Source organism: Mesoplodon densirostris, chromosome X, assembly GCF_025265405.1.
Source record: "Mesoplodon densirostris isolate mMesDen1 chromosome X, mMesDen1 primary haplotype, whole genome shotgun sequence".
Lineage (NCBI taxonomy): Eukaryota > Metazoa > Chordata > Mammalia > Artiodactyla > Ziphiidae > Mesoplodon > Mesoplodon densirostris.
In genome coordinates this window covers 96,148,970-96,437,327 of record NC_082681.1, presented here as the reverse complement: position 1 = coordinate 96,437,327, position 288,358 = coordinate 96,148,970, and the positions used below count along the sequence as shown (strand labels likewise).

Here is a 288,358-nt window from a genome sequence, read left to right as displayed (position 1 = left end):
TAAATCAATCAATCCAGCATTTCCCCTGGAAAATGTTATTGCTCCAGAGGTGGGTCTGTGACCCAAACTGGTCTAAAAGCTGTCAAGTAGAGAACATTTATTATTTGGTTTGATTAAAGACTCTCTCTCCCCGCCTCTCTCTTTTTCTCTCCCTCTCTCTCTCTCTTTTTCTCTCTTTCTCTCTCTCTCTCTCCCCAACCTCTGTCTCTCTCGATCTCTCTGTCTCCGTCTCTTACACACACACATATACAGCTGTTGAAATGACATTCCACCCCACATCACCCATCCCAAGAAAGAACTGAAAAACCAAACCTATACCAACTCTTCCAACTGAAAGCTTTGCAGCAGTTACACTTAAAGAAAACTTCAACCTGGGACAAGACCAAAGTCTCATGCCCTTCTCTTCTCCTTGCCCTATGACAACTCCAATCCTGCTTTGGCTCAGGTCGTTGCCTAACTTTGCAATGCTCCCTGATGTGCATCAGCTGTATAAAGCCTTTATCCTCTATTTGAGTCATTTTTTTCATTGACACTATCCAGCTGTCCCAACAAAATGTATTAAAGATTCCATTCAGCAGTATTCCAAAGAAGAGGCAGGTGGGAGCTGTCCACCCAGTTGCTGGAATGAGGAGGGAATTTTATCATTTTATCCCTGACATTGTTTACAATCAATGATGCCTGATGATGATAAAAATCAAGTTGATTTAGTCAGTCTTGTTATTGTTTTAAATTCTCTATAACAACAAACCCCTTATTGTTTATACCTGAGGTGAGCCATTCCCACTGTCCCACCTCCCCGGCTTGCTACCCTAGAGCTGATCTTTTTTCTCCTACTGTTTCAAGATAGCACTATTATTATATGTCAATTTCCATTTCTGAAATTTCTCTTCTATTCCATTTGTCCATCTATTTATATGCTAGTTCCACTTTTAAGTTTTTATAAAGTGTTTTATTATCTGATTATTCTGGTCCCCCATCATTGTTCCCTTTTTTAAAAATTTTTTTTCTGGCTATTTTTTTTTTCCATGTGAATTTTGGGATCAGCTTGTTTAGTTCCAATCCTCAACTTCTTTACAGTTTTTTTTTTTCCTCTAGGGTTTCTCTTTAGCTGATAATTGAGACTTGTGGCTTCTGGTTTTAACTATATTTTAATCAAGTTTGAAGTAGAATATTTGAAGTTTACAGTCATTCATTGAACATTACAAGGTCATCTGCCAATTTGGGGGGAAATTTCTCACTCTATTATGATTTTTGAATTATTAAGATTTTTTTAAAAATTATTAGTTCTTTGAATAGGTAAAGAACTCTGTTGGTACAAAATTCAAAAGAACAAAATGGTTTATGGTGAAAAGCCTCCTCCCCACTGCTGTCTCCAAGACACCCAGTTTTCCTCGCCTGAGACAATCTGTGTTGCCAGGTTTTTTCAGGTAGTCTAGGCCTATACAAGCAAATATATGGATTTTTCTTTATTCTCTTTTTATATAAATGGTAGCATGCTTTACGCCCTGTTCTGCACCATGCTTTTTCCATGTAACAATATTTTTGAGGAAATCATTCCAAATTAGTACCTAAAAAGCTTACTCCCCCTTCCCATGGACACATAGTATTTCATTTAATAAATGTACCACAAAGTACCACTATTGCTGTTCATATAAGTTGTTTAAAGATCTATTGTTATTATATACTGTATGATTCCATTTGTATGAAATTCTAATTATTGCAAGCTAATCCATGGTGACAGCAAGCAGATCAGTGGTTGCCTGGGGACTGGAGGTAGGGGGTTGTGACATCTGTCAAAATTCATTGAATTGTGCACTTTAGATGGGTGCAGTTTATTTTACTTAAATTACACCCCATTAAAATTGCTTTTAACAAGAAAAATTAAAAAGAAAAAGAAAACCATCAAAAACTAAATTTAAAATAAAAGAACAAAAAATTCAAAAAGAAGAAAACTTGCTTTTAACGAATCTATTGCTATTACAAGCAATGCTATAATAAATAACTTTTACATATGTGTCCATTCCCTCTATCTCTGCCTGTTTTCTCAATTATTAATTATGACTTCACAGCGTCTCATTTTGTTTGCTTTTGAAAAGAATGTTTTTGATAAAAAATCCAAAAAAGATACTCATTTGTTTATTTGGTCGTTCATTTGTTTTTTCTTGTCTGTCTCTGCTCACTCCCTGCCCCCAGGAAAGAACAGGACCTTTGTCTCATTCACCATCTTATACCCAGAGCACAGAATGGTGCCTAGCACAGAGAACGTGTTCAATAAAATCTCTGTTGAAAGAAAGAGCATTAAACTGTATATTTTCAGGCTTTACTCCTAGGGATTGAGTCAGTACATCTGTGATCAGTTCTGGGAACCTGTATTTTTAACACGCTCCCCCAGGTAATTCTGGTCGTCAACCAGGTTTAGAACAATGCTTTAATTCAGCCCAGCCCAACTTCTCACCCAGGTTAACTTCCTCCTTCCTGCATACCACACCCCTTCTTAAAACATTGCAGTTCTGTGGTAGATTGCTTCCAAAGATTGCCACAACAATCCTGCCCATCTTGAATGCCTTTTGCAATGTGATTTTTTCACCTCTTCCTATCAAGAGGTGGAGCCTATTTCTCTCCCCTTGAATCTTGTCTGGTTTCATGACTTGCTTTGACAATGCAATATGATGGAAATGATGCTGTGCCAGTTCAAGGCCTAGGTCTTAAATGGTATTGCAGCCTCCATTTTTGCTCTTTTGGAAACTATATGGAGGAGAACTGAGGCACGCAGCCAAAAGCCTCCACCGAGGTCCCAGGTGGGACTGGGCAGGAACAGGCTTCAAAAGCTGCTCTGGGGGGCTTTGGAAACAAGAGAAGCAGGGAACTGACCCTACTTTCCAGTTCTTGCTGGACACATCCTAAGCAGTGGTTTAGAGCAAGCTCAGAGCCATCCTGCCAGCGTTCAAAGCCCACCTCATCCACTTACTGTGTAACCTTAGGCAAGTTATTCCCTTTGTTTCATTTTCCTCATCTGCAAAATGCGGATAATAAAAGTCTCTTCTCATAGTCTTTAGGAGAGTTAAATGATTTAATAACTTGGAATTGTGATTGGCACATTAAGAGTTCAATAAATAGTAGTTCTTATTATTTCTATACCTGGTTTCAAAATTATTATTTTACCTAGGTTTTTGCACACAGGACTGGTGTGCCCTTTGACCAGAGTAAGCCTCAGGATTCTTGCCAGTCTGGGAGATGGAGTGGGGAGATTTAGGGGGAAAGATATTGGATTGCCTGCTTAAAAGGACAGAAGCAAGTTCAAGAGAACAACTGGAAAAATTTTTAAAGATGTGATTTTGTTTTTGGATGGACCTAGAGAGTGTCATACAGAGTGAATAAGTCAGAAAGAGAAAGACAAATATTGTACATTAATGCATATATGTGGAATCTAGAAAATGGTATAGATGATCTTATTTGCAAAGCAGAAATAGAGACACAGAGGTAGAGAACAAACGTATGGATACCAAGGGGGAAAGGGGGGGCGGTGGAAGGAATTGGGAGATTGGGATTGACACATATTGATGGTATGTATAAAATAGATAACTAATGAGAACATACTGTAGAGCACAGGGAACTCTACTTAATGCACTGTGGTGACCTAAATGGAAAGGAAATCCAAAAAAGAGGAGATATATGTATATGTATAGCTGATTCATTTTGCTGTACAGTAGAAACTAAGACAATATTGTAAAGCAACAATACTCCAATAAAAATTAATTTAAAAACAAAAACAAGATAAGGAAAGATGTGATTTTTTTTAAACTTAATTTGGTGAAGCAGGTTATGCCTATAATACGTGCCCATTTTGATTTGGAAACTACAAATAATAAAATAGTAATCACTACATTCCTACCATCCACAGACAACCAATTAATATTTTAACATAGTTCCTTGCACATTTTTCAAGGCCCATATAAATTTTACATTGATTTTTTTCATATCAATATGCAATTTGTGTTCAATTTTTCACATCATATATAAGATTTTCACACACATTTAAAAAATTTTGTCAACAAAATTTTAAATGCCTAGATAATAGTCCATAAAATGGTTGTGTGCATATTCCCAATGAGCTCAAGTTAATGAATATTTAGTGCATCCATTTTCAATTATTATTAAAAATATCACAACAGGAGAGAGGGGTAAGATGGCGGAAGAGTAAGACGTGGAGGTCACCTTCCTCCCCACAGATACATCAGAAACACATCTACACGTGGAACAACTCCTACAGAACACCCACTGAACGCTGGCAGAAGACCCCAGACACCCCCAAAAGGCAAGAAAGTCCCCACATACCTGGGTAGGGCAAAAGAAAAAAAGAATAAACAGAGACAAAAGAATAGTGACGGGACCTGCACCAGTGGGAGGGAGCTGTGAAGGAGGAAAGGTTTCCACACACTAGGAAGCTCCTTCGCGGGCGGAGACTGCTGGTGGCGGAGGGGGAAGCTTCGGAGCCATGGAGGAGAGTGCAGCAACAGGGGTGTGGAGGGCAAAGCGGAGAGGTTCCCACACAGAGGATCGGTGCCGACCGGCACTCATCAGCCCGAGAGGCTTTTCTGCTCACCCGCCGGGGCGGGCGGGGCTGGGAGCTGAGGCTCGGGCTTCGGTTGGAGCGCAGGGAGAGGACTGTGGTTGGCGGTGTGAACACAGCCTGAAGGGGTTAGTGCACCACGGCTAGCCGGGAGGGAGTCCGGGGAAAAGTCTGGACGTGCCGAAGAGGCAAGAGACTTTTTCTTGCCTCTCTGTTTCCTGGTGCGCAAGGAGAGGGGATTAAGAGCGCTGCTTAAAGGAGCTCCAGAGACGGGCGCAAGGCGCGGCTATCAGCGCGGACCCCAGAGACGGGCATGAGACGCTAAGGCCGCTGCTACCGCCACCAAGAAGCCTGTGTGCGAGCACAGGTCACTATCCCTATCTCCCCTCCTGGGAGACTGCAGCCCGCCACTGCCAGGGTCTCGTGATCCAGGGACAACTTACCCGGGAGAACGCACGGCACGCCTCAGGCTGGTGCAACATCACGCTGGCCTCTGCCGCCGCAGGCTCACCCGCACTCCATACCCCTCCCACACCCCGGCCTGAGTGAGCCAGAGCCCCCGAATCAGCGGCTCCTTTAACCCCGACCTGTCTGAGCGAAGAACAGAGGCCCTCCGGCGACCTAGGCAGGGCCAAATTCAAAGCTGAGTCCCGGGAGCTGTGCGAACAAAGAAGAGAAAGGGAAATGTCTCCCAGCAGCCTCAGGAGCAGAGAATTAAATCTCCACAATCAACTTGATGTACCCTGCATCTCTGGAATACATGAATAGGCAACAAATCATCCCAAATTGAGGAGGTGGACTTTGAGAGCAAGATATATTATTTTTTCCCCTTTTCCTCTTTTTGTGAATGTGTATGTGTATGCTTCTGTGAGAGATTTTGTCTGTATAGCTTTGCTTTCACCATTTATCCTAGGGTTCTGTCCGTCTGATTTTTGTTTTTGTTTGTTTGTTTTTCTTTACTTAAAAAAATTTTTTTTTCTTAATACTTATTTTTTATTTTAATAACTTTATTTTATTTTATTTTATTTTATCCTCTTTCTTTCTTTCTACTTTTTCTCCCTTTTATTCTGAGCCGTGTGGATGAAAGGCTCTTGGTGCTCCAGCCAGGAGTCAGTGCTGTGCCTCTGAGGCGGGAGAGCCAACTTCAGGACACTGGTCCACAAGAGACCTCCCAGCTCCACATAATATCAACCGGCAAAAATCTCCCAGAGATCTCCATCTCAACACCAGCACCCAGCTTCACTCAACGACCAGCAAGCTACAGGGCTGGACACCCTATGCCAAACAACTAGCAAGACAGGAACACAACCCCACCCATTAGCAGAGAGGCTGCCTAAAATCATAATAAGTCCACAGACACCCCAAAACACACCATCAGATGACCTGCCCACCAGAAAGACAAGATCCAGCCTCACCCACCAGAACACAAGCACTAGTCCCCTCCACCAGGAAGCCTACACAACCCACTGAACCAACCTTAGCCACTGGGGGCAGACACCAAAAACAACGGGAACTGCGAACCTGCAGCCTGCAAAAAGGAGACCCCAAACACAGTAAGATAAGCAAAATGAGAAGATGGAAAAACACACAGCAGATGAAGGAGCAAGATAAAAACCCACCAGACCTAACTAATGAAGAGGAAATAGGCAGTCTGCCTAAAAAAGAATTCAGAATAATGATAGTAAAGATGATCCAAAATCTTGGAAATAGAATAGACAAAATGCAAGAAACACTTAAAAAGGACCTAGAAGAACTAAAGATGAAACAAACAATGATGAACAACACAATAAATGAAATTTAAAATACTCTAAAAGGGATCAATAGCAGAAGAACAGATAAGTGATGTGGAAGATAAAATAGTGGAAATAACTACTGCAGAGCAGAATAAAGATAAAAGAATGAAAAGAACTGAGGACAGTCTCAGAGACCTCTGGGACAACATTAAATGCACAACATTCAAATTATAGGGGTCCCAGAAGAAGAAGAGAAAAAGAAAGGGACAGAGAAAATATTTGAAGAGATTACAGTTGAAAACTTCCCTACTACAGGAAAGAAAATAGTTAATCAAGTCCAGGAAGCACAGAGAGTCCCAAAGAGGATAAATCCAAGGAGAAACACGCCAAGACACATATTAATCAAACTGTCAAAAATTAAATACAAAGAAAACATATTAAAAGCAGCAAGGGAAAAACAACAAATAACACACAAGGGAATCCTCATAAGGTTAACAGCTGATTTTTCAGCAGAAACTCTGCAAGCCAGAAGGGACTGGCAGGACATATTTAAAGTGATGAAAGGGAAAAACCTACAACCAGGATTACTCTACCCAGCAATGATCTCATTCAGATTTGATGGAGAAATTAAAACCCTTACAGACAAGCAAAAGCTGAGAGAATTCAGCACCACCAAACCAGCTTTAGAACAAATGCTAAAGGAACTTCTCTAGACAAGAAACACAAGAGACGGAAAAAACCTACAATAATGAACCCAAAAATTAAGAAAATGGGAATAGGAATATACATATCAATAATTACCTTAAATGTAAATGGACTAAATGCTCCCACCAAAAGACACAGATTGGCTGAAAGGATACAAAAACAAGACCCATATATATGCTGTCTACAAGAGATACACTTCAGACCTAGGGACACATACAGACTGAAAGTGAGGGGATGGAAAAAGACATTCCATGCAAATGGAAATCAAAAGAAAGCTGGAGTAGCAATTCTCATATCAGACAAAATAGACTTTCAAATGAAGACTGTTACAAGAGACAAAGAAGGACAATACATAATGATCAAGAGATTGATCCAAGAAGAAGATATAACAATTGTAAATATTTATGCACCCAACATAGGAGCACTTCAGTACATAAGGAAATACAGCCATAAAAGGAGAAATCAACTGTAACACATTCATAGTAGGGGACTTTAACACCCCAGTTTCACCAATGGACATATCATCCAAAATGAAAATAAATAAGGAAACACAAGCTTTAAATGATACATTAAACAAGATGGACTTAATTGATATTTATAGGACATTCCATCCAAAAACAACAGAATACACATTTTTCTCAAGTGCTCATGGAACATTCTCCAGGATAGATCATATCTTGGGATACAAATCAAGCCTTGGTAAATTTAGGAAAATTGAAATTGTATCAAGTATCTTTTCTGACCACAATACTATGAGACTAGATATCAATTACAGGAAAAGATCTGCAAAAAAATACAAACACATGGAGGCTAAACAATGCACTACTTAATAACGAAGTGATCACTGAAGAAATCAAAGAGGAAATTTAAAAATACGTAGAAACAAATAACAATGGAGACACAATGACCCAAAACCTATGGGATGCAGCAAAAGCAGTTCTAAGAGGGAAATTTATAGCAATACAATCCCACCTTAAGAAACAGGAAACATCTCAAATAACCAACCTAACCTTGCACCTAAAGCAATTAGAGAAAGAAGAACAAAAAACCACCAAAGTTAGCAAAGGAAAGAAACCATAAAGATCAGATCAGAAATAAATGAAAAAGAAATGAAGGAAATGATAGCAAAGATCAATAAAACTAAAAGCTGGTTCTTTGAGAAGATAAAATTGATAAATCATTAGCCAGACTCAACAAGAAAAAAGGGAGAAGACTCAAATCAATAGAATTAGAAATGAAAAAGGAGAAGTAACAACTGACACTGCAGAAATACAAAAGATCATGAGAGATTACTACAAGCAACTCTATGCCAATAAAATGGACAACCTGGAAGAAATGGACAAATTCTTAGAAAGGCACAACCTGCCAAGACTGAATCAGGAAGAAATAGAAAATATGAATAGACCAATCACAAGCACTGAAATCAAAACTGTGATTAAAAATCTTCCAACAAACAAAAGCCCAGGACCAGATGGCTTCACAGGCGAATTCTATCAAACATTTAGAGAAGAGCTAACACCTATCCTTCTCAAACACTTCCAAAATATAGCAGAGGGAGGAACACTCCCAAACTCACTGTACTAGGCCATCATAACCCTGATACCAAAACCAGACAAAGATGTCACAAAGAAAGAAAACTACAGGCCAATATCACTGATGAACATAGATGCAAAATCCTCAACAAAATACTAGCAAACAGAATCCAACAGCACTTTAAAAGGATCATACACCATGATCAAGTGGGGTTTATTCCAGGAATGCAAGGATTCTTCAATATACGCAAATCAATCAACGTGATACACCATATTAACAAATTGAAGGAGAAAACCCATATGATCATCTCAATAGATGCAGAGAAAGCTTTCGACACAATTCAACAGCGATTTATGATAAAAAACCCTGCAGAAAGTAGGCACAGAGGGTACTTTCCTCAACATAATAAAGGCCATATATGACAAACTCACAGCCAACATTGTCCTCAGTGGTGAAACACTGAAACCATTTCCGCTAAGATCAGAAGCAGGACAAGATTGCCCACTCTCACCACTCTTATTCAACCTAGTTTTGGAAGTTTTAGCCACAGCAATCAGAGAACAAAAGGAAATAAAAGGAATCCAAATCAGAAAAGGAGAACTAAAGCTGTCACTGTTTGCAGATGACATTACACTATACACAGAGAATCCTAAAGATGCTACCAGAAAACTACTAGAGCTAATCAATGAATTTGGCAAAGTAGCAGGATACAAAATTAATGCAAAGAAATCTCTGGCATTCCTATACACTAATGATGAAAAAACTGAAAGTGAAATTAAGAAAACTCTCCCATTTACCACTGCAACAAAAATAATAAAATATCTAGGAATAAACCTACCTAAGGAGACAAAAGACCTGTATGCAGAAAATTATGACACTGATGAAAGAAATTAAAGGCGACACAAGTAGATGGAGAGATATACCATGTTCTTGGATTGGAAGAATCAACATTGTGAGAATGACTCTACTACCCAAAGCAATCTACAGATTCAATGCAATCTCTATCAAACAACCACTGGCATTTTTCACTGAACTAGAACAAAAAATTTCACAATTTGTATGGAAACACAAAAGACCCCAAATAGCCAAAGCAATCTTGAGAACGAAAAACGGAGCTGGAGGAATCAGGCTCCCTGACTTCAGACTATACTACAAAGCTACAGTAATCAAGACAGTATAGTACTGGCACAAAAAGAGAAATATAGATCAATGGAAGAGGATAGAAAGCCCAGAGATAAACCCACGCACATATGGTCACCTTATTTTTGATAAAGGAGGCAGGAATGTACAGTGGAGAAAGGACAGCCTCTTCAATAAGTGGTGCTGGGGAAACTGGACAGGTACATGTAAAAGTATGAGATTAGAACACTTCCTAACACCATACACAAATATAAGCTCAAAATGGATTAAAGACCTAAATGTAAGGCCAGAAACTATCAAACTCTTAGAGGAAAACATAGGCAGAACACTCTATGACATAAATCACAGCAAGATCCTTTTTGACCCACCTACTAGAGAAATGGAAATAAAAACAAAAATAAACAAATGGGACCTAATGAAACTTAAAAGCTTTTGCACAGCAAAGGAAACCATAAACAAGAAGAATAGACAACCCTCAGAATTGGAGAAAATATTTGCAAATGAAGCAGTTGACAAAGGATTGATCTCCAAAATTTACAAGCAGCTCACGCAGCTGAATAACAAAAAAACAAACAACCCAATCCAAAAATGTGCAGAAGACCTAAGTAGACATTTCTCCAAAGAAGATATACAGATTGCCAACAAACACATGAAAGAATGCTCAACATCATTAATCATTAGAGAAATGCAAATCAAAACTACAATGAGATATTATCTCACACCGGTAAGAATGGCCGTCATCAAAAAATCTAGATACAGTAAATGCTGGAGAGGGTGTGGAGAAAGGGGAACACTCTTGCACTGCTGGTGGGAATGGGAATTGGTACAGCCACTATGGAGAATAGTATGGAGGGTCCTTAAAAAACTATAAATAGAACTACCATATGACCCAGCAATCCCATTACTGGGCATATACCTTGAGAAAACCATAATTCAAAAAGAGTCATGTACCAAAATGTTTATTGCAGCTCTATTTACAATAGCCAGGAGATGGAAACAACCTAGGTGTCTATCATCGGATGAATGGATAAAGAAGACGTGGCACATATATACAATGGAATATTACTCAAGCATAAAGACAAACGAAATTGAGTTATTTTTGGTGAGGTGGATGGACCTAGAGTCTGTCATACAGAGTGAAGTAAGTCAGAAAGAGAAAGACAAATACCGTATGCTAACACATATATATGGAATCTAAGAAAAAGGAATGTCATGAAGAACCTAGGGGTAAGACAGGAATAAAGGCACATACCCACTAGAGAATGGACTTGAGGATATGGGGAGGGGGAAGGGTAAGCTGTGACAAAGCGAGAGAGTGGCATGGACATATATACACTACCTAACGTAATATAAATAGGTAGTGGGAAGCAGCCGCATAGCACAGGGCGATCAGCTCAGTGCTTTGTGACCACCTAGAGGGGTGGGATAGGGAGGGTGGGAGGGAGGGAGATGCAAGAGGGAAGAGATATGGGAACATATGTATATGTATAAGTGATTCACTTTGTTATAAATCAGAAACTAACACACCATTGTAAAGCAATTATACTCCAATAAAGATGTTTAAAAAATCACAATAAAAACATTTGTTCATAGTTTTTTTTATCCCCATTTATGGTCATTTCCTCAATTCAGATTCCTCGAAATGAAGTTATTGGATCAAAGGAACAGACATTTTATTTTATTTTATTTTTTATTTTATTTTTTTATTTTTTGCCATACGTGGGCCTCTCACTGTTGTGGTCTCTCCCACTGCAGAGCACAGACTCCGGACGCGCAGGCTCAGCGGCCATGGCTCACGGGCCCAGCTGCTCCACAGAATGTGGGATCCTCCCGGACCGGGGCACGAACCCGCGTCCCCTGCATCAGCAGGCGGACTCTCAACCACTGCGCCACCAGAGAAGCCCAGGAACAGACATTTTAAAAGCTCTTCTTATATATTGCCAATTTGCTTTCCAGAAAAGTGATACCTATTTGCCCCACTCTATACTCTTGACAAGCCTTTGCTAATTTAACATTGTTTTAATCTTCATATTTTCATTACTAGTGAAATTAAAATATTTTCAATATTTAGTAGTTCATTGCATATCCAAGATTGTGCCCATGTAATTGCTGCTCATGTTAATCAAATGCCACCTATATGAAAATATTAAAGAAATGCGAATGGGAATTTGGGAAAGAAAATGAGGGTGCTGTGATCCTGGGAGTTGGAAGACACACTCTGATTTGCCCCAGGTAAACTTTTTCCACATTCTCTCTTCTGCCAACACCTTGGACTTTGTATGTGGCTGGATAGCAAGTGAAATTTGTGTCAAGCACGAGGCAAAGCCAGACCTGAGAGATTCTATTGGTAAAGATATAATAACAAACCCTTTTAGATTCAGACAGTTTACTAATCACAAAGACAGTGAAAGGAGGGAGGGCAGTGAAAGGTATGGGCTCCCATGGCCCTGGAGCAGGGCAACACTAAAACAAAAAGGGCCAAATAATTTCAACACAGATAGTACAACACCCTATTGCTGAGGAGTCCGTTCTAGACTGCCATTGATTGTTTTCATCGCTTGCAGCTGTGCCCTAAGGGAGCAAGGCAGAAAGCCTCTTACCCATCAGAACCCAGGAGAGGGTAAGAAACTATGTTATCCCAAATGGAAGGATGTCTTTCTTTCTCATGGCTGAGTGACAGTCTATATATATACACACCACATCTTCTTTATCCATTCAATCATTGATGGGCACTTAAGTTGTTTCCACAACTTGGCTGGACCTTGAGGACATGATGCTAGGTGAGATGAGAAAGACAAATATTGTATGGTATCACCTATATGTGGAATCTAAAAAAGCTGAACTCATAAAAACAGAGAGTAAAATGGTAGTTACCAGGGGGTGAGGGTGGGAGATAGGAGACATGTTGTTTAAGGGTACAAACTTGCAATGAGTAGTAACTAAGTCCTAGAGATCTAATGCACAGTATAGTGAATATACACAACAGTATTGTACCATAATCATCATACTTGCTAAGAGACTAGAACTTAATTATTCCAACCACTAAAAAGAAATAAGTAATGTGATAGAAATGCTAATTATCACTACAACGGCAAGCATATTATAATGCATGTGTATCAAATTAGCATATTGATTTGATAAATTTACAGAATATTATATGTCAAATATATTTCCATAAAAAAAGAAGGAAACTATTGTATGACAGCTTCCTAGGCTGATATCTCCCAGGGAAGACAGGGAGGTGAGTGGGAAAATGGCTTCAAAGCAGCACTTCACAAGACTCCCATGCTCTTCCATGTTCCAGAAGGATCAGAGGCATTCTGTCAAGACTTAGATCCAGCTGTGGTACAAGCCTTGACTCCCTAGCCTGTGTGGATACACACAAGTTACCAGGGCACCATGGCAGAGCTCCTCCTTTACAGTGTGTGGGTAAGGAGTCTTGGAATTCTGTCTAGACCTTTTTTCAACCTAACAGAGTTTTGAGAAAAGTTCATTATTTTCAAACAGGCCACTGTCTTCACTACATACAAGAAGATCAATGAAAAACTTGCACCTATAGCGATTATTATATTGCCAGGGAAATCCTAAATGTTGTGGATCAGCAGCTGCTGAAACTGGTTAATGCTATACCCTCCTCAGATCCTTCTGTGTCTTAAAAAAATTTTTTTTATTGTAGCATAGTTGATTTACAATGTTGTGTTAGTTTCAGGTGTACAGCAAAGTGATTCATTATACATATATATAAACATAGATAATCTTTTTTTACATTCTCTTCCATTATAGGTTATTATAAGATATTGAGTAGAGTTCCCTGTGCTGTACAGTAGGTCCTTGTTGGTTACCTATTTTATATACAGTAGTGTGGATATGTTAATCCCAATCTCCTAATTTATCCTTCCCTCCTCCTTGGTAGCCATAAGTTTGTATTCTATATCTATGAGTCTGTTTCTGTTTTGTAAATAAGTTCATTTTGTATCATTTTTTTTAGATTCAACATATAAGCGATATATGATATTTGTCTTTGCCTGGCTTACTTCACTTAGTATGATAATCTCTAGGTCCATCTGTGTTACTGCAAATAGCATTATTTCATTCTTTTTTATGGCTGAGTGATATTCCATTTCAGGTTCTTTTCCCTTATATGTTATTGCAAGATATTGAATATAGTTCCATCTGCTATACAGTAGGTCCTTTTTGTTTATATGTTTTATATATAGTAGCGTGTGTCTGTTACTCCCATACTCCTAATTTATCTCTCACCCCACCCCCACTCTCTCCTTTGGTAACCATAAGATTGTTTTCTATGTCTGCTTCTGTGTCTTTGAGCCATAATTGACCCAGAAAGCAGGTGCATGGAGCCACACCAAGATTACTGCATCATATTCGTTGGTCTCACAAAGGCCTCTGATACTCTCATTAACATTCCTGGGTCTTAGTGAGCATTGAGGATGTTAGGACTTACCTTGAAGAGGGATGGCACATATAAAGTAGCATGGCTAATGTGCTAACTGAAACATTTACATTACAAATGCAGTGAAACAGGACTTCAGAAGTTGAAATAAAATCCTTATTCGGTGTTTTTGTTTGTTTGTTTGGTTGGTTGGTTTTTGTTTTTTTGGGTTTTGTTTTGTTTTGTTTGCAGTCCTGTTTCTTCTGAACTAAAAGCCAGTGTTAAAATATGTTTCTTGTCCTTTGGGACACTCTTTAAACCCAGCAGGCCAGTCTAAAAGATCCCGTGACTACTCTGTTGATAACTGTGTTCCAAACTTCTCACACAGGAAGATATTGCATTTTGATCACAAGCCTAAACAAAACCACATCATCATTCCACGTGATTGCAGAAAGGAAACCCACACATACAGCCTGTATTACTTTGCTAGGGCTGCTGTAGCAAAATACCACAGACGGGGGGCTTAAACAACAGAAATTTATTGTCTCACAGTTCTAGAGGCTGGAAGTCTCAGATCAAGGTGTCTGTAGGGTTGGTTCCTTGTAAGGGAAGGATCTCTCCAGGCCTCTCTTCTTGGCTTGTAGGTGGCTGTCTTCTCCCTGTGTTTCTTCACGTGGTCTTCCCTCTGTGCATGTCTATGTCCAAATTTCCCCTTCTTATTAGGACACAAGTCATATTGGAATAGGGCCCACCCTAATGACCTCACTGTAACTGGATTACCTCTATAAAGACCTTATCTTCAAATAAGGTCACATTCTGAGGTACTGAGGGTGAGCACGTCAACATACGAGTTTTGAGGGAATACAGTTCAACACATAACATAGCCTAAGATTTTCCTGCTTGTTCTGACGCTCAGAGCCATTGCTCAGTTTGGCTAATTTGGCAGTACACTCTTAGACTAAGAGATTAGAAGAACGAATCATGAAGTAACATTGTTTACAACTCTGAAACCCAAAGAAGGGAACCAACAAGGCTTCAAACTCCAGACCAAAATTCTTGAGGGGAATGCTAATGCCAAAGTGCAAATCTTATGATTTAGCTGTAAATTACTCAAAAATAGTGGCAATCATATTGCCTAGGAGTAGTGTAAGAAAAATTAAACAGAACGTGGAAACAAGCAACATAATTGCATGGCCTTTTTTAAATATATAAATTTGTTTTATTTTTGGCTGCGTTGGGTCTTTGTTGCTGCACGCAGGCTTTCTCTAGTTGCAGTGAGCGGGGACTACTCTTCGTTGCGGTGCACAGGCTTCTCACTGCGGTGGCTTCTGTTGTTGCGGAGCACTGGCTTTAGGCCTGCGGGCTTCAGTAGTTGTGGCACGTGGGCTCAGTAGTTGTGGCACGCGGGCTTTAGAGGGCAGGCTCAGTAGCTGTGGCGCACAGTTGCTCCGCGGCATGTGGGATCTTCCTGGACCAGGGCTCGAACCCGTGTCCCCTGCATTGGCAGGCGGATTCTTTTTTTTTTTCTTTAAACATCTTTATTGGAGTATAATTGCTTTACAATGGTGTGTTAGTTTCTGCTTTATAACAAAGTGAATCAGTTATGCATATACATATGTTCCCATATCTCTTCCCTCTTGCATCTCCCTCCCTCCCACCCTCCCTATCTCACCCCTCTAGGTGGTCACAAAGCACCGAGCTGATCTCCCTGTGCTATGCGACTGCTTCCCACTAGCTATCTATTTTACGTTTGGTAGTGTATATATGTCCATGCCACTCTCTCACTTTGTCACAGCTTACCCTTCCCCCTCCCCATATCCTCAAGTCCATTCTCTAGTAGGTCTGTGTCTTTATTCCCATCTTACCCCTAGGTTCTTCAAGACTTTTTTTTTCTTAGATTCCATATATATGTGTTAGCATACGGTATTTGATTTTCTCTTTCTGACTTACTTCACTCTGTATGACAGACTCTAGGTCCATCCACCTCAAGACAAATTACTAAATTTCGTTTCTTTTTATGGCTGAGTAATATTCCATTGTATATATGCCACATCTTCTTTATCCATTCATCTGATGATAGACACTTAGGTGGCTTCCATCTCCTGGCTATTGCAAATAGAGCTGCAATGAACATTTTGGTACATGACTCTTTTTGAATTATGGTTTTCTCAGGGTATATGCCCAGTAATAGGATTGCTGGGTCATATGGTAGTTCTATTTGTAGTTTTTTAAGGAACCTCCATACTGTTCTCCATAGTGGCTGTATCAATTTACATTCCCACCAGCAGTGCAAAAGTGTTCCCTTTTCTCCACACCCTCTCCAGCATTTATTGTTTCTAGATTTTTTGATGAGGGCCATTGAGATGATATCTCATTGTAGTTTTGATTTGCATTTCTCTAATGATTAATGATGTTGAGCATTCTTTCATGTGTTTGTTGGCAATCTGTATATCTTCTTTGGAGAAATGTCTAGTTAGGTCTTTTGCTCATTTTTGGATTGGGTTGTTTGTTTTTTGGTTATTCAGCTGCATGAGCTGCTTGTAAATTTTGGAGATTAATCCTTTGTCAGTTGCTTCATTTGCAAATATTTTCTCCAATTCTGAGGGTTGTTTTTTGGTCTTGTTTATGGTTTCCTTTGCTGTGCAAAAGCTTTTAAGTTTCATTAGGTCCCATTTGTTTATTTTTGTTTTTATTTCTATTTCTCTAGGAGGTGGGTCAAAAAGGATCTTGCTGTGATTTATGTCATAGAGTGTTCTGCCTATGTTTTCCTCTAAGAGTTTGATAGTGTCTGGCCTTACATTTAGGTCTTTAATGCATTTTGAGCTTATTTTTGTGTATGGTGTTAGGGAGTGTTCTAATCTCATACTTTTACATGTAGCTGTCCAGTTTTCCCAGCACCACTTATTGAAGAGGCTGTCTTTTCTCCACTCTATATTCTTGCCTCCTTTATCAAAAATAAGGTGACCATATGTGCGTGGGTTTATCTCTGGGCTTTCTATCCTCTTCCATTGATCTATATTTCTGTTTTTGTGCCAGTACTATACTGTCTTGATTACTGTAGCATTGTAGTATAGACTGAAGTCAGGGAGCCTGATTCCTCCAGCTCTGTTTTTCATTCTCAAGATTGCTTTGGCTATTCAGGGTCTTTTGTGTTTCATACAAATTGTGAAATTTTTTGTTCTAGTTCTGTGAAAAATGCCAGTGGTTGTTTGATAGGGATTGCATTGAATCTGTAGATTGCTTTGGGTAGTAGAGTCATTTTCACAATGTTGATTCTTCCAATCCAAGAACATGGTATATCTCTCCATCTACTTGTATCATCTTTAATTTCTTTCATCAGTGTCATAATTTTCTGCATACAGGTCTTTTGTCTCCTTAGGTAGGTTTATTCCTAGATATTTTATTCTTTTTGTTGCAGTGGTAAATGGGAGTGTTTTCTTAATTTCACTTTCAGCTTTTTCATCATTAGTGTATAGGAATGCCAGAGATTTCTTTGCATTAATTTTGTATCCTGCTACTTTGCCAAATTCATTGATTAGCTCTAGTAGTTTTCTGATAGCATCTTTGGGATTCTCTATGTATTGGCAGGCAGATTCTTAACCACTGCGCCACCAGGGAAGCCCCTTCATGGCCTTTTAATGCTGTTCTAAAACACTGTCCAACAAGCCTGACTAAGGTTCAGCTGACTCTCTAAGCCAATGTTGCCTGCTTGACATACAATTTATTATTGATTAGTACTCAGATACTTTATAAGTCTGTGAAGTTAGAGGTAAACCAATAGAAAACTGGTCCAGTGTGATGATTTTCTTTTCTGATCATTAGAAAAGATCTCAAAGCTTATGGTTTTATTGCCGCTTAGGACATTAACCAGTTTTGTATGCACGGTAGCAATCTTATTTCAACATTCCTTTTCTTCACTAACTATATAAAGCCCCACTTCTCATATCCTCTTTGAATCAACTTCTTGACATTTTGGCTTCCTTACTAATGAATTAAATCAATAATTTGATACTGGCTTATTGTCAATTTGTCTAGGAATTATGTTTTTTGTGTTTTTTTGTTTGTTTGTTTGTTTTGTGGTACGCGGACCTCTCACTGTGGTGGCCTCTCCCGTTGTGGAGCACAGGCTCCGGAAGCGCAGGCTCAGCGGCCATGGCTCACAGGCCCAGCCGCTCTGCGGCATGTGGGATCTTCCCGGACCGGGGCACGAACCCGTGTCCCCTGCATCGGCAGGTGGACTCTCAACCACTGCACCACCAGGGAAGCCGAATTATGTTTTTAATATTTTGAAAATTATACCTTGGTAGTACCCTTTTCAAGCAAAGGTTATCAAGTAGGAGGCAGTAGGGTAAGTAACTACAAAATAGAATGTTGTCATTGTTAAAATTAAAAGTTGGACAAGAGATGTAGGAACTGAGTTTATTTCTGCCAGCAGGGAAGCATGATACGACAGGTTTGATATGAAGTTACACTGTCTCAACAGGAAGTGTAAGCATCAGTTTTCTAAACAGTTTGAGAAAAAGAAAAATTCGTAGTCATACTAATTTAAAATTAAAATACCAGGCCAACATATAAATTTCAAGGTTCTAACTTATCTTTCTCATAGGAAAGTTTTAAAAAAGAGTTTGACCAAATTTGCACTTCTGGTCATCTGAATGTCTGGTTACCTAGTTGTCTCTGTGGATTGTTAACCAGTCAGTAAATTTGCATTAGAAATTTTGTTCTTTGCATATCTGACTCCAGTAGCTCATTTTTTATTGGTTTTCATCAGCCTGCACCTATGGGTTTCTCCGTTCCCGTTGAGGTTTTTCATTAATTGTGGCAGATCTGCAACATTTTCAGGAAAATATAGTCTTTCTAGTCCTTTGTCTGTATCATGTGCCATCATGTATACATTCTGAAGCCAATTAATATATGAAAAATATGTAGTATTTGTGAATTTAGATCCTGACTCCCCAAGAAGTAATATCCCTAATACTTTTGGACAAATGGCTTATAGTACAGCAAATGGAATGGAAACTTTTGGGCCCTCCATTTGCATGGGTCCTGTACGTACCCCAAGAGGGGCCCTAGCAATTTTGTATTCATAATTTGTATCATTTTTCTTAGAAAAGACCCAACCTAAATTTTATAAACTGCAAACCCTACAAATCCTGGATTTCTCTCTTAGAGTGAACTATTGCTGATTACATGCTATACTTAGCACCACGAGAATTAGTGAATGAATGAAAGAAGTGCTAAAGTGATGTTTTCCTCCCTAATTCGTGCAGCTGGGTTTTTGTGGTGGGGAGGTGAGGAGGTGGGAATTGTACAAAACCCAGCAAAGAAGCTCTCACAGAAGATTTTATATAGAATGAGCCCTGACTTCTTTTACTTTTGTCAGGAACTGGGAGAGAGGGAAAAGGGTGAGTAGGAAAGAAATCTTACTTATAAAGGTCTCAGGGACTTTCAGGTCTGCTTAGGTGTTGGCCATCTATATGATATTAACCACTTCCTCATGTAAAATGTAGGAAATGTTATTAAATATCCTTTTACTAAATCTTCTGTCTTGTGGCATCAGTTTTCTTGCCCAAATCTTTCTTATTGACTATTTTGGAATTGTATACTATACAACTGTTGATGAGTAGCAATTTTGTGAGTTGGGATCTTCTCGATGTCAGATTGAGAGCTTATTTTTTTAATCTACATGCATAGAGGAAATTAGGAAATAAAATCTCTAACCTAGCTTGGGTGAAATGGGAAGTAGCTCTTTTATTAATAAAATCCCAAAGGTAAAAACAAATTTTATGAACTAGCACACTCTGATTAACTCTGAGGTTTTAGTTTTATCACAGTTTGTCCCTTTCCTGAAAAGTATTGAAATGAGTGTTTGGGAAATGGAAATTCCACTAGAAAAAGATTTTTTTAGTCCGGAAACTATTTTTTAAAGTAGTTTCCATTGGAACTGCTTTGCTGTGAAAGTTACTGGAATGATTTTTATTTTATGCTGCTAAAACCATTCACTTCTGAGACTCCTTTCTTGACTTTTCCACCCTCCCCATCCCTATTTGAGTTAAAAGTCTGTTTCCTCTGTTGTTCCTTTTCTGTACTAACTTCCAAATATTTTTTGCTTGGCCTACATTAAGAATTTTACCAACAACAGTGAACAAGATACCCTATGCCAAGAGCAGTCGGAAAAATATACAGTCTTTATAACCTGATTACACACAATTTTTATGCTCTTAAAAAAATCATTAGAACTGGTTGATAAGAGGGTGAAAGAAAATCGGTAAGAACTACCTAAAAGTTAAAGTATGAGAAGAGATGTTGGTTCAAAAATCTATTAAAAGAAAGAAGTTATCTGCTTGTACAATTTTTTTCAACCTCCCAATTCTCTTCTTCAGTACATATGTAATACTATTGACAGAACCGACTCCCGCTATGGTAGCCAGCCTCTGAGATGACACCCCAAAGATCTATGCCTTCCAGTATTCATGCATTTGTTTAGTTCCCTTCCTGAGGGAGTCAGGGCCAGCCCTGTGTGATCAATAGAATCCAGTGGAAGTGATGTGTGATTTCTGAAGTTACATAATAAGAGGTCTTGCAGCTTCTGCTTTGGTCTCATGGAACATTTATTCTTGGAGCCTTCAGTATAGTGTATGAAATATGACTAACTTAAGGCTACCTTGCTAGAGAGATCACATGGCGAGGCTCTGAGATTTCATGTAGAATGATTCAGCCATTTGAATCATCCTGGCTGAGGCTTTGGATGCCACATGAAACCAGAGTTGAGCTGTCCCCACTGAGCCCTGCTTAAATTGCAGATTCATGAGGAAAATAAATAATCATTGTTTTAAGCCATTAAGTTTGTTATGCAGCAATGGATCATGGAAACACTCCTCTCCTCCCTTCTCCTTCACTTGCAAAGTGTTTCCTTAGGTGAGTGCACAGTGAGCAAGCCTGTGTCAGGTCAACTCAAGAAAAGGGACTTTTCCAGCCACTGTTGCTGGGGTACTTGGCTTATTCATGCTGTGAAGATATATGTTGTCAGGACTGTCTTCTGAGAGGTAACAATGTCACTTCTGTGGTCAAGAAAAACAGGGGACCCAGACCATGTCTGGAGCCTGTGGCTAGGTGCAAACCCACAACCCAACTTTTTAATACAGATGAACATCTACCTGTTTGGCTGATCATGAAGAGCAGCTTTCTATAGAAAAGAAGTCACAAGAGTATAAGTAGGAGGAGGAATATAAGCAGAAGGAGCGACCAACTTCTGTCTGGACTCTGCGGAGTTAGGGCTCCAGCACATGTGCCCTTTCCAGGACCTGCTTCCCACTTGTGTTTGCAATATAGAACTCATCCTTATGGCTGCAGCAATTAGACCAGGGGTGCACAGTTGACCGGTGGGTAACCATTCTATTGATTGGCCAGCAGTTTATCTGGTTATCTCCCTTGAGAATCTGAACTAAGATATAAAGAAATTGTAGTATGCACTTGGACAGAAAGGCCATGAGCAATCAGGGTGGGATGACTGTTCTCAGCTATGCATATGCTTTTCGTCAGGGGTGATGGTGGGATGGGATTTAACAGAAAGGGGATTTTATCATCACTTTTGTTTAAGGGTCCCTGAAAAGATCACTGTTGGATATAGATTTTGTTTTAGGTTTGTCTCTCATTAATGAATACTTCAAAACTACGAGAGTTTTAGGGATTGTTTCTCTAAAATTAGTTTTGTTGTTTGTTCATTAAGAGGAACAACATCACTGTGGGACAGAGTTCCATAGGCATCAGAAGGCCTAAGCAGGTACTTCTTTCTTTCAGATGAATCAGAAAGGAACAAATTTAGGAGGAGGGAGCAATGGACAGCACAGGCTCTGGATTTTTATAGAACCTGTCTAACCACTCTCATTGTGACCACAAGTTAGTGCCTTCACCGCTGTGGACCTCTGTTTCCTCCACTGTACTATGAAGCAATGGATTACAATTTTAACCTTCTATGAATGTAAAACATCTAAGGGTCTTCTAAGGGTCTTATCCAAAACATCCTCACATAGACTTTTCATCTCACTCTGAGGAAGAAAAAGTGTGTACCGGGTGAAGACTCTGTTGCCTAAGATCTGGAACTTAAATTTACAGTAATTTCTAATACTTGAGCACATGCACTTTTCTTCCTGATTGTGCAATAAAAGGCAGGAAGTGAAAAGGGGAACATTCTTAATGCTCGAGTTAAGTCAGAGGCTCATTTAGGACATACACTAGATATGAATTAGTGTGGGAAAGCAGAAAGATAACCAAATTTGAGCCTAAACTAATCTGCATTTGATGTCTGACCAAATGCCAAAATACTGTGCTCAGAGAATTAAACCAACAACTTACCTTTTCTATTACACAAGCAATACATGTGTATTGTAGTAACATTCAACTCAAGTATAGCAAATGCTAATATTTAGTATATATTTTTAAAAATATCTTCAGACAAACCCTATACCATTTGCTGAGAACAGATCTGATAGTTTATATGGCAGTGCTTGTGTCCTCCACCAGGCTATAAACTCCATGAGGAGAATCCCTTTACCATTACTCTTCCCCCCATCCCACCACCTCCGCCCCACTTTAGTCACTTTCTTTGGGAAAGAATAGGGAAAGGTTGTAAATGTTTCCTTCACTAGTGTGCAAGCATTCATTCCACAAACGTTTTATTGAGCAACTAGTGTGGAGTTGAGCAAGGCTTGGGGGATTAAATAAACGAAAAAGACAGGGCTTTTGGTCTCAAGAAATTCACAGTTCCAATAAGGAGACGATACAAAAATAATTATTTTTCTAAGTTCTTGTTCAATTTTAGAGTCATTCGTGGAAATTCTAAGAAAGCACATAAGAGAGGGCAAGGAGGTTCGGGAAGGTCTTTGGGGAAATTTCCCGAAGAGGTGACACTGGCCAGACGTGGGGTCGGGGAATGGGTGACGAAGAGTGAGGCATACGAATTTCATGGCCCTTCCTGCATCAGCAGGAATTCCTGTTCCCTCCCAATTGCACCACAAAACTTAAGTCTAATGTTCAACTACGGAGCCCTCCCGAGTCTAGAACTTGGAAACTGAGAACCTAGGGCAAAAAGACCTGGCTGCCGAGGCTGCACTCCGGCAGCTGGACAGCCCCGCTGACTCCTAGGAGGGGTGGGGCAGGATTGGGGGCGGGGTCGGCTGTGAGTGCATCTGGGCCGACCGGGCCCGCCCCTGGGGGCTGGCGCAGGAGCCGGGCGTGGATTGGCTGTGTGCGTAAGTCGGCCTCTCTTCATAGGCCGCGCAGGGCTGCTCGCGGGACTTGGATTGGCTCCCAGGGCGCTGAGCGGTCATTGGCTGCGGTGGGTCGTCAAGGCGACTGAGAGGAAAAAGAGAAGGGGTTTGTGGCCTGGCAGGCGAACCGAGGCTGTGGGCGGCTTGGCGGTTCCGCGGGGCGGTGTCCGGAGAGCTGCGGGGCCCGGACCTCCGGGGTTCACGCCACAACTCCAGGAGGTGTCTGAGCCAGCGCGCCGGCGAGGAGTAGTGGCTAGTGGGACCCCGCGGGCCGGGACCATGGGCTGCTCCTTCTCCAAGAGGCAGAAGGATGAGAAGGAGTCGCAGCCGGAGGGCGAGGAGGAGCGGCCGAAGCAGTACAGCTGGGACCAGCGCGAGAAGGTAACCAACGTCCCATAGCGGCTGGTCTCAGCCTTCCCGAGCCGCTCGGCAAGGGTCCCCAGCGGCCGGGCAGCGCTGAGGGGGTGGACCCAGCAGCTGCCGCTCTTGCGCGCTCGCTCTCTTCTGCGAGTAGTTGAAGTCGGAGTGAATGACTTTTGGGGGAGCCGTGAAATTCAGCGTCAGAGAGGGCTCCACGGAGGGCGGTGCAGCGCTGGAAGGGGCCCTAGAGCTCATTGTCCAAGCAGATGGACCCTTCGGGCTTTTCCTCCTCTGTGCACCCTGCCCTCCGGTCCAAGGATGGACTCCAGGGAAGGAAGGAGAACCCGGAATGCCCCAAATCTCACATCTCGTTTCACTCGCAGCGCCGAGCGGGGTTTTGTCCAGTCCTCGAGTTACACATGGGACTGATCTCATCTCTTTCGCGGCTTGTGTTCTTTCTGTGGTTGTTTTCTCTTTTGTCTGCCCTAGCCAGTAAATCTCTTTGGTGCCTCCTGATATATTACACTGCTGAATTTTCTCAATGACGAAGTGGACCGTTTGACATACAGCTTTGTATGACCTCCTCTTCCACTTACCCGAAAGGAATAATGAAAATGTAATCAGCCTTGGAATGTGTGTAAAGACCGTAAGATGAAAATAACCAGCATAAGCCAGGCAGTATTTTACTGTTGCTTTCATGAATGAAAATGCCCTTATTTTTACTTTTCTATATAGCCAGAAACGAGAAAGCTTTGAACACGTCCACTAGTCTTACACAAAGCGCACTTAGTCATAAATTTCATAATGCTTCCTCTTTCTACATAGTTCTCCATTTGTGTTTAGTAAAATACGTTGATAGATCCATCAATTATTTTTCTCATCCAAACGAAAAGAAAGACTTTTAAATGAGTGTTATGAACAGTTAACTCCTTGCTTAATAAACATATCTGTATCCATGACTACTTTATAGTAAATGTCTTACTAATGTTTTGATTTCATAGACCATCCCACATGATTTCCAGTCCCCAGCAGAATGTATTCACATAAACTCGGTTCTCCAAGTGTCAGATTTTAAAAATTGGACGCTTTTTACAGACTTCTCAGCCCCATCTTTCTGCCCCTGTTACACAGGGTTGCATGGTCTGTTTATTAATTCTCTTTTATCCATACTTGATAGCAGCATTTTATAATGTAAGAGTGGAAAATACTATATTTTCTGTCTGAAAACAACCCCTTTAAAAATTCTCCTGGACTATTAGAGAAAGAATTACCAGCTTACATTTTGAGACAGTGGAGATACCACATTTCCCAACATTGCTTTTTCTTTTGGGAATTTTTTCTTTTTCTTCTGGAATTACTAAGAATTCACTCTAGGGTACCTCTAATTTATGATAGCCTGCTAAATTTTATGTGATTTTAAAGATTTTTTTCTAGCTCCTTAGCTCTCATGAGGTCAGTATGGGTTGTGTGCAAATGTTCTGTATTAGTCCAGTGATACTTTTACTGAGTTTAGCATGGTCTTGCTTGCTCCTAGAAGATTTTAATTGTACCTTAAAAGGAATGGGATGCAAATGCAGCCCAGAGAACATAAATGAGATACGTTGGATGTATATTAACAGAATGGTTTGTATTAAAAGTTTAGGTCTCTAATGTGATCATGGACTATAACATAAACAATTTTAAAGTTATATCAGACAATTACCATTCAACTTGTAAGACTTAGCTGTAAAAAGAAAGTGCCAAAAAAAAAAAAAGTAAAGTGCATTGCCTGAAAAGTTTCCTTGCAACTTGGAAAAGTGATGTTTAGATTTTTCCTTAGGTTGTGTAATCAGAGTATCTTTATTGAGAGGCACCCTCTGGGTTTTGGGTTTTGACTTGGGTAATTGGGTCAGTCTTAGGGGACTGAAGCTAGAAGAAATTGTCTCAATTAGAAAGAATGTTTGGGGACTCAGTGTTGTCACGACAACTGGTATACTGTAATCAACAGCGTAAGAAGCTCATTTTCTATTGCTGACTTGGAAAAAAAAGCTTATTGTACAATTACTACATTGACATGATGAGAAATATTTTTGGATTGCAAGATCTGTGTTTAAATCATTTGGAAGGAAATGCTTTTATCCTTGTTATCTGTATGCTGCCTCCCATAGCTAGGCAAATTATTCAATATATATGTTCTCAAACACCAAGGAAAACTCAAAATTATAAGAATTATTTTCCCTGCCCTTGAAGAGCTGACTGGCTTTTTTGAGTTAAAACAGGAAATATTTAAGTATCAAGGGAAGATGAGTAGTACAGAAAAGTAGCTTTCATTTTCTAGTTATTCATACCAATACTCTTTCTAGACAATAGAAATGATGGCATAGGTATGAAAATTGTGATTTTGAGTATGGACAACACATCTTGTGTCCATTCAGGTTCCTCAGTTATAAAATCAAACCTGGTAAAAATTTCTCTACTGTTTAATAAGGTAAAGGCCTGTCCTGAGAAAGAGGGTTAGACAGTACTGGTCACCTCTGAGGATAGAACTTGGGCCAGAGATTGGGCAGGACAGAACCAGTCTTAGTATAAGGCAGATCATAATTCCCAGAGTTGTTCTTCAGTGGAAAGGGTGGCTTTGTGAAGAACTGATCTCCGTGTTGGTCAAAACATTCAGGCAGAGGTTGGATGGAGACCTACTAGAAAGAAGTGTCTGCATTGAGTAGGGGGCTAGATGCTGTTTTTAGCCTTTTAAGTACGTGAGGTATTCTAGTTATCCATTGTTGCATACCAAACCACCCCAAAACTTAATGGCATAGAATAATGACAAGTACTTATTTTGCTCACAACTCTGCAATTTGTGTAGGGCTTAGCCAGGTTGGCTCTTTGCTTTATCTGGCATCAGCTGCAGCAGCTTGACTGGGGATTGGAGGATCTGCTTTCAATATGACTTAATCACAGAGCTGGCTGGCAAGCTGATGCTGGCTTTTGGCTGGAAGCTCAGCTGGGGCTAAGGGCCAGAGGCCTCTTCCTGTAGCCTGGGCTTCCCCACAGCGTGATGGCTGGGTTCCCAGGGCAAGTGTCCTAAGAGAGACTGGCAGAAGCTGCATGGCTTTTTCTAACTAGTTTTTCTAACTACATCTTAAGTGATGTAGCATTACTTCTGCTATATTTTGTTGGTTGAGGCAATCACAGATGTCCACCTGCGTCCAAGAGGAGGGGACCTCTTGATGGGAGAAGTGTCAAACTTGTTGACATGTTTTAAATCCTTTACACAAAGTTGTTGCTGCTTAAAGGAAGTAACTAGTTCTTTGTTTATTCATTTAAAAATAGCTTTATTGAGATAAATTCATATGCCCTACAGTTTACTAACTTAAAGTGTACAAGTCAATAGTTTCAGCAAGTCCACAGGGTTATGTTACTATCACTATGATCTAATTTTAGAACATGTTTATCCCTCACAAAAGAAACCCAGATCCATAAGTAGTTACCCCTCACTCCTCCTAGCCCCTAGAAACTACAGTTTTACTTTCTATCTCTATAGATTTGCTTATTTAGGACATTTATCAGTGGAATCATACAATATGTGGTCTTTTTGTTACTTTCACTTAGCATGCTTTTGAGATTCATCCATATTATAGCATATATCAGTAGTTTATTCCTTTTTATTGCTGAATGACATTAACAGAGTAGATATTTTATTTCATTTTATTTATAAATAAATTTTATTTATTTTACTGTCCGTTTTGTTTATCCATTCATTAGTTGATGGACATTCGGCTTGTTTCCACTTTTTGGCCATTACAAATAATGCTGCTATGAATATTTGTGTACAAGCTTTTGTGTAGACATATGTTTTAATTTCTCTTCGATGTATACTTAGGAGTGGAATTCCTGGGTCATATAGTAACTCTGTGGTTAACTTTGTGAGAATCTGCCTAACTGTTTTTCAAAGTGTCTGCACCATTTACATTTTCACCAACAGTGTATGGGGGTTCCAATTTCTTCACTCATATAAAGTGGGAAAAGGGGAAAAGCGCGTGGAGTGGAAAGTGTATGGGACTGGGGTTTTAATTTGCATTCTGCCCTGTACTGTATCTCACTGGTCAAGTCATTTAGCTTTTCCAGCCCTCAATTTCCTAAGATCCCTTCCAGTTCTTTAATTCTTTGAGCATCTTAAGAGAAGAGGTAAGCATCGATAGAAGCATTCAGGCAAATCTGAATGAACAGAGAGAATGTGATAGGATGTAAAATTAGATTAAAAATGAATTAGATATGAAAAATCCTTTCTAATCCTAAAATTTCATAATTCTATTTTGTGGTTATATATTTAGCAACATGGTGTGTTATATAAATATAATACTTCACCTTCTCTTGTCATCAATGTATATAAGATCAAGGTACTGGTATTTGTTATTTTCACTCATGAAATTACCTTTCAGCTACATAGCTATTTGCCTTGAAACTGACTTAGCAATGTTTAAGCTTTAAATAATTTGTTTAATTGAAGTGTAATTTACATAATGTAAAATTTACCCTTTTGAAGTGTACAGTTCTATGAGTTTTGACAGACAAATACAGTCATGTAACTATCACCATAATCAAGACATAGAACAGTACCATCATCCCCCCCAAATTTCCTCATGCTCCTTTGTAGTCAACTCTGCCTCCAGCCTCTGATCTGTTTTTTATCCCTATAGTTTTATCTTTTTGAGAATGTCCTATAAATGGAATCATGTAGTAGGTAACCTTTTGAGTCTGGCTTCTTTCACTTAGCATGACACATTTAAGATTCATCATGTTGTTGCATGTATCAGGAGTTCCTTTTTATTGCTGAGTAGTAGTCCATTTTATGGATTTACCACATTTGTTTATCCATTCACCAGTTGAAGGACATTTAGGTTGTTTACAAATTCTGGTAATTATGAATAAAACTACCATAAACATTTGCATACAGGTTTTTGAATAAACATAAGCTTTCATTTCACTTGAGTGAATACCTAGGAGTAGGATTTCTGAGTCATATGGAAATTGTATATTAAACTTTATAAGAAACTGCCAAACCCTTTTCCAAAGCAGCTGTGCTATTTTGCATTCCCGCCAGTAATGTATGAGAAATCCAGTTTCTCTGCATCCTCACCAGCACTTGGTATGGTCAGTTTTTAAAAAAAATTTAGCCATTCTAATAGCAGTGTAGTGGTATTTCATTGTGGCTTAATTTGCATTTCCCTAATGACTAATTATTTGTGGAGCATTTTTCCATGTACTTATTTGCTATCTGTATATTTTCTTTTTTTTTTTTTTTTTTATTTTACAAATTTAATCAGTTATACATATACATACGTTCCCATATCCCCTCCCTTTTGCGTCTCCCTCCCACCCTCCCTATCCCACCCCTCCAGGCGGTCACAAAGAAACGAGCTGATCTCCCTGTGCTATGCGGCTGCTTCCCACTAGCTATCTACCTTACATTTGGTAGTGTATATATGTCCATGCCGCTCTTTCACTTTGTCACAGCTTACCCTTCCCCCGCCCCATATCCTCAAGTCCATGCTCTAGTAGGTCTGTGTCTTTATTCCTGTCTTACCCCTATGTTCTTGATGACATTTTTTTCTTAAATTCCATATATATGTGTCAGCATACAGTATTTGTCTTTCTCTTTCTGACTTACTTCACTCTGTATGACAGACTCTAGGTCCATCCACCTCATTACAAATAGCTCAATTTCATTTCTTTTTATGGCTGAGTAATATTCCATTGTATATATGTGCCACATCTTCTTTATCCATTCATCCGATGATGGACACTTAGGTTGTTTCCAGCTCCGGGCTATTGTAAATAGGGCTGCTATGAACATTTTGGTACATGTCTCTTTTTGAATTATGGTTTTCTCAGGGTATATGCCCAGTAGTGGGATTGCTGGGTCATATGGTAGTTCTATTTGTAGTTTTTTAAGGAACCTCCATACCGTTCTCCATAGTGGCTGTACCAATTCACATTCCCACCAGCAGTGCAAGAGTGTTCCCTTTTTTCCACACCCTCTCCAGCATTTATTGTTTCTAGATTTTTTGATGATGGCCATTCTGACTGGTGTGAGATGATATCTCATTGTAGTTTTGATTTGCATTTCTCTAATGAGTAAAGATGTTGAGCATCCTTTCATGTGTTTGTTGGCTGTCTGTATATCTTCTGTGGAGAAATGTCTATTTAGGTCTTCTGCCCATTTTTGGATTGGGTGGTTTGTTTTTTTGTTATTGAGCTGCATGAGCTGCTTATAAATTTTGGAGATTAATCCTTTGTCAGTTGCTTCATTTACAAATATTTTCTCCCATTCTGAGGGTTGTCTTTTGGTCTTGTTTATGGTTTCCTTTGCTGTGCAAAAGCTTTGAAGTTTCATTAGGTCCCATGTGTTTATTTTTGTCTTTATTTCCATTTCTCTAGGAGGTGGGTCAAAAAGGATCTTGCTGTGATTTATGTCATAGAGTGTTCTGCCTATGTTTTCCTCTAGGAGTTTGATAGTGTCTGGCCTTACATTTAGGTCTTTAATCCATTTTGAGCTAATTTTTGTGTATGGTGTTAGGGAGTGATCTAATCTCATACTTTTACATGTCCCTGTCCAGTTTTCCCAGCACCACTTATTGAAGAGACTGTCCTTTCTCCACTGTACATTCCTGCCTCCTTTATCAAAGATAAGGTGACCATATGTCCGTGGGTTTATCTCTGGGCTTTCTATCCTGTTCCATTGATCTATCTTTCTGTTTTTGTGCCAGTACCATACTGTCTTGATTACTGTAGCTTTGTAGTATAGTCTGAAGTCAGGGAGCCTGATTCCTCCAGCTCCGTTTTTGGTTCTCAAGATTGCTTTGGCTATTCGGGGTCTTTTGTGTTTCCATACAAATTGTGAAATTTTTTGTTCTAGTTCTGTGAAAAATGCCATTGGTAGTTTGATAGGGATTGCATTGAATCTGTAGATTGCTTTGGGTAGTAGAGTCATTTTCACAATGTTGATTCTTCCAATCCAAGAACATGGTACATCTCTCCATCTATTTGTATCATCTTTAATTTCTTTCATCAGTGTCTTATAATTTTCTGCATGCAGGTCTTTTGTCTCCTTAGGTAGGTTTATTCCTAGATATTTTATTCTTTTTGTTGCAATGGTAAATGGGAGTGTTTCCTTGATTTCACTTTCAGATTTTTCATCATTAGTATATAGGAATGCCAGAGATTTCTGTGCATTAATTTTGTATCCTGCAACTTTACCAAATTCATTGATTAGCTCTAGTAGTTTTCTGGTAGCATCTTTAGGATTCTCTATGTATAGTATCATGTCATCTGCAAACAGTGACAGCTTTACTTCTTCTTTTCCCATTTGGATTCCTTTTATTTCCTTTTCTTCTCTGATTGCTGTGGCTAAAACTTCCAAAACTATGTTGAATAAGAGTGGTGAGAGTGGGCAACCTTGTCTTGTTCCTGATCTTAGTGGAAATGGTTTCAGTTTTTCACCATTGAGGACGATGCTGGCTGTGGGTTTGTCATATATGGCCTTTATTATGTTGAGGTATCTGTATATTTTCTTTGGTGAAATGTTTATTAAAACCTTTTGCCCATTTTTTTTTACTGGGTTATTTGTTTTCTTATTATTGAGTTTTGAGAGTTTTTTATATATCCTGGGTACAAGTCCCTTGTCATGTGTGTCTTGCACATATTTTTTTCCCAAATAATGACTTGTCTTCTCTTAATAGTGTCTTTTTTTTTTAAGATTCACATTTTATTTATTGTTTTTTTGCTATGCAGCATGCGGGATCTTAGTTCCCCAACCAGGGATCGAACCCATACCCCCTGCAGTGGAAATTCGGAGTCTTAACCACTGGACCGCCAGGGAAGCCCCTTAATAGTGTCTTTTGAAGAACAAAAGTTTTCAAAATTTAGATAAAAGTCCAATTTTCAGTTTTTTCTTTTATGGATCATGTTTTTGGTTTCACATCTAGGAAATCTTTGCCTAACCAAGATTACAAACGTTTTCTCCTCTGTTTTCTTGTAGAAGTTTTAAGAGTTTTGGGTTTTATATTTAGGTTCTATGATCCATTTTGAGTTAATTGTTAAATATGATACAAGGTATGGGAGATTATTTTATTTTTTTACATATAGATGTCTAATTGTTCTAGCACCATTTGTTGAAAAGATTATCCTTTCTCTATTGAATTGCCTTTGCATCTTTGTCAATATATACATAAGTCTGTTCTTGAATTCTGTTCCATTGATTTATTCACCTAGTAAACATTGGTTTCTGTTTGAATATGGTTGAATACGAAGAAGCAGCCAAGAGAATATACTTAGGAGCCAGACTGCCTAGGTCTGAGACTCAGCTCAAGCATTTACTGTGTGACCTTGGGTAAGTTATTTAGCCTCTGGGTGCCTCAATTTTCTCATCTGTAAAATAGAGATAATTATAGTATACAACCCTCATAGGGGTTTTTATGAGGATTGAGTGAATGATTATAAAGCACTTAGAATGGTGCTTGGTGCCTACATAGTGCTCCTTATACTCCTGAGTCTTATTTTGAACTTCTACCCAAACCAGATTTCCATTAAAACTAACAAATGCCATTATTTCATCTTAGATTATCACTATGGAAGTTTAACTGTAGAGGTGAATTTTAATGAAAAATTTGCATAACTGCTCAGTGAAAGAATAAGATGTTCACTTTTGTCTTCTGTTAGGAAAATAATACTTACCTTAGTTTATTAGCTATAACAGGTGAATTCCAACTCCTGAAATGTTTCTTTGATTTTTGAGAGTATATCCACTACCTTTCAAGGATTGTAGTTAGAAATATGACCTAAACTAAGCTCACTTCATAAGTGATTCTTGTGAAAAAGTAGTTTAAAAATTTCACCTTTCGTGTTTGTGATTTTGGGCACTTTGAGAACTAGTAACTTTTGCAAAATTATTATAGTACTAAGCTTCAAGTTTTTTATTATCACTTTTTGTTTTGAAGAGCTTTCAGGAATTGTTGAGAAAGTAAGTTCAGCAACGTAAATCCTAAGTTTCTCCTTTGTAGGTCATAATGATAGTCCAAATAATTTTATACCATAGAACTCTTTAGCTATAGGATTAATTTCACCCAGTGAACTACGAGAACTAAGGTGTCTAGATAAAATATGTAGAGTCGTAAATCACATTTAATTCCTCAGCATTGGCAGCAGTTATGGACTGAATGTTTGTGGTTCCCCACCACTGTCCCACCCCGCAGCCGCCTCCAAATTCATATGTTGAAACCCTAACTCCCAGTGTAGTTCTATTTGGAGATGGGGCCTGTAAGGAAGTAATTAAGATTAAATGAGGTCATGACGATGGGGCCTTGATCTGATAGGATTAGTGTCCTTATATGAAGAGGTATCAGAAAGCTTGCCATGCACCCACCCAGGAAAGACCATGTGAGGATAATTCAAGAAGGCAACCATCTGCAGGACAAGAAGAGAGGTCTCACCAGAAGCCAACCACAATGGCACCTTGATTTTGTACTTCCCAGCCTCTAGAACTGTGAGAAATAAATTTCTGTTGTTTAAGCTACCCAGTCTGTATTATTTTGTTATGGCAGCCAGTCTTGGTCTGCTCAGGCCATTGTAACAAGATACCATAGACTGGGTGGCTTAAACAACAGAAATTTATTTCTCACAGTTCTGGAGGCTGGGAAGTCCAAGATCAAGGTACCAACAGATCCAGTGTCTAGTGTCAGAGATAAATACAGCTGGACATTAGTTAAAGCAGTGAAAACAGATTTTGTTCAGTAACTACTGATGGGGGAAGGAGCTGAGCTCCATTCTGATTTGTGCAGAGGTGACTTAAGCCATTTAAGGAAGAATGAGGGAGCGGGGAGAGCAGGGACTCAGTAGAGTCAGAGAAGTGAAAAATTACAAAGTTGGTCCGTGTAAATAAGATTAGGCCAGTCGTGTTAGCTGGCAGTTTTAGAAGTTAGTATCTTATCCTCCCACAGAGACTGGTAAACAGAGGCCCTATCCTTCCTAATAATTACATTTCATAGGAATGGATCTCAGGTCCTTGAGAAGGACACTTCTTATTAGTAAGAGATACAGTCACAGTTGTAAGCCCTTTTTAGTAAATGCTTTAAGAAAGGGAGGTCAGTGGCCTATCATTAGATGTTGGCTAGAACAAATAGTAAAATTTCCTGCGGAGTTGAGCTTCCTCAGGCAGGCATTTTAATGGGGACCTGGGGTCATTCTAGGGGCAAAGCCTTGTGCTAGTAGGAGCCATGCTAGAGTTTGGTCAAGTCTGTTAGTGCAGGGATTTGGACTGACTTGCAGTGTGCCAAGAGTTCTGCAGTTCTTACTGGTGAAAGCCTGCTTCCTGCTTGTAGTCAGCCGCCTTCTTGCCATGTGCTCACGTGGCCTTTCCTCAGTGCCTGCCTGCATGGAGAGAGAGAGAGATCTCTTCTTATAAGGACACTAATCCCATTGTGAGGGCCCCTCCCTCACGACCTCATCTAAACCTAATTACCTCCAAAAGTCCCCACCTCCAAATGCCATCACATTGGGGGGTTAGAGCTTCAAAATATGAATTTTGAGAGGACACAAACATTCAGTCCATAACACAGCCCAAGCAGACTAAGACAGCAGCTCAGTAATTTTAAAGTTAAGAATAGATTTTCCTTCTGCATTTGCAATAAGTCTCAACTACAGCTACTAATATAGTACTAATTATAATATATAATTAATATAGTTGAAATTTCTGTTTAATACTGTACATTTATAATATATATCATTTCCCATGCCAAAAAAATTAGCTGAATTCCTTTAAGTAAGAAGTATTAACTTTTATTTTTTATCTTTATCCAAACAGTGGTTTGTTTCCTATTTAATTCTGAGATAAATATGCTTGCAAACTTTTGAACTTGCTGTCTGTGTCTTAGGCAAAGATAATTTGGCCAGAATCTTGAAGCCCAAATCAATTCTCCAGGAAAATACACACAAAATTTTACATAAAAGTTTTAAGGAATTTCTGGTACAGTGAGAGAAACCATAAACTGAAGCTTGAAGATTCCCCTTGCTCATTGAGTTTGAGGCTTTGGTAGAGACAGGCCAACTCCTGGACTCCTTTTCAAAAAAACCTATTGGTGGCACTCTAGATCATCTCACTCCCACTGTGGGAGGAAGACTGGTGCTGAGAAGACAAGCTGAAGAAGACCAGAGAACGTTTTTTATCCTCCTTAAGGCCTAAAGCAGAACCAACTTAAACCACTCTTGCATGTTCCTGACTAGATCAAGATCACTGGTAACACCAAACCATGTTCACTTTTCCTCACACTCCCTGAAGAGTTTTATTTTGTTTCATTCTTTCACTTTTGCCTGATATGGGAAGGGAGGATCCTTTACTCCTACCCCTTTTACCTGGTGAACTTCAGCTTATTCATTCTCACTTTGCACAGGAAGTCTTACACCCCTACCTCCCCTGCACCTGGTGTCCCTCCTCTGTATTTCCAGAATATTCTGAGCATCTCTCATTACACAGCCAGGTTGTTTTAAAATCATTTGTTTAGGTTAGTGTTCACTTCTTTTATGGAAAGAGTTGGTCATATTCATTTTGGTGCTTAAAACAATGTCTGGCTCCTATTGGGTGTTCAAATGGCTGAATGGTTGAATGAAAATCTAGAAATTTAAAGTGCCTTTTTCATTCATGTTGCTCATAGGTGACAAAATTGAGACTAGAAAACTGTAACATCTATATTTTTGATCACTCTGCTACAGTTACTATTGATGACTGTACTGTGTCTTTTATTGCCTCATGCTACAGACCAATACTACTTCTAGTACATTGTGTAAAACTGATGAGTACAACATTTATTGTGTAATACTGAATAAGTCACTTTAAGCTAGTTTGCTAACGATTAAGATGATTAAATTATCCTTTGTAAATAATCAAGTTTTTGTGTACCTTACCTATGGGAGCCTGTTTCTGGTACATGAATACTTTTGTATGAAATTTAATATTCACAAAGAGGTTAGGACAGTACAAGTAGATTTAAAAGTAATTTAGAAAAATCAAAATGGTCTCTTAATGACTATATTTTGAGAGGTCAGCTAAAATTTAAAAAATAATGTAACAGATTCCAGGCACACTGTTTAAAAGATTCTGTGAGCTTTAGTTTAAAATGCCTAAAGATGGAAATGGTGAAATTTGAAAATTTTACATTGTAGGAGTAGCTCAGTAAATGTTTCAATCAAATTTGTAGATGCAAATTCTGACATATAGTGATTCTTGGGCCTTCAGGTGCTTCCATTTTCTGTAGCATATTGCAGAAATCAGTCAGGGTTTAGAAACTAAGACCCAGGCATCAATTTATGGAAAGATAGAGAAACATATTCCAATCTGGGTGTATTTCCAAGTTCAGAAGTTTTAAGGATGCAGAAGTTTTTTAAAAGTGAAGCGTCAGAAAAAGAAAAGGCTCAAAGCTGAAATATTCCTTAATATCATCCAGTATGCTGTATGTATGAGAATTTCCCCAATTGTTTCCAGAAAGTACTTTTACAGTTGATATGTTAAAACAGGATCCAACAATGTCCACACATCATTTGGTTGGTACGTCCTGAGTCTTTCTTTATCTATAACACTTTCCTCTCCCTTTCTTCCCCCCATGCCTTTTATGTATTTATTAAAAAAAAGTGGTTTTTTTGTCCTGCTCATTTTCTTATTATGTCGCAAAGTCAGTAAGAGTTGGAACATATTATTTTAGCAATAAAAATCGTTCCTGACTCCCAATAGACAATTAATGTTTGCTGAATAATGTCAATAATACTCAAGATCTGTGTTTTGTTCCTGCAGGTTGATCCGAAAGACTACATGTTCAGTGGACTGAAGGATGAAACAGTAGGTCGCTTACCTGGGAAAGTGGCAGGACAACAGTTTCTCATTCAAGACTGTGAGAACTGTAACATCTATATTTTTGATCACTCTGCTACAGTTACTATTGATGACTGTACTAACTGTGTCATTTTTCTGGGACCGGTGAAAGGCAGTGTGTTTTTCCGGAATTGCAGAGATTGCAAGTGCGCATTAGCCTGCCAACAGTTTCGTGTGCGGGATTGTAGAAAGCTGGAAGTCTTTTTGTGCTGTGCCACTCAGCCCATTATTGAGTCTTCCACGAATATCAAGTTTGGCTGTTTTCAATGGTACTACCCTGAATTAGCTTTCCAGTTCAAAGATGCAGGGCTCAGTATCTTCAATAATACCTGGAGTAACATTCATGACTTTACACCTGTGTCAGGAGAACTCAATTGGAGCCTTCTTCCAGAAGATGCTGTCATTCAGGACCATGTTCCTCTACCTGCTACTGAAGAGCTCAAAGCTGTCCGCCTTTCCACAGAAGCCAGTAGAAGTATCGTTCCAGTGTCCCGGGGTCAGAGACAGAAGAACAGTGATGAGTCATGCTTAGTGGTATTATTTGCTGGTGATTATACTATCGCAAATGCCAGGAAACTAATTGATGAGGTAAGGAGAAGAGAGAGAAGAGAAACAGACATACACCTACATAGAAACACACCACTTTCTGGAGAGCGTCCATTCTTTTCAAATTGGCTATTAGAAATACAGGCAATCCTTAAATTATAGTCCTCTGCCCCCTACAGATTTATCTGTAAGCTAGTTGCTTAGGCCTCAAATACTTTCCCAAAGAAACTTTTTAAAAACAATTCAATTCAGGAAGCATCTGTTAAGCACTCATTGTGTGCAGGTTACTCTGTCACCGTCTTTCATTGATTATAGGATGCACCTTTGTTTTCCACAGTCTTGCTCCTCTGAAATGCATCTTACAATTGATGGCAGTTTAGAGCTGATGAAATATATGCTGGGACTGGAGATAAATAGACAAAATTCTCTGCCCTCAAAGAACTTCCATTCTTTATCATAACTGATTTCCACGGGAGCTCACAAAAGTAGTACTGCAAAGTAAAGCATGACCTTTTATAATTATTTAGTGGGGAAATTTATTTGGAGTTTTGAACTGTTTAAGGTGTGGGAGAGGCATTTAGGCATACAACTTTTGGAGCCCGCTTTGACTGAGAGCAACCTCCGCATTACTTTCCTTTGCCCTATTGCCATGAAGAGGAAGTTGGTGTGAAACAATGAGGTGGCAGCTGGGACAGCAGAGCTTGTGGACTCACGAGCAGGAGCTTTTAGTGCTTTCAGGAGTAGAGAAGGGTTCTTTGGGTAGCAGCTTTCACTTGAAAAATAAATGGGCATGTGGAGGTTAGGGGCTCCAGAAGCAGCAGTTCCTCCAGTGGGGAGGCAGCAGTAGGATGTATTGATGAGTCATTTATCAGGCTTTCTTCAGAAAGAGTCTGTTTCAATTTAAAAATCAAACTTCCAGAAATGGAGAGGTGAATGGAAAACTCTTTTTGAATGGATTTTTTTAAGTTGTAATACTTCTGTCAAAAGGAATGGTTTTAGAAAAAAAAAACTAAAAAAATGACCACCTCTCTGTAGCTTATACATTCTACAATGTAGAAAACCCATGTCTGAAATCCACGAAGTATATCTGAGGTCCAGTTTTCAAAACAACAGAAGCCAAGTATAATCTTAAGACTTTGATATTTTCTTTCTTAATTATGCCAATCTGATAAAAATGTGCTATGGATCTGGTGAGATATAGAAAAAGTGCTCTGGCCTTTGAGCTATCTAATCACGTGTTAATCCAACATCTGAGAGGTAAACATTTTCATTATACTGTATGGTGATTTTTTTAAAAAGCAGAGGTAATTATTCAGGTTAAACTCCATTTTGGTAGATAATGAGGAGAGGACATAAAGAATGTACAGTACGTTTAAAGAAAAAAGCCATCAAAACAAACACTGTCTTTCTTCATGAGTCATCAGATGTTCTTAACCTTTTAACTTTTGATATCTGTTGTACAGAATGGCACCGTTGTGTGCACTTTTTGCAATATGACCAGGAAGAGTGATGTTCTTTAGATGTCCTTCTGGATTACAAAATAATTTAAATAAAAATCCAGCAATAACAGTAACAAAAATGATGACAATAATAATAATAGCTAACAGTTAATATAGTGTTCATTATACGTCAGGTGACTATTGTACAGTATTTAAGTGAATTAACTCACTTAATTCAGGAATAACCTATGAAATAGGTGCCATTGTTCCTCTTTATACAGATAAGAAAAATGAGCCACAGAGAAGGTAAGTAACTTGCAAAAGGTCACTTGCTGGTAAGTAGCAGAGCCATGATTTAAATCCAGGCAGTTTGGCTTTGTAGGCCATAGTCTTAACCCTTAAGCATGATGCTATTATGCTGCCTCAGTGGTAAAGGAAAGTTGATAAATGCCTGGTGGAGCTGGAATATGACCGAAAATGTGTGGAGGCAAGGCAGATACTACCCTCCAGCCTAGAAGGAAAAACCCTGGGACTTTTTGGCTAGAGTTATCCTGACTAATTCTGAAATCACAGAATTAAGAGAACAAAAAGAAGGAAATGCTGAGTACACGTGAAGAGGGTATCAAAACGTGCTGAAAGACCGGTAACTTACATATCAAGAGAGCGATTACATATTTTTTAAAAAATGAAGCTCGAGTTCCCTGAAAAATATGTGTAGAAGCTAGTTAATGCTGAGACGGAAAAAAATGAAACTTGAGTCTTTTCTCGTATCATAACACAAATGTCTTAGAACAGCTTAGACTGGAACTATGATTGCTAACTCTGGTTTTGTTAAACCCTAGGACTAGCACAGAATTTTGTTTCATAGTGTTTTCATAAATTAAACATATCATAATGATTTTTTAAGGTAGGAAGTGTAAAACTTCAGAGAGTAGGAAGTCCAGAAAAACTGGGTAAACCAGAAAGTACATTCCATAGGAGTCAAGAGAAGTTACTAGGCCTCGGTTTTCTTACCTAAAAATCAGATTTCTTGCTGCCTCTTAACTATATCACAGATAAGCACAGGATAAATTAAAGTAAAAGTAGTTGGAATTGTTTGGAAGTATTGTATAATTTAAGTTGGGTAGTTACCTCTATTTTCAAGTCTTTAAAAGTAGAAGAATTTTCATGAAAAAGAGTCTCTTCACATGTCTGCAGTGAAATATCAAAATAAATATACTAGTTTCATAGTTCATTGTTTTTAGGTAACAGTGTTTTGAATTAATCATCTTACTTTTGTCAGTTTATGTGTCTGACTATAAAATGAGAGGTATTGAGCAGTCTAGAGAATTAGAAACAGATGTGGGATTGTTTCTCATAATTTAAGTAACTTTGCAGTCATTATCTGGCAGTGATGTTTATGTAATTTTCTGCTACTTTTTTATGGATGTTTCTCTTTTTCTGAGGCAGCATTGAGGGCTCTGGAAAAGGATTTGAGTTTGAATCCAATTTGATGAAATAGTATGGAATAACGTAGCCATAGAATGAAATACTATCAACCATTAAAACTGATTTTATAGTAGAATAGTTGGAAAATGTTCACAACCGAGTAAGTGAAAATTTGTAGAATATTACGTATCTGATTTTTTTTAAAGTAGATAAGTCTGGAGAGTTATATATACTAAAATGTTGAGAGTTGTGGTTCTTTTTAGGAAGTGGATTAAGAGCAGGGTTTTCTTTACTTGTTCGTAGCTCTATGGATTTTACATAAAACATGTATTATTTCTGTAATGGGGGAAAATGAAAACTGGAAGGGTAAAAGGAAGTATACCGGGACTTCCCTGGTGGTCCAGTGGTTAGGACTCCGTGCTTCCACTGCAGGGGGCATGAGTTCCATCCCTGGTTAGGGGAACTAAGACTAAGATCCCACAAGCCATGCAGCATGGCCAAAAAAAAGGAAGTACACCTGTATAGCAGTGGCATCTTTGAGTGGTAGCACTTTGGTTGATATTTCTTTGTTTCTGTTTTTTATTTTTTTAATGTTTTAAAAAAATAAATGTTCTATATTGAGCCTATTTGTTACTTTTATAATTAAAAACTCAATAGGCTTTAATTGGTTGAATCGCTTTGCATTTTTAAAAACTACTTTCATAATTATTTTAAAAATTAATGTATACTCATTGTAGAGAACTATAGAAATAAAGAAGAGTAGAAATAAGTTTAAAAATCATCCATAATGTGCTGTACCTTAAATTGTCTTTGTAGGAATAATTTTTAATTTATTTAGTCTGTAATCAGTTTAATTGGGTTCAAGTCAGCTCTGTCCCTTAATAGTTGTGTGACCATGGGCAGATTTCTTAACCACTCTGTGCTTTAGTTTCTTATCTGTAAAATGAGTGTAATAATAATACCTGCCTCGTGAGAGGGTTAAACGTGTTTTACATGTAGAACACATAAAACTGCCTGGCACATAGTAAGTACTCCATAAATGTATTCTAGCATTATTGTGCTATACTATATAAATTTGAATCATGCTTTTTAAAATTAACAGTATTATATAAGCTTTCCCCCTTTCGTTATTTGTTATATTTAACAAACTATGGTATTTTGTCTTGTGAATGTACCATACTTTACTTAACCATTCTCCTCTCACTGAACAGTATCACCAAACTAAAGCTTCTGTTAGTTTCAGTCAACAAAATTTTTTTAATAAAGTTTAAAATTTTGAGGGCTAATTTACATTTATTTGACCCTTAATTGTAACAGTAGGCAGTACTAATTCTTTTTTTTTTAACGTCTTTATTGGAGTGGCAGTACTAATTCTTAATCAGAACCACCCATCTGGAAGAAAGAATCTTGTGTATGTGAAAACTTGTTTATAGCAAACACCCTGAATTAATTACAGTTATAACTAAAACAAAAATCAGAGCACTGTGTTGCATTTTATACAGAAAAATTGTAGAATAGGAAAATATTGTTTTAGTCTCAGGTCATTTTAAAATGTAAATGAAATTTTGTTTCCCACAGCTGGTTGGTAAAGGCTTTTTCCTGGTTCAGACAAAGGAGGTGTCATTGAAAGCTGAAGATGCTCAAAGGGTTTTTCGGGAAAAAGCACCTGACTTCCTTCCTCTTCTGAACAAAGGTACCTTCTGGATGATTGGTATACTTATTGTGGTTTTTCCCTTGACCTGCTGATTTGATTTACTCTTGCCTTTAGTATTTCTCTTACATTGTCTTCTCTTTGTCATTTGTTTTATGTTTTTACTATTACTATTCAGAAATGTCAAAATTTCACATCCTTCGAAAAGCCATATGTAATTACCTAGAAATTAGGCATTAGGTTTTTTTTTCCCTGTTCTATCACCTTCGTTCTTGAAAGTCACATTTTATTATTATGTATTTTATTATTTTATTATTATTATTGTACTATAGTGAGTGACCATTTCCTTCTCCCTGCCCAGAGTTACAAAGCACTTGATAAGGATTCTTTCTGCCTTCAGTGTGCTTTGACCATACTGGAAAAGGAATAAGAAATATAAATAAAACAGTATACTATTCTGTGTATTTAACATGATCTGATTAAGTTGTCAGATACCGGAAATATGTCTACAAACAGAGGAACTAGAGTCCCTGTGCCCTCCTGAAGTGTTGCTATTTGCCTCTACGTATTCTAGAAGACAGAGTACCATTCATCTATTAGGGCAGGGACATTTTTTGCTCTAGGCTCATCAGGCTTTTCTTGACCGGCCTGAGCAAATATATATGGTAATAGGTAATGCTGATTGGATATACCGTAGAAAGAAGGCACATCTGCATTTACATGCTCTTTATGTATAAATAAGTTGTAATAAAATGCAAAAACCTGTATGAAAATATTGGAGGATTGTTAGGATAACTTTAATAACTAATGCTGGGTGCGATTTGGCCCTTAAGTAGTAATGCAGTATTTCATATACCTTAGTGGTTAATCTAGTAGTACCAAGGACTGGCTCCAACCAGTGCATGAATCTATCCCAGATCATATATAGGAAATTATGACCCGGCTCCTTTGATGCAGCCATTTTGATATGGGAAAATTTGGTGGAACATTGGAAACAAATCTTTAAACTGTCAGCAGCTTTCAGAAACTGAATTAAGTAATAAGTGTGTGTAATAGACATCCTAAAGTGTGAGGATTAGGGATGAAGTGAGCATATGAGTAGGCCCAAATTAATGATTTATATACTTGTGTAATGTTAGTGAAGCGGTTTCAAAGAATTGCTCCAACCCAACCATAATATGTGTTTAAGTCACATAACATTCCACATGGAAGAAATAAAATGTTCTGTTCCTGAAAAAAGTAGAACCAAAACCAATGGACAGATGTTATAGGAATTTCAGCAAATAAATATCATATAAACAGCTTTTTTTGTTTTTGTTTTTGTTTTTTTTTTTTTACTTCAACTTTTTTAAATTTTTTTATTTTTTGCTTTATAACAAATTTAATCAGTTATACATATACATATGTTCCCATATCCCCTCCCTTTTGCGTCTCCCTCCCACCCTCCCTATCCCACCCCTCCAGGCGGTCACAAAGCACCGAGCTGATCTCCCTGTGCTATGCGGCTGCTTCCCACTAGCTATCTACCTTACGTTTGGTAGTGTATATATGTCCATGCCGCTCTTTCACTTTGTCACAGCTTACCCTTCCCCCTCCCCATATCCTCAAGTCCATTCTCTAGTAGGTCTGTGTCTTTATTCCTGTCTTACCCCTAGGTTCTTCATGACATTTTTTTTTCTTAAGTTCCATATATATGTGTCAGCATACAGTATTTGTCTTTCTCTTTCTGACTTACTTCACTCTGTATGACAGACTCTAGGTCCATCCACCTCATTACAAATAGCTCAATTTCATTTCATTTTATGGCTGAGTAATATTCCATTGTATATATGTGCCACATCTTCTTTACCCATTCATCTGATGATGGACACTTAGGTTGTTTCCATCTCCGGGCTATTGTAAATAGGGCTGCTATGAACATTTTGGTACATGTCTCTTTTTGAATTATGGTTTTCTCAGGGTATATGCCCAGTAGTGGGATGGCTGGGTCATATGGTAGCTCTATTTGTAGTTTTTTAAGGAACCTCCATACCGTTCTCCATAGTGGCTGTACCAATTCACATTCCCACCAGCAGTGCAAGAGTGTTCCCTTTTTTCCACACCCTCTCCAGCATTTATTGTTTCTAGATTTTTTGATGATGGCCATTCTCACTGGTGTGAGATGATATCTCATTGTAGTTTTGATTTGCATTTCTCTAATGAGCAAAGATGTTGAGCATCCTTTCATGTGTTTGTTGGCAGTCTGTGTATCTTCTGTGGAGGAATGTCTGTTTAGGTCTTCTGCCCATTTTTGGATTGGGTGGTTTGTTTTTTTGTTATTGAGCTGCATGAGCTGCTTATAAATTTTGGAGATTAATCCTTTGTCAGTTGCTTCATTTACAAATATTTTCTCCCATTCTGAGGGTTGTCTTTTGGTCTTGTTTATGGTTTCCTTTGCTGTGCAAAAGCTTTGAAGTTTCATTAGGTCCCATGTGTTTATTTTTGTCTTTATTTCCATTTCTCTAGGAGGTGGGTCAAAAAGGATCTTGCTGTGATTTATGTCATAGAGTATTCTGCCTATGTTTTCCTCTAAGAGTTTGATAGTGTCTGGCCTTACGTTTAGGTCTTTAATCCATTTTGAGCGTATTTTTGTGTATGGTGTTAGGGAGTGATCTAATCTCATACTTTTACATGTCCCTATCCAGTTTTCCCAGCACCACTTATTGAAGAGACTCTCCTTTCTCCACTGTACATTCCTGCCTCCTTTATCAAAGATAAGGTGACCAAATGTCCGTGGGTTTAACTCTGGGCTTTCTATCCTGTTCCATTGATCTATCTTTCTGTTTTTGTGCCAGTACCATACTGTCTTGATTACTGTAGCTTTGTAGTATAGTCTGAAGTCAGGGAGCCTGATTCCTCCAGCTCCATTTTTCGTTCTCAAGATTGCTTTGGCTATTCGGGGTCTTTTGTGTTTCCATACAAATTGTGAAATTTTTTGCTCTAGTTCTGTGAAAAATGCCAGTGGTAGTTTGATAGGGATTGCATTGAATCTGTAGATTGCTTTGGGTAGTAGAGTCATTTTCACAATGTTGATTCTTCCAATCCAAGAACATGGTACATCTCTCCATCTATTTGTATCATCTTTAATTTCTTTCATCAGTGTCTTATAATTTTCTGCATACAGGTCTTTTGTCTCCTTAGGTAGGTTTATTCCTAGATATTTTATTCTTTTTGTTGCAGTGGTAAATGGGAGTGTTTTCTTGATTTCATTTTCAGATTTTTTCATCATTAGTATATAGGAATGCCAGAGATTTCTGTGCATTAATTTGTATCCTGCAACTTTACCAAATTCATTGATTAGCTCTATTAGTTTTCTGGTAGCATCTTTAGGATTCTCTATGTATAGTATCATGTCATCTGCAAACATTGACAGCTTTACTTCTTCTTTTCCAATTTGGATTCCTTTTATTTCCTTTTATTCTCGGATTGCTGTGGCTAAAACTTCCAAAACTAGGTTGAATAAGAGTGGTGAGAGTGGGCAGCCCTGTCTTGTTCCTGATCTTAGTGGAAATGGTTTCAGTTTTTCACCATTGAGGATGATGCTGGCTGTGGGTTTGTCACATATGGCCTTTATTATGTTGAGGAAAGTTCCCTCTATGCCTACTTTCTGCAGGGTTTTTATCATAAATGGGTGTTGAATTTTGTCGAAAGCTTTCTCTGCATCTATTGAGATGATCATATGGTTTTTCTCCTTCAACTTGTTAATATGGTGTATCACGTTGATTGATTTGCGTATATTGAAGAATCCTTGCATTCCTGGAATAAACCCCACTTGATCATGGTGTATGATCCTTTTAATGTGCTGTTGGATTCTGTTTGCTAGTATTTTGTTGAGGATTTTTGCATCTATGTTCATCAGTGATATTGGCCTGTAGTTTTCTTTCTTTGTGACATCCTTGTGTGGTTTTGGTATCAAGGTGATGGTGGCCTTGTAGAATGAGTTTGGGAGTGTTCCTCCCTCTGCTATATTTTGGAAGAGTTTGAGAAGGATAGGTGTTAGCTCTTCTCTAAATGCTTGACAGAATTCACCTGTGAAGCCATCTGGTCCTGGGCTTTTGTTTGTTGGAAGATTTTTTATCACAGTTTCAATTTCAGTGCTTGTGATTGGTCTGTTCATATTTTCTATTTCTTCCTGAGTCAGTCTTGGCAGGTTGTGCCTTTCTAAGAATTTGTCCATTTCTTCCAGGTTGTCCATTTTATTGGCATAGAGTTGCTTGTAGTAATCTCTCATGATCTTTTGTATTTCTGCAGTGTCAGTTGTTACTTCTCCTTTTTCATTTCTAATTCTATTGATTTGAGTCTTCTCCCTTTTTTTCTTGATGAGTCTGGCTAATGGTTTATCAATTTTGTTTATCTTCTCAAAGAACCAGCTTTTAGTTTTATTGATCTTTGCTATCGTTTCCTTCATTTCTTTTTCATTTATTTCTGATCTGATTTTTATGATTTCTTTCCTTCTGCTAACTTTGGGATGTTTTTGTTCTTCTTTCTCTAATTGCTTTAGGTGCAAGGTTAGGTTGTTTATTCGAGATGTTTCCTGTTTCTTAAGGTGGGATTGTATTGCTATAAACTTCCCTCTTAGAACTGCTTTTGCTGCATCCCATAGGTTTTGGGTCGTCGTGTCTCCATTGTCATTTGTTTCTAGGTATTTTTAAATTTCCTCTTTGACTTCTTCAGTGATCACTTCGTTATTAAGTAGTGTATTGTTTAGCCTCCATGTGTTTGTATTTTTTACAGATCTTTTCCTGTAATTGATATCTAGTCTCATAGCATTGTTGTCGGAAAAGATACTTCATACAATTTCAATTTTCTCTAAATTTACCAAGAGTTGATTTGTGACCCCAGATATGATCTATCCTGGAGAATGTTCCATGAGCACTTGAGAAAAATGTGTATTCTGTTGTTTCTGGATGGAATGTCCTATAAATATCAATTAAGTCCATCTTGTTTAATGTATCATTTAAAGCTTGTGTTTCCTTATTTATTTTCATTTTGGATGATCTGTCCATTGGTGAAAGTGGGGTGTTAAAGTCCCCTACTATGATTGTGTTACTGTCGATTTCTCCTTTTATGGCTGTTAGTATTTGCCTTATGTATTGAGGTGCTCCTATGTTGGGTGCATAAATATTTACAATTGTTATATCTTCTTCTTGGATCGATCCCTTGATCATTACGTAGTGTCCTTCTTTGTCTCTTCTAGTAGTCTTTATTTTAAAGTCTATTTTGTCTGATATGAGAATTGCTACTCCAGCTTTCTTTTGGTTTCCATTTGCATGGAATATCTTTTTCCATCCCCTTACTTTCAGTCTGTATGTGTCTCTAGGCCTGAAGTGGGTCTCTTGTAGACAGCATATATATGGGTCTTGTTTTTGTATCCATTCAGCCAATCTGTGTCTTTTGGTGGGAGCATTTAGTCCATGTACATTTAAGGTAATTATCGATATGTATGTTCCTATTCCCATTTTCTTAATTGTTTTGGGTTCGTTATTGTAGGTCTTTTCCTTCTGTTGTGTTTCTTGCCTAGAGAAGTTCCTTTAGCATTTGTTGTAAAGCTGGTTTGGTGGTGCTGAACTCTCTCAGCTTTTGCTTGTCTGTAAACATTTTAATTTCTCCATCAAATCTGAATGAGATCCTTGCTGGGTAGAGTAATCTTGGTTGCAGGTTTTTCTCCTTCATCACTTTAATTATGTCCTGCCACTCCCTTCTGGCTTGTAGAGTTTCTGCTGAGAGATCAGCTGTTATCCTGATGGGGATTCCCTTGTGTGTTATTTGTTGTTTTTGCCTTGCTGCTTTTAATATGATTTCTTTGTGTTTAATTTTTGACAGTTTGATTAATATGTGTCTTGGCGTATTTCTCCTTGGATTTATTCTGTATGGGACTCTCTGTGCCTCCTGAACTTGATTAACTATTTCCTTTCCCATATTAGGGAAGTTTTCAACTATAATCTCTTCAAATATTTTCTCAGTCCCTTTCTTTTTCTCTTCTTCTTCTGGAACCCCTATAATTCGAACGTTGGTGCGTTTAATGTTGTCCCAGAGGTCTCTGAGACTGTCCTCTGTTCTTTTCATTCTTTTTTCTTTATTTTGCTGTGCAGCAGTTATTTCCACTATTTTATCTTCCACCTCACTTATCCGTTCTTCTGCCTCAGTTATTCTGCTATTGATCCCATCTAGAGTATTTTTTATTTCATGTATTGTGTTTTTAATCGATGCTTGATTCATCTTTAGTTCTTCTAGGTCCTTGTTAACTGTTTCTTGCATTTTGTCTATTCTATTTCCAAGATTTTGGATCTGGGAAATAGAATCTTGGATCATCTTTACCATCATTATTCTGAATTCTTTTTCAGGTAGACTGCCTATTACCTCTTCATTTGTTAGGTCTGGTGGGTTTTTATCTTGCTCCTTCTCCTGCTGTGTGTTTTTCTGTCTTCTCATTTTGCTTATGTTACTGTGTTTGGGGTCTCCTTTTTGCAGGCTGCAGGTTCGTAGTTCCCGTTGTTTTTGGTGTCTGTCCCCAGTGGCTAAGGTTGGTTTAGTGGGTTGTGTAGGCTTCCTGATGGAGGGGACTAGTGCCTGTGTTCTGGTGGGTGAGGCTGGATCTTGTTTTTCTGGTGGGCAGGTCCACGTCTGGTGGTGTGTTTTGGGGTGTCTGCGGACTTTTTATGATTTTAGGCCACCTCTCTGCTAATGGGTGGCGTTGTGTTCCTGTCTTGCTAGTTGTTTGGCATAGGGTGTCCAGCACTGTAGCTTGCTGGTCGTTGAGTGAAGCTGAGTGCTGGTGTTGTGATGGAGATCTCTGGAAGATTTTCGCCGTTTGATATTATGTGGAGCTGGGAGGTCTCTTGTGGACCAGTGTCCTGAAGTTGGCTCTCCCACCTCAGAGGCACAGCACTGACTCCTGGCTCCTCAATTTGGGATGATTTGTTGTCCATTCATGTATTCCACAGATGCAGGGTACATCAAGTTGATTGTGGAGCTTTAATCCGCTACTTCTGAGGCTGCTGGGAGAGGTTTCCCTTTCTCTTCTTTGTTCTCACAGCTCCTGGGTCTCAGCTTTGGATTTGGTCCCGCCTCTGCGTGTAGGTTGCCGGAAGGCGTCTGTTCTTCACTCAGACAGGACAGGGTTAAAGGAGCAGCCTCTTCAGGGACTCTGGCTCACTCAGGCCGGGCGGGAGGGAGGGGCACGGAGTGCGGGGCGAGCCTGCAGCGGCAGAGGTCGGCGTGACGTTGCACCAGCTCGAGGCACGCCGTGCGTTCTCCCAGGGAAGCCGCCCCTGGATCCCGGGACCCCGGCAGTGGCGGGCTGCACAGGCTCCTGGAAGGGCGGTGTGGACAGTGACCTGTGCTCACTCACAGGCTTCTTGGCGGCGGCAGCAGCAGCCCCTGCGTCCCACGCCCGTCACTGGGCTCCGCGCTTTCAGTCGTGACTCGCGCCCGTCTGTGGAGCCCCTTTAAGCAGCGCTCTTAATCCCCTCTCCTCACGCACCAGGAAACCAAGAGGGAAGAAAAAGTCTCTTGCCTCTTCGGCAGCTCCAGAGTTTTCCCGGACTCCCTGCCGGCTAGCTGTGGCTCATTAGCCCCCTTCCGGCTGAGTTCTCGCCGCCAGCCCCAGTCCTCTCCCTGCGCTCTGACCGAAGCCCGAGCCTCAGCTTCCAGTGCCGCCGGGGCGGGCAGACAAGCCTCTCGGGCTGGTGAGTGCCGCTCGGCACCGATCCTCTGTGCGGGAATCTCTTCGCTTTGCCCTACCCAGGTATGTGGGGAGTTTCTTGCCTTTTGGGAGGTCTGGGGTCTTCTGCCAGCGTTCAGTAGGTGTTCTGTAGGAGTTGTTCCACGTGTAGCTGTATTTCTGGTGTATCCGTGGGGAGGACGGTGATCTCCGCGTCTTACTCTTCCGCCATCTTACCCGGAAGTCTCGTTTACATATCTAAACAGCTTTTAAAACCAGAGATGTCCATAGGAAGTGGTCAAAGACTAATGAAGTCATGTCAAAGGGTCACAGGAGCCAGCTTGAAGGAGTCTCAAGAAGTTTCCACTGGCCAAATTTGGGACAATTTGAGCATCAAAAACAATAATGAAGGGAATTGATTAAACAACAATAGAAATCCATGCATCCATAGTGATAATAAAAAAGAGGGGAGATGAAATTGGCACTGAACTATGGACCAGCGTGCCCAGCCAGCTTGGAATCTACCTAACTATATGGTCTACACGGATATCATGAATGACTGCTAGACATTCCCATGATCTAGAAGCTTCCTATCCTCTATTAAAAGAGGCACTCTTCCATTAGCTTGAAATGACCCTTTCTCCAAGACCCCAAATTGGCTCACAGTAATAATCAGTTTCTCATCTAAGTAGTCACAGATCTTGTTTAAAATTTGTTTTTATAATCTCAGAAATATCTCCATAAAACTCATCAGCCCATGCTTTTTATCTAATTTGAAAAATCAACAGTACTTAATGTATTCAGTTAATAAATGTGTATTAAGCACCCAAAAAAGGGGGGCGGGGGGAGAGGGAATAAGGAAAGCTCTTCTGCTCTTTATAGAATACTCTGAGCTAATAAACGTAGAAGGAATGATAGACTTCAGAAATCACCATTTTCTAACCCCTGATGTAATAATTAATTCAGACAAAGGTTATCAGTGGATGCTAAAACTATTGGGGTAAAAGTTGATAAAACATAGGATACTTATACATTCTAATTCAAATGGGAAGTGTACCTTTAGAGCAGAGATTTGATGATCATCACACTAACCCAGTGATCAAACTTAACATCACTGATGGCAGGGCAGCCTGACATTGTATTTCTCCTAATGTGATGCAATGAGAAATACACATCATCATCTATGAAGTATTCTTGCCAAAAATATTTTACCTGAATCTAATCGAGCCAAGACTTAATTTCTGGTTTATAGGAAAGAAAGGAAATCTGAAGACATGTTAAATGACACCATGAGGAAACTGAAACAAATCAAAAATAGAAGACATTTTACAAGATAACTGGCTAGGACTCTTCAGACAATGTCCTGGAAAACAAAAACAATGGGGGACTTTTCTGGATTAAAAGAAACCTAACAATTAAATGCAAGGAATGAAACTTAATTGGATTTTGGATTAGGGTGGGGTGAACTATAAAGCTGTAAAAGTCATTTTGGGGACAACTGGGGAAGTTTGAGGATGATATTTTGGAATTATTGTTGTATCCTTAAGTATGATAGTGGTACTGTGGTTACATAGGAGATGCATGCTGAAGTGTTATGATGTCTGCTATTTTCAAATGGCTCAGCAAAACAAAAAATTGTGTGTGTTTGTGCATGTCTGTGTGTGCATGTGTGTGTATGTGTATAGTGTGTGGCAAAGCAAACGTGGCCAAATGTTAACATTTGATGGGTGTAAGTGAAGAGCAGATGGATGTTTGTTATTCTTTCAACTTTTCTACAATGTTTGCAATTTTTCAAAAGAAAAGTTGGGGAAAAATTTTAAGCTGCCCAGTAGTGCATTGATGGATGTAGAATAATGAGCAGGCTGTCTGTGGAGATATTCCAGCAGGTGTTGGATGGATTGGGTCCTTATGTAAAAGTGGCCATCAGTCATTCTGAGGAGAATTTCTCAGCCTCAGCACTGTTGACATTTTAGATAATTCTTTGCTGTGGTGGGCTGTCTTGTACATTATAGGATGTTTAGCAGCATCTCTGGCCTCTACTGACTAGGTACCAATAGCACACTGCCCCAGTTATGGCAACCAAAAATGTTTCTAGACATTGCCAAATGCTCTGTGGGAGACAAAATTGCTCCCAGTTGCAAACCACTGCTCTTAGCAGGGGGATGGACTTATTCATTTGAAAATTCACTTTTATTTCAAATAGTTTATACTTTAGAGTCTCTAAGTTTTCCTCTTCAGTTAAAGTAGTCATAATTATTTCCTTTCAATTAATGAAGCTATTTGACAACCTAATGAGAGAATTCCTTGTGTTTTTCATCTTGAGAATCTTCCAAATCTGACTGATTCTCAGAACCGTCTGGGGTGCTGTTAAAGATTTAAATTTCTACCTCCCACCCCAGAAAGACTGATTCAAATATCTCTGAGAGATTCCCTTGGAATCTGCATTTTAAAAAGTTCCCCAGGGCTTCCCTGGTGGCACAGTGGTTGAGAGTCCACCTGCTGTTGCAGGCAACACGGGTTCATGCCCCGGTCCGGGAAGATCCCACATGCCACGGAGCGGCTAGGCCCATGAGCCATGGCCGCTGAGCCTGCGTGTCCGGAGCCTGTGCTCCATAATGGGAGAGGCCACAACAGTGAGAGGCCCCATACCGCAAAAAAAAAAAAAAAAAGAAGTTCTCCAGATGGTTCTGATGATTAGTCAGATTTGGGTTCCTTTGTTTTAGAGGGTCATATTCATTTATTCTACAAACATAGATGAGATCTGAGGAGTAGTAAAGGAGGAATCATTATATAGGGCCTTGTAGGCCACTGTAGAGACTGTGGCTTCTAGTTTGAGTGAGATGAGAATCTACTAGACATTTTTGTTTTAAAATAAACTCTTTACATTGGAATAATTTTAGATTTTCAGAAAAATTGCAAAGGTAGTACAGAGAGTTTTGAAACTCACCTTCCACTTATGTTAACATAAGCATGATACATTTGTTGAAACTAAGAAATTTACATGGGTAAAATACTATTTACTCAAACTATAAACTCTCTTCAAATTTCACCAGGTATTTTTCACTTATGTCCTTTTTCTGTTCCAGAATTCAATCCACGATCCCACATTGCATTTAGTCATCATATCTCCTTAATCTCTTCTAATCTGTGACAGTTCCTTAGTCTTTCCTTGTTTTTCATAACCTTGAAATATTCGAGCAGTATTGGTAAGTTATTTTGTAGAATGTCCCTCAGTTTGCGTTTGTCTGGTGTTTTCTCTGGTTAGACTGGGGTTATAGGTTTTGGAGAAGAGGTGAAGTGCCCTTCTCATCACGTCACATCACATAACATCATAGGGCACATGATAGCAACGTGACTTAATGCTGGTGATGTTGACCTTAGTGACGTGGTTCAGGTGGTATCTGCCAGGTTTCTTGAACACTGTAAATTTCCTTTTTTCCCCTTTCTATACTCTTTGGAAGTTCCTTCTATGATCTTTGGAAGTTGAGTCACTAAGACCAGTCTACACTCAAGGAGAGGGAATTAAGCTCCACCTCCTAGAGAGGGGAGTATCTACATACATTATTTGGAATTCTGTAAGAAAGATTTGTCCCTTCTCTCCCATTTATTTATTCAGTCATTTATGTCTATCAGTAGGGACTCATAGATATGTATTTTATTCTTTGGGTTATAGTCCAATACTATCAAATTGTTCCAGTTTAGCCTTTGGGAGCTCTTTTAGGTTAGTTACTCTGTCTCTTTGACATGCCTTTTATTTCTTTTTCTTGCATTATTATGTTGGCTAGGACTTCCACTATTATGCTATGTAGAATAGTGAGAAGAGGACATCCTTGCCCTGTTTCTGACCTCAGAGTGAAAGTGTTCAGTCTCACCATTAAGAATGATGGTAGTTGTAAATTTTTCATACATACCTTTTATTAGACTGAGGGAGTTTGTTGAGGGGCTTTTTTGGTTTTTTGGGTTTTTTTGGCTGTGTCAGTTCTTAGTTGCAGCACGTGGGATCTTTTCGTTGCAGTGCACGGGCTCTTCATTGCAGCGCATGGGCTTCTCTCTAGTTGTGGCGTGTGGGCTCCAGAGCATGCAGGCTCAGTAGTTGTGGCATGCAGGCTCTCTAGTTGTGTCATGCAGGCTCAGTAGTTGTGGCGCTCAGGCTTAGTTGCCCCGCAGCATGTGGGATCTTAGTTCCCCAACCAGGGGTTGAACCCGCATCACTTGCACTGAAAGGTGGATTCTTAACTACTGGACCACCAGGGAAGTCCCTGTTGATTTCTTATCACACATGATGTTGAATTTTGTTGAATGCTTTTTCTGTATTTATTGAGATGGTCATTTTTTTTATTATTGAGTCATTTAATCTGGTGAGTGACTTTTGTTAATTTTGAATGTTGAACCAACCTTGTATTCCTGAGATGCACCCCGTTGATCATGAAGTTTTATCCCTTTAATATATTGCTGGATTCAATTTGCTAATATTTTATTGTAGATTTTTACATCTTTGTCCATGAAGTGTATTGGTTTGTGGTTTTCTTTTCTTGTAGTATCTTTCTCTGGCTTTGATATTAGTGTAATGCTGGCCTCATTTTATGAGTTGAGAAGTATCCTTCTTCTTCTGTGATCTTGGAGAGATTATAGAGAATTAGTATCATTTCTTCCTTAAATGTCTGGTAGAATTTGCCAGTGAAACCCATCTGGGCCTGAAGACTTGGGGGGAAGATTTTTAGCCATACATTTTATTTATTTATTACATAGAGAGCTCTTCAAGATATATTTGTCTTCTTGGGTGAATTTTGATAGTTTTTGTCTTTTGGGGAATTGTTTCATTTCATCCGAGTTATCAAATTTATAGGTGTAGAGTTTATAGTATTTCCTTATTATTAATGTATGTAGGATCAGTAGTGATGTCCTTCTTATATTCCTGTTGGTGATTTGAGGCCTCTCCCTCTCCCATTAGCCTTGACAGAGGTTTATCACTTTATTGATAATTTCAAAGAAGCAGATTTTTGTTTTATTGATTTTCTCTATTGTTTTTCTCTTTTCAGTTTCATTGGTTTCTGCTCTAATATTTATTTCCTTCCTTTCATTTGCTTTGGGTTTAATTTGCTCTTCTTTCTCTAGTTTCTTAAGGTTTAAGTTTGGGTTACTGATTTCTTCTTTTCTAATAGAATGATTCTCGTTATTCACAGTAGGTCTATTCTATAAAGTTGCTGTGAACACTGAATCAGTGAGTACTGAATTGCTACTCCTAGGAGAAATGCAGGGCTAGGTTCCTGCAAGTCTCTGGTCACAACATTTCTTTCAACCAATCAGTATAACCTTGTTGTATGTGTGCTTCTCTTTAAAGACACCTCATTTAGATATGTTTTTGATTCATTAACATTGAACGCACAGCCAGCAGCACTGTAACTTGTGCCTGAATGAAGCTTACCTAACAGACATTTTCTTTGTAAGGCACATCACAGGTTTCCTAAGCTTAGGAACATTAGACTGTACTTGAGCACTACATTTGAAGGCCATTTTAAACACTGATATTACCAACAGAAAGTATAAAAATGTGGCACTAGATGGACTGTGAAAAGGCCACTTGTTTACAGAATGCTGAAACAAGGAGGCAGAGCATCACTTTGTTCAAATTTACCTGGAAACATGCATGTCAGGCAGCTCATATTTTTTGCCACTTTGTGTGTGTCCATGAATGACCATGAAAAGACAAGTATTGATGTTGAGTAAAATATTTTACCTATTTGGTAAAATAAATTTTACCAAGTAAGCAATTAGCAAATAAGGAATCCACAAATAATGAGGATTGACTGTATATGTATTTTGTGTTAGAAATTTTCCTTTAAGTGCTGCTTTAGCTGCATTCTGCCAATTTTGATATGATGTATTTTCATTTAATTCAGGGTTTGGCAAAGTATGGCCTACTGTACGTTTTTTAAATGAAGTTTTATCGGAGCATAGCCACACTCATTCTTTTATTTATTATGTTTTGCTGCTATTGCACTGTAACAGCAGAGATGATTAGTTGTGACAGACATTGTATGGCTCACTAAGCCTAAAATATTTCCCATCTGGCCCTTTACAGAAAAAGTGTGCTGACCCCTGATGTAGTAGTTTCCCTTGAGACTTTTCACTTGATCCATGGATAATTTAGAAGTATAATGTTTAATTTCCAAACATTTGGGAGATTGTCCAGATGTGTTTCTATTACTGATTTCTAGATTAATGCTGTTATGGTCTGAAAACACACATTGTATGATTTCTATTTTCTTTAATAAGTTAAGGCTTGTTTTCTGGAACAGAATATAGTCTATCTTGGTGAATAATCTATGCGCAGGTGAGAAGAATATATAATCTGCTTTTGTTTGCTGAAATGTTCTATAAATGTCCACTAGGTCGGTTTGGTTGATAGCGCTATTCAAGTCATCTATGTCCTTACTGATTTTCTGTCTACTTGCTCTATGAATTAAAGAGAGGAGTGTCAAAGTCTTCAACTGTAATTGTAGATTCGTCTATTTCTTTTCTCAGACTCTATCAGATTTTGCCTTGTGAATTTTGAAACTCTGTCGTTAGGTGCATACACATCTAGGATATGTCTTCTTGAAGAATCCTTTATTATTATGTAATGTCCCTCTTTGTCTCTGATAATCTTCCTTGTTCTGAAATCTGCTTTGCCTGAAATACAGCTACTCCAGCTTTTGTTTGGTTGTTAGTGTTTCATCATAAAGCTTTATCCCTTTTCTTTTAACTTATCAAAGTCTGTGTATCTAAAGTGAATTTTTTGTAGACAGCATATAGTTGGTTCTTGCTTTTCAATCCAATTTGACAGTCTCTGTCTTTTTTTTTTTTTTTTTTTTTTTTTTGGCTGCCTTGGGTCTTCGTTGCTGCCCCCGAGCTTGCTCTAGTTGCAGTGAGCAGGGGCTACTCTTTGTTGTGGTGCATGGGCTTCTCATTGCAGTGGCTTCTCTTGTTGCCGAGCAGGGCTCTAGGCACACGGGCTTCAGTAGTTGTGGCTCGCAGGCTCAGTAGTTGTGGCTTGTGGGCTCTAGAGCGCAGGCTCAGTAGTTGTGGCGCACGGGCTTAGTTGCTCCGCGGCATGTGGGATCTTCCCGGAGCAGGGCTCGAACCCGTACCCCCTGCATTGGTAGGCAGATTCTTAACCACTGCACCACCAGGGAAGTCTGTCTTTAACTGGCGTGTTTGCACCATTCATATTGAAAGGGATTGATATCATTGGATCAATATCTACAATCTTGCTAGCTGCTTTCTGTTCCATTTGTTCTTTGTTTTTTGTTACCTCTTTTTCTGTTTAATTGGGTATTGTGTAATGATTCCATTTTACCTCCCGTAGTGACTTACTATTTATACCTCTTTTCCTAAATCTTATTTAATGGTCACCTTTGGTTTTACAGTATACATATGTAAATAATTTGAGTCCACCTTATAATAATATTATACACATCACCTGTAGTAGATAAGGACCTAATAACATCATATTCTCAAATCTTCCTTCCCATCCTTGTGTCACTGTTATATATTTTACTATTACATATGCTATAAACACCTAATGCATTGTTCACATTATTACTTTAAACTGTCAGTTATTTTTAGAACAATTAAAAATAAGAAAAATACAGACATATTACTGGAGGTTTTAGAGCATATGAATGCCATGGTCCCTTTAAAATGTAGCTTTTATCATTCTGGTTACTCTAAGGGAGAAACAGAGAGACCAGCTGGGAGGCTGTTGCTGTAACCTAATTGAGACGTGACAGTGACTTGTTCCAAGGTCATGTTAAATAACACAGAAGAGTTCATTAGATAGGATATCCAGAAATCTTTTTTGTTTACTTCAAAGTCTCACAATTTTTTCATGACAGTTCAAATATTTAGATTTAAAGCTACTGCAAGCTATTTGATAAGACAATCACATTAAAACAGTAAAAACATGACCAGTGATCTTGTTGACCTCATAATTCAGTTTGAAATAGTCACTTGAAGTAAGCACTTTGAAGTAATTGTAGTCCTCATCATTAGATAGAGAGACAAATAGAACTGCTTAAAAAGCACATTGTTGGTGGTGTAGTTTTTTTTTAAATTTAGGGTCCACACATGTTAATCAAAACTGATGCACTTGTCCACCTTTTTTGTTGATGTTTCTTTTTTTTTTTTTTTTTTTGCGGCACGTGTAACTCTCACTGTTGTGGCCTCTCCCATTGCAGAGCACAGGCTCCGGATGTGCAGGCTCAACAGCCATGGCTCACGGGCCCAGCTGCTCTGCGGCATGTGGGATCTTCCCAGACCGGGGCACAAACCCATGTCCCCTGCATTGGCAGGTGGACTCTCAACCACTGCACCACCAGGGAAGCCCTGTTGATGTTTCTTTGTTGGCAAATTAAGTCACTTATTGGAAGTTCTTCATATCCTATTCAAAGGATAGCAACCAAGTTACATACTTGGGTAATTCTACCAAAATTGTATTTCTGAATTCTAGATTATATTGTCTTTGTAGAATACAGGAACTTTCAGTAATAAATGTCTGACTTTAAAAGATATATCTACTGTATTTCTTTTAGTGATCCTGAATAAAAGCATATTCCATTCTACCTTAATTCAAACTTTCTACTCTCTGCAAAACTGGAAACCCTACATTATCAAATTTTTCTTTTTAGTTCAATATTTATTCGGTTTGAAATGCTTTTTAAACTCTTTTTTGCAAATTTCCAAATGTACTGTTTCTACTCAGAAGTAGCTTCCAGTGACCCCATGTGTACCCATCCCCCAGTTTTATCAACCTTTTGCCATACTTTAAAAAATAATCTATATATTCTCCTTTTTGCTAAAATATTTTAATCAAATTTTGACATGTCTTGTCATTTCATCCCTAAATATTTCAGTATGTGTCTTAAACAAAGTGAAGTTAAAAATGAATGCTTTCTGATAACAGTTTTATTCAGATATATTTTATATACCATAAGATTTATACCATTAACAATTTGACAGCTACACAAATGTTTTCTTAAGTGGGTGTATTATCACATCTAACATGGTTAACAGTGTCTTAATATCATCAACTAACTAGTCCATGTTCAAATTTCCCTAATTGTCTAAAACATTCTTTATGTATTTTTACAGTTAATTTGATCCAGATCTAAAACTGGCACACTCACTCACTGTATGTGGTTATTTTGTATCTTATATCGCTCTTAACCAGAAACAGGTGTTCCCCCTCCCCTGTTTGTTTCGTGCCTTCCTCTTGTAAAAGAAATGTGGTCAGTTGTCCTGTAGTATGCATGGGTTTGTTTAATTTGTTCCTCTATAGTTCTTGTAGATTAGAAGTTAAATCAAAGCCTTGTTTACACTCAGGTTTAGTTTTTTGGGGGGAATATTTCATAGGTGGTACTATTTCCTATAATGAGATGGCACATAATATTTGATTGTTGTACTTCTAGTGATGCCAATATTGTTAGGCTCAGGTGGTGACAGTCTTTTTATTGTAGAGTTTCCTGTCAGTCTTCCCTATGGGATGCTAAAGCCATTGATGATTGTTGCCTGATCCAGTTATTTTATTAGGAGTTTCAAAATGATCATTTTCTAATTGTGTCATTACCTCTGCATTTATTAATGGATGTTAACAGAACTTCTTGTACACTGAGCTGTTTGGCTAACTTGAAATATGCTTCATATCAGAAAAGCAGAGTAAATAAAGGAGAAATAATTAAGCATCGATTTTCAGAGTAAAAAGTCAGTGCCCTAGCAACCTATAGTGGTGTTCAGTGAATTTTGTTTGTGTCTCTTCTGAATACCATTATGAGCTCATGACTTTATATATTCAGTATGTTTCGATAAATTGCAGGCATTATTCCTTCTGATCTCACCATGTCTCATCTTTGGTCATTAGGAGCCTCTTCAAGCTGGCTCCTGTATCCTTTTGATAAAACCCTATTGGCCTTTGATAGCCTCATTGCTTTTTGGCTCAACATGATATTTGAGGTTGATCTTACGCATTTCTTGCCCCAGACATAGAATCATCCATTTTTCTGAGAAAATATTCCCCAGTTACCTTCTTTTCTTTACTCAGTACCCATCTTGATCTATATACTGTGATACTGCAAAACTCATACCTTAACTCGTTCTCTGTATCTAATTGTACAGTCGACTGTGATATATCCTGCCTTTTCTATATTTGTTGTCTGTATTAAATCACAAGCCTTTTCTCTCCTTCTTGTGCCTTGTTCTGTGGCACATGACTACATTCACCTTAGTATTTCATTCCTTAATACTTCATTTTTCTCACTTGTTCCATATTGTTCAATAGATTTATGTCTTTTTCTTGAATTTTTAAATTTTATTTTATTTATTTTTTTATACAGCAGGTTCTTATTAGTCATCAATTTTATGACAGTGTATACATGTCAATCCCAATCGCCCAATTCATCACACCACCACCACCACCACCACCCCACCGCTTTCCCTCCTTGGTGTCCATACGTTTCTTCTCCACATCTGTGTCTCAATTTCTGCCCTGCAAACTGGTTCATCTGTACCATTTTTCTAGGTTCCACATATATGCGTTAATATACGACATTTGTTTTTCTCTTTCTGACTTACTTCACTTTGTATGACAGTCTCTAGATCCATCCACGTCTCAACAAATGACTCAGTTTTGTTCCTTTTTATGGCTGAGTAATATTCCATTGTATATATATACCACATCTTTTTTTTTTTTTTGGATCACATCTTCTTTATCCATTCGTTGCTCGATGGGCATTTAGGTTGCTTCCATGACCTGGCCATTGTAAGTAGTGCTGCAGTGAACATTGGGGTACATGTGTCTTTTTGAATTATGGTTTTCTCTGGGTATATGACCAGTAGTGGGATTGCTGGATCATATGGTAATTCTATTTTTAGTTTTTTAAGGAACCTCCATACTGTTCTCCATAGTGGCTGTATCAACTTACATTCCCACCAACAGTGCAAGAGGGTTCCCTTTTCTCCACACCCTCTCTAGCATTTGTTGTTTGTAGATTTTCTGATAATGCCCATTCTACCTGGTGTGCGGTGATACCTCATTGTAGTTTTGATTTGCATTTCTCTAATAATTAGGGATGTTGAGCAGCTTTTCATGTGCTTCTCGGCCATCTGTATGTCTTCTTTGGAGGAATGTCTACACAGGTCTTCTGCCCATTTTTGGATTGGGTTGTTTGTTTTTTTGATATTGAGCTGCATGAGCTGTTTATATGTTTTGGAGATTAATCCTTTGTCCATTGATTCGTTTGCAAATATTTTCTCCCATTCTGAGGGTTGTCTTTTGGTCTTGTTTATGGTTTCCTTTGCTGTGCAAAAGCTTTGAAGTTGCGTTAGGTCCCATTTGTTTATTTTTGTTTTTATTTCCATTACTCTAGGAGTTGGATCAAAAAAGATCTTGCTGTGATTTATGTCAAAGAGTGTTCTTCCTATGTTTTCCTCTAGGAGTTTTATAGTGTCCAGTCTTACATTTAGGTCTCTAATCCATTTTGATTTTACTTTTGTGTATGGTGTTAGGGAGTGTTCTAATTTCATTCTTTTACATGTAGCTGTCCAGTTTTCCCAGCACCACTTACTGAAGAGACTGTCTTTTCTCCATTGTATTTCCTTGCTTCCTTTGTCGTAGATTAGTTGACCATAGGTGCGTGGGTTTATCTCTTGGCTTTCTATCTTGTTCCATTGATCTATATTTCTGTTTTTGTGCCAGTACCATATTGTCTTGATTACTGTAGCTTTGTAGTATAGTCTGAAGTCAGGGAGTCTGATTCCTCCAGCTCCGTTTTTTTTCCCTCAAGAGTGCTTTGGCTATTCGGGGTCTCTTGTGTCTCCATACAAATTTTTAGATTTTTTGTTCTCGTTCCAAAAAAAAATGCCATTGGTAATTTGATAGGGATTGCATTGAATCTGTAGATTGCTTTGGGTAGTAGAGTCATTTTCACAATATGGACTCTTCCAATCCAGGAACATGGTATATCTCTCCATCTGTTGGTATCATCTTTAATTTCTTTCATCAGTGTCTCACAGTTTTCTGCATACAGGTCTTTTGTCTCCCTAGGTAGGTTTATTCCTGGGTATTTTATTCTTTTTGTTGCAATGGTAAATGGGAGTGTTTCCTTAATTTCTCTTTCAGATTTTTCATCATTAGTGTATAGGAATGCCAGAGATTTCTGTGCATTAATTTTGTATCCTGCTACTTTACCAAATTCATTGATTAGCTCTAGTAGTTTTCTGGTGGCATCTTTAGGATTCTCTATGTATGGTATCATGTCATCTGCAAACAGTGACAGCTTTACTTCTTCTTTTCCAATTTGTATTCCTTTTATTTCTTTTTCTTCTCTGATTGCTGTGGCTAGGACTTCCAAAATTATGTTGAATAATAGTGGCGAGAGTGGACATCCTTGTCTTCTTCCTGATGTTAGAGGAAATGTGTCAGTTTTTCACCATTGAGAATGATGTTTGCTGTGGGTTTGTTGTGTATGGCCTTTATTATGTTGAGGTAGGTTCCCTCTACGCCCACTTTCTGGAGAGTTTTTATCATAAATGGGTGTTGAATTTTGTCATAAGCTTTTTCTGCATCTATTGAGATGATCATGTGGTTTTTATTCTTCAATTTGTTAATATGGTGTATCACATTGATTGATTTGCGTATATTGAAGAATCCTTGCATCCCTGGGGTAAATCCCACTTGATCATGGTGTGTGATCCTTTTAATGTGTTGTTGGATTCTGTTTGCTAGTATTTTGTTGAGGCTTTTTGCATCTATATTCATCAGTGATATTGGTCTGTAATTTTCTTCTTTTGTAGTATCTTTGTCTGGTTTTGGTATCGGTGATGGTGGCCTCGTAGAATGAGTTTGGGAGTGTTCCTTCCTCCTCAGTTTTTTGGAAGAGTTTGAGAAGGATGGTTGTTAGCTCTTCTCTAAATGTTTGATAGAATTCACCTGTGAAGCCGTCTGGTCCTGGACTTTTGTTTGTTGGAATATTTTTAATCACAGTTTCGATTTCAGTGCTTGTGATTGGTCTGTTCATATTTTCTATTTCTTCCTGGTTCAGTCTTGGAAGGTTATTCCTTTCTAAGAATGTGTCCATTTCTTCCAACTTCTCCATTTTATTGGCATAGAGTTGCTTGTAGTAGTCTCTTAGGATGCTTTGTATTCCTGTGGTGTCTGTTGTAACTTCCCATTTTTCATTTGTAATTGTATTGATTTGAGTCCTCTCCCTCTTTTTCTTCATGAGTCTGGCCAATGGTTTATCAGTTTTGTTTATCTTCTCAAAGAACCAGCTTTTAGGTTTATTGATCTTTGCTATTATTTTCTTTGTTTCTATTTCATTTATTTCTGCTCTGATCTTTATGATTTCTTTCCTTCTACTAACTTTGGGTTTTGTTTGTTCTTCTTTCTCTAGTTCCTTTAGGTGTAACGTTAGATTGTTTATTTGAGGATTTTCTTGTTTTTTGAGGTAGGCTTGTATAGCTATAAAGCTGCTTCCCTCTTAGAACTGCTTTTGCTGCATCCCATAGGTTTTGGATCATCGTGTTTTCATTGTCATTTGTCTCTAGGTATTTTTTGATTTCCTCTTCTATTTCTTCAGTCATCTCTTGGTTATTTAGTAACGTATTGTTTAGCCTCCATGTGTTTGTGTTTTTTACTTTTTTTTCCCTGTAATTGATTTCTAATCTCATAGTGTTGTGGTCAGAAAAGATGCTTGATATGATTTCAATTTTCTTAAATTTTCTGAGTCTTGATTTGTGACACAAGATGTGTTCTATCCTGGAGAATGTTCCGTGTGCATCTGAGAAGAAAGTGTAATCTGCTGTTTTTGGATGGAATGTCTTATAAATAGCAATTAAATCTATGTGGTCTATTGTGTCATTTAAAGCTTGTGTTTCCTTACTTGTTTTCATTTTGGATGATCTGTCCATTCGTGTAAGTGAGGTGTTAGAGTCCCCCACTATTATTGTGTTCCTGTTGATTTCCTCTTTTACAGCTGTTAGCAGTTGCCTTAGGTATTGAGGTTCCCCCATGTTGGGTGAATATATATTTATAATTGTTATATCTTCTTCTTGGATTAATCCCTTGATTATTATGTAGTGTCCTTCCTTGTCTCTTGTAACATTCTTTGTTTTAAAGTCTATTTTATCTGTTATGAGTATTACTACTCCAGCTTTCTTTTGATTTCCATTTACATGGAATATCTTTTTCCATCCCCTTACTTTCAGTCTGTATGTGTCTCTAGGTCTGAAGTGGGTCTCTTGTAGACAGCATATATATGGGTCTTGTTTTTGTATCCATTCAGCAAGCCTGTGTCTTTTGGTTGGAGCATTTAATCCATTCATGCTTAAGGTAATTATCAATATGTATATTCCTATTACCATTTTCTTAATTGTTTTGGGTTTGTTTTTGTAGGTCCTTTTCTTCTCTTGTGTTTCCCACTTAGAGAAGTTCCTTTAGCATTTGTTGTAGAGCTGGTTTGGTGGTGCTGAATTCTCTTAGCTTTTGCCTGTTTGTAAAGCTTTTGATTTCTCCATCGAATCTGAATGAGATCCTTGCTGGGTAGAGTAATCTTGGTTTGAGGTTCTTCCCTTTCATCACTTTAAGTATATCCTGCCACTCCCTTCTGGCTTGTAGAGATTTTGCTGAGAAATCAGCTGTTAACCTTATGGGAGTTCCCTTATATGTTATTTGTCATTTTTCCCTTGCTGCTTTCAATAATTTTTCTTTTTCTTTAATTTTTGCCAATTTGATTACTGTGTGTCTCGGCGTGTTTCCCCTTGGGTTTATCCTGCCTGGGACTCTCTGCGCTTCCTGGACTTGGGTGGCTTTTTCCTTTCCCATGTTAGGGAAGTTTTCGACTATAATCTCTTCAAAGATTTTTCTCAGGTCCTTTCTCTCTCTCTTCTCCTTCTGGGACCCCATATAATGCGAATGTTGTTGCTTTTAATGTTGTCCCAGAGGTCTCTTAGGCTGTCTTCATTTCTTTTCATTCTTTTTTCTTTATTCTGTTCTGCAGCAGTGAATTCCACCATTCTGTCTTCCGGGTCACCTATCTGTTCTTCTGCCTCAGTTATTCTGCTATTGATTCCTTCTAGTGTAGTTTTCTTTTCAGTTATTGTATTGTTCATCTCTGTTTGTTTGTTCTTTAATTCTTCTAGGTCTTTGTTAAACATTTCTTTCATCTTCTCAGTCTTTGCCTCCATTCTTTTTCCGAGGTCCTGGATCATCTTCATTATCATTATTCTGAATTCTTTTTCTCAAAGGTTGCCTATCTCCACTTCATTTAGTTGTTTTTCTGGGGTTTTATCTTGTTCCTTCATCTGGTACATAGCCCTCTGCCTTTTCATCTTGTTTGTCTTTCTGTGAATGTGGTTTTTGTTCCAGAGGCTTCAGGATTGTAGATTTATGTCTTTTTAAAGAAATTTGTAATTTCCTGGAGGTCAGGACTTCTCCATTACTGAAGGAGATAAAAAGCAAATCTATTAGGAATATAGTGATAGTGGAAAAAAATTCAATTGAATTGAAAGGCTTGTTTTGTTTGGCTCACTTACAGCCATGTTTGCCAACAGTTTGACACCAGTAGTTCCAATGCTACATTTAAATCCAAGCCAAACTGAATCACGAATCTTTGTATCAGAATTTAAAGTACAGGTGGTTTATAAGTAATCAAATAAATATGGGAAAGGAGGCACAAATATCCTATTTGGAGAATTAAAAAATAAAAACTTGGTCGTTGATCCTAGAATATAGTATTATGGCACATTCAAGAAAAATACTTTCAGATGGTCATTACTTTTGGTGCCTGGCCTCAATTCCTACTTGGCTTAGCTTCATTATTCGTGGCCCAGAACTTGGCTGGTACGTAGGAGAGTTGGAAGCAAGACTGGCTGCCTAGCAAAATGATTTGAATAGCTTCTGATCTTATTTGTTATTTTATCAACTATTTTTTTGTACTTTTTATGGTTTTCGTAGAAGTATGAATACCAGAAAAGCCAGACTATTTACAACACTTAAAAGTGTGACACTAGTCCTATAATGGCACTGAAGCTACTTGTTATGTGATGAGACTCTATGTTAATTCGTTTTATGATTAGAGTAGGAAGTAGCTGAAGTGACGTGTCCCATCTGTCTATTCCCTTCTTTCTTTTCTCTTACCCCCAAAGAAGATGCTGAAGATTCTTCAGGGAAGAATAAAAAGATTAATTTGAGAATAGATTTATATTCATGTTAAGACAACACTTCTTGGGTTTGCTTATAGGTCCTGTTATTGCCTTGGAGTTCAATGGAGATGGTGCTGTAGAAGGATGTCAACTTATTGTCAACGAGATATTCAGTGGGACCAAGGTACAAGATTTTATTGACTATATTTCATTCAAACCTTTCCTTTCCTTTCCTTTTCCTTACAATTAAATAGTATTTTCAGCACATCATGAATTTAGAATTTATGGTAAATTAATTGGGAGCTAAGCTTTGGTTTTTCCTTGCCAAACTAAAATTTTAATAGGTTAAAAATTTACAAAGTATCTACTTATTAAAAACCTTCAATAATACATGTTTCTAAAGTAAAATGTCTCACCAAATGTCTCTTCAAGTTCTTCCTTTTTTAAAAGTAGTGATATGTTGAAAATGTTATATCTCTAAGACTGTATACTTTAGATGGACAATCCTATTGCCCAGTGTTCATTTTCATTTGCTTCAGTAATACTTGATCAAAACTTGAAGTTGAGCTATATCTAGAAATCACTACATGTAGGTATTTTCTAGATGTGGTTGATGAGGTTGCTGTATCTGAAAATTTCAAACTTAAACAACTTAATATAGCTTAAAAACCAAACATTATAAGAGGACTACGTGAGTATATATAACTGGGGTTTTTTGATAACTATCTGAGAGGAAATTTTTGATTTTGTAGTCTGATTTGGCTTATGGTCCCTTGAATTTGCATAATTTAAAGTACTTTGTCTTTTGTCTCATTTTATCATCTCAACAGTACTAAGGGAGAAGGCAAATCAGATTGAATAGAAAAGGAACCAGAGAGAAAATGATTATATGATTTGGAGTTTTTAGATCTGAATGAGTTAGAGATTATCTAATCCAACTTTCTGATTTTACATATGTGGAAACTGAGCCCAGAGAGGTTTATTAAATTGTCAGCCTCATACAGCTAGTTTATTATAAAGCTAAATAGAACCCAGGTCTCCTCTAATTTCTGGCTGCCATTTATAAAAGCTGTTTTTGAAGGGTTCTATTGAGTACTGCTTTGCTGATGTTTGGAAAATAGTTAATTTAAAATTAGTAATATATCTTTAGCAGCTTTGAAAAAGATAATCTCAAGTTTTCCTTCTCAGCCTATTGAGATTCTTATTTAGAAAATAGAAGAAATTAAGAGTTCTTTAAATAAACCTCTTTATTCGTAGCTTTCATAATATTGACTGTTACATATTTTAAAAACTGAAATTCCAAGTGTAATAAAATACAACTTAAGTATTATGAAAGCAAAGATCTTAATTATATCTTAAGTGCTTTTAAAAGAGCTCAATTACATCATAGCTTTTGAAACTATATTGCATGAATTCTACAGAAAATCCACAAATACTATAAATGATGTACTTGAATTTCTTTTAAATAGCAAGCCTGTGACTCTTCTGTGAAGAATGTGGGCTTTGGAATTTGGGGATTACTAGCATGTATTTTTTGTCTCTTTTATGTTTAACATAGATGTTTGTGTCAGAAAGCAAGGATGCGGCATCTGGAGATATAGACAGCTTCTACAACTTTGCTGATATACAAATGGGAATATGAAATGCAATGTGGAACCAAGGACTTGATTTTAAGCCCTTTTCAATTTGTGTATTAGCAGTTTTTTTTTACTGATGCTAAAGTTGTTAAAGTCATTTTTAAAATAATTTGTTGAATACTGCATCATTTACTTGAGGTTCAAAAAGAGTTCATTTTAAATTAAGTAGTTTTAATCAGCTTAAAAACCATTTAACCCAGTTCAGTGAGCTTGTAGGTTTTGTTTCTCTGCATATGATACTGCTATTAGAAAATAGAAGTGGGGCTTCCCTGGTGGCACAGTGGTTGGGAGTCCGCCTGCCAATGCAGGGGACACAGGTTCAAGCCCTGGTCCGGGAAGATCCCACATGCCGCAGAGCGGCTGGGCCCGTGAGCCACAACTGCTGAGCCTGTGTGCTGCAACTACCGAAGCCCATGTGCCTAGAGCCCACGCTGCACAACAAGAGAGGCCACTGCAATGAGAAGACCACACACTGCAATGAAGAGTAGCCCCCGCTCACCACAACTAGAGAAAGCCTGCATGCAGCAGCAAAGACCCAACACAACCAAAAATAAATAAATAAAATAAAAATAATTTTAAAAAAAAGAAAATAGAAGTGGCTAACAGTTCATGATTTTAGTCCTAATTAAACGTTCTTTCAAATCTCTAATTTACACTTTCCTCAGTGCTCCATGATATTTGAGAATATATTCCATTGCTTATTTTCTTTTTTAATTTAGAAGGATTCGTTACTAGCAGATCAGTTAGAATGAACCTATGTGCATTTTTTTCATGTATATACATCCAGTTAAATATTTGTTTCCTAGTTGCATAATATGGCAAATGAAATTTTGTATACAGAGTTGACATAATACTTCGTAAATTAAGATTTTTAAATTAATAGGTATTTGATAACCAGTTTTGCAAGTAACTCTACTAACTGATGTTGGTATAGCTGTTTAAAGACTACTTTGTGAGTAGTATGATTATTTGAATAAATTCCACATTGTTTAGTTTTTGAATACAACTGTTAGATGACTCTTCTGCTTCCTGGTAAGAAAAGGTATATGCAACACTGAAACTATAGAAGCCCAATCACCAGCAGTTCAAAAAAGTGATCATTGTTTTATCAGCTCTTATGAGCTATTAGAATTAAAACAAAGCCTTGCAACATTTAGGTAAGAAATACTTAAGCATAGTGATAAGCTATGCAGATTATTAACAAGCTAGATAAACTTGATTTTCATTAGATATGCCACTTCTATCCATCAATGTTCAAGTATGATAAAATTATTTTGGTTGCTTTAAAACATTATTTTCCAGATCAACCTGACCGTAATAATTTACCAGGGACCAGGGGAGAGCTACTTGTTTAAAAATCCACATTCTTGGGCCTCCCTGGTGGCGCAAGTGGTTGAGAGTCCGCCTGCCGATGCAGGGGATACGGGTTCGTGCCCCGGTCTGGGAGGATCCCATATGCCACGGAGCGGCTGGGCCCGTGAGCCATGGCCGCTGAGCCTGCGCGTCCGGAGCCTGCGCGTCCGGAGCCTGTGCTCCGCAACGGGGGAGGCCACAACAGTGAGAGGCCCGCATACCGCAAAAAAAAAAAAAAAAAAAAAAAAAAAGTAAAATACAATGGTCTAATCTGTCTTATGTTAATGAGAAATGAACTGTATGCCATGTTGTGTGTACAAAGCACTCTGGAGAAATGCAAAGGAAGTAGAAAACCTGTTTTAATCTAAGGAATTTCCAATATCATGCTCCCTTTGTTAAAAGATACATTTTGTTATGATTGAATACTTACTAAGATTAGGCATCTTTTTCTTCCATATTTAAGAAAATAGTGAATTGTTTGTGATATACTTTCAGGTTTATACAAATGGACCTTATTTTTGAATTGCTACCAAATTTATCAGCCTTTGTACCCAATTTCTCCCTCTCCCAGCCCATATATCAGAGAAACTGCAGATAGGTTAGTTTAAAAAATAACATTTATTATCATTATTTCTATGTATAAAGCTTCTACATGTATATTTAGAGCATTTGGGGGAAAAAAACAGAACTGTGCAAGATAGTAGCAAAAATTACTTCCTACTTATTGGATAATTCTTGCTGTGCTGAGTTTAAATTTTTTTCTCAGTTTTTTTTCATTTTATATTTGTGTGAGTTATGATTTTATCTTTTTTTAAAACATCTTTATTGGAGTGTAATTGCTTTACAATGGTGTGTTAGTTTCTGCTGTATAACAGAGTGAATCAGCTATACATATACATCTATCCCCATATCTCCTCCCTCTTGTGTCTCCCTACCACCCTCCCTATCCCACCCCTCTAGGTGGTCACAAAGCACTGTGTTTTTCTCATTTAAAAGGGACATATTTAGGGACTTCCCTGGTGATCCAGTGGTTAAGAGTCCGTGCTCCCAATGCAGGGGCCACGGGTTGGATCCCTGGTCAGGGAAGTAAGATCCTGCATGCCGCATGGTGCAGCCAAAATAAATAAATAAATAAATAAATAATAAAAGGGTCATATTTAACTCTGTTTTACATAGGACAAGAAGATACTGTAATTAAGGTATGATTACTCCTTCAAAATCCATTCTAGAAAATATCCTTTAAAAGTGTAACACTAAAAAAAGCCACATTTCATTCGAATTTTAGTAATGAAAACTTTTTTTGTGAAAACGGAGTCATTCACCATTGACTTGGTTTCCTTTTTTGGTCGAGTGTTTGAAGACGGTGGCAATCGGTCCTACTCAGGTGGGGAGGCAGTAAACCTTTATACTACTTCATCTCTTTCCTTTGACATTTGTGACATTTTTGGCTTTTAGTGGCCAACTCCAGCAAGATGTTCAGAAGCAGCGTTTTTTTTTTTTTCTTTCCTTTTCTAGTGTTTTGGTGCTTTCCTGGTCAGGGCAGGTTCTTACCTATAAGTAGATGTTGCGGGAGCAGGCGCACAGGTAGCAGGGAGCCCCCAGCATCCTTCTCTCGGCTCTGATCCTCCCTCTGGGGTCTGTCTTCCCCATTTCAGTTTAATCTGTCCACTAGAAATTGGACTAATGAAAAGTAACTTGCAAGTGGTGTGACAAGTAATTAACTGATGTTTGTAAAGTGCCTTGAAATGGTGCTTTATGGATGTTAAGTATTACTGTGCTGAGCAAAGTAGTATGGTAATCTTTTAAAGTAGTTCAGTTGTGAAGCCATACACCCACCTACAAAAAGGCAACTGAATAAGAGAAAACACATATAAGAGGCTGTTAAGACTTAAGTGCTGTTCTCTTATTGATTGATGTACTTTCATTTGTCAATTGTAGGTCAGTTTGTTAGGCTCATTAATAGAACCTTTTATACTATTTCACCCTAACTTCTAAACTGAGCATATATTAAGTGATTTTAAAATTTATCCCAGGACTTCCCTGGCGGTCCAGTGGTTAAGACTCCGTGCTTCCACTGCAGGGGGCACGGGTTTGATCCCTGGTCGAGGAACTAAGATCCTGCATGCCGTGTGGTGTGGCCAAAAAAAAAAATTATCTCATTAGAGTCATCTAGTTTTAGGACTGTGAAGCATGTGGACATTTTCAATCCCTCATTTTACAGATGATAAATTTGAGGGTCAGAAAATTTAGATGGCCTGTCCAACTCAAACCATAGTCACTGAACTACAGTGTAGACCTCTTGACTTTTTCCCTGCAATCACCCAGAGAACAAGGCTCAGCTCATCAGGCTCCTTCTTTACAAAGCCTTTTCTAACTCTCACAAAGGCGCAGCCCCTCTTTGGTGCTTACACAGTCCTCTGTATAGTTTTTCTGTAACACTTTATTCTATTTCTTTAGCCATTCCTCCCTTGCTACTCAAAGTGTGGCCTGTAGACCATCAGCATCAGCATCACCTAGAGTTTATTAGAATATCAGGCCCCATTCCAGATCTGTTGAATAAGCCTGTCAACTGAAGAACAATGTACAGCCTAAAAGTTGCAAGTCATATTTTATTCAGACTCTAATCCAAAAAGATATGTGCACCCCTATGTTCATAGCAGCACTGTTTGCAATAGCCAAGACATGGAAACAACCTAAATGTCCATTGACAGATGGATAAAGAAAATGTGGTAGATATATACAATGGAATACTACTCAGCTATAAAAAGGAATGAAATAATGCCAATTGCAGCAACATGGTGGACCTGGAGGGCATTATGCAAAGTGAAATAAGTCAGACAGAGAAAGACAAATACCATATGATATCACTTATATGTGGAATCTAAAATGTGACACAAATGAACCTCTCTGTGAAACAGAACAGATTCACGGACATAGAGAACAGACTTGTGGTTGTCAGGGGGAGGGGTTTGGGGGAGGGATGGAGTGGGAGGTTGGTGTTAGCAGATATAAGCTTTTATATATAGAATGGATCAACAAGAAGGTCCTACTGTATAGCACAGAGACCTATATTCGGTATCCTATGAAAAACCATAATGGAAAAGAATATTAAAAAAAAGAATATATGTGTATATGTTTTATTCAGGGACCTTACTGAGAACTGTAGCCTGGGAGACAGCCTCTCAGATAGCTCTGAGGAACTTCCCCAAAGAGGTAAGGGAGGAGCCAGAATATATAGGAGTTTTTGCTGAGAAAACAAACATGTAGCGAACATCAAAAGATTACTGCTAATCACAAAAAGCAGACATCCTAAGTTAATGGTTTTAGTCCTTTTCTATGTATGGGAAGATCCAAGAGTCTGGGCTCATAGAAATCATTTCTTAGATATGCATCTCAACTCTCTAGGGCCTGTATCCTGTTTTTCTCCATCCTGAATTCCCCCAGGGTGCACCATGGGGCAGGGGGCAGCTGCAGTGGTTGCTGGCTTGATGGTGGACAACATTGTTTACTGAAATGGCAGGCAACATTTTCTGTCTGCAAGCTTCTACCTTTTAACAAGGTGTTCAGGGGATTCATATATACATTAAAGTTGGAGAAGCTCTGTCCTAGACTGTTAGTTCCTCAAGCACTAAAATCAAGGCTTAGAAACCTTTGTATTCATAGAGAGTAGCTTAGGGTCCAGTAATGTGATCTATATTTAATAAATATTTTTGACTGAATGACATAATCCAGTGCTTCACTCTACTCTATCAGATTTTAGTCTTTTCTGTAATGCCTCTCTTCATGTACTCTCCTTGATTGGCTTTGGAATAAAAACATTCTACAATACTTACTTTTTCCCCCCGTTTTGTGTTGAAACAGTAAACAGGGTCTCTGCCCACTGAGGCTCCTGGGGAGCTTTAAGAACATCAGTGGTATGCATTGGAAACAGAGAAGAGCACAGCAGTTTCTGACTTAAATTTTTTTCTGATGTGTTTTCGTATTCAAGTTTGTTTTATTCAATGAGGAAATGTGTTGCATAAGCCAGAGTGGTGGTTTGTTGATGCTGGAGCTGAGTTAAAGTAAAACAGCAGTCAGCTACTTGCTTTGGGCTTGTGGGGAAAGTTAGTCATTTATTCCCTCTCAGATGTTATCCTCCCTCTTTATCTCTTGACATCTTCCCACTTGGAGAGTTTAGGGATGAGCTTAGCCATCATCATCAATAGAACATGTGCAGGATTGTCCAGGGAAGTGGGGGAGGAGACTAGTAACCCTGAGTCTCCTTTCTCCTAAAGACCAGCATTATCATAGCAGGTAAGTGGTAGAGCTGGGGTTTAAATGGCTGTCTGTTAACCACTGTTCCAGAGAGAGGGGCATATCAAAATTACTTGTGGGTATCTTTCAAAATACATATGGCCCTTCAGGCAGTTAGAAAGCCTAAACAAGGGGGCTGTACAAAGCATTAAAGGTGGGGGAAGAAGATCAAAGATGGGCAGAGAAACAACATTCGAATAGCAAAAAACAAAGATCTCTATGTACTGTGGACAAAAAATGTTGCCTGCCATTCTAGTAAATAACAATGTTGCCTGCCATTAAGCCATCGGGCACTGCAGGCCCCCCCCCCCCGCCGGCCAGTGGTGTACCCTCAGGGGAATCCAGATGGAGAAAAACAGGATACTGGCCCTAGATAGTTAAGATGCATATCAAAGGAATAATTTCGATGAGCCCAGACTCTTACATCTTCCCATACATAGAAGAGCACTAAAGTCATTCACTGGTGATGTCTTTTTTGTGTGTGATTAGCAATAATCTTTTTCTTTTTTTTTTCTTTTTTTTTTTTTTTTTTTGCGGTAAGTGGGCCTCTCACTGCTGTGGCCTTTCCCGTTGTGGATCACAGGCTCCGGACGCGAAGGCTCAGCGGCCATGGCTCACGGGCCCAGCCGCTCCACGGCATGCGGGATCTTCCCAGACCAGGGCACGAACCTGTGTCCCCTGCATTGGCAGGCGGACTCTCAACCACTGCGCCACCAGGGAAGCCCCAGCAATAATCTTTTGATGTTCGACTACATTTTTTTTTTTTTGGAAAAAACTCCTGTATATCCTGGCCACTCCCTTACCTCTTCAGGACAGTTCCTTAGAGCTATCTGAGAGGCTTTCTCCTGGGCTATAGTCCTCTCTCAGTAAGGTCCACAAATAAAACATAAGTCACAACGTTTAGGTTGTGGGCTTTTCTTCAGTGGGCAGTACTGATAAGGAGTAATGTTACTTGTAGGTTACAAAACCAAGGTCTACAACAGTGTACCCCCTGTGCTACCTTATGTGTAAGAAAAGGGGAGATAATAAGTACATGTATATATATGCTTAATTTTGCATAAAGGAACACTGAAAGGACAAATAAACCAATAAAAGTTGCCCAGAGGAGGCAAGAGAAACCAAGGGGGATGGGGTCAGAAGTGGGAATGAGACTCCTAAATGTATACCTTTTTACAGCTTTGATTTTTGAACTTTGTAAATATATTATCTATTTTTAGATCCAAGTTGGGAGTAAAGAAGCAGAAAGAAGGTGCTTAGAGAGTAAAAGAGAAAAAGAATAAGAATAGAAAAAATCATCGGAATACTTTTTCCAAAGACAAGTTGGTGATTTTTTAACTTGGGATGGATTTTTTTACTTGGGATGGAATTCAGGGAAAGCAAAAATAAGTTAATACCCAGAGATGGCTGGAAAGAGACAACCTTTGGCTTGATACCTTAGACCAGACCTGGATCCTGATAGAAAAGATGTTTCCTGAGTGACCAAGAGAGTTGAGGAAGAATCCAACTTGATGAAGGGATAGGAACTGAGTAACTATCAAGTCAGTGGCACTTCTCCTATTGCTATTCATGTGTATTACAACCCCCTTTATACTGTGTGTGTCAATGCCACTTATATTTCAGAAGAGTGCCTCTAAATCTTCTCGTCAAGATCCATAGGTTGTTGTTATTTTTGTTTGTTTGTTTTTTGGGGGGTTTTGTTATTGTTGTTTTTTGGTTTTTTGGCCACACCACGTGGCTTGTGGGATCTTAGTTCCCCAACCGCGGCTCTTGGCAGTGAAAGCGCAGAGTCCTAACCACTGGACCACCAGGGAATTCCCTGTTTGTTTTTTAATCACACTTTGTTCCCTATAGCATTTTTCACTGATAATCATTGCCTTGTTCTTTAAAATTTCTCCCACCTTGGTTCCTGTGATAATGAATGCAGTTATCCACCATCCACGAATTCACTGAGCACTGCTGCTTGGGCCAGGCACTGTGCTAGACTCAGTTTTTCCTACTTCTTTGAGACTTAGTCTCTTTGGTTAGCTCTTCATTTCTTTTTTTTTCTCTCTGCCCTTCCTTTTCCCTCTTCCACCTCAGCTGTTATCATGGTACAAGGGTCAGTCGTGAATCCTCTGCTTTGATCTCTGTGTCCTTTCCTTTAGGTCCATGAACCTTTCTCACAGCTTCAACCAGCACCGCTAAGGACAGCCATTTATCTGGCTGCTGTTGCTCAATCTTCAGCTCTACCAAATATCTTCACTAGAGTAGTTAAATTTTAATTGTTCTCCTGGTCTCACCATGTAGTACACTGAACTCATCACATTCCTCCTTCCCAGATGGTCTCCCTGTCCTGGCACCCTTGTTTCCATTGATGACACGAAATTATCTCAGTTACACCACTGACATTTTGGGGTCATTTTAGAATGTTCTTCCCCCCACCCCGTGCTAGGCAGCTCTTAACTAGCCCTGTTGTTGAAATGTTTCTCTTCTCCATCCTTTCCTTTGCATGCCCATACTTATCAACCTAATGTAGGCACATGGTTGCTACATTGGCCTCCTCATTAGGACCCCTACTTAAGATCTCTGCTCGCTTCCTCTCACGCATCCCATACACTGCACGGTTTTGCCCTGCATAGTAGTTAAGAGCGTAGCCTTTGGGGGGTGTTTTTGTTATCATTGATCTCGCATCATCCTGTGAGATGCACAGTTGACAAGCTAGATTGTCAACTTCTGGATTAATCCAAATGATGAACACCTTCGTTTTCAAGTCTGGGACCACTTTCTTTTTTTTAATGATATCTGATTTTTTTAAATAAATTTATTTTATTTATTTATTTTTGGTTGTGTTGGGTCTTTGTTGCTGCACGTGGGCTTTCTCTAGTTGCGGTGAGCAGGGGCTACTCTTCATTGCGGTGCACGGGCTTCTCATTGCAATGGCTTCTCGTGTTGCGGAGCACGGGCTCTAGGCGCACGGACTTCAGTAGTTGCAGCACATGGGCTCAGTAGTTGTGGCTCACAGGCTGTAGCGCGCGGGCTCAGTAGTTGTGGCACATGGGTTTAGTTGCTCCATGGCATGTGGGATCTTCCCGGACCAGGGATTGAACTCGTGTCCCCTGCATTGGCAGGTGGATTCTTAACCACTGTGCCACCAGGGAAGTCCCTTTCTTAAAGAACAAAAACAATGTCAAAAACTGAGTGGCAGGGAGTGGGGGAGGGAAGGATTGGGAGTTTGGGATTAGCAGATGCAAACTATTCTATATAGAATGGATAAAGAACAAGGTCCTACTGTATAGCACAATGAACTATATTCAATATCCTGTAATAAACCATAATGGAAAGGAGTATGAAAAAGAATATATATATGTATAACAAACACTTTGCTGTATGGCAGAAATGAACACAACATTATAAATCAACTATCCTTCAATAACATAAATTTTAAAAAAACTGAGTGGCAACACATGCCAGGTACTTTCACAAAATTAACTTTGGTATAGCCCACAGCAGCTATCACAGTTACTTGTTTGAAGAACTCAGTCCTCCACTTTAGCTGTTTGATCTCCTGACTGGCGAATAGTCATGATCAATGAAAACTGGTCTTTGCTTATGTTCCTCTCCATGCCTGGAATCCTTTGATCACTCTTCCACTTTTCCCGCCCCCTTACCCCAAAGCTTCAAATTCTGCCCTTCCTTCTGGACTGGCCTGATTTCCATCTCCTCCAATAAGCCACTGACCCTTGATCATTTGAACTAGTCATGTCAGAGTTGCAAAGAACAACAAGTATGGGTTTGAGAAACATCAGACCTGGGTTTGACTTACATTCTACTACATACTACCTGTGTAGATCTCTATAAGTTATGTCTTTAGTTTTGTGCTCTGTAAAATAAGAATTATGACTGCTTTGTAGTTATTTTGAGTATTCAGTGAAATAAAGTAAGTAAAAGTTCTAGCCTCAATGTTAGGTCTTCACCTTAATCACACAAAACTCTGAAGTATTACTTTTCTTGTGTCTTATTTTTCTAACATGACACAAAACTCACTGTGGACAGCCACCGAGACTTCTGTACCTGCCCCCTGTTGGCCTCAGGCAGCCAAATACTGCCTAAGGCAAATGAATACTGGTCGGATGAATACAAATATAAACATGTGTAGGGGGCTCTAGTACTCTAATGCCACTCAATTAGTAACTCTGACTGAACAACTATGAGTACTGAACTTATATGAGCTGAGGTGATGGGTCATATGTAACAAAGTCTTGAGGTAGGCAGCTAGGCAGCCCAACAACTCCAAAATGTCTTTAAGGTCCTAGGCTCTTTCTATCTTCCTGCAATGCCATCTGAAACATGTAACTTTTTCTTTATGCCAGTAACATGGCTTTCAGACCTCTAGGTATGGTGACTGCATTCTAGGTAGAAAGAATGCAGAAGGTGAATGGCAAAAGGCCAGCTAAATCTGTACCTTTCCATTGGGAAAACAGTAACTTTCCCAGAAGTCTCATTCAGTAGACTTCAACTTATATCTCATTTGCCAGAGCTGGATCACATGGCCATCCTACCTTCTAGGGAGTCTGAGGAGGTGAGTATTCTTACTGGGCATATTGTCTCCCTGAAAATTTGAGGTTCTGACAGTAAGATGAAAAGAATAGATATTGGGTAAACAACTCTCAGTATTTGCCACATGAAGCTTATAATCCGTGTAGTTTAGAATATACCATAAACAGATGGGAGGGGAAAAGTTTAAGAACATTTCTCCAAATAACCCAAAAGTTTCTTCAGAGGGATAAAGAATGAGATGACATCATTTGGGTAAGGTCTCTCAGAGAAGTAAAAAATCTCCAAGAAATTTCTGAAGAACTTCAGGAACCAAATTATTGCTGTTGTGACTCAGACAAACAAAAACAACAACTGGTTCATGTATCCCATCAGACATGCAGGATTTATGGATGGCCTTAAATAGAGCATAGAAGGCCTGGAACAGTTTTCGTGGCTTTCTATCCCAAAGATCCTGGTGCTTATATCTTCAGAAAGCCAGATAGAGACTTCTGAGAACTCACTTAGATGATGGTTTCCAAGAGGAACCACTCTCGCCTAAGCCACACATGGTGCAGTTTACTTCTAATATGGAAAATGATGGTTAGTCTCTAAAGCTGAGCATTCTCTGGAATAGGACAGTTCACCCCTTTTGAAATCTCCAATTTAGAAAAATCCAATCTAAGGAGAGAAGACAAAGTTCAGGGGAAATTAATTTTTGTCTTAAGTACGTATAGATTCTGGATTTAAAAGTAAAGATAGTGATTGTATCATTCAGGATTCCACCAGAGAAACAGAACCAAGGAATTGGCTTAGGTGATCGTGGGGGCTGGCTAGGCAAGTCCAAAATCTGCAGTCTGTAGAGGGGAGTGTCAGGACGAGCAGGCAGGAGCTCTCAGGCACAAGCTGATGCTGCTGTCCGTAGGTGGGAATTCTTCTTCAGGGAAGCCCCAATTCTGCTCTTAAGGCCTTCAACTGATTGAATCAGGCCCACCCAGATTATCTTGGATAATCTTCCTTACTTAAAGTCAGGAAGACTTGAATCATATCTACAAAACACCTTCACAGCCCCACCTCAATTAGTGTTTGAATGAATAGCTGGGAACTATAGCCTAGCCCTGTAACACTAATGGTGTTGGTTGGTGCTTCATTTTGTTTTTAAATGCCATCAGAACATTTTGTTCTTTGTGAAAATAAATCACAAGCCTGGACAGACTTCTAAGAAGAGAAGGAGCCAATATTATCAATCTGTGGCATCAGCATTAATACATATTTGGTCTATAAAGGTCATTAACCATCTGGTAAAAGGAAGCTTCACTGATTATAATTCATCCATTGGGCATATGCTATTACTTGATTCCACTAAATTCTTTTCAGTTTATTGGTAAGAAAATTAGTCTTCCAACTCAATTGCAGTTAACACCTAAAAAGGAAGAAGTATTTCAAGGAATAGGTGTGTATTTCTTCATTTGTAAATCATTTCTTTCTTTTCTTTCCTTTTTGACTTCACTGCTTGGCTTGTGGGATCTTAGTTCCCTGACCAGGGATTGAACCCGGGCCCCAGCAGTGAAAGCGCTGAGTTCTAACCACTGGCCCGCCAGGAATTCCCATCATGCCACAGATGTTTAATGAATACTGGGCTAGGTTAGTTGGCAATTTCTACTCTCCCTTGGAATAAAAATGGTGGATGCTTTCAATAATGAAACCTACACAAGAGTAAAAAGCATTTTGCATGAAGCATACCTACTGTCTATTAATGATGTGGGGAAAGTTATTTTCTCTCTGAGCCTCAGTTTGTTTACCTGTGAAGTGGGAATAATGATTATTATCTGGAGGGTTTGGGGAAGGATTAGATGAGAAAATATAAGTTAAAACACTTGGAACACAGTAGATTCTCCACACATTGATTTTCTGTCTCCTTCCATGAATATAGCCTTCACAAGTGAACTCTTGTGAATTAAAAGTTCTCTCCAACTTTTTTTTGCAGATTGTTTCTACTTGATAGCATTATTTTGGATATCAATATATAGTAAAGAATCAATTGAGGTTACCAGGGCTCGTGAATTTATCACACTGACTATACTCTCACTGTAGTTTCCTTTGTATTTACTTATGTGCATATGAAGACCATTTTTACATGTTTTCATTTCAACCATGAGTGCAGATAAAATTCTCCAGGTGTTTACAATTGCTTTTTTTGTTTGAAAAATCAGCAATTTTCCAAATTTTATCTGAAAATATTCCTGTGAGTCTTAGTCATGAAGTTCTGAACAAAGGTTAGGTGTTACCAGATTTCACAAGTTTGAAATAATTTTTGGCCGAGGAAAAGGGAGCATATCTTATATTCTTTTCCTTATCAGTCTCTCTCATGTGGCTCGGCAGATGCACGGGTTGTTTTATTATTAATTGTTAATTACACAAATAATACCATTTTATTTTCCCTGAAAAAAATGGAGATAAATCTAAAAATGCTCTCTGATCCCTACTCCCCATTGGTAAGTACCATTCTCAATTTAGTCTGTACTCTTCCAGACCATTTGTCTACGGATTTACATATATAGTACAGTACACAGACAGATGAAATTATATGGAAAGTAGCTGTTTTACTTGTTTAAGGAAAATAGGGCCTATTATTGATTTTTATCATGTGAAACTGGTGTGATGAGTAAGAGAGAGATTGGAGAGAAAAGAAAAGGATGGAAGGTTTTGCCAAGAGTGATAATTTACTTCTCTATATTTCTTTGGCCTTTTCACTTTTGGTCGCCTGAGCCCATTGCTGGCAAATTATACCACCATAGTGTCTGCACAATAGCACAGGTGGTCTAGAGATCTTGCATCCAGTTTCATCAAGGAGTGGCTCAACAAAGACAGATACACAGTCCCCTAGGCTTTCTGAAAGTCTCTCTCCACTGAAGTCCAAGCATTAGCAGTTCTAGTTTACAAATTACAAAGAAAGAAAGAAAGAAAGAAAGAAAGAAAAGTCGTTTTGGCTTTAAAGTGCAAGCTTAAGTCATCATGATGGCAAATTCTTCGTGTTTTCCAACTGAAACAGAAATCTCTTTGTTAATCATTTCATTAATTGTTTTTTTCAATTTTTGTCTGCGTTGGGTCTTCGTTGCTGTGTGTGGTCTTTCTCTAGTTCCAGTGCGCCGGCTTCTCATTGCTGTGGCTTCTCTTGTTGCAGAGCACAGGCTCTAGGCACGTGGGCTTCAGTAGTTGCAGTGCGTGGGCTCAGTAGTTGTGGCGCATGAGCGTAGTAGTTTCTCACGGGCTGTAGAGCGCAGGCTCAGTAGTTGTGGCGCACGGGCTTAGTTGCTCCGCGGCATGTGGGATCTTCCCTGACCAGGGCTCGAACCCGTGTCCCCTGCATTGGCGGGCGGATTCTTAACCACTGCACCGCCAGGAAAGCCCTCACTAATTTCTTTTAAATGATGAGGTAGCTTCAAGTTCCAGACAAGATGGCATAGGTTCATTTCTCCTTGCTCCTCCCTGCTAAGTACAACTAAAATCCCCGGAAATAATACAAAAGTCCATCGTAAAGAGACTCTGGTGCTGGAAAGAGGAATGTGGGCTGCCCAGAGACCTCAGGACTCGAGAAAACATGGAGGTGAGCTCCCTGGTTTTTCAGTGTTCCAGACTGGGTGCTGGGGAAGCCTGCAACCTAGGATCTCCAATCAGAGCAGACCAAAACAAACAAACAAACAAAAAACAGCAAAGCCAAAAAAAAACCCCTGTTCTTTCTGGCCAAAGCACCTGGAAAGGAGAGAAACCCAGTCCAGCAGGAGAGAAACCTTTTTGACAGCACCTACCCTACAGCAGCCTATGGTGTCAGCAGTGACTGAATAGGGACATTTGACTTAGGTGGCCCATTCAGTAGCTGCAGGCAGCTAGGGGAAACACTTTCCTATGCTTTCCCCTCCCTCTCCCTCGAAGAGCACAAGCCAAGATTGAGTGTGAGTCCCAGTGGTACCAGGCAGCCTGGGAAGCACCCCCCACCCCCTCCCCCGCCATGGAGAGCAAGCTGGAGCCACAATGGCACTGGTCGGGAGTGGGGGTGGGGATGGTGGCGGTGCTGTGCCCTGCTGGAGCCATCAGCAGATAACCAGCAAGGAATCCACGCTGCTGTGGCTCACCCAGCGGCACCAGGTAGCCAGGGTTAGCACTTTCAGCCCCAGCAGGCCTGGCATCTCCCAGCCCCCCTACCCTCAACCTGGTGATATAGGATGGCCCAGGGAGGCACAGGATCTCCTGACCCCCATCAAGTGGCAGGCGACTGGGGAGGCACTTTCCTCTCCCACCAGTGGTGTTGGCTGAGAATGTATGGGGGAGTTTGGACATCTGCCACTCCTCTCCCACCTGGCATAAGGAAAGGATCCAGAGAGATGCTCCCCCTACCTGGTGTTGCCATGTCAGTAGAGACAGAGTGAGGGGTCCAGACTTTTACCCTTGTCGGCCAGTGGCAGCTACCACCCTCATCCTCTCAATTAGAGAGTGAAGAGAGGATCTCAGAGAGGAGGGAGCTGGAGAAAGGGATTCTTTAAATCTGTATAGGAAGTCCTAGAAAGACACCTGACTGACCACAAGGTAAAAGTGACTAAATCAACATGCCTGAAGGTCTGAGAACTGAACTACAGTGTAAAATGCCACCTCTCTTTTCAAGGCGGCTTCAAATAGCACACAAAGGAGACTGGAAGAGGTCTAAAAACAAAATTGTCATTGGAACCACAGCCCACAAAAGTAGACTAGGACTTGTGCACTAAACCTAAATAGTGTTACTGCCTGCTAAAATAGAAGATTTAAGTAGTATCCAGAGTCTCCTAACATCCAAAATGTCCAGGAGATAATGGAAAAGCACTCATCATACCAAGATCTAGTAAAATCACAACTTTACTGGGAAAAGACAATTAACAGATATATCACTGAGATGAATCAGATGTTGGATTTATCTTAAACGAGCTTTAGAGCAGCTGTCATAAAAAATGCTTCAATGAGCAATTACAGATTCTCTTGAAACAAATGGAGAGGGAATTCCCTGGTGGTCCAGTGCTTAGGACTCTGTGCTTACACTGCCGAGGGCTCGGGTACAGTCCCTGGTCGGGGAACTAATCCCACAAGCCACGTGACGAGGCCAAAAAAAAGAAAAAAGAAACAAATGGAGAAATACATAAAATTTCAGCAAAGAAACAGAAGTTTCGGGACTTCCCTGGTGGTGCAGCAGTTAAGAATCCACCTGCCAGTGCAGGGGACATGGATTCGATCCCTGGTCTAGGAAGATCCCACATGCCATGGAGCAACTAAGCCCATGTGCCACAACTACTGAGCCTGCGAGCCACAACTACTGAGCCTGCATGCCACAACTACTGAAGCCCACATGCCTAGAGCCCGTGCTCCACAGAAAGAGGAGCCACCACAGTGAGAAGCCCGTGTGCCACAATGAAGAGTAGCCCCTGCTTGCTGCAACTAGAGAAAGCCTACGTGCAGCAACAAAGACCCAATGCAGCCAAAAATAAATAAATAAATTTATATAAAAAGAAAAGAAACAGAAGTTTCAAAAAAAAGAACCAAACAAAGTATAGAAGTGAAAAATATAATAATCAAAATAAAAAACTCATTGGATGGGTTCAATAGTAGCATGAAGATGACAGGATAGACTCAGTGATTGAGGACAGAACAGTAGAATTTCTCCAATCTGAACAAAAGAGAGAAAAAAGATGAAGGGGGGAAAAAACCTTAGTCTCAGGGACCTGCTGGACAATAACAACAAAAGGCTAATATTCATAAAATTGAAGTCACTGGAGGAGAAGTAAAAGTGAATTCAAAGAAATAATAGGTGAAAATGACCCAAATTTGGTGAAAGACAAAAACCTACAAATTCAAAAAGCTCAGTGAAACTCAGACAGGAAAACTAAAAAATATCCACACCAAGACACATCATAAATAACTTCTGAAAACTAAAGATAAAGAAAAAAATCTTGAAAGCAGCTAGGGATAAAAGAAAATGTATTACCTGTATAATAACACTGATTCAGATGATAGTGAATTTCTCATCTGAAATTATAAAGGCTAGGAGGAAGTGATACATTTTTCAAATGATGAAAGAAAAGAATAGTGATACATTTTTTCAAATGATGAAAGAAAAGAATAGTCAAATCTGGGAATTCCCTGGTGGTCCAGTGGTTAAGACTCCGCACTTTCACTGCTGAGGGCATGGGTTCAATCCCTGGTCAGGGAACTAAGATCCTGCAAGCCATGTGGCACAGCCAAAAAAAAAAAAAAAAAAAAAAAAGAAAGAAAGAAAAAAAAAGTCAAATCTGAATTCCATGATCAGCAAAAATATCCTTCAGGAATAAAGGGGAAATAAAGACATTCCTAGACAATAGAAAACTTATAAATTTTTTACTAGCAGAATTACCATTAATGAATGGCTAAAGGAAACTCTCCAAACAGAATGGAAATGATAACAGAAGGAAGGTTGGAACTTCAGAAAGGAAGGGAAACAATTAAATGTGTAAAAATAAAGATAAATATAACAGACTATCCTTTTCCTCATGAGTTTTTTCAATCATGACGGATTCTTGAAACAAAAATTAAAACACCATCTGATGTTGGGTTTAATGTATGTAGAGGAAATAGATAAGAAAATTGCATTTAAAAAGTGAGAGGGTAAAGGGACATAAATGAAAATAAGATTTCTACACTTTACTAGAAGTGGTGAAATGTTGATGACAGTACATTGTGATATTACATATGTGTATTTTAATACCTTGGGCAAACATTAAGAAAACTATAAAGGGAATTCCCTGGTGGTCCAGTGGTTAGGCCTCCATGCTTCCACTGCTGGGGCCCTGGATTTGGTCCCTGGTCAGGGAACTAAGATCCCACATGCCATACAGCACCTCCAAAAAAAAAAAAAAAAAAAAAAGAGAGAGAAAGAAATAGAGAAAGAAAGAAAAAGAAAACCATACAAAGTGATACACTCAAAAATACAATGTAGGGACTTCCCTGGTGGCGCAGTGGTTTAGAATCCACCTGCCAATGCAGGGGACACGGGTTCGAGCCCTGGTCCGGGAAGATGCCACATGCCGCACAGCAAGCAAGCCCGTGTGCCACAGCTACTGAGCCTGTGCTCGAGAGCCTACAAGCCACAACTACTGAGCCCATGTGCCACAACTACTGAAGCCTGTGCGCCTAGAGCCTATGCTCTGAAACAAGAGAAGCCACTGCAATGAGACGCCCACGCACTGCAAGGAAGAGTAGCCCCCACTCGACACAACTAGAGAAAGCCCACACACAGCAATGAAGACCCAGCACAGCCAAAAATAAATAAATAAATTTTAGAAAATAAAATAGACAGATTCACAGAATGGCTTTTAAAAGTACCCCACTATACGTTGTCTACAAGAAACTCACTTCAAATATAACATAGGTAGATAGAAAGTAAAATGATGGAAAAAGATATACTATTCAAACATTAATTTGTAAAAGCAGGAGTGGCTATATTAACATCAGATAAAGTAGACTTCAGAGCAAACAAAATTACCAGGGACAAAGAGGAATATTACACAGCGATAAAAGAGTCAATTCACCAAGAATACACAGCAATCCTAAATGTGTGTGCACCAAACAACAGAGCTTCAAAACACATGAAGCAAAATCTAATAGAACTGAAAGGAGAAACAGACAAATCCATAATTATAGTTGGAAACTTCAATACCCACTCTCAGCAACAGAACTACTAGACATAAGATCAGCAAGATTATACAGCTCAACAACATCATAAAACAACAGGACCTAATTTATAGGACACTCCATCCAACATCATAACTCACATTCTTTTCAAATACCAATGAATATCCACCAAGATAGCTCATATTCTGAGTCATAAAACAAACTTCAACAAATGTAAAAAACTGAAATCATACCGAGTATGTTCTCAGACCATAATGGAATCAAACTAGAAATCAATAACAAAGTCAACAGGAAAATCTCCAAATACTTGGAAACTGAATAACACATTTCTCATTAATCCATAGGTCAAAAGGAAATCTCAAGGGAAATTTTTAAAAATACACTGAACTAAATGAAAATGAAAATACAGCATATCAAAATTTGTGGAATGTAGCTAAAGTAGTGCTGGCATGGGAATTTAGAACTAAGTGCTTACATTAGAAAAGAAGAAAGGCCTCAAATCAATCATGTAAGCTCCCATCTCAGGAGACTAGAAAAAGAAGAACAAAATAAAATGAACTCAAAGAAAGCAAGCAGAAGGAAGGAAATAACAAAGATAAGAGCAGAAATCAATGAAATTGAAAAAAGGAAAACAATAGAGAAAATCAATTAAACAAAAAGCTGTTTCTCTGAAAAGATCAATTAACTTGATAAACCTATAGCACTGATTGACTAAGATAAAGAGAGGAGGCATAAATCACTAATATCACAAATGAGCCAGGGGATACTTCTACAGATCCTGAAGCCAATTGAAAGGAAAATAAAGTTCTCAACCTGGTAACCAAATTCTTTGGAAGGAAGATGCTATGGAAATGTCTGTCTATAGCAAATATATAGTCAATCCCTGACCAAAATGTTCATTAAAAATGTCACTGTAGGGGCTTCCCTGGTGGAGCAGTGGTTGAGAGTCCGCCTGCCAATGCAGGGGACACAGGTTCGTGCCCCGGTCCGGGAAGATCCCACATGCCATGGAGCGGCTGGACCCGTGAGCCATAGCCGCTGAGCCTGCGCGTCCGGAGCCTATGCTCCACAATGGGAGAGGCCACACAGTGAGAGGCCCATGTACCGCAAAAAAAAAAAAAAAAAAAAAAAAAAGAACGAAATCCTGTTATTTGTGACAACACTGATGAATCTGGAGGGCATTATGCTAAGTAAAATATGCCAATCAGAGAAAGACAAATACTGCATGGAATCACTTATATGTGAAATCTAAAAAAAAAAAAAAAGTCCAACTCATAGAAGCAGAGTAGAATAGTGGTTGCCAGGGGCTGAGGGGTAGGGGAAATGGAGAGAGGTTGGTAAAAGGGTACAAACTTCCAGGGAATTCCCTGGCGGTCCAGTGGTTAGGACTCCATGCTTCCACTGCAGGGGGCACGGGTTCAATCCCAGGTTGGGGAACTAAGATCCCGCATGCCAAGTGGCCAAAAACAAACAAACAAAAAGGGTACAAACTTCCATCTGTCAGATGAAGAAGGTCTGAGGATCTAATGTATGACATAGTGAGGATAATTGATAACACTATATTGTATAATTGAAATTGCTAAGTAGAACTTAAATGTTCTCACCAAAGAAAAAGAAGGGGAGAGTAAATGTGTGAGGTGATGGATGTGTTTTTTTAAAAAAGGAATACTATGGGGAATTCCCTGGTCCAGTGGTTAGGACTCTGTGCTTCCACTGCAGGGGACACAGGTTCAATCCCTGGTCGGGGAACTAAGATACTGCACACCATGCAGTGTGAAAGTAATTAAATAATTTTTTTAAAAAAATGGAATACTATGAAAAACCCTATGCATATAAATTTGACAACTTAGATAAAATGGAACGTTTCCTTGAAAAACACACACTATCAAAACTCAAACAATATGGAATTTATAATCTGAATAGTCCAATAACTACTAAAGGAATTAGATTTGTAATTTAAAAGGTCTTGGGGAAAAAAGTTCCAGGTCCACATGGTTTCACTGGAAAATTCTACCAACATTTAAAGAATTAACACCAATTTTACACAGTCTTTTCAAGAATACCAAAGAGGAGGGAACATTTCTGTGTCAGGGTCCCCAAGACCATCCCCAGGCTCAATGATCCAACTAGGACCTCAGCATATAGTCAGACTCAAGGCTATTATTTATTACAATGACAGAATACAGAGCAAAATCAGCAAAGGAAAAAGGCACATGGGGGAAGTCCAGAGAAAACCAGGCACGAGCTTCCAAGGGTTCTCTCCCAGTGGAGTCACACAGGATGCACTTATGTCCTCCAGCAAAGAGTTGTGACAACACATGTGAAATGTTGTCTATCAGGGAAGCTCATTAGAAGCTTAGCTCCCAGGGCATTTACTGAGGGTCGGTCATGTAGGCACCCTCTGCTTAGCACTTACCAAAATTCCAGACTCCCAGAAGAAAAGCAGATGATCAACATCAACCATATTGTTTGTACAGTTTAGGCACAGTGAGATACTCTTATCAGTCCTGGGAATGGGAGGAACTCACTCCAAATCCAAGTTTCCAGATGCCATCCAAGAACCAACCTTGCAAACAGGCCTTTCAAAGGATAACAGTCAGGCCTGCTATGTTAACTCTTCTGCACAGCTTGGAAATCAGGAGACTTGAATTTTAGTCCCAGTATAAATCACATTTGTACAAACAGTTTAGGCATAGTGAGTCACTCTTATCAGTTCTGGGGATGGTGGAAACCCTCCTGAAATCCCAGTTCCCAGAGGCCCGCCAAGGGCCTGCTATGTTAACTCTTTTCTGCACAACTTCTTAACTCATATTATGAGGCCAGTATTCACCTAATATCAAAACCAGACAAACATGGCATGAAAAACTTCTTTCAGGGACTTTGACACAAAAATCTGCAATCAAATATTAGTGATATAGAATCCAGAAAGGTATAAAAACAATTATACCATGGCCAAGCAGGGCTTATTCCAGCTATGCAAGGTTAGTTCAAAAATCAATATTCAGTCAATGCAAACTACCATATCCACAGGCTAAAGAAGAAAAATCATATGTTCATATCAATTGATGCAGAAAAAGCATTTGACAAAATTCAGCATTCATTCATGATAAGAACTCTCAGCAAATTAGGAATAGAAGGGAACTTGCTCAACTTGATAAACAGCATCTACAAAAACAAACAAATAAACAAACACACTGCAGCTAACAGTTTTCTTTTCTTTTTTTTGCGGTATGTGGGCCTCTCACTGTTGTGGCCTCTCCCGTTGCAGAGCACAGGCTCCGGAGGCACAGGCTCAGCGGCCATGGCTCACAGGCCTAGCCGCTCCATGGCATGTGGGATCTTCCTGGACCGGGGCACGAACCCATGTTCCCTGCATCGGCAGGCAGACTCTCAACCACTGCGCCACCAGGGAAGCCCCCTAACAGTTTTCTTAATGGCAAATTTCCCCCTAAGATAGGGAACAAGGGAAGGATGTCTACTCTTATTCAACATAGTACTGAAAGTTCTAGTCTGCACAATAAGGCAAGAAAAGGAAATAAAAGGCATACTGATTGGAAAGGAAGAAATAGAACTGTCCATACTCATGGACAACATGATTGTCTATGTAGAAAATCCCAAAGAATCTACCAAAAAGATTCCTAGAACTAGTAAGTGGGTTCAACAAAGTCAAAGAATACAAGATCAACAGCCAAAATTAATTGCATTTCTATATACTAATAATGAGCAATGAATAAAGAAGCTGAAACTTTAAACACAATATTATTTACAATCACGCCAAAGAAAATGAAATACGATATACACTTAACAAAACATGTACACGATCTGCATGCTGAAAATTCCAAAATGCTGATGAAAGAAGTCAAAGAAGATCTAAATAAATTGAGAGACACACATATCATGTTTATGGATAGAAGACTCAGTATAGTATAGATGTCGATTCTCCCCAAATTGATCTATAGGTTCAACACAATTCCTATCAAAATCCCAGCAAGGCTCTTGTAGATACAGACAGGCTCACTCCAAAATTTATATAGAAAGGCAAATGACCTTGAATGGCTAAAACAATTTTGAAGAAGAATAAAGAAATATATAGCTACAGTAATCAAGACTGTTTGGTATTCACAGAGGCATAGACACATAGAACAATAAAACAGACTAGAGAACGGAGAAATAGCCCCACACAAATAGCCTAACACAAATATGCCCACCTGATTTTGCCAAAGGTGCAAAAGCAATTCAGTGGAGGAAAAAATAGTTATTTTAACAAATTGTGTTTGAGCCATCAGACATTCATAGGCAAAAATATGAACCTCGACCTTAACTTCACATTTGATATAAAAATTAATTGAAAATGAAGCATGGCCTTATATGTAACATATAAAACTATAATACTTTTAGAAGGAAATACAAGAGAAAATTTGTGGGACCTAGGACTAGGTGAAATTTTTCTCAGACATGACACCAAATCATGATACATAAATGCAAACATTGATAAGTTGGACTTCATCAAAATTAAAACTTTTGGCCTTCAAAATCTCTTAAGAGGATGAAAAGACCAGCTACAGACTGGGAAAAATGTTTGCAGACCACATATCTGACAGAGAACTTATATCCAGAATATATGAAGAATTCTCAAAATGTAATGGGCAAAAGACATGAACAGACATTTCACCAAAGAGGATATACAATGGCAAATAAGCATATGAAGAGATGTTTAACATCATCAGCTATTGGAGAAGTGCAATTTAAAACAAAGAGGTATCACTACACACCTGTTAGAATGACTAAAATAAAAATATAGTGACAACACCAAATGTAGGCAAAGATGTAGAGAAACTGGATCTTTCATACATTGCTGGTGGGAATGTAAAATGGTACAGACAATCTGGAATTTTTGGCAGTTTCTTATAACACTAAATTTATACCATTCGACCCAGCAATTGCACTCTTGGGCATTTGTCACAGAGAAGTGAAAACTGATGTTTACACAAAAAACTCTACATGAATATTCATTGCAGTTTTATTCTTAATAGGCAAAAATTGGAAACAACCCAAATGTCCGTCCATGGGTAAATAGTTAAACAAACTGTAGTACATCCACAGCAATACTACTACTCAGTAATAAAAAGGAATGAACTATTGATACATGCAACAACTTGGGTGGATAGCAAGGAAATTATGCTGAGTGAAGAAAAGCCAGTTTCAAAAGGTATGACTCCATTTACATGTGATAAAATTGCACAGTACTATATACACAGACACAGAAACGAGTGCATGTAAAACTGGTGAAATCGGAATAAGGCCTGTGGATTGTACTGATGTGAATATCTTGGTTATGTGAGATATTACCACTGGGGGAAATTGGGTGAAGATTACATGAGACTGTTCTGTAATATTTTTTTACAGATCCTGTGAATCTATAACTATTTCAACATAAGTATAATAAAATGAGGTAAGTCTGAAGGACCATGAATATTTTAGAATTCACACATTTGCATATTATGAAATAGAGCTTACCTTTTTGTTTAGTCTAGAAATGTAAATGAAAATGACAATTATGAGTTCATGGTAAAGGGTTTGTTGCTTAAACATTTGTATGAGTCAGTATTCAACCAAAGAAGCAGACCAATAGCTATACACACACTCTCTCTCTCTCTCTCTCTCTCTCTCTCTCTCTCTCTCTCTCTCTCTCTCTCTCTTATTCATTCATTAATTAGAAGATATTGGCTTACAAATGTGGGACAGGCTAAGTAAATCCAAAATCTATAGGGCATGCAGTCAGAAAGGAATGATCAGGCCCACTCAGATTATCCAGGATAATCTCCCTTACTTTATGTCAACTGATCAGGAGCTTTAATTACGTGAAAATACCTTCACAGCAACACCTTGGTTAGTGTTTGATTGAATAAATGGGGGCTGTAGCCTAACCAAGTTGACTCATCAAAAAGCCACACACCATAAACCACTTGTGCTTGCAACTGAATAAATTTATTCTGTTAATAGCCACTTTGGCTTGATTATTATAGGTAATTCAAGTGCAAACGACTTAAATCAATAGTGGCCGACAACGAGTTGTATACATGAGGGTCCACTTATACAACTTTAGAGTTGAAAGGGGCCATGAAAAGCTTAGGTAGTATTTCAACACGGCCCAGGAACCTCCCCGTCGTCAGCGCCTCCGGCCCTTAGAGGCGCTGAGGCGCCTCCCGATAGCAACGCGCCCAGCAGGAGCAGAGAGGAACCCACCTGGAGCCCGGCGCCGCGGGTGCGGGAGCACTAAGTGGGCGGAGCCTCGAGGCGCGCGGCGGTAGCGACGGCGCCCAGCCCGCCAGAAGAGCGCGCGGCGGGCGGACGGCGGGGAGCCAGTCGGGTAGGGCGAGCGCGGACAGCGGTTGGCTGCGTGGGGGGGGGGGGCGGTGAGTGGAGCGCGGGGGCTGGGGGGACGGGGGGAGGAAGGAAGGGGAAGAGGCGGAGCGTGGGAGCGCACAGTGTCAGGAATACAATAGTGCTCCGCGCCGCTTCAGCCGCCGCCGCCGCCGCCGCCTCCGCCGCTGCAGCCGCCGCCGCCCAACCGCCTGCCCAGCGCTGAGGCCTCACGGGCCAGGCGGGCGAGGGCCGAGGGCGGGAGCTGAGGCACTGGGGGCGGCCCCGGCGGATCCCGTGGCGGGGCGGGGGGCGGGGGGCGGGGGTGGGGAGGAGATTAGGGGGCAGGTGCGAGGGAGGGGAGAGAAGAAAGCGAGCGGTTCGGGGGGCGGTTACCACCCCTACCCGACTCACCAGGCACGTTGCCGGGCCCGAGTGTGGAGCCGGGAAGGAGCGGCGACCGAGCTGCGCGAAGGTAAGCGCCGCTGAGGCTGGACGCGGGGCGAGCGGGCTAGGGGGCGTCGCGTTGGGTGGGCAGCGGGAGTGGCGGCCTCGGGGAGTGGAAACGGGCGCCGCGGAGCGCAACGTCCCGGCCCAGCCTCGCCGCGCTCCGGGTCGCTCCGGCTCCTTACAGCGGTGGCCTCCGGCGTCCCCAGCGCCTTGGGGCCGAGAGCGTGTGTGGGCTAAGGTGAAGTGCCCGGTGGTCCCTCGGCCGGCCGGCGCAGAGCCGGGTGGCCGGCGCGGGGGCGGGGGTGGTGGGGGCGCCCGGCCGGGCTCGGCTGCGGCTACACTCGGGCAGGAATTAAGCGCCATAACTGTTGCGACCGTTCCCTCCGGTGCCCCATCCTGACGCCCCCTCCCTCCCGGTCCACTGCCTGCTCTCGGGGCTCCTGGGGTCAGACCCGCGGCGGGAGGACCTGCTCTGCTGGCCGCCTGGGGCCGGATGCTCCGGGGAGCGGGGGCGCGCCCTGTTTCGATGTTGGGGGGCGGGAAGAACCGAGTCCCGGAGACTGGGGGCCGGGCGGTGCGGGCGGCGGCGAGGTCCCCGGTGAGCCCGGGCGCCCCGCGGGCCGGCGAACTTTCCCTCCCCCTCGCGTCATTGTTCCGGCGCTCCGGGTCCGGATCCGCGGTGAGCGCCGGGCGGTCCGGGGGCGGGGGTGGTGAAAACGGGAGGGCTTTGCCAGTCTTATGGGAAAAATTTCCCATCGCTGGGCACGGCAAAGTTAACTTTTCTCCAGCAATCGAGTTGGTTTTATTCCCTCCGCCGTGGGGCAATCGATTTTAAAAAAAGAAAAGAAAAGATAGCCTCCCTCCAATCTTTTTCTCTCGCTTTTCAGAGCCACTGCTTCGGTGAAGTCTGGCTTTAAATTGCACCGGGCAACCTGCGTTTATTATTTGTGAGGAGGAAAGGGGGGGCGGGATTTCGAGTGTGTGACCATAATGGTGGTATGTGAAGGCATGTTTAAAAGTTGGTATCATTGTGTAGCCCTGGGACATATGCAGCTCCTAAGCATTTGGCAAGAAACTTGTTTGGCCGCTTCTCTGGGTTTCTGAGTTGCAGGGAAATCCATGGTCTCAGATGTTAGAGAGATTGTTTTTGATGTGAGATCCGTTGATCTGTGAAGCTGAGGTTGAGGTCCCCGTGTCCCCCCCCCCGCGTCCCCCCACCCCCCTGCCGTCTGATTGTGTAAGAAATCAAAACCGTGTTGATGGTGATTCCAGTGGCCTGGAGGGAAAGGCGACCTCATTCCCTGATAAAGATAACTGTCTGCTTCTCTCAAAACTGGCAAAGTAATGGAAAATAATTTAGGTAAAGACTGGTTGCACAACATCTTGGCTTAGTTTAAGCAACCCAGAATGCACTTTCCCAGAGTAGTTCTCTTAAATACCTTCCCTGCAGCCATTTCTTGTCAGCCTGGGGGTGAAGGCGGGGTGTGAGAAAGGAGTCGGCCTGAACAAAGCATCGCGTTTTTATTTAATTTAATACTTTCATAACATCTGTAAACAATGGGAATGTGGATCCCAGGCCTCTGTACCTTTTGAATAGTGTAGTTCTCATGCTTTTATAGTATCGTGTGATTACTCTCTGGATAAGTGAAAATGTGTGTTTTTTTTTCTCTTTTGTTTAGCCTAGGAGTATTCTACCTCTATAACATATCATTTTCTTTTTCATTTAAAGTGAGCTCTAAATTTAAATACTTGAACTGTAAAAGGATAATGACTCTCTCCAAGGGTGGGAGAATTACACGAGATCTCAGTGTTGGCTACCATCATTGACACCTTTTCTTCAGCTATGCTCTTCTCTACAGTTTTGTTTGCTAGAGAAGTGCTCTTAACCCAGTATTGGTGCCTTGACAGAGTTTCTTGCATTCTTCATCCAGTCAGTTCTGGAATACTCAGGGGTCCTGGTCTGGTTCTAGAACCCACATTTTCGTTCTCCCACTTTTCTGAGTCGTGTTGCTGTGCCTTGGCAGTGTGGTAAATGCCTTCTCACCTGTAGGAGTTGGTGAATCTTGTTCACAGGTAGGGGAAAGTGAAGAATGGCCTCCCACTCCTTCCTGAAGTGTTTGTGATCATCTGGCCTCCAGGAGTGACTTGGAAGCAGCCTTAGGGGTGACCGGGACCCACCTTCTGGCCTGTAGAGAGTTCCCAGGAGCAAGAAAGGTGATGGTGCAGGGCGCTCGTCATAGTTGAGATGTATGAGTTAGCGAAAGTTAAAATATTTAAGAACAAAGGATGTTGAAGGCTGTAGGTTGAGTATGATCTCCTTTGGTAATGCTTGTTTTTTCCCTCCTTTGTGTTCCACTGACCCTAACAACCCATTTCTGCCCTAAGCTACACAAAAGCATTTCTTCTTTTTGCATGCTACTTTGAGGTCTGGCTGGAACTAAGCAAGTATTTTGGGGGAGGCAGAAGGCATTGGGTGTTTTTGAAGACATGGCATTACAAAGGGCTCTAACAAGCCTTGATCAGGGATACAGAGGTTGAATATTATCATAGGACATAATGTACCTACCTCCTCATAGAGCTTACACAAAACAGGAGCTGAGGAAGGTAGAGATCATATGCTGGTTTACATTAAGAAAATCTCTCATCAGGGGATAACTTACTGTGACCTTTACTTATCTCACCTTATAAGTGAGGGGTGAGTATTGGGTGACACCCATGTGGCACTTTCCTGAAATGGCTAATATGGGGACACTTGAATGGTTTACAAGTTTCTACCTGTTGTTCCACTTACAGTGACTGGGAAAGCTGAAGCATTCTGGTTTGTGAGGTGGGGAAGTTCTAGGATGAGTAGGTAGAAGTGATGAACGAATAAAAGAGTGCTAGCAAGTGGTCATTACAGACCAAGTAACTACTAGCTTTGAGTTTTCTGTTTTCTGGAATCTTTGTGACTCCCCCATGGTTATTTTTGCCTCCTTCCTGTAGACCTCTCCATAGACAACAGCAGCAAAGCTCTTACCATCGGAACTGCCTCTGTGCATCTCTTGCCGGCGACAGTGAGCAAGAAGTGTCCTGGGGAGAATTTGTGTGACCCTATAGCTGAGCTTGGGAAAAGGAAAGTAAGAACTCAAAGGTAGCCGACTGAAGAAAGTAGGGGGCCCGGTGTGGGGAAATAGTACTGGGGCGTTGTCCAGTGGGAGATACCTATATGTTCATTAATGCTCTTCAAGCAGTAAATAATTTAATCTCTGTCCCAACCCAGAAGCTGTGGCTGAGCCCTGTTACCTAAAGGGCTTTTTGTTGGCTGAAACGCAAGGAAACCTGAGTCTGGAGTGTGTTTTTTGGAACAGCTGACAAGAGAATATGGTACCAGCATGGCCAGTACACTAGACCTTGTGTGTTGCAATCTCCTGGGAAATTTGTTTTTTAGATTTTCAAAACTTCTTATTTTGATACAATTACAAAAAAATGTTCTAAGAATAGTACAAAGAACTCCTTTATTCCCTTCACTCAAGTTTACTAACAGTTTGTTCCCATTTGCTTTATCATTTGCTCTTTCTGTTTCTTTTTATGAACAATTTGAGAGTAACCATTGAGAGATTGGTATTTGTCAAAGGCATCTGCATGAGTGTGGCCCAGGTGCAGCTGTGGGGTGCAGCAGAACATTGGTGAGTGAAATCTACCTAAAGCTGTAAAGCACACATTTGTAAATCACATGGAATCTCTGGTGCTAAATATAGAAATCATTATCAATTGTAAAAGTGGTTAAGGTAAACTCCCCTTTTGTCAGCGTTTTTGTCAAGTTTGTTCTTAGCTCTGCCAAACTTTAATAGTTATGAAAATCCATTCCACCACTCCCCCAACTTTGCACCTATAATATATTCTCCAACATTTTCATTTAATTTATTTAGCAAGCACATATTTACTAGGGGTGTAAGAGGTGAAAGATATTGATCCCCTTGAGAGTTCAACATCCAGTGGAAAGTTAATAAGGAAATCTATCACCTCAATCAAGGGGAAGAGTATTCTGCTAAAGGGGTTTACAGGGGTAATTGGAACAGCAAGCTGGTTAAGGATTTGAAGAGTTAGATACCTGGGAGTCATTTGGGAAGTGTGGTAATGTGAAGATCCGTCTTTTCTGAGACTTGCTGCTCTTAGATGACAAGGTTCATGAGTTAGGGAAGCCTTTGGTGTCATATCCAACACAGGCTGTGGGGTCATGCCAACTTGCATTTTAATCCATCACTTGATTTTGGCCAGTTACTTAACTTCACCGTGCCTCAGTTTCTTAATCTGCCAAACCACACCTCCGAGATAATAATTAATTGAGGTAATAATTGCTCTGTCAGGGTTCCCTGGTGGTGCAGTGGTTGAGAGTCCACCTGCCGATGCAGGGGACATGGGTTCGTGCCCCGGTCTGGGAAGATCCCACATGCCACGGAGCGGCTGGGCCCGTGAGCCACGGCTGCTGAGCCTGCGTGTCCGGAGCCTGTGCTCCACAACGGGAGAGGCCACAACAGTGAGAGGCCCACGTACTGCAAAAAAAATTAAAAATAAATAAAAATAATTGCTCTGTAAACGTTCATTTCATCTGCCCTTCAAAAAATACAGTATGGGGGGAATAGCATGAAAGGTACTAGGTATTAAGGTGAAATCCAAGGAGGTGTTTCTATTTTTCTGCAAATAAATATCTAATTATTAATTGTACTGAGTTGTGATGGAGATCACTATGAGATAATAGCAATAACAGCAGCGATGATTTGTTAACCATTTCTTGTGTGCTAAGCACTGTGTTAAGAGCTTATCACAGGGTATCTTTCTGAGGCTCAAAGAGGTGAAGCAAAGGTAACGTGCCTAAGGTCACACAGCAAGTAAGAGGTAGAATGCTTCTGAGAGGGAGATCAGCAAGGTGCCCTGGAGAAGGATGAGCAGGAAAAAACAAGGTAAAAGTCAGAGAGAAGGGATTGCTAGACAGAGGGAACAACAGGTGTTGTAAGGGCACTGAGATGGGAGAGAGATATAGAAAGGATCCACAGAGGTTTGGCTAGGACCTGGGGAAAGAGATGAGATAGGCAGGGGAAAATTGACAGGGCCTTATGGGACCTCATTAAGGAGCTTGTGTTTTATTCCAAGGACTGGGGGAGGCTGCTGGAAGGTGTTTTTCAGTGTGTGTGTGTATTTAAACCAGAAAGGCATCTAGTGAGGACTAAACAAAAGTGGCTTAAGAGAGTCATTTCCCTTTCAGTGTCCCACTTTGTGATCCAATAGAGGCAGTGTTTCTGGCCCAAATGTGTAGATCTTTTTTTTTTTTTTTTTTTTTTGGCTGTGTCGGGTCTTAGTTGCGGCACACAGGCTTCGTTTAGGCAGGTGGGATCTTCTGTTGCGGCACGCGGGCTCCAGAGCGCGTGGGCTCTGTAGTTTGAGGCACACGGACTCTCTAGTTGTGGCACACGGTCCTAGTTGTCCCTCGGCGTGTGGGATCTTAGTTCCCTGACCAGGGATCGAACCCATGTCCCCTGCATTGGAAGGCGGATTCTTTACCACTGGACCACCAGGGAAGTCCCATGTGTAGATCTTAAACATTTTTTACTGCCCACCATTAACATGGCTAAAAAGAGTTGCTGTAATGCTGGAAGAAGCTGGTCCTGTAGAATGCTTCTAGAAGGAGGTTTAATTGGGCTCTTATATCTGATGCTTTTTAGGCTGTATTAAGGGAGCTCTTTCAGCTTTCACCAAGCCCTGTCAAATGGGGGAAAAAAAAGTAGAATTGAAGGAAAAAGTAATTCCTGGAAACCTGAGTTGTTGTTCATGTTAGAAATGGAACTGTCGAATATATAAGACTTTGGTTTAAATATATCATGATAAAGATGCTTCAGTGACAAAATGGAAATTTTTTGTGGAGTGTGTGTGTGTGTGTGTGTGTGTTTGGTGTGTGCCATCCGTGATGGCAGACAGTGCATTTGTGAGAATCTGGGAAGACTGATGAATTTTTTCAATACTTATATATTTATTTATTCTCATCCAGGTACTGCAGGTTTTTCTGTTTGAAACTATTTCTTATGTGCAGAGTAAACTTCATAGGGAAAATCAGTGTTCTTTTCCCCTTTCCATATGTAGTGGACCACAAGCATATTTACTTTGAAGTAGCCTATGTCAATTAGCTTTTCTTTCTTTTTTTTTTTTTTTGGCAGGGAGGGTAGTTAGCTGGCAGCTGGATGACCTAGGATGGCCTCGTTTGCACATTTGGTAGTTGGCAGGCTGGTTGGTCTAGGAGGCCCTAAGCTGGGATGGCTCATCCCCACTCCAAGTGGTCTCTCATCCAGCTGGCTAGTCTGGACTTGTTAACATCGTGGTCTCAAAGGCACAAAGAGTAGCAAGCGAGAGCAAGCACCAGTGCACAAGCACTTCTCAAGTGTCTGCTTGTGTCACATTTGATATTGTCCCATCAGCCAAACCACAGAAGTTCTTCCGTGGCCAAGCCCAGAGTCATTGTGGGAGGGGACCCTCCAGGGTGTGGACATAAGGAGATGTGAGAAAATTTGGGACCATTACCACAGTAATGCATAATAATTATTAATGAATATAACCGCTTTTCCTTTGATAAATCATTTTAAATGCTCATTTGTAAATGTAGTGTATTCTTGAGACTAAGTAATATGATCATGCCACGTCTCTTCTATCGAGTGTGGAGCTGAGTGATGGTTTTTCTAGGAGGAAGCCAAAGGGAGACAGTGTGGCTCTAGATGTAGATACTCTCATGAATGGCTTGGCTGCTCACTGATCTTGTGTGGCTATTATGAAAGGAGCCCCTGGGTTTCCTCAACCTCCCGTTCAAGCTTTATCACAAAAACTGTAGTGTACTAGACTGCACTAGGTTTTGTAGTCAAGCAAAAAGACGGTTAATTGGGAATCCATCACCACCTGAAAGATGAGAGAAACATTTGCATCCTTTCTTAATAACCTTTACGTGATTTATAACTTTACCTAAGAGAAGAAATCCTTATTTAGGCATTATAATAAGGACAAAGGATTCTCTGTAGATACGTTTTATTTGGTCAAGATTTTAAAATCTCCCTGTGGTTGCAGTGAAGAATCCACCATTGTGCTGTAGAGTGGCCAGTGACTAGTAATTTGGGGAGTCAGCCTTTGGCTTTTGCTTGTGAAGATTTTAGAAGTAACACCTTTTACACACCTGAAATAGGCTTTACAACCAGCTTGTGGCTTGAAATACATTACATGAAAATGCAGCTGGACCCTAGGAAGCATGTGTGGGAAAATGAATAGAAGGCTCACTTTGTACATCTTAGAGCTGTACATTTCTCTAGAAAATTGCCTGGGGACTTCCGGGTAAGATCGCGGAAGAGTAAGACACGGAGATCACCTTCCTCCCCACGGATACACCAGAAATACAGCTACACGTGGAACAACTCCTACAGAACACCTACTGAACGCTGGCAGAAGACCCCAGACCTCCCAAAAGGCAAGAAACCCCCCACATACCTGGGTAGGGCAAAGCGGAGAGATCCCCACACAGAGGATCAGTGCCGAGCGGCACTCACCAGCCCGAGAGGCTTGTCTGCTCGCCTGCCGGGGCGCGCAGCGCTGGAAGCTGAGGCTCGGGCTTCGGTCAGAGCGCAGGGAGAGGACTGGGGCTGGCGGCGAGAACTCAGCCTGAAGGGGGCTAATGTGCCACAGCTAGCCGGGAGGGAGTCCGGGAAAACTCTGGAGCTGCCGAAGAGGCAAGAGACTTTTTCTTCCCCCTTGGTTTCCTGGTGCGCGAGGAGAGGGGATTAAGAGCGCTGCTTAAAGGGGCTCCACAGACGGGCGCGAGTCGCGACTGAAAGCGCGGAGCCCAGTGACGGGCGTGGGACGCTGGGGCTGCTGCTGCCGCCGCCAAGAAGCCTGTGTGCGAGGGCAGGTCACTGCCCACACCGCCCTTCCGGGAGCCTGTGCAGCCCGCCACTGCCGGGGTCCCGGGATCCAGGGGCGGCTTCCCTGGGAGAACGCACGGCGCACCTCGGGCTGGTGCAACGTCACGCCGACCTTTGCCGCTGCAGGCTCGCCCCGGACTCGGTGCCCCTCCCTCCCGCCCGGCCTGAGTGAGCCAGAGTCCCCGAAGAGGCTGCTCCTTTAACCCTGTCCCGTCTGAACGAAGGACAGACGCCCTCCGGCGACCTACACGCAGAGGCGGGGCCAAATCCAAAGCTGAGACCCAGGAGCTGTGAGAACAAAGAAGAGAAAGGAAAACCTCTCCCAGCAGCCTCAGAAGCAGCGGATTAAAGCTCCACAATCAACTTGATGTACCCTGCATCTGTGGAATATATGAATAGACAACACATCATCCCAAATTGAAGAGCCCAGAGTCAGTGCTGTGCCTCTGAGGTGGGAGAGCCAACTTCAGGACACTGGTCCACAAGAGACCTCCCAGCTCCACATAATATCAAACGGCAAAAATCTTCCAGAGATCTCCATCTCAACACCAGCACCCAGCTTCACTCAACGACCAGCAAGCTACAGTGCTGGACACCCTAAGCCAAACAACTAGCAAGACAGGAACACAACGCCACCCATTAGCAGAGAGGTGGCCTAAAATCATAAAAAGTCCGCAGACACCCCAAAACACACCACCAGACGTGGACCTGCCCACCAGAAAGACAAGATCCAGCCTTATCCACCAGAACACAGGCACTAGTCCCCTCCACCAGGAAGCCTACACAACCCACTAAACCAACCTTAGCCACTGGGGACAGACACCAAAAACAACGGGAACTACGAACCTGCAGCCTGCAAAAAGGAGACCCCAAACACAGTAACATAAGCAAAATGAGAAGACAGAAAAACACACAGCAGGAGAAGGAGCAAGATAAAAACCCACCAGACCTAACAAATGAAGAGGTAATAGGCAGTCTACCTGAAAAAGAATTCAGAATAATGATGGTAAAGATGATCCAAGATTCTATTTCCCAGATCCAAAATCTTGGAAATAGAATAGACAAAATGCAAGAAACAGTTAACAAGGACCTAGAAGAACTAAAGATGAATCAAGCATCGATTAAAAACACAATACATGAAATAAAAAATACTCTAGATGGGATCAATAGCAGAATAACTGAGGCAGAAGAACGGATAAGTGAGGTGGAAGATAAAATAGTGGAAATAACTGCTGCAGAGCAAAATAAAGAAAAAAAAATGAAAAGAACAGAGGACAGTCTCAGAGACCTCTGGGACAACATTAAACGCACCAACATTCGAATTATAGGGGTTCCAGAAGAAGAAGAGAAAAAGAAAGGGACTGAGAAAATATTTGAAGAGATTATAGTTGAAAACTTCCCTAATATGGGAAAGGAAATAGTTAATCAAGTCCAGGAGGCACAGAGAGTCCCATACAGAATAAGTCCAAGGAGAAATACGCCAAGACACATATTAATCAAACTGTCAAAAATTAAACACAAAGAAATCATATTAAAAGCAGCAAGGCAAAAACAACAAATAACACACAAGGGAATCCCCATCAGGATAACAGCTGATCTCTCAGCAGAAACTCTACAAGCCAGAAGGGAGTGGCAGGACATAATTAAAGTGATGAAGGAGAAAAACCTGCAACCAAGATTACTCTACCCAGCAAGGATCTCATTCAGATTTGATGGAGAAATTAAAACGTTTACAGACAAGCAAAAGCTGAGAGTTCAGCACCACGAAACCAGCTTTACAACAAATGCTAAAGGAACTTCTCTAGGCAAGAAACACAACAGAAGGAAAAGACCTACAATAACGAACCCAAAACAATTAAGAAAATGGGAATAGGAACATACATATCAATAATTACCTTAAATGTAAATGGACTAAATGCTCCCACCAAAAGACACAGATTGGCTGAATGGATACAAAAACAAGACCCATATATATGCTGTCTACAAGAGACCCACTTCAGGCCTAGAGACACATACAGGCTGAAAGTAAGGGGATGGAAAAAGATATTCCATGCAAATGGAAACCAAAAGAAAGCTGGAGTAGCAATTCTCATATCAGACAAAATAGACTTTAAAATAAAGACTACTAGAAGAGACAAAGAAGGACACTACATAATGATCAAGGGATCGATCCAAGAAGAAGATATAACAATTGTAAATATTTATGCACCCAACATAGGAGCACCTCAATACATAAGGCAAATACTAACAGCCATAAAAGGAGAAATCGACAGTAACACAATCATAGTAGGGGACTTTAACACCCCACTTTCACCAATGGACAGATCATCCAAAATGAAAATAAATAAGGAAACACAAGCTTTAAATGATACATTAAAGAAGATGGACTTAATTGATATTTATAGGACATTCCATCCAGAAACAACAGAATACACATTTTTCTCAAGTGCTCATGGAACATTCTCCAGGATAGATCATATCTTGGGTCACAAATCAAGCCTTGGTAAATTTAAGAAAATTGAAATTCTATCAAGTATCTTTTCTGACCACAATGCTATGAGACTAGATATCAATTACAGGAAAAGATCTGTAAAAAATACAAACACATGGAGGCTAAACTATACACTACTTAATAAGGAAGTGATCACTGAAGAAATCAGAGAGGAAATAAAAAAATACCTAGAAACTAATGACAATGGAGACACGACGACCCAAAACCTATGGGATGCAGCAAAAGCAGTTCTAAGAGGGAAGTTTATAGCAATACAATCCCACCTTAAGAAACAGGAAACATCTCGAATAAACAACCTAACCATGCACCTAAAGCAATTAGAGAAAGAAGAACAAAAACACCCCAAAGTTAGCAGAAGGAAAGAAATCATAGAAATCAGATCAGAAATAAATGAAAAAGAAATGAAGGAAACGATAGCAAAGATCAATAAAACTAAAAGCTGGTTCTTTGAGAAGATAAACAAAATTGATAAACCATTAGCCAGACTCATCAAGAAAAAAAGGAAGAAGATTCAAATCAATAGAATTAGAAATGAAAAAGGAGAAGTAACAACTGACACTGCAGAAATACAAAAGATCATGAGAGATTACTATAAGCAACTCTATGCCAATAAAATGGACAACCTGGAAGAAATGGACAAATTCTTAGAAATGCACAACCTGCGAAGACTGACTCAGGAAGAAATAGAAAATATGAACAGACCAATCACAAGCACTGAAATTGAAACTGTGATAAAAAATCTTCCAACAAACAAAAGCCCAGGACCAGATGGCTTCACAGGCGAATTCTATCAAGCATTTAGAGAAGAGCTAACACCTATCCTTCTGAAACTCTTCCAAAATATAGCAGAGGGAGGAACACTCCCAAACTCATTCTACAAGGCCACCATCACCTTGATACCAAAACCACACAAGGATGTCACAAAGAAAGAAAACTACAGGCCAATATCACTGATGAACATAGATGCAAAAATCCTCAACAAAATACTAGCAAACAGAATCCAACAGCACATTAAAAGGATCATACACCATGATCAAGTGGGGTTTATTCCAGGAATGCAAGGATTCTTCAATATACGCAAATCAATCAATGTGATACACCATATTAACAAGTTGAAGGAGAAAAACCATATGATCATCTCAATAGATGCAGAGAAAGCTTTCGACAAAATTCAACACCCATTTATGGTAAAAACCCTGCAGAAAGTAGGCATAGAGGGAACTTTCCTCAACATAATAAAGGCCATATATGACAAACCCACAGCCAGCATTGTCCTCAATGGTGAAAAACTGAAACCATTTCCACTAAGATCAGGAACAAGACAAGGTTGCCCACTCTCACCACTCTTATTCAACCTATTTTTGGAAGTTTTAGCCACAGCAATCAGAGAAGAAAAGGAAATAAAAGGAATCCAAATTGGAAAAGAAGAAGTAAAGCTGTCACTGTTTGCAGATGACATGATACTATATATAGAGAATCCTAAAGATGCTACCAGAAAACTACTAGAGTTAATCAATGAATTTGGTAAAGTTGCAGGATACAAAATTAATGCACAGAAATCTCTGGCATTCCTATATACTAATGATGAAAAATCTGAAAGTGAAATCAAGGAAACACTCCCATTTACCATTGCAACAAAAAGAATAAAATATCTAGGAATAAACCTACCTAAGGAGACAAAAGACCTGTATGCCGAAAATTATAAGACACTGATGAAAGAAATTAAAGATGATACAAATAGATGGAGAGATGTACCATGTTCTTGGATTGGAAGAATCAACATTGTGAAAATGACTCTACTACCCAAAGCAATCTACAGATTCAATGCAATCCCTATCAAACTACCACTGGCATTTTTCACAGAACTAGAGCAAAAAACTTCACAATTTGTATGGAAACACAAAAGACCCCGAATAGCCAAAGCAATCTTGAGAACGAAAAATGGAGCTGGAGGAATCAGGCTCCCTGACTTCAGACTATACTACAAAGCTACAGTAATCAAGACAGTATGGTACTGGCACAAAAACAGAAAGATAGATCAATGGAACAGGATAGAAAGCCCAGAGTTAAACCCACGGACATATGGTCACCTTATCTTTGATAAAGGAGGCAGGAATGTACAGTGGAGAAAGGACAGTCTCTTCAATAAGTGGTGCTGGGAAAACTGGACAGGGACATGTAAAAGTATGAGATTAGATCACTCCCTAACACCATACACAAAAATAAGCTCAAAATGGATTAAAGACCTAAACGTAAGGCCAGACACTATCAAACTCTTAGAGGAAAACATAGGCAGAACACTCTATGACATAAATCACAGCAAGATCCTTTTTGACCCACCTCCTAGAGAAATGGGAATAAAGACAAAAATAAACACATGGGACCTAATGAAACTTAAAAGCTTTTGCACAGCAAAGGAAACCATAAACAAGACCAAAAGACAACCCTCAGATTGGGAGAAAATATTTGCAAATGAAGCAACTGACAAAGGATTAATCTCCAAAATTTATAAGCAGCTCATGCAGCTCAATAACAAAAAAACAAACAACCCAGTCCAAAAATGGGCAGAAGACCTAAATAGACATTTCTCCACAGAAGATATACAGACTGCCAACAAACACATGAAAGGATGCTCAACATCTTTACTCATTAGAGAAATGCAAATCAAAACTACAATGAGATATTATCTCACACCAGTCAGAATGGCCATCATCAAAAAATCTAGAAACAATAAATGCTGGAGAGGGTGTGGAAAAAAGAGAACACTCTTGCACTGCTGGTGGGAATGTGAATTGGTACAGCCGCTATGGAGAACGGTATGGAGGTTCCTTAAAAAACTACAAATAGAACTACCATATGACCCAGCAATCCCACTACTGGGCATATACCCTGAGAAAACCATAATTCAAAAAGAGACATGTACCAAAATGTTCATAGCAGCCCTATTTACAATAGCCCAGAGATGGAAACAACCTAAGTGTCCATCATCGGATGAATGGATAAAGAAGATGTGGCACATATATACAATGGAATATTACTCAGCCATAAAAAGAAATGAAATTGAGCTATTTGTAATGAGGTGGATAGACCTAGTGTCTGTCATACAGAGTGAAGTAAGTCAGAAAGAGAAAGACAAATACTGTATGCTAACACATATATATGGAATTTAAGAAAAAAAAATGTCATGAAGAACATAGGGGTAAGACAGGAATAAAGACACAGACCTACTAGAGAATGGACTTGAGGATATGGGGAGGGGGAAGGGTAAGCTGTGACAAAGTGAAAGAGCGGCATGGACATATATACACTACCAAACGTAAGGTAGATAGCTAGTGGGAAGCAGCCGCATAGCACAGGGAGATCAGCTCGGTGCTTTGTGACCGCCTGGAGGGGTGGGATAGGGAGGGTGGGAGGGAGACGCAAAAGGGAGGGGATATGGAAAGATATGTATATGTGTAACTGATTAAATTTGAAAAAAAAAAAGAAAATTGCCTGGTGATAGGAACTCAGCTTCCTTTTTTTCCTCCTAGGATAAAAATGAAAAATGAAAAATCCCTGACATTTTAAAAGTCAGTGACTTGCACCGGTCAGAATGGCCATCATCAAAAAATCTACAAACAGTAAACGCTGGAGAGGGTGTGGAGAAAAGGGAACCCTCTTGCACTCTTGGTGGGAATGTAAATTGATACAGCCACTATGGAGAATAGTATGGAGGTTCCTTCAAAAACTAAAAATAGAAGTACCGTAAGACCCAGCAATCCCACTACTGGGTATATACCCTGAGAAAACCATAATTTAAAAAGAGTCATGTACCAAAATGTTCATTGCTGCTCTGTTTACAATAGCCAGGACATGGAAGCAACCTGTGTCCATCGACAGGTGAATGGTTAAAGAAGATGTGGCACATATATACAATGGAATATTACTCAGCCATAAAAAGAAACGAAATTGAATTATTTATTGTGAGGTGGGTGGACCTAGAGTCTGTCATCCAGAGTGAAGTAAGTCAGAAAGAGAAAAATACCGTATGCTAACACATATATATGGAATGTAAAAAAAAAATGGTCATGAAGAACCTAGGGGCAAGACGGGAATAAAGACTCAGACCTACTAGAGAATGGACTTGAGAATACGGGGAGGGGGAAGGGTAAGCTGGGACAAAGTGAGAGGGTGGCATGGACATATTTACACTATGAAACGTAAAATATATAGCTAGTGGGAAGCAGCTGCATAGCACAGGGAGATCAGCTCGGTGCTTTGTGACCACCTAGAGGGGTGGGATAGGGAGGGTGGGAGGGAGGGAGATGCAAGAGGGAAGAGATATGGGGACATATGTATATGCATAACTGATTCACTTTGTTATAAAGCAGAAACTGGCACACCATTGGAAAGCAATTATACTCCAATAAACATGTTTAATAAAATAAAATAATATCATGGAGATAAGTAATTAAAAAAATAATAATCCATAGGTGTGGTGTGTTTGGTAGGCAAGCCTTCAAAGCATCGTGTCCATGGGCGAAATTTTAAAAGTTGTCCTTAGGAACATTTAGACGTAGGGGAGTACTATATAATATCCAAAGATTGGACCAGATGCCCCCTTTTGATGGTTTTACTTGTCCTCCCAGCATTAAAGAATCACATTCACCAAAAATTTAGTGCATTGCTATACTTCATAAAGAAGCTGCAAAAAGTAGCTCAGAATCAACTAGCGCTCGAGTGGTTGCTATGTACCAGGCCTATGTGTAGGCACTCCTCAAGTGTGTAAACCTGAGTACCTCCCCACAAAATAAGTAATTCGGATAATCACTAAATGCTATTTTTATACTTTTTTAAAAAGCTAACTGTTGAGGACACTGATGAGGCATGATTTCTTGGAACCCCCATGATATGAACCATCTATAATTTCTCAGATCGTAAAAGAAAACACATCTTTTTACAGGAAACCTCCCCAGTTTTAGGAGCACATTGAGGAGAGAATTGACAAAAACAGCATGCCCACTCAGATATCTCCCTAGAGTACTATGTCCTTAGAAAATGCAGTGGAGGTCCCTTTCTTGCATAACTGCTGCATGCTATGGTCTGGCTCAGTCTGAGCAAGCACCAAGGGCAGAGGAGATGTGTTTTCCCTTGGAGAACTTTTCCCTATCCTATGATGTATGCACAAAGGGCCATCCATTCACCTACTAGACAGTGGATAAAGCCCTGTATGTGTAAAGAGGAACCTAAATATCCTTTCTTTTCCTGTCGATTAGTTTCAGTTGTTTTGTAATGTCTTCCCATGACACAATCCATCAACTGAGGACAGTTCTTCACCTGTGATTTCAGGGCAACTAGGTGGAACAGAAATCTTAAGCACACAGACTGGGAAGTCATCTCTGAACTGTTTCCTCACTGGCTCCCCTCCCGCAATACCACTAACAGTCCAACACTCAAGTTTACCTGGAGCCTTTCCTCACAGCTGGATCATCCTGTCCTCTTCTTCCTGCCAATCAATCCTGCCTGGGCCAATTCCAAATTCTTGGAAATTCTAGCTTGAGAGATTCTCCATTTCCCCCAAACCCACTCACTTGGATGTTATCCTCTGCGCCATATTCTCTCATTTTAAGTCCTGTCTTTTTTTATTCACTTTGGCACCTAATGCCATACTTCCTTACTCTGTGACCTATTTTGTATACACATGACCTGAAGCTTTACAACTAGACTGCCTCTCCCATAGTGATAGTAGAGCTTCAAATTCTCTACGTTCTGTCTCTCACAAATACCTGAAACAGAATTGTTGCCTGCTGGTTTTTTATTTTTTATTGAAGTATAGTTGATTTACAATTTTGTGTTAGTTTTAGGTGTACAGCAAAGTGATTCAGATACATATGTGTGTGTGTGCGTGTGTGCGTATATATTCTTTTTCAGATTATTTTCCCTTATAGGTTATTACAAAATATTGAGTATAGTTCCCTGAGCTATACAGTAGGTCCTTGTTGGTTATCTATTTGCTGCCTGCTGTTTAACAAACCACACATCACTTCTCATTTTGTGTTTAAAAAAATTGCACATAACGTGTTCTAATGGCCACATAAATCCTGTGGAAAGCAGTAGTTTGGAAAAGAAATATACATTTTGCAGACTGTCAAAAGAAAACTGGTGTTTTCCTATGCTGCCACTGTGAAAAGTGTGGCTGTACAGTCTGCCTGGGCAGAGCATGGCTCCGTAGTTTAGATTACAGTCAAGGCTACAGGCAGCTTTTCCCTGGCTGCATCATGGTTTCTAGCCTCATCCATGATTCCTTGCCCACTTATAATGTTAAAGAGCACTAGGATTTTTTTCTTTTCAAATACAAACAAAACTTTGACTGTAAACAGTTGTATCCTACTTGTCTCACATGAAAGTCGAATCTTATACAGGAGAGGGGGGGTGTGTTTGTGTGTGTTATGAACCTAAATTTAGCTCTCTCTAGGATAATCAATTCAATCCAGGATAAACATTTTTTTATGCTTCTAAATAAACCTACCTGTAGAAGCTCCAATTTTGCCCTTTAGCCCCTTGAGGAGAATCCATGTAGGCACTTGCCTTTAGGGAAACTGTCTCTAGGCTGATTTCTTACCATGATCTCTATGCTGCTCCAGGTCACACTCAACTTCCTTCCAAACTGCTGTTCATAAAGATGCAGGCTCTTAAGGATGTCTTCGCTACACCACCATACCCACTCTTGCCACTAAGCCACCATGTACTCCTGGCTGATCACTGCATAGTAGGTATACCTGTACTCCTGAGAGTCTAGCAGGTAAAGTCCCCCACACCCCCCACACCCTTTCCCACCATCCTTACCACTTATGTCTTAAATCCTCTTCTCTACCCACTCCACCCAAGTGTGCATTCACTAGAGTCTAAACGTACCATCAGTCACCCTGCCACTCAGTCTGTACTGCCTCTGCCTGAAGTTCTCCACATTCCTCTGTTTGTTCTACCTGCACATTTCTCAGGATCCACTCAAAAGCTCATTTTTTTCACCTCAGTGGTTCCTTCCATCTCTCAAGGCCCACAGGACTATGTGCTCAGCACTCATTTTCCCAAATGGAATGGTGTGATAGAGTGCTTAATGGCCACCAAGTCTTTTCATTTCTGTATATACACCACTTTACAGTGTGACTTTGCAGCTCCTCCCATCAGGAGGTGGAGTCTGTTTCTCTACTCCTTGAATCTGAGCTGTTCTTGTAACTTGCTTTGGCCAATAAATGCAGCATGAGTAACTCTGGGTGACTTCTGAGCCTAGGTCTCAAGAAGTCTTGTAGCTTTCCTCTTCTCCCTGAGAACGCTGAAGCAACCATGTGAAGAAGCCCCAGCTAGTATGCTGGAGGAAGAGAGATGATAAGGAGAGCCCAGTCAACAGCCAACCATCAGGCATGTGAGTGAGGCCATCTTAAATACTCAACCCTAGTCGTATTGCCAGATGACCAACTTCATGAGGAACTCTCGGAAAGACTAGCAGAAGAACCACTCAGCTGATTCTAGCCCAAATTGCTGACCCACAGAATTATGAGCACATAAAATGGTTGTTATTTTAAGTCACTAAATTTTGGGGTGATATGTTATGCAGCAATAAACAACTGAAAGAGCAGGTTTTGTACTGCTGTATTCCTGGCATCTAGAGGGCATGTTCATGGTAGGTTGTCAGTAAGAGATTGCTGTGGATCACTGTCATCAAGGTGTCACTCCTCTTTACTTAGTAGACAACCAAGCTTCCTAATCCTCATGTCTCTCCCTGGCTCTCAAACAGTTCAAAGCTTGGGCTCAACACTGTCTTCCAGGATGACTCCTTGCAGTTCTTCACTCCACTGGACCAACATCCATTCATTTGCTCCCTTCACAGCCCTTTGACAGGTCATATCTTTCAGCTGCATGCTGCATCCCTCACTAATTACTTCGTTCACTAACCCTGAGGGGCAACCCATGGACTTCCTCAATGCCATAAAGCTGTTCTCAACTTCCCAACCTTCCACCATCACTCTGAACCCTCACTACCTGCTTCACATGTGCTTACAATTAGGAGAGACCAAAGAGGTTGTCTAGGACAACCCCTTCCAGTTACGAATGATGAAAGAAAGTCCCAGATAAGAAGTAATAATAATAAATGGCTTATTCAAGGTCACATGATGTCAGTATCAATCCAAGAACCCACATGTCATGCAGATTATTACCTAGTAGATTGCTTATTTGTGCTTGGTTTGTGTGTGTGCAACTGTGCCCTGCAGTTTAGACTGTGGTAGTTCTTTGGACAGTGGCATCATATTTTTTACTTCTCCTGCTTTTTCACACTCTTCCTGCTATCTGCAAAGACTGACCAGTAACTACTGGACACGTCAGTAGTCAGTAAATGCTTGTTGATTAATTGACATTTAAAAGGAAATTATGCTTGGAACCATTCTGTATCTTGTTTTTGGTGGTAATTACAACCATAGGTATTTGTCAGAACTTGAACTGTACATTAAAAAGGGTAAATTATACTGTGTATAAATTTTTAAATTAAGGTATAATTCAAAGCAATTATGCTGAAGAGATCTATTTATTTGATAAATGTGGCTAAACATATTATTGTGAGAAAAGAAATTTGGCCCTTTGAAAATAAATTTGTATATAATAGGCACTCAGTAATGTTAGTTTCCTTCCTTCTTGTGCACAAATGCTTCATGATTACCTGTCAAGACTGCTAAAGAAAGCATTCCTGCCCTAGGAGATGACTGGATCTCAGATGACTTCTAAGATCCTATGATTGCTTTGAAAGGTAATAAATGACTATTTTGAAACGCATGTGTAAAGTAAAGTATAGAAGCGCTACTACACTCACTATTCCAAAGGTGGGCCCCCTAGAACCTTAATTTTACTTCCAAAGACTTAGACTCAGGTATAAAACTATTAACCCTCTGTTAATAGAAATTATTTTAAAACTTAAAAAATAATACAAAAGGACGACCAAATGTCCTTTCGTTGTCATTCTGGAGCATTGACTGAGAGGCCCACCCAAGGATTATTTAGTTCCTTAGGGGATTACATCCTTGTTTGGCTTATTATTCACTAATGATTAGGGTACAGACTTTTTGAAGTGACATGTTAACTTAAAGATTTTTGTCTGGTAGAGATGAAAAAAATTTGTTTGGTAGAAGAAATAATCCCAAAGACTATGGATTAACTGTTCTATAGTGCATTAACCACTTTTCTATCTAATTTAGCTATCTTATTCTAGCATTTTTACTTTCAGTATCTATATATACTGAATCTCTCAAATATTCTTTGAATCAGCCTTACATAATGCTGGGTCCCTCACTAATAAATTAGTCTTCGACATGTGTTCATTCTGTATTTGTATGTGAGTCATGTTCTTAATTTTGAAAATTATATTGTAATTATATATATATTATATTATACCCCGAACATCCTACAACATTGTCTGTGGACCATGCCCCATCCTGTACAAAGTCCCTGATATCTACTACTGACTGCTGGTTTCAGTGCTGTAAGAGCACCTTGAAATACCTTTGTGATCATGCTGGTACCTGAAGAGGTCTTCTCAGGAAAAAAACTGGATACCTCTGCAGGTGCTCAAGAAAACTGCAGAAAGACTTTCTGGAACTACTCTCACAAAATGAGAAACTGATGTCTTTCCTATCATGTTACTGTTCTATCTGTAAACCGAGAGGATGACATTAAGAACCTTTGTTTTAGAGATCCAGAACAAATAGACTCACACTGGGCCCTTCTTTCCTGTCAAACACTATTCCTATAATTCGCTTTTGCTAGTAATGGCCATAAAATAACTATATTGGAGCAATAAAAATTGATAAACTACCAGCTGCCTCAAAAATCTAATAGCTTTGGCAAAATATACTGCAGCTTGTTGTGATAGAGCCTCCTTTTCCCTAACAGGTTTTATTTTAACACTTGCCTTTTCACACTACTGAATAGTATAATCAAATTAACAAATTCAGCAAATGCTCAGTGAGTTCCAGGCACTAGACACTGCTCAGCCCTGACTACCCTCACCCCCTTCCCCAAGCCAGCTCAACTAGTACTCAGTGTCAATCATTGGTTTGCAGTTGTTCAGGATGAAAATGGAGAATAGAGCCCAAATGGAGGGTTGCAATCTGCCCTGTCAGCATCCAAGAGATTTAAAATGGAGTCAAGCAAAAGAATGGATCTCTTTCACATTAATAAAATTTAATGATCTACACCACCACTGAGTATTAAATGCATACAGATTTGAAACACCCTGCGAAACAGGAAGGGTGGGTTAAAACGTGGTTCACAAACAAACTGGTATTTATAAATATTCTGAATCAGCTTGACAACTTTATCGAAAGAGGTATGAAACAAATATCTTCCAATAAACACTCAAACTCAGAAATAATCGAAATATGGTGCCCATTCATACAAAGACCAAAGTGCCAAGTTTCCATGCAGCGTAGGGAATCCTCTGCAAAGCAAGTCTGAACCAAAATTATAAAACACGAAGGAGGAGGGCGTGAAGTGGGTTGAGGACATAGAACAGGAGTAGGAGTAATTTTTTCAACCTACTTTTCCCCTGGTGATTATTAAAACAATTCTGTAATATTTCACAATAGAATGTTTTTGAAAAAATAATCTGTTTGGGCCAGCTTCTGCCTTGGGATGTAGGGAGCTGGAGGTAGTGTTGCTCTTACCCTTACAATTAGCCAAACTAAATTAAAATTTATGATTTTTATTGAGCCCATCAGAGGAGTATTTTACTCAGATATTTGTTGAGAGGAGTATTTGTTCAAGTATTTTGCTTTAATTTAAATTTGGTAGTTTGTGTTCTTGCTGTGGTGGTTTGAGAGTTTTGTTTTTTGTTTTGTTTTGTTTTGTTTTGTTTGGCTGCATCTTGCAGCCTATGGGATCTTAGTTCCCCGACCAGGGATTGAACCCACACCGCCTGCATTGGAAGCGCAGAGGCTTAACCACTGGACTGCCAGGGAAGTCCGAGAGGTTTTTTTTTTTAATATTCTGAATAAAAATCCTTTGTTGGTTATGTGATTTATCAGTAAATATTTTCTCCACATCTGTGGCTTGGTTTTTTATTCTCTTAATGGTGTCATTCACCAAGCAAGATTTTAATTTTGATGAAGTCCAATTTATCATTTTTTAAAAGGACTCATGTCTAAGAACTCTTATATTAACCCTAGATCATGAAGATTTTCTCCTATGTTTTCTTCTAAAAGTTTTGTAGTTATATGTTTTACATTTAGATATGTGCCTATTTCGAGTTAATCTTTGTACATGATGTGAAGTTTAGGTAGAGATCTGTTTTTTACATATGGATGTCTAATAGTTCCCACACCGTTAGTTCAAAAGACTATCCTTCCTCCTTTAAATTGCTTTTGCACCTGTTTCAAAAATCAGTTGCCTATATTTATGTAGGTCAATATCTTAACTCTCTCTTTTGTTCCATTGTTCTGTTTTTATCACTTCATCAATACCACTGTCTTGATTACTGTGGCTTTATATTATGCCTTAAAATCAGTGTGTTTCTCCAACTTTATTCTTCTTTTTAAAATTTGTTTTAGCTATTCTAGATCTTTTGCTATTCTTTATAAATTTTAGAATCATCTTGTCTATATTTACAAAAAATCCTACTGGCATTTTTGTTTGAATTAGATTAAATCTAATGATGAATCTGATGACTTTGGGGAGAAATGACATCTTTAATATGCTGAATCTTCCACCACATGAATATAGTATATTTCTCCATTTCTTTAGATTTTCTTTGATTTTTTTCATGGAAGCCTCTATGTTTTGTAGTATTCAGCATAGAGATCCTGTACATGTTTTGTTAGATATATACCTGAATGTTTCATTTCTTTGGAGCTGTTGTAAATGATATATTTTTTTAAAGATTCAGTTTCTAGTTGTTTATTGCCACCATACAGAAATATGATTGATTTTTGTATTGACCTTATATCCTGCTTCCTTGCTAAGGTGTTAGTTATAGGACTTAAAAAATAGATTTCTCTGATATATTCTAAGCAGTCATGCTGTTTAGGAGTAGGGATACTTTCATTTCTTTCTTTCAATCTGTATACCTTTTATATATTTTTTGTCCCTTTTTGCACAGGCTAAGACTTCTAGTATGATATTTAATAGAAGTGATGAGAGAGCACACCTTTTTCTTATTTCACCTTTAAGTTCTTTATCAAGTTGAGGAAGTTCCCTTCTATTCCTAGTATGCTGAGAGTTTCTATTATGAATGCATTTTGAATTTTGACAAATGGTTTTGTCCTCATAAACTGATATTATCATTTGGTTTTTCTTTTTTAGATTTAATATGTTGATTACATTGATTGATTTTCAAATATTGAACCTGCTTTTCATTCCTGGGAGAAACCCCACTTGGTTGTAGGGTTTTATATATTGCTGTTAGATTTGCTAATATTTTGTTGAGGGTGTTTGCTTTTATATTCATGAGGGATATTGGTCTATAGTTTTCTTTTTTGTATTATGTTTGTCTGGGTTTGGTATCAGGGCTTCATAAAATGAGTTGGGAAAGATTCTATCCTCTCCTATTTTCTGGGAGAGATCTTGCAGAATTGGTGTTATCTTTTCTTTTTTAATTTTTTTACTTTATATTTAATAATTTATTCAATACTCATATCAATCCTATAAGTACAATACTATTATTTTCCCCTGTTGAACCAATAATGAAACATTCTGAAGCACAGAAATGTTAACAGTTTCCCAAGAGCACAGAATTAGTAAGTGGCTGAGCAGATTTTAAAATTCAGGAAGTCTGACTGTAGTCCCTGTGCCATAACCACTTGCCTATAAAATGGTGTTATCTTTTCTTTAAATGTTTGTTGGAATTTGCCAGTGAAACCATCTGGGTCTGGGCATTTCTTTTAAAAAAGATTTTTAGCTGTGAATTTAATTTCCTTAATAGATGGGTCATTATTCAGGTTACCTGTTTCATCTTCAATGAGTTTTAGTAGTTTGTGGTTTTCGAGCAGTCTGTCCATTTCATTTAAGTTGTCTAACTTATGTGTGTAGAGTTATTCATGGTAGTATCCCCTTATTATCTTTTTATGTCTGTGGGGTCTATAGTGATAATCTCCTCTTCATTCCTCATATTGGTAATTTGCTCTTTTTTTTCTTTCTCAGTTTTGCTAGAGGTTTATCAATTTTATTGATCTTTTCAAAGGACCAGCTTTTGTTTTCATTTATTTTTCTCTGTTGTTTTTCTGTTTTCAGCTTCATTGATTTCTGCTTTATCTTATTTCCTTTTTCTGCTTGCTTTGGGTTTATTTTGCTCTTTCTCTAGGTTCCTGAGGGGGAAGCGTAGATTACAGTTTACCCTTGAACAACAGGGGTATGAACTGTGCAGGTCCACTTATATGTGGATTATTTTCAATAGTAAATACTACAGTACTACACAATCCACATGGTTGGTTGAATCCACAGATGTGAAACTGCCAATACAGAGGAACTGAGGTTATGGAGGAACCATGGATAGGGAGGGCTGACAATAAGTTAGATATGGATTTTTGACTATGCAGAGGTTTGGCACCCCTGACCCCTGATTGTTCAAGGGTCACCTGTATTCATATGAGAGATTTTTTCCCCCTAAAATATCACTTACTGCTATGAATTTCCCTCTAAGCCCACAAATTGAGTTATGTTATATTTTCATTTTTCTTTAATTAAAAATATTTTCTAATTTCCCTTAAAAGTTTCTCTTTGATTAATGGGTTATTTAGATATATGATATCCAATAGCCAAGTGTTTGGAGCTTTTCCTCTTATCTCTCTATTGTCGATTTCTATTTTATTTCCTTTATGGTCAGGGAACATATTCTGTATGATTTCAGTTCTTTTATATCTGAGGTTTGTTTTGTGACCCAGGATGTGATCTTTCTTGTTGAAAGAATATATATTCTGTGATTGTTGGATAGAGTGTTCTGTACATATAAGCTAATTCCACTTGGTTGATAATAGTGTTCAGTTCTTACATATTCTTGCTGATTTTCTGTCTGCTAGTTTTATATATTTATTAGAGAGGAATGTTGAAGTCTCTAACTATAATTGTGGATTTTTCTACTTCTAATTTTAGATCTGACAGTTTTTGCTTCACATATTTTGAAGCACTGTTGGTAGGTGTTTACACATTTAGGATTGTTAAGTCTTTGGGGTGAATTAAATAACCCTTTTAGCATTATGACATGTCTCTATATATCCCACTTTATCTTTTCTTTTTAGTTTCATAGACATTTATTCTATTATTGTGTATAGTTGAACAAGCTCTACACACAAAATTATATGGTTTAAGACTTTTTTTTTTTGAGTGGGAAGAAATTTGGGTCTCAAAACGTTTTGCGAGCCTGCTACATGTTTTCTGGAAATCATTAAGTGGACCTTTCAAGACCCTTGAAGAAAATACGAGAAAAATTGGTTCAAGAAAACCAGCAATTAGATTTCATAATTAACCTACCTGTTAAGATAGCAAACCAAGAATTGGAAAGAATTTGGGCAATTCCTCTTCCATATTTCCTATACACTCAAATCCACCCTGGGAAACAGAACATGATGCAAGCAGAATGTGGTGGTATGCCCAGCCACAGCTGGTGGCCTGGCAAGTTTGTGGAATGGTGAGGCTCTTGAGGGTAGGTTGAGCAGGGATGAGAAAATAACTGTAGACAACACATAAAATTGGAAACCAATTGAACTTGTATTGACACCAACTACGTGACTTTTCTCAGTATCCTTATGGGAATGGATAAAGTGGCTTGACCCAAAATAACATTAATAACATTGACCCAAAATAACAATAAATAACTGATTAGACTTAGCAGTGTTACTTTTAAATAAAACCAACCCTGTTTTCCCCTCTGTGGTGGCTTAGAGAGTTCATAATGGTCACAAACTAATATTACAGGTAAAACATTTAAAATTTTGATCCAAGCTTTTTCTGTCCTCCCACACTTGAAAGGTATCTGATGGACACCTATTTCCCAATCCTAGCATTACTAGCTTACAAACCTTAGGGCTAATTAACTCCCTTCTCATTTACCTAATGTTCAATTTACATCAGTTTCAATAAACACCAGTGTAAATACCATGACTATTTTGCATGAAGTTCAGTATTCTACAGATCCCAGTCCTGGGATTAAACCAGTAGCTCCCATCTTTTATGTGAACATCAGTGGTACCATGGAGGCCAAGGCAGTTTAATTTAGGTTAACCAGGATGTTTTCATTTGTAAGAGAACCCTCTTGCAACAGGTTTATTCAATTCTCTTAAAAATGGTGACACTCCTTTACTTTTTGCCTTTCAGAGGCAGCTGTTACATAAATGGAATATTAGATTAAGTCTAAAAATGTGGGCCCTAGTCAACTTTCATTGTTTTTCTGCATATGATCATGATAAAGGATCAGGACATCCTTCACATTTCCATGGATAATCCAATTTAAAAAGTTTGTCCTTGCCAAACGCCTTAAAACAGCCACTTTAGAGTAAACCAGCAGAGCATTGCATCACCCCAATAAAGCTGTAGGTTTCATCACATGCATCAACAAATCTACATGGCTAGTTTCTGCACTCCTCTTTTCCAGAATTTATTTTACACCTATTGTACCAAACAGCATTTTAAACACGGACATATCAACTCCCTAATAAAGCAAAAACAAAGGCATTTCCCTTATTAGAAACAAGATACACCATCACTTAAAGTCTTCAAACATTATTGCACTTTAATTTTCATAATTTGACAATGCATTCAATGAAATAATCTGGAGACAACTAGTTTTAACAGACAAATTAAAAAACACCTTTAAGCGGACATGAATGTCCTAAATTGTTTATTAGGTAAGAATTTTACAAACATTACTTATATTAGCGGTAATGGTGGAGCTGGAGAGTATTGCACCTTCTCCAAGATGCACGGCAAGAACCACCAATAGTGTGGTGGGACTTGTGGCCCTTTCCAAGGCCACGGCTCTATCTGCCTGCAGATGTCAGCCCCCACATCTCCCTGTGCTTGTGGACTGGTTTGGTGATCCACTGGGTGACAGGGTTTCTTCTGATAGCTTTATGGAATGGATCAATGATGATAGCCTCAAAAAATTTGTAAGTAGAATCTTCACCAGCCCAGTAAGAATTCAGGACCCTTAGGGGGCCCCACAGTGATGTCCAGTTCACTCCTTGGCAATGGAATGAAGGCTTCGCGCATACTTGAGCTGGTTGACACCATGATGGAGAGGCTTGCCGTAGGCGGCACCATTAGGAACTGGGCGTTTGTGGGCACAACAGCACACACGAATCCGATATATGACATAACCTTGCTTGGCCTTGTAGCCCAGCCTGTGTACCTTGTCAGGCTGGGTGGGGCAGAGGGCCCCCTGCAGTGCAGAGAGCTGGCGGTACTGCCAGCAGTGCACCCTGAGCAGAAAGCAAATTATGTGGGACTGCTTCTTCCTCCATAGCTCCTGGATGTACTAGCAAGTGCCCATCTCGGCTCACCTGATGGCTGCCGCCAGACGGAAAAGCCCACTTTATCCTTGTAATTTTCTTTGCTCTGAATTCTTTCTTTTCTTTTCTTTTTTTTTCTTTTTTGTGGTACGCGGGCCTCTCACTGCTGTGGCCTCTCCTGTTGTGGAGCACAGCCTCCGGATGCGCAGGCCCAGTGGCCATGGCTCACGGGTGCAGCCACTCCGCGGCATGTGGGATCTTCCCGGACCGGGGCACGAACCTGTGTCCCCTGCATTGGCAGGCGGACTCTCAACCACTGCGCCACCAGGGAAGCCCTGAATTCTTTCTTTTGATCAGCATTTGCATCATATCTTTTTTCATCTTTTACTTTTCATCTACCTATATCATTATATTTTAAATGATTTTCTTATAGTCTTTGTGGTGGGATCATGTTTTTTAAATCTCGTCAGACAGTCTCTGTCTTTTAATTGTATGTTTAGACCATTCCACTTAATGTAGTTATTGATATGCTTGGTTTAAACCTACCATTTTATTATTTCTTTTCTCTGTGTTATACCTCTGTCGTTATTTCCTCTCTTTTCCACTTTCCTGCCTTTTGGGTTATTTGAACATTTTTTAGTGCTCCATTTTAATTAATCTACTGTGATTTTTGAGTTTATCTCTTTGCATATCTTTTGTGGTTACTCTAGGGTTTATAATATACATATTTAGCCTTGCACAGTCTACTTAGAATCAATACTTTACCACGTCAGGAGTCATGCAGAAACCTTACACCCTGTAGGTCGCTTTACCCTCTCCCCTTTATATTATAGTTCTCTTATATATTACATCTACACATACTGAAAATCCCTTCATACATTCTTATTATTTTTGCTATCAGCTGCCAAACATATTTTAAGTAATTCAAGAGAAGAACAGTCTGTTATATCTACCCAAATTTTACAATTTATATTGCTGTTCATTCCTAATGTGCTAAATTTCTTTCTGCTATAATTTCCCAACTGGCTGAAGAACTTCCTCTAGCAGTTCTTTTTTTTATCTTTAATATTTGTTTTTATTTTATTTTTAATTTAATTTTTTTACATCTTTATTGGAGTATAATTGCTTAACAATGGTGTGTTAGTTTCTGCTTTATAACAAAATTAATCAGTTATACATATACATATGTTCCCATATCCCCTCCCTCTTGAGTCTCCCTCCCACCCTCCCTATCCCACCCCTCCAGGCGGTCACAAAGCACCGAGCTGATCTCCCTGTGCTATGCGGCTGCTTCCCACTAGCTATCTACCTTACGTTTGGTAGTGTATATATGTCCATGCCTCTCTCTCACTTTGTCACAGCTTACCCTTCCCCCTGCCCATATCCTCAAGTCCATTCCCTAGTAGGTCTGTGTCTTTATTCCTGTCTTACCCCTATGTTCTTCATGACTTTTTTTTTCTTAAATTCCATATATATGTGTCAGCATACAGTATTTGTCTTTCTCTTTCTGACTTACTTCACTCTGTATGACAGACTCTAGGTCCATCCACCTCAATACAAATAACTCAATTTCGTTTCTTTTTATGGCTGAGTAATATTCCATTGTATATATGTTTTTTTTATTATTAGTCTCTGCTTTACAACAAAGTGAATCAGTCATACATATACATCTGTTCCCACATCCCCTCCCTCCTGCGTCTCCCTCCCTCCCACCCTCCCCATCCCACCCCTCCAGGCGGCCACAAAGCACCGAGCCGATCCCCCCGTGCCACGCGGCCACCCCTCACCATCCATCCAACACACGCCCGGCAGTGTATACACGTCCATGCCTGTCCCCCGCCCCGTCACAGCCCCCCCCATATCCTCAAGCCCACCCCCAGTAGGTCTGTGTCTCTATTCCTGTTTTACCCCTAAGTTCTTCATGACATTTTTTTTTCTTAAATTCCATATATATGTGTTAGCATACAGTATTTCTATTTCTCTTTCTGACTTACTTCACTCTGTATGACAGACTCTAGGTCTATCCACCTCATTACAAATAGCTCAGTTTTGTTTCTTTTTATGGCTGAGTCATATTCCATTGTATATATGTGCCACATCTTCTTTATCCATTCATCCGATGATGGACACTTAGGTTGTTTCCATCTCTGGGCTATTGTAAATAGGGCTGCTATGAACATTGTGCTACATGACTCTTTTTGAATTATGGTTTTCTCAGGGTATATGCCCAGTAGTGGGATTGCTGGATCATATGGTAGTTCTATTTGTAGTTTTTTAAGGAACTTCCATACTGTTCTCCATAGTGGCTGTACCAATTCACATTCCCACCAGCAGTGCAAGAGTGTTCCCTTTTTTCCACACCCTCTCCAGCATTTATTGTTTCTAGATTTTTTGATGATGGCCATTCTCACTGGTGTGAGATGATATCTCATTGTAGTTTTGATTTGCATTTCTCTAATGATTAGTGATGTTGAGCATCCTTGCATGTGTTTGTTGGCAGTCTGTGTATCTTCTGTGGAGAAATGTCTATTTAGGTCTTCTGCCCATTTTTGGATTGGGTTGTTTGTTTTTCTGTTATTGAGCTGCATGAGCTGCTTATAAATTTTGGAGATTCATCCTTTGTCAGTTGCTTCATTTGCAAATATTTTCTCCCATTCTAAGGGTTGTCTTTTGGTCTTGTTTATGGTTTCCTTTGCTGTGCAAAAGCTTTGAAGTTTCATTAGGTCCCATTTTTTTACTTTGTTTTTATTTCCATTTCTCTAGGAGGTGGGTCAAAAAGGATCTTGCTGTGATTTATGTCATAGAGTGTTCTGCCTATGTTTTCCTCTAAGAGTTTGATAGTGTCTGGCCTTACACTTAGGTCTTTAATGCATTTTGAGCTTATTTTTGTGTATGCTGTTAGGGAGTGATCTGATCTCATACTTTTACATGTCCCTGTCCAGTTTTCCCAGCACCACTTATTGAAGAGACTGTCCTTTCTCCACTGTACATTCCTACCTCCTTTATCAAAGATAGGGTTACCATATGTGCGTGGGTTTATGTCTGGGCTTTCTATCTTGTTCCATTGATCTCTCTTTCTGTTTTTGTGCCAGTACCATACTGTCTTGATTACTGTAGCTTTGTAGTATAGTCTGAAGTCAGGGATCCTGATTACTCCAGCTCTGTTTTTCGTTCTCAAGATTGCTTTGGCTATTCGGGGTCTTTTGTGTTTCCATACAAATTGTGAAATGTTTTGTTCTACTTCTGTGAAAAATGCCAGTGGTCGTTTGATAGGGATTGCATTGAATCTGTAGATTGCTTTGGGTAGTAGAGTCATTTTCACAATGTTGATTCTTCCAATCCAAGAACATGGTATATCTCTCCATCTATTTGTATCATCTTTAATTTCTTTCATCAGTGTCTTATAATTTTCTGCATACAGGTCTTTTGTCTCCTTAGGTAGGTTTATTCCTAGATATTTTATTCTTTTTGTTGCAGTGGTAAATGGGAGTGTTTTCTTGATTTCACTTTCAGATTTTTCATCATTAGTATATAGGAATGCCAGAGATTTCTGTGCACTAATATTGTATCCTGCTACTTTACCAAATTCATTGATTAGCTCTAGTAGTTTTCTGGTAGCATCTTTAGGATTCTCTATGTATCGTATCATGTCATCTGCAAACAGTGACAGCTTTACTTCTTCTTTTCCGATTTGGATTCCTTTTATTTCCTTTTGTTCTCTGATTACTGTGACTAAAACTTCCAAAACTATGTTGAATAATAGTGGTGAGAGTGAGCAATCTTGTCCCGCTTCTGATCTTAGTGGAAATGGTTTCAGTTTTTCACCATTGAGGACGATGTTGGCTGTGGGTTTGTCATATATGGCCTTTATTATGTTGAGGAAAGTTCCCTCTATGCCTACTTTCTGCAGGGTTTTTATCATAAATGGGTGTTGAATTTTGTGGAAAGCTTTCTCTGCATCTATTGAGACGATCATATGGTTTTTCTCCTTCAATTTGTTAATATGGTGTATCACATTGATTGATTTGCGTATATTGAAGAATCCTTGCATTCCTGGAATAAACCCTACTTGATCATGGTGTATGATCCTTTTAATGTGCTGTTGGATTCTGTTTGCTAGTATTTTGTTGAGGATTTTTGCATCTGTGTTCATCAGTGATATTGGCCTGTAGTTTTCTTTCTTTGTGACATCCTTGTCTGGTTTTGGTATCAGGGGGATGATGGCCTCGTATAATGAGTTTGGGAGTGTTCCTCCCTCTGCTATATTTTGGAAGAGTTTGAGAAGGATAGGTGTTAGCTCTTCTCTAAATGTTTGATCGAATTTGCCTGTGAATCCATCTGGTCCTGGGCTTTTGTTTGTTGGAAGATTTTTTATCACAGTTTCGATTTCAGTGCTTGTGATTGGTCTGTTCATATTTTCTATTTCTTCCTGATTCAGTCTTCGCAGGTTGTGCCTTTCTAAGAATTTGTCCATTTCTTCCAGGTTGTCCATTTTATTGGCATAGAGTTGCTTGTAGTAATCTCTCATGATCTTTTGTATTTCTGCAGTGTCAGTTGTTACTTCTCCTTTTTCATTTCTAATTCTATTGATTTGAGTCTTCTCCCTTTTTTTCTTGATGAGTCTGGCTAATGGTTTATCAATTTTGTTTATCTTCTCAAAGAACCAGCTTTTAGTTTTATTGATCTTTGCTATCATTTCCTTCATTTCTTTTTCATTTATTTCTGATCTGATTTTTATGATTTCTTTCCTTCTGCTAACTTTGGGGTGTTTTTATTCTTCTTTCTCTAATTGCTTTAGGTGCATGGTTAGGTTGTTTATTCGAGATGTTTCCTGTTTCTTAAGGTGGGATTGTATTGCTATAAACTTCCCTTTTAGAACTGCTTTTGCTGCATCCCATAGGTTTTGGGTCATCGTGTCTCCATTGTCATTTGTTTCTAGGTATTTTTAAATTTCCTCTTTGACTTCTTCAGTGATCACTTCGTTATTAAGTAGTGTATTGTTTAGCCTCCATGTGTTTGTATTTTTTACAGATCTTTTCCTGTAATTGATATCTAGTCTCATAGCATTGTTGTCGGAAGAGATACTTCATACAATTTCAATTTTCTCTAAATTTACCAAGAGTTGATTTGTGACCCAAGATATGATCTATCCTGGAGAATGTTCCATGAGCACTTGAGAAAAATGTGTATTCTGTTGTTTTTGGATGGAATGTCCTATAAATATCAATTATGTCCATCTTGTTTAATGTATCATTTAAAGCTTGTGTTTCCTTATTTATTTTCATTTTGGATGATCTGTCCATTGGTGAAAGTGGGGTGTTAAAGTTCCCTACTATGAATGTGTTACTGTCGATTTCCCCTTTTATGGCTGTTAGTATTTGCCTCATGTATTGAGGTGCTCCTATGTTTGGTGCATAAATATTTACAATTGTTATATCTTCTTCTTGGATCGATCCCTTGATCATTATGTAGTGTCCTTCTTTGTCTCTTCTAGTAGTCTTTATTTTAAAGTCTATTTTGTCTGATATGAGAATTGCTACTCCAGCTTCCTTTTGGTTTCCATTTGCATGGAATATCTTTTTTCATCCCCTTACTTTCAGTCTGTATGTGTCTCTAGGTCTAAAGTGAGTCTCTTGTAGACAGCATATATATGGGTCTTGTTTTTGTATCCATTCAGCCAATCTGTGTCTTTTGGTGGGAGCATTTAGTCCATTTACATTTAAGGTAATTAATGATATGTATGTTTCTATTCCCATTTTCTTAATTGTTTTGGGTTCGTTATTGTAGGTCTTTTCCTTCTCTTGTGTTTCTTGCCTAGAGAAGTTCCTTTAGCATTTGTTGTAAAGCTGGTTTGGTGGCGCTGAACTCTCTCAGCTTTTGCTTGTCTGTAAACGCTTTAATTTCTCCATCAAATCTGAATGAGATCCTTGCTGGGTAGAGTAATCTTGGTTGCAGGTTTTTCTCCTTCATCACTTTAAATATGTCCTGCCAGTCCCTTCTGGCTTGCAGGGTTTCTGCTGAAAGATCAGCTGTTAACCTTATGGGGATTCCCTTGTGTGTTATTTGTTGTTTTTCCCTTGCTGCTTTTAATATGTTTTCTTTGAATTTAATTTTTGACAGTTTGATTTATATGTGTCTTGGCGTATTTCTCCTTGGATTTATCCTGTATGGGATTCTCTGTGCCTCCTGGACTTGACTATTTCCTTTCCCATATTAGGGAAGTTTTCAACTATAATCTCTTCAAATATTTTCTCCGTCCCTTTCTTTTTCTCTTCTTCTTCTGGAACCCCTATAATTCGAATGTTGGTGCGTTTAATGTTGTCCCAGAGGTCTCTGAGACTGTCCTCAGTTCTTTTCATTCTTTTTTCTTTATTCTGCTCTGCAGTAGTTATTTCCACTATTTTATCTTCCACGTCACTTATCCGTTCTTGTGCCTCAGTTATTCTGCTATTGATCCCATCTAGAGTATTTTTCATTTCATTTATTGTGTTTTTAATCATTGCTTGATTCATCTTTAGTTCTTCTAGTTCCTTGTTAACTGTTTCTTGCATTTTGTCTATTCTATTTCCAAGATTTTGGATCATCTTTACTATCATTATTCTGAATTCTTTTTCAGGTAGACTGCCTATTTCCTGTTCATTTGTTAGGTCTGGTGGGTTTTTATCTTGCTCCTTCTCCTGCTGTGTGTTTTTCTGTCTTCTCATTTTGCTTATGTTACTGTGTTTGGGGTCTCCTTTTTGCAGGCTGCAGGTTCGTAGTTCCTGTTGTTTTTGGTGTCTGTCCCCAGTGGCTAAGGTTGGTTCAGTGGGTTGTGTAGGCTTCCTGGTGGAGGGGACTAGTGCCTGTGTTCTGGTGGATGAGGCTGGATCTTGTCTTTCTGGTGGGCAGGTCCACGTCTGGTGATGTGTTTTGGGGTGTCTGTGGCCTTATGATGATTTTAGGCAGCCTCTCTGCTAATGGGTGGGTTTGTGTTCCTGTTTTGCTTGTTGTTTGGCATAGGGTGTCTAGCACTGTAGCTTGCTGGTCGTTGAGTGAAGCTGGGTGCTGGTTTTGCTGGAAAATTTTCGCCATTTGGTATTATGTGGAGCTGGGAGGTCTCTTGTGGACCAGTTTCCTGAAGTTGGCTCTCCCACCTCAGAGGCACAGCACTGACTCCTGGCTCCTCAATTTGGGATGATTCGTAGTCTATTCATGTATTCCACAGATGCAGGATACATCAAGTTGATTGTGGAGCTTTAATCCGCTGCTTCTGAGGCTGCTGGGAGAGATTTCCCTTTCTCTTCTTTGTTCCCACAGCTCCCGGGTCTCAGCTTTGGATTTGGCCCCGCCTCTGCGTATAGGTCGCCGGAGGGTGTCTGTTCTTCGCTCAGACAGGACAGGGTTAAAGGAGCAGGCACGTCGGGGACTCTGGCTCACTCAGGCCCGGGGGGGAGGGAGGGGCACGGAGTGCAGGGCGAGCCTGCAGCGGCAGAGGCCGGCGTGACATTGCACCAGCCTGAGGCGCGCCGTGCGTTCTCCCGGGGAACTTGTCCCTGGATCCCCGGGCCCTGGCAGTGGTGGGCTGCACAGGCTCCCCGGAAGCGGGGTGTGGATAGTGACCTGTGCTCGCACACAAGCTTCTTGGTGGCGGCAGCAGCAGCCTTAGTGTCTTATGCCCGTCTCTGGGGTCCGCACTTTTAGCTACGGCTCACACCCGTCTCTGGAGCTCCTTTAAGCAGCGCTCTTAATCCCCTCTCCTCGCGCACCAGGAAACAAAGAGGGAAGAAAAAGTCTCTTGCCTCTTCGGCAGCTCCAGAGTTTTCCCGGACTCCCTCCCGGCTAGCTGTGGCACATTAGCCCCCTTCAGGCTGAGTTCTCGCCGCCAGCCCCAGTCCTCTCCCTGCGCTCTGACCGAAGCCCGAGCCTCAGCTCCAGCGCCGCCCGCCCCGGCGGGGGAGCAGACAATCCTCTCGGGCTGGTGAGTGCCGCTCGGCACCGCTCCTCTGTGCGGGAATCTCTCCGCTTTGCCCTACCCAGGTATGTGGGGAGTTTCTTGCCTTTTGGGAGGTCTGGGGTCTTCTGCCAGCGTTCAGTAGGTGTTCTGTAGGAGTTGTTCCACGTGTAGCTGTATTTCTGGTGTATCTGTGGGGAGGAAGGTGATCTCCGCGTCTTACTCTTCCGCCATCTTCCCCGGAAGTCTCCCTGATTTCTGTTTTGATACCATTGTGGTCAGAGAATGCACTCCATATGACTTCAATCCTACTAAATTTGTTTAAGCTTGTTTCATGGCCCAAGATATGGTCTGTCTTGGTCTATTTTCTGTGGGTGCTTGAAAAAAATGTAATCTGCTGTTGTTGGATGCAGTGTTTTACAGGTGTCAGTTAAATCGTATTGGTTGATTGTGTTTGTTGAGTTCTTCTATCAATATGTCCTTGCTGATTGTCTACTAGTTCTATCAATTGTTGAGAGAAGAATGTTGAAATCTCCACCTATGACTGTGGATTTATCTATTTCTCCTTTCAGATCAGTTAGTTTTTGTTTCACATATTTTGCAACTCTGTTTTTTTTAGTGCATACACATTTAGGATTGCTATGTCTTGGTAGATTGACCCTTCTATCATTATTTAATATTCTTCTCCATCTGGTGATTATCTCTTTATTGATATTAATATAGCCACCCTGCTTTCTTTTGAGTAATATTTATATCTTATATCCTTCTCCATTTTTTTCCACTTTCAACCTACTTATATCCTTATATTTGAAGTGAGTTGTGGCAGACAACATATAGATGGATCATGTTTTTTAACCCACTCTGCCAATCTCTCTCTGTCTTTTAATTGGTTTATTTAGACCATTTATATTTGCTGGTTATTCAGAGATCAATAAAATGTCTATCCATAAAATATGTTTTCTAGATTCATGTCTGGCTTCTTCATGAGTGACTCTTTAAATACATGATATAATGAAAAGCTCACTAGGTGAAGAGTCAGATGTCTTGGGGCATAGGCCTTCCTTTGCCATACAGCAGTTCTGTGACCTTGGACAAATGATACTACACAGTTCCATCTAAAAATGCTCACTGAGTTTCTGTTGAGCACCAAGTACTGGGTTACATACTAGAAACACAAAGATAAGACATGACACACTCTTTGCCTTCCCAGAATTTAGAGTCCATTGGGAGACATGTACAAATGATCAGATAATTACAGGGGATGAATATTATGGTAGAGGTTAGTATGGGCATTTTACCCCGCTTGGTAGTGGGAGGGGAGATTAGGTAAGGCTTCCAAGAGAGGTGATGACTGTGCTGATTTTTTTTTTTTTTTTTGTGGTATGCGGGCCTCTCACTGTTGTGGCCTCTCCCACTGCAGAGCACAGGCTCCGGATGCGCAGGCTCAATGGCCATGGCTCATGGGCCCAGCTGCTCCCCGGCATGTGGGATCATCCTGGACCGGGGCACGAACCCATGTCCCCTGCATTGGCAGGCGGACTCTCTACCACTGCGCCACCAGGGAAGCCCCTGTGCTGAATTTTAAATGACCAGTAGAGATTGACAAGGTAAAAGGGAGCAGAGGAAGAAAATTTAGAACATTTCTGAGTTTTTGTTTCCTTGTGTTCAAGGAGAGATTGGCAGTCCAATCAAGAAAAAATTCAGCCTCTCACCCCCAGAACACATATTTAATATTGTGTAATCTACATGTCTTCAGGCCTTGGTATCCTATGGCTCGACTTATACCCAAATTGTATGGTTCTTGGTTCTCTTGGCTCCTGCTGGACTTTCAGACTCCAGCAAAGTGTTTGTGCTTAGGTCTATAAGTCATCATGGGGTATCTCACATGTCTTCATAGATCAATATCAATTAAAGTCACTCTTCTCCTTTGCAAAGTATTTATACAGTAAATGCTTAGGGTAGGTGGTAGGGAAAGGGGCAAATCATAGGCTTCAGAGGACTATTAAATCTATACTTTGTCACATTTCTAATTCCTGTTTTCACCCTAATGGTGTCTTCATATATAAGTAAGTTTTATAGTATTTGTCTTCCTCTTCCTAAACCAGGTTCATATTTATTAGTAAGGATTAAATAAAATTTTCTAAAATAAATTTATTTATTTATTTATTTTTGGCTGTGTTGGGTCTTCGTAGGTGTGCGCGGGCTTTCTCTATTTTTTTTTTTTTTTTTTTTGCCGTACGCGGGCCTCTCACTGTTGTGGCCTCTCCCGCTGCGGAGCACAGGCTCCGGACATGCAGGCTCAGCGGCCATGGCCCACGGGCCCAGCCGCTCCGCAGCATGTGGGATCCTCCCAGACCGGGGCATGAACCCATGTTCCCGGCATCGGCAGGCGGACTCCCAACCACTGCGCCACCAGGGAAGCCCTTTCTCTATTTTCAATGAGCGGGAGCTACTCTTTGTTGCAGTGTGCAGGCTTCTCATTGTGGTGGCTTCTCTTGTTGTGGAGCACGGGCTCTAGGCACGTGGGCTTCAGTAGTTGTGGCACACAGGGTCAGTAGTTGTAGCTCACGGACTCTAGAGTACAGGCTCTGTAGTTGGGGTGCACGGGCTTAGTTGCTCCATGGCATGTGGGATTTTCCCAGACCCGGAATCGAACCCATGTCCCCTGCATTGGCAGGTGGATTCTTAACCACTGCACCACCAGGGAAGTCCATAAATAAAATTTTTTTTAAAGTTCCTTAACCAGCTTAATCATTCTTACTGCCTTTTTGAGAATCCCTTTTCCATTGTCTATAGTTTTTCTAATAATTGGATGGATACATAGTGGTACAGAATACAGGAGCTACTGGGTAACCTCCTCATGGTGTTCACCAGTGGCCATGCCTTTTACAAGAGTATCTGGCTTGGGAAAACATGGAGAATAATAAAGAGTTGGAAAGCAAGACTTTAGAGTAGCAGGTAAGGGATTATGATTATTGACTCCGCAAAAGAAAAGATTGAGGGTACTCCTTCAGTACTTGGGACATTTTAAACAAAATTTGGTAGTGGCCAGTTATAATATGAGTACTAAAAATAATATAAGGACTTTATTGCTATGATGGGTTTAGGAAAAGAAGGAAGTATTTCTAACAACTGTTGAGATGGATTCCAAGGGGATATAGTAGAATTTCCTAGTTGGACCTGCAAGAAAAATGTCATAGTCTCCCTTTTAGGGGTTCAGGTAAATGTAGAGGGACTTAAGAGGCAGTGGGCAGGATTGGGAAGGGGGCATTCTTACATCATCACCCAGCCTTCCCTTGGAAGTAGCATGAACTAATGGGAAGGTACGGTTTGGGGAATCAGTCTATGGGTTAAAATCTCAGCTCCCTAATCCCTCACTGAGGCTCTTTTGTATAAATGGATAATATCATGTGATAGGTATGATTACATGAATTAAAGTATTTGAAGCATCTACCACAGCAAAGGGTACCCTCATGAGTATAGTCCCCCATGCCTTTCTTTATAGTCTGTCCCTAGCTGGGCTCCCCAAACTCACCATTCATCAGTCTCTTATACCACTCTGTAGTCTACAGAGTAAATAGTCTAGTCTATTCAGAATTACTTAATTTTTGTCTGTTAGCTTGTACGTTTTATTTTGTTTTAAGCATGTTGTGCCTTTCCATGCTATCATGTGTGTTATGCCCTTCACCTTGGAGAATTCACCTTCGTCCAGGGCTGGCCTTCCACTTGGTGGACGCCAAACCCCAATAAGGATGGACCCCTACTTACGGATTGACTTAAGGTCACCCAGCTCTTGAGATCTGACCTGTATAAACCAAAATGGCAATTTATTGATATATAGTGGAAATTCAACTGATTACATTTTCGTATGTAGTCACCTCACACCAGATTGCAAGAGCCAATTGTGCACATCACTGTCAAATTCCATGGCAAGTGACATCATCTTAATAGTTTGAAATTCACCATGGTGAGAGTATCTACATTTCAGAAAACAGTAAACTACAAATCAGAACTTTTTCCCCCCCTGGAGAGCCTGTTGTTAAACATTTATCAGCATACCACTGATACTATCTCTCTGTCTCTTTGGGTGAGTTGTGTGGGAAGCCAAGCCATCTTCATAAGATTATTACATCATAAATGTGGACTTGGACCTGGGACTTTAGTGATGTGATTCTCATATTTGATGTTATCAGCATGAGACCTCTTCTCAGTCCTTTTCTGGAACTGTGGCGTTTCTGTTTTTCAGCCCAGAGGGGTGGGTACTTGGACACGAGCTCCAACTTCTCTGGGCCATGCTTAGATGGTAACTTCTGACTGTGTGACGTTCCTTTTTTCAATCCTTCGGACTGATCCAACTTTTATTCTCACAGTCTTTTTCCATCCTAAGTAGAATATAAAATATAATTGTTTGTTTTTATTAAATTGTAGTCATATTTCAATCCTGCTTCCCTGAAATGAAGTCAAACTCACTTTTTTTTTTGCATTCATGCCACTTCCAAATTAATTTGTTGGAAATTTTAGGTGTTGATGAGCTTTTGGTCCCCTGTATAGGCAGTATGAGGGTTTGCCCCCATAAGTGTTCAATCACATCCAAATGTGGGTTTTACTAGTCCTTTCTCAGAGTAAGCACCTGCATTTTGCAGTTCTGAGTTCTTGAGAGGTCCCATACTGAGAGATCCCATGCTGTTTGGTTGGTCCACATCCTGATAATGTGTCACTTCCAACATGGAGTCGCCACACCCTCTCTGGATAGATTTAGTCACTATCCTTCCATGCTCCTAGGAAATTTGGAGCCTTCCCTTTTTCTGTTACAAAACCTATCACCCTGAGTTCTGGTAATTTGTTTTTCCTCTCCTTATCACTCCACCAGAGCCCTGAGCTCCTCGAAATTACAGGCCTTGCAGTTTTCTGTCCCTGTATCTGCAGTATTGAGCATGGTGTCAGGCCTGTAGTATCTTGCACATAAATTTGGAGTGTGGGTAAATTAATGAATAACATTCTGTGGAATTAAAGGGAATGTGAAAGTTAAGTTAGCCTGTGGGAGTTTTTAATATTAAGCTCCCTAAGTCCAAATTTTACACTGTGAGTTAAGAATCAATTCCTGGACAGCCTTTTTGCCCCCTTTATAATATTTTTCAACTCCAGTAACTGCTAAAGTATGTGAAAGTGCCTTTGGGAAGATTCCATATACAGGAAGGAGCACGTAAAGGAATGTCACTCTTGGGTCTACAGCTTTGTCCTGGAATTATGTGGGCAAATGAACTAATCCTACTATTTAAAGGATGGTTTCCCCTCTGTAGATAGACAGGGGCTGGCTTCTTTGATGCTGATTCATGAAATTCTGCCTGTTTAAAATATGCCTGTGTTCTCCCTGCAGTTATTTTGTGGGCTCACTTTACTCACCGCAGTTTTGACTTTATGTGTTTCTAGTCACCGCCAGTGAAGATTCAGGTTAAGTACCAAGTGTTATTGATAGTTAGGCAGACAAGAATTCAGAGAAAGAGAAGTGTATATGCTAAAGAAGGATAAAGGGGGCAAAGGGGGTGGTGTTGGTAGTGAGCAAAGAGAGAAAACCTTAATTATACGTACATATAGCATAAGGGACAGTCTAAAATATAAGTGGAAGTAGAATGTACCTGAAGAAAAAGTGAACAGGTCATAAGTGCACAACTCTATTAATAATCTCAAAGTGAAGACATCCATTTAACCAGTGCCCAGGTCAAGAAGAAGAACATCACCAGAACCTCAGAGACCCCCTTCCTGTTTCCTGGCAATGACTTACTTACCCCTTCCCTCTACCCTAGAGGTTACCAAGTTACTGCTATCCTGAATTCCATCACTATAGATTAATGCTGTTTTCTCACTTTGCATAGATGGAGAATATATATATCATACAGTTTTTTTCAATCTGTTATACTGTGATGAGCATGTCTCATCTGAACATTCTCACACATGTCTTTTGAGGAACAAATGTGTGCATTTCTGTTGGATATATAACTAAGAGTGAGGTAATAGGGTCCGCATATGTTAAGCTTTAGTAGAGGTTGTCAAACAGCTTTCCAAAGCATTTATACTAATTTACGTTCTTGCCAGCAGTATACAGAAGGTACCATTTGTTCACATCTTAGACAACACTTGTATTGTTAATATTTTGAATTGTAGCCATTCTAATGGATAGTAGTGGTATCTCATTGTGGCTTTATTTCTTTTTTAATTGAGATATAATTTGCATACAATAAAATACAAATATTTTAAGAGTACAGTTTGAGTCTTTTTAAAAAATAAATAAATTTATTTATGGCAGTGTTGGGCCTTCGTTGCTGCGAGCGTAGTTGCAGTGAGCGGGGGCTACTCTTCATTGTGGTGTGTGGGCTTCTCATTGTGGTGGCTTCTCTTGTTGCAGAGCATGGATTCTAGGGGCACGGGCTCAGTAGTTGTGGCTCGCAGGCTCTAGAGCTCAGGCTCAGTAGTTCTGGCGCACGGGCTTAGTTGCTCCACGGCATGTGGGAATCTTTGTGGACCAGGGATCAAACCCGTGTCCCCTGCATTGGCAGGAGGATTCTTAACCACTGCGCTACCAGGGAAGTCCTACAGTTTGAGTCTTGACAAATGTATATACCCATATACCCATGTATATACCCAGTCAAGATATAGATGATTTTCTGTCACCCCATAAAGTGCCTTTTCATTTGATCCTCTCCAACCAGAGGCAACCATGATTCCAATTTCTGTCACCATAGATTAGTTTTGCCTGCTATTGAACTTTATGTAAATAAAATCATACAGTGTGTAAGCTCGTGTTTGGCTTGTTTTTGGCTTATTTTGTTCAACATAATGTTTTTGAGATTTCATCCATGATGTTGTATGTATCAGTAGTATATCGTGTTTCATTGCTGAATATTTCATTGTATGAATGTACCAAAATTTGTTTATCTGTTCTCCTGTTGATGGACATTTTGGTTTTTTTTTTTTTTGAAGTCTTACTGTGGTTTTTAATTTTTACTTCCCTGATGCCTAATACTATGGAACATCTTTTCATAATTTATTGCCAATTGATATTCTCTTGTGAAGAGCCTGTTCAAGACTGTTGCCATTTTTCTTTTGAGTTGTTTGTTTTATTAATTTATTGGAGTTCATTATGTAGCCTGGATATGAGTCCATTCTAGTCTGAGAGAGTCTTTTCACTCTCTTAAGAGTATCCTTGTTACACATTTATACAGGAATGTTCATAGCAGCTTTATTTGCAATAACCAAAAACTGGAAACAACCCAAATGTCCTTCAGTAGGTGAATGGTTAAACAAACTGTGGTACATCCATATAATGGAATAAAAGGAATGAACATGGAATAACTTGTATGGATCTCAGGAGCATTATGCTGAATGTAAAAAAGTAAGTTTATATACTGAATAATTTCTGTGATATAGCATTCTTAAAATGACAACTTTATTGAGGTATAATTTCCATACCACAGAGTTCACATGTTTCAAACATACAATTTAATGCTTTTTAGTAAATTTACCAAGTTATGTAACCATCTCCATAATCCAGTTTTAGAATATTTCCATCACTCCAATAAAAATTTTTGTGCCCATTTGCCATCAGTCAGTTCCCCTCCCCTGAGCCCTAGGCAACCACTAATCTACTTTCTGTCTCTATAGGTTTGCCTTTTGTGGACATTTTGTATAAAAAGGATCATACACTGTATGCTCTTTTGTGTCTGTCTTCTTTCATGTAGCATAATGCTTTTGAGGTTCATCCATGGATGTGCCATGTATCAGTAATTCATTCCTTTTTATTGTTGAATAGTATTACATTATATGGATATACTGCATTATGATTATCTATTCTCTGTGGATGGACATTTGGGGTGTTTCCAGGTTCTCACGAATAATGCTGCTGTGGACATTTATGTACTTGTCCTTGTGTAGGCATATGTTTTCATTTCTCTTGGGTAGATTCCTAGGAGTAGAATTGATGAGTTATGTGGTAAATTTATGCTTAACTTCTTAAAGAAACTGCCAAACTGTTTTCCAAGGTGGCTGAACCAAGTTATAGTCCCGCCAATCCCTGGAGAATATTCCATATTCACTTGAAAAGCATGTTTATTTTGCTCATCTTGGGAGCAGTGTTTTGTAAATGCCAACTAGGTCAATTTTTTGGTAGTGTTGTGTGAGTTTTCTATATCCTTGCTTGATTTTCTTTCTAGTTGTTCTGTTATCAAGAATGGGATGTTGAACTCTCTGTTAGTGTTGAATTGTCTGTTTCTTCAGTTCTTTGTCTTTAGTTTTCAGCAATTTGACTATGATGTGTCTGGGTGTGGATTTCTTTGTATTATGTTTGGTATTCTCTCAGCTTCTTGGCAATTTTCATCTGTTTTTTCTTCAAATGTTTTTCGGCATCACACTCTTTTTCTTCTCTGTATTGGATTCCAGTTACACAAATGTTAGATCGTTTATTGTCATCATACAGGTCCTTGACACTTTGGTTCTCCCCCCGAATCTTTTTTCTTTCTGTTATTTAAATTGACTAGTTTGTTTGTCTATTTTCAGTTTCACTGCCTCCTCCATTCTGCTATTGTGTTCTTTCAGTGAATTTTTTATTTCAGTTATTTTATTTTCCAGTTCTAAAGTTTTAATTTGGTTATCCTTTGTATCTTCTCTTTACTTTGCCAATAACTTTCTATTTAAATTTATTTCAAGAGTGTTCAAGCTTGGTGATTGCTCATTTGAGCATTTTTGTAATAGCTGCTTTAACCTACTTGTTAGATAATTTCAACATTTGTGTCATCTCACTGTTGGCATCTGTTGATTGTCTTTTCCCATGTGAGTTGGCATTTTTGTTTTTTATATACCGAGCGACTTTGGATTTTATCCTGGACATTTTGAATATTATGTTATTAGACTCTGGATCTTGTTTCAATCTAGTGGAGAATGTTGATTATTTGTTTAGCAGTCAGTTGACCTGGTTAGGTTCATACTGAAAGTTCCAGCTCACCTTCTGTAGTGGGCTGTAGTTCCAATATGAGTTTAGTATTCAATGCCTTTGCATTGCTATTCATATCTGTCCCATGTGTGACGCCCACTGGTCAGGTCTGAGACCTGAGTGTCTCTTAGCTCAGTTCTCAAAGTCTTTAACATGGTAATTAGGATCAAATCCACACATGCCCAGATGGGGGGTGATCACAGTTGTTCATAAGCAGCTTTATGGGTTTGCTTTCCTGAGGTCTTCCCTCTTCGTTATTACCATGGTATTTTATGGTTTTCTAGAGCTTTCCTTTTCGGTCCTCCAGTCAGAAACCACCCACTTTCATGATGCACTGCCTCTGGGGCATAAGGGACAGGCAGACAGAGAGAGAAAGAAAGAAAAAACAGTGGGATTTGGCTTTGCCATTTTGGAGCTTGCTATAGTTCCACCGAATGGAATGGAATGTTCCTTTCCCTCGAGAGTTTTAACTCCTACAGTCTAGTCTCCCTCTGCCAGTCAGTTTCGTTGCTGTTGCCACAGCCTCCACCATGGGATTTTCTGGACATGAGAGAAGGGAGAAAAAGGAGAGAAAACCCCAGGGGATTTCCCCCCAGTCTTTCTTGAGTTTTAGTAGTTCCCTTTTCCAAAAAAAGCACCTTGAGCCAGAACATGTGCTCTAAACACAGTGCTCACTTTCATGTTTTGTTGTGTTTTCAGGCCAGATAATACGGGAGGAAGAAAAGTAGTAAAGTCACCACCAGTTCAGTTGTACTAGGCACCCTGATATTCTTCCCTGATTCATCTGCTGATAATATACTTTAAAGAGTTCTCTAATAGCTACCCAAGCATTCTGTACAGATTTTATAGTTGCTTCTGGTGGACACAAAGGTGGATGTGTTGATTCCATCTTACCTGCAACCAGAAGTCTTAACTGATATTTTAAATGATGTTTTGGATTGGCTTCCTCAACTCCCCAACATATTTGTATCTCTGAAATAGTTTCAAAGATGCAGTGTTTGGCGTAGTTAAGTGGACAAAAGCTCCTAAGTGTAAGCAGAGGAGCTGCAGTATTGGCAGAATAATGACCTCCTGAAAAACAAAGCCACTTTTCTAAAGGCATACATGGTAATCTCATCCGGAAGCACAGTTCTTTGTCCTCATGCAGCATATCATTGACCTCCTTGTTTTCCTTGGCCCTGCCTCTTTGTCACATTCTCTTACTTCTGTCCTGCTGTTTTTCAGTAACCTTTGCTCCTCAGGACTTCATTCATCAACTCCTTTCTCCTCCTCTTCCCTCCCCTGTTTGTCTCTGGTTTACCCTACGCTCTCTTCTTCCAAACATTACATTCTTGCGTTTTATCACCAGACTCTGTCTTCCAAGGATGAATACACTGCTCTGTGACGTCTTAGGATGTAAGTGCTTGCACTTGAAGGGTGGAGAAGCTAGGCTGGGGAGGTGGGGGTGAGTAATCAGCTTTTGCTTATAGATTAGGGCCAGACCGGAGTCCCTGCAAGGCATTGTGGTGGGCTAGCCAGCCGCTAGCCTTTCTCTCTCATCCGTATTTCTGATGATAGTGGGGCCCGGCCATGTGAAGCTCCAGCACAGCCAGGAATATCGGTCTAGAAAGAAGGTAGTATTCAAGCCACACTAACCTCATTAACTTGAGAATATATCCGAACCTTCTGAGCTGTTTTGTTTTGTTGTTAATTGTGAAACTTAATAGGAAGAAACTATTAAATAACAGTTACTTTTATGCAAGTATTCCCTATTCTTAGTTATGGTGGTACAGAATCACTGCCGGAAGGAAATCCTAAAAGGGCAAAAACACATGGACAAAGCACAAGTTTTTATGTTGCAGCATGCTTTCAGTATTTTTATGGTGGAAACATAACGTTCCTTAAAAACCACAGTGGGCTTCCCAGGTGTCTCTTCAGATCCATCAGGTTCCAGGCATGCAAAAGCTGCTCAACTCATAACCTTCTGGGCATATATTAACTATGTATAGATAAAATTTGTAGGTATTCAAAAGATATGGTACCTTTTGGAAAGAAAATCCTCAGGTACAGCATATTGTCTCATTTACTCCCACTAAAATTCATTATCTTCTTGTCTGGGAGCAGGGCAGCAGCAGGGAGCTCCCTGAGTTCTGACCCACTGTTTTTATGCCAGACTGGCCCTCCTCACACAAGGACAGGTCAATGATAGTCTTTTCCACTGCTAAGATTTTTATTTTTTCAGGTCAGTGATACTCTTTTCCACTGATAAGATTTTTATTTTTTCTTTTGGCAGTAGCCAAAGCAACTAGTTATAAAGAAAACACACTCATTATTCTTACTCTTTCATTTTACACAGTAATACTCATTTCAGTGGTATGTTTCTGTGGAGATCTCTTTAGCTATCAGAGCAATTTGACTTTGGTACTGGAAAAACATAAGTCACAGAAACAGTGATTAAACAGGCAACAATTCTACAAATAATACTGATTTAATTATGTACATAAGGTCAACCAAGGCATGAGAATTAAAGTGAGATTTATTTAAGGCCAGTATACTGTAAACACCCCCCCAATCCTGTGACTATAATAACTTTCAGGCCCAATTAAGTGAATTATTCCTCATTGATTGTGAAATATTCCCAGGTAAAACCATTAAAGGCTGTATTGATTTCGGATTGTTGCATTATTTCTTAAAGCTTGTCTTGGGATAACTGCTGCATTTTCCAGAGTCTGTGAGCTCTAAACTGTGAGGTGCTGGCCTAACTTTGATGGAACCTGAGAACTGGAAGGACCTTGGGGATCACCAAATCCAGGCACCTTCCCAGTGCAAGAATCCTCTCCACAATATTCTGTCAGACAGGCAATTGTCTTACTCTTTACCACTTTTTTTTTTTTTTTTTTTTTTTGCGGTATGCGGGCCTCTCACTGTTGTGGCCTCCCCCGTTGCGGAGCACAGGCTCCGGACGCGCAGGCTCCGGACGCGCAGGCTCAGCGGCCATGGCTCACGGGCCCAGCCGCTCCGCGGCATATGGGATCCTCCCAGACCGGGGCACGAACCCGTATCCCCTGCATCGGCAGGCGGACTCTCAACCACTTGCGCCACCAGGGAGGCCCTCTTTACCACTTTTATCCCCAAAGAATATATATTTTTCCTCCATACATTTTTGATGCTACTCACTCATCTTTCCATGATAGGTCATTCTTTATTCCCAAGCCAAGATCTGCCTTCTAGGGTCTCTCACCATTGTTCCCAGCTCCTCCATTACCACACACAGCAAATCTCCTTTGTCCAAAATAGTTAAAGCCATCTATTTTCATACTTCCCCTTTTTCACATCTGTGATCTTCTCAGGCTAAAAAAAAATCCTGGTTCTTTCAACAGCTTAATTCAAGGCTTTTAAATGCAGTGGAAAATTCAAAGAATAATATAATGAACACTCATATTCTCCACCAGCCTGAATTATCAACAATTAAGATTTTGTCATATTTTTCTTTTTCTTAAATAGAGGAATTAAAACATGACAGAAATGGTTATTTCCCCTTTGATCACCCCTTCTAGTGTCCTCCTCCTCCCTCGCAGTGTCATGCATATATAGGTGTGTATAAACAACATATAGATTGTTTTAATTTACACAAATGGTGTTATTATGGGTGTGTCTGTATGTTTTGTCCATACAGCAAATGTCTTAGATCTTTTCGTATGTTTTGTATTAGTCTTTCCATACTATGTATTGTATTAGTCATTATATGTATGACATAAGATATTTTGGCTGTCTGCCATCTGGGCATATGGTCGGATTGTAGTCCTGCCTCTTCTGAAGTTAGGTGTGGCCATGTGATTTGCTTTGGTCAATGAAATGTCAGCAAAAGTAACGGGTGCACTTCCAAATGGAAGTTTTAAGAGCCAGTATGAGATTTACCACATTTAATTCCTCTGGCAGATAGAGATGAGGTCTCTCTGTCAGCCTGGGTCTGAGAATAACTACTTGAACTTTCCTGCCAACTCACTTTTTAAGCATGTAGCATAAGGAATAAATAGACTTTGCTTGTATTAAGCCACTCGGATTTTAGGTTCCTTTTGTTAATTTGCAAACTTAGCCCATCCTGATTTATAAGTAGACCTACATCATTGTTTTTAGTGGCTGCAAAGTATCCCCGAGTGTGAGTAGACCTTATTCTGTGTAGCCATTCTCCTACTGACAGAGAAGCTTAAGGACTTCCTGAATTTTGCTGTTACAAACAATTCTGTGTTGGTAATTGTATAAATTTGTGAGAGTTTCTCCAGGATGTGTATCTAGAAGTAGGATTGTTTGGGTCACAGCGTATGGATATTTTCAGTTTTACAGGATTCTGTCTTTGCTATCTAAAGTGGCTATATCAATTTACATTCTCACCCTTTCAACTCATTTGTGTGACATGATTCCCAAACTTTTTACTAATTTTGGTTCCCATCTCTGGATTCACTTTTGTCAGTCATTGTTTCTCTGTGATACTCAGACTGGAACTTGGTTGTCCTGCTGTTGTCCAACTGAGGTAGATGATATACTTGCAAATTTAGCCCAAGCTGAGTAGCTGCATCACCCTGGGGTATTTGCTGGCATAGAAGACTGAACATCTATCATCCTGTATTTAGGAGTTTTTAAAATTGCAGTGGCTTTACATATGTTCTAGTTAAATTTCATCCTATTTTTGCTTATCATATTAGCTTTTGAATTCTCCCCTTTACTCTAATGTCACCCTTCCTAGGTCAATAATCCTAGGTTCATCTACATTACTGATCAAAATTTTGATCAGCACAGGGCCAAGGGCATAGCTCTGTGTCCCACCATGAGACACCTTTCAGGTTTACTTGTCTTCAGGATTCTTCATCTTATCAAGCGGAAAATCCTGGTGGCCTTTGTTAGCTGCACCACATATACTCTACCTATAAAGAATTATCCCAATAAATGAATTGAGTGACTGGAACAGAAAGGAGTCTGGGGTAAGTTGGGTATGTCATAATTTTAGAGAGCCTATCCTGGCAGTTAGTGATTATCAAGTGCTTATCCAACCAGTGCTTTATTAATCTGATCTAGAATTTAGTTTGGAGTGAGATTTCAAGCTTTTTATTAGTAATGATCATATTCCACCCCTTTGAAAATAAGGGAGATTTTTTGCCTCTCTCCAGTCTGTTGGGAGGTCTGGTTTCTGTGAGTTTTCATAGATGAAAGGAAGTGATTCTGCTGTCATAGCTGCAAATAGTCTTTTATTCCTGGGGAGAGGAACAAGGTGGTTTTTAAGATTCTGAGCAGCCAGGATGCTTGTACTCTACTCCCCAGTCAGTGTCTTTTCTTCCTGCACCGGAACCAAACCTGTTCATGGTTCTAAGAATTATAAGGATTCCCTAGGCCAGTAGCTCAGGTCATTACAAGTTAGACTTGTTGATGGTCTTTCTCTTGTTCTTTGGGACCAGCTACATGTCTAATTCCTGTTACCATTTTTGTATTAGGATTCTTAGTTACATGTGTCAGGATCCCAACTCAGATTAGCCTAAGAAACAAAAAGAAAGTTTACTGGTAAATGAATAGCCCCATGGACTGCTGCCTTTAGGAATGGCTGCATCCTCTCACTCATCACATCCCTGATTCTCCTTCCCTCACCTTTGCTTTCCTCTGAGTTAGTTTCGCTCACTCTCAGGCATGCTATCTGCAGCAGATGCAGTGCTTCTTTTACAATACTTCTGTCAGAACCTTTGGATGACTTGTTGATCTAGCCTGGTTCATACGCCTTAGCCCCAGGAGGTGTGTATGTGTTAGGAAGTGGGGCAGAGATTGCCCTCAACCTGACTACATGGACTGAGAGTGAGCCCTCATTCACTCCTCTTTCATATATTTGCCGAGTGCCCACTATATGATAGGCACCATACTAGGCTCAGGGGTTATTACACTGAACAACATAGTCGTATTGATATAACATAATCAGTATATATATTGATCAAGATATAACATAATCTGCCTTCTTGAAGTGTATAAGCGTTTAAAAAATGGACTTTAATGTGCTCACAATAATAAAGGAGAAGTTACTGGTGCTGGAAAGCAAATGACAGAGGTTCTGACCTACTCTGGGGCAGGTGAGGGAAGGCTGCCCTAAGGAAGTGTTTTTTGGATTGAAATCTGACATGAGTAGGAGTTAGCTATGTGAAGTAGGTAGGAAGGTTGATGACAAGCTATTGGGGGAGGGAGGTGGAATGTACAGAGCCTTGGAGGTAGAAGGGGGCATATTCCAGGCACTGAAAGAAGGCCAGTATGGTTAGATCACAGAGACTGAAGGGGCAGAGAGGCACATGTGGGGCTGGAGAAGTAGGTTGGTACCACTTGAGCAATGCCTCATGGCTTGGCAAGAGGTTTGGAAGCCATACAAATAGCCCTAGTCTATGTGGGTAACTCACTTCCTAAAAACTTCCTTAGTCTAGTTAATTAACTAGCCAAGATCACCCACCTGGTTGGGATTTAAATCTAGGAACACCACAATATCTGTCACATGTCTAGACCTGGCTCAGGCATTGCCTCTCCCAGGAAGCAGTCCTTCCTGCCAATGGGAGAGGGTAGGTGTTCCTCCATTCCTACTCCCTTAATACCCTGCTCAGAGAACTCTCATGGTTTTTTTTACCCCATCCAAGCCTGGGCAAGACATGTTGGTGCCCAGCCAGGCTAGTGATTGGCATCTGTGCAAAAAAGTGTTGTCATAGCAGGCCTGTCTTTGAAAGGTCCCTTGGCTGGCATCTGGAACTTGATTTTCAGGGGGATTCCCACCATTCCCAGAACTGATAAAGGTGCCTCAATGTGCCTGAACTGTTCATATAAACAGTGCAGTTTCTGCTGAACACTTGCTTTCCTTCTTGAGGTGTAGAATTTTAATATTGCCAATCAGAGGGTGCCTATGTGACCAACCTCCAATCAAAACCCTGGGCACTGAGTCCCTAATGACCTTCCCTAGTGGACTACATTTCATGTATGTTGTCACAACTTCTTGCTAGGGAAATTAAGTGTATCCTGTGTAACTCTACTGGGAGAGGACTCTTGGAAGCTTGTGTCTGGTCTCCCCTGTATTTCACCCCAGGTGCCTTTTCCCTCCACTGATTTTGCTTTGTATTTCTTCACCGTAATAAATCATAGGCGATGAGTGTGGTTATATGCTCAGTTCTGTGAATCTTCCTAGTGAATCACAGAACTTGGGGCGGTCTTGGGGACTCCTGACACAGCACCCTTGCAAAACCATTCTTAAGTACTTTACAACACTTATTTTCAAAGGAGAGAGTGAGCCTGGTGAGGAACTAGGGCAGAGAAAGGGGCTCTGGTGGTGGCACCGACTCTCCTCTCCTTTTGTGCAGTCACCTTTGGTCCCAAACTTGTACTCTCCACTCTACTAAACCTCAGTCTTGCAGAGGCCTGCAAGGGAACCTTTGAGCACTGGGGAGCAATGGCAAGGTTTTACACTAAGGAGTCATGATCAGATTTGTGTTTGGGGAAGAATAAATGCCCGAGAATCATCACGAGAATTTGTGAGGAGAGTTTGTTTCACCAGAATACAACTATCTATACAAAGCCACTATCATAAAAGTAGTGTGGTAATGGACTAGGAATTTGATGTAACAGCCAGGTTTCCCAAATTTCGGCCCAAGTTCCTTCATCAAACCTTTATCGAGTTCTTTGATGAGTTCTGTAAGAGTGAACATGTGAAACTCAGTTCCTTCTCTGCTTTACTTCTGAAACAGGTCATGAAAAAGCAAGCGCCATTTATACTGTCTGCAGTGGAACCCTCTGAACTTCTTTTTGGGTGGTTGGGATGCTGTCAACTGTCCGAATAGGAATGTGGGGTTTTCTGAATTCAGAACGTGGGAAAAAAGACAGTAAGTAAATAGTGAACTCTTTACCAGTCTCCCTCCTGTGAATTGCTGATATTTCAAATCATTGCATATTAATAGCTTAGGGGTGATTTTGGCACTTTTGAGTTTTACAGTTTTTCAGTTGATAAAAATATTCCTATTTCCACAATCTGCCACCATTGTTTTGTCTTCCTTTGCATGTCAGGGATGATACTTCCTAAGGGAAAACTTAATTAGACCATGCAATAATCTTCTTGGAGAAATAGAGAAAATTGGTTATTTAAAACACTAGATGAAAGATCTTAGTCTTTAAAAAAAAACCTTTGAAAGAGGAAAACATCCTGTACTGAAGGAACAGAGGTGGGATGATGGAGTTCTGCTGTCCCTGTTTTGCATTTCTAACAGTAAACTTGAAAGCACAGGATCTTCTGACCATTGAAGCAGAAATTATGTATTCACTGTTTCCCATGAAATAACATTTACCATTAAAAAGAGATTGCATTTATATTTGTCTTGGGTAAATTTCTATGCAGAAAATTCTAAAATTTTTAATGCAGAAATTCATAAGTTCAAGACCTACACGAGCACACAAAAGCATTACATTGACTACATGTCCGTGTATTGGCTGATTCCTAAAATGGTGTCTCAGAAGGATTAAAATTGAGCCTCTGTTCTGAGCACATGGGGTTGACTGTGGCTTGGGAGTGTGCCAGTTAGTCATAGCACCTGCGCCTCCTCACAGGGTCTTGTTGCCGCTGCCCAGGAAGATGGAGGGAAACTGCCTCACCACTCCAGCCACAGATGCAAGGCTAGAAATCCTGCCTAGGAGGCTTCTTCTCCTGCTCTGACTGACAAGAGACCCAGAGACGATAGTCTAGCCAGCTGGCTGCAATGCTGGGGCAGGAAAAGCAGCAAAAGTGAGAATAAAATCAAGTCCCCCCCACTCCCAAGCCCACACTGATAATAATGATCAGACGCCTTATTGTCAACAACCTCATCTTGCATTAAACAACATTCAGGAATCCTGGGTGTGATGGCCTATTTGCAGTGTGTAAACGGAACATGGGAAGAGGGTGGTGCTCAGATCTGACCTAGAAATTTGAGATGTAGGTGGAGAGACCTAACACCCCGCTGGGGACTCACAGGCCAATTACCTTGAGTCTGGTAACTGGAATACAACTCCTAAAGGAAACTAGGTGTTTTGAACTAAGAAATAATGTATGTATAGGCGAGGCTTCATGTATTCTTTCTTTATTTATTATAAGTCCTCAAAAGTTCATAGGAATTAAGGTTTTCCAGAGTGTGTGAGGGCTTTGGAGACAAAAGAAGAGAAGCAAAGGAAGGAGCCTTTACTTTATTTTTGTTCGTGAGCAAAATCCTGCAGTATTAGACTGAACCATATGAAATTGCTGATACTCAAACATTTTTACCTACAACAATGGCAATTTCATATGGTTTAACCTAATACATCTAATTTCACCACACAAATGCTTTGAAAATATTCTGAGCTTATTACTTTTTTTGGACTTAACTTCATCAGAGGGGGAAGGATCTCATAAATTATTAGAAAATGTTTTCTTTATAATAATTTATGACATTAATCCTCACTTATCAAACGTGTTTTTTACCAGCTCTATGGAAGTATAATTGATATATAAAAACTGCACATTTTCAATGTATGCAGTTTGATGAGTTTGGACTTAATGCATATACCTGTGAAACCATCACTACAATCAAGGTAATAGCCACCTCCAAAAGATTCCTTGTGCCTCTTTTTTTTGTGATAAGAACACTTAATATGACATCTACCCTCTTAATTTTTTTTTTTACATCTTCATTGGAGTATAATTGCTTTACAATGGTGTGTTAGTTTCTGCTTTATAATAAAGTGAATCAGTTATACATATACATATGTTCCCATATCTCTTCCCTCTTGTGTCTCCCTCCCTCCCACCCTCCCTATCCCACCCCTCTAGGTGGTCACAAAGCACCGAGCTGATCTCCCTGTGCTGTGCGGCTGCTTCCCACTAGCTATCTATTTTACGATTGGTAGTGTATATATGTCCATGCCTCTCTCTCGATTTGTCACAGCTTACCCTTCCCCCTCACCATATCCTCAAGTCCATTCTCTAGTAGGTCTGTGTCTTCATTCCTGTCTTACCCCTGGGTTCTTCATGACATTTTTTTTCTTAAATTTCATATATATGTGTTAGCATACGGTATTTGTCTTTCTCTTTCTCACTTACTTCACTCTGTATGACAGACTCTAGGTCTATCCACTTCATTACAAATAGCTCAATTTCGTTTCTTTTTATGGCTGAGTAATATTCCATTGTATATATGTGCCACATCTTCTTTATCCATTCATCCGATGATGGACACTTAGGTTGTTTCCATCTCTGGGCTATTGTAAATAGAGCTGCAATGAACATTTTGGTACATGACTCTTTTTGAATTATGGTTTTCTCAGGGTATATGCCCAGTAGTGGGATTGCTGGGTCATATGGTAGTTCTATTTGTAGTTTTTTAAGGAACCTCCATACTGCTCTCCATAGTGGCTGTACCAATTCACATTCCCACCAGCAGTGCAAGAGTGTACCCTTTTCTCCAAACCCTCTCCAGCATTTATAGTTTCTAGATTTTTTGATGATGGCCTCGTAGAATGAGTTTGGGAGTGTTCCTCCCTCTGCTACACTTTAGAAGAGTTTGAGAAGGATAGGTGTTAGCTCTTCTCTAAATGTTTGATAGGATTTGCCTGTGAAGCCATCTGGTCCTGGGCTTTTGTTTGTTGGAAGATTTTTAATCACAGTTTAAATTTCAATGCTTGTGATTGGTCTGTTCATACTTTCTGTTTCTTCCTAATTCAGTCTTGGCAGGTTGTGCATTTCTAAGAATTTGTCCATTTCTTCCAGGTTGTCCATTTTATTGGCATAGAGTTACTTGTAATAATCTCTCATGATCTTTTGTATTTCTGCAGTGTCAGTTGTTACTTCTCCTTTTTCATTTCTAATTCTATTGATTTGAGTCTTCTCCCTTCTTTTCTTGATGAGTCTGGCTAATGATTTATCAATTTTGTTTATCTTCTCAAAGAACCAGCTTTTAGTTTCATTGGTCTTTGCTATCGTTTCCTTCATTTCTTTTTCATTTATTTCTGATCTGATTTCTATGATTTCTTTCCTTCTGCTAACTTTGGGGTATTTTTGGTCATCTTTCTCTAATTGCTTTAGGTGCAAGGTTAGGTTGTTTATTCGAGATGTTTCCTGTTTCTTAAGGTAGGATTGTATTGCTATAAACTTCCCTCTTAAAGCTGCTTTTGCTGCATCCCATAGGTTTTGGGTCGTAGTGTCTCCATTGTCATTTGTTTCTAGGTATTTTTAAATTTCCTCTTTGATTTCTTCAGTGATCACTTCGTTATTAAGTAGTGTATTGTTTAGCCTCCATGTGTTTGTATTTTTTACAGATCTTTTTCTGTAATTGATATCTAGTCTCATAGCATTGTGGTCAGAAAAGATACTTCATACAATTTCAGTTTTCTTAAATTTACCAAGAGTTGATTTGTGACCCAAGATATGATCTGTCCTGGAGAATATTCCATGAGCACTTGAGAAAAATGTGTGTTCTGTTGTTTTTGGATGGAATGTCCTATAAATATCAATTAAGTCCATCTTGTTTAATGTATCATTTAAAACTTGTGTTTCCTTATTTATTTTCATTTTGCATGATCTGTCCATTGGTGAAAGTGGGGTGTTAAAGTCCCCTACTATGAATGTGTTACTGTCGATTTCCCCTTTTATGGCTGTTAGTATTTGCCTTATGTATTGAGGTGCTCCTATGTTGGGTGCATAAATATTTACGATTGTTCTATCTTCTTCTTGGTTTGATCCCTTGATCATTATGTAGTGTCCTTCTTTATCTCTTCTAATAGTCTTTATTTTAAAGTCTATTTTGTCTGATATGAGAATTGCTACTTCAGCTTTCTTTTGGTTTCCATTTGCATGGAATATCTTTTTCCATCCCCTTGCTTGCAGTCGGTATGTGCCTCTAGGTCTGAAGTGGGTCTCTTGTAGACAGCATATATATGGGTCTTGTTTTTGTATCCATTCAGCCAATCTGTGTCTTTTGGTGGGAGCATTTAGTCCATTTACATTTAAGGTAATTAATGATATGTATGTTTCTATTCCCATTTTCTTAATTGTTTTGGGTTCGTTATTGTAGGTCTTTTCCTTCTCTTGTGTTTCTTGCCTAGAGAAGTTCCTTTAGCATTTGTTGTAAAGCTGGTTTGGTGGCGCTGAACTCTCTCAGCTTTTGCTTGTCTGTAAACGTTTTAATTTCTCCATCAAATCTGAATGAGATCCTTGCTGGGTAGAGTAATCTTGGTTGCAGGTTTTTCTCCTTCATCACTTTAAATATGTCCTGCCAGTCCCTTCTGGCTTGCAGGGTTTCTACTGAAAGATCAGCTGTTAACCTTATGAGGATTCCCTTGTGTGTTATTTGTTGTTTTTCCCTTGCTGCTTTTAATATGGTTTCTTTGAATTTAATTTTTGACAGTTTGATTAATATGTGTCTTGGCGTATTTCTCCTTGGATTTATCCTGTATGGGACACTCTGTGCTTCCTGGACTTGATTAACTATTTCTTTTCCCATATTAGGGAAGTTTCCAGCTATAATCTCTTCAAATATTTTCTCAGTCCCTTTCTTTTTCTCTTCTTCTTCTGGAACCCCTATAATTCGAATGTTGGTGCATTTAATGTTGTTCCAGAGGTCTCTGAGACTGTCCTCTGTTCTTTTCATTCTTTTTTCTTTATTTTGCTCTGCAGCAGTTATTTCCACTATTTTATCTTCCACCTCACTTATCCGTTCTTCTGCCTCAGTTATTCTGCTACTGATCCCATCTAGAGTATTTTTCATTTCATTTATTGTGTTGTTCATCGTTGCTTGTTTCCTCTTTAGTTCTTCTAGGTCCTTGTTAAGTGTTTCTTGCATTTTGTCTATTCTATTTCCAAGATTTTGTATCAACTTTACTATCATTATTCTGAATTCTTTTTCAGGTAGACTGCCTATTTCCTCTTCATTTGTTAGGTCTGGTGGATTTTTATCTTGCTCCCTCATCTGCTGTGTGTTTTTCTGTCTTCTCATTTTGCTTATCTTACTGTGTTTGGGGTCTCCTTTTTGCAGGCTGCAGGTTCGTAGTTCCCGTTGTTTTTGGTGTCTGTCCCCAGTGGCTAAGGTTGGTTCAGTGGGTTGTGTAGGCTTCCTGGTGGAGGGGACTAGTGCCTGTGTTCTGGTGGATGAGGCTGGATCTTGTCTTTCTGGTGGGCAGGTCCACGTCTGGTGGTGTGTTTTGGGGTGTCTGTGGACTTCTTATGATTTTAGGCAGCCTCTCTGCTAATGGGTGGGTTTGTGTTCCTGTTTTGCTTGTTGTTTGGCATAGGGTGTCTAGCACTGTAGCTTGCTGGTCGTTGAGTGAAGCTGGGTGCTGGTGTTGAGATGGAGATCTCTGGGAGATTTTTGCCGTTTGATATTATGTGGAGCTGGGAGGTCTCTTGTGGACCAGTGTCCTGAAGTTGGCTCTCCCACCTCAGAGGCACAGCCCTGACTCCTGGCTAGAGCACCGAGAGCCTTTCATCCACACGGCTCAGAGTAAAAGGGAGAAAAAGTAGAAAGAAAGAATTAGTAGAAGTAGAAAGAAAGAAAAAGAAAAGGAAAGAAAGAAAGGAGGGAAGGAAGGAAAAGAGAAAGAAAGAGAAAAGATAAAATAAAATAAAGTAAGATAAAATAAAATAGTTATTAAAATAAAAAATAGTTATTAAGAAAAAAATTTTTTAAAAAACAAAAACAAAAAAACGGACTGATAGAACCCTAGGACATATGGTGGAAGCAAAGCTATACAGACAGAATCTCACACAGAAGCATACAGGTACACACTCACAAAAACAGGGAAAGGGGAAAAAGTCGTAAGTCCTGCTCTCGAAGTCCACCTCAATTTGGGATGATTCATTGTCTAAAGGAGGGAAGGAAGGAAAGAAGGAAAGAAAGAAAGAAGATAAAGTAAATAAAATAAAGATAAAATAAAATTATTAAAATAAAAAATAATTATTAAGAAAAAAATTAAAAAACAAACAAACTGAAACAGAAGGATAGAACATTAGGACAAATGGTGGAAGCAAAGGTATACAGACAAAATCTCACACAGAAGCATACACATACACACTCACAAAAAGAGGAAAATGCAGGCTTCCTTGGTGGCGCGGTGGTTGAGAGTCCGCCTGCCGATGCAGGGGACACGGGTTTGTGCCCCGGTCCAGGAAGATCCCACATGCCGTGGAGCGGCTGGGCCCATGAGCCAGGGCCGCTGAGCTTGCACGTCCGGAGCCTGTGCTCCGCAACGGGAGAGGCCACAACAGTGAGAGGTCCGCGTACCACAAAAAAAAGGGGGGGGGATTCATAAATCTTTCTCTCAAAGTCCACCTCCTCAATTTGGGATAATTCGTTGTCTATTCATGTATTCCACAGATGCAAGGTACATCAAGTTGATTGTGGAGCTTTAATCCGCTGCTTCTGAGGCTGCTAGGAGAGATTTCCCTTTCTCTTCTTTGTTCCCACAGCTCCCGGTCTCAGCTTTGGATTTGGCCCCGCCTCTGCGTGTAGGTCGCCGGAGGGTGTCTGTTCTTCGCTCAGACAGGACAGGGTTAAAGGAGCAGCCGCGTCGGGGACTCTGGCTCACTCAGGCCCGGGGGGGAGGGAGGGGCACGGAGTGCGGGGGCGAGCCTGCAGCGGCAGAGGCCGGCGTGACATTGCACCAGCCTGAGGTGCGCCGTGCGTTCTCCCGGGGAACTTGTCCCTGGATCCCAGGACCCTGGCAGTGGTGGGCTGCACAGGCTCCCCGGAAGGGGGGTGTGGATAGTGACCTGTGCTCGCACACAAGCTTCTTGGTGGCGGCAGCAGCAGCCTTAGTGTCTTATGCCCGTCTCTGGGGTCCGCACTTTTAGCTGCGGCTCACGCCCGTCTCTGTAGCTCCTTAAGCAGCGCTCTTAATCCCCTCTCCTCACGCACCAGGAAACAAAGAGGGAAGAAAAAGTCTCTTGCCTCTTCGGCAGGTCCAGACTTTTCCCTGGAGGCCCTCCCGGCCAGCCATAGTGCACTAACCCCTTCAGGCTGTGTTCACTCGCCAACCCCAGTCCTCTCGCAAAGCTCAAGCCTCAGCTCCCAGCCCCGCCCTCCCGGGCGGGTGAGCAGACAAGCCTCTGGGGCTGGTGAGTGCCGGTCGGCGCCGATCCTCTGTGCGAGAATCTCCCCGCTTTGCCCTCCGCACCCCTGTTGGTGCGCTCTCCTCCGCTACTCCGAAGCTTTCCCCCTCCGCCACCCACAGTCTCCACCCGCGAAGGGGCTCCTAGTGTGTGGAAACCTTTTCTCCTTCACGGCTCCCTCCCACTGGTGCAGGTCCCATCCCTATCCTTTTGTCTCTGTTTATTCTTTTTTCTTTTACCCTACCCAGGTACGTGGGGAGTTTCTTGCCTTTTGGGAGGGCTGAGGTCTTCTGCCAGCGTTCAGTAGGTGTTCTGTAGGAGTTGTTCCACGTGTAGATGTATTTCTGGTGTATCTGTGGGGAGGAAGGTGATCTCCGCATCTTACTCTTCCGCCATCTTCCCCTCGTCCAGCAAGTGCGTTTTTGAATATGTACAGAATCTCTTGCACCTTTGAAGCCTAGGGGTCAGTGATTTGACAAGGGGCAAACTGCAGCAGTGGTCTGCCTCACAATCAGGCAACAGGACGTGTGGTGTCGTTCAGAGGCCTGAGCAGTGAGAGCTGCAGTCCTGACTCCAGCAGAGGCCTGAGGCCCAGTCGGTCCTCAGCAGGGAGTGGCAGGATGGGCACTGGGGCTCTTTCAGCACCGTCTGCGGCCTCGGGTTGAGGCGCAATAACCTTGGGAGCTATAGTAGTCCGTTCACCGTGAAATTCCTACTCATTTGAGGCCTTTTCTGCAGACCCTGCCCTTCCTTTCCCTACCCTCTTAAATTTTTAAGTGCACAATATGGTATTATTAATAGACACTGTGTCGTATAGCAGATCTCTAGAACTTAATTCATTCTGCATAATTGAAACCTTACACTCATTGGACAATAATTCCCCATTTTCCTCTCTTCACAGTCCCTGGCAACCACCATTCTATTGTCTGCTTCTGTGAGTTTGACTGTTTTAGATATGTCATATAAGTGGAATCATGAAGTATTTGTCCTTGCTTATTTCACTTAGCATAATGTCCTCCAGGTCCATCCATGTTGTTTCAAATGAAAGGATTCCCTTCTTTTTTAAGGTTAGTATTCCATTGTGTGTATATAACACATTTTCTTTATCCATTCATCTGTCAAATGGACATTTGGGTCGTTTCTATATCTTGACTATTGTGAATAATGCTACAGTGAACATGAGAGTGCCAATATCTCTTTGAGATCCTGACTTCAATTATTTTGGTTATATATGGCCAACAGGTATATATATAAAGGTGCTCAACATCACTAATCATCAGGGAAATGCAAATCAAAACCACAATATCACCTTACACCTGTTAGGATGGCTATTATATATTTTAAAAGGTATTATTTTACAATGTTGGTCATTGTATCAGGTACAGAGACAGATGACATGGACATAGAAGGTGGTCCAGGGAAGGAGTGTGAACAGAAGCATGTGTGCAGGAAAGCACCAGGACATGTGAGTGGGGAGCAGTGAGTGGCTCAGCTTCCCTAGAGAAGAGACCATGCAAGGAAAATAACACTGGAAAGGTGAGCTGTGGCCACATTGTGGAGTGCCTTGGATACTAAGCCTAGGAGTCTGAAATTTGTGCTGTGAGCAGTAGGGAGCCATTGAAGGTTTTGTGCTTTTAGAGTTTTAACCTGCCAGCTGATGACAGTAGAATTGGAATTGTAAATCAGTCTTGCAATTTATTTTCCCAGCTTGTTACTGACTGAAACTGGTTTTACACACCTCAACTGCATGCCCATTTCAGTGGACTTTGAATAACATTTGACTGTTTCCAAAAGTGAAATTCACTTTCAAAGGAAGAAAAATTGCTTCCATTGACCTTACTCAGAGAAATATGATACACCAAAGGGACAGAAAGCAAATCAAAGTAGAAAATGTCCTAAGTGTTTTGAGGAATTGCATTTGCCTCAGAGGGTCTCTTGGAAGTCAGCCTGTAATTTGATGTGTGAATTCTGGTATATTTGTTTTTTTTTTAATTACTTCATAGTTACATACATCTGTGTAATTAACGTTTTGAATTGGTAACTGCCCTGTCTTTACTGGAATGCACTGAAGGGTAACAGTGTGCAAATAGAGGATGGAGATTATAACTAAAAAGAATAGGGATTCTAATGGCAATGCTGAGTTCTCTTCAGGTGAGATATTAGCAGTGTGGGACATATTAACTGGTTAACTGGGTAACTGCTGATTGCAGGTGCCACTACCTCTGGTCTGAGGAGGTACCTTATGGCTACCTTGGCATCAGGTAGGATGAGAGACTTGCATATGGAATGACATTTGTTATTCGCATGGCCATTATTACAGATTTCTTGTTTGGGGTCAGGTGTTTGACCCCCTCTGTGATCTTGGCATTAGCTAGAGTGCCCTTCTCAGTGGAGCCCAGCAGTAGTGCCTGCTTTGGAGAATTATTCAATGTCTAAAGTGATTCAGTGTAGTAGGACTGTGGTGTGTGATGAAATTTCCATTCTATATTTAATCATTAAAAACTGACTTCTAAATTCTGTCAATTAACTCTTGCTGTACACCTAGCCACTTCAAAAGTTAGTGGCTCAAAATAGTAATTATCTATTTAGCTCATTATTCTGTGAGTTGGCCATTTGGGCTCGGTTCAGCTGAGCAGTTCTGTTCTTAGCTGGTCTCCCTTATGTCTGTGGTCAGCTACAGGTCAGCAGGGAGCTCTGTTTCTGAGGTTGGCTGGCTGCCAACTGGGACAGTGGTAGAGGGTAGGAGTACTGGGCTATACATCTGTTATCCTGCAGCAGGCTAGCCCAGGCTTGTTTTCATGATAGCTGGGCAGGTTTCTAAGACTGAATAGAAGCAGCAAGGCCTCTTGAGGCCTAAGCTTAGAACTGGCACAGCATCACCTCTGCTGCATTTTGTTGGCCTAGGCAAGTTATAAAGCCAGTCCAGATTCAGGGAATGGGAAGGAGCTTCAAAATCACCTTGAAAGGGCATAGATAAAGAATAAGGTGGAGAATTGAGACCATTTTTGCCGTCTATCAGACAAATACAGATTACTCTTCTTAAAGGCTTCAGTTATTCCTGTAACATTTAAAACTCATGCGTTGTGTATATTCACATAATTCGTATTCACAGGGTTAAAGACTGATCAGAAACAAATAAGGAAGTATTAAAATCGTTCACAAGTCAGGGCCATGATGATAGTCCTTTTGTGAAGTTGAGTTTCGGGGTGGGACTTTGATGCTCTGATACCTGAATGTGCTTCACATTTTATTTTATTTTTTTAAACATCTTTATTGGAGTATAATTGCTTTACAATGGTGTGTTAGTTACTGCTTTATAACAAAGTGAATCAGCTATACATATATCCCCATATCTCCTCCCTCTTGCATCTCCCTCCCACCCTCCCTATCCCACCCCTCTAGGTGGTCACAAAGCACCGAGCTGATCTCCCTGTGCTATGCGACTACTTCCCACCAGCTACCTATTTTACATTTGGTAGTATATATTAGTCCATGCCACTCTCTCACTTCGTCCCAGTTTACCCTATCCCCTCCCCATATCCTCAAGTCCATTCTCTACATCTGCATCTTTATTCCTGTCCTGCCCCTAGGTTCTTCAGAACCTTTTTTTTTTTAGAGTCCGTATATATGTGTTAGCATACGGTATTTGTTTTTCTCTTTCTGACTTACTTCACTCTGTATGACAGACTCTAGGTCCATCCACCTCATTACAGATAACTCAATTTCATTTCTTTTTATGGCTGAGTAATAGTCCATTGTATATATGTGCCACATCTTCTTTATCCATTCATCTGTCGATGGACACTTAGGTTGCTTCCATGTCCTGGCTATTGTAAATAGAGCTGCAATGAACAATTTGGTACATGTCTCTTTTTGAATTATGGTTTTCTCAGGGTATATGCCCAGTAGTGGGATTGCTGGGTCATATGGTAGTTCTATTTGTAGTTTTTTAAGGAACCTCCATACTGTTCTCCATAGTGGCTGTATCCATTTACATTCCCACCAACAGTGCAAGAGGGTTCCCTTTTCTCCACACCCTCTCCAGCATTTATTGTTTGTAGATTTTTTGATGATGGCCATTCTGACTGGTGTGAGGTGATACCTCATTGTAGTTTTGATTTGCATTTCTCTAATGATTAGTGATGTTGAGCATTCTTTCATGTGTTTGTTGGCAATCTGTATATCTTCTTTGGAGAAATGTCTAGTTAGGTCTTCTGCCATTTTTGGATTGGGTTGTTTGTTTTTTGGATATTGAGCTGCATGAGCTGCTTGTAAATTTTGGAGATTCATCCTTTGTCAGTTGCTTCATTTGCAAATATTTTCTCCCATTCTGAGGGTTGTCTTTTGGTCTTGTTTATGGTTTCCTTTGCTGTGCAAAAGCTTTGAAGTTTCATTAGGTCCCATTTGTTTATTTTTGTTTTTATTTCTATTTCTCTAGGAGGTGGGTCAAAAAGGATCTTGCTGTGATTTATGTCATAGAGTGTTCTGCCTATGTTTTCCTCTAAGAGTTTGATAGTATCTGGCCTTACATTTAAGTTTTTAATCCATTTTGAGTTTATTTTTGTGTATGGTGTTAGGGAGTGTTCTAATTTCATTCTTTTACCTGTAGCTGTCCAGTTTTCCCAGCACCACTTATTGAAGAGTGCCTCACATTTTAAATCAAAGTCACTAACTGGACCCTTGCTACTAAATGACATGAAGAACATAAATGAAGATTTAAAACAAAGCCGCAGATTCTTTGACACTAGTCTCATCAGGTGGTAGGGCCTATATCTCCTTTGAGTTAAATCTGGGTGGGCTTGTGACTGCTTCAACCAATACAACAAAGTATGTGACTTCTGAGACTAAGTTATAAAAGGCAGTGCAGCTTCTGCCTTGTTCATTAGAACATTTATGCTGGGAACCCTGAGCTGCCATGTAAGAAGCCTGACTACCCTGAGACTACTGTGCTGAGAGGCCTTGTGTGGGCACTTCAGAGGTACTCTCTGCTAAGCCCAGTCATCCCTGTCAAAGGGGCCAGCTGAGTGAAGTGAAGAATCCTCCAGATGATTCCAGCTGATTTGAGTCTTTGCAGCTGAGATCCCAGACATCATGGAGTAGAAAAACGCCATCCTTGCTGTTTTTCACCTGAATTCCCAATTCACAGAATTTGTGAGATAAAATGATGGTTGCTTTATGCCACTATATTTTACAGTGGTTACATAGCAATTGATAAACTGGAACAGAATAAATGAATGGGCATGGCTGTATTCCAATAAAACTTTTTTCATGGACACTGAAATAAGAATTTTACATAATTTTTACGTCATAAAATATCCTTTTGATATTTTTCAACAATTAAAAAATGTAAAGGCCATTCTTAGCTCATGGGCCATACCAAAAACAAGCAGTGAGCTAGATTTGGCCTACAGGCCATAGTTTGCTGACCCCTGCTCTAAAAGATTATGTAGTATTTGTAAAATTTAAACCTAAGGGCTTTTGGCCGAGATGGCTCTGATGGCATGCTTCAAACTCATATCTCCTCTCTAAATAAAGTGATAATAGATAAAATAAAAAATTAGAAAGACATATCTGTGATCAAGAAAAGGTAAATCTCTGGACCAGAAACAGATCAAACAGTAAGTGGAGATTGTTAGTCATGGGCCGCTAGTTAGTGATGTGCTGGACTCTAGATCCAGAGGAAGGTAGAGATGGCTGGGAATTGTATTTCTATAGACAATGGAAATGAAAGCACTCAGTGATTGGAGGAAATGATCCCTGGCTGTGCAAAGTCAAGGATTGCTCATGAACAGAGACGGAAAAAGATGTTACTTATATTTGTAGTGGCAGGCAGGAGAGCAGCGAGAGAGTCGGGGCCAGATGCAAATGTATTATTGGCTTACTGTCTAAATCTGTACTTTTATCCCTATTGGTAGGATGGGATTGAAAATGCTGGAAGGAAGCAACTCTCAGTGGAGAGGGTGAATGAAGAAGGAGGGAAATGAACTTCTTCCAAGGTTAGCTTACAAACTAAAATTTCAAAGTGAGAACAGTTGTCCAAATTAGCACCCAGCAAATAAATTTACTCCCAATGAGAATCATTTTAGAGTGACTTTAAAGTTTATTTTCAAAGAGCTAAAGCAAGAATAACTTGCATGATAAGTTTTTTAAAAATCTAGCCATACCTGGTAGGAACTCATATTCTAGTTGGAGATTTTTAAATATATATCAGTGATTACAAAATCGTTTATGTTAGTGATGGTGCTGTACACAGTCCATTCAGAGCATACTGCTGTTGAGATTGTCAAGGGGGTGAGTCAGACAAGGGGGGCTTTTTAGAAGAGGTGACATGTTTGCTAAACCTTATAAGGATGAGTTTATGTGTTTGCAAAGTGAGGAAGTTAGAAGAGGGCCTTCCAGGCAGAAGGGATAGTATGATTATATAAAGCATAAGGGTGAGATGCAACATGGGTGTGGGAACTACAGAAGTTCAGCATTGTTAGAGCATAAAACTGAAGCATAGTGTGTTTAGGAATAAAGCTGCAGAAGTAGGTGTAGCTTGACTGTGGAGGACCTTGTTGGCCTTGATGAGGACCTTAATAAAGATCTAGGAGCAAGGGGAAGCCACTGAAGTCTCAACAATGAAGGGGCATGGTCGAATTTGTGTTTCAGGTAAGTTTCTGGCATTTGGGTGGAGGGTGAATTTGAGGGCAACAAGATCAGGAGCCCCAAGACCAGTTAGGAAGCTGCTGTTGCAGTCTCAGTTTCAGGAGATGGTTAAGTCCCAACCTAGGAAAATGAAGGCTAAAATGGGATGGGACTATTGATTTAGAAGACTATTTCAGACGTTAACTTGGCAGGGTTTGATGAGGATGTTCCAGGATGAGAGAAAGGAAATAGTTAAGAGAATTTTTCTATATTTTCTAACTACATAGAGGGTACCAACTGAGACCACTAGAAGGGAGGAAGAACCAGTGGAGAAAAGAAGGTAGTGGCCTTAGTGTTGATCACCTTTCAGGTTGATGTGTTTGGTTGGTGGCGGGGGGGGGGGGCATGGGCGGGGGGGTGTTAGATTTTTTTTTCTTTTTTATCTTTTCCTTTCCTTCCTCCCTCCCCCATCCCTCTTTCTTTCTATTCTGGGAGCCATAGCATGGGTTTAGTGTAGTAGGGCACTTTGGGGAAACACCATCACAAGATGGTTAGAGGAAGAAAAGGATATTAGGGAGCAATACAGGGAACCCGGAAAAAGCCCTTGGAAACCAAAGCAGCTGTTTCAAGAGGGTTAGTGGGAGGGAGGGACTGAGTGATCAGTATGTCAAATGCAGCATACAGCTACTTAGAGATGAGGGTTGGGAAATGTGCACAGACTGGTGACTTTTTCAAGAACTCTGTAGAAGGTAATTGAGGAGTGACTGAGAGCAAGGAAGGGAAGACAGACCATAGACTACATTTTGAGGAGTTTGCAAGAGAAGAGAAAGAAGGAGATTAGGTATTAAATAGAGAAAAATGATGTAAGGTCAAGAGATAATTTGGGAATAAAGGTGGGGAGAGATTGAAATCTGTTAACAGGTAAAAATTTAGTATGAAGGCAGATTTTTTTCTATTCATAGAAAGTTATTCTTTGTTTAGAGCTGTCTAAAAATTAGAACGGATTGCCTTGTTAGATAGTTGCCCCCTGTCACTGGAGTGGTCGAATACAGATTACATGTTTTCTAGTCAGCTGTGTAGAAAGATATGTTGGTGAGTGTCTTTGGGTGTTTTAGTCTCTGTTCAATTCTCAACACTTTGCCCAAAGTTGATTTAAGCATTATAAACTAATGAGTTATTCTGTGGACTTGTGTTGCCTGGCAGCTCTCCATAGATTGATCAAATCAATGGGCCAAGTTAACTTATGTGCCTTTGATCTTGAAGGATGAAATTAAACTGCAGATTCTTAGATAAGAAAATATTGAGGCTCGGTGTCCAGGAATGTTTCATCACTATGACAGTCGACCATGGTCTGGGTTCACAGGTATTTTTGACAAGGTAGTCACTTTCCACACACAACAACAGAGCCTTTATTTCAAATTTTTGAGAGTTTTTTTTTAATCTGTCCATCATTTTTGTAAAACACTGTTACTTGGAATAATTAAAATAACACTGAGATTATAGGAGAAATGGATAGAGAAGAAAAATCTGTTTCCTTTTCTCTCTCTGTGATTCATATTCCTATATGGATGCTTTTAGTTTACATAGAAGTTTGGTTTTTTAAGGCCAAGAGGAGATAATTAGTTTCCATCTCTGCTCTCTAGTCCTCATCTTAGATCTTTTAGTGGTCCTTTTGGGTAGCATTAAAAACAATTCAGGGGTAAACTTTGCTGTTTGTCTCAAATGACTACTTATCTGTATCCAAATCTGGCTTCCTGGGGTACTGAAGCATGAACAGCATAAATTACTGAACTCAACTAATTCTCAGAAAGCCACATTTTAGTCAGTACTTTCCAACTTTCTCACTCATTTCTGTTACAGAACTAACAGGTGGTGTAACTAATTAATTAGACTTGTATTCCTTTTCAAGTTATACATTTTAAATTCTCTCTGTTAACCTTTTGAAAATGCTAATAAGTAGTAAAACAAATCCATACAGGGAAACTAAACAATGCAAGTACTGGAAAAAACAGCTCCCCCGCCCCCAAGAATAAGTGCCAGGTGTGGTGAATATTTATCTTTTAAGGAAAAATAGTTGCATCCTTGTTACCAACTGACTTTCCTTCTTATGGCCCATGGATAGGGGAGCAGCCTCCCAGTTACCCCCAGGCCTGTAAGTTTTACCCGTTTCTTAGCCTGTTTGTTTCCTTGCTCTGGGAGAGTGCAGTAAGTGAAAATCTTACAAGTCCACAGGTTGATTCTTTTCCTTTCACAATTTAATACTTTCTGAACATGTTAAGAACATGAATTAAAATGCCCTTTTAATCATATACTTACTTTTTAACAGTTAAATTTTTTCTTTTGAAATAAAAGATTTTGAGATAATGTGTCTAAATTTAGAGAGGAGTTGCAAAAATAATATAGAGGCAAATTTCCTGTTCCAAACAAGATGTAGTAGACACATTTCACCGTATTCCAGTTAAATGCAACAATATAGGTAGTTTAAATGTAAATAGATGGAAAAAGACATACCATGCAAATGTCAATCAAAAGAAAGCTGGGGTGGCTATACTAATATCAGATAAATTAGACATCAGAGCAAAGAAAATTACAAAGGACAAAGAGGAGCACTACATAATGATTCAAAGGGTCAGTCCACCCAGAAGACAGGGCAATCTTAAATGTGTATGCACCGAACAACAGAGCTTCAAAGTACATGAAGCAAAACTGAACATAATTGAGAAATAGATATAAATCCACAGTTATCGGTGGGAAATTCAATAGCATTATATACTTACTTTTCAAGTGCACATGTAACATTCACTAAGGTAGACTATATCCCAGGTCATAAAACAAACCCCAACAAATATAAAAGAATTAAAATCATACAGAGTATATTCTCTGACCATAATGGAATCAAACTAGAAATGAAAAACAGACTACAGGAAAGTCTTCAAACAGTTGGAAATTAAACAACACACTTCTTATTAATCCATGGGTCAAGGAGGAAGTCTCAGGGAAATAAAAAAATACACTGACCTTAATGAAAATGAAAATACAACATATCAAAACTTGTAGGTTGTAGCTAAATCAGTGCTGAGTGGAAATTTATAGCACTAAATGCTTATATGAGGAATAAATGAAAGGTCACAAATGAATAATCTAAGCTTCCACCTTGAGAAAATAGAAAAAAAGAAGAGCAAAATAAACCCAGAGCAAGCTGGAGGAAGGAAATAATAAAGAAGAGAGAAGTTAATGTAATTGAAAACAAAAACAGTAGAGAAAAACAATGAATCCAAAAAAGCTGGTTCTTTGAAAAGAGAGATTCTGACTTAATTGGTAATGGGTGCAGTTTGGGCATTGGGATTTTACAATCTCTCCAGGTGATACCAATGTTTAATGGGACTTGAGAACCTCTGCTGTGGAGGCCAGATAATTTTCTCAGGGTTTAACCAGTGTTGGCATCTATGGCCCGCCCCTTTCATTCCTCCTGAGGAAAACTTGTAGTCGTTTCATTTTCTCTCACTTTTTGTTGCCCTCAAAGTCAGTGCTGATCCTTTCCCTTGTATGTTAACTTCCCTGCCTGACTGCCCTTTTGCCATCAGTATAGCCCTGGCCAGAGGTGAACTGTTCCCAACTGCAACCCCCCTCCACTTCACACCCACAGCACCTTGATTGATTTGGGATTAACCCCCAAAACCCCCTCTAATTGGTTTGTCACACATCATTGGTCACCAGCTTTAGGCTGTGATCACCCAAGCCATAGTAACAGTGTGTCTAGTGCACCTGGTCTTGTGACCCTGGCTCTGAGGGAGCCGAAGGACTTGGTTTTTCCGTTCTGGTGGCCAGTGCAGTGCCTGCCCTTTAACACAGTATTAACAGTTGATGTACGGTGGATTTGCACTTGCTCAGTAAGTTTGGGGTTGTTTGTTTGACCTTACATGTGAGACCTGTTATTGTTTCTAAAACCTGGGATAAAGGTATTTTTCTCCTAATAAATTCTGATGATCACTTTAAATCAGGTAGATGTTATTGTAAATGTATTAGGGGTACATGTGCCTAAATTTCAATGTGGAAGCAACTCACAGCAAGAGATAAGACGTAATGGAAATCATTATTTTTAAAAAATTGTTTGAGTTTCTATCTGGAGAAATAATTATGTATTTCATAGTAAAAGCTATTCTTGTTGATTTACTTTATTCTTAAGAGGTCATATTTGCAAATGGTATTTTAAGAGGATTTATGCTTTGTACATATATCTCTTTATTCTTAAGATGCCAAGCCTACTTATTTATCTGGTAGTTGAAATTATTGAATATATGTACATAAATCAAATAGAAAATGTAGGGAATTCCCTGGCGGTCCAGTGGTTAGGACTTGACGATTTCACTGCCGTGGCCCAGGTTCAATCCCTGGTCAGGGAACTAAGATCCCACAAGCCACGTGGCGCAGTCAAAAAAGAAACAAAGAAAGAAAGGGAACGTACTGCTAATTTTAAAAAAGTTATTAGAACTGGGGCCTTTTTGCTTAAAAGGCATAAAACAGATTTTAATTTAGAAAGGGTCTAGGACCATTAAAATTTGTCAAGATAACATCACAGAATAGGCCACCCAAGCTGAAACCTTCCAGTGAGGTCTTTATTAGCCAAACAGTGGGCTGAGAGATTGGGAAGGAGGGGGCGGTGTTAGGAAAGTGATAATTCAGTTGTATGCTTCCAATTTTCAGTATTCTTTCTTTCATTAAAAGAAAGGTTTCTTGTAGTTTAGACCAGAGGGTGACAAGCTATGGCCTGTGAGCCAAATCTAGCCTCCCACCTGTTTTTGTCTGGCCTGTGAGCTAAGAATGGTTTTTAACATTTTTAAGTGGTTGAAAAATGAAGAATAATATTTCATGACATGTGAAAATACGAAATTTGAATTTTAGTATAATAAAGTTTTATTGGGACAGAGCCATGATCATTTGTTTATGTACTGCCTGTGACTGCTTTCATGCTACAATAACAGATTTGAGTAATTGCCACAGAGACCATATGGCCCACAAAGCCAAACATGTTTGCTATCTGGTCCTTTAGAGAAAAAGTTTGCTGAACCCTGTTTTAAACTCCCTTCCCAATGTGGCCTTCCCATGCAAGATGATTTCTACTCAGGAGGTTTGAAATTCCCAAATAATTTGTTAACATTAAAGAGGGTAAGCCTGTTTCCTGGCAACAGGGATAACTGTGGTTGACATAGAAACACTTGACTGAGTGGCAGGAACCTACCTAGGTAAATTGGTATTTTCTTCTTTTTTCTTTAATGCTTTTTGAGGGCTTTGGGAAAGAGTTGATCTCCAGACTCCTCATCTGGTCACAGGGGACTCATGAGTCACACGATGTGTCTTAATTTTTAAAAACAAGCTTTAAAATGACTGAGATGAAGGCAGTCTTCTTTTAAAAAGTACAGAAAAGTTCACTGACTCCAATTTCTGGTATCTCTTCTTTTTTAAGGACAAAGATTTGTGGGCGGTAAGGAGAAGCAGTAAAATATGTAGGATATGTTCTTTTTCTTCTGATTATTTTGTTTACTCAAATATTTATGGTTTTAGTTACTGGAGTACTGAAATGTGGTAAAGATAAAAGATATTTGAGGTGAACAGGCTTGAAGGGAAGTTTTGTTTCCACAACACTGAAACAGTGATAGATTGAATTGTTTTGTAGAGAGGGGTGAATTCTGAATTAAAGCATAGGCAGTGGACTCAAATGGTCTCAGTGTGGAGACGGTTAGTATTTACCCCAGAGCAGAGGTAATCAGCTCAAGAAACACATCTATAGTATTTATGATTTCTGTTTAAGGAATAGTTTGGGAGTTTCTCTGCCCATATGAGCAGGAATTGATCCTTAAGAATAAAAGAAGTGTGCTGCTCTGGTCTGACCAGTGGTCTAACTCAAACGTCTGTCTCTGTTAATAGCCCTGAAGGGTATTTTCCTGAAAGTCTAAGGGAGCTGGACTTTTAGATGCTTCTTTACTTAAGGATTACTTCCAAATACCATCATGGATTTATCCTCCCTGATTTTATCTCAGTCCTTCTTGAACCTGTTTACATTTTCATTCTGTTCCACTTCTTGAGCTGATGAGTTCTCTAAGTTCCCCAAACATTGCTCAAAGTCCTGCTTTCTTTCTGATAAAATTGCCTTTAGGTTACAGGGATTGCCCCTTTGTTACTTTAACTCTGTGATTGGGTGAATAAAGTCAACAATTTCCACACTCATCTTGATTCTTATCGATTTCTGCTTCATTCTTTTAGAGCAAGATTTCTCAACCTTGGCAGTATTGACATTTTGGGCCAGATAAATCTGTGCATTGCAGGATGTTTAGCAGCCTCCCTGGTCTCTACCCCCAAGATGCCAGTAACGCTGCCCCTTCCCAGTTGCGATAACCAAAAATGTCTCCAGATATTGCCACATTGTCCCTGGGGAACAAAATTGCCTTCAGCTGGGAACCACTGCTTTAGATATTTGTATTTTACAAACTGTAAGGTTCTGTGCTTTTGGGACTCACTTTATAAACATGGAGACTCCTCTATCCAGTTGATTGTATTGTGCTTTTCTGGGTTTTTTCCAGCTCTGGTTGATGTCCATCTTGAACGACAGTGACAACTACTTTTCATAGTATCAGTTTTTTCAGGTCAGCTGCATCGTTTGTGAGTGGTGTGGGGAACAAATTCCTTGAAAACTTAGAAGTTTTTTCTAATTATAAATGTCGTATATGTGTACTGTAAAAATGTGGAGAATGGAAAAAATTAGAAAGAATGTTTTCGGCACTCAGAAAACTTCAGTGTTATTGATGCAACTAATGTTAGTAAATCGGTTTATGGCCTTCATTATTTTCTATATATTTTATTTCATAGGTGCAATCTTGCTATAAGACCAATTTTTATACTGTTTTTCCACTTAACATTTATTTATTTATTTATTTGTTTGTTTATTTTATTATTTATGGCTGTGTTGGGTCTTCGTTTCTGTGCGAGGGCTTTCTCTAGTTGCGGCAAGCAGGGGCCACTCTTCATCTCGGTGCGCAGGCCTCTCACTATCGCAGCCTCTCTTGTTATGGAGCACAAGCTCCAGACGCTGGCTCAGTAATTGTGGCTCACGGGCCCAGCTGATACGCGGCATGTGGGATCTTCCCAGACCAGGACTCGAACCCGTCCCCTGCATTGGCAGGCGGACTCTCAACCACTGCACCACCAGGGAAGCCCTCCACTTAACATTTTATTTATTTATTTATTTATTTATTTATTTTTTTTTTTTTGCGGTATGCGGGCCTCTCACTGTTGTGGCCTCCCCCGTTGCGGAGCACAGGCTCCGGACGCGCAGGCTCAGCGGCCATGGCTCACGGGCCCAGCCGCTCCGCGGCATATGGGATCCTCCCAGACCGGGGCACGAACCCGTATCCCCTGCATCGACAGGCGGACTCTCAACCACTTGCGCCACCAGGGAGGCCCCCACTTAACATTTTAACATAAATGTTTCCCTGTGTACCATGTTTAAATAATTGAATGAAATACCATAATATTAATATACTTTAAGTATTCCTCTTTTGTTTGATAGCTAGGTTTCATCTATTTTTTTTATTAGGGAGTTTCAATGAACATTTTGTTCATAAACCATTTTCTGTGTTTTGGATTATTTTTCAAATATGAATGTTGGAAGTAGAATTCCTGGATCAAAGGGTATGAATATGTATAAAGTAGAGCCTTCGATTATTTTTAAGTTGCTTCATGGCCCCACAGATGGCAGTGAATAGTGGCTCCTTGAACTGACCATGCATTTCAGAAGTATGTCTGGTGGGTGTATAGAAGGAAAGAAAGGGCTGTGTTTGAGTTAATCACTTTTCCTGCCGCCTGCTCTTCTGTGGGAACATTAATGGGGAGTCAAGTAGCCACCAAACCGCAGACTTAGGTTCCAGTCCCAAATAATCCTAGTTGGGTTGACTTCCAGACAGTGCTCCTTTAAGAGGGAGTTTCACCCAAGGAAGGCATTTACTTTATACAGCTGTATTTTGCCTGGCTTACAGTCACTGTTAAGATAAATCAGAATGCTGTTAATCATTTTGGTTGAGATTATAGTAGGAATAAAGTCTGAAAACCGCCTTCAAATTACTGTTCTCAAGGGTGCAAGGTAAGGGCTGGTGCACATTTCATTTCTGCCAAAACAAGGGAATACTCATTGTGGGAGGTAAGGAAGAAAATAATGTCATTGTAAAGTCTGCACACTGAATAGAGGACTAGAAAATAAACAGCTGAATAATATATCCAAATGTAAGGCAATGAGGTACATTGCACTGTACTTATTTTTGGTTTTACTTAACAAAAAATTTTATTCTAAAGTACTTTTTAAAGTGTACCACCAAATGAAGTTTCACATGTTGTCTTTAGGGGTGCCTGGAAGCAGAACCTGAGACCATATTTGAACGTACATGATTTGTTGAGGGAGTGCTCTCAAGAGAAACTTACAAGGGAGCAAGGACAAGAAGGCAGGGAAGAGAAAGAAGCTAAAGTAAGGATATAGTCTTAGGAAAGTCTAGCATTAGCCTGTTTTGGTTAGGGGCATGGTTGGGGTGGTGTAGAGCTGCTGGCTGCCCCTGGGAGGGAGACAGGGAGAGTATAATCTCCCTGGCAGGACTCCAGCCCTTGGGGAAAGGGACAACTGTGAGCCATTAGCAGCCAACAAGCAGTACCTGGGAGATGGGTATGCTAGGCAGTAAAGGGGATGTGGGTGGGGCATGTTTACTTTGTGCAGGACACTGTGCTGAGACCTGGGGGTAAGAGATGAATGTGACATAGTTCCTGCTTTGAAGATGGTTGTGGTCTTGTGGCAGGGCTGACCATGTAAAGAATATTTACAGTGCAAACGAAGAGCATTTTACATGGACAGAAGCATGTATAGAGACTTGCATAGGAAGCAAAGGAGCGAATAATTGTGAGAGAGGTGTGTCTGGGGAACCTCACTGAGGAGATCTAACAAATGGGTCGGACCAGGTTGGGGGAAAATGGGGTGGTCTGGGTAAACAGGCAGGGGACTGTAGGCAGAGGGAAGAGCCCTGTCCAAAGGCTGGCAAGTATGAAACAAGATGGTATGTTCATGGAATCACATGAGGCATAGCATGTGCAGGAGGCAGGGGGGCAGCAGCTGATGAGGCCTGACAAATTTGAGCCGGAATGCTGTGGGCCTCCAAGGCTATGCTCAGGAGTCTTGGGCTTAGAAGGGGCAGCATTCCTGCTGTTAACCCCCCAGCCTGCCTCAGGTCTCAGGGTCAACTTGGAGTGCCCTGAGCTCTGCCCTCTGGTGGCCATGTAGCTCCAAGCATGTCATTTAAACATTTCTGAGCCCCGATTTCATCTGTAAAATGGTGATAATGATGTTTATAGGACTGTTGTGATTAGAAGTAATAAAGACAGATCTAAAGATTTGCCATCGTGGAATTATTCTGCTGATATTTACTGTTCTTTGTCATTTTCCTGTAGTAATTAAAACAGCAGTGCTGTCACAGAAATAAATCAGTGGACTTTAATAGCCCAGACCCAAAAATTTGCTTGCTTTGTTTTCTTTTCTAAAAATTATAAGCAACCCAGTTTCCAGGACTGGTGTTATTGGTGTTAATCTGTTTCCTAGGCTCTTTATTGATAATAAAAGATTTTTTGGTTCCATCTATAGTAAAACATGATTGTTACTGTAATAGTTTAAAAAGCACCAGATTTGGGAATTCCCTGGCAGTCCGGTGGTTTGGACTCGGCGCTTTCACTGCTGGGGCCCTGTGTTCAATCCCCAGTCAGGGAACTAAGATCCCACAAGCCGTGTGGCGTGGGGGGCAAAAAAAAGCACCAGATTTTACAGATTCTTAAAAATCGGCACCTCCCTCAGTCATGAACAGTTTGGTAGCTCATCTAAAGAAGAGAATATTATAGAAAATGGAGACACTCTTTTAGCCAGAGTTCATAAGACCAGAACTTCAGATGAGAGGAGTATCTAGCTTGCAAGAAGCCTTAGGTCTCCTGAAACTTTCAAGAAAGTGAAGAGAGAGGGGCCATACTCAGTTGGCTTTCTTCACTGAGAGTTTTTAGAGAATAAAAGTATTTCTTCTATGGCATATGCTGCCTTCAATCCCAGTACAAGCTATCCATATGGAGGTTATGTTCAGTAGACATAGAATTTTTCTATTGATGTTATTCTTGACTCTACCTAAAAATTTCTCATTGGTAAAATGTCACAATATTTTTAAACGTTTTTTTAAGCTTTATTGAGATATAATTTACGTACTATAAAATTCATCCATTTTAAGTAGACAATTCAGTGGGTTTTAATATATTTACAGAGTTTTGCAACCATCACTACTACCCAATTTTAGAACATTTCTGTCACCCGAAAAAGAAGCTTTGTGCCCATTTGCAGTCAGTATGTGTTCTTACTCCCAACCCTAGGCAACCACTAATCTACTTCCTGTCTCTATAGATAGGCCTGCTCCTACTCTGGATATTTCATGTAAATGGAATCATATGATAAGTGATATGGTGTTTATGACTTCTTTCACTGAGCATAATGTTTCTGTTAAGTGGGGTTTTTTTACATGTTTTACATTTGTTTTACACGTTGTAGCATGTATCAGTACTTTGTTCCTTTTTATTGCTGAGTAGTATTCCATGGTCCAGATGTACCACAGATTGTTTAACCATTCACCTGTTGAAAGAAATCTGGGTTGTCTCCAGTTTTTGACTGTTATGAATAAAGCTGCTGTAAACATTTGTGTATAGGTTTTTGTGTGAACATGTATTTCCATTTCTCTGGGGTAAATGCCCAGGAGTGCAATTGCTGGGTCCTGTGATAGTTACATGTTTAATTTTTAAAGGAATAGCCAAATTGTTTTCTAGAATACCTGTACCATTTACATTCCCACCAGCAGTGTATGAATGATATAGTTTCTTCACATCATCACCATTTGGATTTTCACTGTTTTTTATTTTAGCCATTGTGGTTTTAATTTTCATTTCCCTGATGGCTAATGATATTGAACCTCTTTTCATGTGCTTATATGCCATTTGTAATGCTTTTTGGTGAAATGTCTGTTCAAATCTTTTGCCCATTTTAAATTGAATCATTTGTTCCTTACTGTTGAGTTTTGAGCATTCTTTACGTATTCTGGATACAAGTCCATTGTTGTAAATGTGGTTTGTAAATATTTTGTCCCATTCTGTCACTTGTTTCTGTATTTTCTTAACAGTCTTCTGCAGAGCAAGTTTTTCATTTTGATGAAAGTGAATTTTTCTTTGATAGATCTTGCTCTTGGTGTCAAATCGAAGAACTCTTTGCTTAACCCTAGGTCCTGAAGATTTCCTCCTTTGTGTTTCTAAAGTTTTTTTACTTTTACATTTAAGTCCGTGATCCATTTTAAGTGAACTTTTGTATAAGGCATGAGACTTAGGTTGAACTTCTTTTTTTTTTCCTATTGTTCCAGTACCATTTGTTAAAAAGACCATCTTCCTCCATTTGATTACTTTTCTACCTCTGTCAAAAATCTGTTGGACATGTTCGTGTGGGAGTATATTCATTTTAATACTGCAAAACATATTAGGTTGTGGTAGGCAGAATAATGGGCCCCCTAAGATGGCTATGACCTAATCCCTGGAAATTGTGAACATGGTAGGTTACATGGCAAAGGAGAATTAGGGTTGCTCATCAGCTGACTTTAAAGTAGGGACATTATCCTGGATTATCCGGGTGAGCCTGATGTAATAACAAGGGTTATTAAAAGTGGAAGAGGGAGGCAGAAGAGAAAGGTCAGAGAATGAGGTGTAATGATAGAAGCAGGGTTAGAGAGATGCAGTGTTGTTGGCTTTGAAGATTGAGGAAGCTGGCCAGGATCCAAGGAATGTGAATGGCCTCTAGAAGATGGAAAAGGTAAGGAAATGGATTCTCTCCTAGAGCCTCCAGGAAGGACCACAGCCCTGCCAACATCTTGATTTTAGCTTAGGAATACCTGTATTAGACTTCTAACCCACTGAACTTACTATTAGAGATAATAAATTTGTGTAGTTTTAAGCCACTGAGTTTGTGGTAACTTATTGCTGCAACAATAGAATACTAATAAATGGATATTTCAGAAAAGTTCCCATTGATAATAGGATTCTATATGTTTGGGCACACCATTTATCTGGAAAGTTTACATATATGGAACATCCCAATGGTATCAGGCAAATGAAGTGCTACTCTAGGTAGATTTGTGCATTCAATGGGGAATGATTAGAAAATATATTACTTTTATCTTTAAATTTCTACATTCATTGTGACTTTAAATTATGTTCCTTTTTGATCGGAAGTGTTTTGTGACTTGTTTTTGTTTGCATTTCAGAAGAGTGTTTGAATGTCTTGAGTTTTACACTGGGAACCAAACACAGCCCCCAAAATTTATGTGACAGGAGGTTAACATCCTATTTAAAGAAACATTCTTCATTTTGCAATATATAGATACTGAATTATTATGTTATAAACCTGAAACTAACATAGTGTTATATGTCAATTATATCACAATTTAAGAAAAGAAATATTCATTTGACTTTGATAGTAGGACAAATAGAATTTGATTAATAATTTTTTTTTGGCGGTATGCAGGCCTCTCACTGTTGTGGCCTCTCCCGTTGCGGAGCACAGGCTCTGGACGCGCAGGCTCAGCGGCCATGGCTCACGGGCCCAGCCGCTCCGCGGCATGTGGGATCTTCCCGGACTGGGGCATGAACCCGTGTCCCCTGCATCAGCAGGCGGACTCTCAACCACTGCGCCACCAGGGAAGCCCAATAATTTTGATACTTATGCTAATCCTATTCGTTTTTTTAAATAACAGCTTTATTGAGTTATAATTTACATACCATACAGTTCACCCAGTTAAAGTGTACAGTTTCATGATTCTTAATATATTCACTGATATGTGCCAACATGACTACAGAGCACTTTGAATATCTTATCTCGTTGCCTTCTGATTTCCATTGTTTTTCATGAGAAGTCAGCTGTTAATCTTATTGGCGTTCCCTTATAAGTGAGGAGTCATTTTTCCCTTGCCGCTTTCAAGATTTTCTCCTTGTCTGGCTTTCAGCAATTTGACCATGATATGCCATCTATTTGTGCAGCTGTTTGCAGACAGTAGTGTAGTAGTAGTAGTAGTAGTAGTAGTAGTAGTATAAACTACTTGGAGTTTTTTTGAGCTTCCTGGATGTGCAAATTAATGTTTTTCAGTTAAATTGGGAAGTTTGCAGCCACTAAAAAAATTTTTTTTGCTTTTTTTCTCTCTCTCCTTGTGGCACTCCCATTACATATATGTTGGTGCATTTAATGGTACCCCACATTTCTCTCAGGCTTTGTACATTTTTCTTCATCTTTCTTCCTGGTTCATGGTTTTCTTTAGTTCTAGGAACATATTTACATGGCTAATTTGAAGTTTTTGCCTGTTAAATCTGACATCTGGTTGCACTTACAGGCAGTTTCTGTTGCCTGCTTTTTTGCTGGTGTATAGGTCATACTTTCCTGTTTCTTTACATGTCTCGTAACTTTTTGTTAGAAACTGGGCATTTTAGCTAATATAACATAGCAACTCAGTACTCGTGCCCCACCGCCCCTCAGGGCTCTTTATTGTTATTTGCTTGTGAATTATTTTAGTGACTGGCTGCATTATTTTATTGAAGCCTATTTACTCTCGCCCTTTGCCCTGAAGTGTGAAGTCTTGATGTTGATTCTTGGGCATACAGCCTTTGGTATGCCCACAGTCACCCTGGGATTGACTGTGGTTTTGGCAGGGCTCTTTCTGACTCTTTACCCTGACCACGTCCAGCTGTTAAACTCCACTGATTGCTGTTGTTTTTAATAGTGCCCTGGGGCATATGTTGCTCCCCAAACTGATCCAATCAAATTAGGGCTCCTTTGAAGGGATAGTTCCTGAGATCAGTATTAGAGATTTCTTCTGACCCCAGGATGGTTCCTCCCAGCTATTTCTTTCCTTGGTTCTCTCCAGCATGCTAGCATAGGCTTGGACTTCTCCACACACTGATGCAAATGAAGTCAGTTCCATTGGGGGAAGATTTAGAGCCCTCTATTCTATGGCCTACTTCTCTCCCTAGGCAAAATCTCTGAGCCACAGCTCTAGTGCAGGGGGTGGGGACAGTGATGTGTTTCCCTCTGAGTGGTGACCCCAGGTCTCCTAGGTTTGCCTCTCCCAATGTAGAACCCACGAGCTGGGCCCAGGGCAATTAGGGCCTCAGTATTCTTGGTGGTGTCACACCCCGGGACTTAGCCTCCATACCAGGAATGGGGGCCACCTGGAAGAAGGGAACCCCCATCTCTCAGCCATAGTTGTCTGGAACCTAGCCTCATCAACCAATAGTCGCTGCGGACCAGATGAGAAACACACATCCTGCTCTTCCCAGGAGAAAGCTTTATAACTGGGGGCTGGAGGAGAGGGAGCTCTGTGTTCTTGGCTGCACGAGTCTGGTGTGATATCTGTGCTGGGAGCGGGGCTGGAGGGAGTGGGGATGGAGAGAGTGGATCTAGGTCCAAATACCACAGACTCTTACTTTATGTACTGAGTTGTAGTAGATTTTCTTTAATGAGTGCTTCTTCGTTTTCTGTATGCCCTTACGACCATTTCCAGAGATTTTATTTTATTTTTTTAAAGGAACTTTATTTTTATTTATTTATTTTTGGATGCATTAGGTCTTCATTGCTGCACAGGCTTTCTTTAGCTGAGGCAAGTGGGGGCTACTCTGTTGTGGTGCATGGGCTTCTCACTGCAGTGGCTTGTCTTGTTGTGGAGCACGGGCTCTAGGCACACGGGCTTCAGTAGTTGTGGCTTGCAGGTTCTAGAGCACAGGCTCAGCAGTTGTGGTGCACGGGCTTAGTTTTTCCACAGCATGTGGGATCTTCCTGGACCAGGGTTTGAACCCGTGTCCCCTGCGTTGGCAGGCGGATCTTAACCACTGCGCCACGAGGGAAGCCCTCCAGAGATTTTAAATGAGTGTTTTTTGTTTATTTTTTAAGCAATTTTCACCAGTTTCACTGGGGAATGGTTCCACAAATCTCTTCACATTGTCATGCCAGAAGTGGAGCTCTACTAGCTTTTTAGCATACAGGTTTTTTTTACATCTTTATTGGAGTATAATTGCTTTACAATAGCGTGTTAGTTTCTGCTTTATAACAAAGTGAATCAGTTATACATATACATATGTTCCCATATCTCTTCCCTCTTGCATCTCCCTCCCTATCCCACCCCTCTAGGTGGTCACAAAGCACCGAGCTGTTCTCCCTGTGCTATGCGGCTGCTTCCCACTAGCTATCTATTTTATGATTGGTAGTGTATATATGTCCATGCCTCTCTCTCGATTTGTCACAGCTTACCCTTCCCCCTCCCCATATCCTCAAGTCCATTCTCTAATAGGTCTGTGTCTTTATTCCTGTCTTACCCCTAGGTTCTTCATGAATTTTTTTTTCTTAGATTCTATATATATGTGTTAGCATATGGTATTTGTCTTTCTCTCTCTGACTTACTTCAGTCTGTATGACAGACTCTAGGTCCATCCACCTCATTACAAATAGCTCAATTTCGTTTCTTTTTATGGCTGAGTAATATTCCATTGTATATATGTGCCACATCTTCTTTATCCATTCATCCGATGATGGACACTTAGGTTGTTTCTATGCCTTGGCTATTGTAAATAGAGCTGCAATGAACATTTTGGTACATGACTCTTTTTGAATTATGGTTTTCTCAGGGCATATGCCCAGTATTTGGATTGCTGGGTCATATGGTAGTTCTATTTGTAGTTTTTTAAGGAACCTCCATACTGTTCTCCATAGTGGCTGTACCAAATCACATTCCCACCAGCAATGCAAGAGGGTTCCCTTCTCTCCACACCCTCTCCAGCATTTATAGTTTCTAGATTTTTTGATGATGGCCATTCTGACTGGTGTGAGATGATATCTCATTGTAGTGTTGATTTGCATTTCTCTAATGATTAATGATGTTGAGCATTCTTTCATGTGTTTGTTGGCAGTCTGTATATCTTCTTTGGAGAAATGTCTATTTAGGTCTTCTGCCCATTTTGGGATTGGCTTCTTTGTTTTTTTTGTTATTGAGCTGCATGAGCTGCTTATAAATTTTGGAGATTAATCCATTGTCAGTTGCTTCATTTGCAAATATTTTCTCCAATTCTGAGGGTTGTCTTTTGGTCTTGTTTATGGTTTCCTTTGCTGTGCAAAAGCTTTGAAGTTTCATTAGATCCCATTTGTTTATTTTTGTTTTTATTTCCATTTCTCTAGGAGGTGGGTCAAAAAGGATCTTGCTGTGATTTATGTGATAGAGTGTTCTGCCTATGTTTTCCTCTAAGAGTTTGATAGTTTCTGGCCTTACATTTAAGTCTTTAATCCATTTTGAGCTTATTTTTGTGTATGGTGTTAGGGAGTGATCTAATCTTATACTTTTCCATGTAGCTGTCCAGTTTTCCCAGCACCACTTATTGAAGAGGCTGTCCTTTCTCCACTGTACATTCCTGCCTCCTTTATCAAAGATAAGTTGACCATATGTGAGTCGGTTTATCTCTGGGCTTTCTATCCTGTTCCACTGATCTATCTTTCTGTTTTTTGTGCCAGTACCATACTGTCTTGATTACTGTAGCTTTGTATTATAGTCTGAAATCAGGGAGCCTGATTCCTCCAAATCCGTTTTTCGTTCTAAAGATTGCTTTGGCTATTCGGGGTCTTTTGTTTTTCCATACAAATTGTGAAATTTTTTGTTCTAGTTCTCTGAAAAATGCCAGTGGTAGTTTGATAGGGATTGCATTGAATCTGTACATTGCTTTGGGTAGTAGAGTCATTTTCACAAAGTTGACTCTTCCAATCCAAGAACATGGTATATCTCTCCATCTATTTGTATCATCTTTAATTTCTTTCACCAGTGTCTTATAATTTTCTGCATACAGGTCTTTTGTCTCCTTAGGTAGGTTTATTCCTAGATATTTTATTCTTTTTGTTGCAATGGTAAATGGGAGTGTTTTCTTGATTTCACTTTCAGATTTTTCATCATTAGTGTATAGGAATGCAAGAGACTTCTGTGCATTAATTTTGTATCCTGCAACTTTATCACATTCATTGATTAGCTCTAGTAGTTTTCTGGTAGCATCTTTAGGATTCTCTATGTATAGTATCATTTCATCTGCAAACAGTGACAGCTTTACTTCTTCTTTTCCGATTTGGATTCCTTTTATTTCCTTTTCTACTCTGATTGCTGGGGCTAAAACTTCCAAAACTATGTTGAATAAGAGTGGTGAGAGTGGGCAACCTTGTCTTATTCCTGATATTACTGGAAATGGTTTCAGTTTTTCACCATTGAGGATGACGTTGGCTGTGGGTTTGTCATATATGGCCTTTATTATGTTGAGGAAAGTTCCCTCTATCCCTACTTTCTGCACGGTTTTTATCATAAATGGGTGTTGAATTTTCTCGAAGGCTTACTCTGCATCTATTGAGACGATCATATGGTTTTTCTCCTTCAATTTGTTAATATGGTGTATCACGTTGATTGATTTGCGTATACTGAAGAATCCTTGCATTCCTGGAATAAACCCCACTTGATCATGGTGTATGATCCTTTTAATGTGCTGTTGGATTCTGTTTGCTAGTATTTTGTTGAGGATTTTTGCATCTATGTTCATCAGTGATATTGGCCTGTAGTTTTCTTTCTTTGTGACATCCTTGTCTGGTTTTGGTATCAGGGGGATGATGGCCTCGTAGAATGAGTTTGGGAGTGTTCCTCCCTCTGCTATAGTTTGGAAGTGTTTGAGAAGGATAGGTGTTAGCTCTTCTCTAAATGTTTGATAGAATTCGCCTGTGAAGCCATCTGGTCCTGGGCTTTTGTTTGTTGGAAGATTTTTTATCACAGTTTCAATTTCAGTGCTTGTGATTGGTCTGTTCATATTTTCTATTTCTTCCTGATTCAGTCTGGTAGGTTGTGCCTTTCTAAGAATTTGTCCATTTCTTCCAGGTTGTCCATTTTATTGGCATAGAGTTGCTTGTAGTAATCTCTCATGATCTTTTGTATTTCTGCAGTGTCAGTTGTTACTTCTCCTTTTTCATTTCTAATTCTATTGATTTGAGTCTTCTCCCTTTTTTTCTTGATGAGTCTGGCTAATGGTTTATCAATTTTGTTTATCTTCTCAAAGAACCAGCTTTTAGTTTTATTGATCTTTGCTCTCGTTTCCTTCATTCCTTTTTCATTTATTTCTGATCTGATTTTTATGATTTCTTTCCTTCTGCTAACTTTGGGGTATTTTTGTTCTTCTTTCTCTAATTGCTTTAGGTGCAAGGTTAGGTTGTTTATTCGAGATGTCCTGTTTCTTAAGGTAGGATTGTATTGCTATAAACTTCCCTCTTAAAGCTGCTTTTGCTGCATCCCATAGGTTTTGGGTCATCGTGTCTCCATTGTCATTAGTTTCTAGGTATTTTTTTATTTCCTCTTTGATTTCTTCAGTGATCACTTCGTTATTAAGTAGTGTATTGTTTAGCCTCCATGTGTTTGTATTTTTTACAGATCTTTTCCTGTAATTGATAGTTAGTCTCACAGCGTTGTGGTTGGAAAAGATACTTCATACAGTTTCAGTTTTCTTAAATTTACCAAGAGTTGATTTGTGACCCAAGATATGATCTGTCCTGGAGAATGTTCCATGAGCACTTGAGAAAAATGTGTATTCTGTTGTTTTTGGATGGAATGTCCTATAAATATCAATTAAGTCCATCTTGTTTAATGTATCATTTAAAGCTTGTGTTTCCTTATTTATTTTCATTTTGCATGATCTGTCCATTGGTGAAAGTGGGGTGTTAAAGTCCCCTACTATGAATGTGTTACTGTCGATTTCCCCTTTTATGGCTGTTAGTATTTGCCTTATGTATTGAGGTGCTCCTATGTTGGGTGCATAAATATTTACAATTGTTATATCTTCTTCTTGGATCGATCCCTTGATCATTATGTAGTGTCCTTCTTTGTCTCTTCTAGTAGTCTTTATTTTAAAGTCTATTTTGTCTGATATGAGAATTGCTACTCCAGCTTTCTTTTGGTTTCCATTTGCATGGAATATCTTTTTCCATCCCCTTACTTTCAGTCTGTATGTTTCTCTAGGTGGGAAGTGGGTCTCTTGTAGACAGCATATATATGGGTCTTGTTTTTGTATCCATTCAGCCAATCTGTGTCTTTTGGTGGGAGCATTTAGTCCATTTACATTTAAGGTAATTATTGATATGTATGTTCCTATTCCCATTTTCTTAATTGTTTTGGGTTCGTTATTGTAGGTGTTTTCCTTCTGTTGTGTTTCTTGCCTAGAGAAGTTCTTTTAGCACTTGTTGTAAAGCTGCTTTGGTGGTGCTGAACTCTCTCAGCTTTTGCTTGACTGTAAAGGTTTTAATTTCTCCATCAAATCTGAATGAGATCCTTGCTGGGTAGGGTAATCTTGGTTGCAGGTTTTTCTCCTTTATCACTTTAAATATATCCTGCCAGTCCCTTCTGGCTTGCAGGGTTTCTACTGAAAGATCAGCTGTTAACCTTATGCGGATTCCCTTGTGTGTTATTTGTTGTTTTCCCCTTGTTGCTTTTAATATGTTTTCTTTGTATTTAATTTTTGACAGTTTGATTAATTTGTGTCTTGGCGTGTTTCTCCTTGGATTTATCCTGTATCGGACTCTCTGTTCTTCCTGGACTTGATTAACTATTTCCTTTCCCATATTAGGGAAGTTTTCAACTATAATCTTTTCAAATATTTTCTCAGTCCCTCTCTTTTTCTCTTCTTCTTCTGGAGCCCCTATAATTCGAATGTTGCTGCATTTAATATTGTCCCAGTGGTCTCTGGGACTGTCCTCAGTTCTTTTCATTCTTTTATCTTTATTCTGCTCTGCAGTATTTATTTCCACTATTTTATCTTCCAGGTCACTTATCCGTTCTTCTTCCTCAGTTATTCTGCTATTGATCCCATGTAGAGTATTTTTCATTTCATTTATTGTGTTGTTCATCGTTGCTTGTTTCATCTTTAGTTCTTCTAGGCCCTTGTTAAATGTTTCTTGCATTTTGTCTATTCTATTTCCAAGATTTTGGATCATCTTTACTATCATTATTCTGAATTCTTTTTCAGGTAGACCGCCTATTTCCTGTTCATTTGTTAGGTCTGGTGGGTTTTTATCTTGCTCCTTCAGCTGCTGTGTGTTTTTCTGTCTTCTCATTTTGCTTATCTTACTGTGTTTGAGGTCTCCTTTTTGCAGGCTGTAGGTTTGTAGTTCCTGTTGTTTTTGATGTCTGTCCCCAGTGGCTGATGTTGGTTCAGTGGGTTGTGTAGGCTTCCTGGTGGAGGGGACTAGTGCCTGTGTTCTGGTGGATGAGGCTGGATCCTGTCTTTCTGGTGGGCAGGTCCACGTCTGGTGGTGTGTTTTGGGGTGTCTGTGGAGTTATTATGATTTTAGGCAGCCTCTCTGCTAATGGGTGGGTTTGTGTCCCTGTCTTGCTAGTTGTTTGGTGTAGGGTGTCCAGCACTGTAGCTTGCTGGTCGTTGAATGAAGCTGGGTGCTGGTGTTGAGATGGAGATCTCTGGGAGATATTCGCCGTTTGATATTATGTGGAGCTGGGAGGTCTCTTGTGGACCAGTGTCCTGAAGTTGGCTCTCCCACCTCAGAGGCACAGCCCTGACTCCTGGCTAGAGCACCAAGAGCCTTTCATCCACACGGCTCAGAATCAAAGGGAGAAAAAGAAAGAAAGAAAGAAAGAGAGGGTGGGGGAGGGAGGGAGGAAGGAAGGAGGAAGGAAGGAAGGAAGGAAGGAAGAAGGAAAGAAAGGGGGAGAGAGAGAGGGAGAGAGGGAGAGGGTGGGAGGGAGGAAGGAGGAGAGGGAGCGAGGGAGGGAAGCAAGGAAAGAAAGAAAGAGGGAAGATAAAATAAAATAAAGTAAGATAAAGTAAAATTATTAAAATAAAAAATAATTATTAAGAAAAAAAAATTTTTTAGGATAAAATCAGATGGATAGAACCCTAGGACATATGGTGGAAGCAAAGCTATACAGACAAAATCTCACACAGAAGCATACACATACACACTTACAAAAAGAGGAAAAGGGGGAAAAATCGTAAATCTTGTTCTCACAGTCCACCTCCTCAATTTGGGATGATTCGTTGTCTATTCATGTATTCCACAGATGCAGGGTACATCAAGTTGTGGAGCTTTAATCCGCTGCTTTTGAGGCTGCTGGGAGAGATTTCCCTTTCTCTTCTTTGTTCTCCCAGCTCCCGGGGCTCAGCTTTGGATTTGGCCCCGCCTCTGCATGTACGTCTCCAGAGGGCGTCTGTTCTTCGCTCAGACAGGTCGGGGTTAAAGGAGCAGCTGATTCGGGGACTCTGGCTCACTCAGGCCGCGGGGAGGGAGGGGTCCGGAGTGCGGGGCGAGCCTGCGGCGGCAGAGGCCAGCGTGACATTGCACCAGCCTGAGGTTCGCTGTGCGTTCTCCTGGGGAAGTTGTCCCTGGATCCCGGGATCCTGGCAGTGGCGGGCTGCACAGGCTCCTGGGAGGGGGGTGTGGATAGTGACCTCTGCTCACACACAGGCTTCTTGGTGGCGGCAGCAGCAGTCTTAGCATCTCATGCCTGTCTCTGGGGTGTGCGCCCGTCTCTGGAGCTCCCTAAAGCAGCGCTCTTAATCCCCTCTGCTCGCGCACCAGGAAACAAAGAGGGAAGAAAAAGTCTCTTGCCTCTTCGGCAGGTCCAGACTTTTCCCTGGAGTCCCTCCCGGCTAGCCGTGGTGCACTAACCCCTGCAGGCTGTGTTCACACCGCCAACCACAGTCCTCTCCCTGCGCTCCAACCGAAGCCCTAGCCTCAGCTCCCAGCCCCGCCCGCCCCGGCAGGTGAGCAGAAAAGCCTCTCGGGCTGATGAGTGCCAGTCGACACCAATCCTCTGTGTGGGAATCTCCCCGCTTTGCCCTCCACACCCTTGTTGCTGTGCGCTCCTCCACGGCTCCGAAGCTTCCCCCTCCGCCACCCGCAGTCTCCGCCCGCGAAGGGGCTTCCTAGTGTGTGGAACTTTCCTCCTTCAAGGCTCCCTCCCACTGGTGCAGGTCCCGTCCCTATCCTTTTGTCTCTGTTTATTCTTTTTTCTTTTGCCCTACCGAGGTACGTGGGGGCTTTCTTGCCTTTTGGGAAGTGTGAGGTCTTCTGCCAGCGTTCAGTAGGTGTTCTGTATGAGTTGTTCCACATGTAGTTGTATTTCTGATGTATCTGTGGGGAGGAAGGTGATCTCCGCGTCTTACTCTTCCGCCATCTTCCCCTCGTCCCTCTAGCATACAGTTTTGTTTCTGTTACTCCTAATTGCTCATAGTGGCCTTGTACTTGGATTTCTATCTCCTTGGTAGATTGTGAGTCTCTTGAAGGCAGTATCCCTGACCTTTATTCCTTGTTGGATCATGATTGTCCCTAGTAGCATTTTATATACTGTGGCACATAAAAGAATGTTAGTTATTGACTGTATCACTGTCTTTTCTAGTTTATATTTTCAGCACTTCTTTTGTGACTTAAAGTGTCTTACCGTGTTTTCTTTTTTTTCTACTCTCTAGTGCTGATGTGTTCCCAGAAAGGTGGTGCCTCTTTTTTATCTGTCACTGGTCTCTCTTTCTCTCTTTCCCGTACTCACTCTCTCTCTCTCTCTCTCTACCCCTCCCTCTCTTCTCACACACACACACACACACACAAGGATGCTTAAACCATTGGACGTTTTCATTAAAAACATTATTTTTCACGATATAGGAGCTTTCTATAGCATTTCTTGTGATAGATAGATATAATTTTAAATTAGGCTAGTTGTTTGTGGGATGGGAACAGGTAGAAAGTGAGAAAGGGGGAGAAAGGGCAGGCAGAAAAGCAGTGGTTTGTGCTTTTAAAGATGGGACATGCCTCACTTGTTCTTTCTTCAGCCAGCCATGTCTCATGCCTTTTTAACCTTGGCCCTTGACAGCTCTGCCTTTGCAACTGCTTTTTCCTTTCCTGCTCCTCTCTTATTGGGGATCCCTGGCTGATGGTGGCCCTGTGGCTGCCCCCCTTTGTTTGGGTGGACAGTGGTCATGTGGCCACATCTGAAGCTCCAGCCAATCCTATACCGTTCATTCTCTGCTTGGATTTCCTCCTAAAGCTAGTATGTGGCCTCACCCAGTCTTTGACACACTGTGTATTGGAGAATTTGGTAGTACTCTTCTCCCATCACTCTAGGTCATTTGAGAATATTCTTAACAGAAATTATTTGATTTGTGTGATTTGCATGCTGCTGCTTCTTGAGCAATATTGACTGCTGTCTGGGATGGGTATGTGTGTGTTGACTATTTTATTCAGTGTTGTTCTCTTTCCCAGGATGCTCCAGGATGAAACGTCATAGAACTCTCAGCAGCAGTGACAGTTCAGACGAGAGTGAGTAGAACCAGCCAACAGCTGGTAACCTCTGTATCTGTAATCCTTGAGGATTTCTTTGACTTGAGGACAAGCTGTTTCATGCTTCTTTTAATGGTTAAAAAATAATGTTTCTAGGAAGGAAAGCTTGGAGTACCATTTTTCTTATTCATTTAAATTTCATTAGGCATAGATAAGTTAGGTGAGAGAATTGGTTTTATGTGGCATATAGCATTTTGTTTTTTACTTTTTATTTACCCAGGCAACAAAAGCCACATCTACCAATGATTTAACAGTTCTTTTCTAGAAAGTAAGAAAAGTATGAGAGCATAAATTGTAGGCCCTGCAGTTCTATTTGTAGCTCAGGTACTAAGTGTTTGACTGGATGAGTCATCATTTGAAAAGACAACTTTATTAACAGTAGCATTTGGGGGAGTGCTGAAGGATACACAGATTACCTGCTCCACATTTTTAGCTTTTTCAGTTGCTTTTGCAGATACTTTTTCTCCAGATGGAACATGAATTGTGTTATTCCAAGTTATTATGAAATATGATTACACCAAATTGAATCTCCTCAGCGTTAACATTGTTGAAGCTTTTGCACCCTGGGATGTCACCCATAAATGTCATTAAACTCCATTATGAAACTTTTTTGGTTGCAATTTAACTATTCTCTTCAGTGGTATGAGGTCACTGCACTCTTCTCCATCATATATTTCATATTATTTTGGATGACATTTAGTTATAATAGCAGTAATAAGTCTCAGTATGTTTTTCTAATTATCTTTTGCAGGTCCTTCCACTTCCTTTACTTCTGGCTCAATGTATAGGAGCAAGTCAAAAATTCCAGATGAACACAAGAAACCTGCTGAGGTGAGATCAGATATTAAATTCTTAAGACTTAAAAAATAGACAGCTACCTTCTGCCTACATATCTACAATAACCAGATCTTGGAGACGTGAGGAGTAAACTACATGCCAATGGATAGGCTTGTTTTCTGATGAACTTTTTTGTTTTTCAAGAAAGATTCCGTTTCCTTTTTCCTTTGGGGAAAACAGTAATCTTCACTGTGCTTTCATTTTGGTGATGACACCTAAGTGCCTGGCTTTAGAATATAAATCCTCTCCTAGCCAAGGAGTCAAAGGGAGCCAGATTTGGAGAATTGGGAAGGACCAAAAGAGCCAAAGATCTGGCCTATGATAGGAAATAGCTAAGTTGGCAGGTGGGAGGCAGTGCAGGAAAGGATAGATGAGGAAGTCGTGGGTCGAGAAGGAAAGGACTGGGTTGGAGATCTGGGCTCTGGTATGTCCTCACAGCCTTCAGAGCACTACCGCCAGGCCAGGAAAAATGGGCCAGTCCTTGTGAGGCTAGTCATCTTCTGCCTCAAGGGCAGCAAAGTACCAGCGTTGCACCTGGATTTGGTAATTGTTTAATGAATCCTACAGACTTTCCTCTGTGATATTTAAATGATGAGAAACTGACCTTGTCTATCTTCACTTCTACTATGAGTAGTCTTCCTTGGCTGCAAAGAAAAAGGGAATGTATTAGTTAACTATTGCTGCATTATACGTTATCACAAAATTATTGGCTTAAAGCAGCACACATTTATTATCTCAGTTTCTGTGGGTCAGGAGTCTGGGCACAGCGTGACTGGGTTCTCTCTGTTCAAGGTTTTTCAAGGCTGCAATCAGTGTGCTGGCTGGGCTGTGTTCTCATCTGGAAGTTTGACTAGGGAAGAATTTGCTTCCAAGCTCATTCAGATTGTTGGCAGAATTCATCTCCTTCCAGCTGGAGGACTGAGGTCCCTGTTTTTTCATTGACTTTTAGTAGAGTACCACCCTCCACTCCTAGAGGCTTCTTGTAGTTCTTTGCCATGTGGCCTTCTCCATAGATCCTCTCAAAACACAGCAGCTTACTTTTTCAAAGCCAACAAGGGGAGAGTCTTTTACTCCAGTCTGCTAAGACTGTGTTTTATATAACATAATCATGAGAATGACATCCCATCACATTGGCCACATAACATAACCTAATCAAGGGAGTGACATCCCATCATGTCTGCCATATTCTGTTGATTAGAAACAAGTCCAGGTTCCACCTGCCCTCATGCAAGTGGGGGGGGATGCGGCATTGCTTTAGGGTGTGAGCCAGAGAGAGCATTTCTCCCTTTCTCAGAGGTCACTTTTCATTTTCACCTTTTGCCAGGGATCTTTCTGGGCACAGTAGAATATCAGTGTGTGTTTATATGTATCTGTGTCATGCAGAAAAACTTAGGGAATAAAACGCACATAAACAGGAGCAGAACCAATTTCCCACCTATCCAGAGGAGGCTTTGACTACAGAATGGTGAGAAAGAAACCTTGCTACTTTCCCATTTAGGACAGCCAGTCCTCCAACATAAAGTGACTCAAGAGCTTTGGGTCTTAAGGCCTGCTGCCTCTGAGTCAGTGAGAATATCAGTCTTTTGTTGCAAGAGATAGGGGACCTGGGCTACTGGAAGCAAATTTTTTCATTTATATGTCCCATTCTATTATAAAAGAGAGAACCTGATATTGTAGAACAAAACCAGCCTTGGCATTAGAAAAGATTGATTCCATGTGTTGCTTGGCTCGTTTATTTCATCTCTCTGAAATCATTTGTTTTCTCATTATAACATGGACATTATCACGCCTACCTCTCATAGGTACCATTTATTGTAATTTTCTGTGCCAAGAGCTTTTTATTAGATAATCTGATTGTTTCCCAAAACTAAGCAATTGTAAGAACCTCCTTGGATACTTCCTTCATTTAAAAATTTTATTTAATAACTTATTTATATCAGTATGGACTGACATATATTTATTTTATACTTTGGGTTATAATCCAGTACTACATAATATATTATATTGCTCAAATTATTCTATATATCAGTGAAATCATCTCTCTTATTTTTCTCTGTTCAATTTCCATTGATTTCTGCTCTTATTTTTATTATTTTCTTCCTTCTAGCTTCAGTTTTATTTTGTACTTTTTCTAGATTCTTGAGGTAGATGCTAGGCTATTTGAAATTTTTCCTTTTTTCTAGTATAAGAATTTTAGAGCTATAAATTTCCCTTTAAATACTGCTTTAGCTGCACCACATTAATTTTGGTATGTTTATTTTCATTTTCATCCATTTCAATATTTTTATTTTCCTTGAGACTTCCTCGTTGATTCATGGATTATTTAGAAGTGCGTTGTTTAGTTTCCAAGCGTTTGGAGACTTTTATTGCTATCTTTCTGTTATTGATTTCTAGTTTGAGTTCATTTTTGTCAGAGAGCATAGTCTGTATGTTTCAGTTCTTTTACACATGTCAAGGTTTGTTTTCTGGCCCAAGATATGGTTTATCTTGGTGAATGTTTCATGGGCACTTTAAAAGACTGTGTATTCCACTGTTGTTGGGTCCTATTGGTTGATGGTGTTCTTCTGTATCCCAGCTGATTTTCTGCCTAGTAGTTTTATCAGTTGTTCAGTTAGGGCTATAGCAGTCTCCAGCTGTAATTGTGGATTTGTCTATTTCTCCTCTCAGTTCTGTGAAATTTGCTTTGTGTAGTTTGAAGCTCTGTTGTTAGGTGCATACATATTTAGGATTGCTATATCTTCTTGGTGAATTTATCATCATGTAATGTCCCTCTTTGTCTTTGGTAATTTTGTTTGCTTTGAAGTCTATACTATCTAATATTAATATCATTTCTGGCTTTCTTTTGATTCCTGTTTACATGGTATATGGTATATGGTATCCATGCCTGGGCATGGATTTCTTTGGGTTTATCCTGTGTGGGCTTTGATCAGCTTCCTGAATCTAAGTTTATATCTTTTGCCATATTTGGGAAATTTTCAGCCATTATTTCTTCAGCTATTTTTCAGCTCCACCTTTTTTTCTCTTCTTCTTTTGAGACTTCAACTGCATGAATGCTAGATCTTTTGTTATTTCCCACAGGTCCTTCAGACTCTTCATGTTTTTTCAGTGTATATTCTTTCTATTGGTTAGATTAATTTCTCTTTTTCCCTGTTTCTTTATTCTGTTAATTCCATTATTCTGTTGAGCCTATCCTATGTGTTTATTTCAGTTATTATTCCATTTCAAATTTTCCATTTGGTTATTCTTTGTATCTTCTTATTTCTTTGCTGAAACTTTCATTTTTTTGTTTCAAAAGTGTTTGTAGTTTCTCGTTGAAGCATTTTTATGATGGCTGCTTTAAAATCCTTGTCAGATAATTCCAACATTTGTGTCATCTCAGTGCTAGTATCTATTGATGGTCTCTTATTCCTGGTTCTTAGTATTATGAACGATTTCCTATTGCATCCTGGGCTGGGTTTTTGTTTTGTTTTGTTTTGTTTCTTGGTATTATGTTATCAGACACTAAGTCTTATTTAAATCTGTTTTAGCAGGCTTCCATAATAACCAGACCAGTGGGGAAGAGGGACACTGACTTTTTACCACCAGTTACACAATTCCTAGGCTCCCCATCCTAGTTTTGTTATCTCTCTAGGAAGGTAGTTCTGTTATCCCTCTGGGAAGGGGGAAAGTTGGCTCATTACTACTTGGCAGGGGTGGAAATCCCCACTTTGTTACCTCCACTGATAGCAGGGGGAGTGGTGTGGTGAGGGGTACTGCATTACTGATGGGCAGTGGTGATAGTCCAGGCTCCCTACCCAGTCTCTGCTGATATCACATTGAGGAGGAGGAATGACTTGTTATTGCTGGGTGGGAGTGGATGTCAAAGCCTCTCAGGTGATGTTCACTGATGCCACAACAATTGTTCTTTTTTAAAAGACATTTTAACATCTTTTTTGAAATATAATTCTTACAGCATACAGTTCCTCTACTTAAAGTGTATAATTCAGTGGGTTTTAGTATATTCACAGAGTTGTGTGAGTAACCATTACCACAGTCTAAATTTAGAACATTTTCATCACCCCAGAAAGAAACTCCCTATCCATTAGCAGTTAACTCCCCGGGCCCCTACTCCCAGCCACTGGCAACCACTAATCTAATTTCTGTTTCTACAGTTTTGCCTATTCTGGACATCCCATATAAATGGAATAATACAATATATGGCTCTTTGTGTCTGGCTTCTTTCATTGAACATTTTCAAAGTTCATCCATGCTGTAGCATGTATCAGTACTTTATTTCTTTTTTATGACTAAATGATACTCCATTGTATGCATATATCACATTTTTAAAATCCATTCATTAGTTGATAGACATTTGGGTTGTCTCCATTTCTGGAGTATTATAAGTAATGCTGCTGTGAGCATTCATATACACATTTTTAGGTGGACATATGTTTTCAAAAACACCTAGGTGTAGAATTGCTGAGTCTCATAGTAACTCTGTTTAACCATTTGAGGGAATGCCAGACTATCTTCCAAAGGGGTTTCATCAGTTTACACTCCCACCAGCAGTGTACAAGAGTGTTTGAAATTTGTTATTGCTATGGGTACCAGAGACTTGGAATTCCTCAGATAACCTTGTTTTTGTCTCGTCTCTTGACTTTTCCCCTTGTGCTTGTCCTCAGAGAGATTCTGTCTTCTACAGCTCTCCTAGCTGTAAGCCACTGTTATCACTGGAGGCTTTAGTGTGGTGGTAGGGTATGAGGGAGGGGTGGTGTTCTCTACTCTTCTGATTATGTCTCAGTCTTTGGAGTGTGTAGTGGTCCTGTGTCTGGGGGTGAGGTTGGGGAGGTGGCCTTCAGGGATAGAGCATTTGTGACCCTGCCCACTATTTTCCTGAATGCCTGCAGCAGATATCCTCTGGTATTCTCAGTCCTTGAGGTTTTCTCTCCTGCAGATTAAGGCTTTTTTCTCTGTTGAGTAACACAGGGAAGCTGAGGCTGGGTGCTTTTGCCTTCCCACAGCACTAGTCCAGTGCCCTCACTTGAAATCCTTCCTCTGTAGATGAAGCCTTTTGTTCAATAAGGGAGCCAGGACACTGAGCACCAGCGACCCAGACAGCACCCCTGGGGGAGCTTTTTCTCCAGGTTCTCCCCCATCTTCCCTGTGAGTGCCCTCCTGGGTTTCTAGAGAAAAAGCTTACAAGAAGGTGGGAACCCCCTATGACTACAGCCCCCAGAAACTTCATATTCTCATAGTAGTCCCCACTTAGCCCCCAGAGATTCATCAGAATTTCTAGTTTAATGTTCCTGCTGTGGCTTCTGCCCCAAGTAAGGAAATGCTCCTGTACTGTGTCTCCCTGCAGGCGTGCTTGTCTCTCTTTGAGTTTGACCATTTGTCCTGTGACTCATTTCTCTAATGGCTTCACAAAAGCTCGTTAATTTGCTGCCTCTCCTGCCTTTTTCTTCTTGTAAAGATGAGAATTTCTTTTTTCTGACTCTCTACAGGTCCAAGATGAAACCTTATTTTTTAGTCATTGAAGTGCAATATAAATGATCTTTTTTACTGGGGCTTAATTGGCTGCATTGATAGACAAATATTTTCTTTGATGTTTAATGCTTTGGTGAGATTCCTGTGTGTGCCTCCCCCAGTTATCCTCTAGAGGAGTATTTCCTAGGGGTGTGTGAATTCCACATACAGTTCAGGGGCTTTGGTACCTTCTGAAAATTGTATACAGACTTTTAAGAGTACGTTTTTATGTGTATTTTTTTTCTGAGCTAGTAGCCTTCATCTGATTCTCAAAAGGGCTCCTATTCTAAAAGATGTTTTAAAAAGCTAATTGCCCTAGAAAAAGCTCATAGTACTAGATGACCAATTTGAATATATTAAAAAGTCTTTTATTCTTTCTCAAAAGCCTGCATATTTTCACCTAATATTAGTCTGACTGGTCTATAAAATATATCAACCTATCTTAAAAGATTGACTGCATATCTTCTCTAGGCCCAGAGTCTCATTTATTATATCTAAGACTTTCATAGCAACAGAGTGAAAGCTCATATATTTTAACTCAGCGGAGAACACTGGATACTCCCAAATAGAGCCTATTTATATCACTTTACCTATATTTCTAACAAGCTTGATTATTTGGTTTTCTGACCCACAGCAGATAAAAAGTACTAAGCTTGCAAATGCACACTTACTGCACAAAAAGGGACATTGAGGAATAGGAGAAAAACTTTCAAAGCAAACCTCAGTTGTCATCTCTTGTATGAAAATTGCTCACATCTCTAAGTCAGACTCAGTTGTTCCTCCTCCTCCATTACCAGGATGTATATGCCTCTGTTTGATACAGGGTAAGGAGAATAATCAAACCTACCTAAGCAGCCCAAAAGTACATTGCTTTACGGGAATCGATGTTCCAGTTGATGTCAGCCCATTAGCCGTCAGAAATGTCCTATTTATTCTTTATAAGAAACCTAAGAATTATTTTAAACTATCTGAAAAGTATTTCCATGATTTTTAAAGTTTTAAACTTAGAAATTGAATAAGCTTTGCTTCATTGGAAAAACCAACGTGGGACACAGTATCTTGACAACACTGGCTACTTTTGTTGATATAAAAACAAGCTTGTATTCTTTGCTAGGTTTTCTCTGCTTTAAGTGCTTGATTTTTTTTTTTTTTTTTTTTTTGCGGTATGTGGGCCTCTCACTGTTGTGGCCTCTCCCATTGCGGAGCACAGGCTCCAGACGCGCAGGCTCAACAGCCATGGCTCACGGGCCCAACCGCTCCGCGGCATGTGGGATCTTCCCAGACCGGGGCACGAACCCGTGTCCCCTGCATCGGCAGGCGGACTCTCAACCACTGCACCACCAGGGAAGCCCAGTGCTTGATTCTTTCAGATAATCTGAAAAATCTTTTCTTGCCTTAAGATTGTATAATTCTAAGAAAATCACTTATGGTTAATTCCTCTTGATTAAATAGAGTTACCGTGTTTGCAGCTGTTTTTTAATGCTTTGGGGTTGACATCTGTTTGTCGTCAGTTATGTATAGTTTCAGATTTAGTGACTATGAATCAAAACTGATCAATCTCTCTGCTTCATTATACATGGACCAGACAGTGTTCCCCTTTGTGTCATACAGGAAGCAAATGTTTTGGCTTTTCCTCTAAAAAATGTCACAGAAATGTTCAGACTAGCTGTGCTTATAAGAAACTGCCCACTGAGAGATGTTAATGAGAACAGTAAAAGCCAGAGCTGTCCATGAAGGGCATTTTCATTTTGTGGCTCTGGCAGGTTAAGCATTGATATTCTAATTGAATTCATAGTGAGGCCTTCTTTGTTTCTGCAAGCATCTGAGAGGCCAAGATGTGCATGCACTGTTGGACTTGGCATAGCTTCTGGGCTGTATGTTAGCCTGTGAATCCCCTCTTTGACCATAAATGAGCAGATATCTGGTAAGTACAAAGCATTTTTGTTTCAGGAACTTTTGGGGAAACTACCAGTGCATATAAAATAGGCACACAGTTAAGAACTTGTAAAACTTCTCAACTTCATTACCTAGGTCAGTGTCAACATCCAGATCCCTCATTCACAATCTTTAATTTAGCAGCAAATAGCCATGTTTCATTTTGTGAAGTTTCTGCATTACCGCATGACCTATAGAATGTTGGTTAAAGTTCTCGATGGAGCTCTTGCTTGGGAACACTGTCTTTGGGAGTCAAACCATGCACGTTTTAGTTGAGCCCTGAACTCACATCTCCTTTTACCCATTAACAATTACTTAATGGACTAGAGAGGAGAATTCAGCTACATACTTCTTTCTGCTTTTAGAACTAAGGCTGAGACTATGATGATGATAATAAAATAACTGCAACTAGAGTTTATTTAGCAGTTACAATGAGCCCAATACCATGCTAAGACCTTTACATAAATTCACCTATTTAATCCCTACAACTACCCCTATGAGGTAAGTGTTCTTATCCTTGTTTTACAAATAAGTAAACAAACATGGAGAATTTAGACAGCTTCCCAAACTAGTAAGTGGTGAAACCAGTAGACCAATCCAGGCAGTCTGTCCCTGGACCCATATTCCTCTCTTTAAAGATTTTTTTTTGTAATGCTTTTCCTTTTTCTTTTCTTTTCTTTTTAAAATTTATTTATTTTTGGCTGCATTGGATCTCCGTTGCTTCATGGGCTTTCTCTAGTTGCGGAGAGCGGGGGCTACTCTTCATTGCGGTGCGTGGGCTTCTCATTTTGGTGGCTTCTCTTGTTGAAGAGCATGGGCTGTAGGCATGCAGGCTTCAGTAGTTGTGGCTCACGGGCTCTAGAGCACAGGCTCAGTAGTTGTGGCACACGGGCTTAGTTGCTCCTTGGCATGTGGGATCTTCCTGGACCAGGGCTTGAATCCGTGTCCCCTGCATTGGCACGTGAATTCTTAACTACTGCACCACCAGGGAAGTCCTAAAGAATTTTTTTTAAATAAATTTATGTATTTATTTATTATTTTTGGCTGAGTTGGGTCTTTGTTGCTGTGCACAGGCTTTCTCTAGTTGTGGCGAGCGGGGTAGTTGTGGTGAGCAGGGGCTACTCTTCGTTGTGGTGCGCAGGCTTCTCATTGTGGTGGCTTCTCTTGTTGTGGAGCACGGGCTCTAGGTGTGTGGGCTCAGTAGTTGTGGCTTGCAGGCTCTAGAGTGCAGGCTCAGTAGTTGTGGCGCATGGGCTTAGTTGCTCCATGGCATGTGGGATCTTCCCGGACCAGGGCTTGAACCCATGTCCCCTGCATTGGCAGGTGGATTCTTAACCACTGCACCACCAGGGAAGTCCCCTAATCACTTTTAATTTCTTTTTTTAGCATATAAAACATTTGCCTGGTTCAGATATCAAACTATGTAACAGAGTGCATTCAGAAAGATTCAGCTTTTGTCTCTCTTCTCCCTATTTTCTCCCCTTTCCTCCGTGCTGTTTTTTTTTTTTTTTAGTTCTTGGTTTATCCTTTTATTGTTTATGAAAATATATACAAATATGCATGTATGTGTGTGCCACTATATGTATATAAAACTCATACCTCTACCCAGGATACACTGTAACTATTTTGTTTGCCTCTGTTTATTTTAAAAAACCTTTAAAAATGACTTTTCTTACCAGAAGCGGATTCATGAGACCAGTCTGGTAAATGTATTTCATATCACTTTGCAGATATCTTCCTGAGTACTGAACTTAAATTCCTATCCCCTCTTCAGCATTTTATGTTCTGCCTCATACTTGAAATGTTTGACTTCTACAGCAAGATAAGGCAGACTCTTGCACTCTGCCTTGAGTAAAAATGCTTCTCTAGAAACCTTGGATCTGATGCTGTTTAATCTGGCTAGCTTGTAAAATTGAAATCAAGCTTACCATGTAAGTCTATTTTTTTCTAAAGGTGGAAGGGAAGATTACAATAGTCATTGAATTTAGCCTTCATTTGCTTAAGAAAAATAGGTATGAGTTGATTGGTATTTCTGCAGTCCAGGGTTCCCCAGACTTCACAGAGTGCCTGTTCCCTGGAAGTTTGCTATTTCTGAAGCAATGGACAAGGGCCAGATTTCATTGGCCCCTTTGTCTAGAGTCTTCAAGTTACTCTTCTGTTTGGTAAATGTGTGTATTAGTTTCCTAGGGCTGCTATAACAAATTACCACAAACTGCGTGGCTTAAAACAACAGGAATTTATTTTCTCACAGTTCTAGAGGCCGGAAGTCCAAAATCAGCCAGACTGCATTCCCTCCAAAGACTTTAGGGGAGATTCCATTCCTTGCCTCTTCCAGGTTCTGATAGCTATCAGCATTTACTGACTTGTGGATTAATGAATCACTCCAGTCTCTCCCTCCATGGTCATAATCCCTTCTCCTCTTCTGTCTCAAATCTCCCTCTGCCTTTCTGTTATAAAGACACTTGTTATTGGATTTAAGCCCCACCTGGATATTCCACGATGATCCTTTCATCTCAGAATCCTTAAGTGACTTATATCTGCAAAGATCCCATTTCATATAAGGTAACATTCACAGGTTCCAGAAATTTGGATGTGGACGTATCTTCTAGGGGGCCACCATTCAGCCCACTGCAATATGTTTCCAGGCTACTTAGGAAACTCTACAAAACAGACTTTCATAAGCAGTTATATCAAGTATGAAGACATGGCTTATGCTGTGTGATTATTGTTAATCCCAAAGCATGATTTTGCAATCAGTTGATTTATTTTGATAAGTGTATTGTATGGAAAATAATGAAATATTTTAGGAGGTTGAAAAATACTTGGCTCTAGTATTCTTTGCAGAGCTAAGGCAGGATTTCCCACAGGCAGTAGTTGAGCACAATTGTAAATTGCCACGGCATCTTAACCACTGTCTCATTAAAGGCACTCTGGTAATTTATAGAAATGGATCAGAGTGTTCAGCAAAATGGTGATTCAGTTTCTCCAACTAGCCACCCAGAACACTGAGCTCTGTGCAAAACATGTTAATGGATATGTCTGTGATCCTCTCTTACCTCCTTATACAAAGCATTATGTAGTAAACCACCAGTTTTTTGTTTCCTATAGACTTAGCTTTCTCCCTGCACAGTACCCAATTAACTTTAATTGGTTAGGATTCTTGGTAGGAAGGTCATTTTGTTGCCACCTCGACACCAGCATGTTTAACGTTGGTTTCCTGCTCAGGTCATATTATTCATTCTAAATCTTCCCTAAATGAAACCAACAGGCATTTGCAGAGTTGTCCCTGCAAAATAGCAAATGGAATGAGTCCTTATGCATTTAAATGACATCATTCGATTATGTGATAGTTTAGTCCTGTACTCTGTGAAATGTCAGTTTAAACAGAACTACACCAACTGAGAATTAATTGCTTTCTTGTACCATGTGCTGTGCTTCAACTTTCATGTTACACATAACTTGGACAGTGTTTCTCTTCAGAGAACCTTGATTAGCATTAAAGGCTAAAATGTTTGCTTGATGGCATCTCTTCCTTTGATAATCCAGAGATGTAGGCACATTTACCTTAAACCTGCAAGTGGTTGTTTGATTTTTTTTCAGAATTAACAATTAGTAGGTGAGGTATATATCAGTGTATGTATGCTTTTATATGAAAGTTTATTCCCTCATTGTTTAGACATTAACTGGGCCTTCATCAGTGAAATCAGTGCCAGGTTAGCTGAAGAACTCATGGCATTCTTCTTTCCTGTTCTTGAAAAGGCAGAATCACAAAGCCTAAGTTGCCACAGCAATTTAAGTCATGTTCCCAGGCTTGTGAGTACATTTCTGTGCCTCTCAATCATGCAGGAGCCCGTTCAATCAGAGGATAACAGTACATCAAACTTTAGATGGGTATTCATTCCCATATTGTCAGTACCTAACTGTGCTTAAGGTGCAGAAAATGGACTATAGGGAATCTCTTTGTCTCTGTAAGTCCAAGTTTTAGCTGTACCCATATCATCATCCCCTACCTCTGGCCTTTGAACTTTCCACACAGCTAGGGATCCTTTGCCAGGGGTAAGGTTAAGGCTCGCACTGGGAGCCTCTTGGCTGCCACAGTAAACATATCATTCGTGTCCTCCTCACCCCTGTGCACACTGCTGTGCAAAGTGGAGCTGTCTATACTTTGTTTTTGTTTTTCTTCTTGGAAAAACATTTTTTTAATTTACTGAGGTATAGTTGATTTACAATGCTAATTTCTGCTGTACAGCAAAGTGACTTTAGTTATATATATTCTTTTTCATATTCTTTTCCATTATGTTTTTTTAACATCTTTATTGGAGTATAATTGCTTTACAGTGGTGTGTTAGTTTCTGCTTTATAACAAAGTAAATCAGCTATACATATACATATATCCCCATATCTCCTCCCTCTTGCATCTCCCTCCCACCCTCTCTATCCCACCCCTCTAGGTGGTCACAAACCACCGAGCTGATCTCCCTGTGCTATGTGGCTGCTTCCCACTAGCTATCTGTTTTACATTTGATAGTATATATTAGTCCATGCCACTCTCTCACTTTGTCCCAGCTTACCCTTCCCCCTCCCCGTGTCCTCAAGCCCATTCCCTACATCTACGTCTTTATTCCTGTATTCCCATCCTGCCCCTAGGTTCTTCAGAACCATTTTTTTTAGAGTCCATATATATGTGTTAGCATACGGTATTTGTTTTTCTCTTTCTGACTTACTTCACTCTGTATGACAGACTCTAGGTCCATCCACCTCACTACAAATAACTCAATTCCATTTCTTTTTATGGCTGAGTAATATTCCATTGTATATATATGCCACATCTTTATCCATTCATCTGTCGATGGACACTTAGGTTGCTGTAACTGTGTATACTTTGCAAGCCTCTCTACAAATAAATTTGAAAACCTGGATGAGATAGATAACTTACCATGGAAATACAGATTACCAAAATTGACCCCATTGGAGGTAGAAAGCTTAAAGAGATCAATTTCCAAAAAGGTAGAGAAAATTAATAAGGAACTACCCCACTAAAAAGCACCAAGTCCAGATGGTTTCATAGGGACCAGATAGTCCCAATAATTCTCAGATTATTCTAGAGCATTGTAACGCAAGGAAAATGTCCTAATTCCCTTTATGAAGCATGCATAACGCTGCTACCTAAATCTAAAAGACAGACAATACCAGAAAAAAGGAAAGAAAGAAAACTGCAGATAAATATCACTCATGAGAATGATACATTTATTTATTTAATATTTAAAAATATTAAATAAAATATTAGAAAACAAATATAATACCATATTAAGAAAATAATATATCATGACCAAATAGATATTCATTCCAGAAGTACAAGTTTCAGTATTAAGAAATCTAATATTATCATATAACATATTAATAGATCTAAGGAGAGAACTATATAATTATTTCCATATATGCTAAAGAAGTCTTTAATAAAATTCAGTACTTAGGCATTATAAAACATTCAAGAAAATAGGAACTGTAAGATACTTTCTTAACATTATAACATAAATATGGCATAGTCTTCAACCTAGTATCTTATTTCATGGGGAAACACCAGAGGCATTTCCACTAATTTCAGTAAGAAGACAGATATGCCCACTATCCCCATTACTATTCCAAATATCAGTAGAGGTATTAGTCAATGCAATTAAACAAGAGAAACCAATTAGAGACATAAGACCAAGTAAAGATGATGCAAAATTCTGTTTGCAGATGATGCAATAGTATATTTAGAAAACCTTAGGAAAGTCAATGATAAAACTAACTCAAGCCATAAAAGAATTTAGTAAGGTGGCAGGATATGAAGTTAACATATAAAATCAATAGCTTTTACAGTCAGGTGGAGGATATTAACACGCCTGGGGCATGTTGTAATGCAAGAAGTTAAGGAAATACTCAAAAAAGGGTGGGATGTGTCAAAAGAGCACAGGTGCAAGCCAACCTGAAAGAGCTCCCAGTGACCAAAGGTGGAACAATTTGAGCATCAAAATTAATAACAATAATACTGAATTGTAACCCAAAGAATAAAATAGATCCATGAGTCTATAATGATATAAATAAATAATTGAATGAATGAACGAATGAACAAACAAATAAGGGAGAAGGGGCAGGTCTTTTTTACAGAGGAATTCCAATTAATAAATGTAGAACTGAGGGAAATCGAAAATCACCATTAGAATACCACAGTAATAACTGTTACAGGCAAGGTATCTATTCGTGGATGCTAAAATTAGTCCATGACAGTTTGAGGAGAAACAGGATGTTTTTATGATCTCAGAGTATCTCCTCTAAGATATTTATTAATTACAAAGGAAAATATAGTAACCTAACAGCTGAGAAAACCAGCGAGACACACTACCTTAACCAACTGATAAAGTTTAACATCACCACTAATAAGACATTGAGATCATACATTCCTGATATAATGTGATAAGAGGGTCACAGCAACCTTTCTATGGCATTTTTGCTCAAAAATGAATAACCTCAGTGAGGAAACATCAGACAAACCCAGATTGTAGGGACATTCTATAAAATATATGACCAGTACTCTTCAGAAGTGTCGAGGTCTGGAAAGACTGAGAAACTATCACAAATTGGAGGATACTAAGGAGACATGACAGCTGCTGCAGTGTGGGATCCTGGATTGAATTCTGAAACAGAAGGACATTAGGGGAAAAATTAGTAAAATTTGAATAAGTTTTGTAGATTAATTATAGTATTATAGTAATGTTAATTTCCTGGTTTAGGTAATTGTACTCTGGTTATGTGAGATGTTAACATTAGAGGGAACTATGTGAAGGGTATATGGGAGCTCTGTACTATTTTTGTAACTTCTCTGTAAGACTAAAATTATGTCTAAGTAAATAATTTTAAAATTAGGTGATAGCTAAATAAACAATTATAAGTTATTTATTTATTTTAAAATTAATTTTTATTGGAGTATGGTTGCTTTACAATGTTGTATTAGCCTCCACTGCACAACAAAATGAATCAGCCATACACATACAGTTATCCCTTCCCTTTTGGACTTACGTCCCATTTAGGTTACCACAGGGCACTAGGTGAGTTCCCTGTGTTAAACAGCATTTTCCCATCAGTTGTCCATTTTATACATAGTATCAGTAATGTATATGTGTCAATCCCAGTCTCCCAATAAGATCATCTATACCATTTTTCTAGATTCCACATATGTACGTTATTATACAATATTTGCTTTTCTCTTTTGGACTTACTTCACTCTGTATGACACTCTCTAGGTCCATCCACATCTCTACAAATGACCCACTTTCGTTCCTTTTTATGGCTGAGTAGTATTCCACTGTATATACGTACCACATCTTCTTTATCCATTCCTCTGTATTATAAGTTATCATAGGATACTTGTTGCTTAATTTGAGAGAGTTAAGGATTATTTGTTTTACACAGACTCTTTACGAGTAACCTGTATTGTTGATTTAAATTCAAGGAGCCCAGGAAAATAATTCAGGAAATACCCCTTTACTCTTTATTAAATCCAGAACAAGCTGGCTTCCCTGTCAATACTTCAGACTCTTTACAAATAGAAGTTGATCTGGCCATTTACGAAGTTAAGAGACGCTTCTCTTGTTGAAGTGCAGAGTGGGTGGGGATGGTCTTTTTAAAAGGAGAACGTTAAATGGTGTTAGTTCCATAGGGATGATCTTCTCAAGGTGTATGCAATGTCTTCCCAGGTATTCCGGAAGGACCTTATCAGTGCGATGAAACTTCCAGACTCTCACCATATTAATCCTGACAGCTATTACTTCTTTGCGGATACCTGGAAGGAAGAATGGGAGAAGGGAGTCCAGGTACCAGCCAGTCCAGACACTGTTCCACAGCCTTCCCTCAGGTATTTTTACGCTTGTATCTTTGATTTAGGGGATGAATGCTCTTATGGTTATCTGTGTGCTGCTTGAGGAGAGACTTTGAATGGCTAATTAAACATTTATAATGCAAAGTCACATACCATGTTCAGCAATTCACTCAGACCATTGGCAGATTATACCAGGCTAGGATAGGTCAGTAGTTGAAGTCAAGGTCATTCATTTAGGGATAATATATGTAGCTATTCACAGGATAAAACTGTTTGAAGTCCAGTCTGAAATTATGATAAGGTTTTGGAGACCAAGATTTCCCAGTCTGACACAATAATCAGTAGCATTTATTAATTAGCCTTTGAAGAGAAGCAGAGCATTAATTACATAACCCCATAATAACCCTATTAATATATAACGCCATGACAAGTTGCTTCGTTTTCATAGGGGCTTCATAGTGATAGCATCTGTAAACAGAGCGCCAAAACATACAGTTTGTAAAATGCATAAACCCAAATGAAAGGGGTAACTGGAATAATTGGGTTGACCATAAGCACACAGCCTTCATTTGAGAGAAGAAAGTTTAAGTAGGAGAGGACTTTTCTGACAGAGGAAGTAGTAAGTTTAGCTCCTCAAGAGTGATGACTGGTTTTGGAAGCCATTTTTTCTTACTGGTCTTTGTGTTCCCAGTGCTTTGCACCAAGGCCAGCATGAAATAAAATGCTTGGTATAAGTTTGAGTGAGGGAGGGAAGGAATAGAATCAGATAAAGGGGCTGGTGGGACCTGCTGGTTACTATGAGAAATGGTACATCTCATGGTATAGCTATCTATTTCTAGTACATATTAGGTTCTTAAAGGTCAGAGACCACATTCTTGAATTCTCAGCCCCTAGCATCAGGTTCTTAGGTCTTAGTCATATTCCAGAAATGCTTGTCAAATCACTTCTAAAAACCCAAGCCCAGGCTGTCCCACCCACAGAGAGACTGTCTATGTTCTGTTAAGGAAAGCTTCACAGTCTTGCCCAATACACTTACTGACCCTCACTAGTTCATCATCATTGCCACCATCCTCCTAGAAATCACAACAGCATCATGAATGATCATAGGAGTCAGGCATTTTCATGTCCTTATTGTCAGTATTTTTATATACTGTTGCAGTAACTGGGGAGCCTAGACTTCCACCTTAAACCAGCATTAATGATGCATCCCTCTCCCTCCCATCTATCATACTATCAGAGGAGACTTTAACCACTCCTTAGAGGTAATGAGGACACCTGCTCCCCCCACCCCGTGGTATCAGTGGAGGCCACATAGGGAGCGGTAGTAAGGTGCTCTTATCAATCCCAGCAAGGGAGGTATCAGTGGAGGCCTAATGGGAAGCCAGAACTCTCAGCCTCACCCAGTAGTAACAAAGAGTCCCTGCCCTGGATGTCAACACAGGCCAAATGGTGAAACAGGACATATACAATCACCTGGCAGTGATGAGGTGATATCCCCCCCAATCTGATCTCCATCCAGAGCAGTGTCAGAGGAAGCCAGTCAAAACAAAAGTTTTAAAGAAGATCCAGAGTCTCATAGCATAATCCCCCAAATGTCCAGTCTCCAGTGAAAAAAATCACTCGTATAAAAAACTAGGAAGATCTCAACTTGAACAAAAATAATCAGTGGATGCCAGTACCAAGGTGACAGAGATATTAGAATTGTCTAACAAAGACTTAAAAGCAGCCATCATAAAAATGCTTCAGTGAGCAATTATGAGTACACTTAAAGCAAATGAAACAGTAGTATCCCCTCTTTCATACCTGATATTGGCAATTTTTATCTCCTTTTTTACTTGCTATAGGTTGGTCATTTTTACGGACCATTTCACAAAGCCATCTTTTTGTTTCATTATCTTTTCTGTCTTTAATTTATTTCTGCTCTTATCTCTATTACTCCAATTATTTTAGTTGCTTTGGATTTATTTTGCTCTTCTAGTTTCTTGAATTGGGAGCTTAGCTTATTAATTTGAGACATTTCTTCTTTCCAATATGAGCATGTAGTGTTAAAAATTTCCCTCTCATCACTGCTTTAGCTATGTCCCACGAATTTTGGTGTGTTGTATTTTCATTTCATTCACTTTAGTGTATTTTTTCCTTTGAGACTTCTTTCACCTTTTTTTCCCTTGGGACTTCTTTTATTTAAAAGTGTGGTTTTTACTTTATTTGGATATTTTCTTATCTCTCTATTATACTTTATTTGGATATTTTCTTATCTCTCTATTACTGATTTCTAGTTTTAATTCCATTGTATTAGAGAACACTCTGTATAATTCCAATTTGTTTCAATTTGTTGTTTATTTTATGACCCAGGATACAGTCTATCATGGTACATGTTCCGTGGGTGCTTGGAAACAGTGCCTGTGCTGCTGCTGCTGAGTGGAATACTCTATAAATGTCAGTTCAGTCCTGTTAGTTGATGGTGTTGAGTTCTTCTATATCCTGGGTGATTTTCTCTCTGTTCTATCACTTACTGACAGAGGTTGAAGTCTCCAGCTATAATCGGGGAATTGTGTTTTTCTCCTTTCAGTTCAGTCAGTTTTCGTTTCAAATATTTTGCAGCCCTGTTGTTTGGTGCACATACATTTACTATCGCTATGTTTTATTGGTGGATTGATCTTTTCTTCATTATGTAATATTCCTCCCTGTCTCTGGTAATTTTCTTTGTTATGAAGGCTACTTAATCTGATATTAATGTTGTCACTCTTGCTTTCTTTTGAGTAACGTTTGCATTGTATATCTTTCTCCATTATTTTACTTTTGATCTACTTATATGCTTATATTTTAAGTGTGTTTTTGGTAGACTGCATATATTTGGATCATGTTTTTTAATCCATTCTGCCAACCTCTGACTTTTAATGGGTTTAGACCATTTACACTTAATGTAATTATTGATATGTTAGGACTTAAGTCTGCCATTTTATTTTATTATGTGTGTATGTGTGTGTTCTCTGTTTTTTTTTTTTTTTTTTTTTTTTGCGGTATGCGGGCCTCTCACTGTTGTGGCCTCCCCCGTTGCGGAGCACAGGCTCCGGACGCGCAGGCTCCGGACGCGCAGGCTCAGCGGCCATGGCTCACGGGCCCAGCCGCTCCGCGGCATATGGGATCCTCCCAGACCGGGGCACGAACCCGTATCCCCTGCATCGGCAGGCGGACTCTCAACCACTTGCGCCACCAGGGAGGCCCTGTTCTCTGTTTTTTATTTCTCTTGTTTCTTTTTCCTGCCTTCCTGAGGGTTACCTGAACAAATTACCACAGCTTACCCAGTGTGAAATAATCATTTGAAGAGTCCCATAACTATTAATGAAATTGAATTTGTAATTAAAAACTCTCCCTAAAAATACCTCCAGCCCCAGATGCTTTCACTGGAAAATTCTTCCAAACATATAAAGAAATAAAAAGTGATGATACTGGAAGAGAAATTTGAATCAAACTAAATGTAGTTATAGAATAAATAGTTGACCATGGGAATGGGGATACACTGTTGCAGTTTGAGAGGAACTAGATATGCAGCTAGAGGAACTTAATGAAGGCAAACTTATGGACATAAAGAAAGTGATTGTGCTGAAAAGAATGAAGATGCCCCAGAGAAAATGATGCCAGAAAAAAACTGCACATTAATGGAACTCTCAGAAAATTTTTCAACAGTCAAAGCACAAAGGACAAATATTGGAAACTGATCCAAGTTCATAAAGGAGTATGACAACTTGCCAAGACATAGAAAAGGTGCTTGCTCTGTGTCATAAATTTTGTAATTAAAAGGAGTCAAGCACTGTACTCTTGATAAGTTTTTACAAAGAGATAAAAGAGTTTAAATTCTCAGTGTTTCAAATCATAGTGTATTAAATACATATTGGTTTTACTATTTTTTATTTCCCTATATAGTTATAGCCAACAGTAAGAGAGTAAAATGCTTTGACAAAAATTTTAAAGGTCACTGAACAATCACAGTTTTTCCCATTGATTATTAAGATTGCTTTTCACAGTTTCAGTTTGCACAGTCATTTTTACAGTACAGTACCACTGTGCAAAGCGAGGACTACCTGCTTTAGTGACAGCAGATCAGTGGTTTTTTTGGAAGTGGATAGTGGAGCAGAAGGGTACAAGGAAACTTTTAGAGGTGATGGATGTATTTATTATCCTGGTTGTAGTTCTGGTTGCACAAATTTATATGTGTGTCGGAACTTGTTAATTTGTACATTTTAAATATATGCAGCTTAATATGTCATTTATACCTCAATAATGTTAATAAAAGTATCATCCATATATGTAATTATAAATATATATTTAAATATATAAACAATCATCACAAATAAAGGAGTGTATAGATGGTAATAAAATGTGGTAGTGGGCACATGAAGGCACAACAGTATGTGATTAGAAGAGAAAAGGAAGAAAGACAACAAATGTGACTATAAGCTACCCAAGAGCAGAACCCTTACTGTCAAATAGTAGGTTTTCAATATACATTTACTATTGTAAGGAGAATAGGATGAAGGAAGGAAAGAGGAAAGCGGTGGGTGTTAGGAAAGAAAATTAGCAAACAACCAAAAGATATTATAGTTGACCCTTGACCACATGAGTTTGAACTGTGCGGGTCCACTTATACGTGGATTTTTTTCAATAGTAAATACTATGGTACTACACAGTCCGTGGGTGGTTGAATCCACAGGTCCAGAACCATGGATGTGGAGGGCCAACTGTAAACTATATGTGAATTTTTGACTGCATGAAGTGTCAGTGCCCATTACCCCTGTCTTGTTCAGAGATCAACTGTACATTCCTACCAGCATTGTATGAGGATTCCATTTTCTCCACATCCTAACCAACACTTGTTATTGTCTGTATTTTTTATTGTAGCCATCCTAGTAGGTATGAAGTATATCTCATTGTGGTTTTGATTTGCATTTGCTTGATGGCTAATGATGTTGAGCATCTTTTCTTCATGTGCTTATTAGCCAGTTGTATATTCTTTTGGGAAGAGAGCTTTTCTACTTTATTACAAAGAGAAGAAACCTTTATGTGGTCAGAAAAATACAAGGTTGATCTTTTTTCCCTTCCTGTGGAACACTACTGTTCAAACTGCAAAGTGAATCATCTCAGTTCACCTCTTTATGTTCTATCACATTCACTTTGGAATGGCTGCCTTTGGCTGCTGAAAATCTAACCCTTTAGCGAAAAGGGTGACAAAGTCCCCTGACCAGCAGTTCTAGAATATCCCATTTTTACTTGGTGCTTCAATGCATACCTCCTATATATATCTCTTCTTTGGAGAAATTTTTCACATCTTTTGCCCGTTAGAAAAACTGGGCTATTTGTCTTTTTATTGTTGAATTGTAAAAGTTCTTTACATAGTCTAGGGTTTTTTTTAAATATTTATCTATTTATTTATTTGTTTGGCTGCACCGGATCTTAGTTGCGGCACGCGGGATTTTCATTGCCCCGTTCAGGATCTTTAGTTGCGGCATGTGGGATCTTTTAGTTGCAGTGTGCAGGCTCTTAGTGGCAGCATGTGGGATCTAGTTCCCTGACCATGAATCGAACCCAGGCCCCCTGCATTGGGAGTGCAGAGTCTTAACCACTGGACCACCAGGGAGGTCCCTAGATACAGGTTTTTTATCAGATATATGATTTGCAAATCATTTCTCCCTTTCTATGGGTTGTCTTTTCACTTCAATGATGGTGTCCTTTGAGATGCAAAAGTTTTTAATTTTGATGAAGTTCAGTTTATCTATTTTTTTTTCTTTTGGTTGCTTGCCCTCTTGGTGTCATATCTAAGAAATCATTGCCTAAACCAAGATCATGAAGTTTTATACCTATGTTTTCTCCTAAGAATTCTGTAGTTTTATAAAACTCTTACATTTGGGTCTTTGATCCATTTAAGTTAATTTTTGTGTATAGCATGAGGTGTTAGGGGTCTAACTTCATTCTTTTGCTTGTGGATATCCATGTATCCCAGCTCCATCTGTTGAGCAGCTTCCGTTTTGAAAGCAATGGACACTATATCCCAACCTTACCCACCTGGTTCCACCAGGCTGCTATGAAAGAAAACACAGTTCTTGAATCACCAAGAAATCCCAGTTCCATCTTTTTAAATCCCCTTTCACAAATCTACCAAGGTGACTTCTCAAAAGTTTTTCCTACTTTGAACTGAGATGCTAATTTCTCTACTTTATGCTTCACTCTATCCAAATATGTTACTTTTTCCCACTATATGGGAAAATACCATATATGTTCCTTTTTTATTGGTTAATTTTACAACTTGTTATGTTAGTGTTTCTTTTTTATGTCTTTGTTGTTTTTTTTTTCATAGATTACAAATTTTGTAGAAGTTAAAGAGGTGCCTGGTAAAAGTTTGGTTATTTACACTACTGAGAGAATACTTAGATAGTTTTTGAAATTAAAAGTCGTAGCTTTGTTCTCAAAAGCCACAAATAAAAGTATTTTCTTCTGACATAACTGCCAAGTCTAAACAAATGTAAATGTTTCATAGCAAACCCTTGCAATGATTGCTTTTAGATTTAAAATAACGATAGTGTATTACCTTCATATAAAAATAAATGTTCACTAATAATTATTCAGTTGTAAAAATTCTTCCTGCCTTCCAAATTTAAAAAATTGTCAGTGTGCATTAAAAGCATGATGACATTCCTTGATTTTGTGATAAATTTTTTTTAATTTATTTTATTTTTGGCTGCATTGGGTCTTTGTTGCTGCACACGGGTTTTCTCTAGTTGAGGCAATCAGGGGCTACTCTTCTTTGCAGTGCGCGGGCTTCTCATTGTGGTGGCTTCTCTTGTTGCGGAGCATGGGCTCTAGGCGCATGGGCTTCAGTAGTTGTGGCGCATGAGCATAGTAGTTTCTCACGGGCTCTAGAGTGCAGACTCAGTAGTTGTGGCACACGGGCTTAGTTGCTCCATGGCATGTGGGATATTCCTGGACCAGGGCTCGAACCCATGTCCCCTGCATTGGCAGGTGACTTCTTAACCACTGTGCCACCAGGGAAACCTGTGCTAAATATTTTTAATAAAGAGTGTTATAGCAGTTCACAATAGCATATGAAAAGTATCAGAATGTAAAAACAAAAATCTTTTAATATATTATTTTGGGTTGACTCCTCCATGTTAGTTTTAGTAAAATTAAAACCTCATTAGTTAGTTATTTTCTACCGATGGATATCTCTGGAGAAAATATTCTAAAATATAAATCTGTTAGAGAAATTTAAGAATGAATCTAATGTAACAAAATAGTTACTTAAGTGGAAACATACATGAAAATATTGGGAAATAATTTTTTACCATTATGTATGTATTAGGATAGGCCAACTGCTATAACAAACACCTCCGAAAGTCTCAGCATCTTAACACAATGAAGGTTTTATTTTTTGCACATGTCTCCATCCAGTGTGGGTTTGGGATGTGGGTCATCTCTGCCCGACACAGGCATTCAGGGACTCAGGCTCTTTTTATGAGTGACTCCTCTGTCTGCCAGGTCTTTTCCACTCCCTTTTCCACCCCCAAACTTCTAAATCCAGTCTGCAGGAAAAGAAAAGGCAATATGGAGGGTTATACAGGTAGATTTGGAGGGGGGCTAGGCTTTGAAGTGGATTATCCACACATATGCCATTAGCCAGAACTCATTCACATGGCCCACATAACTGCAAAGGAAACGGGAATGCAGTCTTGCTATGTGCCTAGATGGAAAAAGAAACAGGGTTTGGTGAACACATTAGCATTTCTCTGTTACTCGTTGGTAGTGGTATTACGAACTCAAAGCTACATGAGCATAAGAACTTAACTGATTTCTTTTTTAACATTTTTATTGGAGTATAATTGCTTTACACTGGTGTGTTAGTCTCTGCTGTATAAAAAAAGTGAATCAGCTATACATATACATATGTCCCCATATCCCCCTCCCTCTTGTGTCTCCCTCCCACCCTCCCTATCCCACCCCTCTAGGTGGTCACAAAGTACCGGACTGATCTCCCTGTGCGATGCAGCGGCTTCCCACTAGCTATCTGTTTTACATTTAGCAGTGTATATATGTCCATGCCACTCTCTCACTTCATCCCAGCTTACCCTTCTCCCTTCCCGTGTCCTCAAGTCCATTCTCTACATCTGTGTCTTTATTCCTGTCCTGCCCCTACGTTCTTCGGAACCATTTTTCTTTTCTTAGATTCCATATATATGTGTTAGCATACAGTATTTGTTTTTCTCTTTCTGACTTACTTCACTCTGTATGACAGACTCTAGGTCCATCCACCTCACTACAAATAACTCAATTTCATTTCTTTTTATGGCTGAATAATAGTCCATTGTATATATGTCCCACATCTTCTTTATCCATTCATCTGTTGATGGACACTTAGGTTGCTTCCATGTCTTGGCTATTGTAAATAGTGCTGCAATGAACACTGTGGTACATGACTCTTGTTGAATTATGGTTTTCTCCGAGTATATGCCCAGTAGTGGGATTGCTGGGTCATATGGCAGTTCTATTTCTTAAGGAACCTCCATACTGTTCTACATAATGGCTGTATCCATTTACATTCCCACCAACAGTGCAAGAGGGTTCCCTTTTCTCCACACCCTCTCCAGCATTTATTGTTTCTAGATTTTTTGATGATGGCCATTCTGACCGGTGTGAGGTGATACCTCACTGGAGTTTTGATTTCATTTCTCTAATGATTAGTGATGTTGAACATCCTTTCATGTGTTTGTTGGCAATCTGTCTATCTTCTTTGGAAAAATGGCTATTTAGGTCTCCTGCCCATTTTTGGATTGGCTTGTTTGTTTGTTTTTTTTATATTGAGCTGCATGAGCTGCTTGTATATTTTGGAGATTAATCCTTTATCAGTTGCTTCATTTGCATATTTTCTCCCATTCTGAGGGTTGTCTTCTCATCTTGTTTATGGTTTCCTTTGCTGTGCAAAAGCTTTGAAGTTTCATTAGGTCCCATTTTATTTTTGTTTTTATTTCCATTTCTCTAGGAGGTGGGTCAAAAAGGATCTTGCTCTGATTTATGTCATTGAGTGTTCTGCCTATATTTTCCTCTTAAGAGTTTTATAGTGTCTGGCCTTACATTTAGGTCTTTAATCCATTTTGAGTTTATTTTTGTGTATGCTGTTAGGGAGTGCTCTAATTTCATTCTTTTACATGTAGCTGTCCAGTTTTCCCAGCACCACTTATTGAAGAGGCTGTCCTTTCTCCACTGTACATCCCTGCCTCCTTTATCAAAGATAAGGTGACCATATGCACGTGGGTTTATCTCTGGGCTCTCAATCCTGTTCCATTGATCTATCTTTCTGTTTTTGTGCCAGTCCCACAGTGTCTGGATGACTGTAGCTTTTTAGTACAGTCTGAAGTCAGGGAGCCTGATTCCTCCAGCTGCGTTTTTCGTTCTCAAGATTGCTTTGGCTATTCGGGGCCTTTTGTGTTTCCCTACAAATTGTGAAATTTTTTGTTCTAGTTCTGTGAAAAATGCCAGTGTTAGTTTGATAGGGATTGCATTGAATCTGTAGATTGCTTTGGGTAGTAGGGTCATTCTCACAATGTTGATTCTTCCAATCCAAGCACATGGTATATCTTTCCAACTATTTGTATCATCTTTATTTTCGTTCATCAGTGTCCTATAATTTTCTGCATACCGGTCTTTTGTCTCCTTAGGTAGGTTTATTCCTAGATATTTTATTATTTTTGTTGCAGTGGTAAATGGGAGTGTTTTCTTGATTTCACTTTCAGATTTTTCATCCTTAGTGTACGGGAATTCCAGAGATTCCTGTGCATTAATTTTATATACTGCTACTTTACCAAATTCATTGATTAGCTCCAGTGGTTTTCTGGTAGCATCTTTAGGATTCTCTTTGTATAGTATCATGTCGTCTGCAAACAGTGACAGCTTTAGGTCTTCTTTTCCGATCTGGATTCCTTTTATTTCCTTTGTTCTCCGATTGCTGTGGCTAAAACTTGCAAAACTATGTTGAATAAGAGTGGTGAGAGTGGGCAACCTTGTCTTGTTCCTGATCTTAATGGAAATGCTTTCTGCTTTTCACCATTGAGGACGATGTTGGCTGTGGGTTTGTCATATATGGCCTTTATTATGTTGAGGAAAGTTCCCCCTATGCCTACTTTCTGCAGGTTTTTTTTTATATCATAAATGGGTGTTGAATTTTGTCGAAACCTTTCTCTGCATCTATTGAGAGAATCATATGGTTTTTCTCCTTCAGTTTGTTAATATGGTGTATCACGTTGATTGATTTGCGTATACTGAAGAATCCTTGCATTCCTGGAATAAACCCCACTTGATCATGGTGTATGATCCTTTTAACGTGCTGTTGGATTCTGTTTGCTAGTATTTTGTTGAGGATTTTTGCATCTATGTTCATCCGTGATAGTTGCCTGTAGTTTTCTTTCTTTGTGACATCCTTGCCTGGTTTTGGTGTCAGGGTGCTGGTGGCCTCGTAGAATGAGTTTGGGAGTGTTCCTCCCTCTGCTATAGTTTGGAAGGGTTTGAGAAGGATAGGTGTTAGCTCTTCTGTTAATGTTTGATAGAATTCGCCTGTGAAGCCCTCTGGTCCTGGGCTTTTGTTGGTTGGAAGATTTTTCATCACAGTTTCGATTTCAGTGCTTGTGATTGGTCTGTTCATATTTTCTTTTTGTTTAATTTACGTGTTTAACATTAGCTTCTGCTTTATAACAGAGTGAATCAGTTATACATATACATCTGTTCCCATATCCCTTCCCTCTTGCGTCTCCCTCCCACCCTCCCTATCCCACCCCTCCAGTCGGTCACAAAGCACCGAGCTGATCTCCCTGTGCTATGCAGCTGATTCCCACTAGCTATCTACCTTACGTTTGGTAGTATATATATGTCCATGCCTCTCTCTCTCGCTTTGTCCCAGCTTCCCCTTCCCCCTCCCCATATCATCAAGTCCATTCTCGAGTAGGTCTGTGTCTTTATTCCTGTTTTACCCCTAGGTTGTTCAGGACATTTTTTTTTCTTAAATTCCATATATATGTGTTAGCATACGGTATTTGTCTTTCTCTTTCTGACTTGCTTCACTCTGTATGACAGACTCTAGGTCTATCCACCTCATTACAAATAGCTCAATGTCGTTTCTTTTTATGGCTGAGTCATATTCCATTGTATATATGTGCCACATCTTCTTTATCCATTCATCTGTTGATGGACACTTAGGTTGCTTCCATGTCCTGGCTATTGTAAATAGTGCTGCAATGAGCATTTTGGTACATGTCTCTTTTAGAATTATGGTTTTCTCAGGGTATATGCCCAGTAGTGGGATTTCTGGGTCATATGGTAGTTCTATTTGTAGTTTTTTAAGGAACCTCCATACTGTTCTCCGTAGTGGCTGTACCAATTCACATGCCCACCAGCAGTGCAAGAGTGTTCCCTTTTCTCCACACCCTCTCCAGCATTTATTGTTTCTAGATTTTTTGATGATGGCCATTCTGACTGGTGTGAGATGATATCTCATTGTAGTTTGGATTTGCATTTCTCTAATGACTAGTGATGTTGAGCATTCTTTCATGTGTTTGTTGGCAGTCTGTCTATCTTCTTTGGAGAAGTGTCTATTTAGGTCTTTTGCCCATTTTTGGATTGGGTTGTTTGGTTTTTGTGCTATTGAGCTGCGTGAGGTGCTTATAAATTTTGGAAATTAATCCTTTGTCAGTTGCTTCATTTGGAAATATTTTCTCCCATTCTGAGGGTTCTCTTTTGGTCTTGTTTATGGTTTCCTTTGCTGTGCAAAAGCTTTGAAGTTTCATTAGGTCCCATTTGTTTATCTTTGTTTTTATTTCCATTTCTCTAGGAGGTGGGTCAAAAAGGATCTTGCTCTGATTTATGTCATTGAGTGTTCTGCCTATATTTTCCTCTTAAGAGTTTTATAGTGTCTGGCCTTACATTTAGGTCTTTAATCCATTTTGAGTTTATTTTTGTGTATGGTGTTAGGGAGTGTTCTAATTTCATTCTTTTACACGTAGCTGTCCAGTTTTCCCAGCATCACTTATTGAAGAGGCTGTCCTTTCTCCACTGTACATTGCTGCCTCCTTTATCAAAGATAAGGTGACCATATGTGTGTGGGTTTATCTCTGGGCTTTCTTTCCTGTTCCGTTGATCTATATTTCTGTTTTTATGCCAGTACCATACTGTCTTGATTACTGTAGCTTTGTAGTATAGTCTGAAGTCTGGTAACCTCATTCCTCTAGCTCCGTTTTTCTTTCTCAGGATTGCTTTGGCTGATCGGGGTCTTTTGTGTTTCCATACAAAATTGTGAAATTTTTTGTTCTAGTTCTGTGAAAAATGCCAGTGGTAGTTTGATAGGGATTGCATTGAATCTGTAGATTGCTTTGGATGGTGTAGTCATTTTCACAGTGTTGATTCTTCCAATCTAAGAACATGGTATATCTCTCTATCTGTTTGTATCATCTTTAATTTCTTTCATCTGTGTCTTTTTTTTTTTTTTTTTTTTTGCGGTATGCGGGCCTCTCACTGTTGTGGCCTCCCCCGTCATGGAGCACAGGCTCCGGACGCGCAGGCTCCGGACGCGCAGGCTCAGCGGCCATGGCTCACGGGCCCAGCCGCTCCGCGGCATATGGGATCCTCCCAGACCGGGGCACGAGCCCGTATCCCCTGCATCGGCAGGCGGACTCTCAACCACTTGCGCCACCAGGGAGGCCCTCATCTGTGTCTTATAGTTTTCTGCATACAGGTGTTTTGTCTCCTTAGGTAGGTTTATTCCTAGGTATTTTATTCTTTTTGTTGCAGTGGTAAATGGGAGTGTTTTCTTGATTTCACTTTCAGATTTTTCATCATTAGTGTATAGGAATGTGAGAGATTTCTGTGCATTAATTTTGTATCCTGCAACTTTATCACATTCATTGATTAGCTCTAGTAGTTTTCTGGTAGCATCTTTAGGATTCTCTATGTATAGCATCATGTCATCTGCAAACAGTGACAGTTTTAGTTCTTCTTTTCTGATTTGGATTCCTTTTATTTCTTTTCCTTCTCTGATTGCTGTGGCTAAAACTTCCAAAACTATGTTGAATAAGAGTGGTGAGAGTGGGCACCTTGTCTTGTTCCTGATCTTAGTGGAGATGGTTTCAGTTTTTCACCATTGAGAACGATGTTGGCTGTGGGCTTGTCATATATGGCCTTTATTATGTTGAGGTGAGTTCTCTCTGTGCCTACTTTCTGGAGGGTTTGTATCATAAATGGGTGTTGAATTTTGTCGAAAGCTTTTTCTGCATCTGTTGAGATGATCATATGGTTTTTATCCTTCGATTTGTTAATATGGTGTATCACATTGATTGATTTGCATATATTGAAGAATCCTTGCATTCCTGGGATAAACCCCACTTGACCATGGTATATGATCCTTTTAATGTGCTGTTGGATTCTGTTTACTAGTATTTTGTTGAGGATTTTTGCATCTCTGTTCATCAGTGATATTGGCCTGTAGTTTTCTTTCTTTGTGACATCTTTGTCTGGTTTTGGTATCAGGGTGATGGTTGCCTCGTAGGATGAGTTTGGGAGTGTTCCCCCCTCTGATATATTTTGGAAGAGTTTGAGAAGGATAGGTGGTAGGTCTTCTCTAAATGTTTGATAGAATTTGCCTGTGAATCCATCTGGTCCTGGGCTTTTGTTTGTTGGAAGATTTTTAGTCACAGTCTCAATTTCAGTGCTTGTGATTGGTCTGTTTATATTTTCTCTTTCTTCCCGGTTCAGTCTCGGAGGAACCTTACTGATCATTGATTTATTTATTTATTTTGGTTGCGCCTGGTCTTAGTTGTGACAGGTGGGCTCCTTGGTTGCAGCATGTGGGCTCCTTAGTTGTGACAGGTGGGCTCCTTAGTTGCGGCTTGCAGGCTCCTTTAGTTGAAGCTCACTGGCTCCTTAGTTGTGGCATGTGAACTCTTAGTTGTGGCATGCATGTGGGATCTAGTTTCTTGACCATGAATCGAACCCAGGCCCCTTGCATTGGGAGCTCAGAGTCTTAACTGCTGTGCCACCAGGGAAGTCCCAGAACCTTACTGCTTTTATTCACCCCTGTAACGCTCTAGTTGATGCTATGATCTGTACTGCCCAGATTCCCATTTAGTCTTAGGACCTGTCCACATGGTCAGGATAGTCTGACTTCTTACCTGGCAGCTCTGGACTCCAAGAGTGAGTTTTCTAAGTGATAAGAAGTGGAAGGTGCCACTCCAGCAGCGGCAGTTTCATCATCTCTGCCTCCTATGACTCTTCCTCAGACACTGCTGCCTCCTATGACTCTTCCTCAGACACTGCTTGACCAGGTGGCTTGAGCAAGACCCCAGTCTGGTTATTGAGTCCAGAGAAACTGTGATTAAACACTGCTTCTTGTTCCCTTTCCTCAGCCCTCTGCGTTAACTTTGTAAGAATATAAATATATATTTTTCTTTATACAAATAAGCCAATGGAGGTAGTTTAGTGTTACTAATATAGTATTTATAGGCTTAAAACAAATGTACTCATGGTGATTAAATGTAATTACTGTTATAGGCTTTACAAAACCATAGTGGTTCTCAGACAACACAAAGTAGAGAAGGAATTCCATGTTTTTTAAAAATTATCAAAAAGGAAACTGAGAGTCAGCCTAGACACTTGTGTCCTCAACTCCTGCTTTTCCTTCCCACCCGACCTCTCATTTTTAGTCTGTTTAATAAATGACTTTTTTTAATAAATGACATTAAAAATTTTTTTAATTCTACATTAATTAGGAGGAGACAACACTAACTTTACTGCTTACACAAAACTGTCAGATCCAGAATATGAAAATGTTGGTATAAGCCAGATAAATTATTTACATACTGTTTTTTTAAGCATAATTAGCTTCTGTGCCTCACTTTTTGCAATTTATGAAAATCTAGATGTTTAGCTAACTTCTTTTGGGAGCAAAGGAGGGAATAAGGGTGCTATTCTTTTTGGAAACTATATAATTTTAAAATAATATGCAAAGTCCAATATTATGGCAAAAAAGACTGTTACTAGCTCATTTTTACTGTTGTGCTTGAACCTGGATAGAATTTTTTTTCTAAGAAATCAATATAAATGAAGTTTGATTATCAGATTTACAAGAAATTTAAAACTACCAAAGCTTTGAAAATACTCACAAGCATTAGATTGTATATCAAACATAAAGAGAAAGTAGAGAATGGAAAAGTCTTACTAAAAATCTAGAAGCACTAGTCAAGACAACAAAAACCTCATACTCTTCAAAGCCCAAATCCCCTGAATTTTTTATGTGTAAGCATTGAACTTCAGTCTGTTTTCCCTAGGGGATTACTTGACTGTAGTTGAGATCAAAGGAATATTGACACTCATTTTAGGTAACAACATTTTGTTACCAAATTTAGCTGAATTCAAAGCAATCTTGAAAATGTACAGTTTCTTCTACAGTAAATATAAATGCATTTATGTGTGATAATCCCACAATTATAATAATTATAATTTTGGTTAAAAAAAAAGAAGTGGAAGGTGCCAGTCTTAAGGCCTGTGCTCAGAAAATGTCACAGTATTACTTCCACCATATTTTGTTAGAGCAGTTGCAGAGAGCTCCCAGACTGAAGGGGAGGGAAATAGACCCTACCTCTCAACAGAAGGACTATCAAAGGATTTGTGACTATCTTCAATCCATCACAGTAGTAATATTTGTAATGTTTGTATTTGAGTTACTTGTCTTATTGCCTACAGAGAGATTAATCAATCAGCTAGAGAAACTTAAATACTAGTAAAACTAAGCACTTACTTTTTATTTATTACCTAATCCACAAGATTATCAAAATGCTTCAGAATTTTATTTCCTAATGAACTTACAGAAGTAATTTTGGATGTATATAAATTAAGTGACCTGATTCTTGGGTGCTAAAACTGAAAAGGGGTGAAAAAAGATACAACAGAGTAGGTGGAGCAAATCCTTTTAGAGTTTTTGTTCCAGCTTTCAGGTTAGGTTTTCCTTTCTGTTCCATTATCCTTTCTGCTATTCTCTTGTCCCTTAGTTTAGGGTAGTGTAGTGCATATACGCGGTGATTGAGGGGAGGGGTACAGAGAATTCTGAAATGGAACCACCTTGCGCTGTAAGTTACAGCTGTTTAAATAAGCCTTTTCATTACCACAAGGAGTTTTTTGAAGTAAGTTCAACAAATAAAGATGATGTTAACCCCATTACATGTTTTTTAGGTAGACCATGGATGATTTTGATGCTCGTCAATGATAAACAAGTTTCAGATAGTTTTTGTTTTGTTTTGTGTTCATTTGTATATTTAAATTAGTTTCTTTCACAGTAAGGTTCCAATGGAAGGAAAGCAACGCTTCATGTTTGGTTAAAAGGAAGCATGCATTATAAGTTATATTACACATAAGTGGTTAATGTTATATTTATCATGTATGTGTATATGATTTTTAAATTGTAGATGAATTATTGACTTACTGTAAAAGCAAAAATAATCAGAATACAAATATTAACTGTATAATATATATGCTTATACAACATGTACATATGTATGTACAAATAAATGGGAACATTCTGTAACTTGCTTTTCTCACTTAACAATATATTATCATATACTTCTGAGTCATTAGTGATACTGGAAGAGAGGATGATTAGATATCCAGAGAGGCCTGGTTCTCCTTGGAATGTAAATGTTGGACTAACTGGGTTATGGAGAGCAGTACTTTCTTCACTAAACTCCAGACTCAAATATTTAACCACCAATGCAATGTTTCCACTTGGATGTCCAATAGACATCTCAGACTTAAAGTGTCCCAAACTGAACTAGTGATGTTCTTCCCAAACTAGTTCCACCTGTAATTTTCTACGTTTAACTAATAGCAGATTCATTCTTCCTGTTCAGTCTTTCAGGCCAAAATTCCTAGAGTCACCTTTGATTCTTCATTGCCTCATACCCCCTATTCAGTATCAAAGGAGATCCCCTTGGTTCTACTTTTCAAAATATATCAGATTTCATATAGTAAGTCAAAGGAAGAATGGCCCCTAATGATAAATGGGAGCACAAGCCTGCCTCCCACTCCACTGCTATATTTCATCATCATGCTTCTCTCACCTCCCCCACTCTCCTTGCCCCACTCTTCACACACCTCCTTTCCCATTCCATTTTAGGCAGCAGCAGCCTACCATTTTGCTTTCAATTATGAGAATCAATAAAGAGCACTTTTATACACACATTTATCTTATTTAAAGTTTAAAGCAGTCTTTTGGTAGCTTTTCCAGTTGCTATTGCTGTATAAATTGTTTTTCCAGTTACTGTTGCCCCCAAACTTAGCATCAAGCAACCATGTTTTTATACTTATAGGTTCTGTGGGTCAGGAATTCAGACAGGGCACAGTGGGGATGGCTAGTCTCTGTTCTCCTATGTCTAGGGCCTCATCTGGGAAGACTTGGAAGTTTGGGGGTATCTCAGCGGCTGGGGGCTGGAATCATCTAAAGGCTTTCACTAACATGTCTGCCACCTGGGCTGGGATGACATAGAGATTGCACATGGCCTCTCCATTTGGTTTGGCTTCCTCATAGCATGACAACCTCAGCATAGGCAGACTCTCTACAGTGCTCAGACACAGGGGTCCCCATGCACGTGTCCCAGCAAAAAGATGAAGCTGTTTTCCCTTTTATGACCCAGCCTTGCAATTCTCATAGCACCACTTCTGCTGTATTCTATTGGTGGAAACAGTCACATGCCCTTCCTGATTCAAAAGGAAGGGAAATAGACTTCACCACTTGATGGGGCAGTGGGAGAGTCACATTGTAGAAGAGCGTGTGGAATTTTTAAAATGCCATCTGTCACAGAGGTTGTAATTGTCTTTTGTTTCATAAATGAGGCATGGAGTCTTGTAGAGAAGCAGAGTGGCAAGATTAACAAGGGGCATCTTGGGAAACTACTCCTAGAGATATTATTATAAGGGCCTCCTGTTTAGTTAGCTTTTAAGGCACTTATTTCAAGCCTTTAAAAAATCCATGATGTTGTGGTATTTGTGCAATTTCTGTGCTATTCACAGATGATTCTGATCCACTCATTAGGAAATGAAGCATAGTCTCTACCTGTTAAATATTTAGATCAACTGAAGACACTGAGGACTCACTGTGCATAAGACACTGGAAGAGGCTGTAGGTCGGCTTAGAGTGGTTGCAGCTTCTTTTTTTTGCCTCCTCAGTGTCAACAGGAGTGTTCACATGGGCTAGAGGTAGCTGACCTACCCTGAGGAGCAGGTGGATAGGCTTTCTTTCTATGAGGCTAAGCAGGTGTGGTTGTGGGTCCTTTCACCAAAATCAGTCATCCAGAAAGTTACTACAGCATTCGTTTACACTCAAGCATCCAAATTGAAAACTGCACTTACTACATTACTCTAACAAAATTGCTCATATCTCTAGGCTTGTGAGCTTTTGCTGATTTGTTCAGTGGTCTAGTGACCATTCAAAGAGTGTCCCTCTACCAAGTGTATAGTGGCCAGAGAAGAAAATCACTGAGAGATGATCCTGGGATTTCGTCCAGCTATAGCAATGTTATGTGTACCTGAAGATGTTAAAGCTGCATTTTACAAAACCCCAAAGTAATATTTTTTCATTTATTCTCATAGACCTTCCCTCTATCGTTATAAGAATTTCTCCTTGTGAGTGTGTATTAACCACCTTTTACCCATGCATTTCCTTGCCTTTGGTATTACTGTTTTCGCCTATAATTTTTTTTATTGTCGTAGGCTCAGTCCTTAGATTCAGACCTTTAGTTCAAGATACATATGAAAGATGAGTGAAATAACATCATCATTGTTATAAATTTTGCATTGAAATATAATATACACACAGAAACATAACTAATGCATAACTGTATAACTCAGTTTTCATGAATTAAATACACTTGCTTAACTGGCACCCAGATCAAGAAAGAGAACATTACCAGCACCCCAGAAGCCCTCCTTCTGCTCCTCCCCACTGACTTCCTTCACCATAGGTGACAGTTTTGCCAGTTTTTAACCTTCATACTGAGACTGGATTGTTTTGTTCATCATTATGGTTGTGAGATTCATCCATGCTATTGCATGGAGCATTTCCTTAAGTTTCACTTCTGTGTCATATTCCATTGTGTGATATGCCACATTTTATTTATCCATTCCGCTTTTGATAGATATTTGGGTTGCTTTCAGTTTTCAGCTATTATGAAAAATGCTAATATGCACATTTTTATACATCTTTTAGGATACATATGTGTACTTTTTTGTTAAGTATATTCCTAGGAGTGGGTTTGCTAGGTCATAAGGTATGCACATGTTCAGCCATAATATCTGCCAAGTAGTTTGCCAAAATGATTGTACCAATTCACACTCCCAGCAGCAGTGGTCGATTTGCTCCATTTCCTTACAAGCACTTAGTATCTTCAACTTTTGGTCAGTCTTTTCAAGTTTAGCCATTCTGGCAGGTAATGGTGATTATGATTTCAATTTGCATTTCCGTGTTAACTCATGAGGTCAAGAACCGCCATCTGGATAGCCTTACTTGTGAAGTGTCCATTCAGGGTTTTTGCCCAGTTTTTAATTGACTTCTCTGTTGTTTTCTAATTGATTTGTAAAAGTTTATTATACATTGTTGATAAACACGTTTTTCAGTCTTGGAGGTTAATGGTTTTTGTGTCTTATTTAAAATATCTTTGTCTATCCCGAGGTCATAAAGATATTCCCCTTTGTTTTCTTCCAGAAGCTTAATAAATGTATTAGTTTAAATCAAGAATATTTATAGTCTACCTTGTTCCACATAGAATTTGAGGCAATTAAGATGAATAATTAAGCAAAATATTCTTCCTTTTAGAAAAAGATAAATCTTGAAAAATCTTAGATATTCTATAATTACCTCATAAACCATGCACCAAAAAGCACAGCATATTTAATCTCTTGGTCTCTGGAGAATTCATATGCATGTCTTGTCCTTTTCGGTTGGGTTCATTTCAGTTGGAAGCAGGCCTCCGATAGCAGTTCCCAAATTTTTAACTTCAATTAATATTTAGAGTTCCACTTTTTTCCTCAAATACTTTGTTGTTGTTGGCTTTTAAAAACCCCATATGGTAGAAAAATTAAAATATGCAAATGTGTGTAGTTACTCACTTTATTCCACATGCATTATTTGGAATCATAACCTTTTGGAAGAATGCTTAGGAGGAAATATTCAGTCTAAAATTACAGGGTGGACTATGCCTCTGTATATATTTATATGTATTCTTATGAATACATTTATGTTTATGAATCCTTGTACATGCATAGTAATTCTAGAAGCTCCAGAAGCCTTCCAGAGAAACAATTTTCATTATTTTATGATGACACATATATCTATTTCTTTCTCTCTTTTTTATTTTTAATTAATTAATTTGTTTATTTATTTTTGGCTGCGTTGGGTCTTCATTGCTGCGCGTGGGCTCTCACTAGTTTCAGAGACCCAGAGTGACTCTTCATTGCGGTTCGCGGGCTTCTCATTGTGGTGGCTTCTCTTTGTTGCGGAGCACAGGCTCTAGGCGCGTGGGCTTCAGTAGCTGTGGCACACGGGCTCAGTAGTTATGGCTCGCAGGCTCTAGAGGCAGGCTCAGTAGATGTGGCGCACGGGCTTAGTTGCTCCACGGCATGTGGGATCTTCCCAGACCAGGGCTCGAACCCGTGTCCCCTGCATTGGCAGGCGGATTCTTAACCACTGCGCCACCAGGGAAGTCCCTTTCTCTCTTATTTATTATAAATTTTTTAACATCTTTATTGGAGTATAATTGCTTTACAATGGTCTGTTAGTTTCTGCTTTATAACAAAGTTTATCAGCTATACAAATACATATATCCCCATATCTCCTCCCTCTTGAATCTCCCTCCTACCCTCCCTATCCCACCCCTCTAGGTGGTCACAAAGCACTGAGCTGATCTCCCTGTGCTATACGGCTGCTTCCCACTAGCTATCTGTTTTACATTTGGTAGTATACATAAGTCCATGCCACTCTCTCACTTCATCCCAGCTTACCCTTCCCCCTCCCCATGTCCTCACGTCAATTCTCTACGTCTGCATCTTTATTCCTGTCCTGCCTCTAGGTTCTTCAGACCCTTTTTTTTCTCTTTTTCTTTGTTTAGATTCCATATACCTGTGTTAGCATATGGTATTTGTTTTTCTCTTTCTGACTTACTTCACTCTGTATGACAGACTCTAGGTCCATCCATCTCACTACGAATAACTCAATTTTGTTTCTTTTTATGGCTGAGTAATAGTCCACTGTATATATGTCCCAAATTTTCTTTATCCATTCATCTGTCGATGGACACTTAGGTTGCTTCCATGTCCTGGCTATTGTAAATAGTGCTGCAGTGAACATTGTGGTACATGACTCTTTTTGAATTATGGTTTTCTCCAGATATATGCCCAGTAGTGGGACTGCTGGGTTGTATGGTAGTTCTATTTTTAGTTTTTTAAGGAACCTTCATACTGTTCTCCATAGTGGCTGTATCCATTTACATTCCCACCAACAGTGCAAGAGGGTTCCCTTTTCTCCACACCCTCTCCAGCATTTATTGTTTGTAGATTTTTTGATGATGGCCATTCTGACCGGTGTGAGGTGATACCTCACTGGAGTTTTGATTTGCATTTCTCTAATGATTAGTGATGTTGAGCATTCTTTCATGTATTTGTTGGCAATCTGTATATCTTCTTTGGAGAAATGTCTAGTTAGGTCTTCTGTCCATTTTTGGATTGGCTTGTTTGTTTTTTGATATTGAGATGCTTGTATATTTTGGAGATTAATCCTTTGTCAGTTGCTTCATTTGCAAATATTTTCTCCAATTCTGAGGGCTGTCTTTTCGTCTTGTTTATGATTTCCTTTGCTGTGCAAAAGCTTTTAAGTTTCATTAGGTCCCATTTGTTTATTTTTGCTTTTATTTCCATTTCCCTAGGAGGTGGGTCAAAAAGGATCTTGCTGTGATTTATGTCATGGAGTGTTCTGCCTATGTTTTCCTTTAAGAGTTGATAGTGTCTGGCCTTACATTTTGGTCTCTAATCCATTTTGAGTTTATTTTTGTGTGTGGTGTTAGGGAGTGTTCTAATTTCATTCTTTTACATGTAGCTGTCCAGTTTTCCCAGTACCACTTATTGAAGAGGCTGTCTTTTCTCCACTGTATATTCTTACATACTTTATCAAAGGTATGGTGACCATATGTGTGTGGGTTTATCTCTGGGCTTTCTATTCTGTTCCATTGATCTGTATTTCTGTTTTTGTGCCAGTACCATACTGTCTTGATTACTGTAGCTTTGTAGTATAGTCTGAAGTCTGGAAGACTGATTCCTCCAGCTCCGTTTTTCTTTCTCAGGATTGCTTTGGCTGATCGGGGTCTTTTGTGTTTCCATACAAATTGTGAAATTTTTTGTTCTAGTTCTGTGAAAAATGCCAGTGGTAGTTTGATAGGGATTGCATTGAATCTGTAGATTGCTTTGGGTAGTAGAGTCATTTTCACAATGTTGATTCTTCCAATCCAAGAACATGATATATCTCTCCATCTATTTGTATCATCTTTACTTTCTTTCATCAGTGTCTTATAGTTTTCTGCATACAGGTCTTTTGTCTCCTTAGGTAGGTTTATTCCTAGATATTTTATTCTTTTTGTTGCAGTGGTAAATGGGAGTGTTTCCTTAATTTCTTTTTCAGATTTTTCTACATTAGTGTATTGGAATATGAGAGATTTCTGTGCATTAATTTTGTATCCTGCAACTTTATCACATTCATTGATTAGCTCTAGTAGTTTTCTGGTAGAGTTTTTAGGATTCTCTATGTATAGTATCATGTCATCTGCAAACAGTGACAGCTTTACTTCTTCTTTTCCAATTTGGATTCCTTTTATTTCCTTTTCTTCTCTGATTGCTGTGGCTAAAACTTCCAAAACTAGGTTGAATAAGAGTGGTGAGAGTGGGCAACCTTGTCTTGTTCCTGATCTTAGTGGAAATGGTTTCAGTTTTTCACCATTGAGGACGATGCTGGCTGTGGGTTTGTCATATATGGCCTTTATTATGTTGAGGAAAGTTCCCTCTATGCCTACTTTCTGCAGGGTTTTTACCATAAATGGGTGTTGAATTTTGTCGAAAGCTTTCTCTGCATCTATTGAGACGATCATATGGTTTTTCTCCTTCAATTTGTTAATATGGTGTATCACGTTGATTGATTTGCGTATATTGAAGAATCCTTGCATTCCTGGAATAAACCCCACTTGATCATGGTGTATGATCCTTTTAAAGTGCTGTTGGATTCTGTTTGCTAGTATTTTGTTGAGGATTTTGCATCTATGTTCATCAGTGATATTGGCCTGTAGTTTTCTTTCTTTGTGACATCTTTGTCTGGTTTTGGTATCAGGGTGATGGTGGCCTCATAGAATGAGTTTGGGAGTATTCCTCCCTCTGCTATATTTTGGAAGAGTTTGAGAAGGATAGGTGTTAGCTCTTCTCTAAATGTTTCACAGAATTCGCCTGTGAAGCCATCTGGTCCTGGGCTTTTGTTTGTTGGAAGATTTTTAATCACAGTTTCAATTTCAGTGCTTGTGATTGGTCTGTTTATATTTTCTGTTTCTTCCTGATTCAGTCTCAGAAGGTTGTGCTTTTCTACGAATGTGTCCATTTCTTCCAGGTTGTCCATTTTATTGGCGTAGAGTTGCTTGTAGTAATCTCTCATGATCCTTTGTATTTCTGCAGTGTCAGTTGTTACTTCTCCCTTTTCATTTCTAATTCTACTGATTTGAGTCCTCTCCCTTTTTTCTTGATGAGTCTGGCTAATGGTTTATCAATTTTGTTTATCTTCTCAAAGAACCAGCTTTTAGTTTTATTGATCTTAGCTATTGTTTCCTTCATTTCTTTTTCATTTATTTCTGATCTGATTTTTATGATTTCTTTCCTTCTGCTAACTTTGGGGTGTTTTTGTTCTTCTTTCTCTAATTGCTTTAGGTGTAAGGTTAGGTTGTTTATTTGAGATGTTTCTTGTTTCTTGAGGTAGAATTGTATTGCTGTAAACTTCCATCTTAGAACTGCTTTTGCTGCATCCCGTAGGTTTTGGTTCATTGTGTTTTCATTGTCATTTGTTTCTAGGTATTTTTTGATTTCCTCTTTGATTACCCCCTTTCTCTCTTTTTTAGGTGGCCTACCCTGTTCTTTAAAATTTCCAGGGACTCATAATCCAGATTTCATCTTGGTTACATTTTCTGATGCTTCATGTAGTATCTAGGACATTCATTGTAGAACGAGTCATTGGTATGAGAAATTTCTGTTTCTTCCCTTGCTTGGTTTCCTTGCCTTGGGCTCTTAAGTGTCAGGAGGGGTTTGGGAAAATAATGGGTTTGCTCAGGCCTGCTAGATAATTTGGTGGAAGAATGGGAATCTTTCATCCCATTGTGTTATCCTGACTCAGACTTATAGTCACTATCATTTATGGTTGAGAAATGCCTTAAGTTTGTATGAATCCATGGCCTCTTGGCTTTAACTCATCTACACAAATAGTAAAAATAATAAGAGATATAAAAATAAAACACTGGCATTATTGATCATCTGTTTTTTACTATACACTTTACTAAGCACTTTATGTATTTTATTTCATATAATCGTCATAATAACCCTATAAGTTTGATACTATTATATCATAACTTATGATTATCATCCTTCTCAGCTAAGAAAAGTGAACTTTGTAGAAATTAAGTAATTGCCCAAGATCACCATGCGAGTGAGTGGCAGAAAAAAACAGGTTTGTGTGAGTCTATAGCCTATACTCTTTACCACCATCCAGTATGGCCTCCATGGTAGAAAATCATGAGTTTAGCTAAAGTATATCTTTGGTATGTAATCTGGCTGTGCCTTTGTACAGGTATCACCCCTTCTGCTGGTTCCCCTTCTAAATAAATGTGGTGGCCATTGCACCAGGAACGCACAATGCAACATTTTATTAGAAGGAATGGTAGTAAGGGCCTAGGAGCCAAAAGGGTAAATGAAACATTTTATTAGTAAGAGTATTCACAGCAAATAACAAAGCTGGATTTGTAGAACCATTTGCTTTCTAGAAAGGGATCTGTCATGCCTCTCATTTGGCAGAGCAGGGGATTTCCCCAGGGTGGGAAGGGAGAACATTCAGCTCCACTGTATGGGCTGAGTGCTGTTGGGCCTATCCAGTCAGTGCCTGGAATCTGTCATTTGTTGATTGTTATCAGTGTCTTTTCTTTTGCTTTTCTAGGATTGTAGCCGACAAGGTAAAGGAGGTCCTATTTATCCGACCCCGGAAGTACATCCAGTGCTCCAGCCCAGAGCCCACAGAGCCTGGCTACATCAACATCATGGAGCTGGCGGCATCTGTGTGCCGCTATGACCTAGATGACATGGACATCTTCTGGCTCCAGGAACTCAATGAAGACCTCGCAGAAATGGGTAAGTTGTTTCCTCACAAGTAACTTGTTCCTTGACTTGATTTGTGATTTTTTTTAAAAAGTTGTCAGGACCGTTTTAACTTGCTTTCATTTTGTGGCTTCCTTTCTTTTCTGGGCTCTTCATTTATTTTTCTCTTTAATCTTAATCTTAATGAGGCATTTCCTGAAATGCATAAATATATTGAAGTAGAGCAGTAACATTTAAATCTGACCTTGTCTTTCCTTGTTCATGGTGAATATCACAGATCAGGGATGGCATGTAGGTTTCACGAGGCTGTTTCCCAGTTCTGAGTGTGAGATTGGTCATGGCTGATTGGACTTCTGATTGAGAAGGGTTCTGAAACTGGTTCCTCGTTCGGCCCTGAAAAGTACCATGATCAGTGAGCAGGGCCAAGGGTAGTGGCACCTCTGACATCTCCACCTGATGGAGAGAAACTGCAACTTCAGCATTAGGCAGCACCACTGCAACTGACAGGTTGATGTGACCAGGACGCCTTAATGTAGGACTTGTATTTTTGCTGCCTGGAAGAAGAATGGCAGGCCTAGGGCAAAACATCCCCAAAGCAGTTCTTAGCTACCTACAGTGAGTTCTAGAGTTGTCATGCTACTCTCAAAAAATAGAACAGAATGAAGCAAAAACAAGCAAATAAAAAAACCTCATAGTAAACATAGTAGAAATTTTAAGGTAAACGTGTGCCACGAAGTACCATACCGGCAATGCTCAGAAATCCTAGGCTGAAAGGAAACTCACCTTATACTTACACACAGTTCTTTTTGACCTGCCTTCAGTCTAAACAGTGTTTAGGTCCAAGTGGTCCTGTGAAACTGGGTGGTTTTTAACTCTCTGTATGAGATATGGTAAAGGATACATTTGATTTTGTTTTTGTTTGAATCACATTTGATCATTGTTAGTACAACAAGGATCAGTGGTTTTCCTTTTCTTCCCTTTTTTTTCTTTATTTCTTTTGAGGTTGGTATCTGAATGCATGTGAATACAAAATTAAAATTATACTAAATCCAGTTTGGCATGGTGGTAATAGTTATTCTGCCAGTAACCAATACTAACTCCTTGCTTTTTAAAACATTTTGTTTTATGTCTTCTCTTGTTCTGCCTTCTAAGAGGAAAGAGAAGGGTCAAAAAAATTTAGGGTGGGAACCACAAAGAGAAGGGAATAAGAGACTGACAGAGGGCTTCCCTGGTGGCGCAGTGGTTGAGAGTCCGCCTGCCGATGCAGGGGACACGGGTTTGTGCCCCGGTCCAGGAAGATCCCACATGCCGCGGAGCAGCTAGGCCCGTGAGCCATGGCTGCTGAGCCTGCGCGTCCGGAGCCTGTGCTCCGCAACGGGAGAGGCCACAACAGTGAGAGGCCCGCGTACCGCAAAAGAAAAAAAAAAAAGACTGACAGGGAAAATAAGAGTATGAGGGCATAATCAAGTGGATCAATGGCTCAATGTACAGTTGTGTTTATGAACCATACAGCATCCATATACACTATAGTCATTACAGTGCTGCCTTCAACATGACACTGCCTTATAACAAAGTCCCTTTGGTATTTTGCAGTTAATTCCTTTTGGATGAGTTTTTTTAAAATAAGCTTTCAAAAAATTTTTTGAAATAGTTTTAGCTTTCAAGAAAAGTTGCATTTTTAATAGTTACCATATACGCCTCACGCAGTTTGTTTCATCTAATGTTAACATCTCGCTTTACCATGATACATTTGTCAAAGTTAAGAAACCAGCACAGGTACAGTACTATTAGCTAAGTTCCAGACTTTATTGGAATTTCACCAGTTTTTCCACTAATGACCTTTTTCTGTTCCAGGATCCCATCCAGGATACCACATTGCATTTAGGCTTGGATGAGTTTTAAAAAGAGGATTGCCTTATCTCCAGCATTCCTTTAGAGTGAATGATATTGTAGTAAGGTTCTAAGAGCTTAAAATAAACTTTCAAAAACAATATTATCTTAAGCATGCTTTTTATTCAGATTAAGGAATTCTAAAAGTTGAGTGCTTAGTGCATACCAGTCACTATACTAAGCAATGTATGAATATGATCTCATCTCTGCCTCACAAGAAATCAATGAGTTTGGTATTATTATCCTTATTTTTATAGATAAGGAAGCTAAGCCCTAAAGAGGGTAAATAACTTGTCAAAGCTTATATAACCAATGTGAGGTCAAGTTGGAATTTGAATCCAAGTGCTCTTATAACCAGACACTATACTCCTTCACTCCAGGAAAAAAAAAAAAGTGTAATTTGTCTTGGCTGGAAAAATTAAACATACTACCTGAGTAGTTTTTGGTTTCATAAGTAGCTACAACATTGAAAAGGTAGTTTATGTGGAATTCCAAAGTTCCTTAGGGTCTTATATTGCAGATGAAGTGGTGTATTTGGATAAATTTGTTTTGGATCACTTTGAGAAGTACTCCTGAGTTTATAAGCTGTTAGAATAAATATATGTGTGCTCTCACAAAATCATCAGTCCCCCTAAGAAGAAAAATGTTTAGTTGTTACCAATAGCCATCATATGAATCTTTTAGTTGAGTTATTATGTATAGAAGGCTAAGAAAAATTAAAGTATAGAAGGAAAAGGAATCAAGAGGCAAAAAAGGTAATTTCAGAATTTGCAGTTAGACCTTTATGAATGCTAATAAGTTTATTTTATATTATAGTTTGTCATTAGAAAATATTATTGGATTTTCTAAAAGTCAGGTTTGAAAAACAAATAACAAATATTTCATATGTATAATCACATATACAGTACCTAGAATTTTCTTTTATGGCTTAATACCTTTTTGTATGAACATTTCCTTGTGTAACCATTAGATGTGCTCATTGGAACTAATTTGCTAAGAATGAATTGTTATTTATATCCAAATAGTTATATGATTCTAATTATTTTATTATACTATAAAGTGTTCGAGATTACAAAGTCCAATGAAAGTCCTCCCTCAGTGGGAATAAGAGAAAACAGATTAGGAGGAGTCCCCTGGTAGCCTAGTGGTTAGGATTCCGGGCTTTCCAGGTTCAATCCCTGGTCAGGGAACTGAGATCCTACAAGCCTCATGGCGCAGCCACAAAAAAAAGAGAGAGAGAGAGAGAGAGAGAGAAAGAAAACAGATTTAGGAGGAGACTGGCTAGGATTTGGACAGAAAATTGAAAGGGTCAGTATATATAACTTACAAAGAATATGGTGAAATGTATTTTTCCTTTCATGTGTCAAACACTAATATGTGATGATAAGTAAATTTTAGAATAGCTCTAGTAAAAGATTCTTTAAAATCTGGTTGTTTTAGATCAGGGAAGAGATGGTTTTATCCTTTAGAATCTCCCCACCCCTGCACCGGGCTCACAGTAGGTGATTTGGGAATGACAGCTGACTGATGGGTTGATTGATTGTTTGTATTTCTGTGCAGGTTGTGGGCCAGTTGATGAGAATCTTATGGAAAAGACAGTAGAAGTCCTGGAACGCCATTGCCATGAAAATATGAACCATGCTATTGAGACAGAGGAAGGGCTAGGCATAGAGTATGATGAAGATGTGATCTGTGATGTGTGCCGGTCTCCAGACAGTGAAGAAGGGAATGATATGGTGTTCTGTGATAAGTGTAACATCTGTGTGCATCAGGTTAGTGAGAGTGGAGACCGCCACCTCCCCACGGTCAGCCTTTCTGAAGTTCAGTGATCATCTCCAGCACCCATATCTGGGTAGCAGCTTGCATTTAAGGGTGAAAATAAAGATTTGGCCTGGCTGTTCTCCAGTAATTCCTTTAGAAATAATACTTCTTATGATCCCCAAGGTGACTTATTAACTTTACTCCAGGGGGCTAAACCCAGGTCTTTATTGTGTATCTTCATGCCCATTGCCATTGAGATTGCCTTGTTCGATACTTTTACAGTCCCCTGGGGAGTCTCCTTGCTGCCTGCCTGGGAGTCTCTCCTCTGCCTTGGAGTCCCTGTTATATCATCAGGTTACACCCATGGTCAGTAACCTTGGGGAGTTTACACTTCCTACAGCTGGAAGTCGGGACTCCTCATCCTGGCACCCAGAGCTCTCCTCTCTCTCCCAAATATACCACTCCCAGGAAACTAGGTCTACTCCATTTTTAAACATCATAGAATTTTAGGAATGTAAAAAACCGTCCCACTCCTTAATTTTACAGATAATACCAGGAGAGGTGAAGTGACTTTACCCAACCTCTTACAGCTAGTTGTCATTCTTTCTCTACCACACTACTTTTTTTAATTAATAGTAATGATGATGGTGATATCCACATTCTTTTCAGCTCTTTCCCTTTCTTCCCCCACAAGCCCTATGCTCTAGCAAAATAAGGTTACTCAGTGGGGCAGTGATGAATATTCCTGATGCTGTCCTGTCTCCATGTTTCAGCCGCACCAATTTAAAATGCCTTCTCCCACCTCCGGCTAACAAAACTTTACGTATCTTTCAAGATCTAGTTCGAATCTTTTCTTGAACTCCCTTACCCTAAGTGATTTTTCACTCTTCTGAACCTGTTGTGTGTTTCATTCATTTCATTAATTTATCTAGCAAATAGGTATGCAACACCATCCATGTTCCAGGACTGTGCTGCATGCTGAAGATACAGTAATGAAGAGGCAGACATGGTCTTTGCCCCCAGGGAGATTAGAATCTGGTGTAGGGTCTACAAGGAAACTGCCCATTTAGCATAGTATGCCAAGTGTTTTTGTAGGTTGAAGTCCGTGCTGCTGTGGAAGTGCATGGGAGGGATGGGGGTCGGGAATAACATCCAGAAGGTGGCATCCAAGCTGAATCTTAATGGCCAAAGGGAAATGCCAGAAAAAAACAGCAGTGTGTGTTCAGGCAGAGAGGAGAACATGTTCAGGTGGGGTAGTGAGAGTAGGCAAAGTATGTTAGAGGCAACTCTGAGCTGTTCAGAACTGTGGAGAGTGGTGGGGTCGAGTAGGGAATGCATGGAGAGTGAGGGTAGAGAGGGATACAAGGGACACATGTGAAGGGCCTCCTCTGACAAACTAAGGAACTTCGGTTTTGTCCTGTCAACCCTGAAGGATATGATTTGTAATATAGAAGGATCATCCTGACTACAAAATTATTAAAATGATTAGATAATACAGGAGATAGAGAGAAACCAGGACTTAAGACTTTATTTTAGTTCCATGGGCCACCTAACCTAACCCTCTGTATTAAAAGGTACTCAGAATATTCTGTGATCAGTTGGGTCTCTTTCTTCCTTTTACTTGTATCCTTGTATCTTCACTCTACCAGTTATTGGCATTTATGTCTCACCTTTAGTGAGAGAGAAAATCTTTCCTACTGAAGTACGAACTTAAATATCTGACAGTACAGGTCCACAGTCCCTTCTATGCATTTCCAAAATTGTAAAGCTCTGAAAACTACAAGTTTTTACCTAAGTTTGGCACCAAAACTGATTTGAGGGCAGTAGCAGAACTCACCCCGTATGAAGCTATTTGTAGTCTTTATTCCATTTTGTGAAAATACTCATATATTTTGTTAGAGAAATATTAATGTATTTGATTATATGGCACTGCCCTGGTCCCATTAGGGGGTTAGGTAATATGCCATGTATATACTGTATCACTTTCCTACGATATGCACAATTCTGAATTTCCTGATGTTTCTTACCCTAGAGTTTTCAGATAAATGATTGTGGATCTTTAGTAGAATTGAAGGTAATAGTACTGAGGTCATCTGTATATATTTTCTGTATTTGTCCTTCACAGTTGGGACAAAATATTAATGAATTACTTCCAGGTTCTTTAACTAACAAAATGAAATGTAGCATAATAATTCTCCCTAAAGGTATTTTGCTTTGAAAACATATCCAGTAATGACTGTAAATTGTGCCCTTTCCTCACATAGAAAGAAATGACAATAACACCAGGCCAGGCCTTGCAAAATATAAGCTGGTATGTATTAAAGCTGGATGTTGATGCCACATAAAGTTTCATATAAAAGAGAATTCTTCCGAAGTGAGTAGGTTCACTTGAATTCTAAAGAGATACTTAGGTTAGAGCTCCCTCTGTTGACTGAAAAGTGACTTTAAATGATTTGGAAGATTTGGTTTACTCAACAGAATTGGGGACATGTTGACAATTATATTTATTAAACATGATTTTTCTTCTTTACTGCCACCATATTATATAAACTGTTTGTTCCTCTGTGACTATAATACACTTACGGTCAGTACTTTAGAAGAGAGGTTTATTTTACATCAATAGACGTTGGATTTTAACAATTAATTTAAATTTTTTCCATTAAAAAGTGTGAAAATTGGGACCATTCCAAGGCCCTTAATGTATTCCATTTTCTGCTTCTTAGCCCAGGTATTGAACACTCAAACTGAGGCCTAAATTAATTTGCCTGAAGGTACATGCTCATAGTTTTTGTACCTGTCATATATATAATGTTTAGCACGAAATTTATTAACCCCTTGAAATTATATGTAAAACATATGTTCGTGCATGTGTGCAGTTTTTTTAAAAAAAATACAGTCCAGACTTCGTCATTTTGTGGTCTAGAAAAAGTTGAGAGCCACTACAATGAAATACAAGCTTCTATGATCTTATGACCAGGAATAAGTCTACACAAGAGCTCAGTAAATGATTTTCTACCCAATAAAATGGCCAGGTGATAAAGGGTATTCCTAGAACCAGCTTCTGGTTTTTCTTCTGCTGGTCTGAAAGAGGCTCTGTTTTAGGGAGAAAGCTTGCTTTCATTTCCTTGCAGGCTTTCTGGATCTCAGAGAAAGAAAAAGCTTTGAAGGCTAGGGACCTTACAAAATGATGCCCTGCTTTTGTGACAGCAGCCTAGTTGGAATCCAGCTTCAGTTGTTGAGTGAAATTTATTTGTTCTACCAAACCGCCTCCTCAAGCTCAGCGTAGAGAACCTTCCAGATAAATTGATGGTAAAGGACCTACCCCCAGTGACCTTACAGTATCACTGAGGAGATGAAACATAACAGTTAAAGTAGAGAAGAATACATGATGTCGACTAAGTACCTGGTGAGGGAAACGACATTGAGTGGAGGGTGGGAGTCAGGAAGTGGAGCAGACCCAGGGGCTACAGTGATCTGAGAATTGAGGTGAAGAACAGCAGGCTTTTTCTTTGAAGGGCCAGATAGTAAATATTTTAGACTTTGAGGACCACATATAGTCCCTGTGACATATTCTTCTTTCTTTTAACATCCCTTTAAAAATATGGAAACCATTCTTAGCTTGTTGGCCTTACAAAACAGGCCTCAAGAAGTAGGTTTTAGATGGGGTTGGGGGTGGGAGCAGAAGGGGCTTTTAGAGGGTTTATTGCTGTGCAATGGTATGAAGACTTTGTTTTAGTACGAAGACTATGGCAGCCAAATAGAAGGATTGAAGGTATGAAGGGAGAGGAAGAGAATTTAGAAATAAATCACTCCAGGCATGACATGAATGAGGACTTGGATGGAGCAGTTGTGGTAGGGATGGAGAAGAAGGTCAGAGTCTAGTGACCACTCCATAGGGATTAGTAGCAAGCCCAAGGGACAGTAGATGAAGGAAAGTGGATAATAAGAGTCAAGGAATTTGGATCTGGAAGCTGCAAAGCATGGTGGTGATATGGATAGAGAGAGTTTGGAAAGGGGGCCAGTTGCGGGGGTAACATGATGGTGACTGTTGGAACTGGAATCTGAGCTGTGGGTGAACTTTCTGGGGCAGGCACAGGCTTTGAAGCTGCGATGGTGAATCAGTCAGTAGTGAAGGTATGCTAGGCTACATGGGGAGCCAGGTGACCCCCAGCTATAGTCTCTAATGGTGAGAGTAGAGCAGTAAGGGGGGAAGGATGGGCGAAATTAGAGATAGTGAAAAGGAAATCTAAAATATTTTCCAAACTAATCTCCCTCCTCGCACCTCCAACAGTAATTCATTTATTTATTTGTCCAACTTCATTCTGTAAGGAATTTGAAGTAGCTTCAAGAACTCATTATGGACTATTGTGATTAGTCTAATATTCTGTTCAATTCAGGATCCATTCATAAGTCCCTTTTTCTTCAACTCAAGCAAGTAACTGCTACAATTTCCTGAGAGTGCTTTTTATGCAGCAGGCACTGTTAGGCTCTTTAACATCAGCTCATTTGCTCCTCAGAAGTTTCATTCTGCTTATTTAACACTTTTTTCTTGATCACAGCAGTGCATGACATGTAGAAGTTGTTCAGTGAGTATATGACTGACTAATTATAATACATAATCATTGAGAAAGCTTTAGAAAACGGAGGCAAAAAAGAAAAAAATATGTAATCACAAAACTCACATAAGAGTTGGGCTAACCTTTGCGTGTATTTCCTTCTAGTCTTACTCTATCGTCCTTAAAGTTAATTCTCATACACATGCTGACCTTAAAACAGATGCTAGAAGTTGCTTTTTTTTTTTTGAGTGTTTTAAAATTACTAAATCCTGGATATGAGCTCGTTTGGCCTTATTTGCCTCTTTCTCCTAAAAGTGGAGGGTACTCTGTGACTGTGTACCGGAGCAGACATTGACCCCGTGAGAAGGTGCTAACCATTACCCCCTCTCCTCCTCGTGCCTCCAGGCCTGCTACGGCATCCTCAAGGTCCCAGAAGGCAGCTGGCTGTGTCGCTCCTGTGTCCTGGGCATTCATCCACAATGTCTGTTATGTCCAAAAAAAGGTGGGGCCATGAAGACCACCAGGACAGGGACTAAATGGGCTCACGTCAGCTGTGCCCTGTGGATTCCAGAGGTAAGAATTCATCCAGGTCTGTGAGGCCATTTGCTCTCCCACAACGTTCAGTCTGACTCAGGCTTCATGGAGATGCTTCATGCCTGCCCAAGTTTCTGAGGTGACAATGGTTCCACTTGACCTCCCTCACATCCTCCTTTTGCAAGTGGGCATGTGAGCCCATGCTAATTAATTTATAGGTGGTACTACCAGTGGTATTGGATAAATTTGGATGAGAGCAGAAGGTATGAGCGGCAGATTTTTTTAAGGTAAAACCTACCTTAAAAATACCAAATCTTGGGCCTCCCTGGTGGCGCAGTGGTTGAGAGTCCGCCTGCCGATGCAGGGGACACGGGTTCGTGCCCCGGTCTGGGAAGATCCCACATGCTGCGGAGCGGCTGGGCCCGTGAGCCGTGGCCGCTGGGCCTGCGCATCCGGAGCCTGTGCTCCGCAACGGGGGAGGCCACGACAGTGAGAGGCCCGCGTACCACAAAAAAAAAAAAAAAAACAAAACCAAATCTTAAGTGTAGAGTTTCATAAGTTTTTACACATGTATGTATCTGTCACCACAACCCAGACCAAGACATAGGACATCCCAGAAGTAAGACACAGAGCATCCCAGAAGGATCCCTCATACCCACTTTCCAGTCCTTATCTGGGTCCCTATTACCCAAGGGTAACTACCATTTTGATTTCTATCACTATAGTTTCGTTTTGTCTAAAAATGGAATCATGCAGTATGCACTCTTTTCTGTCTGGCTAGCAGTCTATATTGCAGTGTGTGTCAGCGTTCATGCCTTCCTATTGCTGAGTAGTAGTCCATTTTTTAAGAGTTTCTTTATTCAGAATGCCACCCCTCACTATTTAATCTGGTCCTTCAGTTGCTGATATTTCCTGAGGGCTTCCAGACATTACTTCTTACTTTCTATGGCTGCCCTTTTTGTTTTTATTTATTTATTTATTTATTTTTAATTTATTGATTTTTGGCTGTGTTGGGTCTCTATTGTTGTGCGTGGGCTTTCTCTAGTTGCAGAGAGCGGGGGCTGCTCTTCGTTGCACTGCGCAGGCTTCTCGTTGTGGTGGCTTCTCTTGTTGTGGAGCGTGGGCTTCAGTAGTTGTGGCTCGCAGGCTCTAGAGCACAGGCTCAATAGTTGCGGCCCACGGGCTTAGTTGCTCCACGGCATGTGGGATCTTCCCGGACCAGGGCTCGAACCCGAGTCTCCTGCATTGGCAGGCGGATTCTTAACCACTGCGCCACCAGGGAAGCCCTATGGCTGCCCTTTTTAAAAAAAAAAAAAAAATCTGTTTGGACATCTCATTCACATTCTCGCTCCCCAAACCCTATCCAAGCCAGCAAATTTGTTAGCATTTTAACTGCAGAACAAGAGAGACTGCAGAATTCAGTTTATTGGGAGCTGATGATACTGTATCAGAAATTCACTCTTCTTTAAAACTTGCCTGCCTTTATTCTTGTTAACGTCCAATCTGTCTAGCAGTCGAGCTCACAAAGTTAAACTGAAAGTTCTAGGTACATACTATGGTATTCTTATGGACATAGAAGTCAGTTTGTTTTTTTAATTTGAGTAGTGGTTTCTTTTTCTTACTAAGAACATCCAGCTAATAGACATGTGAAATGAACTCTGAGGTTTCTGGCCTGAGAATCACTAATTTCTAGCAGCAAATTCCCCAGCTAATAAAGCAGGCTCTTTCAAAATATTAAAAGTCTGGAACATGACTCAGGAAGAGTTCTTTAAAATTAAAAGAAGCTTTCTCACCTATTGACATTCTCTTATGGTTTCTAATACCTGATTTCTAGTACTTCTGGGGCTGTGCTAGATGTCTCTGATCTTTCTACTGTTGGTTTCTCGATGTGGGTGGAACTTGTACTAGTTTAACTGTCCTTACTCAACAGTCCTTCACTTTTCAAAGTTGTTTCTCTCTTAGAAACTCATGTATGTATTTTTAAAGAAAACACTTTTTACCAGAAGTTGCTTGACCCCTTATTTTCACACGCAAAAAAGTTCCGTGTTTTTAAAAAGCATCTCTTTCAGCACTCTCTCAAAGACTAATCTCACTTTAAAGCTACTTTGGCTGAGAGAATAGAGTAAGCTGGTGATAGTTAATGTGATTTTAAAGACTGGTTTTAAAATGTTATCCTCATCTTTTCTACTTATGTGCTGCAATCTCTTCATTACACAGATTGCTGCTACTTTCCAACGATACTATGTCACTGCCGCTGTTTTTCATCATTCATTATTAAATGAAAAAAAACACAAGGCATGTGGCAACATCTCAAACATGTGAGAGGTGCTAGATTTTGAGAATCTTAATTCCTTTCCTTAGTAGCTTTCTTTGGTTCCTAAGTAAAGTGTAGATATCTTTGATTCATTAAGGTAACCATGCCTAGTCTCTACTCCTGCCCTCTCATCCTGTATATGAATCAGTTATATTACTGGAAATGATCGAAGGCCTGAGCAGTGGCTAGAGACGGGTTTTATTTATTCGAAGTTCCATAGTAACCTTAGGAGACATGGCTCACCTCATTGTTTTGATGTTCTGAGCTTCTTGTAACATCATTTATGGTTTGTGAAAGGTACTTCTGGAATGCCTTCGTGCCTTCTGCCTTATGGTGGTGTTTTACTTGTAGGTCAGCATTGCTTGTCCTGAGAGGATGGAACCAATCACAAAGGTCTCCCATATTCCGCCCAGTCGGTGGGCCTTAGTCTGCAGCCTGTGCAAGTTGAAGACAGGGGCTTGTATTCAGGTAAGTCCCAATGAGAAGTGGTGGAGTGGGCTAACACCAGATTGGCCAGACTCACCCTCCCAGTGAGAGCATCCTGCTAATTGAAAGGTTACTCAGCAGGCTTCCCACTCACTCATAGAGCTCTGCTACTGTACAGACCATTTCTGGAACCCCTTTTTTGGATGTTGCCTCTGGACCCTTCAGCTTATTCTTTTCAGTAGCCATAGTGGTGGTTAATTTCCATCCTTCACTCTCAGATCTGATGAATTAGGTGAGCTCTGAAGCTAGATGATCCTGGGTGGAAACAAGCCATAACTTCTAAACAACCAGGCCCATGTTCTTGTGTGGCTCACCCATTGTAGATGGATGACTTGGGTTCCAGGATGATTTGACAGATGACCCTGTTGCTGGACTAAGTGCAACTCATTGGATAGGGAAAGATGCATCTGAATGGATAAATTCTGGTTGATAGGTTTGAAAGTCATTCTCATAGGCATATTTGTTGCATTATGGTAGTGCAAGTAGAGTTTTCTGAGACATCTGAGGCATAGAAATTCAGCTGCTTGAAGTAGAAGTCGTAGCTGGTGCACCCAAAAGCAACATTGGAGGTGGGGAGGATGGGGCTGGGGGAGGCCAGTCACCCCCAGAAAAGGCAGGAAGGTTGACCCTTCATAATCTAGTTTTCCATCACCTTTTATTCCAAATGTAATAAGGTGGATTTCCTGGTGAGAGGGGAGGAAGGGCTGGCCTTCCACTTCCCAGACCTCTTGCATAGGATACAGTCTGGTTGGAGTTAGGTTTGCATGTTCACCTTCACAGAAAGGGGGCCATATGATGTCATAGCTTAGGGACAGTGGCTCTAGGTGTTTCGTGAGGTTCCTTGCTATCTGGCTCATCTTGTAGATTTCTTGCTCTAGACCTGGGATCAGCCACTCCTCCAAGTAACCCTGGTTCTTTTACTGGGAAATGGTATTTAAAGAACACAATCTGGACCCCGAAAACACTTTTAGTTTTTAAACTCGTTTTTACATTTGACAGAATCAGATACTTTGTCTTGCTTTTTAAAAAAATTTTTTTCCTGCTGATTTTATTTATTTTAACTATAGCACTTTAGCAATTATAAGGGGGAATGTGTTTAAGGAAAACTATTCCCATGGGGTCTACTGCCTTAACACATTGCCTGTTTATGCTTTTCTAAGTTCTCTCCTGATTGCGCCCCACATGTGAGCCCCTTGAGGGCCAAGGTTATGTATCATTCTTCCCCTAGCACAAAAGAGAGTGCCTGCCCCTTGTCAGTGCTCAATTAGTGTTTATTGAATAAATATATCCGTATTTAACTGCATCATAGATTAGTTTGTAATATGCATTCTCCCCACTAAAAAATAAAATATTTCCCATCTTTTCATAATTATCATTTAGTCATTTTATAATAGCACATTGAATTTATGCCTGTTAATTACTTATTTTCCTTATTATGGTACCTGCATTTTCCCCCATTTTTGCTGTTTTAAAGGATGATTTTTTTTTTACAACAGTTAGTAATTGGCAGCATGACTGTGGTGAGAGAAAAAATGCCCCATATCGCCACATTCTGCCCTCTATTGTAGTTATTTATCTATGAGTCTTAGCTTCCGTAGTAGGCTGCAAGCTCAAACTGTCTCATCCTTAGATCCTCCAAACCCCCAACATGGCCAATGGACAATAAATATTAGATTGATAGATGGATAGTGGCTGAACAGATGGATGGAAGAAACATTCTGGAGTGGGTTTTTTTAATTTCAGGGCAGTGGTTTTGTTTTTATTACTTAGAGTTTAGATTCTGCATTTTGTAAAGGTCTTTCCAAATTAAGACTCTTAAAAAATTTTTTTTACTGAGTAAATTAGAGATTTAATGAAGCTCCAGTGAAGTCTTAGTTTCTCTCAATCTTAACAGATCCAACACCTTTTTATAACAAATATTTTGTAATGCATCTATACTACCTTTACTTTCGTAATACCTCTACTTAGTAAACTATGAGTTTACTAAATGAAAGCCGTGGCTTAAAATATGGTTGTTAAAATACAGGTATATAATTGCTAATTCTTAATTTTCTTGCTGAGGTAGTAAAAGGAAATACATTAATGATTTTACTTGTTTCAACATTCCCTATCCAGTTCCTCTGTTGCATGTAGGTTCATGAACCAGCATTAAGTTCTAAGGAAAGGATAATCAGCCTTCAAAATTCTGACTGTGGTGTTTCCAGCAAGTAGTGTTAAGCAATGAGAAAATTCAGTAACACTTTTCATCACTCTGATGGCTTTGTTCTGGTGGGCTTCTCTGAATGGCCCAAACTAGAAATGGTTCTTTTTCTGGCCATCTCCGTTTTCTACATAATGACCCTCCTTGGGAATTTAGCCATCGTTATCTTGTCACGCCTTGATGCCAGACTCCACACCCCCATGTGTTTCTTTCTGTCTAATCTCTCTTTTTTGGACCTTTGATATACTACTTCCCCTGTCCCCCAAATGCTAGTCAACATCCAAAGCCACTGGAGAAATATCAGCTACCTAGGATGCATAGCTTAACTTTTCATATTCCTTAGTTTAGGATCCACTGAATGTGTACTTCTTTCAGTAATGGCCTTTGATCGTTATGTAGCTATCTGCCAGCCTCTCCATTACACAGTTATCATGCACTCTTGGCTATGCCAACAACTGGCAGCAGTGGCTTGGGTAACAGGTTTCAGCAACTCTTCGGTGCAAATAGTGTTGACTTTCTTGTTACCTCACTGTGGTCCATATCAGGTGGAGAATTTTTTCTGTGAGGTAGCTGCCATGCTTCAATTATCATGTGTTGATACATGGATCAGTGAAGTGGAGATGTATGCTGCTGTGGTGGTCATAAAAGTCTCTTAAAATTTTGATTATAAGGAATTTCACTTATTCAACAAATATTTGAGTGCCTAATTGTGTGCCAGGCACTGTTCCAGACACTTTGGATTTATCAGTGGACCAACAAAGAACTTTGCACCATGGAACTTACATTTTGGTTTGGGAGAAATCAGTGATAAGCAATAGATACTAAATATCATGTTAGAAGATGGTAAGTGCTATGGAAAGTAAAAATGTGGAGTATGGTAAGAAGATGGGGATTGTGGGGCAGGAGGCATACATTGCAAGTTTAAACAGAGTGGTAAGAGTAGGACTCACTGTAGCTGTGGCATTTGAGCAAAGACTCGAAGGTGAGAGAAGACAATGCAGATATTTGGGGTAAAAATGTTCCAGGCAGAGGGATCCGCCTGTGCAAAGGCCCAGAGATAGGAGTGTGTTTGGCTTGTCTGAGAGATAGGAAAGAGGCCAATGAGAATGGAATGGAGTGTGTGGGAAGAGAAGATCAAAGAGATTACACAGGGACCTGATTGGTTAGGTCAGGGGTTGGCAGTTTTTTCCTATACAGGGCCAGATAGTAAATATTTTAGGCTTTGCAGGCCATATGGTCTCTGTCACAACTACTCAATTCTGCCTTTGTAGCACAGAGGCGGCCATAGACGATACTTAAAGCTTTAATGGAATATAGCCATGTTCATTTGCTTATTTATGGACTCTAAATTTATTTTATATGTCATAAAATATTCTTTTTCTTTTGATTGTTTTCCACCATTTAAAAAACGTAAAAACCATTTTTAGCTCCCATTCTTAGCTCATGGGCTACATAAAAACAGGTATCTGGCTGCATTTGGTCTGTGGGCCATAGTTTGCAAGCCCATGATGAAGGGTTTCCAGGGCCCTTATAAGATCTTTTGTTTTGGGACTTCCCTGGCAGTCCAGTGGTTAAGACTCCACGCTTCCAATGCAGAGGGCACTGGTTCGATCCCCAGTCAGAGAACTAAGATCCCAGATGCCACGTGGCGTGGCCAAAAGGTTTAAAAAACAAAAAAGATCTTTTGTTTTTACTCAGAGTTTAAAGGGGGAGCCGTTAGCAGGTTTTGAGCAGATAAGTAAAATGATTTGATTTATATTTTTAAGGGATCACTCTATGGAATGATGTCTAAGATTTGCTTCAAAATAATCTGGAGGGCAGGGTACTATGGGGGTTAAAGATGAATCAAGATGGGTCATACATTAATAATTATTGAGTCTGTATAATGGGTATATAGGGTTTAATATAGTATTCTCTATGCTATTATGTAGATTTTTCCATAGTAGAAGGTTAAAAACTAAAATAGGCACTCTGGCTGCTTATTTGGAGCAGACTATGAGGAGGGAAGGTTAGGAACGAGAAAAGCAATTAGGAGGCTATTACGGTAATCCTTGACAGATGGCAGTGGTGGCTTTGTCTGGAGTGGTAGCCCTGGAGGTGGTGAAAAGTGGTTGGGTTCTGGATGAATATTGAAAGTAGAGCCAAGAGGATTAACTGTGGAGCGGGTATGAGGTGTGAGAGAAAGATAGGAGTTGGGGATGCTTCCAGGTTTTGGCCTGAACAGGGAGAAGGGTAAAGTTGCCATAAACTGAATGGAAAAATCTACAAGTAGAAGAGATGTGGGCGGAAAGATCATCATGAGTTCAGTTTTAGACATTTAAGTTTGAGATGTCTACCAGATATCCTAGTGGAAATATTAAACCGACAGTTGTCTATGCGAGTTTGGAGTTTGGGAGGAAGTTTTGGACTGAAGACATAAATTTGGGAGTCATTGTCATGTAGGTATCTTTAGCCTGGACTGGGTAAGATCACTGAGGGAGGGAGTGTAGATAGAGAGGAGAACAGTACCAAGCACAGGGCCTTGCAGCATTCCAGTGTTAAGTAGTCAGGACAGTAGGGAGAGATAGCAGAGGAGACTGAGAAGTCACCAGGGAGACAGGAGGAAAACCAAGAGAGCATAGTAGCCTAGAAATCAAGGCAAGAAAGTGTTTCAAGGAGAGGGGAAAGATCAGTGATGTAAAAATACTGCTGGAGTAAGATGAGGACTACAAATTGACCCCTGAATTTAGCAATGTGATTATTGGTAACCTGGATGAGCAGTTGAGGTGGAGTGATGATGGCAAAAGCTACATTGCCAAGGGTCAAGGCAAAGAAATGGAGTAGGAACAGTCCGGAAAAGTGAGGGAAAGAAGTCCTCTCTTTAAGGTGGAAGAAATAACAAGTATGTACAGTCAGCCGTCTGTATCCGCAGGTTCTGCATCTGAAGATTCAACCAATTGCAGATTGAAAATATTTGGAAAAAAATTCCAGAAAGTTCCAAAAAGCAAAACTTGAATTTGCCTTGCCCAGGCAACTATTACATAGCATTTGCATTGTATTGGGTTTTATAAATAATCTAGAGATGATTTAAAGTATGGGAGGATGCACATAGGTTACATGCAAATACTATGCCATTTTATATAAGGGATTTGAGCATCTGTGGATTTTGGTATCCACAGGAAGTCTGGAGCCAATCCCCCGAGGATACTGAGAGACTACTGTATGTATACTTGTTAACATATAGAACATAACAGTATGCATGCAAAGAGAGTGACCCATGGAGAGGAAAAACTGCTGGAGCGAGGTTTTTCAGTAGGTGAGAGAGGGTGGGGTAAAGAGGGTGAGAGAGGGGCAGCTTCAGGTAAGAGCACAGATTGTCTTCCCGGGTAACAGGCTTGAAGGCAGAGTGTGTAGGTGCAGTATTAGATAGGTGTGCTGCTGGGAATCTGCAGAGCGCTCTTTTTTTTTTTTTTTTTTTAACAGATTCCTGATGCCTCCTACTCTGCCATCTTCCCAGAATCCTCGCTCTTATTGTTTTGTTTTGTTTTATTTTTTTAAATTTATTTATTTTATTTTATTTTTTTATTTTTAGCTGCTTGGCTGCTTTGGGTCTTTGTTGCTGCACGTGGGCTTTTCTCTAGTTGTGGCGATCAAGGGCTACTCTTTGTTGTGGTGCGTGGGCTTCTCATTGCGGTGGCTTCTCTTGTTGCAGAGCACAAGCTCTAGGCACGTGGGCTCAGTAGTTGTGGCTCACCGGGCTCTAGAGCGCAGGCTCAGTAGTTGTGGCGCACAGGCTTAGTTGCTCCATGGCATGTGAGATCTTCCTGGACCAGGGCTCGAACCCACGTACCCTGCATTGGCAGGTGGATTCTTAACCACTGTGCCACCAGGGAAGCCCTATTTATTTATTTATTTAGGCTGTTCCACGTCTTAGTTGCAGCACGTGGGATCTTCACTGTGGCACGCGGACTTCTTAGTTGTGACATGCGGACTTCTTAATTGTGGCATGTGAACTTTTAGTTGCGGCATGCGGACTTCTTAGTTGCAGCATGTGAACTCTTAGTTGTGGCATGCATGCGAGATCTAGTTCTCCAACCAGGGATCGAACCCGGGCTGCCTGCATTGAGAGCGTGGAGTCTTACCCACTAGACCATCAGGAAGTCCCCAGAGTGCTCTTTTTGATTGTTGTCATTTCCTCAGTGAGATAGGAAACAGGATCATCAGCTGAGAGTGAGGATGTGGGTGAAGTCTCAAGGTTTGGGGAGAGAAGAGGTGTGAAATAGTCTTTTGGTTTGGGGAAGTGCACTGTGAGTGCCAGGCTGCGTTAAAGATCTTCCCCCACGTGAGGGGGAGTGAACTTGAGGTGACCTTGTGAAGTGTGGCTATATTTTTCTCCACCTATGTTCTGCCTATACTAATACACTGTATTTGTTTACTGGTTTTGATCCCCATATAGGGAACAAGATTCTAAATTACTAATTGGTTTGAATTTAACTTAGCGGCGGTTTAAAAGGAAAAAAGGGTTTGGGTCTCTTTTTCCACAGGAAAACTAGGTGTCAACCATGGAAAACAAAGCCTACTCTATTAGTATAAGCAGAACATAGGTGGAGGTCAAGTTTTATTAGCATCTTTGTTTTTCAGAGGTTTATTTAAGGGTATTTGTGATTAGTAACACATCTCAGGTATTTTGCTTTATAAACTCTTTATGGAAATTTCTTAACTGTGAATTGTGTTCATTCTTCCTAATCTCCCAGCAGTGGGGAATACCCACATCTCTCCTCTTCCTTTGATTTGGGAACATTCATTCGACAAGGATAGAATCTAACACTGGTGGTTTTGGGGTCTAAACTAGCCAGTATCTACAGCCTGCATATCTGGGAGCTAGAACCTTTCTCCTGAGGATGAAGGTTTCTGATAATCGTGGAGCAGATCCTAAAGACTGGGTTCAAAACAGATGCCCCATACAGCTCTGAATTTTGCTTAAACCCTGGACACAGTCCCTCTGCCACCTTTCCAGAATTCCTGTAGGGTCCTTATATATCTTATGTTCAAGCCCCATTCGACCTAGATCCAGATGTTTTAGGCCTTCCCTGAGAAAAAAAGGAAGAACAGTGGTTAAAAATACAGCCTTTGGAGCCAGATTCCTGGGGTCCAAATCCTGGTTCCATCTCTTGTTTGTTATGTAATCTTGAGGAAGTTACCTGCCAAATCTGTCCCTCAGTTTCCACATCTATAAATGGATATGATAAAATAGTACCTACTTAATAATGTGGTGAAGAGCTTAACACAGTGCCTAACAGATACTAAATACTCAGTAGATATTAGTGGTACTAGTATTTGTACTTGTTGTTATTGTTTATATTATTCCCTGGAGTCAGTCTGACTTTGTTGATGGAAAGCCCTAGCATTCATCCAGCCAAACTGAATAGCATCATTAAAACATTTGGTGCTGGAGTAGTTGCCCCTTTCGACAGTAGAGGAATGTGGTCATGTCTGGAGTTACATGCATGTTTAGTGAAGTCAGAATAAATTGGTGGGCCACCATGAGTTTACTGTTAGGCTAATATGAGCTTGACTATGAGGGAAGTGAACTTTTCTAAAACAAATGAAAATCTTTGACAAGTGGGGAAATGCAAGTACGTCTACTCAGTGACTATTAAAGGTCGTACTAGTAGAGATGGAAATTAAGTGTTAAGATTAAAGGGCATCAAAAAAATTAAGAGGGAAAGCACCTTAATATTTTTCTCATATATTCCAAATTTTATTTGTGAGTACAAATTGTTCCTATTCTAAGATATTTCTGGTCCTTGCCTTCAGGTGTTTATAGTCTATTAAGGGAGACCAGATATAAACATGAGAAAAGTTAAATAACTCAAGTGACATCTCCCCTCCGACCTTGCAGACCCTTAGGGATGAGAGATCAGAAGGGCTGGTGGCCACCGTTGGTGCTAGAGTTTAAGTACCTAGTGGCTAAATAGGTTTTGTGGACTGACTTTGAATCATTTATGACATGGTTTCAGTGACCAAGTTTTGAGAAAATTGCTCTGATATCACCTATTTGTCTGTTCACAGATTATTGGGGATTAAGGGCAACCAAATGAACACTGTCCTGCAGCAGGATAAGAACCGCTGAGGACGTATGCACCCAGCCCTTGGTGTTCAACGCTGGTGTCATCTGCTTTTGAGGAGGACACACTATTTTGTTTTCGGCGGGGTGGGGGGGTGGGGTGACAAAATATTTCCTTAAAGAGGCAAGAAACAATTTAATTCCTAAATCAGTCTCTGATGTTCTTTTTCAAAGATTTTTATTCCAACCATCCTATCTGATCCAGTTCTCATCCCACAGAAACTCCAACTCCCCTTACAAATGTGAACATATAAGGGTAGCATTTTCCCTCTAATGAAAGTATTTCAAAAACTCATTTCTCTTCTATAATTTCTGAAGAATAGGTAGAAAATTATTTCTTTTTCCCCCTTTAAAAGTAAATAAACCATAGTGAGATACTACTTCATACCCACTAGGGTGGTAATAATCAAAAAGGCAGGCAATAACGATTATTGGCAAGAAGGTGTAGAAATTAGAACTCTTATGCATTGCTGGTGGGAATGTAAAATGCACAGCCACTGTGGAAGACAGTTTGGCAGTTCTTCCAAAAGTTACCCATAGAGTTACTGTATGTCTTAGTAATTCCACTTCTAAGTATATACCTACAAGTTAGAGGTCCCCAAGACCACTCTCAGGTTCAATAATTCACTAGAAGGACTCACAGAACTCAAAAAACCATTATGCTCATGATCATAGTTTATTACAGTGAAAGAATACAGATTAAAATCAGCAAAGGGAAGAAGCACATAGGGCAGGGTCCAGGAGAAACCAAGCATGGAGCTTCCAGATTCCTGTCTAAGTGGAATCCTGTGGACAGTGCTTACTTCTTTCAGCACTGGTGTATGATAATATACACAGAGTACTGCCAACCAGCAAAGCCACCCAAGTCTTGGTGTAGAGATTTTATTAGGAGTTGGTCACATAGACGTGGCTGACCACCTGCATGGCTGGCCTTAGACTCCAGTCCCTCCAGAGGTCAGGCTGATACCACGTGGCTCAGAGCTTCCACCATAAATCACATTGTTAGCATAGACTATCTGACATGGCCCAAGGCCCCCAGGTAAATAAAGACACTCTTATCAGGCAGGACATTCCAAGGGTTTAGAGGTTACCTCTTAGGAGCTAGAGGCAGAGGGCCAAGCCTTTCTTTGGCAAGGTTAATCCTTTATTGCACGTTACCAAAGAGGAATGAAAACATGTCTTCACAAAAACTTGTACACAGATATTCATAGCAGCATTATTTCATAATAGCTAAAAAGTAAAAATAGCCCAAATGTCCATCAGCTGAAGAATGGATAAACAAATATGGTATATCCAATATAATGGAATATTATTTGGCCATATTTTAAAAAGAATGAAATTCTGATACATGCTACAATGTGGATGAACCTTGAAAATGTGCTAAGTGAATGAAGCCAGATATAAACTGTCACATATGATTCCACTTATATGAAATGTCCAGAATAGGCATTTCTATAGAGACACAAAGTAGATTAGTGGTTGCTTGGGGCTGGGATTGGGAACAGGGAGTGGCAAATAGGCATGAGATTTCTTTTCGGGGGTGATAAAAATGTACTGGAGTTATGTAGTAGTGATAGTTGCACAACTCTGTTAATACACTAAAAACATTGAAATGTATACTTAAAATTGGTGAGTTTTGTGGTATGTAAATTATATCTCAATAAAGCTGTTCTTTTAAAATGCGCATAATAAAACCTCCCCCATCACCGTAAGTGATTACAGTAGAAATGAGATATATACAAAAGCATTTTGTTTAATAGAGTGTGCCAAATATATGTTTTTGGAAAAAAAATTAAAAGTTATTTGGTTAGCATTTCTCCTTTACCACCAAGGTATATGGACTTCTAGCTATAAATATCATAGAATGACCTTTTTTTGAAACTAGATGGATTTTATGGCAGAGTTTCCTAAGGACATTCCACTTTTCATCTAAGTACCCAATTCTTATTCGTTTATTGTCTTTTTATTTTGAGTAATTTATATTTATGTCTCTACATTCTATAAATTTGACCTGAGAGAGATGATCTGTTTTTAGCTTCCCATTAGTAGTAGTTTTATGTCACACACTCATCTCCTTGAATAGAAAACAATCCTTTTGCTTTCTCTTCCCATATTTTTGTCAGTTATTATACAGCAGAAGAGCACTATGCCCAACACTTTTAATCTTTTGCTAAAGAGTGCCTTTTGCTACTTGTGCTTTAAATGACCAGCTAGTTTCTTATTCAAGGGATAACCAAAGGTACCCAGATAAAAGTAGAGCTTGGGGCTCTCATCATCCTCATTTTCATGAGGCTTTTCAAATACATAGAATTTTTAAGAATACAAACTTCGATGTAATGTAACAGACTCTTCCAGTTGATCTAAGTTGGGGTGGGCTGTTTTAGGAATACAGTAAGTGGCTAGAGTACCACTTAACTGAAAGTGGAAGGAGTTGAGGGCAGGGAGCAGTGTAGGTAGAATATCAGGTACTTTACAGGAAGTACAAGCAATAATACATGTGAGGTTGGATAAGATGATCTTTGAATTGTTTTCCATCCCTGGAATTCTTTATCCTGTGAAATCAGATTAAATGTAATCTGCCCCCATTAAAGCCTTGATGGTTGCCAGCATTCTCTTAAGTGTTGAATTGCTCAATCTATAAGGAGACCTATCAGGTTTTGCATTTTTTTAGTCTTTATTCATATACAAGGTCATCTTCTATGTTTAGTTATCAAAAACCCAACATATAGGTAATTGAGCAGTCTGCCCTCCAGATGCAAGCTTCCAAAAGATTTGAGACTTGGCTTTAACCATGGGAATTCCCACTATATCTTTTGAAACAAATCCTCCATTGCTTTCCCTTCTTCCTTTGCATAAAAATATAAACACACACATGCATTTTAAATCTTTGGAAGGAAAACTGTAACATAACCATAACAAATGGTAATTGAGACTAACTGAAGCACAAGAGTCCAGCAATCATGGGCCAGGTTCCCTCTGCTTCCCTGTGAGTCCTCAGTGCATGCCCCATTGTGATACTTAACAAATGTGTTGCATCTATGAATGGCAGAATATTATAAACTTAATTCCAGATTGTCTGTAACCATACTGTCCAACAGAACTTGATGTGATGGAAATATGTGCTGTCCAGTATGGTTGAAATGTGGCTAGTGTGACTGAGGAATTGAATTTTAATTGTATGTAATTTTAATTTTAATAGCTGCTTGTGGTCAGTTGGCTACTCTGGCTACCATGTTGGACAGCACAGCTCTATAAGACCAATTTCAAGAAGTTAGTTACTTAGATATTGGAGTTCCTGTGCCCTTTTTTAGAACCAATAGCTGCTCTGGCAATAATATTGATTTTGTTTTTCTTTCAGTTGTTCAGAAGCATTTCTTGAGTACTTCCTTGTTCAATAGTTGATGGCAATGCAAAGATGAATGACACAGCTTCTGTCGTTAAGAGCCATGGCCAGGGATTTTACATTTATTCTATAGGTACAGTGTGAAAAGGACCATTGTAGAAGCATATAATAAAGTGATATTGGGGTCACAGAAAAAGTACAGCATGACTCTTTACAGGGGCCAAAGAAGAATTCTCGGAAAAACTTAATGCTTGAGCTAAAATTTAAAGGAGAGTTTGAAAAAACATTTTGTTGCCTCTGTTTTTACTGTTTTCTATAAGAGCAGATTTCCTGGGTTACTTGTAAAGTGTCCATCATGGTCAGTTTAAGACCAACTTTCTCCCTGTCTTTCCTTTGCTTCCTATGAGCTCTCAGTTTAGGCCCAGGCGTATAGGGCTTCCCCTCTCCCCCCACAGCCCTGCTGCCTTAACACATCTTTTCTTCCCACAGTGCTCAGTGAAAAGCTGCATCACTGCCTTCCACGTCACCTGCGCCTTTGAGCACAGCCTAGAAATGAAGACCATCCTAGATGAGGGGGATGAAGTAAAGTTCAAGTCATACTGCCTCAAGCACAGCCAAAACAGGCAGAAGCTCGGTGAGGCCGAGTACCCCCTATACAGGGCTTCAGAGCAGGGCCAGACCAAAAGCGAGAAGACCGGCGTGCGGGCACAGAAGCTTCGGGAGCTGGAGGAGGAGTTCTATTCCCTGGTCCGTGTGGAAGATGTGGCCGCAGAGCTGGGGCTGCCCACGCTAGCTGTGGACTTTATCTATAACTACTGGAAACTAAAGCGGAAAAGCAACTTCAATAAGCCATTATTTCCTCCGAAAGAGGATGAAGAAAATGGCCTGGTGCAGCCAAAAGAGGAAAGTATTCACACTCGCATGAGAATGTTTATGCACCTACGGCAAGACCTAGAGAGGGTAAGGTGACCAACTGTGACTAGGTGTGTAGGTCTTGGTCTGCATAGAAATGGAGACCCCACTTCCAGTTTTTAAAAGAACACAGCTCATTTACATTTATAGTGTAAGCTTCTGTGTCCTTGCTTATCTTCTGATTTCATCGTGGTCCCAAACATTGGGCTTAGTTGAAATTCTGGTAGACACATCAGAGAATGGAAGCGTCCTCACTTAGATGCTCTATGAACCTTAAATTTGAAATAAATTTTCATTTGGTTTACTTTTTATTCACTGTTGAACCTAAATTGGCTCAGCTATATTTTACTGACACACTTATGAGACTACAGGCTGAAGAAAGAATGAATTTTATTTAGGAAAGCACCAGATCAGAGTTTCTTAAACTCGGCACTATTGACATTTGGGGCTGGATAGTTCTTTGTTGTAAGGGACTGTCCTTTGTTGTGGGGAACACTGTAAGATGTTTAGCAGCATCCCTGGCTCTACTCACTGGATGCTAGTAGCAAACCCCCACATGCCCAGTAGTGAGAACCAAAAATGTTCCCGAATTACCAAATGCCCTCTGGGGGTCAAAATTGCCCCTGGTTGAGAGCCTCTGCGCCAGATAATTCAATTTAGCTATATATATATATATATATAATCAGGTATCTACTAAATTAGGTACTGTAGGGGTTCAAAGATAAGTTAGGCCCTGTCTTTACCCTAGAGAATCTCATAATCAAGTATAATTATAGAGGTGGCTTGTTTTTTTCTCTGCTACCAGAATTTGGAGGGGAACTAATAGATTTGGCTCACTTTTTAAAATTTAACTCACACATATATAGCACTTATTATGTGGCACCACTGTTCTAAGCATTTTATAAATATTAACTCATATAATCCTAACATGCCTATGAAGAAGGTACAATTATTATCCCTATTTACAGATGAATAAACTGGGGCACAGAAAGGTTGAGTAATTTGTCCAGATGAAGAAGCATGAGAGGGTGAGGATTTCACCCTTGTGGCTGTGGGGACTTGGCTGAGCTGAAAGTGTGAGCAAAAAAGCCACTTCCAGTCTTCCCAGCAGACCTTTATCCTGCTGATTCAGCACTCATTAGAAAACTGTACTGGATCCAGCATTGCCACCATTTACTCAGGGATCTAAAGGGAAAGCTAAAATGTTAAGTCATCATTCACTTTTCCGAGCCTGGCTGTGCAGATAAATATCAACCCCATGATACCACAGGGAGAGTAGACTTCAGAAGGTGGCTTTGGAGCATTTTGCTTGTGCTACTGATTGATATGGGAACCATGATCCCACGACTGATCATGCTACGTGACTTCCTGTGGAGTGGCTCTCGTTATACAGCTTTTAGGTTCTGTCTTCTCTCCTGACCTACCCACCACCCCCCAACCCCACCTGACTTTAGTTGTCTTAATTTTAGCTAAACAATTTCAATTGTCAGGTTTGTGTAACATGACAAAAATCTCTTATTTGCTGGGGGTTGGGCTTTCAGGTCCGAAACCTGTGCTACATGATAACCAGGCGAGAGAAGCTGAAACTGTCACAAAGCAAAATACAGGAACAGATCTTCAGTTTGCAAGTCCAGCTTGCTAACCAGGAAATTGCTGCAGGTAACCTGTATAAATTTTATATCAATTGTTTAACTTAAAATCTTTTAAATTCATTTCTTCTAGTCCAGCCCTGATATAACGTGGCCCATTTCACTGTTGACTCATGAGGCAAGAAATCCCAGGGTGGGGTTGATGGAGTGGCAGGCCTAGGACAGATAACCTAGGTCCCAGACAGATATTTGAGGCTATTAGTTGGAACCATGAAATTATTCTAAAATCATTGGATTCATTTAGAAGTCAGTAGGATAGGATCCTAGTTTCCAGAAAACATTTAATTCCAGGGTTACTTAACAATAGTCTGTTATAACAGATCCTTAGCCAGAAGTTAGGAGATCTGGGCTCTTGTCTCTTCATTTATTCACTGATATTTTTTGAGCACCTCCTATGGACTAAGAGCTGAGCTAGAAGACAGAGCAGTCAGCAAGACAGAATTCCTTCAGAGAATTCTGCCCACTTAGTGAGAGAAACAAGTGAGCATAATTACAGTGCCCTAAGCATGGGAGCTTGGCTGAAATAATGACAGTCATATTCAGAGACATTTGTAACCTCCCTGTGCCTCATTTAACACAGAGGTCAGTGGCGGAGCCTGGGCAACCAGGGGTCACTGGGCAGGGTGTGCAGAAGCCAGCTTCTGCCAAGGGCCAGCTATAGAGCAAGAGAGGCACCCAGAAATAAGGTGTCAGGTAGGTATCAAAGGCTCGTGGTCAGTTGTGAGTATCACGGGTCACAGCAGAATGGTGTAGCAGGAGACAGCAGGGCAGCTCAGCCACAAGAGCACCACGATGGACAAGACTAGAAGAACCAAAGGACAGCAGGAAGAGCCTCCATGGTGCCAAGGAAATTGGCCCCTAGACCATGTGGCTTCTGATTAGTGGGACCCAGCCCCATAACTGCTTGTGGCAGCAACAGGTGGCAGGCCCTGGTAGAGATGGGGGCTATGAGTGTTCAGTATGGACCCTTAGGGAACAAATGTTGCCCGTTGGGATTTTTTTTTTTACTTTCTGAGAGATAATAGTTCATTATTAGTGTATAGAAATGCAACAGATTTCTGTATATTAATCTTGTATCCTGCAGCTTTGCTGGATTTTTTAATTCTAATAGTTTTTGGGTGAAGACTTTAGGGTTTTCTATATAAAGAATTATGTCATCTGCAAATAGTGACAGTTTATCTCTTCCATTCTAATTTGGATGCTTTTATTTCTTTTTCTTGTATGATTGCTGTGGCTAGGACTTCCAGTACTGTGTTAAATAGAAGTGGCGAGATTGGGCATCCTTGTCTTGTTCCTGAAATTAGAGGAAAGGCTTTTAGCTTTTCACCATTGAGTATGATGTTGGCTGTGGGTTTGGCATAAATGGTCTTCATTATGTTGAGCTATGTTCCCTCTGTACCAACTTTGATGAGAGTTTTTATCATGAATAGATGTTGAATTTTGTCAAATGCTTTTTCTGCATCTATTGAGATGATCATGTGCTTTCTATCCTTTCTTTTGTTAATATGATGTATCACACTGATTGATTTGCAAATGTTGAGCCATCCTTATGTCCCTGGAATAAATCCAACTTTATCATGGCATATGATCCTTTTTATATGTGGTTGGATTCAGTTTGCTAATATTTTATTGAGGATTTTTGCATCTGTATTCATCAAAGGTATTGGCATGTAATTTTCTTTTTCTGTAGTGTCTTTGGTTTTGGTATCAGGGTAGTGGTGGCCTCGCAGAATGAATTTGGGAGTGTTCCATTCTCTTCGATTATTTGGACTAGTTTGAGAAAGATAGGTCTCAGTTCTTTATATGTTTGATAGAATTCCCCTGTGAAGCCATCTGGTCCAGGACTTTTGTTTGCTGGGAGTTTTTTTAAACTATAAATTCAATTTCACTACTAGTGATCAGTCTGTTCAAATTGTCTGTTTCTTCTCAATTCAGTCTTGGCAGGTTGTGTGTTTCTTGAAATTTGTCCATTTCTTCTAGGTTGTCCGATTTGTTGGCATGTAACCATTCATAGTATTCTCTTATGATTTTTTTGTATCTCTGTAGCATCTGTTGTTATTTCTTCTCTTTCCTTTCCTGTTTTGTTTATTTGGGTCCTTTCTCTTTTCTTCTTGGTGAGCCTGGCTAAAGGTTTATCAATTTTATCTTTTCAAAAAAACAGCTCTTGGTTTCATTGATCTTTTCTATTGGGTTTTTTTAAATATCTATTTTATTTCTTCTCTGATCTTTATTCCCTTCCTTCTGCTGACTTTGGGCTTTGTTCTTTTTCTAATACCTTCAGGTGGTAGGTTAGGTTGTTTACTTGAGATTTTTTCTTGTTTCTTGAGGAAGGCCTGTATCACTCTAAACTTCCCTCTTAGAGCTGCTTTTATTGCATCCCATAGATTTTGGAAAGTTGTGTTTGCATTTTCATTTGTCTCAAGGTATTTTCTGATCTCCTGTTTGATTTCATCATTGACCCATTGGTTTTTTAGTAGCATGTTGTTTAGTCTCTACGTGTTTATTTTCACTTTTTTCTTTCTGTAATTGATTTCTCGTTTCATACCATTGTGGTTGGAAAAAATGCTTGATATAATTTCTCTCCTCTTAAATTTGTTAAGACTTGTTTTGTGGCTTAGCATGTGATCTGTTCTGGAGAACGTCCCATGTGCACTTGAAAAGAATGTGTATTCTGCTGGTTTTGGATGTAATACCCTATAGATATCTATAAGTCCAACTGGTCTATTGTGTCATTTAAGACCACTGTTGCCTATTGATTTCCTACCTGGGTGATCTGTCCATTAATGTAAGTGGGGTTAAAGTCTCCTACTATTATTGTATTATTGTCAATTTCTCTCTTTATATCTTTTAGTATTTGCTTTATATAGTTAGTTGCTCCTGTATTGGGTACATATGTGTTAATGAATGTAATACCCTCCTCTTGTATTGCTCCCTTTATCATTATATAACACCATCCTTTGTCTTTGTTATAGCCTTTGTTTTAAAGTATGCTTTGTCTGATTATGAGTATTGCTGCCCCCACTTTCTTGTCATGTCCATTTTCATGAAAATGTACTCTGTCATTTAAAATGAATCTTTCTTTTTGATCTTAGGACTTCCTTTGACAAATGCACTAGAAAATTCATTGTTTTACCCACCACCAAGAATTACCTTAAAGTTAAAAATGCCCAAGTCAGCCCCGGAAGACTACAGAAACAGCTCCACAGAGCCTGATCATGGACCTCTCTCTCCTGACGGCAGCTCCGCTGTTTGCAATATGAGGAGCATGCAGGTGGCTCAGGAATCACTAGAAATGAGAATGAAGTCATACCCAAGGTATCCACTAGAGAGCAAGAATAACTTGCCGGCCAGTCTCAGCCATGCTAGGAGTGAAGCAAAGGATCCCAGTCCTGCTTGGAGAACTCCATCTCCAGAGTTCTATCATGGGCAGTCTCTGGGAAAGCCTCTGGTCCTTCAGGCTGCCCTGCATGGACAGTCTTCCATTGGGAATGGGAAAAGTCAGCCTAGCTCCAAGTTTGCCAAATCCAATGGCCTGGAGGGCAGCTGGTCTGGGGATGTCACCCAAAAAGACAGCTCAAGTGAGATGTTCTGTGACCAGGAGCCCATGCTCAGCTCCCACTTGGGCAGTCAGGGCAGCTTTAGAAAATCTACCATGGAACACTTCAGCAGGTCCTTTAAGGAGACCACCAACAGGTGGGTGAGGACCACAGAGGACCTCCCGTGCTATGTGAAGCCAACCAAGAATACTAACCCCAAGGAGCAGCTCTGGGGCAGGCAGTTTGTCAGGCGGTCTGCAGGGAGAGCTCCATATCAGGAAAATGATGGGTATTGCCCAGATTTGGAGCTGAGTGATTCAGAAGCAGAAAGTGATGGGAATAAAGAGAAAGTTAGGGTAAAGAGAGATAGCTCAGACAGGGAAAATCCTCCCCATGACTCCAGACGGGATTGCCATGGTAAAAGCAAGACATATCCCTTTTCCCACAGTTCAATGCATAGGTGATTAGAAATTCCAAGAAAAACTCCCATCTTTGCCTTTGCCTCGTATATTGGGGAAAACCCATACACCAAAAGGATTCTAGTATATGTTAGGAGGAATTGTAGTGAAAAGGATAAAATTTTCCACAGTAAATTGGCTTTTGCAGTTTTTGAACCAGTTTCAAGTCCAATTTTCATGAGCACATCATAGAAATTACATATTGTCCAAAAGTTTAGGGGTTTATTTTGTTTTGTTTTTTTGCCAGAGGCTAGTGAGAACAGCTGGGACCAGAGTATTTGCTCAGTAAATACTTTGGGGCAGCTTTCCAATTATATTAACACATTGATACACATATGTATTAAGAGTCCTTGCATTGTCCTTGATTTGCAGGAGACCATGATTATCAGACACTAAAACTACTTATCTTTTGAAGCTATAGCATGTGACTTCTAGAGCTCCTGTCTGTACGAAGTTTCTAACTCCACTGATACCTGGAAACCCTCTTCAGGGAGAGACCAGGGACCAATATCTCAGATACTGTCAAACTCACTACTCTCTTCCTTTGCTCTGAACAAGGTTGAGTTCCTTTCACAGTATCTTAACTTACCAAGTCAATACACCTAATGCTTATAAGTGTCCAGTGCCTGTTCCTAGACTTGCTTGTTGGGGACACACTTGTAACTATTTCACCCAGCTGACAAGCATAAAAGGCTAACTTGTGGATAGTGTTTACAAAAGTACTACTTCCAAGGAAGATGCTCTGATTCTCTCAGTTTAGGCATTTGTGAAGGATCCCAGAGCCTTTCCCAAAGTGAGAACATTTCTGGAGGGTTTGTATCAGGTCAGGGTTTTTGTGTTATTGTTTTCAAATAAGTTTGACTTAAATAAGTTTGGCTGACAGTTTTTGTATACCTGCTTTAATGTTTATAAAATTTTTATTGAGGTATAATTAAGATATAGTAAAATGCAGAGAGGTTAAGTATTCTTACCTGCTTTAATTTTGAAACAGATTTTTATTGTCAAACAGAATTTGAAAGCATGTGTTTAACACATGGATATAATTTAGCTTTGTACCAACTTTGAATCCAAGGTAATTTCCCATTTAAAAGGGCTGGAGCTGTTTTTCAGAAGTTACTCATACTCTGTTCCCAAACTATCAGCCTTTATTAATTTCTGGGAGGAAGAGAATAATTACATTAGTGGGAGATAAAACATACCTGCCTCGTGTTTAAAGAAGAGGAAAATGTTACAGTTTTTAAAGTGTGAAGCCAACTATAATTCTCTGCTCTCTTTTCTTCTTAGCCTTAAATTAGTATTCTCTTTCTTCTAGTTTGGGAACATGTAGTGAGACTTTTCAGACAAAAGAGGCCATTTTAGATTTTTTAAGTTGCTTCCTGGTGAAACAGCCCAGCTGCAGTAAAGGCAGGGGCCCCTCTTCTCTCCGTCAATATGGGAAACTCAGCAGTTTTCCTCTCCCCCGCTTTTGTTCCTGTAGCCTGTAGCTTTGTTAATGAGTTCCTTTGCTTTTATTTCTTCCTCCTTTTCTGAAAACTTCTGTATTTTGCCTCTCCTTTGGCTACACCTTCAAAATGTTTCTTTTGTGCCTGTGTACATGTGTGAACATGCCATAGCATGTGTAATAGGTGTCCTATACTTTGTTTGAATGGAAAAAGCTATGGACTATCCAAATGAGGAACAGTAGTTCTCCTATTTATGCACTAGGTTTCTGTGCTTTTTCTTTGCATTCTCCTGGGTTGGATATTAATTTGACACCTTCATGGTAATAAAATTATAGTGGAGCTATGTTATAAACTCCTTCTGTTAGAGGCCAGGGCAGTAGCCTATGTCCTTTCATGCCTTTCAGTTCTGAGTGAGTGGGAAGAAAAGCAAACATTGAAAAAGTGCTTCAGCCAAATTCCATATGTAATGCCATTGGGAGAGTATTGACTAAAATAATTTCAGTCAGGGAAATATAGTTGTAATATTTTTACAGGACTTTCCTAGGTAAATGAAGGAGCCTTCAGTTGTGTACATTTCAATTGCCCCAAAATGTATTTGCTACATTTTGCTGTTGTTTGAAGTATTACCTCTTAATCTTCTTTGTTAAATTTTTTTTCGTTTTGTCTTATATAGTCCAGTTTTCAAAGATAAACTCGGTCTTTTTTCAAATGTCACCTTTTTACCGATACTTTTTCATTAAATTATGAAAACTATTAACTACTGTCAGTGTGGTAATTTTTTTATTTTGGCATATGGGTTTTAGAAAAGCTTACATATGTTTCTTTTATATTTAAAAAAATCTTATTCATTAAGCAAAACAGATGGTAAGGGGAAAGGAAGAAGGAATTGAATGTTTAGAAGCACAAATTCGTGATTCATGTCAATACCAGGGAACAAAGAGAACTCGGAAATTGGACTTTACCTGCAAATCATGATTTCATCAGGCCGATAAGACAGAACCTTAGGATCAACATAAATCACTAGGGGAATGGAGCCTGTCTAAAGTCACAAAGTTCAGAAGGCTTAGATCCGGCCTCACTTAAATATACATTCTTTACAATATTCATTCTATTTTGGAGTCATGTAAGAATATTAGGATTATAGGGGTTATGTAGTGTCATGGGGGATTTTTGAGGGCATTTATAAACATTTTCATTATGTTTGAGAAATGCATTTGCTGAAGGTCATTGGGTAAATCATTAGTGAACATAGTTAAAAGATAAGGTTGTTTCTCTCCCCCATCTCCTCTTTCCCCTCCTTCTCCCCCTCTTCCCCTGCATTCTCCCTCCACCATCACCACCTCTCTCTCCTTCATAGATAACTGTTTTGATTCAGTAAATTTCTAGGTAAAATGTTGGAGTACTAAAACGACAAATACCACTCTGTTAGAGCCAACAAAAGCTTTGGGTGTATTCTAATGTCTATATCTCTAATAAGGGGTGAACCTCTGTTTTCATGTTGAAGAAACTTTTAAATTCATAGAATAAACTAGAGGATGCACAGTCCCGGGGCTTTTTCCCTCCAGGACTTTACAATCCTCAGCATGCTTGCTGACCCTTAAGAATGGAGGAAAAATACATGATAGAATTAAAACCTTATTCACCACTGAATAACCTTCATGGGATATTTTCAAAAAATGTATCTTATTTATAACAAATGCTTATTAGATTTTCACAACCTTAATTCACCTATTTTCAAGTTTTATGGAAAGCAGCAATTACATATTGATTTTTTTTTTTTTTTTTTGCGGTACGCGGGCCTCTCACCGTTGTGGCCTCTCCCGTTGCGGAGCACAGGCTCCGGACGCGCAGGCTCCGGACTGGCAGGCTCAGCGGCCATGGCTCACGGGCCCAGCCGCTCCGTGGCATGTGGGATCTTCCCGGACCGCGGCACGAACCCGTGTCCCCTGCATCGGCAGGCAGACTCTCAACCACTGCGCCACCAGGGAAGCCCTACATATTGATTTTTTTTTTTTCTTTTTCTTTTTTTTTTTTTTTTTTTTGCGGTATGTGGGCCTCTCACTGTTGTGGCCTCTCCCGTTGCGGAGCACAGGCTCCGGATGCGCAGGCCCAGCGGCCATGGCTCACGGGCCCAGCCGCTCCACGGCATATGGGATCCTCCCAGACCGGGGCACGAACCCGTATCCCCTGCATCGGCAGGCGGACTCTTAACCACTGCGCCACCAGGGAGGCCCTACATATTGATTTTTAAAAATAACTTTAAGTTAATAAATAAAGGCCTATCCTGAGGGTGTCTCTCCTACACATGGAGCTCTGTAATACTCAGTTCGTCATTGTTGAAGGAGGCTTCTGTGAATTCAGTTAATTTTACTTCATGGATTGGAACAGATGGCATGACCTGAAACCATGAGGATAGTTGTCTTTGAAATGAGCCAAGATGACGGGGGTGGTCACGCCCCAGATTGGTGCTTCCTGCCCTGTCCAGTCACTGATGAGTTCTTTGACCTGATGCTCCCTAAATATATTAATCATCTTGACAAACTCTCAGAGCATCCATCATTTCTCATCTTGTTAAAGTGGGTTTGGGTGTGAGCATTCCAACCTCACAGCCTGGACACCCCAAGCATTAATTTCTCTTCCCCTGACTACTCCTCCCACCCCACCTTCTTAGTTTCCTTTATTTTTACCGATTGTCAGGTTATAAACAAACTAGAAAGATGGAATTGGGCTGATTAAGCTGTACTTACTACAGCAAGTTTCTGCTCGGCTTCTCCCTGAAGAAAACAACCTGAGAGGGGGTTTACTCATGAGTTCTGTACTGCTCCATTCTTGCCATCCTGGACAGAAGATTGGACTAGTCATCTGACACAAAGGCAAACAGTTTAGAAGCTCACATCCAAAGAGCAAGATAATTCACACAAATCTAGAGTGGACAGGCCTCGCGATGGAGCTAGGACCTGGTGAACTTGCCTTCTCCATAGCTAGTCTAACCTGTAACTGAGTGTAGTTGGCTAAATAATGGCCCCCCAAAGACGTCCACATTCTAATCCCTGTAACCTGTGAATGTGTTACACTGCATGATAAAAAGGACTTTGCAGATGTGATTAAGGTTAAGGACCTGAGATATGGAAATTATCCTTGGTTATCCAGGTGAGCCCAACCAGTATAATCACAAGGGTACCTTTAGGAGGGAGGCAGGGGGATCAGCGTCAGTAGCAGTAGGAGTTGTGATCATGGAAGCAAGAGGTTGGAGTGATGCTAAGAAGGGCCGTGAGCCAAGGAATGCAGGTGACCTCTAAAAGCTGAAAAAGGCAAGGAAATGAATTCTCCCCTGAAGTCTCCAGAAGGAACCCAGCCCTGTCTACACCATGACTTCTGACTTCCAGAACTATAAGAGAATAAATTTGTGTTGTTTTAAGCCACTAAATTTGTGGTAATTTGTTATAGCAGAAATAGGAAGCCAATACACTGGGCATAGAGCAAGTGTTCCTTATCCTTTCAGGGGCACATTCCTCCTTCCCAAAGGGCCCACCTGGGCTGCACCTGAGCACTCTAGGTTGGTCCTGTGCTTTCTATCTTAGTTGAAACACTTTCTGGAAATGGAAAAATACGTGTTTTTTTCAATCAATAAAATCCTTCCCTATACAAATTAGTTTTCTGTTTCCTCCCTCCCACCCACTTTTTCCAAGGTAGCCTTTGGTACGTCTCAGGTAGCCTTGGGTAATCTTCCATGGCCTGCTTGATCCAGTGTGCCTGGATCTGGCACTGCCTAAGGACTTGCCATAGGTTTGGACGTCCCTGTTGTCTGAAAAACTGTCCTCGGGAAGTGGAAATAATTCACTGAGTGTAACTCTGGGGAGCGGGGGAGAGGTGATAGAAGGCAGGTGTGGCTCATTATGAGGAATGATGCTCTAATTATCTGAGCCTCCTACGAGGAAATGGGTAGCTTGGAGAGTTAGAGAGTTCTTGAAGATCCCAGGGACCTGAGCAGAGCTTGGGGATTAAAGAATGCAACTCTATGCTGCCTATAAGAAACACACTTTTAAGTATAAAGACACAAATAAGTTAAAAGTAAGAGGATGGGAAAAGATACCGTGTTCACACTAACCAAAAGAAAGCTGGAGTGGCTATATTAGTATCACGTGAGGGCAAATTCATCAAGAGGACATAAAAACCCTAAATGTCTATGCACCTAAGAACGTAACTTCAAAATACACTAAGGAAAAACTAGTAGAACTTCAAGGAGAAACAGACAAACCTGCAATTACAGTTTATGTCTAATTAATAGCACAAGTACATAGAAAATCAGGATATAGAAGATTTGAACAAAACTATCAACCACCTAGATTTAACTGACATTTACCACTCCACCCCACAGCAGCAAAATGTACATCTTTTTCAAATGCAAATGGAACATTCACCAAGTTAGACCATATTCTGGGCCATTAAACAAGTCTTAATAAAAAAAATTTAAAAAAAATTCTCTGACCACAATGGAATAAAATTAGAAATCAGTAACAGAAACATCTCTGGAAAATGTGATTACTGGAAACTAAACACACCTCTAAATAACACATGAGTCCAAGAAGAACTGAAAAAGGAAATAGAAAGTATTTTGAACTGAATGAAAAAGAAAAAATACAATTTGTGGGATGGTGCTAAAGCAGTGCCTTGGGGAAATTCTATAGCACCAAATGCTTATATTAGAAAAGAAGGGTCTCAAATCAGTGGCCTTACCTTCCACCTTAAGAAATTCTAAAAAGAAAAGGAAATGAAATCCAAAGTAGGAGAAAGGAAATAATAAAGATCAGAGCTGAAGTCAGTGAACTAGGAAAGAAAATCTATAGAGAAAATCATTGAAACCAAAAGCTGGATCTTTGAGAAGTGATAAACCTCTAGTGAAACTGATCAGAAAAAAAAGGCAAATTATCAACATTAGACATGAGAGAAATGACGTTGCTACAGATTCTACAGATATTAAAAGACTAATAAAGGGATATTATGAACAACCTTATGCCAGTAAACTCAACAACAAAGACAAAATGGATACATTCCCTCAAAGACACAAACTACTAAAGCACATTCAAAAATAAATAGATAACCTGAAAAGCCCTTTATTATTAAGTAAATTGAATTTGCAGTTAAAAACTTTCTTATAAGGAAAACTCCAGGCCCAAATGACCTTGCTGGTAAATTCTAACAAACATTTAAGGAGCAAATAATATAAATTCTACACAACTCTTCCCAAAAAATTGAATGGGAGAGAATAGTTCTCAACTCATTCTATGAGGGCAGCATTAACCTAATATAAAAACCAGACACAGACATAAGAAAACTACAGATCGGGAGTTCCGTGGTGGTCCAGTAGTTAGGACTCGGCACTCTCATTGCCGTAGCCCCGGGTTCAATCCCTGGTCAGGGAACTAAGATCCCACAAGCAGTGTTGGCAGCACGGCCCCCCCCCAAAAAAATTACAGGTCAATATCCTTTATTTAAAGCAAATGCAGGCTTCCCTGGTGGCACAGTGGTTAAGAATCCACCTGCCAATGCAGGAAACACGGGTTCGAACCCTGGTCCTGGAAGATCCCACAGGCCGCAGAGCAACTAAGCCCGTGCACCACAACTACTGAGCCTGCACTCTAGAGCCTGCGAACCACAACTACTGAAGCCTGTGCACCTAGAGCCCATGCTCCGCAACAAGAGAAACCACCGCAATGAGAAGTCCGTGCACCACAACAAAGAGTAGCTCCCACTTGCCGCAACTAGAGAAAGCCCGCACACAGCAACGAAGACCCAATGCAGCCAAAAATAAATAAATAAATAAATTTATAAAAATAAATAAAGTAAATGCAAAAAAGTTCTTAAGGGGCTTCCCTGGTGGCGCAGTGGTTGAGAGTCTGCCTGCTGATGCAGGGGACACGGGTTCGTGCCCCGGCCCGGGAAGATCCCACATGCCGTGGAGCGGCTAGGCCCGTGAGCCATGGCCGCTGAGCCTGCGCATCCAGAGCCTGTGCTCCGCAACGGGAGAGACCACAACAGTGAGAGGCCCACGTACCGCAAAAAAAAAAAAAAAGTTCTTAAAACTTTAGCAAATTGAACTCCAACAATACATGAAAAGGATAATACATCATGACTATCTTGGTCCACTTGGGCTGCTACAACAAAAAACTATGGACTGGGTGTCTTAGACAACAGGAATTTACTTCTCACAGTCTGGAAGCTGGAAAGTTTATGATCAAGTTGCTATCAGATCCATGTCTGGTGAGGGCCCACTTCCTGGCTTGTAGACAGCTGCCTTCTCACTGTGTGCTCACATGGCCTTTCCTTGGTGCCTACTCTCATGGAGAGAGAGAGAAATCTTCCTCTTATAAGGGCACTAATCCCATCATGAGGTTCCCACCCTCCTAGCCTAATCTAAACCTAATTATCTCCCAAAGACCCCACCTCCAAATACCAAATCATTGTGGGCTAGGGCTTCAACATATGAATTTGGGGGCACACAAACATTTCAATCTATAACAATGACCAAGTGAGACTTATTCCAGAAATGTAAGTTTGAGTGAACATTCCAAAAATAATCAGTATAATTTGCTATATATCAAAGATACATAAAAAGCATCTGACAAACTCCAATATTCACTCCTGATAATAATGCTTAGCAAACGAAGAATAGAAGGGAACTTTCTGAACCTGATAAAGGACATCTATGAAAAACCTACAGCTGACATCATACTTAATAGTGAAAGACAATGTTTTCCTCCTAAGATCAGGAGTAAGACAAGAGTATCTGAACTCACTACTTCTCTTCAACACTATACTGGAATTTCTAGTCAGTGCAGTAAAGCAAGAAAAAGAAATGAAAGGTATCCTTACTAGAAAAGAATAAATATTTGTTTATTTTCAGATGACATGATTATCTATGTAGAAAATCAGATGGAATCGACAAAAAAAGCTACCAGAATTAGTAAGGAAGTCTAGCAAGGCTGCAGGATAAAAGGTCAATTTACAAAAACCTATTATATTCATATACTAGTAAGGAACAATCAGAAGTTGAAATTTTAAAAATAATACCATTTATGACAGCACCAAAAATGTGAAATTCTTATGTATAAATCTGACAAAAGATGTGAAAGACCTTTACAATGACATCCATAAAACATTACTGAGAAAAATAGGAGACCTAAATAAATGGAGAAAGACACCATGTTCATGGATCAGGAGGCTCAATATTATTAAGATTTCAATTATCCCCAAGTTGGTCTATAGATTCAATGCAATTCCAATCAAAATCACACCTGGGTTTTTTTGGGGGGGTGAATTAGTAAACTGATTTTAAAATTCATATGAAAGCGCAAGGGACCTAGGATAGGCAAAACTGCTTAGAACAAAAAGAATGAAGTTAGAGGACTGACACTACCTGATTTCACAACTTATTATAAAGCTACAATAATCAGAACAATGTGGTATTGGGGTAAAGATAGACATATAGCTCAGTGGAACAATGAATTCAGAAGTAGACTCATATATGTGGGCAACTGATTTTCAACAAAGGTGCAGAGCAATTTAGTGAAAAGAGGAGTGTCTTCAACAATCCTCTTCCCAAAAAGCATGCTGGAAAAATTGGATACCCATATGTAAAAAGTAAAACAGCTCCTATCAATACCTCACACCATATATAAAATTAATTTCAGAATGGGTCAAAGAGCTAAATCTAAAACTATAAAACTTCGAGACAAAAACAAAGAAGAAAACCTTTAGGATCTTGGTTAGGTAAAAACTTCTTAGATATGACACCAAAAGCACTTTCCTTAAAAGAACATACTGGTATATTGGACTTCATCAAAATTAAAACTTCTTTTTGAAAGACACTGTTGCTAGGATGAAAAGAGAGGTCAGACTGGGAGAAAAGGTTTGCAAATCATTTATCTGATAAAGGAGTGGTATCCAGAATGTGTCAAGAATCCTCACAACTTAATAACAAGAAAATAACCTAATTAAAAAATGAGCAAACCATCTCAACAGGCACTTTGGTGAAGACAATGAATGGCAAATGCTCACATGAAAAGATGCTCAACCCCATTAGTCATTAGGGAAATGCAAATTAAAACCACAGTGAGATACTGTTACACCCCTATTAGAATGGCTAAAATTTAAAAGACTCACCATACCACGTGAACTGGAACTCTCATAAGTGGGTGGTGGGAATGTAAAATGGCACAGCCGCTTTGAAAAACAGTTTGGAAGCTTCTTACAAAGTTAAACATACACCTACCATAAGATTCAGACATTCTGCTCCTAAATATTTACTGGAGAGAAATGAAAGCAAATGTTCATATAAAGATTAGTACACAAATGTTCATAGTAGCTTTGTTTGTGATTGCCGAAACTAGAAACAACTCAAATGTCCAACAACACTTAAATGGATAAACAAGTTGTGGTATTTACATACAATGAAATACCTCTTAGTAATAAGCAGCCGCATAGCACAGGGAGATCAGCTCGGTGCTTTGTGACCACCTAGAGGGGTGGGATAGGGAGGGTGGGAGGGAGACACAAGAGGGAGGAGATATGGGGATATATGTATACATATAGCTGATTCACTTTGTTATACAGCAGAAACTAACACACCATTGTAAAGCAATTATACTCTGATAAAGATGTTTAAAAAAATGGAATGAACTACACACAGCAGGATAGATATTTTGATTCTCAAAATAATTATGTTGAGTGAAAGGAGCCAGACAAAACAGAAAACGTACTGTATAATTCCATGTATATACAAACCTAGAAAATGAAAACTAATCTAGAGTAACAGTGGATCAGTGGTTGCCTGGGAGTTAGGAGCACAGAGGGGCAGGACTGAGAGATAATAAAGGGGCAAGAAGAAACTTTTGAGAGTGATGGATATATTCATTATCTTGATGATGGTAATGGCTTCAGGCATATGTGTATGTGTCAAAACTAACCAAATTATACTCTTTGTATATGTCCGTTTATTGTATGTCTCTTATACATCAATAAAGCTATTAAAATAAAACCTTAAAAAGACTTCTTCAATTATGTCTCTGTGTCCCTAGGAACTCTGTTTCATTGGCCTGCAAACAGGAGGTTTTATTCAGCTTCTGATGGGTAATGGTTGGGCTTCAGCCACACTCTAGAGACACAAGATTGCACAAGCACCATCCTTATGGCCCATGGAAGTTCTCATGGGGTCTTCTGAATCTAAAACTGCAACCCTTCTATGCTAAACACCTGCCTCCTTCATATTTTCCTACTATCATGTTCTCTACCTGGCATAATTTCTCTAGGGTCAATTTGAAATTACCATGGCCACATTGGGGAATTTCTGACATGAACAAGATTGTTCACTTAAGAAGTACCTCAGGGGATTTCCCTGGTGGTCCAGTGGTTAGGACTCGGAGCTTTCACTGCCGTGGCCCGGGTTCAATCCCTGGTCCAGAAAGTAAGCTGTGCTGCGCGGCCAGAAAAAAAAAAAAAGGGGGTACCTTAGAACAAAAAGGGAAGAAACCCTCATGAGTCATGAGGAGATTGTTTTTATCTATAAGAGAATTTTTTTTAACATAGGAGACTATATTAGCTTTGTTTCTATACTTCAAGGATTAATGAATGGTAGCTTTAAAGTTATTTAGGTTAGTAAAATTGTCAGTGGCCTGAGTTATTGTCTAAACCAGCTGTAATCTCAATATCTATATATCTATTTATCTTTCTATTTCTTGTGTTTGTCAAAATGGGGTTTCTGTATCAATACATTCTTCCTTCTTCAAATAATTACCCTTTAAACATTGTAATTTCATATTTGTCTGAAGCTGGGTCCCTGTTAATTTTTGTCCCTCTCCCTCTGTTTTACCCCCTTAGGACACTTTTAAAGATTAACTGATCAAAAAACATTCAGTTATTATGTGTACACTTTTTTTTCTAGTCCAGATAAACTGTCAAAAATGTCTAAAAAAAAGAAAATGTTATTAAATTATGTTTCTTTTTGTAGACACTGAAAAGTATACTTGCACAATAGCCTTTGTTATTCTAGTTATGAGAAAAGAAGAAAAGAGCTTAATTCCAAGATGAAGAAGAGCTTTTGATACAACTTAGTCTTTATTTATTTACTTATTTGGCTGAGCCGGGTCTTAGTTACAGCACGTGGGCTCCTAGTTGCGGCGTGTGGGATCTAGTTTCCTGACCAGGGATGGAGTTTGGGCCCCCTGCAATGAGAGCACAGAGTCTTAACCACTGGACCATCAGGGAAGTCCCATGACTGAGAGTCTTTAAAAATTAGTTTACCATTTAAAAATAATGTCAGCACAATATTTTGGTTTGTCCAAAACCAGGGTTAAATTATTTAACCTTTCTAAGTGTCCTACACTAGTTTTATGAGTTAAGTAAGTTACCACTGTTTCCAGAACTTCCTGAAAAAATATATTTAAGAACAATTAAATGAAATGATAATAACTTTTTAAAGAGTTATGAAATTTTATGAAATTCTTAAGCTGCTACAAATCACAGAGATTTAACCTATTAGCTAAAATTGAAATTTCCAGATCCTGACTAATTTTAAGGCCTTAGATAAATGGTTAAGTTAATTAATAAATAATCTTTGGATATCTGGACAGTTTCTAAGTAAGAAACAGATACAAAACACTGGCCACTGAACATAACTCTTTTTTCTTATCTCCTAGAATGGCACTGTCCTTATCATCCATAAATTCAGGAGAAGTGCAGAGAACTAACGGAATTCTAAAACCAAAATTTTTTAAGTTCTCAGAAACCCCTTGAACTTTAGGTCCTTGACAGCAGTAAAATCTGTCCCCTCTAAGATCCACAAGTTACCTCCTTCTGAGTTAATAACGAGTTGCCCCATGGATCTGGAAAGTAATCCCAATCCTAGACTCTACCCTATGACATGCTGATATCATTAATTACAGCAGGGAACTCATAAAATACCTCCAGCTTTATCACCAACAAGTACAGCTGCTTTTTCAAAACACCCACCTAAGCAGCCTCTGCATGATCCCAAACCTGAAGGCTTGGTTTTCTGAAGAGGCATCAGAGAAAAACTGCCCTTGAGCCTCCGTGGAAAAGACCTTTTCAGGTACTGTTAGCAACCGACACAACACTAAAACTCCAAGGTACTGATACTGAAGTTCATGTTTCCCAGCTTATAAGATATACAGACCACCTAGAGGGGTGGGATAGGGAGGGTGGGAGGGAGGGAGACGCAAGAGGGAAGAGATACGGGGATATATGTATACGTATAGCTGATTCACTTTGTTATACAGCAGAAACTAACACACCATTGTAAAGCAATTATACTCCAATAAAGATGTGGAAAATAAAAAAAAGACATACATCACTTCGTCCTGACTACTGGGTGGCCATTCCATTGGAATACTTTAAACGGGATTCTTAGGGTCCCTCCAGAAACTGCTGACCGCGGAAGTTGGCAGCTTCTGCCCAAGGTTAATTTTCTGATTCTTCAGTGGCCTTTTTCCTTCCTTTTACCACTCATCTTGCCTGTTATTGTACTCCCTAGGAACTGACTCTAAGGCTCAATATGTTCTCCCTTATCTTCATCCTACGACTTTTGACCCTTTATGATCTTCTCCCACTTCAGAAAAAGTAAAATGTTCTGATGGGTTTTTCTCAGACCATAGCTACTGCTCTGAACTTAACTGTTTGCTGACAAAAAAATTAATCTTTTTTCTTTTAAACACTTGAAAAGGAACGTTTCCTTTTATAGGCCCCTTCTGGTTCTTAAGTTTCTCCCACGACATTAATCCCAAGCTTCAGTGACATAAAAATTGACCTCACATCAACAAAATGCTTCTACTGAGGTTACTACAACCCTATCAGCAAAACGTTGCCCGTAAGGAATGAGAACTAATATTAGCTACAAACATTTTTTTTTTAATTTGACCGCACCACACAGCTTGCGGGATCTTAGTTCCCCGACCAGGGATCGAACCCGGGCCCCCAGCAGTGGAAGATTGGAGTCCTCACCACTGGACCGCAGGGAATTCCCTACAAACATTTGTTCTCTTCAGAGACACTCTTTTTGGGAACTGTTTACCTCCACTCACGTTATCTGCCCATTTCCAGAGACATATAATTAACTCATGCAAAATGATACTTATACTCCCAATAAAGTCTGTGCTCCATTGGGATACCATTTCTGAGGTGGACATCAGACTTACACCAACCTGCCACACACTAACTTATCCAATATATTTGGGGTAATTGTTAGAGACTTCCAGATATTTAAAACTACCTCTCTTCCAGAGGATCACATTTTCATGAAAAGAAGAGGGCAGCACAGCAGAATCTGGGCAACTCCCAGAGAGATAACTGGCTCCTCCTGCATTCTCTGTGAGCTGCAGTTCCCACAATGGTGAAAAGATGGCCCCAAACCTGTCTCAGACCCTAACAGATGCCATAAGTGACACAACTTCTACTCTAGAAGGCTCCCCCACCCCCAAAAAAGTCTAAATTCTTTAGCCAGGCTGTCACGAGCAATCCGAGGAGCGAGTTAGCTTTAGCAATACCTCTTGCTGCACTTATACAAATACTACAGGTCAAGTAGAACAATTTCTGATGAGGCTAAAAGAAAAAGGCACCTGGCTCTCTACACGAGACCAGCTGAACCATGGGACATGTTTCCATGGCCTGGGTTGAGTCATCTAGGCCCCTGTGTCCAGAGTCTATTACGAGGACGAATCATCATCTTGTTTCTGGTAACTGCCTGTGGTGCTTTTGGCCGATGGATCCTGTCCAGAGTCGTAAATGCCACTGTGCAGCCCTTGTCACATCAGAAGTTTCAATACCTCATCCTGCAACAAAAGGAGCAGGAGAGACTTGCCCAAGTCCTCCTGCAGACAATTTTCTCGGTGCCACCTCCAGATCAGCAATATCTCAGCAATGGCGATGATTAGAATATATAAATTCATGTCCTGTGGCCTGACCTCATCTGACCTTGGATGAAACGGGGGGAATGAGAAAGAAATGCAGCCCCTGACATCCATGAGCTGGCCTGGCACTCACAGAAAGGCTTTGGTGCTCTCCCAATGGACATGACCAATTTCACAGATTCCAAACATCAGACAAGGCCACTCTATGACTGTAATGGATCAAAACAAAAACTAGACTAATAAGCATTGTCCAAATTCCCCAAATGACTAAACATCACCCTCTCCTAGCTCATATGAATGGGTGCTGCTTCTTTATCAATCACTCCCTTTGCCTCACCTTTCTAGATAAGGATTAAGATACCCAATCATAGAATCACCCCCACTTTCTGACAGCCTCCAATCTGACTCTCCCCATAAATCGCCTAACACAAGGCCACATCCCATAATAGAATCTAACACCTTCTTACCGAGCCATTGTATGGTATATATGTTCTCCTTCATGGCAAGGAATCAATGAACCCAGATTTGTGTGACTGGATGAACAAATTAATGAATGAAGGGACTTATAATAAAAGATCCAGGACTTACCCTCTAAGAGCTCATAATGTAGCAGGAGAGACAGACAAACCAACGGTTCTCAGGCAGTGTGATGAGTATTATAATAAAACGTAAAGACAGGGTGCTGTACAAGTGACATGTCAGAGCCAGGGGTTTCAGTGAAGGCTTCCTGATAGAGGGGACACTAGGGTGAATCTTAGGTAGGAGTTAGCCCAGCACAGAGGTAGGGGTTGGATTTAGTGGGAGGAAAAACGTGTCTAGTCAGAGAATAGCAAGTTCAAAGGCAAGAAGCAGAGAGAGTATATAGCTAGACCATGACTGAGGTCAAGAAGGGACTACCAGCAAGTCTGCAGGGCCTTATATGCTTTTAGGTCCATTGAAGGGTGGTAGGATTAGATTGTATTTTATAAAGATTCAATAACCACATACTGTGATCAAAGTTAACAAATCATTTACCTCCAGATGTTAAGATGGATACAGCATCACTTTTATTGTATTGCCAAAAGGCATAAATTGAATTAACCATGAGGAAAAGGCAAATAATCCCAAATTAAGGAACATTCTGCACTTTGAACTCCAAAAATATCAATGTCATAAAAGAAAAAAAGGCTGAGGAGCTGTTCCAGGTTAAAGGAGACTAAACACAGCTAAACACAATGCTTTACCCTGGATTGGAATTGGGAACGAAATACTTTTTTTCTTTTGGTAGAAAGAACATTAGTGGGACAACTGATGAAACTCAGCTAGATAATACTGTATGGATGTTAATTGCCTGATCTTGGGAATTCCCTGGTGGTCCAGTGGTTAGGACTCCACGCTTTCACTGCTGCTGTGAGCCCGGGTTCAATCCCTGGTCGGGGAACTAAGATTGCCACAAGCCACATGGTGTGGCCAAAAAAAAAAATTCCCTGATCTTGATAACTGTACTGTGGTTATATAAGAGAATGTCCTTGTCTTCAGGAAATGCACACCACAGTATTTAAAGGTAAAGGAGCACCATGTCTGTAACTAACTCTCAAACTGTTCAGAAAAAAAAAAAATATATATATATATATATGTAAATGAGAGAAGGATAAAGCAAATGTGGTAAACTGTTCACATTTGGGGAATCTAGATGAAGGGTAGTCATGAATTCTTTATATTATTCCTGCAACTTTTCTGTAAGACTGAAATTTTTTCAAAATATAGTTACCCCTTCCCTACCAAAAAAAAAAAAATGCATGTAGTTGAACAAGCTCTATGTGTCAACACTGTGGTAGGACCTGGGAAGGAGAGGGTAAATAAGATGCATCCCCTGCTCTACAGGACTCATGGTCTAGCGGGCCATGTTGGCAGCAGATCCAAAGGTGTGAGACAAGACCTCCAAGAAGATGACAACAATTTGGGCAAGAAATGGGGAAGGCCTGAATGAACTAGGGCAGTGCCAACGTAGCTGGAAGGACATTAAAGGGACAATATTTATGGTCTGGTGACTAACTGGACTTGAGGTAGGGAACAAGAGAAGTCTAATGAGGTGTCCGGGCTTCTTACACAGTCCATTGGCTGGACTATGGTCCCAGTCACCAAGACAGAGTGATCAGGCAGTTTGTGGAGAGTAATGGGATTGAGTTTGGACAGCTCAGTGGTGCTGCTAAGTAGAGGGTTTGAGCTACAGGACTGTAGTTTAGGGGAAAGATCTGAGCTGAGATATATTTGGAGGAGTCATCAGCATTGAGGAGTTAGAGGAAGCCACGAGATAAAAAGAAAGCACAAGAGAACCCCAACATCTGGAGATCGCAGTCCCAGTCTTTGCCTCACCCAAGAAAATGTCCTTCAAGTTCTTACATTTCTACCAATGGTTTGGGCTCTTTGCCAGATTTTTCCCAGCTGGATGTGTGGCTTTCGGAGGCTCCTCACTTTGTAGACTTCCTTCCCACGGGTAAATGGGGACATGGGAGAGTAGTTGTCTTAAGTACCTCTCGGTGTGAAGGCGAAATAATTGAGGCCATAAACACCAGTTATTCTAAGTACTGACCGTAAACTGAACTGAGATTACTCCAACCATCTCCTGCCTGCCTAGAGCCTTGTGCCTTTAGGTATTGATTTCTGGTTCTTCCTCCTTAGTGAATTAAAGGAAATTAGAATGCCACAATGATTGTGATTTGAGTGCGATTTGATAGTGCAGATGGCAAAGAATGGGACACTTGATTGAGAGATAGAAATAATGAGGTAACACTGACCTTGGATTCAACACATACAATAAAACGCATAAATCTCAAGTGTGGCACTGGATGGTTTTTGACAGTGCATACACCTGTGCAACTCACGCCTCCATCAGGATACAGAACAGCTCCACCACCCCAGAAAATTCCCTCAACTCCCCTTTACAGTTAATACCTGACTCGCATCTCCCAGGAGCAGCCACCATTCTGTTTCCCTCCCTCCCTTAATTTTATTTTTTAATGTTTTAAACTTGGGGGTTATTTAGAGAAAGTATGGATGGTCAGGTGGCAGAGCCCGGAATGCATTTAGGCTCTCAATGGAGAATGTGAAACTGAGTGCAGTTTAGGGATATTTATTCCACAGGATTTTTTTTTCATTCAGGTATAGTTGATGTACAATATTACATAAGTTTCAGATGTACAGCATAGTGATTCGCAATTTTTAAAGGTTATATTCCACTTATAGTTATTATAAAATATTGGCTATATTCCCTGTGCTGTACAATATTTCCTTGTATCTTATTTATTTTATACCTAGTAGTTTGTGCCTCTTAGTCCCCTACCTCTACCTTGCCCCTCCCCCCTTCCCTCTCCCCACTGGTAACCACTAGTTTGTTCTCTATGCCTGTGAGTCTGCTTCTTTGTGTTATATTCATTAGTTTGTTGTATTTTTTAGATTCCATCTATAAGTGATATCACACAGGATTTGTCTTTCTCTATCTGACTTATTTCACTAAGCATCAAATAAAGCCTGTCCTCTTGCCCCACCAAAAACGTTTTGCAAGAGTTGGCCTTCAGGGCTTCTCTGGTGGCGCAGTGGTTGAGAGTCCGCCTGCCGATGCAGGGGACACAGGTTCGTGCCCCAGTCCGGGAAGATCCCACATGCCGCGGAGTGGCTGGGCCCGTGAGCCATGGCCGCTGAGCCTGCGCGTCCGGAGCCTGTGCTCCGCAATGGGAGAGGCCACAACAGTGAGAGGCCCGCATACTGCAAAGGGAAAAAAAAAAAAAAAAAGAGTGGGCCTCCAGTTGACTCTTCTCCACTAGGAAAATAGGATTTGTTTAACTGCTTGAACTTTCCTTTTGAACCTGTTTGTGTTTAACCGGACCCTCGACCCAATCTCTCGATGAGGCATTTGGATAACATTGTTTGGTTAGGTCAGAGCTATCCGTCCAAACTCCAAAGCTTAGGTTCACTGGGCTCCAAGCCTCTCTCCCACCTCCCTGCCCCGGCGGGCTCTGCTGGATTCTTCCTGCGGAGGAGGAGGGGAGGCGTGGAGGGAATCGGTTCCCACCCACAGCCCCGGCCGGGTGACTCTCCACCGCGGGCCCTGCTCTGCCACCTGACCTCCGAGCCACCTGCAAGTCATCAGGCTGGTGAGTGCCCTGCTCAGGCCGGCCTCCCTGCCCCCTCCCTGGAGAGGGGACATCTGGCGACAGCCAGCCCCACCCCCAAACCCGCGCGGCTGAAAGGAGACCGACACCCTCTGCCACCCGGGGACCCGCGCCCCACTCGGCCGGCCGGGGCTGGGGAGGAGGCGGGCGCAACCTTCAGCTTCCCCGCGGCACCCGAGGCCGCGGCCGCGCGCCGCCAACCGGTACTGGGCCCCGCTCCCGCACAGGTGGCCCGAGCAGAAAAGGGACATTTGCCAGACACCCCCTCCCCCCGGCTTGCACCACGGAGCGTGGGGTTAAAAGTTGCGATTGCAAAAGTCCCGCGTCTGATCTTGGGCCTTATCTCAGATTGACAGCAGGAAGGCCTTTAGAACCTCTGCCAATTTTTAACAGCCAGTGAGGACTGCAAATGCTACAGCGCTGGCAGGCAACATTTGAGGACGATTTGAGCTGTGTTTCTTTAAAAAAAAAAAAAAAGCGGTTTATGGAACGTAATATTAAACCAAAGACTATTTTCCCCTACCATTAATTTGCCCATCCATGTGTGGGACCAGTGACTTCAAATCAGATAATTGTCAAGGAGAAGGGTGACGATGCAGGCAGTTTTGATCATCATCAGGACACAGTCTGGGAAAGAGAGAAGGCTCTTGAAAGTTGTCTGTCTTTCCTCTCCCACGTGGGTTTCTTAAGTAAGGATTTTTTCTTTTCTGATAATTTTTCTTTTTCTTCTACCTGTTCGCTGGTCACAGCCTCTGGCCTGAAGTCCCAGCACAGAACGTTCCTGCCTGTGGAGTTCAAGACTCCTTGCCAAACTGGCATGGTGCCTTCCTAGGCAGCAAGAAATAGCTGAGGGGCTGTCATTTCCTACAGTGGTGCCCCAACAATGTCCTTTTCTTCCCCCTTTCCATTGTCTGAATTTGAAAATGGATGTTATAGAGAACAGACTGGTGGTTGCCAAGGGGGAGGGTGCTGGGGGAGGGATGGAGTGGGAGGTTGGGATTAGCGGATGTAAGCTTTTATATATAGGATGGATAAACAACAAGGTCCTACTGCATAGCACAGGGAACTATATTCAACATCTTATGAAAAACCATAATGGAAAAGAATATATTAAAAAAAGAATGTATATATATATATATATATATATATATATATATATATATATATATAAAACTGAATCACTTTGCTGTACAGCAGAAATTAACACAACATTGTAAATCAACTAGACTTCAATAAAAAAAAGAATATGGATGTTATTTCTACTTTAGTGTATTATCACTGATGAACTGCATTTCTAAAAATGCAGTTCAGAGAAGTGCAGAGCAGGAAGATTGGCCTTTGGGCCGTCAGAGATGGCCCAAATCAACACCATGCACGGATGGGAAGGACAGCAGGAGGATGCCCGGAGGGCCACCAATGGGGTAGTTTCCCACCCCCTGACCCGCCTTGGCGGCTTAGGTGCTGGCATAAAAGCAGCCTTGCCTTGTAGAAGCAGCCAGCTCTCTCTCTGGGGGTCACTAGCGCCAAGGTGTGGATGTTGGAGTGTTGCTTTTTTTCTCTCTCTTTTTAAGAGAAACCTTGAAAAAAAAAAAAAGCACCGGTAAGTTGATTGAAGATGTCTTGTGTTATGGCCTATCAGCTCTTTCTTCTTTTTTATCTGTCTCCTCCTGCCACACTGCATAGTTTGTTCTGATCTGGGGAAAGTGTGTCCAGCCTTTCCAGTTCTGATTTTAAAAACTCAGTCTGTATTGGGATCTTACCAGCATCTTAGGTGTTTTGCTGAATTTGCTCCATGCGATGACATTTCACTTTATCTCTGTTGTCTTCAGTAAATCTCCCCCAAGACAATGTCTTCAGCTAAGATTGAGTGTGTTTTGCGGGAGAACTGCCGCTGCGGTGAGTCTCCAGTGTGGGAGGAGGCATCCAACTCTCTGCTCTTCGTAGATATTCCTGCAAAAACGGTTTGCCGGTGGGATTCGCTCAGCAAGCAAGTGCAGCAAGTGACCGTGGGTAAGGATGAAGGATGGGCTTGGATCTGCCCAGACAGCCATCTCTTCCCTGGGGAGGGGCGGTCACCTAATGTGTCATTCCTCCGGGACCTTCTTGTTAAAGCGTACTGAATATGCTTGAAAACTGTTGGATTGTCATCCTTTCTGTATCCCCCACTTTGACCCAGGAGTAAAATCTGGATGGTCAATACTTTCCTCTTCCCCTGCGGGTGCCGGGCAACATTCCCCATTATGTTTTGGATGGTGAGTCACGGTAGGGTCTTTCCTTCATACCTTCAGTTAACAGCCGTGAAAGTTGGAGACCCGGTTTGTGGCACAGCAAAGGTTATCTACCTTGGGTCAGGCCAAGGCCTTAATTTGCAAATAATAATAATAATAATAATAACAACAGATATATCCCTTCTTTGTGCAAAGAGGAGATTTTGGACTTAGAAAGCGTTAACCGGGACTTTCTGTTCACTGTTCAAAACAGGATTCACAAAGGAATTTCGAGTGCATTGGAGTATGATTCTGTTAATGGCCTTGTGAGTTCCCATGGAGGGGTTATCACATTTTATGGCCCAAGGGTATGGGCTTGACTAGAGATAAAGAAGTTTCTTCTTTTCATTATTGTGTTCCTGGGAAAGAGATACCAGGAATTCCTGTGACCTCAGGACACTCTCTCTCAACCCAGAACTGGGGACCTTTTTTTTTTTTAGATGAGAGGGAACAGCTTTTAATTCACTCACGGACATGACTGTGGCTCGAGGCAAAATGACTGTGGCCCGCTGTGATCAGACTTGGGGGAGGGACCCATCACCTTCCCTAGTCTCTCTTTCCCAGTATGCACACATTAGGGATATATTCCTACCCCTAATCTGCAAAACAAAAACAAAACAAACAAACAAAAAAAAAACCCCAAACCCTGGGAAGAGCTTGTGGTGTCCACAGTAGCTTAAAAGCTAACAGAAGACTCAGGCCACAGGTTGGGATCCCTGATGAAGATATGACGCTCCTACTAGTGTCTTGCACATTCCCTGGGACCCTCCACGGCTCCAGTCAACTTCTGCACAGGGCACCAAGCGTCTTGCACTGAATAGATGCTTAGGAAATGTTTTCACAATAAAGTCTGTCAATTTGTTTCCTGTGAGTACTCACCATGGTAATCAATCTCTCCACTTAAAAAAAAAGTTTCCTTATATGTGGAAAAACGTTAAACCCAGAAAACCTAAAATTTAAATATACAAAATATAGTAGTATAAGGAAGAAGTGATTTTTTAAATCACTGCATCTACATTTCTATTATTATTATTATTATTATTATTATTATTATTATTATTATTTATTTTTATTTATTTGGTTGTGTCGGGTCTTAGTTGCGGCAGGCGGGCTCCCTAGTTGCGGCTTGCCGGCTCCTTAGTCGCAGCACGTGGGCTCCTTAGTTGTGGCATGCATGTGGGATCTAGTTCCCTGACCAGGGAACGAACCCGGGCCCCCGCGTTGGGAGTGCAGAGTCTTATCCACTGCGCCACCAGGCAAGTCCCTCTATTATTTTTTAATCGTGCTTACTTCCAAAAAGGATTTAAGAAACAATTTTCAATTAAATACATACAAAACAGGGTCCCTTTAAAAAGACAAGTCCTAATTTAAAAAAAAAAAAAAGACAAGCCCTGTACTTGAGGGAGAGAGAGATATCACAAAACCCAGTTTCTGGAACTAAACACAGTTTGTGTCCCTGCATTTCCTGAAGATCAGGCAAACTGAGCATCGCTTGCTCTGTGACAACTGCCCTGGTTTACACACCACCCCCTTAGGAACCTCTCCTCTGAACTTGCTGTGGCACCTGCCCCAGTGTATGGTGGCTGCTGTGGTTTGACTTCTCTGCTTCTCCCGCTAGACTGGGAGCTTCCAGAGGAGTTGGGTTTCATTCATCTGTCCATCCATGCTGCCTGGAACAGCACACGGAGTTCATGCTCAACGAATAAACTGGGTTATGTAACCGTCACAGTTCAACAGAGAGGAGGGAGCACGCCCCTTGTCAAAAGAGCTGCAACCTCTTAGAGATGCCGGGTGGTGCGATGGACCCAGTGTGACTACTGGCTGCCCCCTGACTGCTGCTTTTATCTCTGCAGATGCCCCAGTCAGCTCTGTGGCCCTTCGCCAGTCAGGAGGCTATGTCGCCACAGTTGGATCAAAGTTCTGTGCTTTGAACTGGGAAGATCAGTCAGCAGTTGTCTTGGCCACAGTAGATAAAGACAAGAAAAACAATCGATTCAATGACGGGAAGGTGGATCCCGCTGGGAGATACTTTGCCGGTATGGTTTACCTTTAGCACCTACTTACTGAGCTTTGGGGAAGACCAGAATATGAGTTACAAAAGCCTCACAGCTGCAGTAGTAAAAGAAGTATTCATAACAGGTCTTGGGTTCTTCTTTTATTATTACTTAAGTCACTTGGATCCAAAAAAAAAATCCCATGAGAAAAACTTCATAGATATCCCTTTCAACTGCTCTCTCTAGCAGACTAAAATTTGTATTGTATTTTTGTAGTTTAAATGAGTTTTAAGATAGAGGTTGTGTTGTGGTTACTGTTTAAATTGGAAATAATTGGAAACTTTCAGAAGAAAAAAGTAACAATAGTACAAACAACACCTGTATAGCCTTTACCTAGACTCACCTATTGTCAACATTTTGTTCCGACTGCTCTCTCAGTACATAAACATTTTTCTCCAGGATCATTTGAAAGTAAGTTGCATATATCATGTGCCTTTACCTCTAAAATACTTCAGTGTGAATTTCCCAAGGAAAAAATGACATATTCTTACATGACCATAGTACAGTAATCAACTCAAAGAAGTTTAACATTATGACAAATTTATATGATGTACTATCTATATTTCAGTTTTGTCAATTCACCAAATAATGTCCTTTATAGCATTCTTTCCCTCCAGTACAGAATCCAGTCTAGGATTATGTACTGCATTTAGTTGTCATTTCTCTTTAATCCTCTTTCATCTGGAATGGAACATAGCCTTTCTTTGTTTTTTATGACATTGCCATTTTTGAAGACTACAATCTCACCCAACTCCCCTCTTTTTTAACAGAACATTCCTCATGTTTTTGCGTTTGTCTAATGTTTCCTTGTGATTAGATTGATGCTATATATTCATGGCTGGAATCACTGCATAGGTGCTGTTCTGTTCTTCTCGGGGTATCCCATCTGGATACCATCTGTCCCTCATTGGTGATGTCAGTTTTGATCACCCAGTTGAGATCTTAGATTTCTCTACTACATAGTTACTATTTTTAAATTGCAATTTATAAGCAGTTTGTGGGGTCTGTTAGTGATCTATTGCTGTGTTACAAATTACCCTGAAATTTAGTGGCTTAAAATAACAAACATATATTATCTCACATAGTTTCTGAAGGTCAAGAACCTGGGTCTGGCTTGGCTGGATGGTTCGAGGCTATGTCCTGAAGTTGCAGTCAAGCTGTTGGCTGGGGCTACAGCCTTGGAGGGAGCTGGAGTCTCTGAAGCGGCCTGGAGGATCTGCTTCAAATCTCATTCACATGGCAGGCAGTTGGCAGGAGGCTTCATTTCCTTACTGCGTGGGCCTCTCCATAGGACTGCCCGGGACATGGCTTCCCCCAGAGCCAGTGATGAGAGGCAGAGAGAGAGAGAAAGAGAGAAAGCCCACGGTGGAAGCTACAGTCCTATTATAACCAAGCTCAGAAGTGACATAGCATCACTTCTGCCATGAGCTATTGGTCACAAACTTATGGAGGGGACTAGACAAGGGTGTGAATACTGGGAGGCAGGGATCATTATGGGTCATCTTAGAGGCTGGCTACAACATGGGGAGATACTTTAAGTCCAAGCAAATATCCTGGTCCTCATCAAAATACCTTCCTTATGTTTTACATTCCTTGATGATTCTCACTTGAAGCCATCTTTATTATGATGGCTGCAGAATGACTTACATACAGATTTAAATGAATTTTAACTCTAGTTTGAAATTAAATAATGCATTTCACATTTAGTTCTCATTTAGCTCCCATTCTGACAACCCTATAGTTAGCCAAAGTTGATTCTAAATCCCTGCTGTTTCCACCTCCCCACTCTGCCCCTCACATCATCAGCCATGCTGTCCTGGCTCCATTCTTTCTTTCTTTCTTCCTTTCTCTTTCTCTCTCCTTCTTTCTTTCACTGTGCTGGGTCTTTGTTGCGGCACGCAGGATCCTTAGTTGTGGCATGCGGGATCTTTTAGTTGCAGCATGTGAACTCTTAGTTGTGGCATGCATGTGGGATCTAGTTCCCTGAGCAGGGATCAAACCGGGGCCCCTGCATTGGGAGCACAGAGTCTTAGCGACTGGACCACCAGGGAAGTCCCTCCCTTCACTTTCAACATGGAAGGTAAGTAAGATCTGAGCAGGTTGCGTGGATTGTTTCCCATCTTCCTAGACTTTACACAACCACAGATCTAGTCCAGGACAGGTTGAAAGATTAGAGATGAGAACCCATTGGAAGCCCTTCTGCCAGTAATTTCTGCAGGATGAAGAAATATGCTTGGATACTCTACCTCCTGTTGAAGTTGATTCTCTCTCTCCCTTATGGCTAGAAGTTTACAGCTCTGTGGCACTTGGTGAGACAAAATTAAAATGCCCTCAGAGGCCTGAGTCCTTAGCCTGGAGTCCCTAATTCTTAACCTTTGCCCTCTGGAGACCCCTTAAAATTGTAGGCATCAGTGTGCATACATACTGGTCATGTGCATCTGACAGAAGCACCTGAGAAACTTTTTCTAGAGAGAGTTTATAGCTTCCGGCAGGTGTTGAGAACTGTCCCTGGCCCAGAAAAGGGTGGGGTCATCTGATAGTCTGGATGGGGGTCTCTTAGTGGTGGGTAGTACCCTGAAGGTGTCCCAACACCCAAGGTCTCACCTGTCTGGGCTTACTACTAGATAATGATAAACCAGGGCTCCAGTTTCTTTCCCACTAAGGAAGAGCCCTTTCTAAGCAGTGGGGGATCCACATTCATGTTCCAGGCACCTCCTTCTGTGAGGCAGATAGTGAGGGAAGGGGGTAGGTGGGGGTGGAATAGAAATAATAGAAACAAGCCCAACTGCCCTATAGAAAAAAACAAGGAAGGAGGTCTGGCTTGCTGTTCAGGCTTCCCAGTTTCAGTCCATCTTCCTCTAACTCACTCTTCTTTCAGATGGAGCATGTTATAGTAAATGAGCTTTCTAATTTCTTCATTATGTTAAATTCTGCTCTGTCCTCTGAGATCACACTCAAGTCTAAGTGCATATCCCATGGGCACATGAGAAGAATGTGTATTCTGCTGTTGTTGAATGGAGTGTTCTCTATAAATGTCACTTAAGTCCAGTTTGGTTAATGGTATTCAGTTCTTCTATTTCTTTGCTGATTTTCTATCTACTTGGGTCTATTACAGAGAAAGGGATGCTGACATCTCCAACCGGAATTATGGATTTGTGTGTTTCTCCTTTAAGTTCTGACTTTTGCCTTGTGTATTTTGAAGGTCTGTTGTTTAGCACATGCACATTTAGGATTATTATGTCTCCTTAGTGAAGTGACTATTTTCACAATATGTAGTTACTCCTATTTATCCCTGGTAGTTTTCTTTGCTCTAAGTATATCTTGTCTGATACTAACATAGCCTCTACAGTTTTTTTAACTTAATATTTGCATAGGATAGGTCTTTTCCCATCCTTTTACTTTTAAGCTACCTATATCCTTATATTTGAAGTGAGTTTCTTATAGACAGCATATAGTTCTATTTTCACAAAGTTTATTCTGACATCTTAATTGATGTGTTTAGATTATTTACATTTCATGTAATTATTGATATGCTTTGACTTAGATCCACCATTTTATTATTTGTTTTCTCTTCTTTCCCTCTGTATTTTTTGTTACTCTGCTTCCCCTTTCCTGCCTTCTTTTAGGTTATTTGAATATTTTTTAGAATTCAATTTTAATTTACTTATTGTGATTTTTCACTATATCTCTCTGTATAGTTTTTTAAGGGTTCCTGAATGGATTACAAATGTATAGTTAACTTTTCACAGTCTATCTAGAACCAATATTTTACCACTTCAATTGACAATCACCCATTTATATCATAGTTGTCTTTATATACGTAGATTTAAAATCCCATCAGAAAATGTAATTTTTGCTTTCGATCATCAGAAATATTTTAAGGAACTAAAAGGAAGAATAGTCTATTATATTTACTCATATACGTGCTATTTCTATTGCTCTTTCTTCATTCCTGTTGTTCCTTTTGGTATGCCCCTTCTGTCTGAAGAATTTCCTTTAGCAATTCTTTTAGAACAAGTCTGCTGGCTATAAATTCTCTTAGTTTTACTTCACAGGAGAATGTCTTTATTTCACCTTCATTCTTTAAGGATATTTTCACTTGATGTAAAATCTAGGTTGACACATTTTTTTTCTTTCAACAAATTAAAAATGTATCACTTTCTTCTGACCTCCACAGTTTCTCATGAAAAATCAACAGTCATTGAAATCATTATTCTCCTATATGTTGTATGTATGTCATTTTTCTTTCATTAATCTTAAGGATTTCTATTTAACTTAAGTTTGGTTGTTGGTTTTTATGTGTTTTTGTTTGTTCTTTTTTTTTTTTTTGGCCACACCACATGGCATGTGGCATCTTAGTTCCCTGACCAGGGATCAAACCCATGCCCCCTGCATTGGAAGCATGGAGTCCCAACCACTGGACCGCCAGGGAAGTCCCTATTTAACTTAAGTTTTTAGAAATTCGATTATGATGTGTCTGGGTATAGGTTTCTTTGGGCTTATTCTGTTTGGGGTTTGCTCAGCTTCTCAAATATATAGTTTTATGTTTTTCACCAAACTTGGAGAGTTTTGAGCCATTACTTCTTCAAATATTTTTTGGCCGTGTATTCTTTGTCCTCTTCTCTAGGAATCTAGTGACACATGTGTTAGCTCTTTTGTTGTTGTCCCACAGGTCCCTAACACTCTATTTTTTTTTTTCAGTCTCTCTTTCTCTCTGTTGTTCAGATTGGATAGTTTCTTGATCTAGCATCAGATATACTGACTTTCCTCTGTCGTCTCTATTCTGCTATTGAGTCCATCCAGTGGGTTTTTTATTTGATTAATTTTATTTTTCAGTTCTAAAATTTTCACTTGGGGATTCTTTATATTTCTCCTCCTTTGCTGCTATTTTGAGTTTTGTTTTAAGACTTTGCAAATCGTTCATTTGAGCATTTTTATAAGAATTGCTTTAGTCTTTGTCAAGTAATTCCAACATCTGTGCCATCTCACTGTCTGCTTCTTGATTCTTTTTCCTATACGACTTGAGATTTTCATGCTTCTTTGTGTTGCCAAGTAACTTTGGATTGTATCCTGGACATTTTGACTATTACCTTATGAGATGCTGGGTCTTGTTTAAATCCTATGGAGAATGTTGATATATTCGTTTCAGTAAGCAATCTGTATGTTTAGGTTCAGACCTCAAGTTCCAACCTACTTTCTATTAGGTGCCATTAGGTGTGCCACTCAGTGGTCAGTCTGAGACCTAGAAGGAGTTCTATCCATTAGCTCCATTCTCCAAATCTTTTGCATGCTAATTAGAATCAGATCCATGCATGTACAAACAGATGAGCCCAGAAGATCACAAACAACTTTATGGGGTTGCATTCCTGAGTATCATCCCTCTTTACTATCTTCTACTACTTTCCAGCTTCCTGTAGCTCCTTTTCATTCCTCCAGTCAGAAACCACCCACTTGTATGACTGTTCTGCCTCCAGGGCCAAGTGGCAGGAGGGGAGAGAGAGAGAGAGAACATGAAAGCAACGATGTTTGATCTGCCCTTTTGTCCCTGCAGCTTCACTAAATGCAGAGGAATGTCGCCTTCCCTCAGAGTTTTGATTCCTGTAGTTTCCTGTTGCTGACCACTCTCTGCCTTTGCTACCCTCACTGCAGAATTGCCTGGGGGCTGGTGCATGAGAAAATGGAGAAAAAGGAGTAGAAAATAAGCAGGGGGTTTCTTCCACTCTCTCTCTGAGCCGTAGGAGTGTTTTCTGCTCCTTGCGCCAGATCTAGAGGTTTCTCTCGGACCTCTTTCTGCCTGCACCATGGTGCTCACTTCCAAGTTTCAAGCTGGGTTGAGTTCAGGCCAGGACATACTAGAGGATAAAATGGAGAAATCAAGAACTCGCCACCAATTAGGTGATACTTCAAATTCTGTGCTCTTCTCTGAGCCGCCTGATAATTTACATTGCAGAGTTGTCAAATAGCTATGCCATGCATTTTGTCCAGGTCTTAGAGTTGTGCTCAGTGCGAGAAAATGAGGTTGGTGCAGATGTCTGGAACCAGAACCTCTCAAGGTAGTTTTAATTTGCATTATAAGCAAGGTAGTTGTCATTAAAAAAAAAAAAACCCATAGGACCCAGATTGGGATTGTATAATAATTTCCTTGATTTCATCACAGGGAAGGAGTCCTGGTGAGAGAAGATGGTGCAGTGCGTGGGTGGGATGCTGTGCAGCTGAGCTCTGTGCTCTTTGGGTTTTGTAGGTACCATGGCTGAGGAAACAGCTCCAGCAGTTCTGGAGCGGCACCAAGGGTCCCTGTACTCCCTCTTTCCCGACCACCATGTGGAAAAGTACTTTGACCAGGTGGACATCTCCAATGGTTTGGATTGGTCTCTGGACCACAAAATCTTCTATTACATCGATAGCCTGTCCTACTCCGTGGATGCTTTTGACTATGACCTGCAGACAGGGAAGATCTGTATGTACTTTTTCATTATTTTTCTTAATATTGCTGGTATTTTTTTCATATGCATACGACTAGCAGGCTGCCTCGCCCTTAACCCATTTGAAAAGGTCCTTACTTTTCAAACAAAGAACTGCCTAATGTTATGATTCCAATATTGTAATGATTACACAGACTTGACTATGCTGCCAGTCAAGCCATGGCTCTCAGCACAACTAAATATGGCCACAGTTGGCATAATATGGCTAGATCCTTAATCCTTTTTCTTGCAACCATCACTAGAAAGAGGCTCACTGTAAAACGGATCCTGTTCTACCAGCTGGTGCTTAAAGGCAAATAGTATACAGCAGAATGGGACAAAAGAACAGAAAATTAGAGTTTGGGGTTGATATTTCTTACTTGTACTTTAGTTAACTATAGGCAAGTACTTAAAGACAAATTAACAACCTTTCAAAATGGAAAAGTAAAAAAAGTAGTTGCAGATTGTTCAACTCCACCAACGGGATCTAAATGAGCCATAGTTGGAAACTGGGAGGGAAGGAATTATTGGAAAGAATTTAAAAAGAAGTGCTTGAAACTTTCATGAAAGGTGCCAGACCACAAGAGCAAAACCAATCATAAAAATGACTTGAAAAAAATCATGAGTCTCATGTAGATTTAATCAGAGGCAAAATATTCCAGCACAGATGTTTTACTTTGAAATATGTAGTGCTCTTTTTCATGACTGTTTTTACCCACTTTACTTACACATGGTTTTAACATTTTTTCCCTTATACCTCAATCTGATTACCGTAATGACCTGGATTTTGTAGTGTAATGTTCCTCTGGATTTTGATGCTTGTTTTTTGTATATTATGATTCCCTTTAAGGCTGGCCAGTTGGTTTCAGAATACCCCTTTTCAGAAACAAGCTCTTCTAATATTTAGATAAGGTGATTTTGGAGCATTTAGTTGGGCAGAAACAGAACTCATACACCTTGTTAGTTTTTGTGCGTGAACTGTTGGCAGCTCGAACCTGGGCCCTTGGCTGGAGAGCGTGGAGTCCTAACCACTGGGCCGCCAGGGAATTCCCCAAAGTAGGCATTTTTGGAAGTGAAACAGCAAAGGTCTAACCACAGACTGAAGTGTGTCTGAGGTGGGCATGCAGGGCTTCAGTTCAGGTCTCTCAAAAAGATCTTTTGTTATTTTATTAAGAATTCTGCTTTCTTTTTTCTCTCCTCCTCTGAAAGCTTAGGTAGCAGTGTCTGTACCCAAACTAAAGGGAGTGAATCCACCCCAAATCCTACAGTACAAATCCTTCGTTGAGGGGTGCTCACTCATGTTTTTAGACATTTTTAGAGTTAGGATTCCTCCTGAATCATCCCGCCTGTGGTACCCATTTGCCAGACACTGGATAAGCAGAAATGATCAGTATTTATAATCAACTTGATTGCTCATTGTTTGATGCTCAGTATTGAGTGGCCTGTGGTTTTGGGGTGTGTGTGTGTGGTTGGTTTGTCTGTTTGTTTGTTTTTTTTAACCATAGCCAACCGCAGAAGTGTTTACAAGCTGGAGAAAGAAGAACAAATCCCTGATGGAATGTGTATTGATGTTGAGGGGAAGCTCTGGGTGGCCTGTTACAATGGAGGAAGAGTGATCCGTTTGGATCCTGAGACAGGTAGGCCCACAGCAAAATGAAAAACCCCCACCATGTCTAGAAAACACCAGACACTAGGGGCCAGAGAAATTTCATTACTAATAAAGTTATATAGAGATACATTCCAAGGTCTCAATTGGATGATTTTGGAAATAAAGGCCAAAGATATAGCCCAAAATATTATAGTCATAACTCCTTTTCCTGTAGAGGTAAATCTTTTTTGCCCAGAAGAAATTGTCAGGGAAGGTAGGTGAAATACCTGGACGAAGTCTGACCTCCAAATCTTCTTTGAACTTTCCTATTGCTCCACAAGGGGTCCCGAAAAGTTGTGCGGGTGGAAATTTGCTAGAGCTAGACTTTAGATGAAATATTTGGTGACCTAGGGAAAAGACTCCGAACTGTGAAGTTGCCTGTTCTTAAAACAACCTCATGCTGCTTTGGAGGGAAGGATTACTCTGAAATGTATGTGACCAGTGCCCGGGATGGGATGGACCCCGAGGGTCTACTGCAGCAACCTGAAGCTGGTGGAATTTTCAAGGTGATCTGGCTATTTCTTTTATTTTGAGGGTGAGGTGGGAGATCTTCGGTTAAGTAACTGAATGATTGGTGCCTTTTCATACTTCCCAAATACAACTGTATTTGGCATTTAAGCTCATCATGCTAGACTTAAAAACATTTTATTGAGATTTTCTAGACCTGAAATCCAGGACAATGTGTTTAGCCCACTTTGTACAGTGCTTTAAAATATTTTTTTGCTTCAACGGTGTTTGAAATTCTATAAATCAGTAGAATAGGCTTGGAAAACCAGTGTTTGAAACACATTTATAAGATTAGTTGATTGTTTTGATGTTGCAAGAATATTTTCAGGTTCTTAACTTTTTGGTCAGTGAAATAAACACGGATAAGAGTTATAGATCTCTTGAGCTGAAAAGAAATGTAGAAATCATCTGGCGCAAACCCCTTTCTTAACAGATGGGAAGAAGATAGAAATAAATTCAGTTTTCAATTCTAGTTGTAAATGGTTGCTAGTTGAATTATTATCTACGTGAATAATTGGGTTGGACCATAAATACCTAATCAAATAGTTCCTTTATATTATAGGAAACAAAACAAGGATAATAGGTGGCTAAATATATTATTGTGAATCACAAAAATGTTTTTGGAGAATGCTTGTGAATTACCTTGTATCAGAGTTTCTCTCTTTTCTTTTTTTAACAGATAACTGGCCTGGGGGTCAAAGGAATTCCTCCCTATCCCTATGCAGGATGAGTGACAGGCCTTCCTTCATAGTGGAGGAGACTTAGAAGACAACTAGAAAATTCTGGTGCTGAAATTTCAGTCTAGTTACAAAAAAAAAATGAAGCAATGATATTAATAGGATTAAATTTTTAATTACAATTTTTAAAACATAGAGCATTTTTAACAAGGGGTGACAGGTGGTTTTGATAACATACTATAAGGCCTTCTGCAAAAGTGCTATAGAAATATAGAGGTGTTCAACCGTCAACCTGCCTCTTGATTCTTTGCAAATTGCTGGTGGAATCGGGGAAGGGGGAAGGGACCATAATTTGCTCTTTACTCTGCATTCCATACTTACTATACCTAAAGCTTTAGAACACTAATAAATTAGTAGTCTGGTAATGACTTGCTATGATTATGTTCCTTTTTATTTTCATCATAATCTTATAAAATATGCTGCAGTGCCGACCTACCTTCATATTACTTTTCCTGTATGTTATTTTACAAACTAAAATATTGCTGGAGGATAAGAATCAAACATTTTGGCAAAATCTGTGGTTCCGACTGCCACCTAGTAGATGTAATGTATCACTTTGGAAAGAATACTTTAAAAATAGCTTTATTGAGTTATAATTGACCTACACATATTTAAAGTGTACAATTTGATAAGTTTGACATATATACACACATTAATGAAACCAACACCTCAAGTAAGATAATGAATCTATCCACTACCCCAAGATTTTCCCTGTGTCCCTTTGTAATCCTTTCCTTTGGTCCTTCTGTATGCCTGCACCCATCCCCAGGAAACCACTCATCTGATTTCTGTCACTATAAATTAGCCTTAAAATTGGGTACTGTGGGGCTTCCCTGGTGGCGCAGTGGTTGAGAGTCCGCCTGCCGATGCAGGGGACACGGGTTCGTGCCCCGGTCTGGAAAGATCCCACATGCCGCGGAGCAGCTAGGTCCGTGAGCCATGGCCACTGAGCCTGTGCATCCGGAGCCTGTGCTCCACAACGGGAGAGACCACAATAGTGAGAGGCCCACATACCGCAAAAAAAAAAAAAAAAAAAAAAAAAAAAAAAAAATTGGGTACTGTGATTTCTCCAACTTTGTTTTTTCAAAATTGTTTTAGCTCTTTTAGTTCCTTTGGCCTTCCATATAAATTTTAGAATCAGCTTGACTATATCTACAAAAAAATCCTGGGGCAATTTTAATTGGAATCGCTTTAAATCTGTAGAAAAATTTGGAGAGAATTGGCATCTTTACTATTTTGAATCTTCCAACCCATGAACATGGCATGTCTTTCCAATTATTTAAGTCTTCTTTGATTTCTTTCATCAGCATTTTGTAGTTTTCAGCATACAGATTTTTGTTTTGTTTTGGTTTTGGTTTTGGCCGCACCATGCAGCATGTGGGATCTTAGTTCCCTGACCAGGGATCAAACCCCCACTCCCTGCAGTGGAAAAGTAGAGTCTTATCCACTGGGCCGCCAGGGAAGTCCCAAGCATACAGATCTTGTACATGTTTTGTTAGGTTTATATCCAAGTATTTCATTTTCTGGAGCTATTGTGTTATTATTATTTAAATTTTTTTGTTTCCAGTTGCTCATTGCTCATTTATGGAAGTATGATTGGTGTTTGTAGCTTGAATTTGTATCTGATGACTTTGCTAAACTCACTTATTAGTTCTAAGAGTATCTCTATAACTTCTCTGGGATTCTTTGGATATATAATCATGTCTTCTGTGAGTAGACAGTTTTATTTTGTCCTTTCCAATATGTATACTTTAATTTCTTTTTCTTACCTTATTGCACTGACTAAAACTGCCGGCATTATGTTGAATAGGAATAGTAAGAGTGGATATCATTGCCTTGCTCCCAATCTTAGGAGAAAAGCATGGAGTCTTTCTTCAGTAAATATGATGTTAGCTGCAGAATTTTTTGTAGATGCCCTTTCTCATGTTGAGTAAGTTCTCCTCTAGTCTAGTTTGCTGAGAGTTTTTATTAGTAGTAGTAGTAGTATTTTGGTTTTTTATTTTATTTTATTTATTTATTTTTTATTTACTTTTGGCTGTGTTGGGTCTTCCTTACTGCACACGGGCTTTCTCTAGTTGCGGCGAGCAGGGGCTACTCTTCGTTGCGGTGCACGGGCTTCTCACTGTGGTGGCTTCTCTTGTTGTGGAGCACAGTCTCTAGGTGTGCGGGCTTCAGTAGCTGTGGTGCGTGGGCTCAGTAGTTGTGGCTCGTGGGATCTAGAGCGCAGGCTCAGTAGTTGTGGCACGTGGGCTTAGTTGCTCTGCGGCATGTGGGATATTCCCGGACCAGGGCTCGAACCCATGTCCCCTGCATTGGCAGATGGATTCTTAACCACTGTGCCACCAGGGAAGCCCAGTAGTAGTATTCTGGATGTATTTTATCAATTTTTTTCTGCATTTGTTGATACGATCATATGGTTTTTCTTCTTTAGACATTAATATGATAGACTTTTGCATCCTTGGGATAAACCCCACCCTGGGTGGTGGCATATTATTCTTTTTATATATTACTGGATTCAACATTCTAAAATTTTGTTGAGGATTTTTACATCTATGTTCATCACGGATATTGGTCTCTAGTTTTCTTTATTTCTACTATCTTTGCCTGGTGTTGATATCAGGGTAATACTGGCCTCAGAAAATGAGTTAGAAAGTAATCCCTCTTCTATTCTCTGGAAAAGATAGTGTCTATTTATGGTTATTTATTCTTTAAACATTTAGCAAAATTCACCAGTGAAGCCATTTGGACCTGGAGATTTCTTTTTCAGAAGGTTTTTTAAACTTTCCCTAATAATTATAGGGCTACTCACGTTATCTATTTAATCTTGGTGAGGTTTGATAGTTTCTGGCTTTCAAGGAACTCTTCTTTTTCGTATAAATTGTCAAATTTATGTGCTTAGAGTTGTTCATAGTATTTCCTTTTTTAAAAAAAATAATGTCTATGAGGTTTGTAGTAACATCCCCCTTTCTCCCTGGTACTGGTTATTTGTGTCTTCTCTATTCTTTGTCAGTCTTGCCAGAGGTTTATCAGTGTATTGATCTTTTAAAAGAACTGATTTTTTATTTCATTGATTTATCCTCTTATCTTCATTATTTTCTTCCTTCTGCTTTATTTTGATTTATGTTGTTCTTTCTCTAGCTTCTTAAATTGGAATCTTAGATTATGAATTTGAGACATTTCTTCTTTTCTAAAATAAGCATTTAATGCTATAATTTTTCCTCTCAGCACTTCTTTTTCTGCAGCCCACAAAGACTGATATGTTGTATTTCCATCTTTGTTAAGTTCAAAATATTTTCGAATTTCCTTGGAGACTTTTTGAGTGTGTTGTTTAATTTCCAAATGATTGGAGAGTTTACTGTTATCTTTTTGGCATTGACTTCAGGTTTAATTCCATTATGGTCAGAGAGCATATTTTCTATAATTTCAAGTCTTTGAAATTATTAAAGTTTGATTTATGACCCAGGTTATGGTCTATCTTGCTAAGTGTTCTATGTGCACTTGAGAAAAACGTGTGTTCTGCTGTTATAAGTGGGGTGTTCTACAGATGACAGATTCAGTTGATGATGTTGTTCGATTTTTAAAAATTTTTTATTTTATTTTATTTTATTTTTATTTTTATTACTTTTTTTGGCTGCGCTGGGTCTTCGTTGCAGTGTGTGGGCTCTTTGTTGTGGATTTCTCTCTAGTTGTGGCACACGGGCTTCTCTAGTTGTGGTGCGCGGGCTCTAGAGCACATGGGCTCAGTAGTTGTGGTGCACAGGCTTCTCTCTAGTTGGGGTGTGTGGGTTTTAATTGCCCCTCGGCATGTGGGATCTTAGTTCCCCGACCAGGGATCTAAGCATTGGAAGGCGGATTCCCAACCACTGGACCACCAGGGAAGCCCCCAGGTGTTATTCAGTTTTATATCCTTCTTAAGCTTCTGTCTTCTAGTTCTATTAATGAGAAAGGAGTGTTGAAATCTCCAACTATAATTTTGGATTTGTTTA

General features: G+C 39.9%; 4 protein-coding genes and 1 pseudogene across 7 annotated transcripts; 4 read left to right on the top strand and 1 right to left on the bottom strand.

The window, feature by feature from the left end:
- The first annotated feature begins 23,421 nt into the window (after positions 1 to 23,421).
- On the top strand, positions 23,422 to 67,769 carry RP2 (RP2 activator of ARL3 GTPase). The gene is made up of 5 exons (XM_060087244.1): positions 23,422 to 23,721; positions 36,518 to 37,183; positions 41,587 to 41,701; positions 65,636 to 65,721; positions 67,096 to 67,769. Exons 1-5 carry the CDS (start codon positions 23,620 to 23,622, stop codon positions 67,177 to 67,179), a joined length of 1,053 nt encoding a protein of 350 aa, XP_059943227.1. The 5' UTR covers positions 23,422 to 23,619; the 3' UTR covers positions 67,180 to 67,769.
- A 23,583-nt stretch (positions 67,770 to 91,352) lies between these two features.
- Positions 91,353 to 254,345, top strand: JADE3 (jade family PHD finger 3). Of its 3 annotated transcripts, XM_060087581.1 has the most exons (12): positions 91,799 to 91,859; positions 143,381 to 143,515; positions 180,773 to 180,829; positions 181,602 to 181,681; positions 196,864 to 197,021; positions 222,283 to 222,473; positions 225,891 to 226,102; positions 231,053 to 231,220; positions 233,847 to 233,963; positions 246,120 to 246,590; positions 248,084 to 248,201; positions 251,284 to 254,345. In XM_060087581.1, the coding sequence occupies exons 2-12, from the start codon at positions 143,452 to 143,454 to the stop codon at positions 252,189 to 252,191; spliced, it is 2,544 nt and encodes an 847-aa protein (XP_059943564.1). In that variant the 5' UTR covers positions 91,799 to 91,859; positions 143,381 to 143,451; the 3' UTR covers positions 252,192 to 254,345. The 3 variants fall into 3 exon arrangements, with proteins under 3 accessions (XP_059943565.1, XP_059943566.1, XP_059943564.1); XM_060087582.1 differs by lacking the exons at positions 91,799 to 91,859; positions 143,381 to 143,515 and adding an exon at positions 91,353 to 91,391; XM_060087583.1 differs by lacking the exon at positions 143,381 to 143,515 and having other exon boundaries at positions 91,750 to 91,859.
- Positions 118,162 to 118,778, bottom strand: LOC132482113 (large ribosomal subunit protein eL15-like; annotated as a pseudogene).
- LOC132482581 (olfactory receptor 2J3-like) lies at positions 236,202 to 236,837 on the top strand. Its single transcript, XM_060087903.1, is given in 1 exon segment — positions 236,202 to 236,837. A coding segment is annotated over 1 exon segment (636 nt).
- Positions 254,346 to 272,545: 18,200 nt separating the features above from the next.
- RGN (regucalcin) lies at positions 272,546 to 284,365 on the top strand. Of its 2 annotated transcripts, XM_060087566.1 has the most exons (6): positions 272,546 to 272,708; positions 274,819 to 275,001; positions 281,261 to 281,476; positions 282,986 to 283,117; positions 283,480 to 283,634; positions 284,315 to 284,365. In XM_060087566.1, exons 1-6 carry the CDS (start codon positions 272,546 to 272,548, stop codon positions 284,363 to 284,365), a joined length of 900 nt encoding a protein of 299 aa, XP_059943549.1. The 2 variants fall into 2 exon arrangements, with proteins under 2 accessions (XP_059943549.1, XP_059943550.1); XM_060087567.1 differs by lacking the exon at positions 281,261 to 281,476.
- Positions 284,366 to 288,358: the final 3,993 nt, after the last annotated feature.

Coding starts and splice junctions, on each gene's coding strand:
- RP2 (XM_060087244.1), top strand. CDS start 23,620: ATGGGCTGCTCCTTCTCCAAGAGGCAGAAGGATGAGAAGGAGTCGCAG. Junction 37,184..41,586: donor CCAGGAAACTAATTGATGAG/GTAAGGAGAAGA, acceptor TGTTTCCCACAG/CTGGTTGGTAAAGGCTTTTT. Junction 65,722..67,095: donor AGATATTCAGTGGGACCAAG/GTACAAGATTTT, acceptor TGTTTAACATAG/ATGTTTGTGTCAGAAAGCAA.
- JADE3 (XM_060087581.1), top strand. CDS start 143,452: ATGCTGTCAACTGTCCGAATAGGAATGTGGGGTTTTCTGAATTCAGAA. Junction 143,516..180,772: donor AGAACGTGGGAAAAAAGACA/GTAAGTAAATAG, acceptor TCTCTTTCCCAG/GATGCTCCAGGATGAAACGT. Junction 222,474..225,890: donor TGAAGACCTCGCAGAAATGG/GTAAGTTGTTTC, acceptor ATTTCTGTGCAG/GTTGTGGGCCAGTTGATGAG.
- RGN (XM_060087566.1), top strand. CDS start 272,546: ATGTCTTCAGCTAAGATTGAGTGTGTTTTGCGGGAGAACTGCCGCTGC. Junction 272,709..274,818: donor AGTGCAGCAAGTGACCGTGG/GTAAGGATGAAG, acceptor TTATCTCTGCAG/ATGCCCCAGTCAGCTCTGTG. Junction 281,477..282,985: donor CCTGCAGACAGGGAAGATCT/GTATGTACTTTT, acceptor TTTTAACCATAG/CCAACCGCAGAAGTGTTTAC.